The sequence below is a fragment of the Choloepus didactylus genome, chromosome 3 (genome assembly GCF_015220235.1).
Source record: "Choloepus didactylus isolate mChoDid1 chromosome 3, mChoDid1.pri, whole genome shotgun sequence".
Taxonomy (NCBI): Eukaryota; Metazoa; Chordata; class Mammalia; order Pilosa; family Megalonychidae; genus Choloepus; species Choloepus didactylus.
In genome coordinates this window covers 211,991,484-212,279,841 of record NC_051309.1, presented here as the reverse complement: position 1 = coordinate 212,279,841, position 288,358 = coordinate 211,991,484, and the positions used below count along the sequence as shown (strand labels likewise).

Here is a 288,358-nt window from a genome sequence, read left to right as displayed (position 1 = left end):
CAAAGGTCCAGAGATGTCCAAGTGCAAGCTGAGTGGAAGAAATGGGGAGGGGTCTGGGTGTCTCTTCTTTAGTGATAGAAGAACTTGATTTGATTTGGCTTTTGTCCTCTGTGGACCTAGTTCTGTAATCCTATTTAGGATCACCTTCCTCCAAAGAAGCCTAATTTCAGCTAACTCTTCACCATCCTTTTTGCAAGAAGTTTCATCCTTAAATATTAAAGCTGAAGGGACACCTCTTGTAATATTTTGCAAGAGGGCTTAGATTTAAACTTTGTCTCCTTTCTGCCGTTCTCTCTTTAATACCATACACATTTCACTGATGATTAGTTTTATCCTAAAAGACATGTGAACATCATTTCCTAACATGACATCTGGAAATAATCTGGACTTGTAAAATGAACCAATATATTTATTTCCTTCCTAGCAGAAGATGGAAGAGGAGAACCTGGCTAGTCTGACTCCGGTCTGCTTTACCATACCTCCTTTGTCACTGAAGCAAGTCCTTTAATTTCCTTGTGGTATAGGTGAATACCATTTATTGGAATTTTGTCCAGAGTCAAGTGTTCCTCATTGTCTACATATGTAACCAAGGACATGTATCTTCTGAGAGTATTAAAATTCCAATGCATACTCTAGTTATTTTTTTAATCTCTGTGGACAAATAGAAAAAAATGTATCAAACATAATTTTTATTTTTCCTACCCCGCATCCTCATTCAGCTGTTGCACTGTTGATGATATCAAGGAAATCAGGTTCTTTCCTAGACATCTCAAAATCACTTCTCTTTGGTGAATATGGAATAAAAGGCTTTTCTCTTTAAAGGCTGAATTGTACTGTTCCAGTGCTTAAAGTAAAATTGACTAGAATGCCACATCAAATCACTCGAAAATAAAAAAGGACCTGAAATTATCTTGTCTCCTTCTTTGGTTGACGTATGCACACAATGTCACACAGGCTTCCTTCTCATTTCAGTCACTTTTCTTATTTATTTTGTTCACTTCTATTTCTGTTATTTTAAAAAACATATTTTCTTGTTGCTTTGGTTTTCTTGAGTAGCATAATTTCCCTCTCCCACCCACACCCTCCACCCCGGGCACACACATTGTATGCTGTCAGATGTTATGGCACCAGGAGAAACCATAGGTAGTTATCATACCATGTGGTGAGCCTCTTTCCCAGAAGTGGAGGAGCAGGGGGTGCCTTGAGGAAAGCTACTGAGAGGATGCGTGGTGAGCTGATCCTAGAAAGATGAACCCTGGCAAAGGGGAAAAGAGATCCTGGCAGGAGGGCAAAGACCTGGAGGAGTGATTCTCAAGGATCCCACTAGTGTGAACATGTAAAAATGTACAAGTGTGTGTGAATGTGTACCTGTGTGTGTATCTCATTATCACCTTCCTTATGAGACTGCTAAGGCGGGTTCTGAAGGAGCTTGATGCCATGCTGTGCAGTCCAGTCTTTATTTCCCAGGGTTGTAAGGTTGTAAAGCAAGGTAATGACATGCTCTGATTTGCTTTTGAACCACCACTCTGCAGCAGAATTGCAGGTTGCCTGGAGAAAGGGATCCTGTGAGGAGGCTATTTGTTGTCACATTTCAGGTGACAGGTGTTGGACTCAGGCAGAGGCAGTGGTAATAGAGTAAAGCAAAATTAACATGGCAAGGGAAGAAGGAGTATGGTGTCCAGCCTGGAGGCTGGGTGAATGGAAAAAGCCAAGGCTAAGTGCCCAGGCAGAGAATGGGGGTGGGGAGTGAATGGTGATGTGGGGGGAAAGAGCCAGGGCTTGGGGATGTGGAAGTGGGAGACCTGGACTTTGGACTGTTTAGAAAAATGTAAGGCGAAAGATACCAGCGCTGACTCTGAGACCTGACTGGGATAAAAGTAAGGTCTGATGCCTTTTTGTTCAAGCTAGCTTGGTTATTTTCTTAGGTCAGAGCTCTTTTCCACCTGTTTAGGTACTCTCAAATTTGTAGCCTGCTAGATTTTTGTTTTCCATATACAACACTAAAAATATCACATTGCTCTTTTCTTTCCTTTTTTTTGGGGGGGGGGTGGGTGGGATGGAGGGCTGGGATATACTGTTTCAAAATTTAAAGTAAAATTTCATAGAATGTTGAGTCAACCCACTTGAAAAATAGAGGGACAACTGTTCCAGTTTGGACATATCATGTCCCCCCAAACACCATTATCTTTGATGCAGTCTTGTGGGGGCAGACATATTAGTGTTGATTAGGTTGGAACCTATTGATTCAGTATTTCCATGGAGATGTAACTCAATCAACTGTGGGCAACACCTTTCATTGGACTACTTCCATGGAGGTGTTGCCCCACCCATTGAGGGTGGGTCTTTTTTGGATTGCTGGAATACTTTAAAAAGAGCCACAAAGGCCCAGATGCAGAGCAACTGAGAGTGATATCTTGAAGAGCAGCTGCAGCTAAGAAAGGACAAAACACCCCCAAAACAACTTTGGAGAATGCCATTTTGAAATGCAACTTGGGAGCATGCAGAAGCCACGTGCCTTCCCACCTAACAGAGGTTTCCAGATGCCAATGGCCTTATTCCAGTGAAGGTACCCTTTGTTGATGCCTTACATTGGACACTTTATGGCCTTAAGACTCTATACTTTGTAACCAAATAAACCCCCTTTATAAAAGCCAATCCATTTCTGGTGCTTTGCATAACGACAGCATTAGCAAACCGGAACAACCACCTACCATAATTATGACACATTTTTCTTGTACAATATAGGGCTGTTATTTCCCTTAACTCTGTTTTTACCTTTATCACTACATCTCATAATTTATCCACATGTGTTTCCTCTTTCAGTGTAGTTTTCCCGTCCTCCCATGTAGAAGGAAGGAGGAGATATGTTTCCTTGGCATCGTCAGGGAGTGGTGGTCTACACTGAGGAAAGGAACTCTCCCTCTCCTTCAGTGTCTCCTTGAATTATTTAAGAAACTCAGGTCAACATTTCATCCCCATAGCTACAGCTGTGAAACAAAGAAATAACATGAAACTATTCTGTGGATTTCTTTAGTCATAAAGGCCAGAAAATGCCTTCCCTAAAAATAACAATGTAAACATTTTTGCTTTTTGTTGTATCAGTTACCTGTGGTCACATATTAGGCTTAAATACATATTTGTTGATTGAATTGTAATTTCACGGGTTCAAACGATTTCTCGATTCTACAAGCAACTCTTCCTTTTTGTTTTGCAGAACCGCTGATGTAACAAAATAGTTATGCCGGTTTTGATTTCCAAACTAGTTCTGTATTGTGCTGAAAGGTCCTGATGACTCACAGATGGTTTGCCCTTCATCAGCAACCAAATCCCCCATTTGAAAAGATAAAGAGCCCTGTATCAGAGAGAAAGAGGCCTCACAGAGAACATTTCATCCAGAAAACAAGTGCTCTTTAAAATACCTTCTAATAGCCATTTTATTAGTAACAGTTCAAAGCTTGTCCATGATATTTCCCCTTATTAAATCTTCTAAATTCCTGCTAGGTCCTAAAACTGACCTGGCCACTGTTTCTTTCTGCGTTAAGAATCTGTTGGATAAATGAACCATTTGAACAGGAACCCCCCATGGGAGCCTTTAGATGTGTTGTAAAAGCCAGGATCTCCATGCTTGATGGGTCATCCTGGGACTGAGGTGGGACTCCAGTTTATTATTCAGAATTTTTATTCCTCTAATGCCTTCTGTTCTGGTTTGCTAATGCTGCCAGAATGCAAAACACCAGAAATGGATTGGCTTTTATAAAAGGGGGTTAATTGGCTACAAAGTTACAGTCTTAAGGCCATAAAGTGTCCATCAACAAAGAGTACCTTCACCGAAGAAAGGCCATTGGCATCCAGAAAACCTCTGTTAGCTGGGAAGGCACGTGGCTGGCGTCTGCTTGCTCTTAGGTTGCGTTTCAAAATGGCATTCTCCAAAACGTCTGAATCAGCTTCCAATGGCCGTCTTCAAAATGTCTGTCTCAGCTCCAGCTACCTGTGAGTTCCTTCTGTCTGAGCTCATATAGTGCTCCAGTAAACTAAACAAGGTCCATGCTGAATGGGCAGGGCCACACCTCCATGGAAATTATCCAATCAGAGTTATCACCTACAGTTGCGTGGGTCACATCTCCATGGACACTGAACCAATAGGTTCCAACCCAATCCACACTAATACGTCTGCCCTCACAAGAATGCATTAAAGAATATGACTTTTTCTGGGGAACAAAGTATACAAACTGGCACACCTTCTAAAAGGTAACTTGATTATTCTCAGAGTTGAATTTCACCTTATAGTGACCAAAGCCAAAAGAAAAAGATTATGGTGAATTTTAGCAACTACTGTATTATAAAATTGAGATTACATAATAAATAGTAATTGCTATCATTTCCTGGGTGTTTACTGTATACCAGGCATTTTGCAAAGTAATTAGCTTACATCATCTCATTTTATCCTTTTGTAACAAGATGTTAAATGCAACTTTTCCTGTGTGCTCCAGGTATTTGGCAGAGCTTCAAAGTTCGAGAACAATAGGTGCAGACCATCTAGACGGAACCTGCTGCGAGTTGGTGAAACCAGTTCTGCCACTGTCACCCATCACCCACCTTCAAACAACCTAAGAGAAAGTGAAAAAATCATTAAGAGTAGCTGGGCAGAGAAGATCCCTTCAGAGAAAGCACTATGCTTTGGCATAAACTACCCCCACGCCGCCCACCTCCCAAGGCCCCGTATACAATCTAGAGTCTATAGAAGGAGTAGAAACCACCTTCATTCTTTTTCAGCATTGCTACATTATACTTACACTATAGAGTTTCTCTTCGCTGCCCTTGTATGAATTTCTGATAGAGGCCATAGCTTTTCTTGTTATTTCCATATATTAAGAAATCCAATCCAGTCCAATATGAAAATGCCATGCACACATTTGATTTACAGCATCCCCCCTCCTGAGGTTCCACCTGCTTTGGGCTGAAAAGTCTGCAATCTGCCAGGACATGGTTGACTTCCTTTCTATTTCTGCATCTTGCTTTTCTCCTCCTTCTCCCCTGTTCGCTGTGCTCCTTTTGGATTTGATGTTGGAAGTGGAGAAGAGTTGAGGGACTGAAAAGGTCGTATCTGACTGGGAGAGTTATAATCTGCCCACATGAGTGTGGCGGATGGCCAAATACTATCTCCCGGTGCCCTTTTGCAGGAGTCTTGGAGACCCCCGCTGGGCATGACACCTGCAGTTCCCTGGCTTGGCGGCTTCTGACTTCCGACGGTCCATCCACTCTAGCTTCCTGTAGTGTCGGTCGGGATCACTGCCTCCCTTCCCCTTTCCTACCCTGAAGGTGGTAGATGGGCCTCTCACGTGGAGGCCCTTTCTCTGTCTCAGCACAGATCAAGGCTGGTTCTCTTCCATGGGGTGCACCTTGGGGGCAGGTGGAACCCACTAGAGCTCCCAGTCCCCTCCTTTCCCTCCTCTGGCTTCAGCCTCTGGCTTTCAGACCTTTTGTGAGTCAGGCAGTAGTCCACGTGATCCCTCCATGTTTCAGATTTTCCAAGTATTTTCTGGGTACTCTCTCTCAGCTGGCATGAAGCAGGTGAGCTGTGGAAAGGAGAACCCCTTTTTCTGCCCTCCTTGGTGGGAGTTGCACAGCACCCCACAACTCTCGGAAGGACACCTCACTACCAGCCTTCCCAGTCCTTTAGTCTTTTCTTCTGTCACTTGAGAGGGGTAATGGGGTAGTAGGATAATGGTGGCAAAAGGATTGGGGAGAACTCTCTGCGAGTCTTGCAGATGTTATCCCCTTTGAGAATATAGTGGTACTTGACCTATTTTTGTCAACTTGGGCTCTTTGAACTAAATTGTTCTTACACTTAAATAAACCTGTGAATTAGGAGTTGTCTCCTTTTCACAGATAATGAAACTGATACTCAGAAGGGTTAAGTAAATTTCTCAAGATGGTACCACCAAGAAATGGCAAAATGGAATTCTACTTAATTTCCTTCTCATTATTTCCCAGACGCCAAGGAGTACTTGCAAAGTGTAGGGGAAAATATCATGACTTGAATTCATCATTCAGCATTTTCATTGCTATAATGTGAAATCATGTTCTAAAAGCTCTGTTTTATAGTTCAGAGATTAGCTGAAGTTTTATTTCTTATTAAAAAACAAGGCTATATGGACCCAAGGTGAGCCTTTTTGGTTCCAGAGTTTGGAATAAATAGTCAGGATCCTCCTTGACCCAAAAAGTCCATTTTTTTTTTCCCATCTGATGTGATAAATTGGACCAGTTAAGAAAGTGGAAACAAAGTATTAAAGAAGTAGTATTAAGATCTCACTAGAAAAAGAAATACAATGATATTGTGAAACTTATGACTTTTTTTTTTTTTTCCATTTAATACTTGCATTGCCCTTGTGTAATCTTGGCATTTGGAGTTTGTTTATTTTTGTGTTAATGGTTATATTTCTATCCCAATGGAAGCAGAAGCCCATAACAGGGCACTTTTTGAAGAAGCCTGTCTCCTTTTCCCGCCGAGAGATGGAACCTCTTCCACTAGGCGATATCTCAGCATTCTCAAATCCTTTCATCAGACATGAGGAGTTTCATACATTGCAAAGCTTGAATTATTTTACAGTTATCCCTCCCTAGACTCTTGACCTTTCAAATGCTGACTGACATTTAAAAGAAAAGAATTTCAAGACAGAGAGAGTCAGAGAAAGGAGTGGGACAGTGGGGCAATTGGCTAGAATGGTAAACTGCCACAGGAATACATCAGTAAGATGACTCCAACCATTCCAGCTCATTATACACTGCTCCTTACCCAACTGGCAAAATGGGCATTGGTCCCAAGCACTCTTCAAACGGAAATCATATAAAACCGCTCCTGGCTGTCACTCCCTATCTCGGTTGAGTGTATTTGAGGTACATACCAGCAAGTATTACTGTGCAGCTAGAGCTGTGCTACTGACCCAAGAGCAGAGAGCTGAGGGGGACTGATTTGGCAGTCATAACCAGCTGAACTTCTAGCAGTGCAGTTTTCCAGGAGTGTGTAATTGGTTTATTATCTAAACATAAAACTATTGAGCATGTCTCTCAATAAGTTTTTCCTAAAAAACTGTAATTCTAGGACAATTTCAAATAAATTAAAATGTCGTCTCCTTCAGCAAGTGCAATGAATCACTCATTTTGCACATGTATTCAAGAATAAGGCCTCCTCACCAAGGAGGTCACGGTTTAGGCTGTCTGCAGCCCTTGCAGAGCTTCACCAACCTTGGTCTCTTAAGTGCTACAATGGCACCCCCTTTATATACTACAAGAACATTGGGAACTTTGTACATGTCCATCCAGGTCTTCCTCCAGCCTGCATCTAACATAGTGCCTGGCCTAGAAGAGATCTTAATAAACATATTTGTAATTAATTTATTTTTATTATGGTAATATATATACACCATAAAATTTGCTGTTTTAATCATTCTTCAGTATATAATTCATGGCATTGATTGCATTTACAATGTTGGGCTACCGTCACCACCATCCATTACCAAAATCATTTCACCACTCAAAACAAAATTAATTTTAAATAAGCCCATAGGATTGGACCACATAGTGAACCCTAATGTTAACCATGGCCTACAGTTAATTGTATAAATATAATAATATTCTTTCATCAATTGTAACACACTTACCACACTAATACAAATTAATTATAGTAAATAAATAATAAGGGGGGATACTATAGGAACTCTGCATTTTTTCATGATTTTTCTGTAAATCTAAGACTTTTCTAATTAAAAAAAAGTGGAAAAACTCTGGTGGACATTCTTATGCACTATATAGATAACACCTCTTAGGTTTTAATGTATTGGAATAGCTAGAAGTAAATACCTGAAACTACCAAACTCCAACCCAGCAGCCTGAATTCCTGAAGATGATTATATAATAATGTAGATTATAAGGGGTGACGGTGTGATTGTGAAGACCTTGTGGATCACACCCCCTTTATCTAGTGTATGGATGGATGAGTAGAAAAATGGGGATAAAAACTAAATGACAAATAGGGTGGGATGGGGAGGATGGTTTGGGTGTTCTCTTTTCACTTTTATGTTTTATTCTTATTCTGATTCTTTCTGATGTAAGGAAAATGTTCAGAAACAGATTGTGGTGATGAACGCATAACTATATGATCATACTGTGAACAGCTGATTGTATACCATGGATGATTGTATGGTATGTGAATATATTTCAATAAAACTGAATTTAAAAAAAAAAAAAAAAGGAAAAAAAATCACAAAACATTACCCAAATAAAAACTCCTCAGGATTAATATGTATGTATTTTTTTTATCTCAGTAAAATAAATGATTGACTTTAATCCTTTTCAGAGGAAGCAATCATCATTAAAGACAAAATCTGACTTTTCCTAAATTATGCAAGCTTTGATAAGTCCTGAAATCTTGAGTATGGCCAGTGGAACTAATTTTAAGCATTAAAACAACAATAACAAAACTAAAACCTTTTGATGACTTAAAAGCTCAGGTTATTTCATATGGAATTTCTAGACTGCCAGCTTGGAAACCAAAATTCAGGCTTGACCAAGCCAAACAATGAATAGTGATTCAAGTATGATAAAAAGCTTCCTGTTTTTAATTAAAGATTCCAAGTCAACAAAGATAAAAGAAGCTGTTATACTGCTGATGAACAATTGTCTGATTCTGTTGAACAGGAAAACAAAAGCACCTTAATCGTTGCTTTTTTATTTAGTAATTTTAACAGGAGACATCAGGATCTAGTGGTCCAGGTATTGCGTATTAGCAATTGCTGTTATTTTTTTTAACTTGTGGAAAATTTTTTTTAATGTATGTTCAGTTTTCTCATGCATAAAATGAAGACAATAATATCTGTTATCATAGTGCAAGTGTGAGGATCAACATAACATTTATAAAACAAAACTCAGCCCCATCTATAAAATTCGTCCTTTGATCCTATTTCTCCTTTCTGGTATTGCGCCAGGACTCTGCTTATTGTCAAAGTGAGTTTTCTCCAAACTGGACCTCGCCCCTGTTCTCACCCACTCTTCTCACTCCACACAGGCCAGACCACTGCCCTTAGCATTCTACAGAACTGACTTCCATCAAGCTCACCACTGACTTCCATTTGTTAAATCTCATGTTCAATTTTCCGCCCTCCAAGCAGCATTTGTCACTGCTGAATTCACTGTTCTTCTTGAAACACATTTTATTCCAGGCTACCGGGACTTCACACTTGCCTGGATTTCCTCCAACTGTATAGTTCTTTCTTCGCATCTCTTTGGTTCACTTCTCCTTGGTGGACTTGTAAATTTGGAAAGGCTCTGGGACTTGGAGGGCTCTGTGACTTGGCTCTGGAACATCCCTTCGCTGTCTCTCCTCTCTGCCCAGGCCACGGGGCATCCCACACATGCTGAAGACTCTTGGCTTCTTACCTCACCTCCAGAATTATATAGACAGTTGCCCACAGGGATATCTAAAAGGTATCCTAGACTAGGACACAAAGCAAACTCTAACCACTGAACCTCCCCATCTTCTTCCCACTTAGCTCTTTCATTGGTCTTCCTTTTCTTACACAGTGGGCCTACTCTCCATTCAGTTGATCAGGTAAAACACTAGAACTCATCCTCAACTGCTTTCATTTTCACATTCAATCTAACAACAGGTTCTATTTGGGCTGCTTCCAAACTATAGCTTGTATCCAACGATATCTTGCCTTCTCTGTGGCTAAAACTATAATCTAATTCACCATGATGGCTCACCTGGATTTCTACCTGGTTTCTTGTCTTCTGACAGTACATTGTCCACACAGAAACGAGAGTGATGTTCTGGAAGCCTAAGCCAGATCATATAAGTCTCCTGCTTGAAACCTTTCAGCAGCTCTTCTGGCCATTAGAATAAAACCCAAAGGCCTTGTCATGGCCTACAATTCCAATATGTCCTGACTCTTGACTTGTTCTCCAACTGCGTCTTTCCCATTTTCCTCTTCATCCATTGTGGTCTGGCCTCAATGATCTTCTTTCTGTCTCTCTAACATGTTGTACTTCTTTTTCCCTTAGAGCCTTTGCTCTATATTTTCCCTCTGGCAGGAATGATCTCCCTCAGATTGTCATAACCTAGTGTCCTTCTCAGCATTTAGGTCTGAGATGTTTCTTTCTCAGAGATTTCCCTGACTTTCCTGCAAAATGGGTCTCCCACCCTACCTCAACACTTTTCCATTGTCCTGTTTTATTCTCTTCATAGAATCTAGCTCCTTCTGGCATCATATTTCTCTTTATGTGCCCATGGTGTGTCTCATATCCACAGACTGTACACGCTGTGAGGACAGAGACTTTGTTTTCTTCATGGATACATGACCAGTTACCGGACATTGCCTGACACTAGGACATGCTTGTTACATGTAGGTGGAGTGACTAAAAAGTTTTAAACGCCTAACTTAAAAATTAAAAAAAAAATTAAATGTCTAACAGAAAGCATTCAATAGATTTGGTGTCTCCTCTCCATTTTTTGGCTGAAGGAATTTAAAATTTATTATTTCTCTATGCATATTTTTAATATGGGCCCCTTTATTGTGGTCTCTATATGTTAGATTCTATGCCTGGAGTTGAGGATACCAAAATGAATAAAATCGTGTCCTTGGGAAGTTGCAATCTATTGTGTAAAGCAGGCACGTGAATCAGTGTCTACAGTGCAAATTGTCCTATTCATGAAATGATAGAAGAGAGAACGGGATGCTATAGAGGAGTTCTGAAAACTAGAATTAGAGATGATTTGTTCTAATCTACAAATGCTTTCACATAATTTCCTTTGTAACCAATGGGCCACATTTCTGAGATGGCTTGGTAGAATAGGATTATAAGTAAGTTGGTCCAGAAAATAACTAAGTTGGCTGGTCTACATGGGATCAAATCCCTGGTCTCAATAGCACCACATCTAACCTCACTTTATTTTTTGCTGGTCAGTCCATCCATCCATCTGTCCATCTGTCCACCCATTCATCCATCCAACCATCCATCCATCCTTCAATCCATCCATGCACCTATCCACCCAACCCACCCATCCATTTAAGTTCTAATGGAAAATAATTTCACACTGTAGACTCTGGGGTACTAATATTCGAGTCCACATTTGAACAATCTAAAAGGTTACAAGATGTTTACCTTAAGTTTTAATGGCATATCCTGTAGAAACAGTGTTACAAAGGAAGATTAGTTCCAGTCTAACTGAAAACCCCTATGTTAACTACAGAGTAACTGAGTAATAGTACCAGCAGGACTTATAGCAAGATCACCATGGTTTCCATGGGGAAAAGCTTTAGGTTCTAGACCAGGCTGCCCTGAACATATCTCCCACCATTAGTGGTAGGAGGGACGATCTTCTCCCTTCTCTTTCTCCCCTTACCAGCCTCCTCCCTCTTCACCTGTTTCAACATTCCCAGAGAGTCACTGCTTGGGAGCTTAGCTTTGCGGTTTCAGAAGTGGCAACCCCAGTATGGGTGAGACACCATAAAACCAGAAGAAGGAGGTCAGATGAAGGGGCTCATGGAACGGAAGTGAATCCTGGTGTGGCTTCTGAGATGGGCTCTCTCAGGGAAGTCATCTCTCTGAATTCCAATTTCTAGACCTATGATATAGGAATAATGACACCCATTTCACAGGGATCCTAAGAGAATTAAATGAGATAATGTATACAAGCACTCAGCATGGTATTTGGCCCTTAGTAAATGCCCAACAAATAGTCGCTATTGCGCTTATTACTATTGTTATTGCGATCGATGGATGTGTGAAAATGCCGGGAACAGTAGATAATCAACAGACATTAGTTTCTTCCGTTTTTTTTTTTTTTTTTTAAATCAAAGTTGAAGGAGAAGTGGCATCTGTGAGGTGGAACATTTTGGCATCTTGATGCTCTGACCTGCCAAATTTAGTGCTGAGATTGGAGAGAGACAAAACCTAGTGAGGCAAAGTGTTGGAGGTCGGAAGTTTTCATCTGTTCACACTGCGGTGGTTGCAGGGGAGGAGTAAATTACAAATAATGGAGTGTCTAAACGGGATAGATGGACACAGGCTTACTACTACCTTTTTCAGTGATCCCAACAAATTTAAAGCTTAAGTGCTGGAAGATACTGGTAGCCCCTGCCTAGAATGCTGAACTGGCAGCAGGCTTCAGTCTGATCTCTTGGCGCCACCTAATGGGATAAGGTGGTACTTCATGCTCAGAAACCCAGCCGTTGTGGCCTTTAGATCCATCCAGTTGGTAAGAGGCGTTGAGGTTTTCTATGTGTGTGTTTATGTTCATGTTTGTTTTAAATCTAAACATACCATGTACCAGTGAGATTTTTGATAGGGTGATTCTAGAACACAAGAGCTACAAGGAAGCAGGGGCAAGGAGTCGCCGACATTTACTAGGGGTTACCCAGTGAGTGGCTAAGATAGTTTTATTATTCACAATATTAGAAATTAATCACCTGTTACCTGCTGCCTGGAACACAACGTCCGAGGCCTTTTGTCAGACCACCCACGTGGAGGGTTTAGGTGGCGCGATGGGGGATCCTGGGGATCTAAGTGCGTGGCCTGAGGCGGACAGATAAGCACAGATCTCCTCGTGTCTTTTCTAGTACTTTCTGCCTTTGTCTTCACCGTCTTCTTCAATGAAGTTTCTACTGGCTTCCTCCGCCCTGTTGCTTCCTGCAAGCTGCCTTTTTAGGAGGCTGGTTTTCACTCGGTGCTATCCTCCCATGCGTCAGCAGATGTCAGCAAATCCCAGGCAACAAAACATACTGTGCCAAAATGCTGATTTTGTGTGTGTGTGTGTGTGTGTGTGTGTGTGTGTGTGTGTGTGTGTGTGTAGGGGGTAAAAATGAAGAAAATTGATAATGATTTACAAATGATGCCTACATCAAGGTTTGCTAGGACTTTCTTTCTTATAAAAGGCGGAGTGGGGTTCTTGAAAAATCACTTGAAATTGGAGTTTACTGATCAGGGGAAAAGTCATTCAGGACTGTCTTGCCTTCTTTGGTATTTAGTGACTCAGGCTCTCTGAGCTGCAGCTTACTCATCAAAAAAAAAAAAATTAGAACAATAATGCTGTACTCCTACCAGGATAAAGTGGGAAAAAATGTGTTGACTTTCTTTTTAAACTCTAGTGCAGCTGACAGGTGAAGAGCTTTCGTAAACCATTCTTGGTGAGAGACATCACTGAATGCCTCTTCTCATTGCTACTTCTTCAACCAATAGTAGCCCCGACTTATATTTAAAACTTGATTTATAGCTCCTGCACAGATAGATTTGGGAGTTTGGGGGTAAAAGAAGATGCCTAGAAGGAACACTTACTGGTTTGTGGGGTGGGAACTGTTCTGGTTAGTGAAAGCTGCCGTTACGCAAAATACCAGAAATGGATTGGCTTTTATAAAGGGGATTTATTATGTTACAAATTTACAGTTCTGAGGCCAAAAAAGTGTCCAGACTAAGGCATCAACAAGAGGATACCTTCACTGAAGCAATGCCGACGGTGTCCAGAACCCCTCAGTCAGCTGGGAAGGCACGTGGCTGCCATCTGCTGGTCCTTTCCTCCTGGGTTCTTATTTCAAATGGCCTTCTCTAAAATGCCTCTGGGATTCTGTCTCCCTTAGCTTCTCTCTCTCAGCTCCTGTGTGTTTTTGCTTGTTCTCCCAGGGTGTTTCTCTTTAAATGTTTGAGAGTCCTCTTTTAGCTTCTCCAGGGCAAACCCTGGGCTTCATTTCTTAGCCTATCACCTACAGCTGTCCTTCTGTCTGCACTTCCAAGCATCTCCAGGCATCTGGGTCTATGTCGGCTCTCAGCTCTTTAAGGACTCCAGTGATCCATTAAGACCCACCCTGAATGGGCAGGGTCAAATCTCCAAGGAAATTATCCAATCGAAAGCTCCCATCCACAATAAGTCCACATCTGCAAGACTGGATTAAAAGAATATGGCCTTTCCTGGGGTAAATAACAGTTTCAAACCAGCACAGGAATGTTTCTGGTGCCTCTGAGAATAGGGTCTTCCAGAGCATCCTGAGACAGTCATTTTTTTTGCAGTTACATGAGGTGCAGCCCATCTCACAGACACTCTTTTATCCCAAGTGGATGGAGACATGACAAGTGAGCAGGGGTTGTTCCTTCCACTTCACTTCTTGCCTGGGATGAAGAGGTGCTTGTGAAGGTCTTTGACTGTATTGGAGTTGGGGTGAAATGAGGGCGTATTAGTTTCATGAAGCTGCTATAACAAATTACCACAAACTTGGTGGTTTAAAACAACAGAAGTTTGGCTAAATATTTGGCAAGGCTATTCTCCCTCCAGCGGTTCTAGAGGAGAATCTGTTCCTTGCCTCTTCTAGCGTCTGGTGGGGGCTGGCATTCCTTGGCTTGTGGCTATGTCACACCAATTCTGTCTCCATGGTCACAGTGCATCCTCCTCTTCCATAGTGTAATCTCCCTCAGCCTCTCTCTTGTAAGGACACAAGTGCATGTATTTAGGGTCCACCCAGATAACCCAGGATAAGCTCTGCATTTCGAGATCCTTCATCACATCTACAAAAACTTTCCCACATAAAGTAGTGTATACAGGTTCCAGGTGTTCGGATCTGATATCTTTGGGGAAGGGGCTTTTTTTAACCCAGTAGAGTGAATTAGAGACTCCTTTATTTATTGCCAGATGTGGAATCCAGGAGGAGGAAGTGAGGTTACTTTGAGCAGAAATTCCACAGTGATCTCTCTTCTGTTCCAAGATGGATTGTGATCGGGGAGTTGCAAGAACCTTTCTCACTCGGCAAGTCTTAGGGATATGGAATATTGCTGTAATGGAATAGAAAGCCTTACAGAGAGGAACTCACATGCTGCAATTTTGGCAGAAGAATGAAGTAGAAGAGGGTTCAGCAAGCATTTCCTCCAACTACTCAACTTTGCCTTTGTAGCAGTAAAGCAGCTATAGGCAATGCATAAAGAAATGTCCTTGGCTGTGCTCCAATAAACTTTATTTACAAAAATAAGATGGAGTAGACATACTTTTCCCTATTCCTCCTGCTAAGTACAACTAAAAACCCTGGGCATTGCATGTAAAGCAAACATAGCTAGATTCTGAAAGGTGGCGAGAAGAAGGTAGACAAGCTAGGTACTTCAGGAACAGAGAAATGACATGGTGGCAAATCCCCTGTGCTTTCTTTTTGCCTCATGTATCTCACACTTGGAGCAGAAGATGCCAGCAATGCAGAAATGCCAACCAGTGTCGACAAAATGGTACTAACAAAAGTCTGCTCTTTCTAGCCAAAGGGCCAGGAAAGTGGCAGCTTAGTAAGACAGAAAACTTTTAGATAACTGCTCTAACCAGCAAAACACTACAGAAAAAAAATGTGGCACCATCTCCACCCATGCCAGCAAAGACTGAGTGGGAAGTCCAGACCTCCAGCCTCACAAGGCTGTCACAAGGCTCAACCTTCCCACCAGGATGGTGTCAAGAAGTCCAAGTAGGGAGCTGGGACTTTCACTCCACCTGCAGGTAATAAGCTCCACTCCATTTGCCAGTGGAGAGCACATGGGGAGTCCGGACTTCCATCCTGACCAGTAAAAATGAGACACCCCTCCACCTCCCTGCTGGAAGTGTCCAAATAGGCCGACTGGAAAGTCAGGACTTTTGCCACTCTCCTGTGAGGTCAGTGGAGGCCACATGGAACTAGAACTCTCTCTCCTGCCCAACCGTAATGAGGGGTCCTACCTGCTTAGGTGTCAACAGAAGACAAGTGGGGCACCTAGACTTCTGTCTCCACCTGGCAACAATGAGCGAGGCATCCCCTCCCACTGCCAGGGTATTGTCAAAAAAAAAAAAAAAAAAAAAAAGCAATGAAACAGAAGGCTTAAATAAGATCCAGAGATTCAAAAATATAATATGAAAATGTCCCAGTTTTAACAACAACAATAAAAAAAAATCAATCATACAGAGAACCAGGAAGAATGAAGATAGAGAATAAATAGATGATGTGGTAGATTGAATTATGTACCACAAAATAGACAGGTTCTTCACATTATAAATGGGACCTCTTGAAGACGTTATATTTAGTTAAGGTGTGGCCCAATTGAAAAGGGTAAGTCTTAATCCATATTACTGGAAGCCTTTAAAGAGATGAAATCAGAAGCCAGAGTTGGAGGAGGTCACACAGAAAGAAGCCAGAAGTTAGTGGAAACCAGAAGAGCAGATGAAAAGAGAGGACATCATTATATGGGAGGCATAGAGAGATACAAGCCAAGAGACCCCAAAGATTGCCAGCAGCCAGCAGTAGAGTGTTAGATTCTGGAGAATGCCAGCCTTGCTGATATCTTGATTTTTGGACTTCTTCTAACCTCAAAATCATGAGCCAATAAATTCCTGTTGTTTATGCCAACCCATTTTATGGCATTTTTATAGCAGCATGGCAAACTAAGACAGATGCCAACACTAAGCTGACAGATCTGACAAAGATTTTAAAGCAGCCATGATAAAAATACTTCAACAAGCAATTATGAATACTCTTGAAACAAATTTAAAAAATAATGGAAAGCCTCTGAGCAACAAAGAGAAAATAGAAAAGAGGAAGAAAAATGAACAGAGTCTTAAGGACTTGTGGGACATCAACAAAAGATCTAACATTCCTGTCATTGGAGTCCTGGATGAAAAGGAGAAAGATGGTAGGGCTGAAAAAGTACCTTAGGAAATAATAACTGAAAAGTATCCCAAACATGACAATAGGCATAAACCTACAGATTCAAAAAGGTATGTGAACCCCAATAGGAAAACCCAGATACTTTCATGCCAAGACATTTTTAGACTTCTGAAAACTGAAGACAAAGAAAAAATCTTGAAAGTAGTGAGGGAATGACATCTTACCTAAAGGGGAAGATGATTATAATGAGAGTAAATTTCTCTCAGAAGTCATGGAGGCCACAAGGAAGTGGCACACTGTTTTTCAGGCACTGAAAGAAAAGAACTGTCAACCCAGTATCCTATGGCCTATGAAAATAATCCTTCAGGAATGAAGAGGAAATCAAGTAACCCTCAGGTGAAGGAAAACTAATAGTATTTATCAGCAACAGATCTACACTAAAAGAATGCCTAAAGAAAGTTCTCTTTACATAAAGGAAATGCTAAGAGAAGGAAACTTGGAATATTAGGAAGGAAGAAAGAACATGGTAAACAAAAAAATATATAAATACAATCATCTTACTGCACTTGAGCTTTCTGAATTATGTTCTAGAGATGGTTGAGGCAAAGATTATAACATTGTCTGATGTAGTTCTAAATGTATTTAGCAATATATTTAACACAATAATATTATAATTGGGGTAGGGTAAAGGGCCATAAAGGGAGGTAAGTTTTCCATAGGTCATTCAAATGGTAAACCGATGACATCAATAGATTGTGATAAGTTATGTATACATAATGTAATATCTACAGCAACCACTTAAAAGCTATCCAAAGAGATATATACTGAAAAACACTATCGATTAATTAAAATGGAATTCTGAAAAATATCCAAGTAATCCACAAGATGTCAGAAAAAAAGAAGCAAAGAAATGAAAAAAAAAGAATAAACAGGAAACAAAATATAAAATGGCAGAGTTGAGTCCTAACATATCAATAATTGCATTATAGTTAAATAGCTTAAATACACCAAATAAAAGACAGAAATTGGCAAAGTGGATTAAAAAACCGTGACCCAGTTATATGCTGTCTAAAAGAAGCTTTTTTTTCCAAATATAACAATAAAACAGGTTGAAAATAAAAGGATGAAAAATGATGTATCATGCAAATAATCAAAAGAAGTCAGGAATTAATGGTACAATTATTAAAAAAAAAGTGTTATCATTAATTGTGACAAATGTTCCACAACAATGTAAGGTGTTGGCAGTGGAGTAATATACAGGAATCTTGTATTTTATGCACTATTGTTCTGTAAATTCACAACTTCTCTAATAAAGGAAAAAAATGAAAAAAAGAAAAAGAAGTCAAGTGGCTATATTAACATGAGATAAATTAGAAATCAGAACAAAAAACTTACGAGAGAGAGAGATTATGCACTGATAAAAGGGTCAGTCCACCAAGAAGACTTAGCAGTCCTAAGTGTGTATGTACTGCAACAAAGTTGCAAAATATGAGAAGCAAAAATTGATAGAACTGAAGAAAAAAATAGAAGAATCATCAGTTAAAGTTGAAGACTTCAGCATCATCTCTCAGTGATTGATAAAACAACTAGACAGAAAAATAGCAAGGATATAGAAGAATTCAGCAACAGCATCAAATAGCCAAAGCTAATTAACATTTTTAGAACACTCTACCCAATAACAGTAGAATATATGTTCTTTTCCAGTACCCACAGAACATGTACCAAGGGAGACCATATCCTGTGCCAGAAAAAAACTTCAACATAGTGTGTTCTCCAACCACAGTGGAATCAAACTAGGAATCAGTAACAGAAATGTAAGAGGAAAATCTCCCAACACTTGGAAACAAAACTATACATTTTAGAATAATCCATGGATCAAAGAGGAATTTCCAAAGGAAATAAAAAATAACATTGACTGAATGAAAATGGAAATACAACATATCAAAATTTGTGGGATAGAGCTAAAGCAATGCTATGCTGAGAGAGAAATTTATGGCACTGAATGCGTGTGTGCTGGTTTGGATGCATTATGTCCCCCAAAATGCCATTGTCTTTGATGCAGTCTTGTGTGGGCAGGAAACATACTGGTGTTGATTAGGTTGGAGACTTTGATTATATATTTCTGTGGAGATGTGATCATTCAATTGAGAGCAAGATCTTTCATTAGATGGTTTCCATGGAAACCTATTCAGCATGGGCCTTGATTAGTTTACTGGAGCACTATATAAGCTCAGACAGAAGGAGTGAGCTTGCTACAGCCAAGAGGGACACTTTGAAGAATGCACAGGTGCTGAGAGAGAAGCTGCAGTTTACAGAGACATTTTGGAGATGGCCTTTGAAAGCAGATTTTTGCTCCAGAGAAGCTAAGAGAGGACATATGCCCCAAGAGCAACTAAGAGTGATATTTTTGAGGAACTGCAGCCTAGAGAGGAACGTCCTGGGAGAAAGCCGTTTTGAAACCAGGCCTACAGAGCAGATGCCAGCCATGTGCCTTCCCAGCTAAACAGAAGTTTTCTGGATGCCATTGGCCATCCTCCAGTGAAGGTACCAGATTGTTGATATGTTACCTTGCATGTTTTATGGCCTTAAGACTGTAAATGTGTAACCAAATAAACCCCCTTTTATAAAAGCCAATCCATTTCTGGTGTTTTGCATCCTGGCAGCATTATCAAACTAGAACAGCATGCATTAGAAAAAAGGAAAAGTCCCAAATCAATCCAAACCCTCACCTCAAGAACCTAGAAAAAGTATAACAAAATAAACCCAAAACAAGTGAAGAAAGGAAATAATAATAGCATAGATCAAAGAAATTTAAAACAGAAAAATAATAGAAAAAAATGAAAAAAAAGAGATTGCTTTTTGAAAAGATTAATAAAATTGACAAGCCTCTAGGAATATTGACAAGAAAAAGCAGAGAAGATACTCACCAATGTCAGGGATTAAAGAGGGGTTACTATTACAGACTCTGCAGACATCAAAAGGATAATAAGGGAACACTATGTTCAACTCTGCACTTAAAAATTTTGCAACTTAGAGGAAATGAACCTACTCCTCAATCTACTACAACTCACTCAATACAAAATAGATAATTTGAATAGCCTTGTAACTATTAAAGATGTTGAATCATAATTTAACCACCTCCTCCCCCCCCCCCCCAATAGGAAATCTCCAGTCTCTGATGGTTTCACTGAAGAAGTCTACCAAATATTTTTGGAAGAATTAGTACCAATTCTACACAATATCTTACAGAACATAGATGAGGAGGGAACACTTCCCAGTTTATATTATGAAGTTAGCATTACTCTGATAACATAACCAGACAATGATAATATTAAAAAGGAAGATAAAGATCAATATCTTATAAATATAGCTGTAAAAATGTTTAAAAAATTAGCATATTGAATATAGCAACAGTAAAAATAATCATGTGTCATGACCAAGTAGATTTATACAAGGAATGCAAGGCTTGTTCAATACTTGAAAATCAATCAATGTAATCTACCATATTAAAAGGATAAAGAAGAAAAGTCACATGACCACATCGATCAACATAGAAAAGGTATTTGACAAAATTCAACACCCATTCATGACGAAAACTGTCAGAAAAAAAATAGGAATAAAAGGAGGCATCCTTAACTTGATAAGAGGAATGCACAAAAGAGACTTTACAGCTAACATTATACTTGGTAAAAACTGAATCCTTTCTTCCTAAGATCAGGAACAAGACAAGGATGACCACTCTTACCACTTTTATTCATCCTAGTGTTGGCAGTTCTACTCAGTCCATTAAGACAAGGAAAGGAAATGAAAGGCATATCAGTTGAAAAGAAGAAGTAAAGCTTTCTGTATTTGCAGATAATATAATTTTCTACATACCCATTGTCAAAGATTACACAAAATACTCCTATAACTAATAAGTAAACCCAGCATGTTTGCAAGATACAAGATAAACATACAAAAATCAATTATATTTCTATACACTAGCAACAAACACTTAGGCATTGAAATTAAAAACACAATGCTAGTCACCATTGCTCAAAAAAAAAAAAAAGAGAAGTAAAAATACTTTGATGTAAATCTAACAAAGCATGTATAGGACTTGTACACTAAAAAAATTACTAATATAAAAAAATCAAAGAGGATCTGTATAAGTGGAGAGACATACCATGTTCATGGATTAGAAGATTGTTTATAGTAAAGGTGCCAATATTCCCTAAATTGATGTGAAGTTTTAAGTCCTAGCAATATTTTTTATAGATATTGACAAAATTACTTTAGCATTTATATGGAAATGCAAAGGAACTGGAATAAATTATTTTTGAAAAAGAATGAAGTGTGAGAAATCAGTCTACTAGATTTCAAGACATATTATGTAGTTAGAATAATCAAGACTGTGGTAATGGCAGAGAAATAGGCATATAGATCAATGAGACATGATAGAGAATCCAGAAATAGACTTACACAAATATGCTCAACTGACTTTTGACAAAGGTGCAAATGCAATTAAATGGAAGATAGTAATTTTTCAACAAGTGATGCAAGAGCAATTGGACATCCATGGGGTGAAAATTAACTTCGGCCTAAGACTCACACATTATACAAAAATGTTTAATTCAAAATGAATCATTTGAATTAATTGTTTTACATTTAATGTAAAATGCAAAATCATCAAAGTTTTAAAAGAAACAGAGGAGAAAATATTTGGCATCTAGGTCCAGGTAAATAGTCCTTAGATATGACACAAAAAAATGTGATCCACAAAAGGAAAAATTGATAAATTAGACTTAAAATTTTTTAAATTTGCTCTGCAAAAGACCTTGTTCAAAGGAAGAAAAGACATGCTACAGATTGGGATAAAATATTTCCAGTCTACATTTCTGACAAAGGACTAGTATCTAGAATATATAAAGAACTATCAAAGCTCAATAATAAAAAGCAAACACTCTAATCAGCACATAGACCGAAGATCTGAAGAGACATGTTAATGAAGAAAATATACAGATGACAAATAAGCACATGAAAAGATGTTCACCATCATTATCCTTCAGAGAAATACAAATCAAAACCACTGCAATCAGAAGAGCTAAGACGGTGGCATAGAGAGGAGTGGAAGACTGCTAGTCCTCCCCTGGAACAATTCATAAATGACCAAAAAACTAGTAAATAACCTGGAATAACTGTGGGGAGACAAACCTGACTGTCCACTCATAATCCATCAACCTGAATTGGGAGGAATGCCCGAGATTGCAGCATAAAATCTGTAAGTAAAACTGAGGACCCGCGCTGAGAGCCGAGAGCTGAGAGCCCCTCCCTCACGGAAGCCTCGTGGTGCTAGAGAGCAGCACTCTCTCAGCCCAGCTCCAACTGGTTTTAATGTTAACTGCTCAATACAGACAGCAAGTCCTCAACAAGCAGACAGAGGCTTTTGGTGACAACTGACCTTGGGAGAGTCAGGGGACATATCTGTCTCAGGACGGGGAGCCCAGAGGATCGGGTGCTATCTCTGGCTGACAGGTGAACCTGGGAGCTTTTCTGTCCCTTTCTCTCTCTGTGGAGAAAACCTCAGCCGTTTTCAGCCTGCAGTGCTTCGTAGTAAAGACAGCCTCAGCCATTTTAAAATCAAAACACTTTGAAAGCAGAGTCACAGAAACAAAGAACTTATTGATATGCAGATGACCTCTCTGGAGGGGGCATAGCTTCCCAAGAGGAAAGGGGGGGGGGGCCCAGCTCTACTGCCTGCCTTTCCACAACCAGACCCCAAAGCCTGGGGGAGGAGAGCCACAGGCCACACCCTCTTACACAGGAGGTGACAGGCTGACAGGTGCACCTGCTGGGCAGAAAAGCACGGGTGTATCAATCCTCTAAGAAAAACCATCAGGGAAACCAGATACTGAATATTTCCTCCTTCTGTGACCTGAGCCTGTTCTCGCCTGGGAAACCTGATTGGGGTGGCCTGGGAGGTCAGATGCCTAGACAAAAGAAAACTACAACCTACACTAAGAAAAACGAAGCTATGGCCCAGTCAAAGGAACAAATGTACACTTCAACTGAGGTACAGGAATTTAAACAACTAATGCTAAATCAATTCAAAAAGTTTAGAGAAGATATTGCAAAAGAGGTAGATGCTGTAAAGAAAACACTGGGCATGCATAAGGCAGAAATCAAAAGTTCAAACAAACAACTAGTAGAATCTATGGAAATGAAAGGCACAATACAAGAGACGAAAGACACAATGGAATCATACATAGCAGATCTCAAGAGGCAGAAGAAAACCCTCAAGAAATGGAGAAGAAAACACCTGAAAGCCTACATGCAAAGGAGCAGATGGAGGAAAGAATGAAAAAATATGAGCAATGTCTCCGGGAACTTAAAGATGAAACAAAGTACAAGAATGTACGTATCATTGGTGTCCCAGAAGGAGAAGAGAAGGGAAAAGGGGCAGAGGCAATAATAGAGGAAATAATCAATGAAAATTTCCCATCTCTTATGAAAGACATAAAATTACAGATCCCAGAAGCACAGCTTACTCTAATCAGAATAGATCTGAATAGGCCTACGCCAAGACACTTAATAATCAGATTATCAAATGTCAAGACAGAGAATCCTGAAAGCAGCAAGAGAAAAGCAACCCATCACATGCAAAGGAAGCTTAATAAGACTATGTGCGGATCTCTTAGCAGAAACCATGGAGGCAAGAAGGAAGTAGTGTGATATATTTAAGAGACTGAAAGAAAAATCACCAACCAAGAATCCTATATCCAGCAAAGCTGACCTTCAATATGAGGGAGAGCTCAAAATATTTTCCGACAATCAGACAATGAGAGACTTTGTGAACAAGACACCCACCCTACAGGAAATACTAAAGGGAGCACTACAGAGTGATAGGAGTAGACAGGAGTGTGTGGTTTGGAACACAATTTTGGGAGATAGTAGCACAGCAATGTAAGTACACTGAACAAAGATAACTATGAATACGGTTGAGAGAGGAAGGTTGGGAGCATGTGAGACACCAGAAGAAAGGAGGAAAGGTAAAGACTGGGACTGTGTAACTTGGTGAAATCTAGAGTGTTCAACAATTGTGATAAAATGTACAAACGTTCTTTTACGAGGGAGAACAAGCAAATGTCAACCTTGCAAGGTGTTAAAAATGGGGGAGGGATGCAATCAACATAAACTGGAGACTGTAACTAACAGAATCATTGTATTTGCTTCCTTTAATGTAACAATGGTGATATACCAAGGTAAATGCAGATAAGAGGGGGGATGAGGGGCATGTTAGACACTTGACATTGGTGGTGTTGTCTGACTCTTTACTTTGATTTAAGGTTACTTTTCCTTTTGCTACTTCCTAGCTGTCATTTATTTTCCTCTTTCTTTTGCCTCTCTGCCTTCTTTGATCCTCTCTCCTGCCTTGTAGAAGAAATGTAGATGCCCTTATATAGACAGTGGTGAAGGAGTTGAACACATAAATATGTCACCATACAGAGAACCATCAATTGTTTACTTAGGATGCAATGTATGGTGTGTGAACAAAACCATCTTAAAAAAAAAAAATGGGTTGATGACAAAACCTCAAGGGCAATATACTGAGTGAAATAAGCCAGACTCATAAGGACAAATATTGCAGGGCCTCACTGATAAGAACTAATTATAACATGTAAACTCATGGACATGAAATATAAGGTACCAAGATATAGGACGAGACTTAAGAATAGGGAGTGGTTGCTTAGTATGAGCAGAATGTTCAAATAGGATGAACTTAAATGTTTGGAAATGAACGGAGGTGTCGGTAGCACATTGTGAGAATAACTAGCAGTGCCGAATGGTGCATGAATGAGGTGGAAACGGGAAGCTCAGAGTCATATATGTCACCAGAAGGAAAGTTGGAGGTCAAAAGATGGGAATGTATAAAACTGAATCCTATGATGGGCAATGTCCATGATTAACTGTACAAATATTAGAAAACTCTTCCATGAACCAGAACAAATGTATAACAATACAACTAGAAGCTAATAATAGAGGGGCATATAGGGAAGAAACATATATCTATTGCAAACTATATACTACAGTTAGTAGTATTTCAACATTCTTTCATAAACTGTAACAAATGTAGTATACCAACACTATGAGTCAACAATTGAGGGGGGTTGGTTAGGGATATGGGAGGATTCGAGTTTCCTTTTCTTTTTTTTTTTTTTTTCTTTTTACAGCTTTCACTTTATTTCTTGTCCGGAGTAATGAAAAGGTTCTAAAAATTGAACAAAAATTAAGTGCGGTGATGGATGCACAGCTGTATGAGGGTACCAGGGTCTTTGGATAACTGTATGGTATCTGAACAATCCCAATAAAAATTAAAAAAAAAAAAAAAAAAACCACTGCTATCATATCACTGATCTCACTGAAATGGAATAATTAGCTAAGCAAATTCATAGAGTCAGAAACAAGAATATAGGCTACCAAGGGCTAGGGATGGGGGTAGGGAATGGGAAGTTAATGTTTAAATTGTACAGAGTTTGTGTTTTGGGGAAATGGAAAAGTTTGGCAATGGATGGTGGTGATGGTAGCACAATATTATGATTGTAATTAACAGCACTGTGTTACATGTCTGAAAGTGGTTAAAAGGGGAATATTTCAGTTATATATATATATATATATGTAACTAGGATAAAAATTTAAAAAACACCATAACTCTGTATTACACAGTGAACCCTAATGTAAACCATGGACTATAGTTAGTAGAACAATTATAATAATATTCTTTCATCAATTGTAACTAATGTATCACACTAACACAAGGTGTTAATATTAGGGTGGTATATGGGAACTCTATTTTTTGCATGACTTTTCTGTAAACCTCCAACTACTCTAATAAGAGAAAAATAAACACCGAGATATCACCACACACCTGTATTGAGTTGAATAGTGCCCCCCTGTGCCAGTTTGAATATATTGTGTACCCCAAACACCATTATCTTTGATGTAATCTTGTGTGGGCAGACATTATCAGTGTTGATTAGATTGTAATTCTTTGAGTGTTTCTTTGGAATGCGCCCCACCCAGCTGTGGGTGATGACTCTGATTGGCTAATTTCCATGGAGGTGTTGCTCTGCCCATTCGGGGTGGGTCTAAGTTGATCAGTGGAGCCATATAAATGAGCTGACGGGCAGAGGGAACTCAGTGCAGCTGTGAGTGATGTTTTGAAGAGGAGCTACAGCCAAGAGGGACACTTTGAAGAAAGCAGAGGAGCTGCAGATGAGAGACCGTTTGAAGGTGGCTGTTGAAAGCAGACTCTTGCTCCGGAGAAGCTGAGAGAGGACAAATATCCCAAGTGCAACTAAGAGTGACATTTTTGAGGAACTGCAGCCTAGAGAGGAATGTCCTGGGGGAAAGCCATTTTGAAACCAGAACTTTGGAGCAGACACCAGCCACGTGCCTTCCCAACTAACAGAGGTTTTCTGGACACCATTGACCATCCTCCAGTGAAGGTACCCAATTGCTGATTGGACACTTTATGGCCTTAAGACTGTAACTGTGTAACCAAATAAACCCCCTTTTATAGAAGCCAATCCATCTCTGGTGTTTTGCATTACAGCAGCATTAGCAAACTAGAACACCCCCACTTCCCAAATTCATTTCTACTCACAACCTCAGAATGTGACCTTATTTGGGAATAGGTCTTTGGAGATATAATTAGCTCATGTAAGATGAGGTCATGCTGGGTTAGGGTGGGCCTTAAATCCAGTGACTAGTGTCCTTATAAGAAGAGGTGAGGACACACAGGGAAGATGGCCATATAAAGAAGGAGGCAGAGATTGGACTTGTGCTGCCACAAGCCAAGAAATGCCAAGGAGTTTCAGCAGCCAGCAGAAGCTAAAAGAGAGGCATGGGGTAGACTCCCACAGAGCCCCCAGAAGGAGCCACTCCTACCAACACCTTGATTTCGTACTTCCCACCTCCAGAACTATGAAAGAATGCATGTCCATTGTTTTAAGCCACAAAATGTGTGCTAATTTGTTATGGAAATAGTAGGAAACTAATATAACCCTATCAGAATAACTAAAATAAAAAATGTTAACAACACCTGATGCTGGTGACATTATGGAGAAACTGGATTACTTTACATTGTTATGGGGATGCAAAGTGCTGCTGTCACTCTGGAAAACCATTTGGCAGTTGCTTCAAAAGCTAAATATGCAACAAACGTATGCCCCAGCTTTTGTACCCCTGGGCATTTATCCCAGATAAATGAAGACTTGTGTTCACAAGATATTGTACGCAAATGTTTATAGCCGCTTTACTCATCATAGCCCCAAACTGTAAATAACCCAGATGTCCTTCAACAAGTAAATGGTTAAACAAACAAACAAAAACAGAAAGGACCACTGATGCATGCAAAATAGGGTGAATCTCCAGGGAATTATGCTGACTGAAAAAAGTTACATATTGCACAACTCCATTTATACAACATCTTTGAAATGACAAAATTATAGAAACGGATAACAGATTAATGATTGCCCGGCGTTAGGGAAGGGGTGTGGGTGGGCATGGGTTGGGTGTGGCTACAAAAGGGTCCCATGAAGCTCCTTGTGGTGGGGGAAATGCCCCCCACCTGGGACTGTACCATTGTCAATATCCTGGTGGTGATACTGGACTATAGTTTTGCAAGATGTTGCCATTGGGGGAAAGTGGGTAAAAGGTGCACAACATTTCTTTGTACTATTTCTTATAACTGCATGTGAATCTACAATTATTTCAAAAGATAAAGTTTAATTAAAATGCTAGAATAACATTGAATTCTGAGTTCACAGCATTTTTTTTCCATTTTATATCATTTTATTATTCCTCTTGACCTTTATTTTTCAAAGGTTTTTATATTACAGCCTACCAATGGTTTCAAAGGAAAAATTCTGGAGAAAAAAATAGATTTCTTAATAAATGAGTGAAAATAATTAGAAGAATTGAAAAGCAAACTGTGGAATATGGATATAATGTCCTTACCAGAGGGATGAGCACAAAATTACATTCATTTATCAAGTTTCTCCTTAAGATACATTGTCTCAGTTTAGGTCCCTTGAGAAGCAGATGGCAAGATGAACTTTGATGTGCAAGAGATTTATTGTAGGAAACACCCGTGAAGGATAAACAGGGAGGAAGCAGGAGTAGGAAGAGAGGACCTTCAGACTACAGGGCAGGTTTGACATCTATGAAAGGTAAAGGGGGAGAAAGGAGGTCGGGTAAGGGGGGCAGCAGTCTGCACTGCATCTTGGAGAAGGTCTCAGCCAGGCTGTTGGGAGGCTCCAGAGCAAAGATTGACCATCAGAGCATGTCTGTGCTGGGCATAGACAGCCTGACTCTGGTACCTCTGCTCTGCTCAGTTATTAGTGGGAATGTGGCCTTGGCATGAAAAGTGACAGTGGATCCAAAGTTGTGACAGCTCTAGGCCGTCTACCAGCTACCGCCTTGCAGCAGGTGTTCTTGAAAAGACATATCAGTATAACTCCTCCATGATCATGGCCCTGGATATTTTCCTGTAATATGCATGCTTTTTAATAAAGGAAACATAATCATTCAACCACTTATTTGAAAGCCATATCAGAGAGCAGTTTGAATCATAAATGGCTAAGTAACTTTTATGAAGAAGTAAGGGGCAGAGGAAGAACTAGCAGCAAACAAGATGCCAGGGTCCCTGGGTTTTAGCTCCATTTCTGACAGTTTCTTTCTTGAGCAAGTCACCTGGGTTCTAATCCCAGCTCTACTATTTACCAGTAGTGTGATCATGGGCACATCTTCCTCCTCTCTACCACGGAAGTGGCAATATCACCCATGTCCAGGCCATGCTACTGTTCCACAGGGCTTGTTGTGAGACTCAGAGGGATGATAAGGCACTGTTCTGGTTAGCTAAAGCTGCCAGAATGCAAAATACTAAAAATGGACTGGCTTTTACAAGGGGGGTTTATTAGTTCACAAATTTACACTTCTAAGGCCATGAAAATGTCCCAATTAAGGCATCAATAGGATGATACCTTCTCTGAAGAAAGGCTGACGGCATCTAGATTCCTCTGTCACATGGGAAGGCACATGGCTGGAGTCTGCTGGGCCTCTCCCAGGGTTAGCTTCCAGTTTCCATTGGTTTCCCCAAAATGTCACTGGGCTTCTGTCTGAGCCTCTCTCTCTCTCAGCTCTTGTGCATCCATGCTTGTTTTTCCCAGGGTGTTTCTCTCTAAGTGTCTGGGGGCCCTTTATTAGTTTCTCCAGGGCAAACTCTGGATTTCATGTCTTCATTTCTCTCCTGGTTCTGGTTTCAACGGCTGCCTCCAAAATGTCTCTGGGCATTTTCTCTCTAAGCATCTGTGTCTATGTTGCCTCTGAGCTCTCTTAAGGACTCCACTAAGCTAATTAAGACCCACTTTAAATGGGTGGGGTCACATCTCTATGGAAATAATCTAAACAAAAGGTCCCACCCACAAAGTCTGCACCCACAAGATTGGATTAAAAGAACATGGCCTTTGTGGGGTACTTAATAGATTCAAACTAGCACAGACACTAACAAACGATTAGAGTTATTTAAAAAAAGGTGAATACAAAGTTTTGGATACAAAAATTCCTTGAAAAGAATAGGGGATCAAGTATCACTATTATTATGATGTAGCCCTAGAACCCACAGCTACAGTTGGAAGGCAGGAGAGCTCACAAGAGGTCACATCACTGGAATCTCAGCCCCCGGAGTCCCTCCCTTCTCCTGGCAGCTTATAAACTCCAGTTCATCATCTTCTTGGCTTGCTTGGTTCTCCCACTTAAACTGCCAGTGGCTTTGTCTCTGTTCTGCTGCCTCCCAGCTCCATCCCCACTGAAAGAGAGGCCATTGCTTTAATTTCTCACAGTGCCCCTGCAGATATAATTCTTGCCATATTTAATTGAATCTAAAATAGTCTTGGTCTTAAATCACATTTTTATTTTATGTACCACTAGGAGAGAGAAAAAAAGTCAATTCAATTATGACACAGTGTCTTGTCTTAATGATAGCTCTGTCTGATGAGTGAATTGGTCACACCAGCCTCTCATTCATTGAAATTTCTTTCATTGATTCTGAAGGATTCTGCAATTCCCCGCTGCCTTCAGCTGCACTGCTTGGCTTCTGATCGGCAGTCCCTTACATGTATCTCAGTAATTCAGTGTAAATTAGCTTCATTTTATATCCTCCATAGTGGTGCTTTCAAGCATTAATGTATGTACAAGTCACCTGGGGATCTTGCTAGACTGCAGATTTTGATTCAGTAGGTCTCAGGTAGAACCTGGGACTCTGCATTTCTAACACTCTCCCAGGTGATGCTGCCCATCCAGGAACCACACTTTGACCAGCAAAGCTGTATCGCCTTAAGCTGTTGTTTTGTAATAAAATATGGAATTGCAATAATTTCTTCTCTAATGAATATTCGCTTTGCAAATATCACATTTATGCCCCACTGCTCTACTGCCATGCCTTTCTTAATACATTGTAAGTTTTCGCTTCAATGCTGAACCAAGTATAATCTTTCTGAAGATATTATGCATGGCAATTAAACCCAACACGTGGAGTGCCGACAATGCACATAAGCCAGCTGAAGTGACGACGCCACCGCCAGCCGTGAGCGAGGCTGCCCATGTGCAGGCAGTGAGCACCGGGCCACGCTGATGCCTGCTGGACAGTGACTGTGAGATGTACTGATTCTAAGACTCATCCCAAGTTCAAAGATTTCAGAGATGTTAAAATGTGGAAAAAATTGTGCATCTTGGAATTAATGCAAAATGGAAAGTAATTTAATGTTTCAGTTTTTTGCATTTCCCCCTTTCCTCCTTCTTGTCTCTCACCTTGAAAAATTTCCTCCAGGGCTGATTAAATCTAATGTCTGTTGCAATTGGCATTTCCTTCTTCTGAGTTCTCTTGGCACCCAGGCCCATCCAGGGCCCTGTCTGAGAGGGTCAGGGCAGCCCTTTTCCTGTGGTGTTCTCCCCCCACCCCTCCTCAGCTTTCTGTTCTGTAACTGGCTACCACTCTCCAGAATGGCTATTCTGCCTCTTCCCCAGAAGCTTATGGGGGTTCCCTGGATTATATTCCCTGCTTGGTGTCTCCTTGGCAAGTCCTTTGAGTTTGCAAAATGAGTGCCCTTCTGGGTTCCCTACTTGTCATGCACTGAGCCCAGCATAAGGTAGACACTTAGAAAATGCCTCATGGATGCTTTGAATTGTTCAGCCATCACCAGTCTGTAATGTCTGAAATTCTTGCATTACTGGGCATGCATATTATCTGACGAGATTGTGGGCTGCATTTTGCTTCACATCGGCTCAAGGTGAGGTTAGGGTGGCAATATCTATTTCAGACCCTCTGTGCTAGGAACTCTTCCAACCATCTGACATATTATCAACTTAGAGTGAAACTTCATCAGAGAGAGGGGACAGGATAAATGAATACATAATTTATTTAAATCTAGATGCGCATTTCCCCCAAATATTTTCCAGGCAAAAACGTTTCAGTTTCCAGGGATTTTGATAGGTGTGCCAAGCACATGACTCTTGATCAAATAAGTTTGGGAAATGCTGGGATAAGCAAAGTTAAACAGGTTTCTTTTTCTCCACAAATCTGGGTCGTCTTTCACAGGAGTTGTGAATCTCTAAGAGGAGCCATATGTGTTTAGTGTTTCCCAACGATATGTTTACAGATTTTTTTTTTCTCAAGTAGCATCCCAAGAGACACACTGCCTTGTTTCCATGTGTTCTGCATTCCTCCCTGTGGCTTGGATGGAAATGAGAGGAATTTGTAACACCTGGAAATCACACGTTCTTCTGATGACTGTCACATTTGAGAAAAACAACCTATCAGTTTATGGTGACTTTATCTTGGCCTATCTGGTGGGTGGCTCTAAATGGTTACTTCTTTTAATTTACTAATTATATAGGGCTGCTATTTGTCCCTGTTGAGTGGTTCATGTGGTGATAATTAATGCAATATAGCAAGATTAATTTTTCTTCCGTGGAACTCAGTGACCTTGCTGAACTATGAGAGGCAAAGGAAATAGAAGTAATGAAGCCATTTATAATTGCACAGAGACAGGTTGCTAGATTAAACACTGCTTGAAAGTTGAAGTTGAATAGATTTGAAAAGCTGAGCTATTTCCCTAATACTATGTTGGGAATTCAGAGGAAGGAAAACAAACAAAGGGCTTTGTTAGAAAACATGCTGAGTAATAATCAATACTCTCAGCATAACCTTTGTTCAGAGACAGAGTTCCTAGATTTTTGCTGGATAAGACAAATTAGAGGCTTAAAATGTAGAGGCTTACAGCAACACCCTTTTGTATCACTGTTCTGTATGTTGAAAGTCCAGGCAGGCTTCAACTGGGTTCTCTGCTAAGGACCTCAGAAAACTGAAATCAAAGTGTTAGCTGGGGCTGGGGCAAGGGTAGGGGTGGGGTGGGGTGGGGGGTTAGGGGGCCCTTTTCCAAGCTCATGTGGTTGTTCACAGAATCATTTGCAGCTGAAAGGACACACAGAGCTGATGCCTCTTCAAGGCCATCAGGAGAACCAATCTTACTTCAAATATCTGTGACTTCTTTTAAGGGTTTACTTGATTACATGAGGACTTTCTAAGATAGCTTCCCTTTTGACTAACTCAAAGTCAACTGATTAGGGACCTTAACTGCACCTGCAAATCTTTGCCAAATAAAGTAACAGTCACAGGAGTGATACTCCAAAATATTCACAAGTCCCACTCACACTCAAGAGTGGGGGATTAAAAAAGGCACGTCCATGAGGGGGTGGAAATCCCGGGGCCATCTTGGAACTCTGCCTACCATCTGATGCAAATACATACCTCCCCTTCGCTTCCACAGAACTCAACAATAAAACCTGGAAGGAAACATGGACAGCTATTTGAAAAACTCTGAAAAATAAATATCAATAGGCAGATCAAGGAATAACAGCGGAATTCTAAGAACCACAAAACTAGCAAAAATAAACAAGACCCACTCTCTTTTCTCCAGGGTTCTCCTCTCTCATACTGTGTTCTGTGAATTACAGCTGCCTTGATTTTCCTGGTCTGTAATCTCTCTGTCCTCATCTCAGGGAATTGCCCCAGTTCTGTCTATGTTCCTGCCCCTTGCTCCATGGCCTAGACACATTCTCAGGGGCTCACCTCATTTGTTTCCCATCTCTCAACGACTAGTGATCTTCATTGCCTGGTATATCATGTCTTAAAAACAGATGCTTTATATATTGTCTGTTTCTTGTTTGTGTGTGTGTGTTTGTTTCAGGCAGGAGGAAAAATCTGCCTCTACTGCTCCATCTTAGCCAGAAGCAGAATTCCTGAACCAGAGTATATTTACAATGTATATTTGAATTATCAGTCAATACTGTGCTGGTGGGAAAATGAGATATTGAGAGGTTAAAGACTTACCACAGAGCCGGGACACTATTCTTGACGTTACCTCCTGGTGGAAGGTATGTAATTTTTAGTCTTCACAGGAGAAATTTTAGTAGAATCTTTCCAGTGTAGTGCCTTAGTTGGCTCTAAATGCATTATAAATGCTAATAGGAGTTATAATCACAATTATGCTAATCTCTGTGTTTAGTGCATGCTGTTGGAAGCAATAACAGCCAATAAGCTCACTATGTAAGTTAAAATCCATTCAATTTAGCCACTTAAACACATCTCTGTTATAGGCAGACTGCCTTTAACATTTATGGATTAAAAGCTCTTTATTTAAAACAATTTCTAATAAGTCCTAAGCACTTAAAAAAGGCTATTCAGTTTTATTTTCCTTTGGTAGAATGGAAAAGGAAAACATGCCCGGATTCAGATTTTGGCCTATTAGATAACAAGGAGGCTATGAAGTTCTTTAAAAATATTTCAGAGAATGCCCAGATCCAGCTCAGAGCCCTTATAAGGAACTTCAGAGGCATTGATTGGGAAAAGGCAGAAAATAAGAGAGTTTGCAGCATGGGTAGGCAGTGGAAGACAATCAAACAGGAAACTGAATATGTATGGGTCTCTTCATATTTACTTTTCTTGCATTCATTTGGGCGTTTATAAAATCAAGATCTGTCAAATGGATATAGAACTAGCCTTAGGCAAGATTCTGAAGGGCAAATTTTTCTCATAAGTAAAATAAGAGCTGTACCTGAAATGGTCTTGAAGGTGCTTGTTTTTTCCAAGAGTTTATCATTCTCCGATCCCCAACCCCAGCTCTCTGAGGCTCTAGAACTTTGTGCTTCTCAGGACCAGATCTGTGGGGCCCAGCAAAACCTACTACAGTGGAGGTTGGCGTCTACCAATTTTTAGCTCTTTCTCCCAGCTGTTTCCATTTATCTGTCCTGTGTCCTGTTTTCTTTAAGACATGATCTCTCCTGGCCTAAAATAATTCATTATTACAAGGAAGTTTTGTCCCATGTATTTGGAATGCACTGTGAGGTCCGGGTAGGAGATGCACAAAGATATCCACCGAGGTGACGGGAGAAAATGATGCAACTCTTATTTGTATTATTTTTTTCTTCATCCTTTTCTTATTTATATTTTATTTTTGTTTTATAATGTGCATAACGTAGTGGTTACAATAATACACAAATGCCATATATATATATATATTACTATTTAATCCTAAACTTTCTTAAACTTTTTATTTTGTGTAAATCTCCTCTCTATTTTATCCGTCAATTCCTCTCTTGCATGGATTCATCTTCCTGAAGAGTCCTTTCTCAGATCTTCTAACCTGTGCCAGTCTGGGCTGCTGGCTCCCTAGTTCTGTTGCACAGCTGTCATCTTATGCTCTTCCTTGGTCATCATGTTGGGACTCACTGTTGCTTTTCTCTTGTGTTGGTTCATCTATTTGCTGGATCCCATGTCTTCCTTTATCTGGGAATATTTTCTGGTGTATCTAGCTTCCAGGAGCTCTCAAGAGCTTCCTGAGCAAACGTGCAAGGAAGGTGAATCTTTAAAGACTGTGTATGTTTGAAAATATTTTTAGTCTACCTTCACACTTCATTGATAGTTTGGCTGGATATAGAAATCACTTTCCTCAGAAAACTGTCTTCTAGCTTCCAGTTGCTATTGAGAAACTTGACACCGTTCTGATTCTTGATCCTTTATATAAAACTTGTTTTTATTTTTATTTTCACACTAGAAATATGTAGGCTTTCCCACCATCATCCCTCCAGAGAATAACTACCATGCTTAGCATTTTTATGAATGTTATACAAGTAGAATCATAGAATCATATGTACTCTTTTGCATCTGGTTTCTTTTACTCAACATTATGTTTGCGAAATTCATCACAACACACAATAATAAGTTTTCAGTCTCATTTCTGGGGAAAATGATTCAATCCCCAACAATATATTACAGTACATTTAAGATACTTAGCCTGTCTTAGTTTGCCAGAGCTTCCCTCACAAATACCAAAAGCTGGTTTTGGCTTAACAACAGGAATTTATTGGCTCATGGTTTTGAGGCTAAAAGAAGTCTCAAATTAAGATATCGGCAAGGCTCAGTTTCTCTCCCAGTCTGTAGTTTTTGGTGCTGGCAGCTGGCAATCCTTGGGGTTCCCTGGCTTGTATCCCTGCTTCCAGTCACAATGGCCATGTCCTCTGCTTTCTGGGTCCTCTTTTTAAGGCCTCCAGTAATTCAGACTAAGACCCATTCAGTTGAACCACAGCTTAACTAAAAGTAATATCCTCCGGAGGTCCTATTTACAATGGGCTCCCCACCCGCTACAGGGATGTGGATTAAAATTAAGAATGTGTGCTTGTTTGTGGGCATAATTCAATCTACCACATAGCCTAGATCCTGGCAAGTAATAAGCGGTCAAATAACCAATAGTTCTTAAGGTAAGGAGAGAAACCACAGAGAAATGTGGTTACATTTTCAGTCATTGACTCTCAGAAAAGTGCCATCTGCCTTGCTCAGAGATGTGGAAGTGTGGCATTGCAGGCAGGAGTCATGGGAGAGAGGAGAGATGATTATCCAGACCCTGTAGGATCTCAGTATACTACCCGATGGTGTACACAGGACTTTTGGCATCAGAAAGATTTCTTAAATATGTACACAGTCCCTCGCTAGGCATTGTGTGAAGACTGCCCTCCAGCAGAGCCCAAAGCTCCATGTAGCATTTTCAGTACTAGAACAAAGACGGCAACATTAAGGTGGAAATATTGTAGGTGAGCAAACTCAATTAAACATTAAGGATGCTAAGGGACAATTTTTGGCCACAAACCTCCCATTTCACTTTTCTTATCAGGGCATCTCCTCCGGTATTGTCGGAAAACGCCCTTTCTTGGATCTTTCTGTGTTTCTCTACCTCTGTACACTACACCCTCTCACCTTCATCTGAAAACAGGTTCCAAAGGCACACTGGCTGCAAAGAGAGCTCCTTGTGCATATTTAACACAGATGCTTACAAATAATGGGCATTTGGGGGCTGATGATGGAAAATGCATGGAACAGGTGATTTGATATGCATCTTTTAAAGATGTCAACAATAGTGGGCTAAAAGATCACCTTATGTAAGTTTTTAAGAAGATGAAGTTTGATCATCACAGTAGTGTAAGCTCTCTCTCTCTCTCTCTCTCTCTCTCTCTCTCTCTCTCTCTCTCTCTCTCGCTTCCTCAATTTTGTATTCTTTTTTGGCTCCATTTCATCCATTTCTTTCTGCAGAGTTCACCTCAGTTCAAATGTGAACACTTTCCCCTAACCCTGCTGTGAATCTTCTTGGTTCCATAATTTCATTAGCCATTTTACAGTTTGGAACCAGTTGGTGCTTTAAAAGTGATTTTAATTTTCTGACGCTGCAACTTGGTGCAATTACACTTAACAAGAAGGACATTTAGGTGTTAACCCTTTCCGTCCCCCAATATTGGGATGAGTTGATTTTTTTCCCCCAATCTGGGTGGCCAAAATGAGTGCCACAGAACCATTCCAGCTGGGATTACTAAAGAACTCTGTAATCAGACACTTCCTATGAGAACATTATAAGGAAATGGGGTTATGCCCCGACCAAATAAAGTTAGAAGTGCTCAGGCAATGTGAGATGCCTTTGTGTTCATCTAGTGACAAATGTAGCAATCAGAGTCTCTGCAAAAGCCGAGGACTTGTCATTTTTGCCCAGAATGCTGTCACTTTAGGTGTGGAATACTCAGTCTTTTCTACGGATCAAGTGACATTCTAGAACTTGAAAGGGTTTAACACCTTTTAGGGTCAACCAGACACTCCTGGCTGGTGCACATTCCAGAAGACTTAAGTAAAGTTGTCTTTTTGCCTGAGCACACAATTTTAGAAGAACAATTCCTGGCAACCCAAAGCAGAATGAATGTGACCCAGCTCTCCTTGTGTTGAAAAAAGAACAAAAAAAGAAAAAGAAAAAAGAATTGAATCTGGGCCGGTTAATAATGTAGTCCAGTGATCTGTACCAGAATCATTGAAACTGAGGGTAGGGGCTGCTTTTAAAAGGCTAACTCTGTTCCTTAAAGAAGCACATAACCTTTTTTTCAGTTTGTCTTTTAATGGATGGGTTACCTTGGATTCACCTCTCCTGCACCAGTGGCAACACCCCAAATTAGGCTCTATTCACAAATTATCTCTGATGGAGCCTCCTTGGGAAAACTTAAAAGCCTATTTAACTAGAGTGGAGCCTGCTGCCAAGAAGTCGCCCTAGAAGAATGGCAGTAATTAAATGATGATAATATTTAGGATTCCGCATGTATAACAAAGCCTCCTTTCTTGGTCTCAGGTGGGGACACGTTGCCTCTGTCTGGGAAAAGCAGTAGGCAAGGGTGGAATGAAACCATTGAGGGGGCGTGGGAAAGAGGAAGAGGGGGGCAGTGCGGCCGGGAGGAGGGATGGGTGCTGGGCAGGCGAGAGGCTTCCTATTAATATTAATATTCAGCAGAGACGGAGCCCTGTGGCATTTCAGCTGAAGCCATATTAGAATAGGTGAGAGACCAAACAAGGCCGTGCTAAATGGTTATTGTGTTTGGGAGGAGGGGAAGACAAGGGTGCCAAGTTTAAGGGAGGAGAGGTAGAGAAAGAAGACTAATGAACTGTCCCTGAATGGTGTTTTTGAGATGAGAGGCCATGAAAGCCCTCAGTCAGCTGCCTGGCGTGACTGTGCTGCGTGGTGGGAAGAAAGATCTGGGAAGATGGAAATTTCAGTGCTAATAACCAGCTTTTCCTCTCCCTAATTGGTGATCTTATTTAAATTGCTAAACAACCAACCATAAATTAAGGAGCGGGGAGCTGCCTCTGATCAGCCAGTTAACTGCTCAGGCACAGGTACAAGGTGAGAGCCAGCCCACCGTGCCTGCCCGGAGCACGGACTCCCCTGGGCTGTGTTCCTGTGCTTGAGTGTCTACATCTCTCCTTATGAGAGTTGATGCCGGGGTCAGAATGATGGATGCATCCTGCCAATCTAATAAATCACTAACGTCATGCCACTTCCTTCAGCTAAAGCAATTTCATCTGCTCCGCCCACAGAGAGGATAAATGGAATGCTGGACGCATGACTCAGGCCCAGGGCTGCCACCACGTGGGAAGGGGCTGTGTTCCTCCTTCCTCACTGGCTGACTTGGGCGGGTTCCATCTCGGAAGCTTGATCGACCTATTTTGTATTCTCTCTTTTGTGTGCGTGTATGGGATTTCACTCTGGCTAACATGATCTAAAACTCAGATGGTCACGGTGACAGCCAGAGGCCAGGCTGCTGGTGTAGCATTTGTCAAAATTCTCTGTGGTGGAGCTAGGACTGTGAATGGAGATAGGAGAAAGGTGGGAGAGAGGCATTTAGCCAGAGTGCCGTTCTCTTCTTGAAGAAAAGCAAGTTTTGACCTGGCCTAGGTATCAGATTAGGCACTGTTTATTTTTTTAGTGAGCATCAGAAAAAGAAGTTGGGAAATTCCATGACAGTAGGGTAGAGATGGGTGGGGATGAGGGAAAGAAAAAACAAGACAGGGTTTCTTTCTTATGCTTTCGCTATTGTTATTTTTTCTATTACAGATGTAACACAAATTCATGATAGAAAACTTATAAAATACAGAGGAGTCTAAAGAATGAAATGAAACACTCATAACACCAGAATGCATGGATAAACATCATTAACCTTTTGGAGAATCTTATTTTATTATAGTTCTATATCCTACTTCTTTTCTCTTCATACTTATTTTGTGGGCATTTTCCAAGGACATTGCAAAATCAGCAAAAACATGTTTTTCCATCAGTGAGTCATATTTCTTTGTATGGATAAAATAGAAGTTATTTAAGCATTTCCAAATGCTAGAAACTCAAGCGGTTTTTTGTTTTCCTATTATAATTGAAAAGCTCCCATGAACATCTTTATACATATATTCTGTGTGTGCGTGTGTGTGTGAAAATACAATTATTTTCTAAAATAACTAGAGGTAGAATGACCAGTTTAATTCTTGATGGTCTTCCACCTCCCTGTAGGCAGAAACTTAGTGAACAGAATTAGCATTACACACAGGGGGCTCCAAAATCTAAGCTTTGCAACAGAGGGTGGCTCATGCACTGAGGGCCTTCTCTGGCTCGCTTGAGTGCAGCTGTGTGTGTGTGTGCACGTGTGTGCATGCATGTTCCAGTTTGCTAATGCTGCCATTTTGCAAAACACCAGAAATGGATTGGCTTTTATAAAGGGGGTTTATTTGGTTACATAGTTACAGTCTTAAGGCCATAAAGTGTCCAAGGTAAGTCATCAACAACAGGGTACCTTCACTGAAGGATGGCTGATGGTGTCTGAAAACCTCTGTTAGCTGGGAAGGCACATGGCTGGCATCTGCTTGTTTCCAGTTTGCATTTCAAAATGGCATTCTCCAAAATGTCAGTGTCAGCTTCCAACGGCCGTCTTCAAAATGTGTCTCTCAGCTGCAGCTCTAAAATGTCACACATGGCTGCTCTGTTATATGGCTCCAGTGATTTAATTCAGACCCACCCTGAATGGGTGGGGTAACACCTCTATGGAAACTATCCAATCAAAGGTCCTGCCTACAGTTGATTGAGTCACATCTCCATGGAAATATTGAACCAATAGGTTCCAACCTAATCAACACTAATATGTCTACTCCCACAAAATTGCATCAAAGATAATGGCATTTTGGGTGACATAATACATCCAAACTGGCACAACGCACATGAAGAGCTAGGAGGAAAGAGTGTGCAACTGAGCTGCTGTAGCCTTGACTCAGGTAGTCCTTTGCATCTCTGGGGTTCTCAACTATAAGCAGAACAAAACTCTCAGGCATCTGTGGCCTTCCTCCAGGTGGCCTGATCCAATGTGCAATCCCAGAGGTAGATTTGCTGAAGGGGCTGAGATAAGGGGTTGGGGAAAGTAGCGGCAGGCCAAAGGTTTCTGCATTTATTCAGACCCCTGGGAGGAAATCTCACTAATTCTATGGAGTGTATAAATGACACCCATTCCTTGGTTTCCTCCTCCTTCCCTCGTTTCCTCAGGGTCACTTGGATGAAACCTCCTTCATGGAGAAAGACATGAACATAAGGAGTGGCCAGCCCGGGGCACGGGGAAAGGAAGATGGAGAGACAGGAGTTGGCAATGTTCAGCCAGCATATCCAGGAAAGAGGGACACCCCAGTCAGGCTCACACATCGGAGAACCCTTAGCCATGGGGGTTGTGAGTAGAGAAGGCTTGGCTTCACTCCGTGTTAATTGGCACTCTTTCAATTAATGAGGGTGCCAAGGTTCTGGGCCCCTGTTGGGGAATGGAGCATTTTTAGTCACTAAAAAGTGAAAATTGGCATTTCAATTACTCTTCCTGTGTGTTAGGGGAATTAGCCTCCCCTAATCTGTTTACTCCCAGGGCCCTGCAGACCTGAGACAGTGGAAAAGCATCAAGATAAGGCCAGAGCCCAAGAAGTTTCATCCAGGCTTCTCCTGTGACTCTGTGCTTGTGCTACCGCCACCTGGCCACCAGCTAATAGAGCTGACTGTCTTATAAGGCCACACATGGACTTTTGCTTATCTCTACTGGGTTATTTGGAATTGTCCTAAAAGTTCTCTAATTCCCACTCTAATATTTGAAGGTCCCCATACACATAATTGACATGCATGTGCAAGTTGTTTGTCTTTCTTTTTCCCTAATCTAGAGACAGAATTAGCAACATCTGTAGAGTTGATTCCATCCTCAGATATGTACATGCAAATAAAGGACTGCCCTGTGTACGGTCAATGACATTATCACTCACCACCCACCACCCAAGAGCTCAGGGGCCTTGCTGACTTCTGAAGAACTCTTTGTCCTCCCCACACCTCTGTTTTATATGGGAGGACCTACCAGAATCATGCCTTTTGTTGTTGGGTAAACTATAAACTATATTCCCCAAAGAGGTGAAATGGTTTATTAGAAATTGCTTATGAAATTCTTCAAAAGAACAAAGCAGGAAAGAGTTTTCTCCAGCAGGGTGCTAATAGCCTGTCAAATGCTAACCTCATCTCCAATGCTCCCAAGCACCTTCAGGTTAGGCATTTGGGGTGCCCTGTCCTTGCAGGGGGAATGGTCACAGGTGAGAGGCAAAACAGGGGGTATTGGGAAGAAGCGTAGTGCCAACTTATACCAGAATGTCGAAGGACTCATTTATGTAAGACCTGCCAAGACAGAAGGGTGTGTACACCTAAAGTATTTATTTCCATGCTATGAAATGCCAAAGAATGCTTTGATTTTTTTAAAGTATTTTTCACCCTGAGGGTGGAGCTACCTGAATTCCCAAATTCTTGTGCAAATATCTGGACCAGAATCACATTATAAGTAGGTGCCCAGCTGTGAAATAAACATACAAGACTCTGAAAACAAGCTGCACGGTACAGAGGACAGAGCAGGGATCTGGAGTCAAGGGATGGGATTGGCGTTCCAGCTGTGCTCTCACAAGGGGCAAGCCACGTTAAAGTCCCTGGTACTCATCTCTAAACGGGATGACCAGCCACACTAAGTTTAGGCATTCCGTGAAATAAAATACCCGAGAATACTTTTACAAAGGGTATTGTCATTATGCAGTACAAGCAGTTGGGTCTTAAGAGTGGAGAAAGGACAGCCCAGAATTCCAAAGCAGGATTGCATCTGGGAGCACCGTACTGTAGACCCTTGAGTTCACAGGGAGCGGATGGCAGCTTGGCCAGGAGCTCTTAGATGGATCTCTGAGTCTGGGGAAGAGGGATATGGAAAAGATTCAGGGAGGGCCAAATTGAATATATTTTTTTTTGCAAAAAATGTTGTCTGTATGTACATTTTCTGGGGAGAGAAACATGGCTGGAAAGGTCTGTCACTACTCCATCCTTCTCTTGGCAAGGTTAAGTAGCCCTTCTTTAGGGAAGGTGTGTGTGTGTGTGTGTGTGTGTGTGTGTGTGTGTGTGTCAGCGGGTTCCCAGGTAGGAAGAAAGGAGCTGAGGCACCTTGAAAGAGGTTCAAACCACAAACTTTGAGACATGTACATAAAATCCAAGTTTTGTCACAGAGCTGGGGGTGGGGATCGTCATCATCTACTCCCTCTTCTAGCTTTCTCTGCCTTATTCACACTCCTCCACACCTCTTCCTTCAGCAGGCCTCCTTTCTGAGGCTCCTTTTTTTCTCTTTCAAGTCTTCACCTGTGTCCGTGGGAGGAAAAGGTGACACCAGAGCATGTAGTGACATTTGCCTGGTGTCCTCCCTCTGCTCCCGCCCCACAGCCTGCTGGAGTTGGGTGTTCCCTGCAACAGGACAGAGGCCGGAGTGACCGGTGTCAGAGTGAGACCGTGAGGGCTTTGGGCACGCTGCCACCCTCCCCTCCCATTTCCCCAGGAGGAACCCTGAGAAAGACCCAGAGCACGAAGGGCTGCGGCTCTGAAGCTTGGTGTATTCGTGGGAGTGTTAGAAGGATGCAGGCTGGAGGTGGAGGGAGAGGAAGGTGAGAGAGCTGTGACTCACTCTGTGAAAAAACTGGATCGTCTGACCTTATAAATTCTCAGGGGCTGGGAAAGCAAATGCTACTACCCTCGGATTTGGCTAATAGGGAACATTGATTTCCTTTTTGCATAGCGGCCAAATACATTTAACTGCTGCTTAAATATTGCCAGCAAGTTTTTTTTTCAGTTCTTAAAGTAAAACCCTCTTTTTAGGTCACCTTTAAAAGTTCCCAGCTGTCCCTTTGAGGAGCTGCATTCATTCATGATGACTCAAATTGACAAGACATCTGGCTGTTAATTACACTGCTATGTGATTTCCTTCTTTTGCTTTTGGAGAAATAGAGAGAAGAAGGAAAGACGGACCCTCGTGCTTCTAGAGTTATTTTATTGTTCTGCATTTACAGCAATACTGGGCATATATATATGATCCCTTGTCTGACTATCTGCCTCTAGGCTTAACTGCCCACCACCCAGTCAGCCAAACCAAGGATGTTATTTATCAGTAGCAGGAAAGCAGCAGCTTAAAAACAACAGCATCAAAAAAAGTAAGAAGGAAATGCATTATTTATTAGCTCTCCTAGCTACACTACCTCATAATTATGGTTGCATACAGTTGCTGTATTCCTTTAATCTGACTGCAGATGACTTTACAGAAAGCAAACAATGCTCCTCTTATATGACTTAAAGATAAAATGTATATAGAGTTTATAAACTGGCAATGACCAGGAGCCAAAGAATATTTTTATTATTTAAGATAGTTACCATCATATTTTGTCTCTCGGTAGGAAAATTTCAACACCCTTCCTCCATAGAAGCTGCCTAAGAAACAGAGTGCCACAGTTTGGGAAATTCTCATGCTATGGGTGTTCCTGGCTTCCTGCTATTTTCTCATTCCTGCTCCCCTCACCCCAAGCCTAATGAATATTCAGCCTGCATCCTTCAACAAGGATTTTGAATAGGATGCTTCCTGTTTTTCTTATTAAAGATTAACTGTTGTCCTGGGTAAAGAGGGTTGTTTGGTAAGGCCTTGCAGCTGGGAATTCCTGTTTATGTTTTATCATGGCCCTGGTTGTGGGGACAACATATATCACATAGTTTCAAATAATGCCTCATGTATTCCCATGGCTGTGTTAACCCCATCTCTTCTCTCTATTGCAAATATTTTTTCACCTGTCTACCACTCCCACCTCACTATGAACAATTCAAAGGAAGAATCAGGTTTCAATTTCTGTTTTCCTGATGCCCAGCATAGTGCCCAGAACAAAGCAGAAGCTCAATAAAAGTTTGACTGGGTGAATAGGCATACTGATTATAAGTTCCAGAGAAGGGTGGTCATAATCATCTACCATTGTCCTTAGGCTAGAAAAAGACAAAGATAAAAGGGGAGATGAAGATTCATTGGTGCCTATTGTGTACACTTTCGGCAAAGCAGTGGTTACACAGGCAGGTTGTGGCATGACACAATGGGCCCTGGAGTTGTGTTTTCCTCTTCTGTTTTTCAGACAGTGGATTTTTCCACGTTTCACTCAAGCTTTTAGTAACTGCTGCAGCTTTACTTGGTTTCAGCAGCACCACGGATCATGGTTGCTGCTCCCGGTTTGTCGTGTGCCTTGGAAGTCAATAGCTAAGGATATTTTGTGAGCACTAGTGGTTGTTGCATGGAAAGATCCAGAGGGCCAGGAGATGGTTTTGTCACTTTACCAGGAGTCGTGAGTGGAAACATCTGTTTGGAAGTATGATTCTACCAAAGCTGTCTATAAATGTGTGGATATTTGTCACTTAAAGCATGTAGATTTTTAATCTCTGATTTAGGCTTCATGGGATTAGCCATGAGGAATTGTCTGGAATTCCCTTCTCAATTAAAAGGAGATCCTTGCGTGTCTTTCCTGAAGACCTGATGGAAGGTGCTTTGCATTTGCCATCTGGGGAGAGATTTAAACACTTTGGTATTTCCTTAGTACTCATTTTTAAAGGCTGCAAATATTCTTTACAGACATTATTTCATGAATCTTAACACAAGCCTGGGAAAGAGTAGAGAAATGTAACATATCCTGAAGCCCTTCAGTAGCATCTTGCCGCTGCAGCCTGCCTCTGCCTCCTCTCTCCAGGCCCTTTCTGGAGCACTAACCTCCAGTTACTGCAGCCAGCTTTTGATCTCAAGTGCCCTCTTTTACCTTCTGCCTTTTGCATACACTCTTCCTTCTTACAGTACTCCTTCCCAGCCCACTCTCCCTCACTCTTAGTCCTCCTTTCCATCCCAATTTAAACGTCCCCTCCTCAGATCAGCTCCCTGGATTCCTACACCAAGTTAAAATTAAGAGCTTACAGCACATAATCTTCCAAAGTGTAATCATAACTTTTCTGGTTATTTCAGATGTAAATAGGAAATACTTGAGTTCAGGGCTGTGCTCTTTGTGATAATCCGTGTCCTTCTATTTATGTATTTGAATTGATGCTCTGTCGCTGCCAAGATTCATTTTAGAGGAGCCAGGAAGGACCTGTCAAATATCTTCACTGGTGGTTTCGTTTGTAAGGCTACCTTGGCGATTCAGGGAAAAGTAAATCATACTTCAGTCCTTCACTTCGTCTTCTGGATACTGGATAATGTAACATGTTCCTTGTAGTTTGACCACAATTCAAATTCCATTGTTAGAAACGCCAGATCGTGTGAATTTTCTGGCTTTACCAGAACTTTCTTTTATTTAATATTACTTAAAATAAATAATTAGTATGCAGAGGTCTAGAAGGCTTTTGATGATACAAACTGTTACTACAGTGGTATTATTTTAGACAAGATAGGTATTTCTTAATAAGGCACAGAACAGCAGAAGAATTAAGACAGCAGATTCTGAAGAGAGACCAGGCTACTTCTGATATGTTAATTATTGTCTCCATGGCTTGGTGGCCTCATTTATACAATGGAAATAAAACTAATACTTACCTCATAGGATTACAGTGGAGATTAAATGAAATAACCCATACGTGCCAGTTTGAATGTATTGTGTCCCCCAAACGCCATTATCTTTGATGTAAACTTGTGGGGCAGATGTTTTGGTGCTGATTAGATTTGCTTGGAATGTGCCCCACCCAGCTGTGGGTGATGACTCTGATGAGATACTCCCATGGAGGCATGGCCCCAACCATTCAGGGTGGGCCTTGATCAGTGGAGCCATATAAATGAGCTGACTCAGAGAGAAGGAAGTCAGTGCAGCTGTGAGTGACTTTTTGAAGAGGAGCAAGTTTGCTAGAGAGGAACGTCCTGGGAGAAAGCCATTCTGAAACCGGAACTTTGGAGCAGACACCAGCCACGTGCCTTCCTAGCTAGCAGAGGTCTTCCGGACACCACTGGCCATCCTCCAGTGAAGGTACCCAATTACTGATGTGTTAACTTGGACACTTTATGGCCTTAAGACTGTAACTGTGTAGCCAAATAAACCCCCTTTTTATAAAAGCCTATCCATCTCTGGTGTTTTGCATTCCACAGCATTAGCAAACTAGAACAGATTTTGGTACCAGAGAAGTGGGGTGCTTTTTCTGCTGAGTCTGCAAATACCAAACATGTTGGAACAGCTTTTTAAATGGATAAGAGGAAGATTCTGGAAGAATTGTGAGGAGCTTGATAGAAAAGGCCTAAACTGCTTTGAAGAGACTGTCTGTGGAAATATGGACTCTAGAGATACTTCTGATGAGGCCTTGAACAGAAATGATCAATGTGTTGTTGTGAACTGGAAGAAAGGTGATCCTTGTTTTAAAGTGGCAGAGAATTTGGCAAAATTGAGTCCTGGTGTCAGACGGAAGGAAGAATTTGAAAGTGACAACCTGAATACTTAGCTGAGGAGATCTCCAGACTACATGTGGAGGATGTACCCTGGGTTCTCCTTGCAGCTTATAGTAAAATGCGAGCAGAGAGAATGAAACTTAGACATGAACTCAGGTTCAAAGAAACCAGAAGCTGACAGCTTGGAAAATTACAGGCTTCCAGGGGGTGGAATCCCAGAAGCTACAGCCCAACACGAGGATGTAACCATACAGCCATTTCAGTACAAGCAAAGATTGGAAAAGGGATTATCCAGAAAGGATTTGTGGAAAGTCCTATTGTCTGATGGCTTTGACCCCTGCGTGCTTCATGCGAAGCCAACAGAATTTTTGCGAGGTCTTTACAGACAGACCCATTGCCAGTCTGGACTGGAGAAGACAGACAAAGAACAAACTGAAAGAAAAATTTCTTCTAAGACAGAGCCATGGAGGTTGTGGTCTGGAGTCAAGAGGTCTTGGGCTGGGAGAGCGGAGTGGCCCACATGCATGGAAAGGGTGAGTTTGCCCTGGAGGTCGAGGGCGGGCCTTCTGCCTCGATGCTCAGGAAATGTCTTGCCACCCCAAGCCCCACAGAGGGTAGAGCACATTCCCAGGGAATTGGGGAGAGCCTGGCTGCCACCACACTGTTCTGAAGGGGTTGAGCGTGTGCCCCAGAGATGGAAGGGAATCCAGGAGCTGCCCCGATGTTTGAGGAGGGTGGGGCTGAGAAGGTGGTCTCCCCAATGTGTGGATATGTTGGAGCACTCACCCAAGTGTTTGGAGAGGAAAGGACTGCCATAAAGGCCCTTAGGAAGGGTTAGATTCCCACTCTCTCAAGCCCCAAGGATGCAACTTTGTTCTGTAAATGACTGTCAGACTTTGAAATCTAATGGAGTTTGTCCTGCGGGTTTTAGGAACTGTTTTGGTCCTGTTAACCCTGTTTTCCTTACTCTTTCTCCTTATGGCAATGGGAATGTTTATCCTATGAATGTCCCTCTTTGTATATTGGAAGCATATAACTTGTTCTAAGTCCACAGATCCAAAGCTAAAGGAGAATTATGCCTTAGGACTGACCACACCTATAAATGATTTTGATGGAATCTTGTACTTAACTATTGTTAACTGAAATGATTTAAGTTTTTGTGATATTGTGATGGAATGAATGTATTTTATATTTGGAAAGACAATGTCTTTTTGGGGTCCAGGGGGTGGAATGTGCCAGTTTGAATGTATTGTGTCCCCCAAATGCCATTATCTTTGATATAGTCTTGTAGGGCAGACGTTTTGGTGCTGATTAGATTTGCTTGGAATGTGCCCCACCCAGCTGTGGGTGATGACTCTGATGAGATATTCCCATGGAGGCATGGCCCCACCCATTAAGGGTGGGACTGATCAGTGGAGCCATATAAATGAGCTGACTCAAAGAGAAGGAAGTCAGTGCAGCTGTGAGTGACTTTTTGAAGAGGAGCAAGTTTGCTAGAGAGGAACGTCCTGGGAGAAAGCCATTTTGAAACCGGAACTTTAGAGCAGACGCCAGCCACGTGCCTTCCCGGCTAACAGAGGTTTTCCGGACGCCATTGGCCATCCTCCAGTGAAGGTACCCGATTACTGATGTGTTAACTTGGACACTTTATGGCCTTAAGACTGTAACTGTGTAGCCAAATAAACCCCCTTTTTATAAAAGCCAATCCGTCTCTGGTGTTTTGCATTCCGCAGCATTAGCAAACTAGAACACCATATGAAGTGTTGAGGATCATATATAGTGCTAGGTAAACTCTCAATAAGTGTTAGTCATTTTAATATAATAGATATGTCATGAAGTGCCGTTCATCACTTCCTGCTGAGGTGGGTTAGCCATTTATTCTCTCAAATTGACCACATGTAGCTACCACAAAAGATATAGCAGTTACAGGATGGTGAGTTCTAGACTTAGATCTAGCTTTCCCTTTCTGTGGTGCTGGGAAGCTGACCCAAACTCTCTCGTGTCGCGTAGGTCTCCTAAGTTCCCTGAGGGTAGGAATTAGTTTCCTTATTTCTGAACCCCTGGCAGCCCCGTTGCTCAGTGTGTACTAGGCTGTCTCTGCCACTTGCCTCCTTTATGGTGTCTGCATTCTGCTCTCTCGTCACTATTTGAATGTCCATCTGTCTTCCCCAGTGGGCCATGAGCTGGTTTACCTTTTATCCTTAGCCCAGTTGTATCTTGCCCAGTAGGTGCTCAGTAAGTGTTTTCTCTGAGGAGGAGACAGGTGACAAGTATCCCTTTTCAAAGTGAATACATTAAGAAAAGAGCTGCTTTATTTTGATCTCAGTTTACTTTTATTCCATATTTAGGGTCTTGACAAAAAGCTGGAGGAGGGATTGACCACAATTTTCTTCACAAATTAACCAACCAACCAACCAACTAACTAACTAACCAACCAATCAACCAAACCCTCAGGTTCCTGAATAGGCATCCAACTCCTGTTTCAAGGGACAGCTTATCTTACCAATGAGCTACTGACCAGCAGATCATCAGTTTGGCATTCAAGGAAGATCTGTCAAATGTATTATAAAAGGAAATATGTTTTAAAAGTTCTATTAACACTTCTCAAATAGATTGCCTTGGATGCCTCTGGTTTTCATGGAACAGACCTTGTTAGACACACTTATAAAGAACATATGAAAGTGAAAGAGAAAAAGCCCGAACTGATACCCCCAGATTTTATTATCTTTCATCCCTTTTTCAAGGGACATGGCAAAAAAATAAACAAGCCAGTTGCACACCCCTCCTCTGACTTGCCCATCGAGAAATGGCTTCTGATCCTGAATGGATAACTGTTTTGAAGCTCTTCGGAGACTCTAGTCTGAATGCTTATTTGTATGAACTCCCCACCCCTTCCCGCCTTCTCTGTCTCTCATTATTTATTGTGGTATCACAGAGGAACACTGCTCTGGGACCAATGGATTCTAATTCTCTTCTGTCATTTACTACTCTGTGAAAATAATTAAGAAGGAAGAAAAACCGGTCAGCCATTTATTCCCTAGCAGTCTGATTCCTACAATCCGGGGACTCAATTTCAACTCCCCATCTGTCTGTTGAAGGACTTGCGCTGAATGAGGCTTAAGCATCCTTGAAGTTGTACCATTTTTCCATCTACCGGCAGGAAAAACTGGAGGTCTTAATGGTTTGCAATACCCCAAGGGCAAGGACATTCTATTCCTCAAAAATTCCATTCTGCTAGGACTATTAAAATCCACCCCAGAGGAATCCTGGCCTTAGATAGTATTATCTACTCAGATGGCAAAATTGTGAGTATCATGATTTACAATATAATAGCTGCTTCCTGTGGTAAACACTGAGCTTGTTTATAATCTTGGAAACGATTAGAATCAAGTCAATAGGAAGAAGGTGATCTTTGAACTTGGTGTACTTGGCAGCTCTTGGAAACAGTCTGGAGTTAGTAACTAGCTTCTCCCTAGAAAAATGCAAAAAAACAGGAATGAATGATGGAAAACCTCTGTGAAGCTTAGGACTCTGGAACACCTAACCACACCCTTTTCTCTTACCTGTGTTCAAGTGGTCTAATTCAGGATATGTCCCTTAAAGATGGGTCATTTAAAGAAAATTTTTATTACCTCAAATTCGGAGGCAGAATGCTGAAGTTTTACAAATATGTAAAGATGTAGTCAATATGTCCCTAGTCTAAGTACTGCTGTATTTGCTATGTTTAAGTGCTCAAATAAGAGTTAGTGGATTCCAGTAACTATGGGAAAACCAAGTATGGGAGATTTGAGCTAACTTGCAAGTAAATCAGTTCTTAGAAATTGCTTCCCTCCTTTCAGCATATCTGATTTTGTTTACTGGAGGTATCAAATGACTAATGAAAATTAACATTAATGGATTTTTCACAATTAGCTAGCCATTGGGAAATGAGGGTTGGAAACATTTCTAATTGGAGGGTTGATATAATGGTTAAAGGCAATAATCTGTGTAAAGAATTTTGAAGAGTGACTGGCATATAGATGGTTCTCAATAAATGTTGGGTAGTCTTACCATTTTCATTAATGAGTGGGCTTGAATCGAATGATCAGTGCTAGATATATTTCAGAATCAATGTAAATTTAGTTCTCAAGAAGCTACAACTGCCCATTTCCTTCCAAGGTTTTGATGGAATCTGCAGGATCATCTGTCCTCCCTTCTTTTCTCTGCTTGCCCTGTAATTTAAGGAAAACACAGACCTATCAGCAAGACCTAAAGTTAAGGTTTTCTAACGTTATGGAAGCAGATTTTTGTGGGCCATTTTTTTTAAATTCAATTTTATTGAGATGTATTCACATGCCATACAGTCATCCATGGTGTACAATCAACTGTTCACAGTACCATCATATAGTTGTGCATTCATCACCCCAATCTAGTTTTGAATCTTTTTATTACTCCTCCCAAAATAAAAGTAAGAATAAAAATTAAAGTAAAAAAGAAAACCCAAAGCATCTCATCCTTCCTTTTATTCATTTAGTTTTTGTCCCCATTTTTCTACTCATTTGTCCATACACTGGATAAAGGAAGTGTGAGCCACAAGGTTTTCACAGTCACACTGTCACACAGTGTGAGCTACATACTTATACAATTATCTTCAAGAATCAAGGCTGCTGGGTTGCAGTTCAACAGTTTCAGGCATTTCCTTCTAGCTATTCCAACACACTAAAAACTAAAAAGAGATATCTGTATAGCACATAAGAATGCCATCCAGAGTGACCTCTCGACTCCATTTGAAATCTCTCTGCCACTAAAACTTTATTTTGTTTAAATTCCCTTCCCCTTTTTGTCAGGAAGTCTTTCTCAATCCCACGATGCCGGGTCCAGGCTCATCCCAAGGATGTCCTACATTGCCAGGGAGATTTACACCCCTGGGCATCAGGTCCCACGTAGGTGGAAGGGCAGTGAGTTCACCTGCCAAGTGGGCTTAGAGAGAGAGACTCTATGAGCCATTTTCATAATCCAAAGAATCACGTTTTGAAACTATTAATAAACACATTGAAACTTAAAGGATTACTAAAACGGAGCAAGGATTATTAAAAAGCACGTCATTGGTAAAATGAGCATGTGAAAATACAAAGGCCTATATATTAGAAAGTGGAAAATGTCTATAATGTCTGCCTTGGGGGACCTCAGGAAGCTGGGGGAAGCCTATTTACCGGCTATTGGCTTCTGAGGAAGGAGCAAGGCCACTCCCTGGTAAAGCTGTGCCCCGCGTCCCAGACTTGCCTTCCCCCACTTCAAGCAGCCTTTGCTTTAATCCCACAGCTTCAGCCCAAGCATTAGCCCTTCCTTGAAGCATTTCTGTTGTGACCCTCACCCCTGACCTGGGTGCTGTCACCCCTCTTTTGTGCCCCCACAAATGTCCGTCAGCACCCATAACACTACTGCCCTTATTTGATTAATGTCAGGTTTCCTTTAGGTTTCCTTCATGGTACAGACACTTTCTTGTTCATCTTTACATTTCTGTGTGCTTAAAGCAGTGTCTTGTATCTAGTAAGTGCTTAACAAATGTATTAAATGAATGAACAAAACTACAATTAAATTAAACGGTACAGCATTTATCTTGGCATCTGTTATAGATCAGGTACTCAGTAAAGAGTAACAGTGATTATGATGATAAATAATTTCATAACTGAGTAATGAAATACATTATTACCATGCATGACATTTTTCTTGGAGTATCCAGAATAGTACTTTACGTAGAAAGTTTGGCTTTATGAAAAAGTTACCAGACATGAATGCCTAACTACATGGTAGAAATTCTCTGGAATGTTAACTCTCTAGAATATGCTCCTGCACATCTTTATTTTACAAAATAAATTAATTTTATTTTTCTTATTATGAAAACATTAGATGTTAATTACAGTAATTTTCAAAATACAAAAAAAAAAAGCATGCCTAACTCCATCATCCAGAAATAACAAATATCAGTATATTAATTTTGTTTCAACCTCTTTTTCTAGGCAAGATTCCTTTTTAAGACATAGTTGGGACCCAACCCTTTACTTATTTAACAAGTATTTACATAATGCTTACTATGTGACAGGACTGTATTCATATTGTGTGTACTGTGATTATATATAGAATATAATTTTGTTTCCAATTTTTTAGTTAATAGAATAACAAACATTTCCTAATATTATTAAAAACCCTTTAGAAATAAAATCACACTTTATTTAAATATCCTGTGGTTGGACATTTAGATCCTTTTCAATATTATAATGCTGTGATGACATTTTGGATGTTTAGGATGCTTTGTTTAGGAAAGGTGACTAGGAGGAAAGTTATAAACATTTTAAGACTTTTGATACATTTACCAATTTACTTTCCAAAATCAGGTTCAAATGAACTGAACTGAGAGTTCATTACATTTTAAATATAGTGAAAGCATAGACCTCATTATTAAGGCTTGAGTGACACGACAGTGAGTGAGGTGACACAACCCAATTTAGACTCTCAAATATTTTAAATTCATTTGGAGTTGCCAGCTTGTCTGGAGGTTGTGACCTAAGCTCAGAGAGAGAAGACAGAGCCTGAGTGAGACGCCTTCTTGCTAATCCAGTGTCTCCTAAAAGCATGAGCCTTGGTAATTTAAGCAAGATGACTCTTTGGTCTGCCTTTAAGCACCTAAAACCAAGACAAAGTGAAGACAAATATAGCAGCTTGTGTGCACACAAGAGTTTCATGTAACAAGTAAAACCAAGATTTCTTTAAAGGTTTAGAATTTCTTTCATGTTAAATATACTTATTTATTTTTAGATGGGAGGAACTCCAGCAGAGGCAAGCACTATAACACAATCTTGTATTGTCTTGTCTTGAAAGAAATTAGCCAGGAATTTGATTCAATTTTAGCCATGGCATTCCAGAAAGGCTTTAGCTGACTAGAGGGAAGTAATACTTTTTGAAAGTAACTTTTCTTGGGCCAAAATAGACCCAGACTTCTGAAGTAGAAGACGCAGACATTGCATGCAGTTTCAATTCAGTTACATTCCCTCTTCTCTCTCTCTCACTCACTCTCTCTATTTCTCACTCTCTCTCAGTCTCTCTTTCCTGCCTGACACTCACATTTAGGAAGTTTGGGTGACTTCAATGATATTTCAAGATCTCCCTGAAAACTGACAATTGAGGATAAAGTTCAGAATTTTGTCTGTGAGTAAAAAGTTAGAACATTTCCCTGCCTTGCTCTTGGACCCCTTTACCAAGGCATGCTTGCAAGGGCTGAGTATTGGCTAACTCCTGTGTATTCAAAGATTTACCATCCCTTCACTGAGTGGTTAAAAGTGTCATATGTAAGGGGTTATGGTTTCAATCCTATATGACAGGATTAATTGCACATTTCTTATCCAGACTACCCCATCCTCCACTGAATGGGTATATTTAGGGAATGTAAGGAGGTAGCTCTGGGAAGGGGGAAGCCGGGAGCTGGAAGGAAGCTTCTTTTATTGGGCCAGAAGCATGTGCCATTCATTTTACAAGGAAAACTAGATCACTCACTATAAATTCATCAACAAATTGGTCGGAAATAACTGCATTAGTAATGGTGCACAGCATGTTTCTGAGTGTGAAGGGCAATTTGTTTCAAATTATGATAACATTTAAAAGTGCTATATACAAATAAAGATATATTACTGTTATTCATTTTACCATCATCTTCTATCAACATAGGTCCCTTATTTCTTATCTAGCTCATTCACTTATTCATTCAACAAATATTTATGAACGGCACATCATGTGCCAATTTTCATGGACGAAAGGCTAATTCCTTCCATTGAGAGGTCTATATGGTCCAAACCTTTAGCAACTCATAAAACAACCCCCAAACTGGTGGATCCTATGAACCAGGAATGTCTTGGGGGTGTTAATATATGGAGAGCAACTGCATCTTTAAACTAGCAATCTGTGCAAGGTGCTTAATTACATGGGAATATACTAGGCCAAAATGAAGTCAATCAGAAAGAAAACCAGGCTGGATATGGGAACTTAGGATTTCTAACACTTCAGGGACATCAAAGGAGAAGCCAATGAAGAAGATTTAGAAGGAATGATGGAAAGGTAACTCCCTCTCTTCCAATCAATTCAAGATTTTGCAATATTAGGAATGGACTGAGGATTTCCATCTGTGAAAGGGCAGCTCAATCTAACCAGGGACTCGAGTTTCCCTGGGGGCTCTGTCTCTAGAAATCATTGACTCTTCTGCTGTCTTAGAGAGACTTTCCTCTCCCTATAGGATTCTGACACAAATATGGACATCTGACACATTAGTTCCCCATTGCATGGTTGAGTGAGGGCTATTATATTTCCATAAGGTATTTCTTGTTTCAAGGGTAACTGCTCTCATCCTTTTCTCCCACCCACGGTGATGAACAGCTGGGTGATGCTCACTAGGGCCAACCAGCGTAAAGTGCAATCACAAGGACACACAATAAACATCATAGTAATACCTTTGTCACACGTTCAATTCCATCATATACACAGGGGAAAAATTATTCTTGAAAATAAATTTGGTTTTCCTGTTATGAGAGTAAAGCATGTTCTTCAAAATAAAGTTCATACAAATTTCAGGATTCAGAGGCAAAGACGACATTTCAAACACACACATTTGGCTCTCTTCCTCTTGCAGTTTCTCAATGAAATGACTAAATAATGTAATTGCAAAAATTCTATAGCTTGAAGAACACTACAGAAGGGCCCCACCCTGTTGGGAGACAATTCTCCACAGGTCTTTCATGTTTCTGTACATCTTATAAGCAGAGGCACTGATAGCCTTTATTTAAGACTATCTCTTCAGGGATGTTTGTATAGCAACAGCCATGGAGGATAGAAAGAGTGTCTCCCTCCAGAGCAAAGGGCAGATTTGCTCATACTCTTTGAAGACAGTGTCTTTCTCCAGAAAACAAGGCAGGCATGCTTATTGTTCATTATAAAACATTCAGGCTCCCTAGACTCAAAGTTCCTCTCCAGTAAATTGATCTTTTGAGTTACTTTGTGGGATATGAGACTTGGGTATCAGCACAAGCCACTTCTGTTGTAATAAAGTTCTCTGTCTCTGACCCAGAATGTCATTTCTTCTGCCAACATCCATAAAACTCTGGTGGGCTAACTCACTACTTGCAAGTAGAGTAGAGTCTCAGACTCTTTATAGTTCTTGATAGTTTTAGTGACATGGATGAGGTATGAACAGAGCAATGGGTTTGTGGAAGAGGCAGAATGTGGGTCTGATGGACCAATGAATGGTATTTGAGGGAAATTTATGGGAATCATCAATGAATATATTGACCAAATTCTACAGTCAACTGGGCAATAAATGACCTTCACTTCATTGTGTAAATAAGGAGGTACTGGGGAAGTAAATGGCTGAGTACCAGGAAGTAGGTTCAAAGACATTTGCCCAAACCAGGCCTTGGTTGTTCTAACTCTCCTCTAGGTAGGGACACTTTCTCACCAATTTGATGGTCAGCCTCATCTCTGACTAAATACTAAATGCTAAGCCATGTGTTCCAGTTTGCTAATGCTGCCATTAAGCAAAACACCAGAAATGGATTGGCTTTTATAAAGGGGGATTATTTGGTTACACAGTTATAGTCTTAAGACCATAAAATATCCAAGGTAACACATCAACAATCAGGTACCTTCACTGAAGGATGACCAATGGCGTCCGGAAAACCTCTGTTAGCTAGGAAGGCAAGTGGCTGGCGTCTGCTTGCTCCCAGGTTGTGTTTCAAAATGGCATTCTCCAAAGTGTTGCTCTAGGGTGCTTTATCCTCTCTTAGCAGCAACTCCTCTTCAAAATGTCACTCTCAGTTGCTGTTCTAAAATGTCACTCACAGCTGCTCTTTATATGGCTCCAGTGATTTAATTCAGACCCACCCTGAATGGATAGGGTAAAACCTCCACGGAAATTATCCAATGAAAGGTCTCACCCACAGCTGATTGAGTCACATCTCCATGGAAACATTGAACCAATAGGTTCCAACCTAATCAACACTAATAAGTCTGCCTCCACAAGATTGCATCAAAGATAATGGCATTTTGGGGGCCATAATACATCCAAATTGGCACACCAGAGTACTGAGTTTTGTCCTGGGTTCATAGAATGTTCAACACAGTTTCAGAGAAGTACAACTGTACTGAGTGTGAAAAGAGGGGAAAGAGAGTTATTAGAGCTATGTTTGGTTGGCTTTGGTTGGCTTGGAAGATGAGGGGAGGTGGTGCCTGATGTTTATTAAGGAAGAGTAGCAACAGCTGGACTGACTTACAGCCCAAACCCTCCTGCAGTCTACTGTGTCAACCTTAGATCCATTTGAAGACAACAGTAAAAGGTCTGAATTTTTTGCAGAGGTTGCTGAGGAAGGAGAATAATCTGGAAGTGATGATGTGGAACAAGGAGGACATCTATCCCACCTTCCCATCCAGTGGTACAAAGGGGTGTGTGGGAGATAACAGCCTTAAGTGAGAGGGCCACAGGGGAAATGGTATCCTCAGAATTTTATAGAGAACCCAAAGGCAAAGAAAACCTTCAACAGAGAGATTAAGGCTATTGGAGTTTTAGTTGAGGTCTGACTGAATTCTAGAAGGTAGAGCAGAAAGGATTTGGGAATTGGGGAAGGTTGAGAGTGGGGTAGGAAAAGGGGATGTATAGTGCCATATGAAATGAGAGTCTGAGATGAGGGAGATGAGAGTCCTGGTCTTCTTGTATATAAACAGGGACAAAGTTTACAATGAGAAAATATGGATGGCCTCAAGCTCGATTGTGGTGTGAGGCTATGAGCCGGGGGATAAGAGAGGTGGGGGGTCTTACTAGGAGCTTGCAGAGCTCTGAAGCTCCCTCTTAGCTCCTGCCAGGAGAGAAACAGCTGTTCTTACATTTTCTCTTAATCCTCTTAGAGTATTTTTTGACATTAAAAAAATTCATCTGAAATTATTTTCATGAAGTGGGCGAGGTAAGAACCATTTTTCCCCCCAAATGGTATCCAGTTGTCTCAACATCATTTATTTATTTATTTGTCTATTCCTCCCTTAAATTTCCATATGTAGTTTCTGCTTTCAGACACTATAGTTTAGGCTTATTCCATGTGTTACTTAGATTCGCTATACAACCTTATATATTTTCTGTGTTAGACAGACATCCTGTTCAATGCAACCTTCAGCAATTGATTTGCCTCTGAAATATTTATCTTTAAATTATTTCCTTAAAATTTATATGCATAAATACATGTATGTCTGTGTATAGTGTTTGAAACAACTCATTACAATACACTGTTAATGAATATTTTTTCCAAACTCTGAGTGTGGGCCATCCTTAGCCCATGGGTCCTTCTCTTGAAGCTCCTCTATGCCCTTGGCCAGGGAGTTTTATCATATCATATGGGAGATCCAAGAACATTCTGCCTCTATCCCTGGATTGAGTGTGGTCAGCAAGGTGTTTTTTTTACTACTCTGTGGCCTTTCTCTTTGCTATTACTTTGTATTATTTTTGCAAATAGCTTTAACCCATATTGGCTGACTAAATATATGAAGTGCTAGCCAAGCTGTATGTTAAAATGCATGTTTTATTTTGCCCCAAGTACCTCCAAACATATAGTCAAGAAACAGTGTAAAGATCAGTAGGTAAGACAGGATTGATGGATGACTTTTGGTATTATGAAGCATATCATAAGCATCGTTGTGTTGTCTGGAAGGTTTGTGATTATATGAACAAGCCCGAAGCATATCAGCATGCTTTTGCTTGGTTTCATTTGCTCTTTGGGTGGGCAATTTCTAGAGTGTTTGTTGCCCAATGCTGAAACCCCTCCCTGTATTTGGGGAATTCCCCTCTCTGTGAGACTTGGTGGGAGAGAAAGACTTCCTCCTCCATAGACCCAAGAGCACAGATCTTTGCTTTTACAGCCCTTTTGCATGCAAACTAGGCTTTCCAGATTTGACTCTGGAGCCAGAGGAGAAGAAAAGCAGAGGCAGAAGAATCCATTTTGGTGTCAGGGTCAGAGATGGCATGTCCAGGGGCAGGAGTGGCAGAACTGCCATGACTACCTGCTGTTTCTAGTGCAATGTGGCCTCCAGAATCTGGTGGTGTGGCTGTCGTCTGTTGATTGGTCTGTGGAATGAATTCCTCCATGGTCCTGGGTGCTCTTTAGCTTCCCTTCTTTCTCCCACTTTCCAAGTCTGGCTTTCCAGCCTGTCTGTGCTGGTGGTGTCTGCTGACAGCAGCCTGCTCAGGGGGAGGTGTGGGGCGAGCTGGTGAGCATGCCAGGAGCTGGTCTGGGCTTGGGGCATATGCATGCTTTCTGCAGGAGGCCTGTCTCCCATATGTGCTCCTGTTCAGTGCTCCTTCCTGAGGCCGACATCTCTATTGTCTCAATCTGGCCCAAGCCAAGTGTGGGTACATCTCTGAGGGTGTCTGTTTACAATCTGGGTGAGGGGTTGGGACATGGAAGATCTGAACCATATGGCTGTTAAACCACAAATCACCCTGTGGGTGGCTTCAGGATCCCCACCCCCTTCTCCAGATATCTGCCCCCTCTGGGTACAGAGCATGTTATGGATCAAATCATGCCCCCCACAAAAACATGTTCAAGTTCTAACCTCTGGTCCTGTGATGTGAACTCATTTGTAAATAGGATATTCAAACATGTTCTCAATCAAGATGAAGCCAAGCTGAATCTGGATAGGCCTCATTCAATACGACTGGAGTCATTGTAAGCAGAGGAAATTTGGGCCCAGTAGCCAGAGTGGGGAGGAGACAGAAGGAGAGAGATGGCCATTTCATGGAGGCAGAGACTGAGTTTTGGATGGCTGTCAAGCCACCACTAGAACACCACAGACTTTTGAGAAAGCATGGCCCTACTAGCACCGTGAGTTTGGACTTCTAGCCTCCCAAAGCGTGAGAAAATAAATTCCTGTTGTTAAGCCAACCAGTTGGGGGTGTTTGTTATAGCAGCCCTGTCAAACTAAGACAGGACACTACAAGAAATGTTTGAAAAATGGATTATATTCTAGGTTACAAAAACAGTCTCAATTCCAAGAGAAGAAATTCTACAGTTTATATACATCCCATTTTCTAACCATGATACAATAAACCAAAATTTAATTGAAGCTCCAACGCTAATAATTTTGAAACTTGAATGAACAACCAACAAAAGAAACTCCATACTTTTAAATAACTCTTGGATCAAGGAGAATATACATACTGTCATTACAAATGATTACAATATTAATTATAATAGGAGTGTCACATATGAAAGTCTTTGGATATGGGGGAAAAGTATACTTATAGCCTTTAATGCTTTCATTATTGAAAACATATTGAAAATAACTGAACTGTGAGTTCCCCTCAAAAATCTAGAAAAGAAGCAACCAAATAAATTATAAGCAGATTGGGAGTAGGCATTGGTAAAAAATGGTGGCAGATGTTACTGAATTAGAATAAAAAATCAACAGCCAAACAGACCACAAAACAATAAATTGTTCAATGGACACAAGAATAATCTCTTATAAATTTCATCAAGAAAGGTAAAATAAGAAAGCCAAATTTTCGTTTGCTAAAGCTGCCAAAATGCAATATATCAGAAACGGGTTGGCTTTTGCAATGGGGTTTTATAAACTTACAATTTACAGTTTTTAGGCCATGAAAATGTCCAGCTCGAGGCATCAACAAGATGATACCTGGGCTGTCAAGACAGGCTGCCAGTACCTGGGGCTCCTCTGTCACATGGGAAGGCCCATGGCTGGTGTCTGCTGGTCCTTCTCTCTGGGTTTCCTTGCTTTCAGCTCTGGTTCCAGTGGCTTCCTCTCTCAGCTCTCAGCTTCTGTGGGTGTGTCCTTGTCTCTCAGCTTCTCTGGGGCTTCTCTGAGCTCTCTGGACCTCTTCTGTGTGTCCTTTATCCTCTCATAAAGGACTCCAGTAAGGGGATTAAGACCCAAGTTGAATGAGGTGGGTCACATCTCAATTGAAATAACCCAATCAAAAGTCTCACCTATAATAGGTCTGCACCCATAGGAATGGATTAAAAGAACATGATCCTCTCTGGGGTGCATCCAGGCTCCAAACTACCACAACAAGACATAAATATGCAAAATCACAAAGGAGAAGGAGGACACCACCAGAAGTGAAGAGTAAAAAAAATTGTTAAGAAAATACTGTGTGCAATGTATGCAAACAAATTTGCAAATTTGAATAAAATGGATGATTTTTCTAGGTGAACATAAATAGCCACAACTTATTAAAAAAGAGATAGAAACTATCCTCTCTCCCAGTCCAGGCCAAATAATCAAATTACCTCATTTCCCAGGAGATTGGTTCTGGAATGGACACAGAAACCCAACCAGACGAATCAGAGCCCACCCAGGACATGCTGGAACTCTCTGAGGTGGTGTCCCTCACACCCATGTTTGGTGTTGGTGAGGATAATTAACACTGGAATTTCCAGGCCTTGTCTCTGCCGCCACGTGGGGTAAACTGCCTCAATATGGAGCAAACACCAACAGAGGGGAAAGCCAAGTGGAGAGAGAGGGGGAAAAAGGAGGGAGAGAGACTTGTCATATGGGTTGAGCTCCAGGATTTAACCATGCCCATGTTCTCCTGCAGATCTTCTTAGTTATAAATTCTTTTAAAAGTTAAGGTAATTTAAGTTGTGTTTCTGACTCTTGTAACCCAAAGGAGTCCTGTCTAATAAGGAAAAGAAAAGAAGATCCCCCTTTAGTTGTCTCTTTCCAAGCCCCTATAACTAAAAGCACATTTGGCCCAGTTTCCTTTGTAATAAAACAGATGACTTCATGGCAGGCTGCTGGGTGTCTGTCCTCTTCTCTCTGCTCTTCCTGAGGTTCTCATTGCCCACAGCTCCTTAGCTCTGGAGAGCAATATGAGTTGCTGGTCTGTTTTGCCTTGTTTTCCTGGGAAGTTCAGTTCCATGGCATCTGGTTTCCATTGGGATCCAAATGTCCATTTGGCATAACCAAGGCCAGGGGAAGAGAGCTGACACATGCCCTTGGTATGGGGACAGACCCCACAGCCCTCCTCTTTCCTCTTTCTTTTCTCTTCCCTCTCTTCTTTTCCACTTTCCCTCTTCTCTCCTTTCATCCCGTTTCTTCCCTTATCTCCTAAACCTATCTTCTTCCCCATTCCCTCATCCTTCTTTCCTCTCCCTCGAGGGTGCTTTCTTCCTTCTAGAACTCCAAAACAAGCACAACTAAATATTGTGGGTTGTTTCCCTTGCTTCCAAGTATCTATAAACTATGTATAGGTTCTGTCTGTCATAATTTTTTTGGAAGAAATGTTTGTAACCAATGAAACATTAAAGAGAACATTTTAGTGGTAATGAAGCGCAATATGTATTTCTGTGCTTCCAAATCTCACACAATTCCCAAAGCCTTCTATTAATTATTTGAAGGATCACAAATGCATATTTAAACTCTAATGATCTTTGGAGAGAATATCTAGTTGTACTCCCTCTTCCCAAGGTAATTTCAACTAAGACAAGTGATTGTTCATCTGTCCTATATTTAAGGGTGTATGAGGGCTAAAACTACTTAGTAATTTACTTCCCTGGGTGGATTTTGTCAGCCTTCCTTTGTTTGATATCTTAGAATTGTTGTTTAATTTCCTTTCTTAGGTCATTTATAATTTAAAACTACTTTTTCTAAAAAAATGTTATTATGGTAACATATATATAAAACATTAAATTTCCCATTTTAATAATTTTCCAGTGTATAATGAAATGGCATTAATTATGTTTACAGTGTTGGGCTACCACCACCACCTTCCATCAACAAAACCTTTTCATTACCCCAAACAGAAACTCCACACTCACTAAGCAATACTTCCCCATTTTCCCCTTCCCCTGGCCCCTGGCAACCTCTAATCTACTTTCTATCTATGTGAATTTTCTTTTTCTAGATATTTTATATAAATGGAGTCATACAATGTTTGTCCTTTAGTGTCTGGCTTATTTTATTTAGCCCAATATTTTCAAGGTTCAACCATGTATCAGAACTGTGTTCATTTTTAGGGCTGCATAATATTCCAAGATTATTTCTTTTTAATCACTCAATTTGCTGATTTGTTGACACACTACTTTGTACCGGGCATTGTTTTTAGGTAGTACTCAGAGACTTGAAGATGAATAAACCATCAACCCTCCCATTATAAAACTCATGGTCTAGTGGAATCATTTTATTGTCAGTAGAGAAGAAATCAGGTGAACTTCATTATCTATATATAGAAAGTTTTCTTAGTTTTGAAGAATGCAGATACATCATTCTTTAGATTTATCCTCACTGAGTTAAATGGCCACAGTTCTCTTGGATAAAATTCTCATGGAACTAAAAATAAATATTAAAATATTTCATATCCTTTTACTTTTTCCCAAACACGGTTTTCCTAAAATTTTTGTAGTTTTCATGAAAAGAGTTTTGTTCCCTTTTCTTCTTGTTTTTTGTTTTTTACCTTTGAAAGGGAGAAAAGAGTGTCCAGTTCTACCCAATTTATGTTTCTACTTAGGAAAAAACATTGGTTGTGTGCATGTATGGTTTTTTGTGTTGGCTTTTTAAAGAAATGGGGAGGAAAAGGAAAAAAAAGCCCTCTTTCCTCACTCTTGCTTCCCCCCTCCCATCCTTCTGATCCCTGCACCCACTCTTTGTTCTGAGTCTTTCGTTCTTGTTTTGCTGTGAATCCACTTCCTCATGTGATCCTCGGTTTACCCGGCTTTCTGTTTTCAGCAAATTCTCGTTATGAAAGAGAGAAATCATCGGTGAGTTTTTTTTAATTGTAGTAACATTTGTACAACACAAAATTTCCCATTTTACCCACTTTCATGTGCATAATTCAGTATTATTAACTATATTCACAATATCAAAACCATCCTTTACCAATATTGTTTCATCACCCCCTTCCTCTAGGCCATGGTAACCTGTAATCTACTTTCTGTCTCTATGAATTTGCTTATTCCAGGTATTTTATGTAAGTGAAATCATACAGTGTTTGTTCTTTTGTATCTGACTTATTTCATTTGACATAAAGTCTTCAAGGTTCATCCATGTTGTAGCATGTATTATAACTTTATACCTTTTCATGACTGTCTAATATTCCATTGTATATGTGTACCACATTTTGTTTATCAAATTATCTGTTGATGAAAACTTGGGTTGCTTCTACCTTTTGGCTTTTGTGAATAGCACTGCTCTGAACAATGGTGTACAAATATCTATTTGAATCTCTGTTTTCAATTCTTTGGGATATTTACCTAGAATTGGGATTGCCAGGTGACATGGTAATTCTGTTTAACTTTTTGAGGAAACACCAAACTATTTTCTACAGCAGCTGCACCATCTTACATTCCCACCAGCCCTGCACAAGGGTTCTTATTTCTTTGCATCCTTGCCAACACTTGTTATTTTCAGATTTTTTAGTAATAGCCATCCTGGTAGGGGTGAAGTGGTATTTCACTGTGGCTTTGACTTGCATTTCCCGAGTGCCTAATGATGTTGAACATCTTTTATATGCTTATTGGCTATTAGCGTATCTTCTTTGGAGAAATATCTATTCAAGTCCTTTACCTGTTTTTAAATTGGGTTGCTTTAATTGTTGTAGAGTTGCCATAGTTCATTTTATATTCTGGATATTAAACTCTTAACAGATACATGATTTGCAACTATTTCCTTCCGTTCTTCAGTTTGCTCTTTCACTTTCTTGATAATGGCCTTTGATGCACAAAAGTTTTTAATTTTCATGAAGTGCAATTTTTTTTTCTTTTGTTGTTAATGCTTTTCATGTCATACTTAAGAATCCACTGCCTAACACAAAGGCATAAAGATTTTCTCCTATCCTTTCTTCTAAGAGTTTTACAGTTTTAGCCCTGATATTTAGGTCATTGATACATTTTGAGTTCATTTTTGTATCGGGAATGTGAGATAAAGATCCAATTTCATTGATTGGCATGTGGATATCCAGTTTTCATAGCACCATTTGTTGAAGAGTCTATTCTTTCTTCATTGTGTGGACTTCGCACCCTTGTTGAAAATCAGTTGGCGATAGATGTGCCTATATTTTAAAATAAGTAATGTATTTCTTATTAGAAAAAATAATCTCTGCCTATTGCAGGTAATGTAGAAAACACTGGAAGTTTAGAGTGGAATGAAAGTTATTATTACCTTTGTGTCTTACATTGTTTTTATAAAATGTACATTTGTATGTAAGTATATTTATGATTTTATACACTGCTTTTTTTAAATGCAATTTTATTGAGATGTGTTCACATAACATACGGTCCTTCAAAGTGTACAATCAGTTGTTCACAGTATCATCATATAGTTGTGCATTCATCACCACAATCAGTCTTTGAACATTTTCATTACTCAAAAGGATAAAATAAAAATTAAAATAAAAAGGAACATCTAAAACATTCTATTCTCCTCCTCCCCCCATTGTTGATTTACTTTTTTTTAAATTAAATTCAGTTTTAATGAGATATATTCACATAGCATACAATCATCCATGGTGTACAATCAACTGTTCACAGTACCATCACATAGTTATGCCTTCATCACCCCAATCTATTTTTGACCACTTTCCTTACACCAGAAAGAATCAGAATAAGAATAAAAAATAAAAGTAGTAAAGAACACCCAAATCATCCCTTCCACCCTATTTTTCATTCAATCTTTGTCCCCATTCTTCTACTCATCCATCCATACACCGGATAAAGGGAGTATGATCCACAAGGTTTTCACAATCACACGGTCACCCCTTGTAATCTACATTGTTACACAGTTGCCTTCAAGAGTCAAGGCTACTGGGTTGGAGCTTGATAATTTCAGGTATTTACTTCCAGCTATTCCAATACATTAAAGCCTAAAAAGTGTTATCTATACAGTGTGTAAGAGTGTCCACCAGAGTGACCTCTCGACTCCATTTGAAATCTCTCAGCCACTGAAGCTTTATTTCGTTTCATTTTGCATCCCTCTTTTGGTCAAGAAGATGTTCTCAATCCCACATGCCAGGTCCAGATTCATCCCCGGGAGTCATATTCCGCATTGCCAGGGAGATTTACACCCCTGGGAGTCAGGTTCCACGTAGCGGGGAGGGCAGCGAGATCACCCACCAAGGTGGCTTAGCTAGAGAGAGAGAGGCCACATCTGAGCAACAAAGAGGTACTCGGGGGAGATTCTTAGGCACAATTATAAGCATTTCCCTGTTAGGTTGTGCTCTAAGATTCAATTCTGAGTTTACACATTGTAGTTAGTCCATATTCATGAGGCATTTTAGTGTTTGCCTTGGTTTCTGGTCTACTTCACTCAAAATGCTGTCTACAGGATCCGTTCACCTTGTGGCATATACACTGCATTTCACACCACATAATTTTGTCCTTACCTATTTATAATTGTCATTGTCCTAGTTTGCTAATGCTGCAGAATGCAAAACACCAGAGATGGATAGGCTTTTGTAAAACGGGGGTTTATTTCACTACACAGTTACAGTCTTAAGGCCACAAAGCATCCAAGGTAACACCTCAGCAATCGGGTACTTTCACCGGAGGATGGCCAATGGAGTCCAGAAAACCTCTGCCAGCTAGGAAGGCAGCTGGCGTCTGCTCCAAAGCTCCGGCCTCAAAACGGCTTTCTCCCAGGACGTTCCTTTCTAGCAAGCTTGCTTCTCTTCAAAACATCACTCCCAGCTGCACTCTCTTTTCTCTCTTTGAGTCAGCTCATTTATATAGCTCCACCGATAAAGGCCCACCCTGAATGGACGGGGCCACGCCTCCATGAGAACATCTCATCAGAATCATTGCCCACAGCTGGGTGGGGCACATTCCAAGCAAATCCAACCATCACCAAAACGTCTGCCCCACACAAGACCACAAAGATAATGGCATTTGGGGTACACAATACACTCAAACCGGCACATTCCACCCCCTGGACCCCAAAATGACATTATCTTTCCAAATACAAAATATATTCATTCCATCAGAATACCACAAAAACTCAAATCATTTCAGTAACAAAAGTTAAGTACAAAATCCCATCAAAATCAATTTAGGCGTGGTGGGTCCTAAGGCACAATTCTCCTTTAGCCTTGGATCTGTGGACTTAGAACAAGTTATATGCTTCCAATATACAAAGGAGAGACATTCATAGGATCCACAAATCCTTTCTGCTTAACTCCTTATCCAATCTTGGCTTGTCCTCAGGTTGGGCTGTAGCTTCTGGGATTCTACCCACTGGAAGCCCGTAATTTTCCAAGCCATCAACTTCTGGTTTCTTTGAACCCAAGAGTTCAGTTCTAAGTTTATCTCTCTCTGCTCGCATTTTACTATAAGCTGCAAGGAGAAGCCAGGATACGTCCTCCACACAGTCTGGAGATCTCCTCAGCTAAGTATTCCAAGTTGTTGCTTCCAGATTCTTCCTTCCATCTGACACCAGGACTCAATTTTGTCAAATTCTCTGCCACTTTAAAACAAGGATCGCCTTTCTTCCAGTTTACAACACATTCATCATTTCTGTTCAAGTCCTCATCAGAAGTATCTTTAGAGTCCATATTTCCACAAACAGTCTCTTTAAAGAAGTTTTGGCCTTCTCTATCAAGCTCCTCACAATTCTTCCAGAGTCTTCCCCTTATCCATTTGAAAAGCCGTTCCAACATGTTTGGTATTTGCAAACACAGCAGCAAAAGCACCCCACTTCTGGTATCAAGTTGTATTAGTTACGGTTCTCCTTGGAAACAGAATCAATGAGAGATGTCTCTTGTTATCAAATTGTAAAAGTGACTCACGCAACTGCGGGAGTGCACGAGTCCAAATTCTGCAGAGCCGTCAACAAGCTGTCAACTCCAAGGAAGATGTCCGACGAACTCCTCGGGAAACGAACCGACAACTTTGAAGAACTCCTCAGGAAACGAACCGACAACTTTGAAGAACTCCTCAGGAAACGAACTGGCAACTTCGACGAGCTCCCCAGGAAAAGCTTCACTGAACAGCTGAAGAAGAAGTGAAGGTTCTCTAACCGTCCGGCTTATAAGCCTCCAACTGATCACCCGGACCAAATCCAGCCAATTGCATTCTCTCACTGTGGAAGCACGCCCCTTGATGAGTCATCAGTCAGCTTCAGTCAATTGACTGATGATCCGACAAACCAACCAGCCTCAAATAGCCTCACAGCAATCGTCAGGCCAGTGCCCGCTTGACCAGACAGCTAGGCCACCTAGCCAAGTTGACACATGAACCCAACCATCACAGTCCACCCCTTGTCAACTTGGCAGTCGTACACATCACCTAAAACCATATCTTCAAAATGAACGTTACAGCTTATGCCATATGATAAGGGGATAAGACAGAGAAGAAAGCAAAAATATTTTCTTGACAGACAAATATAAACATAATCATCACAAAACGTCTGCCCCACACAAGACCACAAAGATAATGGCATTTGGGGTACACAATACACTCAAACCGGCACAGTCATTATGAATGACTGAATAATATTCTATCTTTTTGAGTTTAACTTTTTTGTTAAATATCTGATTTCTCTCTGTCTCTCTCTCTCTCTGGAAAGCATCATTGATGGTTGGAGGAGAAGGTGCCTCTAGGAACCCTTTCTGTATTGTGAGATCCCACCTTCTGCCATAGATGAGTAGGTTGGACGTGGGACCCAAAGTGAGTTAAATAGGAACTAGGTGTGGGACCAAGAGTTTTCTGATTTGGGTTTTGGACGGGTCTCTTAAACAAAGATGAAAAAATGGATCTAAGGTTTGAGTCTCTCCTCCTGTGAAATGAGCAACCAGAAAACTTGTCTTTGAGAGAGAAACAAGCAGTCAACATGCAGAGCAAGAAAAAGACAAGAAGAAGTCAGAGTGAGCACACCCTGATTTCTTATGGTTCTCTTTGCCTTTGTCCTTCCTTGCTTCTTTCGTTTATTCATTTATTCAACTATCATGTATTAAGCGCTTAGTAATTGTGTAACATTGTATGAGTCTCTGTGGGTGAGATTAAAAGAGCAGACACATTTTGTGATCTTGGTGAATTCACAGCTTAGTTGAGAGAAAATAAAAATATGATGATGTGCTCTCCTTTACATGTGAAGCACTCTCAGAAAGGTGGGATCTTCGGGGCTGGCCTCTGTTATGGGCTGATCGAATTAGAAGGTCTGTATTGACCACTACCTGGCTGCTTCAACTTTTCAAACTAAGTTAGGAAACTTGGAATTTGTGACAAAATAAAAAAAAATTACTAGTCTGAGTGGCTAAACAACAATTTATATGAATCTGAAAACCTTACTCCTGCTAGATATTCCAGACAAAGTTTGGCTTTAAATAACACATTCATCAGTGCTGGGAGCACTGAGAACATAATTTCAGCTATTGGGGTGTAAGCTTAAAATTAATGTTAAGTGGAGAAAACTGAGAGGGCCCTGAATGGCCTAAACAGGGGAACTTGTTTACTTTGCTCTTATGTAGAATGTCCTCTAGTGTTGGGGACAATTAAGGTAGCATATATAATATTCACCTTCAGCGATACCGGTAACATGCAACATGGCCGCCAGGGCTGATGCAAGAACAGCCTAAGCTATAATTAGCCTTCTTCAAGGAAGGATTAGCAGTTCGCGCCAAAAGCTAACCTTACATCTGCCTTCCACCCCAGCAACAGCAACCGCCAATCCCCTACATCTGCCTTCCACCCTAGCAACAGCAACCGCCAATCCCCTACATCTGCCTTCCACCCTAGCAACAGCAGCAGCCAATCCTAGATCGCCACCCGTCCTTACTAGCCACCCCCATCCTACCCTAGAGTATATATGCTCAGCCTCCTCAATAAAATTTTGCAGCTTGATCAGAAACCTGTCTTGCTGTCATTCTTTGTGTCTCTTGTCCCATACCATTCCTCCCTCACAGGACTCAGAGCCTCCGTTGATCATCCCGCGGGCCGGGACACGCTAGCTAAACAGCCTTTCTTATCATAGGGAGAAGGCACAGTGCCTGCGTATTCCTGGGAAGTGGGTTTCCGTTCTCGGCCAGCCCTTGGAGTTATTCAAACAAGCTAATCACATCCTTTCATGAGAGCTAGCAGTCACTTCACCCTCTTGTTACTACAAAACCTGCCTCTCACAGCTCCTGCCTGTTCTCTCTGTGCCTGAGTGCAAGCCCTGTGTGGTCCAGCATGGAGCGTGGTGTCCTCCTCCCTGGGCTGTGAGTATATGTGACTGATAAACTGCTGTCAGTCTCATCTGTCCTGTGCCAGGTGTCATGTGTTTGGCTACCCCCAGATCCCTAGGGTGGGATTCCCTCCCTCACCAGTGGAGTGCAGGGAGGTGAACAAAGAAGCCATGATCAAAGAATGAAATGTGATGACTCACGAGCAGCATTTCCTCCACTCGGAATGGCCACGAAAGTTCCGGCAGCTGGCCCAAGAGGAAGGATGGAAGAAAATGGCTGGAATTTAAGAGCTAGAGGTTGCCTGAGAAAGGTTCTTCCTATACTCTACTGGCTCATGGTGGAGCATCAGTATCGGGGATTGAAATTATGTACCCCACAAAAGGTGTGTTCAAGTCTCAACCCCAGGTCCTGTGGGTGAGAACCCATTTGTAAATGGGACTTTTAAAGATGTCATTAGTTAAGACATCCAAACTGAATGAGGGTGGGCCTTAATCCAATATGGTGAAGCCATTATCAGCAAAGGAAATTGGTCACAGAAAGAGAAGCCATGGGGAGCAGCCAGAAGCTGGAAGCCAATGGAACCTGGAAGAGAAAGGAGAAGACGCTATCATGTGCATTGCCATGTGACAGAAAAGCCAAGGACCCAAGGATCACCAGCAGCCAACCCCAGAACTCCACACTCTTTGGGGAGAAAGCCTGCTGATGCCTCAATTTTGGACTTCTGGTAGCCTCCAAACTGGAAGCTAATACATTCCCATTGTTCAAGCTAACACATTGTATGGTATTTGTTTTATGAACCAGGAAACTAAAACAATCAGAATTCCCAGAAAAGTTTAAAAGATTCCAGACAGAAGAAACCATTGCTTTGCTTACCAGGATTTAACTGGGGCAACTAGAAGCCTTATAGAGAAGTTCCATGTATAGCATGGGTGATGGGTTAGTAATGGCTAGGGGTGGGGTAAGTGGGTAGGTGGGCTTGGTAGCAGCTTCTAAACATGATGTGGGGGAGGATAAGGGTACACTGTCTGCCAGAGTAGGGGTGGGACAATATCAATTGCTGAAACATCAGATGGGGTCCTGTTGAGGAGAATGTATGGAACGTGAGACCAGTAACTGTGGTGGGACAATGGATATCATGGAGATGCCCAAGACCAGTGTGCCCAGCTACACGGCAGTGGGCGCCAAGGTGCAGCGGGTAAACCTCCTGGAAACTGCGATCACTCCTGAGGAAGAGAGAAGGAGAAGAGGGAGGAGGACATCTTTAATTTTGAATTGCTTGAATTTAAATCCTGAAATGACCCTACTCAAAACCAAAAGTGTCTGAGACACTGAGTAGAAATGGGGACTTATGAGCTAAATTAGATTCTATTACAGACAAAGAGATAAAGTTATGTGTTTAACACCTGATTTGTAAGTTTTAAACCTGCTGCTTCTTAAAGAAGTTTTTGATCCTGTCTCCCCTTTCTTGTCCCAGGACCATCCCTTATCTCCTTTTTTTTTCTTGTGTCTTCAGTCTCCACCAACTAGCTGCTCTGGATTAGTCTAATTCCTTCAATTCATTACCCTAGCCATAAAAAAAATCCTTTCCTTGACCTCTCATCCTCCTTCAGCTACCACTGCATTTCTTACCTTTTCTACCCAAATTTCCTATAAACTGACCCACTAATTTTACTTATTCCATTCCTGTTCATTCCTAAAGCCACTATAATCTGACCGCCATGGCCATTATTCTACTGGTATTGAGCTTATAAAGTTCACAGAAAAAGAACTGTTTCTTTTCAGTCTCCTCTCCCCCATCTCTCCACAACATTTGACAATGTTGGCCAAGCTCTCACCCTCAGTCTTGAAATTCCCCCTTCATAATTTCTCTTAGGTTAAAATTTTCCTGGTTCTAAGTTTCAGTAGGGCTGGTTAATTTACTCGAGATGTTGAGGCTCCCTTTGAGGGTTTATTTATTCAAATTGGATGTTAGATTGAATTTGTCTGTTTATTTTTAAAAGTAAAGCAGCAAATTACTGCTGCAAAGTCAAATTGGTGGCCCAGAATAAAGAGTTGGTATCTGGAACTTTCTGGGAAGAGTGGGAAAGTACTAAATCACCCCAGTGATTTGTGCTATCTGGCAAAGACAATCTGATTTATGTTGCATATATTTGCATAAATTAGTCTTCCTCTCCTTCTTCCTGCTTCTCTCTCAAAATGAAGACCTCCCAGCCTTTGGGAAGATGGGAGCCAGATGGCTGAGCTGCCAGTTACCCTCTGACACTGGGGACTGTTGGCCCATAAACCAAGTTAAGGACTTCAGAGGGTAGGCTAGCCTGTGTCAGTCCACAGATCTCTTCTGGGGAAAGAGAAAAAGAGAGAGGAGGACAATCTTTACCGACACAAAGAAGGCTAAACCCTTGTTTGCTCCACCGAGGGGGCATATTTCAGGATCCTTGCTCCTTTTTGCAGGGATGACACATATTTGGGGATGCTGAACGCTTCATCAACTGAAGACCTCTCTGTTCTCAATTTGGAAGGGGCATTAGACATAATGTTATTTGTTTGCTGTTTGCTTTTGTTTTTAACTACATTTTATAGCCACATAGAAACAAATGCATGTGGTCCCTGAAACGACTTCAGAAGAGGTTTCCTAGAAATACTGCTGGTGAAGCTTGAGGATACTACATAGAAGTGTGCCTTCCGCAGAGGTACAAACACATGGGGCTACAAGACCCAACCCCACAGAGAATGTGTCCTTGGCAGACCTAAATGCTTGCTTATATTCATCCCTGTGTGTTTTGAAACGAGCCTCTCTAGACCCTTGTGCAGTTTGTGCAAATTCCTTTCATTCAAATTAGAGTGTTATCTTTTTGATAGTAAAAGACCAAGTATCTGCTGAAGAATGAAGAACTGACAGAAGGATTTAAACTGTCCAAGATCCATTAGGCTCTCAGAACTGCTATGTTATTTATCACTGTTGGCTGGGTTATAAGAAGTGGTTGGTGATGATATCAGTTAGCGATCAGAATATAAAAGGCTACCCCAAAACTCAGTGAATAATAATAAGTATTCATTATTACTCATGGGTCCGTGGTGGGGTTGAGCAGTTCTGCTGATCTGGGCTCACTAAAGCATCAGCTGCAGGGTGTCTGGGGTTGTATTGGACGGGGCGGCTTCAGTGACATACATGTCCGGCTGTTGGCTGGCTGTCAGCTGGGGCAACAAGGTGATGAGGACACATGTCCCTCATTATCCAGCATGCTAGCTAGAGCTTGTTTTCACAGTGGCCAGGGGGATTCCAAGAGTGATAGAAAAAGTGCACAAGGTCCCTTGGGGCCCAGGCTAAGAACTAGTCCAATGCCGTTGCAACTTCAATCTGGTGGCCAAAGTCAGTCTCAAGGCTGTCTAGGACTCAGGGAAGAGGAAAACAGACTGGACTTCTTGATGGCAGGCACTAAAAAGTTATGTTGCAAAGATGGGGGGGGAGGAGTGGAGACAGGAAGGAGTGAAGAAATATGAGAAAAATTTGTAGTCAATGCACCATCAGGATAATTCTAATAGCTTTATTTTTAAAACTTCAAACAGACTATTCCAAGCACTGTATGTCAAAGGATACAACTGAACACTGAGATTCACTACAAGAATCTAACAAATGACTAAAAAATTTAAAAATCTCAGTATTTCATTTCAGAAAGATATGGGACAAATCTGACTTAGGTATTAAACCAAAGGCTCTTTCTGGAACAATGTAAGTATCACAGGGAACCTTCCTAAAAATTGGTACTGATGAAAGTTTCACCATAATTAGCTTCCGCTTTATCCAGATACAATTTGATATTTTTTCCACCTAAACACAGACCGTTAGGTGGGAGGAAACCTAGAGGTTACCTAGTCTAGTGGTTTTCAATCCTGTCCTGGTTCTGGGAGCCTTCAGGTTTCCCCAGGGGTGCCCTAGAGGCCCCCCATTGTGGGAAAGAGAAGGAGGAGTAAAGGGCTGGGTAGCAGGAAGAGATGGACCAGAAGCTCTTGGAAAGGTCTGGGCCAGAGCTCCAAGCCCTCCACCTGACTCCTAATCAACAGTGTAAGAAAGGAATAAGTTTAGCTTTCACATAGAGACAACATGGAATAAGGGAAATGGAGGCAAAACCAGTTTAAACAAGCCCCAGACAAAGAGAAGAATCTGCCTGCTCCTTATATGGAAAAGTAACCATAGTTACTGGAATGTAAAGAGATATGACGTAATATCAGAGGCGGGAACTCACAGCAAAAAAATAAAAATTTGGGGGGGATAGGCTGATCAGTTCAAAATCTCAATAATGAGCTAGTTGGCTCTCTGGGATTGGCTGTACAAATTAAAATCTCAAAAGATGAATTAGTTAGTGTTCTCGGATAGGCTGTAACCTCTGTAGTACCCAGTCAATGGGGAAACAGGGGAGGGACTTGCGAATTAGGAGTAGGAGATTTAAAGATCGCCATTCTCTTCCTCTGGCGCGCCAGCCTTCCGCGTGTTTGGCTGGACACCCTATCTTGCAAGATTGTAAATAAATTCTTTTCTCCTCCAGAACCGAGTGAGCGTTTATTCCCTTACAGGTACCGCTTTATTTCCGACAAACAGGAGCAGCTCTCCTCTTTCTTATTCTGTATACTAGACTTTGATACGCAATTTCATTTAAAAGAAGTTCCATAGATTTTAAAGGGGTTGGGAAACTGCCCATCAATTCAGAGCCCTCATTTTACATTTGAGAAATATAGATTAGATTTACTTTTTTCATTTAAGAATACAACTTGGAGATCTTTCCACATCAGGAAACGTGGACCTGCCTAGGACTGCTTTAACTGTTTGCTATTCCACAGTATGGATGTGTCACAATTGAGACAGCCAGTCTTGTGTGATGGACACGGGGTTTGTTAAACCTTCTGTCACTGTATCCACGTTTTTACTTCTGTCTGCCCTTCTTGACTGGGAGGTGAGCACCTTCTGAAGACATAGATAGTGTCTTAGTTATTGCTGTCTCTTCAGAACTCTATACAGTGTACAACCTTGATATTGTTATGATAAAGACATGAATGAAAGAATGAATGAATATAGACAGTATGTGGTCCAGTAAATATGGATTCTGGTGCAGATTCTGCTATGAATGGGTTCTCTGACCTTGGACAGATCCTATCACCTCTCTTTGTTTCTGTTTCTCTCCTGAAAGGAGTAGATAAAAAGAGTGTCGGACCTACTCATCACGGATGGTGCTTTCAGATCTGAAATCCCATGATCCCCACTGTTGCACTGACCCGGATCTGATCTCCTTTTCAGCCTTAGAAACTGACTCAGGGAAGGGAGCTTCCCTGATGTAAATGGAGCCCACTCTTACCTGTGTCACCACTGAGAGCTCAACCTACTCAAAACTTGATCATTTTCACCTGGGGCTGGAGTCATTAACTATAGACCCCTTAATGTCCTGGGGGCCATGTGGGGTGACCTTGCACGTGGAATGAAAATCCTTCTGTGGGGGGTATTTGCCTGGGCCACAGTGACTGACACAGAGCAATTTCACACAGTTTACTGCTGTTTGCATAAAATGGCCCCATAATGCAGGGGCATTGTGACTTTTCTGCAAAGAGAAAAAAAAAAAGCATTATAAAAGGGCCTCACAATCATGGGAAAATGGATGTTAGCATTTCTGCCTGACTGATAATCTCTGATGTTACCCTTGGGAAGCCCCCGGCTTTCAAGATGATTGATTTGTCAGGGTTTGGATCTTTTACTCCCATAATGGGTTATCTGGCGAATGCAGCAATGGGCAGAGGGAAGGCTTTAGCGCTGGAAGCTGCATGAGAAGAGTTTTACATGCTTGCTGGGGTATTTGTTTCTGCTTTCTGAGGTGAAATTTTCATTCAAAACAAGGACAGAATAAAAAGGAACAGAGAATCAGTGGGCTTTTTTTGCTTGCTTGCTTGTTTTGTTTTTTTCTTTTCATGTCCTCTTTTTTTTTTTTAAAAAAATGCCAAACTGGAATCAAATGTTTGTCCCTTAGGGGTAAAGCTGGCCGAGGTTTTTCCAACTTTTCCAGTGATATCTTTGGTTTTACGTTTCTTTGGCAAACAGAAACCCTGTAGAGACTTTATAGACAATTCAGGAGACGAAATCTTGTCAAGAGGCCAGAGAATAGTCTGTTTTGTAGCACACAGTAGGCGTAGCTAGTGGGAGAGATGTCAAACATCCAGAACCCCAGGGCTTCTTTGTGAGGGAGAACATATTGTCTCATCTCTTTTCACTCTTGCATTTGAAAATCATATAATCTTGGTTAAGGATCCTGGGTGCTTCTATATAATGTACCTGCATAGTAGAACTTTCTTTCCACTTGCTCCTTAGACTTCCTCATTGTTTGGAAATAAATACCAAACTTACAGCCTGAAATTTTGAAACCAGTGATCAAATCAATTACTTTTAGCAAGAGTGCTAAACTATGGACTTGACTGGATTGTTGGAATTGTATGGGTACCTAGCTGTGCGAATAAATGTCCAGTCACCACTCAACAGATAGGTAGTTATGGCCAGCATATGATTTCTTCTCTCACTGGGTTTACAAAGGAAGAGAAACAAGAAAAATTAGCAATGTATGATATATCTTAAGGCTGTTTTTGATTAAGTACTAAGAGAGCAGAAGAAATAATAATATATGCTAAAATCTAGGGTAATCTGAGTATCAAAGCTTTATGGCTATGCCAATAGAGTATTCTTATATCTTTGACATTAAAAATGTCATGTAACCTGGTAGACAGCTCAGAGTTTGGACGTTAGTTATTCCACTGACAACACTCCCTGACCTTGAACTTGATGTACATATGAATGATTTTTACTCCATTGGGAAATAAAAAAGACTTAAATGACCTCAATCAGAGGGATGTAGTATCTAATTCATTAATTAAAGGAAATTCTTTGGGGAGCCTTAAACATTCCTGGTGATAGCAATTGCTGCAGACTCCCATCTGATTTACAGTGAAACAGTATTTCGGGTCAAAACTTTGGCACAGATGAGCCCTCGATCATGGGACTTGCCCTTATGAAACTTGTTACTGCAAAGGAGAGTCTAAACTTGCATGTAATTGTGCCTAAGAGTCTCCCGCTTAGTACCTCTTTGTTGTTCAGATGTGGCCCTCTCTCTCTCTCTCCCTAACTGAGCCATCTCGACAGGTGAACTCGCTGCCCTCCCCACTACGTGGGACCCGACTCCCAGGGTTGTAAATCTCCCTGGCAATGCAGAATATGACTCCCGGGGATGAATGTAGACCCGGCATCGTGGGACTGAGAGTATCTTCTTGACCAAAAGGGGGATGCAAAATGAGACGAAATAGTTTCAGTGGCTGAGAGATTTCAAATGGAGTCGAGAGGTCACTCTGGTGGACATTCTTATGCACTATATAGATAACACCTCTTAGGTTTTAATGTATTGGAATAGCTAAAGTAAATACCTGAAACTACCAAACTCCAACCCAGCAGTCTGGACTCCTGAAGACAATTATATAATAATGTAGATTACAAGGGGTGACAGTGTGATTGTGAAGACCTTGTGGATCACACCCCCTTTATCTAGTGTATGGATGAGTAGAAAAATGGGGAGAAAACCTAAAGGGCAAATGGGGTGGGATGGGGGGATGATTTGGGTGTTCTTTTTTCACTTTTATTTTTTATTCTTGTTCTGGTTCTTTCTGATGTAAGGAAAATGTTCAGAGATAGATTGTGGTGATGAACGCATAACTATGTTGTTATACTGTGGACAGTGGATTGTATACCATGGATGACTGTATGGTGTGTGAATGTATTTCAATAAAACTGAATTTAATAAAAACAAAACAAAACAAAAAAACTTTGGCACAGAAAATAAAATTAGAATCCCTCCTCCAAGAAGTGTAATTACAGGAAGTTTAAATTGACAGTGACTTTCAAGTTTCAATCAGCACATTAGAAAATCAAGGGGAAAACACTCTTTTCAACATCAGGCAGTTGTAATGGTTTTTCCTTAAATGACATAAAGCAGAAACGTGTAACTATTTGTAGTTTACCTAATATTGGTTAATGTATTTCTTTACAGGCTGACAACATGGTTTCTAATTTCCTGTGCCTTCCCTCCACAAATTCCCTGCAGAAGAGATTAAATTTAATCTATATTCATTATCACTCTGTCATTAAGGAGCATTCAAATGCATCACTTTGAGTTTTTTGTTTTTTTTTTAAAGTCCCTACTCAAGAGTGGATAAATGAAAGATTAAGTAAAATGTCGTTCCTCAAATTGCTCCCCTGTAATTGTTAAGCCCTTTAGTTAAATAGAGATGCACATACTTTTAGAGTTTCTCCATGCTTTTAAAAATTAAAAGGAGAATTCAATCATCACTTATTTCATAGGGCACAGCACACTATTAGCAGTTCCCCTGAATAAAATCTGGAATTTAAAATGGGCCTTGTGGACTTTCAAAAGTATTTTCTAGTCACCCAGTTGTTTTCTAGAAGTAAAAACTCAAGATTAGTAGTTTTTTTTCCGGTTGAGTCCTATGAAATTGCCAATTTTGTAGGACGAAAACTACTGATTATTGGCAACTTCATAAGGTCCAACATAATTACCAGCCATAAGCCCAAGGACTGCTTGTGATTTTAGGAGCCCTGCAAAGACCCATGTACTTTAAACTGGATAAAACCCTCTGTTCCATAATTAAAGAAAACAATACTTGTATATTAATAAATAGCAAATAGTACATAAAGAAACAGTAGAAATACTCCTGAGATGAGCAATGCATATCTCAATTTGTAATAAAGTATAAATGATGGATGCTGGTCTTTCCTTTGAGCTATGAGAGGGGAGCAAGCAACAGAACCCAACGCGGCTGCAACAAAAGGGTGGTGGACAGAGGCCTGGAGAGACAATTAGATGAGGCCTATCTACTGCAGAGTCTCTGTAACACCTTCTCCAAATGCATGCTACTTACCTTACTACACGGTCATGTGATGGTTTGACGCTGTTATAAACCCCAGGAAAGGTCAAATCAATTCCTATGGGAGCAGACCTATTGTGGATGGGACCTTTTGATTAGGTTGTTTCAATTGATATGTGACATACTTCATTCAGGGTGGGTCTTGAACCTCTTGCTGGAGTCCTTTATGAAAGGATAAAACACACACAGAAGCTGAGAGATGAAATTAACAGACGCTTACAAGAAAAGTCCTGAAGAAGCTAAGAGAGGACACACAGAAAACAAAGAGGAGGCCACTGAAGCCAGAAGCTGAAAGCAATGAAACCCGGAGAGAAGGGCCAGCAGACACCGGCCATGTGCCTTCTCATGTGACAGAGGTGTCTTGGATGCCGGCAGCCTGTCTTCAGAGTTCAGATAGTGTCCTGTTGATGCCTTGAGTCGGACATTTTCACAGCTTAAGAACTGTAAATTATAAGTCAATAAATCCCCATTGTAAAAGCCAACCCATTACTGGTCTATTCGGGCAGCTTTACCAAACCTAAACAATCGTCTTTGCAGGTTATAGTCAGTGTATATCATGGTACAATCTTTTACACATAGCAGCTGAGGAGGTGACGTCTCAGATCTACATAGATCCACTGGATCCTCACAGATCTCTGCTGGGGAGAGACTGGATTGTTCCTCAAACATGTGTCTGCTAAGATGCTGCCACTGGTTCTGTGTGGCCTTTGGGGTTGAGGAACTACACCCACCACCCATGTTGTGGGCGTTTGCCCTGGTCTCTCGAGTTACTCCCTTCGTCAGCTTCTCTCTGCTGGCCCAGGCCTCTGCCAGTCACTAGCACAGAGATTCTGGGTCCCCTCAGGCCCACCTTATACTAAGGGGTACAGGAGAGGCACAAATCAAGGGGATTCATCTACCTGACTTCTACTGCCAACTCCTGACCATCACTCCTGTGTTATTTTTGAGCTGGCACTCAGCCAAAGGTTGCATCCTCATAGGGGCAGAAGGTTTCCTCAAGGCTAAGGTGAGAATGCAGAGAAAGTCCCCCTTACATTTGGACTTCACCTTACTGAGACAAGTGTTTCCAGATGATCCCTTTCCACCACAGTTAGGGGAAAGGGTGGAGTGAGGGGGACTATTTGGACTTCTGCCCTTCTTGCTTTCCCTCTGTGTCTCCTATATCCTCCCTCAAATCCTTCTGGACCTGAAGGGTTGGGATTTGGGTTTTTCCTTCCCTTATGTCACAATGCCATTGTACCCTTGGTGGCACCTTTCGTAGCCCAGTCTTTATAATCCATCATTCTCTACACTTCAGAAGAAAGTCCCTCTGAGTCCATTGACTGGGTTCTCAATATGTTTGAGAAAGAAATTTAGAAAATCTTGAAACCTTTAACAAATTTCAATTTTCACCTTGCTCCAAAATGTAGCTTTGAATGTTAGCCAACCACCAGCCAATCAGAGCAGTCCTGCATATGGAGAGGGAGCAAAGTCAGCCCTGGGGAAGTATATATACAAGGGTACTAGTATTTTTACATAAAAAAAATTTCTTACAAATTTTTGAATTTTAACCGAATCCTATAAAGCTCTGGTGTAGGGAAGATAAGAGTAACATCAACTTTATGGATTTGAACATAATGGCAAGAGATGAGATGTACTTATCAGGGCTCATGTTTACATGTGTGAGACCAACTCTGGCCCACTTTCTCTGCATTTGTTCTATAGCTTTCCTAGTACTCTCATATATACACTTCCCCAGGGCTGATAGTTGATGGCATGACCCTAGCAGCTGGCAAACATTAAAATGCTTCCACATTGGCAGGTTAACAGCTGCTGCCGTCATTTCCTGATGTCCAACTACCACGACTCTCACCTCAGTATCATCTAGCAGGTGGGTGACACCTGCAAAACAGCAGATTTTGCTCCCTCTCCATATGCAGGAGTGCTTTGATTGGCTGGTGTTGGGTCGCACTAGTTGTTAAATAATTTAAATCTCACCCCTATCTTATCCCCAGCTCAGTCTCCCTAGGTGACAGTTAAAGCACAGAGAAGTGCAAATGAGAAAGTGGATGAATATTTTTTTAAACTATTACCCCCTCTGCAAACAGAGCTCTCTTTCAACCTTCTAAGCAAACTTCCCATGAAGCAAGGGGAGGAGGGGATGGGTCTTCTGATCTCCTGGCCAGCAGGCAGCCTTAGCCTTAAAGCCCATGCTCTGGAGTCGGACAAGTTCTGGCTCTGCCACTGACCGACTGGGTAGCTGGGGGTCAGTTATCAACCTCCCTGAACTCTGGTGTCCTGGTCTGTAAAGCAGAGCTAATGCTCCTTACCTAGAGTTGTGTGGAGAGTTAATGAGATGATGAGTAAAATACTTAGCACAGTGCCTGATATATAGATAGTGGCTATTAGTGCAGCAGCTGTTAACCTGCCAATGTGGAAACATTTTAATATTTGCCAGCTGCTAGGGTCACACCATCAACTATCAGCCCTAGGGAAGTATATATACGAGGGTACTAGTATACACATATCAAAAAAAAAATTCCTACAAATTTTTGAATTTTAACAGAATCCTATAAAGCTCTGGTGTAGGGAAGATAAGAGAAACATCAACTTCCTGGATTTGAGCATAATGGCAAGAGATGGGATGTACTTATCAGGGTTCATGGTTACACATGTGAGAGACCAATTCTGGCCTACTAAGCAGGAAAATTTATTGCAGGCATTCTCAGTGGGGATGATATTGCCCATAAAGGGGTGAAAATTGGTTTATGAGGAAAAAACAAAAGCTTAGGTATTAAAATGGTTTCTGGCCTTGCAAAGGACCATAGTGTATAAATGGATATCCTGTATATCTATGATATTAAAATTTCATGGGAACCGTGAGGGGGGAAAAAGTCTAAAAAAGCTTCTTAGGAGTTCTCCAAAGAGGAGTGAAAGGTTGAGAGACATCAGTTCCTGAAAAGGAAGTGATCAGCTCTTGGGATCCATGCACAGACCAGGGAACACAGCTCAGATCACAGAGGGGACAGCTGGCAGCCAGAAGCTCAGCACAGGTGAAGCCATAGAAGTAGGCTTGTTAGGATATCCCTTTACTGCCACTGACACAGGCCTCCAGCCTTGCTGTCCCCAGTCTCAGTGGACACTGATGCCCCAGCACTGGGGCCAGGAACAGCTTCCTATTGCTTTGCTCCACTCATTCCATGGCCTCAGAGCCCCAGGACCCCACATTCCACCAAGACTCATTCAATGGTAGATTCCCCAAACGTATTCAGATGGCAGGCAGGCGAAAGCGACAGGACAATGTTTTCAGGCCATGTTTGAGCCCCAGTAAATCATGGTTGAAGCCATTTCTTTCATGTCGTATGGCCATTCATTTGGGTTCCCATCCGCCGTAGTTCACAGTGTCTACCCATCTTTACATTTTCAGGCAAGTGTGTTTTTACCTTCTAATCTTTGACCTGTCCTCCAGGAGGCAAGTGGAGATGCCACTCATTCCTTTCATGCCTTCTCTTTCCCTCCAGGGATCCTAAGCCCTTTCTATCTTTAAATTAGTCCATGGAATTTTCTTGACTCAGCCTTTCATAACCAATTTTCTTATTATTCTCTGGGTCTCCCTTTATCAGCCGTGTCCATAAACTGGATTAAATAGGTGGGAGTCTATTGTTTTTTATAGTCAGATTTGGGTGAGGTAAGAAGCACAGAGGTTAGCTAGATGGCCCTGGAAAAGCTTTGGTGGCTGGTATCAGGTCACTCAGGATTGCCTGGAGTGCTTTTTGGAGTGAGTACTTTGCCTTGTCTTGCAAAATTAGTGCATTCCTATATTTTGTGCAATTCCTTACTGTTTAGAGCTTCATACATGTTATCTTATTTGTAGCAACAACACTAATGATATCCATTTTCTAACTGAGGACATGCATGTACAGGAAGAACAAACTATCAGGATTTTAGAGTTCAAAAGGAGAGGGTTGAGAACTGTGGTAGGTTGAATTATGTACACAAGGGGGGAAAATATCCTTACTCCAATCCTGTGGGTGTGAACCGATTGTAAAAAGGACCTTTTGAAGGTGTTATTTTTAGTTAAGGTATAGGCCAACTGAGTGAGGTTAGGCCTTATTCCTATTACTGGAGGATTTATGAAGAAAAAACCACATGGCGGAGAGGATGCAAGAAGCTGGAAGTCAATGGAATCCGGAAGAGAAAGGAGAAGATGCCACCATATGCATTGCCATGTGATGGAAAAATCCAAGGACCTATGGATTGCCAGAAACCAGTTCCAGAATGCCACATCCTTTGGAGAGAAAGCATCACCTTGCTGACACCTGGATTTGGACTTCTCCTACCCTCCAAACTGTGAGCCAATAAATTCTCATTGTTTAAGCCAACTCATTGCATGGTATTTGTTTTAACAGCTGGGAAACTAAAACAGGAACAACTGGATCTTACTTCATACTCAGGTTGATCAAGATTCTCTCTGATTTTAGCCCCACAGATAATTGGGGTCTCTGTTTTTCATAAATTGAGTGTTCTGTGGCTGCAGAGTTACTATAGATATTTTTCCTCTCAGTACTGGTCTAGCTGGTTTCAACACAAGTAATATTCATATGCATAAAGTCTTGGAGCAGAAGCACCTCTTCCCCTCCATTCAGATTACTCACTCCTTTCTCTTTGCTGCCACGGAGTCCACACGTGCCTCATATTCCTTGCTTGCTCATTACATGCATGGTGTGGGGCTATGGGTCTATCCATGGAAGATTCCATTTCAGCTGTACAGCAACCCTCAAAGGCAGTTACTACTATTATCCAGATTTTACACATGCAGAAACTGAAGTTATAAATAACTCAATTAAGATCATACAGCTAAGAAAGTGGCAGAGCTCGGGTTCAATTACCCAGCCATCTAACTCCAGCACCTGAGTTCTTCATCGCTACACCATTTTGCCTCTTTGGGTATAAGCTGGTGTGTACTGTTGGCCTCTGATATTGTACTACAGTTTGCTAAAGCTGCCATTATGCAAAATGCCAGAAATGGATTGGCTTTTATAAAGGGGATTTATTAGGTTACAAATTTACAGTTCTAAGGTCATAAAAGTGTTCAAACTAAGGCATCAACAAGAGGATACCTTCACTGAAGAAAGGCTGATGGTGTCTGGAACACCTCTGTCAGATGCCAGCAGATGACATGGCTGGCATCTGCTGGTCCTTTGCTCCTGGGTTCTGGTTTCAAATGGCTTTCTCCAAAATGTCTCTGGGCTTCTGTCTCTCCTAGCTTCTTTTTCTCAGCTTTTTGGCATCCTTGCTTGTTCTCCCAGAGCATTTCTCTCTAAGTGTCTGTGCATCCTCTCTTAGCTTCTCTGGGGGCAAACTCTGGGCTTTATCTCTTAGTGTAGCATCTCCAAACGTTTTCCTGTCTGCTTCTCCGAGTGTCTGGGTCTGTGGGGGCCCCTGAGCTCTCTAAAGGACTCCAGTAAACTAATCAAGACCCATCTTGAATGGGTGGGGGTCACACCTCCATGGAAATAATCTAATTAAAAGGTTCCCACCCACAGTTAGGTGCGTCACATCTCCATGGAAACAATCTAATCAAAAGATTCCACCCACGATAGGTCTGTCCCCACAAGATTGCATTAAAGAACGTAGTGTTTACTGGGGTACATAACAGTTTCAAACCAGCACATATGGGTTGAGTTAGGTCCCCCTAAAAGATATGTTAAAGTCTTATTCTTTAACCTCAGAATGTGACTTTATTTTGAAATAGTATCATTACAGATTTAATTAGTTAAGATGAGGTCACACTGGAGTGGGGTGGGCCCTTAACCTGATATAACTGGTATCTTATAGGAGGAGGAGAAAAACACAGAGATAGAGGCACCCTGGGGAGAAGGCCATGGGAAGATGGTGACAGAGATTGGAGTCAGGCCACTTTAGGCCATGGCATGCCAAAGAATTATTGACCTCCACCCAAAGCTAGGAAGAGGCAAGGAAAGATTCTTCCCTAGAGTCTTCAGAGGGAACATGACCTTCTGGACTTCTGGACTTCAGATTTCTAGGCTCCAGGACTGTGAGAGAATAAATACATTTCTGTTGTTTGAAGCCACCAACTTTGTGGTACTCTGTTACAGCAGCATGAGGAAAATAATTCAGTGTCTAAAATCTTGAGGACTCGAGGCGGGGCAAGATGGCAGACTGGTGAGCTGTATGTTTTAGTTACTCCTCCAGGAAAGTAGGTAAAAAGCCAGGAACTGCGTGGACTGGACACCACAGAGCAATCTGTCTTTGGGCATACTTCATACAACACTCATGAAAACGTGGAACTGCTGAGATCAGCGAAATCTGTAAGTTTTGCGGCCAGGGGACCCGCGCCCCTCCCTGCCAGGCTCAGTCCTGGGGGAGGAGGGGCTGTCAGCTCCAGGAAGGAGAAGGGAGAATTGCAGTGGCTGCTCTTACCGGAAACTCATTCTACTGATTCAAACTCCAACCATAGATAGACTGAGGCCAGACACCAGAGACTCTGAGAGCAGCCAGCCCAGCAGAGAGGAGACAGGCATAGAAAAAAAACAACACGAAAAACTCCAAAATAAAAGCAGAGGATTTTTGGAGTTCTGGTGAACACAGAAAGGGGAAGGGCGGAGATCAGGCCTTGAGGCGCATATGCAAATCCCGAAGCAAGGCTGATCTCTCTGCCCTGGGCACTTTTCCTTAATGGCCCTGGTTGCTTTGTCTATTAGCATTTCAATAACCCATTAGATCTCTGAGGAGGGAAGTTTTTTTTTTTTTTTTTAAATCCTTTTTGCTTTTTCTAAAACAATTACTCTAAGAAGCTCAATACAGAAAGCTTCAAAGAATTGAAATTTGGGCACGTCAAGTCAAGAGCAGAATTAAGAGAGCTCTGAGACAAAAGGCAATAATCCAGTGGCTGAGAAAATTCACTAAACAACACAACTTCCCAAGAAAAGGGGGGTGTCCGCTCACAGCCACCATCCTGGTGGACAGGAAACACTCCTGCCCATCGCCAGCCCCATAGCCCAGAGCTGCCCCAGACAACCCAGTGTGACGGAAGTGCTTCAAATAACAGGCACACACCACAAAACTGGGCGTGGACATTAGCCTTCCCTGCAACCTCAGCTGAATGTCCCAGAGCTGGGAAGGGGGAGCAGTGTGAATTAACAGAGCCCCATTCAGCCATCATTTGAGCAGACTGGGAGCCTCCCAACACAGCCCAGCAGCCCAGAACTGCCCTGGGGGGACGGCACTCACCTGCGACATAGCACAGTCATCCCTCAACAGAGGACCCGGGGTGCACAGCCTGGAAGAGGGGCCCACTTGCAAGTCTCAGGAGCCATACGCCAATACCAAAGACTTGTGGGTCAGTGGCAGAGACAAACTGTGGCAGGACTGAACTGAAGGATTAGACTATTGCAGTAGCTTTAAAACTCAAGGATCATCAGGGAGATTTGATTGTTAGGGCCACCCCCCCCTCCCCGACTGCCCAGAAACACGCCCCACATACAGGGCAGGCAACACCAACTACACACGCAAGCTTGGGACACCAATTGGGCCCCACAAGACTCACTCCCCCACTCACCAAAAAGGCTAAGCAGGGGAGATCTGGCTTGTGGAGAACAGGTGGCTCGTGGACGCCACCTGCTGGTTAGTTAGAGAAAGTGTACTCCACGAAGCTGTAGATCTGATAAATTAGAGATAAGGACTTCAACTGGTCTACAAACCCTAAAAGAACCCTATCAAGGTCAGCAAATGCCACGAGGCCAAAAACAACAGAAAATTATAAAGCATATGAAAAAACCAGACGATATGGATAACCCAAGCCCAAGCACCCAAATCAAAAGACCAGAAGAGACACACCTAGAGCAGCTACTCAAAGAACTAAAGATGAACAATGAGACCCTAGTACGGGATATGAAGGAAATCAAGAAGACCCTAGAAGAGCATAAAGAAGACATTGCAAGACTAAATAAAAAAATGGATGATCTTATGGAAATTAAAGAAACTGTTGACCAAATTAAAAAGATTCTGGACACTCATAGTACAAGACTAGAGGAAGTTGAACAACGAATCAGTGACCTGGAAGATGACAGAATGGAAAATGAAAACATAAAAGAAAGAATGGGGAAAAAAATTGAAAAACTCGAAATGGACCTCAGGGATATGATAGATAATATGAAACGTCCGAATATAAGACTCATTGGTGTCCCAGAAGGGGAAGAAAAGGGTAAAGGTCTAGGAAGAGTATTCAAAGAAATTGTTGGGGAAAACTTCCCAAATCTTCTAAACAACATAAATACACAAATCATAAATGCTCAGCGAACTCCAAATAGAATAAATCCAAAAAAACCCACTCCGAGACATATACTGATCACACTGTCAAACATAGAAGAGAAGGAGCAAGTTCTGAAAGCAGCAAGAGAAAAGCAATTCACCACATACAAAGGAAACAGCATAAGACTAAGTAGTGACTACTCAGCAGCCACCATGGAGGCGAGAAGGCAGTGGCACGATATATTTAAAATTCTGAGTGAGAGGAATTTCCAGCCAAGAATACTTTATCCAGCAAAGCTCTCCTTCAAATTTGAGGGAGAGCTTAAATTTTTCACAGACAAAGAAATGCTGAGAGAATTTGCTAACAAGAGACCTGCCCTACTGGAGATACTAAAGGGAGCCCTACAGACAGACAAACAAAGACAGGACAGAGAGACTTGGAGAAAGGTTCAGTACTAAAGAGATTCGGTATGGGTACAATAAAGGATATTAATAGAGAGAGGGAAAAATATGGCAAACATAATCCAAAGGATAAGATGGCCGATTCAAGAAATGCCTTCACGGTTTTAACGTTGAATGTAAATGGATTAAACTCCCCAATTAAAAGATATAGATTCGCAGAATGGATCAAAAAAATGAACCATCAATATGTTGCATACAAGAGACTCATCTTAGACACAGGGACACAAAGAAACTGAAAGTGAAAGGATGGAAAAAAATATTTCATGCAAGCTACAGCCAAAAGAAAGCAGGTGTAGCAATATTAATCTCAGATAAAATAGACTTCAAATGCAGGGATGTTTTGAGAGACAAAGAAGGCCACTACATACTAATAAAAGGGGCAATTCAGCAAGAAGAAATAACAATCGTAAATGTCTATGCACCCAATCAAGGTGCCACAAAATACATGAGAGAAACACTGGCAAAACTAAAGGAAGCAATTGATGTTTCCACAATAATTGTGGGAGACTTCAACACATCACTCTCTCCTATAGATAGATCAACCAGACAGAAGACCAATAAGGAAATTGAAAACCTAAACAATCTGATAAATGAATTAGATTTAACAGACATCTACAGGACATTACATCCCAAATCAACAGGATACACATACTTTTCTAGTGCTCACGGAACTTTCTCCAGAATAGATCATATGCTGGGACATAAACAAGCCTCAATAAATTTAAAAAGATTGAAATTATTCAAAGCACATTCTCTGACCACAATGGAATACAATTAGAAGTCAATAACCATCAGAGACTTAGAAAATTCACAAATACCTGGAGGTTAAACAACACACTCCTAAACAATCAGTGGGTTAAAGAAGAAATAGCAAGAGAAATTGCTAAATATATAGAAACGAATGAAAATGAGAACACAACATACCAAAACCTATGGGATGCAGCAAAAGCAGTGCTAAGGGGGAAATTTATAGCACTAAACGCATATATTAAAAAGGAAGAAAGAGCCAAAATCAAAGAACTAATGGATCAACTGAAGAAGCTAGAAAATGAACAGCAAACCAATCCTAAACCAAGTACAAGAAAAGAAATAACAAGGATTAAAGCAGAAATAAATGACATAGAGAACAAAAAAACAATAGAAAGGATAAATATCACCAAAAGTTGGTTCTTTGAGAAGATCAACAAGATTGACAAGCCCCTAGCTAGACTGACAAAATCAAAAAGAGAGAAGACCCATATAAACAAAATAATGAATGAAAAAGGTGACATAACTGCAGATCCTGAAGAAATTAAAAAAATTATAAGAGGATATTATGAACAACTGTATGGCAACAAACTGGATAATGTAGAAGAAATGGACAATTTCCTGGAAACATATGAACAACCTAGACTGACCAGAGAAGAAATAGAAGACCTCAACCAACCCATCACAAGCAAAGAGATCCAATCAGTCATCAAAAATCTTCCCACAAATAAATGCCCAGGGCCAGATGGCTTCACAGGGGAATTCTACCAAACTTTCCAGAAAGAACTGACACCAATCTTATCTTACTCAAACTCTTTCAAAACATTGAAAAAAATGGAACACTACCTAATTCATTTTATGAAGCTAACATCAATCTAATACCAAAACCAGGCAAAGATGCTACAAAAAAGGAAAACTACCGGCCAATCTCCCTAATGAATATAGATGCAAAAATCCTCAACAAAATACTTGCAAATCGAATCCAAAGACACATTAAAAAAATCATACACCATGACCAAGTGGGGTTCATTCCAGGCATGCAAGGATGGTTCAACATAAGAAAAACAATCAATGTATTACAACACATTAAAATCTCGAAAGGGAAAAATCAATTGATCATCTCAATAGATGCTGAAAAAGCATTTGACAAAATCCAACATCCCTTTTTGATAAAAACACTTCAAAAGGTAGGAATTGAAGGAAACTTCCTCAACATGATAAAGAGCATATATGAAAAACCCACAGCCAGCATAGTACTCAATGGTGAGAGACTGAAAGCCTTCCCTCTAAGATCAGGAACAAGACAAGGATGCCCGCTGTCACCACTGTTATTCAACATTGTGCTGGAAGTGCTAGCCAGGGCAATCCGGCAAGACAAAGAAATAAAAGGCATCCAAATTGGAAAAGAAGAAGTAAAACTGTCATTGTTTGCAGATGATATGATCTTATATCTAGAAAATCCTGAGAAATCAACGATAACCTACTAGAGCTAATAAACAAATTTAGCAAAGTAGCGGGATACAAGATTAATGCACATAAGTCAGTAATGTTTCTATATGCTAGAAATGAACAAACTGAAGAGACACTCAAGAAAAAGATACCATTTTCAATAGCAACTAAAAAAATCAAGTACCTAGGAATCAACTTAACCAAAGATGTAAAAGACCTATACAAAGAAAACTACATAACTCTACTAAAAGAAATAGAAGGGGACCTTAAAAGATGGAAAAATATTCCATGTTCATGGATAGGAAGGCTAAATGTCATTAAGATGTCAATTCTACCCAAACTCATCTACAGATTCAATGCAATCCCAATCAAAATTCCAACAACCTACTTTGCAGACTTGGAAAAGCTAGTTATCAAATTTATTTGGAAAGGGAAGATGCCTCGAATTGCTAAAGACACTTTAAAAAAGAAAAACGAAGTGGGAGGACTTACACTCCCTGACTTTGAAGCTTATTATAAAGCCACAGTTGCCAAAACAGCATGGTACTGGCACAAAGATATAGATCAATGGAATCGAATTGAGAATTCAGAGATAGACCCTCAGATCTATGGCCGACTGATCTTTGATAAGGCCCCCAAAGTCACCGAACTGAGCCATAATGGTCTTTTCAACAAATGGGGCTGGGAGAGTTGGATATCCATATCCAAAAGAATGAAAGAGGACCCCTACCTCACCCCCTACACAAAAATTAACTCAAAATGGACCAAAGATCTCAATATAAAAGAAAGTACCATTAAACTCCTAGAAGATAATGTAGGAAAACATCTTCAAGACCTTGTATTAGGAGGCCACTTCCTAGACTTTACACCCAAAGCACAAGCAACAAAAGAGAAAATAGATAAATGGGAACTCCTCAAGCTTAGAAGTTTCTGCACCTCAAAGGAATTTCTCAAAAAGGTAAAGAGGCAGCCAACTCAATGGGAAAAAATTTTTGGAAACCATGTATCTGACAAAAGACTGATATCTTGCATATACAAAGAAATCCTACAACTCAATGACAATAGTACAGACAGCCCAATTATAAAATGGGCAAAAGATATGAAAAGACAGTTCTCTGAAGAGGAAATACAAATGGCCAAGAAACACATGAAAAAATGTTCAGCTTCACTAGCTATTAGAGAGATGCAAATTAAGACCACAATGAGATACCATCTAACACCGGTTAGAATGGCTGCCATTAAACAAACAGGAAACTACAAATGCTGGAGGGGATGTGGAGAAATTGGAACTCTTATTCATTGTTGGTGGGACTGTATAATGGTTCAGCCACTCTGGAAGTCAGTCTGGCAGTTCCTTAGAAAACTAGAGATAGAGCTACCATTCGATCCAGCGATTGCACTTCTCGGGATATACCCGGAAGATCGGAAAGCAGTGACACGAACAGATATCTGCACGCCAATGTTCATAGCAGCATTATTCACAATTGCCAAGAGTTGGAAACAACCCAAATGTCCATCAACAGATGAGTGGATAAATAAAATATGGTATATACACACGATGGAATACTACGCGGCAGTAAGAAGGAACGATCTGGTGAAACATATGACAACATGGATGAACCTTGAAGACATAATGCTGAGCGAAATAAGCCAGGCACAAAAAGAGAAATATTATATGCTACCACTAATGTGAACTTTGAAAAATGTAAAACAAATGGTTTATAATGTAGAATGTAGGGGATCTAGCAGTAGAGAGCAATTAAGGAAGGGGGAGCAATAATCCAAGAAGAACAGATAAGCTATTTAACGTTCTGGGGATGCCCAGAAATGACTATGGTCTGTTAATTTCTGATGGATGTAGTAGGAACAAGTTCACTGAAATGTTGCTATAGTATGTAACTTTCTTGGGGTAAAGTAGGAACATGTTGGAAGTTAAGCAGTTATCTTAGGTTAGTTGTCTTTTTCTTACTCCCTTGCTATGGTCTCTTTGAAATGTTCTTTTATTGTATGTTTGTTTTCTTTTTAACTTTTTTTTTCATACAGTTGATTTGAAAAAAGAAGGGAAAGTTAAAAAAAAAAAAAGAAAAAAGACAAACAAGGAAAAAAACAAACAAACAAAAAAAAAAACGATGTAGTGCCCCCTTGAGGAGCCTGTGGAGAATGCAGGGGTATTCGCCTACCCCACCTCCATGGTTGCTAACATGACCACAGACATAGGGGACTGGTGGTTTGATGGGTTGAGCCCTCTACCATAAGTTTCACCCTTGGGAAGACGGTTGCTGCAAAGGAGAGGCTAGGCCTCCCTGTATTTGTGCCTAAGAGTCTCCTCCTGAATGCCTCTTTGTTGCTCAGATGTGGCCCTCTCTCTCTGGCTAAGCCAACTTGAAAGGTGAAATCACTGCCCTCCCCCCTACGTGGGATCAGACACCCAGGGAAGTGAATCTCCCTGGCAACGTGGAATATGACTCCCGGGGAGGAATGTAGACCCGGCATCGTGGGATGGAGAACATCTTCTTGACCAAAAGGGGGATGTGAAAGGAAATGAAATAAGCTTCAGTGGCAGAGAGATTCCAAAACGAGCCGAGAGATCACTCTGGTGGGCACTCTTACGCACACTTTAGACAACCTTTTTTAGGTTCTAAAGAATTGGGTAGCTGGTGGTGGATACCTGAAACTATTAAACTACAACCCAGAACCCATGAATCTCGAAGACAGTTGTATAAAAATGTAGCTTATGAGGGGTGACAGTGGGATTGGGAATGCCATAAGGACCAAACTCCACTTTGTCTAGTTTATGGATCGATGTGTAGAAAAGTAGGGGAAGCAAACAAACAGACAAAGGTACCTAGTGTTCTTTTTTACTTCAATTGCTCTTTTTCACTCTAATTATTATTCTTGTTATTTTTGTGTGTGTGCTAATGAAGGTGTCAGGGATTGATTTAGGTGATGAATGTACAACTATGTAATGGTACTGTAAACAATCGAAAGTACAATTTGTTTTGTATGACTGCGTGGTATGTGAATATATCTCAATAAAATGATGATTAAAAAAAAAAAAAAAAAAAAAAATCTTGAGGACAAGGGCCATGGCCAAAGAACATAATAGCCCCACATTAAATACTTGTTACATGAATGGATGTACTCTGGGGCATCTCTCTAAATTTAATTTTGAGCTATCAAGTGAATATTTTGATTCAGGCCATTGCTAGCATTGTTCAATGTGCTGAACAAGGCATTGGCTCAGAGCTTTGAACTCTCCTCTAATTTCCTGAGAGAAGAGGCTATTTTCTCCAGCCTGAGTGTGTTCTATTTTCCTACCAATATCTTGTTTTTTCCTGTTCAGTGGGAATAAATGCACTAGCCACCTATATTATGAGGACACAATGAAAAAATTGGAGGGGCGGGTGCTCACAAGAATAAAAATTTCTAAATAAATTTCAGTCATGTAAAATATGATCACAGATGGAGTCAACTTGTAGAAAAAAGGAGTTTATTTGTTTTTGTTTTTTTTTTGCAATCACCTAATAACTGGAACTCATTAGGTATTTGAGAGATGGACGGAAAACTGAGAAGAATGTCTCTTTTTAAAAAACCTTCCTCACCTGACTTTGCTGTTGAAATAACATGGCTTTAGATGTTCTGGTTTGCTTGGAAGAGCCAACTTCATAGAAAAAGGGCTTTTCTCTTTTTAATGATTCACATATTTGGAGCTCCTGTCTCAAGTCTCCCTGGGTACCTCTAGTGGCTGCGATTAGGGAACCCCTGGATGCTAAGTCAGATTTTTCTGCTTGTGTCTCCATAGAGAAAAACAATCATTCAATTCTTTAAAAGGTGATTCAGAGAATAGGTTCATAGGATATAGAATTGAAACATGAAGCCCTGAATGAATCTATGATATGATTCTAATTCAGGGAAACCAAGGCAATTAGTCTACTAGTTCCCACATCGACTGATATCTCCTTGACGTGACCACTCTCTGTCCTCAGAGAAGTGACCTCTTTGCAAAGAGACTTCTGAGGAGTTCTGAGCTCTGATTTTAAAATGTCAGCAGCATAGACTGGAGCCAGACATAATGTTTCTTCTGCCCATTTATATCCTCTTCGTAGTGGCTCTCCAACGTGGCTGCATGTGGGAATCTTTAAACATTCCTGATCACACCTCCAGAGATTCTGTTTTTGTTTTACTAGGATGAAACCTGGGCACACCTGGGTGTGCTTCCCAGGTGATTATAATGTAGAACCAAGATTGAGAGTCACTGTACAGGAATTTAGTAACATTGAACAATTGTTAATGAAGAAATACAGGTGAGTGTTGTCTCGATAGCCACAGGGAGGAACAGAATAACTTAAGAGTGTGGGAGTTCCTCCTATTGGCTTCATGCAAAGGTCAAGTGCAGCTTTGGTTTACAACTTATTTAGCTGGAACATCTTCATAACTCTTGACTCTCAACGGTCTCCTAAAAATGCTCTTCTGACCGCAGGACGTCCCCTTAAATGGTCCTTTTTCTTCTTACCCATTGTGCCATTTTGGTTGTATTATGTCCCCCAAAATGACATGTTCTTGAATGCAGTCTTGTGGAGGCAGATGTATTAGTGTTGACTAGATTGGAATCCTTTGATTGAATGTTTCCATGGAGATGTGACTCAATCAACTGTAAGTGAAACATTTGATTGGATTATTTCCATGGGGATATAGACCCTGCCCATTCAGGATAAGTCTTGATTTAATCACTGGAGTCCAGTAAAAGAGCTCACAAATAGAGGGACCTCGGAGCACCGAGAGGGACATTTTGGAGATGGCCTCTGAAAGCACACTTTTGCTGAAACTTTGGAGATGCTAGCCCAGTGTTTGCTCCGGGGAAGCTAAGAGAGGACAAATACCCCCAAATCAACATTTTGAAGAAAGCACAGGAGCTGAGAGAGGAGCTGGAACAGAACCCGGGATCAGCAGATGTCAGCCACGTGCCTTCCCAGCTGGCAGAGGTTTTCTGGATGCCATTGGCCTTCCTTCAGTGAAGGTACACTTGTGTTGATACCTTAATTTGGGCATTTTCATGGCCTTCAGACTGTAAATTTGTAATCAAATAAACCCCCTTTATAAAAGCCAATCCATTTCTGGTATTTTGCATAATAGTAGCATTAGCAAACTGGAGCACCCATCTTGTTTTTCCTTACAGAGGTGGTTGCAAATGTGTTTGATGGTGGTTGTTGGTCAGATGGGGCTTGCCCTTAGTGCACTTTATATGTATCAACCACTGACACAGGATCTCTGCAATTTTAGAACAAATAGGGTAGACTAAATGTAAGCAATGCATTTTCTAAGAGGCAGTGCACATGGTAAATAAGAGTGAATTCCTAAAGCTATTGAAGGCATTTATGAAACCATCTCCAGATGATGTGACTAACATGAAAATGGGGAGGGGTAACGATAAAAGCTGGGGACTCTAGCTCGCTAGCTGTCTGGCTTTTTGAGCCTTCCTTTCTCATCTATAAAATGGACATAGACCAAGGAGCCAATCTCAAAGGACTGTTTTGAGGATCCAGAGAGAAAACATATCTGAAAAATTTTCTCAACGGTAAAGCACTTCACATGAATAAGAAGTTTTATTGCTGTTGTTAACAAACCTAATTGGTTTGGAAAGCATTTGTCAGGGAAGACAATTCTGCCCTCCTGGAATGCAGCCAAGGGCCTCTTTTGACTGTTGAAGCTGGACTTGACCCAATGTGGAAATTTCTACACCCTCCAAAAACCTGACCACAATATTGGTCCCAGGAAAGCGTCTATGTACTTGTTTAGTAAGTTGGGAATAGAGTTGGAAATAGAGTGTCTATACAGTTTGGTATCCTGGCTTTTTGTTCCACAAAACATTTCAGTTTCTCACTTATCATTAACATTTTTTCCTTGTCATTAAATGTTATTTGAAAGCAGGATTTTTTTTGTAAAATGTTTAGTATGGATATCCTATAATTTGTTTATTCTTCTAATGTGGGGCACGTGTTAGGCCTCAAATTTTGACTCTCATAGATAATACTGTAGTGATTATCCTTAAACTTAAATATTAATATGCATCTCTTTTTTTTTTTTCTTTAGTAGAAGTGGATTGATTAGGTCAAAGGGATTAAAGATTTTTAAAGCTTTTAATACCTATGGTATAGTTTCCCAATAAGAAAGGACTAGCAATGTATGAGAATGTTTTATTTTGGCATGCCCTTATCAGATGAAAATGTTTTGTTTTTTAATCTGTGTTTGAAAGGCAAAAGTGACACTTTTAAATTTTAATTTGCATTATACTTCTTTGATTACTACTAAATTTATATTTTTCCATATGTGAATTGACCATGTGCATGTTTTTGTTATGTTATTTCTCGCTCTTATCCCATTTTTCCATCAGAGTATTTGTGCATATCTGTAATTTTATTATACTCACTCAGTGCGCTGCTCCCAAGAGGTGTCCTGTTGATAAAATTGACCACTTATTCTGCAATCTATTGGGGCTACCATCAAGAAGAAAAGTCATACTCTAAAATACCATAATCTTTCCTATTTTAAGATTAAATGATAATTGTAACTTCTTTCACTTTCAAAATTGAATAAACTCCAGCTAGGAAAACACTAACCTGGAACCTGACAATACATTGATTAAATTATAGGCAAAAGGGTTCTATACAATATAGCCCAACATCCTATAATTCTAACAATCATTTATCAATGCATTTGTCAATGCATTGCCTAGATTCTGGGGTAGAATTCGAGTAATGATGGTATTGCAAAAATAAATATATGTGATTCTACAATATTAGCAATATAAATCCACTAATAACATTTATAGAGTCTATATAATATTTATCAATATTTAACACATATCATATACACATGCATTACCACCAACTACAGGAGTTAATGCCACAAGAAAGGAATGGCAGATATTTTAAGCCAGAGAAATCTCACTCTGTCCTTACACACTGGTCTTCATAGAAAACCATTCTCAATCCTACTGGGCCCTGGCACAAAGGGCCTGACTGAAGCAGAGTCCCCAGAAGTGATCAGGCATAGGATTTTGCCTGGCAGGTGTCGGCAGGGACAGGCAGTGGGTCACACAGTTCATCACTGAGTTCACCCTGAGAACGGTTCCAGGGGTAGCCAGACTCCATTCCAGACAGGCTATTTCCTTCTAGATCTTACACTAACGATTCAGAGAGGCACCGATGCAGCTCAAACAACTGTGCTTTCCATGGATAGCTAAGAGCAAAGACTGACCCAGCGTGTAATCACAAGCTTTTCTATCAGCATCAACTGTTGTATTACCAAAGACAAAACAGTGATGCTAATAATCCATGGACTCATAAAAGAAATAGGTACTTTTAAAGAACTTACAAAATTGTAAGGAAATATAGAAATAACATGCCTATGCTGTCTTTAATTTTAAATCAATGATTAATTCTAAGGCATACCAGCAATTTAGTAGTAGCTTTGGTGCTGTTTGGAGATGGAACAGAACAGGAAAACTTGAAATTACCTGTAGAAATTGGTTATTAAGACAAACTCATTCATAAGATGTTAAAACCAAAAAGAAAGTATGACTTAAAAGTGAGTGTCATCTAAGCTTTTAACTGAAGTAGCTTACTGCTTGACCCACATCTGTTTTCTTTACCAGGACTCAACAGAAAGATTACCCTGAACTATTTGATTAGGGTCAAAATCTTTTGGGAGCATGTTGACCCTTCAGTGTCAGTGGGGTTTTAGAACAGTTCTGAAATAAAGGCCTATAACCCTCAATTTAAAGTGAGGTGATCCACTTTCAGTCATAATACATGTGTTAATTTTTGTCATTTTACAAAATAAAGGAGGTTCAGAGAGGTTAATTAAATTATCCAAGTATTTTTTAATAGACCTCAAGTGAAATAGATAAACAAAAACAGGCCCTTTATTTTCCAAGTATTTTGGCAGTGTCAGTCATGTCCCCTTGTACCCCAGATTCCCTGCAATACATTGACAGTTTCTGAAGGCAGTTAGGCTTGATCCACTTTTCTAATCTAGGCAGCATCTACCTTTCCATCACACCAGATACTCTAAAAGGAATGTTAATTAAAATTAATCCAGGAGTCCCACTTTGAATAATTGTAATCGGTCTTATCTTGCAGTTAAACATAGGAAGCTATTTGGATAATTAACTCTTTTCAAGTACAAAATAGCCATATGTATTTAAAACACTGAATTCTAAACAATGGGTCTTATTTTCTCCAGGATATGTTGGAGAGCATTGGATCAAGCCTAATTTCTGAGAAGACGGCCAGAGGCCTTTGATTTAGATTTTTAGAGATTGATTTTTTCCTCAGCAAAAAGGTCAGCTGACAAGAGGCAAGGAAACAGTTAAATCAGTTCTGATGTTTTAACCCCAAACTACCCCCCTGATATTAAGAGAATAAAACGACAGCATGAGGTTGTGTAGAGCATGTATTGTGAATGGATTTTTGCTGTGGACGGCCACAGAATTCAGAGGAAGCAGTAGATCACATATCCCACCCAATCAATGAGTGCAGAAAGAAATCTGGCCCTCATTGGAACATGATAAATTAGTACGAAGTCCTAAGAGTGAGCTCTAAACTTGGCTTCTCACCTGATAATACAACCTTGTATTGATGAAGGTGATGCAATGATTTCAGACAATGGAAAAAAGTGCTAAATCAGGTTTTTCCATAAAGAGCCTAAGATTTCAGCCTATTAAGGCAATATTGGTTATGTCAAAGCGATGTTTCCCCCTGATGATCATGGTGCACTTTTTGTTTGTTTGCTGCTTATATTTAAGTGATTAAACTCCCAGTTTCCCTGGGAAACCACTAGAAACCTCATTTCCTCTAAAAAGCAAATACAGAGTTTCAGATTTTACAACAAAATTTATTCTTAAATAGAAAGGATCATCAGTATTATCTACCTTTTGAGTTGAGTCTAAAATTGTCAAAGAATGAGATTAAATAAGGCTTATGACAAAGAAACACAGAGCCACAGAACATGTTGCATTCACAGACTTAAGCATGCAAATACGACAGAACATGAGGACACTCATTTTTTTTCCCTTTGCTATTTTCTTTTTTTCCTTTTTTTTTTCCTCAACAGTATTCAATTAGCTGAACAGTTTAACAAATACAGGAAAGTGTCACCATTTCAGAAAATATAATAGAGATGGATATAGGGAAAATAAGAGGCAGCTGCCAGATGGGAACACATTGGCAGTCCTCTGCGTTTGCCATTAACTATTCATGAGGTCTCCCAAATGCACATCTAAGAACAATAGTCAAATAGTTCTTAGGGAATGAGGAGATGTCTTGGAGAAATAGTTGCCTATGAGAAACTGCCGACACCTAAGTATAAATTAAATATAATCCTGACCAAGCTTTCCCTGTCATTAATCATTGCGCAGCGTCACTCCTGTGACCTCCGGGCTGTGTTAGACTCCAGGAAACATTCCTGGCTCCCTCTAAAGGCCTTGTGTCTGGGGCAGGAGACTGTGGGAAACAATCAGCTTCTGCCAGAGGACAGGGGCAGTTCTGGTATTTACCCCCTAGGCCCCTTCAAGCCCGGGGTTGTGAGACATTTGCATACACTCTGGGTCTGAGATGTCTAAATCCTGGGACTAGTTTGTCATGCTGTCTCCATGCTATCAGTTTACAAGGCGTCTGCAGTCACTTCAGAGACAATTCCCTGTGAAAACGAGTCTTGGGCATGGCTTCCGCTGGGAGAACCCCCAAATAATATAAATAATATGTGGAAGTTGTCATATTGGGTTCTTCTGGACTAATAGTCCACTCTCAGCTTCAGCTTGCAAGGAGTGTTTGCAAACCAATATCAGGGATCTTCAAGAATCCATAATTTCACACTGCGGTACAATCGTAAAATTTACATCAGGGACAAAATGGTGCGAGAGTCCCAGCCCAGGGGTTCTACATCTCCGTTCATAATGAATGATTTAATGTTCTCTTTTCTTTATTACCTGCCAAGGGAAAACAGTTAATTAAGAAACAAACAATACAAACAAAAACCGATGAGTTTATTTCTCTGTCAGAGCCGTTGCTCTGGGTTCCCACCTTTCCCTGATTCTGGCTCTTGGCTTTGACATAATGACATTGTCCACTGATATAAATTGAATCAGCCATGACTTGGACTCAAAACCTGAATTTTGGCTCTCAGTTTAAGCCTTGAACCCTGACTCTCATGCCCCTTGTCTCCCCTGACACATGGCATTATTTTTGTGTGCTTTGTTGTCTCAGCCTGGCTTTCATGTTTGGCTGCTGTCCCACCTGGCGGTGACCTAGAGCAAACTTTTGTTGGGTTCCATCCCATAACCAGTTAAGAGGGGGCCCAAGTTAGTTGCACATAGTCCAGTTTGCTTAGCCCAGGTTTTAAAATATTGCATCGTGAGCTTCTGTGGATGGAGGCCTGGGCAGGCTGCCTGATCCTATTCTTTAGCCCTTACCCCAGGGAGAACTGGAAGCTGTCCAGGAAAGGCATCAGGTCTTCCAGGCCAGGCATGGAATTGGATTGTTATCAGCGAAGGGAACAGGCTCTCTAAATCGCAGGGAGGGGGCAATGTATGGGTGCTTTGCAAGCTTGGTGAGCCCCCAGTAGCTGAGTGTTAGAAGGGGTTCCTACAACAAGGTGGGCCACTAATCCTGAACCCCAAAAGCCAATAGGCTGGGAAAGAAAGAAAAGAAATGCATGTAAAATCCTTTGCCTATAAGCACTCAATAAATGGTAGCTGGGAGGTTCATGCTTAAAGTCATAGGAGTTCTGGATAGTTTCTCCACCCACATCCCTGTGATCATGTCCATTGGAAAGCTCTAATATGTATATTTTTTTCTGCTTATCTGCCATCCTTTGTGAGGACATGGGTAGTTGAACATCAAAATAAAAAATGAATGTTTTAGAGTTGCATTGCCTGGATTTGAATTTCAGCCCCGCCACTTGCCAGTTGCCTGGACTTGGGCAAGTTAACCCGAGTTTCACTGTCACTGGGGTAATAGATCTTGCCTCACAGGAATGTTGTGAAGTTTAAATGAGAGAGTTTGTGAGAAGTCATTATCATGGCGACCACTATTATTATTCCTTTATATTTCATCTGTAGTCTTGGATTTTCTATCTTGGATTCGGCATGACAGTCTTTTCTCTGAAACAATATATGTGAAATATCTGTCATAGTTCTACATAAATGCCAGCAGCTATCACCATCATCATCATCATTATTATTATCCTCATTATAGATGCAGCATTACTTGCCTGAGACCATACTCTGATCTGAACTGAGATTAGAATCCTGGTCTCTAAAATCTCAGACTAAAGAGGGCTGCATTTCACGATAGTGCCAAAATGCCACTGGCCTTTACTCAATGAAGTTAGATCCTGTCAATATTATTTTTAGACAGTTTGTTTAAAAAAAAGTCTCAAAGACTTTGGCTTCATCTTGAAAATACTCAGATCATTTATGAAAACTCCCAAAAGATACTTCTGACTCCCTTAAATATATGATCACTTTTGGGAAATGTGAGCTCTCTTTTATCACTTAATACATCCATTTTTGCTTTAAATCTCCAGGTGATTCCAATTTGTTAAAGAACTGATTCTTCAATGCATAAATCATAGGGTAAAACAAAGCAAAGAGCCGTGGGACTAGTGGAAAGGACAAGTACTAACTATCTCTGGTGGCCCATACATTCTGGATTTCTCCCGCAGGCCTAAATTCCACCCAGGCGGCTGCACTTGAAGAGCTGGGCAGGGGAGGGATTTATTACCTCTGCTTATTTTGATATCTCATCACATAAGAAACTATTAAGGTTCTGAAATTTTTAGCCTACTCCTTAATATCAGGGGGGCTTCTACCCTCAGGTTGTCAGATAAAGCCAGGCAAATCCAGTTCCCCAGGAGTAGCAAGTTCCTAAAGTTGTAAACTGAAAGAAGCCCAGGATTAATGTAAAACTGGGAGAGGATTTTGATAAGGGTAACCATGTAATTTGTTTTAAAAAATGGGACACTTCTGAGGCTGAAAAGGGAACTCTTATTAAATATGTTTGTGACTTAGCATTTGAAAATCATCAGTTTAATTCACCATCAAAGAGAAAAACCATATGGTCATCTCCATAAATGCAGAAAAAGCATTTGACAAAATCCAACATCCTTTTATGAGCAAAACTCTCAGCAAATCAGGAATAGAAGGGTACTTTCTCCATCTTATAATCAATATATTATATATTAATATATTAATTATATATAATATATATTAAAGAAGACATACTGACAATATCATATTTAATGGTGAAATATGGGATACTTTCTCCCTAAGATCAAAACAAGAAAAGGATGTCTGCTATCACATTTCTTCTAAGTGCTGTATTAGAGTTCTAGCTAAGATAATGAAGTAAGAAAAAGAAAGAAAAGCTGTGCAAATTGGAAAGTAAAAAGTAAAACAATTGCAATTGCAGGCAATATAATAATTTATGTATAAAATCCTAAAGAATCAGCAAAATAATTACTTAGTGAATTTAGTAATGTTGTAGGGTACGAAGTTAATATATAAAAATAATTTGTGTTTCTAAATACTACCAGCAGACATTTGGAAAATAACTTTTAAAACAATTCAATTTATAATAGCATCAAAATGAAAAAATACCTAGGCATAAATTTAGCAAGGTATATGACATTGAAAACTGCAAAGCATTGCTGAGAAAAATACAGACCTAATAAAGAAATATACTATGTTTAAAGTTTGGAAGACTCAGGTCAAGATGTCAATTCTACCCAGACTTACCTAAGATTCATTGCAAATTCAATCAAAATCCTAGTTTTGTTTTTTTTTTTTTTTTTTTTTGGTAGAAATCGACAAGCTGATTTAAAAATGTCTATGGAAATGCAAAGGGCCTAAAAAGCCAAAGCAATCATGAAAAAGAAGGACTAAGTTAGGAGATTCTTATTTCCTGATTTCAATACTTACTATAAATCTATAGTAATAAAGAGAATAAGGATAGACAAGTAGACAAATGGAACAGAATAGGGAATTCAGCAACAGACCCACACTTAAAGGGCCAATTGATTTTTTCATAAAGGCACAGGCAATTCAAAGGGGAAAAAGAGTCTTTTCAATAAATGATTGCTAGAAAATATGGGAAAAGTTAACCTCAACTTCTACCTCACACAATACACAAAAACTAATTTGAGATGGAACACATAGTATTCATTAAACATAAAAGTTGATACCATAATGCTGTTAAAAGAAAATGTGTATGAGTATCTTCATGATCTAAGGTTACACAAAGATTTCATAAAGAGGAAATTAAAAAGTACTAATGTTATTTTAGTTTCCTGGACTGCTCTAGCAAATACCAATACAATGTTTTGGCTTAAACAATGGGAATTTATTTGCTTATGATCTTGAGGTTGAAAGAAAGTCTACATCAAGACACCATCAAGGTGACACTTTCTCCCAGAAGACTGTGGTGTTCTGGGGTTGGCTGCTGGTGATCCTTGGATCCTGAGCTTGTCACATGGCAAGGCACATGGTGGCATCTCCTGGTCTCTCTTACGGGTTCAGCTTCTTGCCTCCCGTGGCTTTCCCTCTCTCTGTCTGGATTTCATTCTGTTTATAAAGGACTCCAGGAAGAGGATTAAGACCCATCCTGATAGGGCTGGACCTCACCTTAACTGAAGTAGCCTCATCAAAAGGTCCTACTTACTTACAATGGGTTCACACCCACAGGAATGGATTAAATTTAAGAACATGTTTTTCTGGGGTACATACAGCTTCAAACCACCACAAATGCATAGAAAAGAGTTAACTTAGCAGGCCCGAGACTGCTATCCTATGAAAGGCAGGCTTACAAGGTTGGCCCTTGGCCGTCTTGATTTAGGAAGATTTCCCACTTTCCCTAAATGATAAGAATGGTTCACTGTGCTTAAACAGCTTGCACCAACAACATGGGTTATGCCGAATATCTGCTTGCCTTCTGGGAGGTTGACATTTTGGTACATGCTAGAGAGACGGTGCCTACATGACCTGCCTCCAATAAGGTCTCTGGACACTGAGTCTCTAAGCTTTCCTGGTAGACAACATTTCAAATGTATTGTCACAACTCATTGTTGGAGGAATTAAACACCCCTCTGTCCCTGTGACTTCACTGGGAGAGGACTCTTGGAAGCTTGTGCCTGGTTTTCTCTGGATTTTGCCTTACGCACCTTTTTCTTCTACTGATTTTTGCTTTGTATCCTTTCCTTGCAATACATCTTAGTCATGAGTATGACTATATGCTATGAACTGTAAGTTCTTCCAGCAAATTTTCAAACCTGGATGTGGTGTTGAGGATCCTACCTTCAACTATATATATATATATATATATATATATATATATATGTATATATATATGTATGTATATATATATGATAAATTGATTTTCATCAACATTAAACATTTCCATCCCTTGAATTTCCTAAATTTGATGAAGAAACTCTACAAAAATCTACAGCTTACATCACACTTGATGAAAGTTTGAAAGCTTTCTCCCCAAGATTGGAAATAAGGCACGGGTGCCTGCCTACACCACTCTAAGTTCTAGCTAGGACAATAGGTCAAGAAAAAGATACTAAATATATACAAATTGGGAAGAAAGTAGAAATAAAATTGTTCCTACTTGCAGATGACTTGATGGTCTACCTAGAAAACCCTAAGGAATCTGACAAAACAACTCCTAGAACTAATAAGTGAGTTCAGTAAGATTGTGCATGTTCTAGTTTGCTAATGCTGTGGAATGCAAAACACCAGAGATGGATTGGCTTTTATAAAAAGAGGGTTTATTTGGCTACACAGTTACAGTCTTAAGGCCATAAAGTGTCCAAGGTAACACATCAGTAATTGGGTACCTTCACTGGAGGATGGCCAATGGCATCCGGAAAACCTCTGTTAGCTGGGAAGGCACGTGGCCAGCACCTGCTCCAAAGTTCTGGCCTCAAAATGGCTTTCTCCCAGGATGTTCCTCTCTAGCAAGCTTGCTCCTCTTCAAAATGTCACTCACAGCTGCACTGAGTTCCTTCTCTTTGAGTCAGCTCATTTATATGGCTCCACTGATCAAGGCCCACCCTGAATGGGTGGGGCCATGCCTCCATGGGAATATCTCATCAGAGTCATCACCCACAGCTGGGTGGCGCACATTCTGAGCAAATCTAATCAGCACCAAAACGTCTGCCCCACAAGACTACATCAAAGGTAATGGCGTTTGGGGGACATAATACACTCAAACTGGCCCAGTGCGATACAAGATAATCATCAATAATCAATTGTATTCTTATATACTAGCAAGAAATATGTGGAAACAGAGATTTAGTGTACAGTACCATTTATAATTGCTTATAAAAAGACAGAAATGATTAGGTTAAATCTAATAAAGCATGTTCAACACTTGTATACTACCAAATGCTGAAGAAAGAAATCAAAGATCTAAATAAACGGAAAGAACACTACTTGTTCATGGATTGGAAGACTACAAAGAAAGTAAAGATGGCTAATTCTCCCCCAAATTGACATGAAGGTTAATGCAGTTCCTATCAAAATCCCTGCAAGATTTTTTCTAGATATAGACAAGATTCTTCTAAAATTTATATGGAAAGGCAAAGGAACTGGAACAGCTAAAATATTTTTAAAGAGAAGAAGAAAGTGAGAGGAATCAGTCCACCTGATTTAGACTGTACAGTATTTGCAGAGAACTAGACACACAGATCAATGAAATAGAATAGAGAACCAAGAAATGGCCCCACACAAGTATAGAAACTGATTTTTTGACAAAAGCGAAAAAAATAAACATCAGTAGAGGAAGGATAATCAATTTCTTCAACAAATAGTGCTGAAGCAATTATCATATCTGGGCAAGGGGGGTGGGCAGGGGGTGCTCTTGCCCTAACTTTCACACCATATATAAAAATTACTTCAAAATGGATCATAGATTTAAATGTAAAATATAAAACTACAAAACTTTTAGGAAAAAACTTGGAAGAAAATCATTGGGAACTAGGGCTAGGCAAGGAGTTCTTAGTCATGACCAAAGCATGACCTATAAAAGAAAAAATTTAACAATTAAAATTATCAAGATGAAAAACTTTTGTACCATGAAAGGTTAAGAGAATGAAAAGACAAGCTGCAAACTGAGAGAATATATTTGCAAACCACATATCTGACAGAAGACTAGTATCTAGAATATATAAAGAGCTCTCAAATCTCAACAGTAAACCAAAGAAATTCAACTAGAAAATAGGCAAAAGACATAAAGAGCCTCTTCACTGAAGAAGGTATACAAATGGCAAATAAGCACATGAAAAGATGTTTAACATCACTAGCCTTTAGGTGTAAAGGTCACTGTGCATTTATTAGAACAGCTAAAATTAAAAATCGTGACAATACTGAATGCTGGCAAGGATGTAGAGAAACTAGAGTTGTCATACGTTGATGGTGAGTACGTAAAATGTTTCAGCCACCCTGGAAATCAGCTTGGATGTTTCTTTAAAAACTGAACATACACTTAACAGTCACACTCCTGAGCATTTATCACAGAGAAATGAAAATTTATGTCCATATAAAAACCTATACTTGTAGATAGTAGCTTTATTGTAACTGGAAATAACCAAAATGTCCATCAATCAGTTGCATAAACTAGGGTACCTCCTGTTTCTGTTTGCTAAAGCTACCAAAATGCAATATACCAGAAATGGGTTGGCTTTTACAATGGGGGTTTATTAGTTCACAAATTTACAGTTCTAAGGCCATAAAAGTGTCCAAACTAAGGCAAAACAGGAGGATACTTTCCCTGAAGAAAGGCCAATGGCATCCAGAACACCTCTGTCAGCTGGGAAGGCATGTGGCTAGTGTCTGCTGGTCCTTTGCTTCTGGGTTGCATTGCTTTCTGGTTCCAGTGGCTTTCTCTCTAAGTGTCTATGTGTTCTCACTTAGCTGCTCTGGGACAAATGCTGGGCTTCATCTATTTTGCATCTCCAAACGTCTTTCTGTTTGCATCTCCAAGCGTTTGGGTCTGTGTCAGCTCTGAGCTCTCTCTCTCCCTGAGCTTTCTTGAGGACTCCGATAAACTAATGAAGACCCACCTTAAATGGCTGGAGTTACACCTCCAGGGAAATAATCTAATCAAAAGGGCCCACCAACAATTGGGTGGGTCACATCTCCATGGAAACAAACTAATCAAAAGATCCTACCCGTAGTAGGTCTGCCCCCACAAGAGTGGATCAAAAGAACATAGTCTTTTATGGAGTATGCAACAGATTCAAACCAACACACCTCCATACCAAGGAATATTACTCAAAATGAAGTAATGGTGCACACAACCACTTAGATAGATCTCAAGGGCATTAAACTGAGTGACAAAAGCTAATTCCAGAAGGTTGCATGTGGTATGATTCAATTTATATAATTTTCTTGAAATTGAAAAAAAAACCATAAATATGGAAAACAAATTAGTAGCTTCCAGGGGTTAAGTAGTGGTTAATGATGGGTGTGATTACAAAGGGATGGCATAATGGAATAGTTCAGTATCTTGGTCATTATGGTTGCTACTGGAATCTACACTTTGATAAAATGGCATAGAACTGTGTGCTTGCATGGTAGCAATGCCAGTTTCCCAACTGTGATATTACGCTATAGTTATATTAGATGCAACCATGGGGAGAAATGGGGTAAAGGGTAGAAAGGACCTCTCTGTGCTATCTTTGCAAATTCCAGTGAATCTATAATGATTCAAAAGAAATATATTTTTAAAAAATCCTTCCCCTTAAAAGACAACATTAAGAAAATGAAAACTCAAATCACAGATTGGGAACTGTATTTTCAGTTTATTTGTATCTCATAAGGGACTGGTGTCAAGAATTTTATAAAGTACTTCTACATATCCCTAATAAAGACAACAATCCAATTTTTTAAAAATGGACAAAAAACTTGGTTAAATACTTCCCAAAAGAAGACATGTAAATGTCCAATAAGCCCTTGAAAAGGAGCTTAACATCACTCATCATCAGGAAAATGCAAAGAAAACTACAGTGATCTGTCATTTTGCACACTCAAATGATTAAAATGAAAAAAACTAACACCAAATGAAGACTAAGATATGAAGCAAATATAACTCCCAAAAATATTGCTGGCGAGTGTGTAAAATGAGACAACCAATTTGTAAACTGTTTGGCAGGCAGCTTCTTAAAAAAAAAGTCAAGCCTACACCTATCCTATTATCCAGTAATTCCACTCTTAGGTACATACCCAGGAGAAATGAAAAGATAAGTCTACAAAAGACCTGTTGTTCATGAATGTTTTAGCAGCTTTATACATAATTTCTCCATATTGGAAACCACCCACATGTTCATCCACAAAATGAAATGCTACTACCGTTAGGCAATAAAAAAGAACAAACTGCTAATTAGCACACAATATGGATGAATCGTAAAAACATTATGTTAGATGAAAGACGCCAAAAACAAACTTTATGATACCATTTTATATGAAGATCGAGATCAGAAAAAAGTTATCTATGGTGATAAAAATCAGAACAGTGGTTGTCTACATGGAAAAAGAGGGTGACTTTTGACTAGAAAAGGGTATGAGGGATTTAGGGGTTTGCTCCTGGAGATGTTCCATGTGATTGGGTTATTGCTTAGACAGATGGACATATTTGTAAAACCTATTGAATTGTACACTCAAGAACTGTATATTTCACTGCATGTAAATTTTAGCTCAATAAAACATAATTATGTGGGACTGAGGCATAAACATGAACTGTCCCGGGGAAACTGAGGTATATGGACACTCTAATCTGGAGGCTTCCAGCAGATATTGGCAAGGTAACAAGGGACTCCCTACCTTGTATGGAAAAGTAATTTTAAAAAATCAGCTGGCTCTTACGCACAATTTAGACAACGCATTTTAGGTTCTAATGAATTGGGGTAGCTGGTGGTAGATACCTGAAACTATCAAACTACAACCCAGAACCCATGAATCTCAAAGACAATTGTATAAAAATGTAGCTTCTGAGGGGTGACAATGGGATTGGGAAAGCCATAAGGACCACACTCCCCTTTGTCTAGTTTATGGATGGATGAGTAGAAAAATAGGGGAAGGAAACAGACAAAGGCACCCAGTGTTCTTTTTTACTTTAATTGCTCTTTTTCACTTTAATTATTATTCTTGTTATTTTTGTGTGTGTGCTAATGAAGGTGTCAGGGATTGGTTTAGGTGATGAATGTACAACTATGTAATGGTACTGTAAACAATCGAATGTACGATTTGTTTTGTATGACTGCGTGGTATGTGAATATATCTCAACAAAATGAAGATTTAAAAAAAAATCAGCTGGTATTTGAGTAGAAAATAGTTTCCTTCACAGATCCCCAAAGTCCAAAAAAAGGGGAACAGTAGTGGAAGGGTGATTCTGCTAGTGGAAGACTCTCTTGTGACACAAACCTGTACTGACTTGAGTTTGCCCTGAAGGCTATTTTCTCTGCTGTTATTGCAAAAACAACAGGTCCCCAAGTGCCTGGACACCTGATACCCTGCTTGTCACAGAGAGCAGGAGTGCCAGGGAGACAGTTCTTCCATGTAATATTGGCACTGAGGCTGATTTTCTGGATCAGAGACTTTAGAGAGTTTGTTGATAATCAAGCCTATACTGCAGGCTCCTTTTCTCTGCTTGGGTTCCTAATTTAAGGGCTCTGTTTGCAACGTTCGATTTTTGCCCAGCAGATTTGTTTTGGTAGGAGATTCTGATTCAATGATTTCTTTACCATGCTTTGATGGTCTAATCTCTAAGCTGCATTTCACCTTTTCATTAATTAGAGGATCCTTGGAGCTGAACTGAGAGAACTCAAATTTCCCTAGAGCCTCAAAACTGGTACGTCGCTGGAAAGAATGTGTGGGAATTACCATTTACAAGTACAGTACTCTCTCTAGCTTCCCTTCCTATTGAGAAAGGGCTGTGACCAGGAGGTGATGGATGTTTGAACACTGTGTAGAATGAAAAAACGAAAAGCAAAGGAACCAACTGACAGAACACTGATTCTTTTCAAAGGTCCTCCTCAGCTGGCTTCATTTGATTGTTTTCACAGTTTTAATACTCCTAATAGGTTCTCTCTCCTAACTTCCCACCTAGGTTAGTAGCATCTCAGGCTTGACACCCGGGAGTCATTTTTGATTCTTTACACTTCCTCACCCTCTGCATGTCATAGTCACTGAGTCCTGCAGACACCACCTCTACCAAGCTGCTCATCTCCATCCTCGTGCCCAGTAACAACTTCTCTTAGCTTCCTAAGCTGCCGAACAAAGGAACACAAACTTGATGGCTCAAAACAAAGAACAGTTTGAATCTCACAGCTCTGGAGGCAAAAAGTATACAATCGAGGTGTATGCAGGGCCATTCTCTCTCTGAAGCCTCCATGGAAGGATTTTCCTGGCTCTTCCAGCTTCTCGTGGCCCCAGGTGTTCTTGGCTTGTGGCCGTGTCACTCCACTCTCTGCCTCTCTCTTTACATGGCCATCGTCTCTCTGTGTCGGTGTCTCTTCTCCTCTTCTCATAAGGACACCAGTCGTGTCCTTATGACTCTACTCCAGCATGACCACATCTAAAAAGACTGTATTTCCAAATAAAGTCACATGCACAGGTACCAGCAGCTAGGGCTTCAACATATCATTTTTGGGGGGCAACAATTTAACCCCTCCTGCATTGGAGCCTTTGTTTTTTCCCACCAAGACAATGCAGTTGACCTTGACTGACCTTAATTGACTTAACTGCCTCTAGCCCCTGCCTCTCTCCCATCCATCCTACACGTCGACACCCAACCATCGTTCATTCCCATACTCAAAACTCTTTAGTGGTATGCTGTCCCTTATGGAATTAAGGACAAACTCTTCACCCTGAATCTGCTTTTCCATCCCCAACTTTGATTAATCTTCACACACACAGTAACACAGTGGCCTGATTACTGTCACACTTTTTCAACTTTGACCTTAGCAGGTATTCTCCCTCCCTTTTGTAGGGCATTCTGTCTCTGTCCATTCCATCTTTAGATGCCCATCCCAATGCTAATCCATTCAGAACCCCTCCTTTAGCTTTCAATTGGACATACTCTCTTCCCTCTCTAAGCTGCCTTAGCACATTTGAAAAGAAAAAGAAAAATCTTAAGGTACTTACTTTCTGTTTTATATTATAGTGATGCCTATACTTATTACTATCATTAGATTGTAAACTCCTTGAAGAACAAAGCCATGTTTTACTTATCTTTGTAGCCTTTCTGTATTTTATGCAATATTTAGCACATAGTAGGCATTTGATAAATATTTGTGGACTTCAATTCAATTCCTACTATTCAAAAACTGCAGCTATATTCTATGAGGTCAAGAAGAGTTACCACAGTTAGGCCTGCACCAAGATTTAGAAATGTGCCAACTGTTCTCTTCTAAATAATTGAGCATTGTCTTCAGCTTGTATAACATGTTAAAAATGAGGAAAAAGGCCAGGAGACAAGACTGATACTTTTCAATGCTCTTCAAACTATCATACCCTTGTCATGGCTGCCAGTTACAGAGATGTTGTATGGAAACTATAAGAGAACAATGGATCTTAGAAATTGCCTGGGAAGCAGAAAGAGCTGGAAAGCCAGGTGGCCCCTGACAGGAAATGGGGTGTGGGAGAAGCCACGCAGGGTAACTCCAGAGTTGTGTCTGCCCTCTGTGGCTAGGGCAGAGTTATCATGGCCTGGCCAACCCCCTTTGGAGTTGTGACCTTTTTTATAATCTCAGGTGAATTTCCTATGGCATATTAATTTTACTATGTCCTAATGCTCAGTTAAGTTGCTCTTGCAAAAGTCAGCCTGTCTAGGCTTCACAGAGAGAAACAAAGAAAGGACAATTTTGTTGAAGATTGAATCAGGGGTTTAAAGGAAGAAGAGTTGGGTTTTAAGATAGCAGCAGCAATTGATATTTTCAAGGGAGAGGAAATGTCAACAGGCAGAGGTGAAGCTGCTTTCTCTCTCTCTCTCTCTCTCTCTCTCTCTCTCTCTCTCTTTCTCTCTCCCTCCCTCGGAGATTTCTTTCTAGAGCTCCTCTCTGATGAAACTGTGGAGTGTTTCATTACCCCTTTGAACAAGAGAGCTGGTTCTTGTCCAAGGTGCTCAATAAATATTTACCAATTGACTGCTGATAAATGCCCTTGACTATTCCAAATGGATTAGCTCTGCTTGAAGCGAGCTCCATATGGTGCTTCCATTCAAGATGAAAATTGGCCCTCTGCAGTTCATAGATGACCCCAAATTGCATGTGTTCTTGTTTTGACAAACCTCAGGCTTCCAACATCTTTGAAGGAGAAACCCTGGACTCCTTGACTGCACCTCAAATGTAAAGTTTGAACGTGAGGGGTCCCTAAATCTGATGACAGAGGCTGCATTGTTTCCACAGGCCTGGAAGGATTCATGCATATTTAATTCACAGTCTTCCTCTAGTTAGCCCTCTCTGCACATCCTTTCCTTTTGTTGTGAAGCACAGAGCTCCGAGGTAGGTGAGCATTTAAACTGCACTGTCCACTGGAGACTCGGAGAAATATCCGAGTTTACTTAATTCTGGGTGAGGAGCTGCAGCCCTAGGGGAGAGAGCAGACAGAGAAGAATCACTGTCCAGAGAGGCCATCTCTCCTCACTCTGTGTGGACAGTGCCATAGGTCGTAGGTTTTGGGCTTCAGGAATCAAGTCTGAGTTTTGATGAGGACAGTGGATTGGTGCAACTTGTTTTTTTGTTTTTTTTTTTTTTTTTTATTTCATTTTTTTTCTTTTTTTTTATCATCATTTTATTGAGATATATTCACATACCACGCAGTCATACAAAACAAATTGTACTTTCGATTGTTTACAGTACCATTACATAGTTGTACATTCATCACCTAAATCAATCCCTGACACCTTCATTAGCACACACACAAAAATAACAAGAATAATAATTAGAGTGAAAAAGAGCAATTGAAGTAAAAAAGAACACTGGGTACCTTTGTCTGTTTGTTTCCTTCCCCTATTTTTCTACTCATCCATCCATAAACTAGACAAAGTGGAGTTGTGGTCCTTATGGCTTTCCCAATCCCATTGTCACCCCTCATAAGCTACATTTTTATACAACTGTCTTCGAGATTCATGGGTTCTGGGTTGTAGTTTGATAGTTTCAGGTATCCCACCAGCTACCCCAATTCTTTAGAACCTAAAAAGGGTTGTCTAAAGTGTGCATAAGAGTGCCCACCAGAGTGATCTCTCGGCTCGTTTTGGAATCTCTCTGCCACTGAAGCTTATTTCATTTCCTTTCACATCCCCCTTTTGGTCAAGAAGATGTTCTCCGTCCCACGGTGCTGGGTCTACATTCCTCCCCGGGAGTCATATTCCACGTGGTGCAACTTGTTTTTGAGACAAGGTTTCTCTGTTTCCTTGGGAGAAGCCAGTGTGGGTTTCTCCCTCTCTGATTTCAGGTTGTAATAAGCTTTGAAACTATACACAAATGTAGCTAAAGGCTAGATATATAGACAAACATTTTAAAAATAAATTGGAAATCCCACCATGCAGAGATAGGCACTATTATATACAATATCATGTAAATCCTTCCTGATATTTTCCCAAGTAAATACATACACACCCTTATATTTTAAAGTAGATCCACACTAATTGCTCTGAGTTTTGTTTTTCTTTTAATGTTAGCTTGTGTAGTCCTCTGCTGGTAAATGTAGATAAGATGTAAACATTTATCCTTGCTTTATCATGCTTCATGTTTTTGTTCTCTGAAGTTAGTGCATTTTTAGAAATAATAGGTTTGTGGCAACCCTACGTCAAATAATTCGGTCAGTGCCATTTTTCTAACAGATTGTGCTCACTTCCTGTCTCTGGGTCATATTTTATTTAAGGCATGTGCATTGCTCTTTTTTTTTTAAACATAATGCTATTGCACACTTAATAGATGATGATATAGTGTAAACAATATTAGAGAAGTTGTGAGTTTATAAAATAATCAAGCAAAAAATACAGGATTCCCATACACCACCTCACCACCAACACTTTGTATTGGCGTGGAACATTTGTTACAGTTGATGGTAGAACTTTTTAAAAATAATTGCACTGTTTTTTTTAACAGCATTACCTTTGTTACAGTTGAAAGATTATTTAAACGTCCTATCCGGAGTCTATTATTTGCTCTAGGAGTATTTTTTCCCACAAACCACTCTATTTTACCACCTTCCATCAGTATCATGTATTTGTTATAATTCATGAAAGAACATTCTTGTACTTGTACCATTAACTATAGTCCACTGTCTACAGTAGGGTTCACTTTGTTGTATGGTCCCACGTTCTATCCTTGAAGTTTTTTTATTCTGGTAATATATTCATCTTAAAGTTGCCTCTTTTAACTACTTTCACCTCTATAGTTCAGGGCTGGTGATTATCCTCACAATAATGTGCCACCATCACCACCATCCATTTCCAAATCTTGACCTTCAGTCTAAATAGAGATTCTGTACAAGTTAAGCATCCACTCTCAATTCTCTAACCCCAATCTATTTCCTGGTAACCTATATTCTAGACTCTAACTCTGTCAGTTTGTTATAATTAGTTCATAACAGTGAGAGCTACAATATTTGTACTTTTGTGTCTGGTTTATTTCACTTAACACAGTGTCATTAATGCTCATCCATGTTGTCACATACTTCAGGACTTCATTCCTTTTTATGGCTGAATAATATTCCATCATATGCATATACCACATTTTGTTTATCCATTCATCAGTTTATGGACACTTGGGTTGCCTCCATCTTTTGGCAACTATGAATAATGCCACTATGAACATCACTGGTCAAATACCCGTTTGGGTCCCTGCTTTCAGTTCTTCTGGGTATATACCAGTAGCGGGATTACCAAATCATATGGTAATTCTTGACTTAGGTTCCTGAGGAACTGCCAAAACGTGTTCCACAGCAGCTGCACCATTTTACTTTCCCACTAGCATTGAATGAGTGTTTTTATTTCTCCAAGATGTTCCCATGCTCTCCAATACCTGTAGTTTTCTATATTTTTAACAGGGGCCATTCTAATAGGTGTGAAATATTTCATAGTTTTGATTTGCAATTCCCTAATAGCTAGTGATGATGAGAATCTTTTCATGTGCTTTTTAGCCATTTGTATATCCTCCTTGGAAAATGTCTATTCAAGTCTTTCACATATTTTTAATTGGATTGTTTGTCTTTTTTATTATTGAATTGTAGGATTTATTTATATATTCTGGATATTAAACCCTTTTATGGAGAGGTGGTTTCCAAATATTTTCTCCCTTTGAGTAAGTTGTCTTTTCACTTTCTTGACAAAGTCCTTTGAAGCTCCAAAGTATTTAACTTTGAAGAGGTCCCATTTATACATTTTTTTCCCTTGTTGCTTATGCTTTGGGTGTAAAATCTAAGAAACCATTGCCTACTGCAAGATCTTGAAGAAGTTTCCCTACAATTTCTTCTAGGAGTTTTATAGGACTGGTTCTTATATTTAGGTCTTTGATAACATTTTGAGTAAATTTTTGTATTTGGTGTGAGATAGGGGTCCTCAATCATCATTATGGATATGGATATCCAGTTCTCCTTGCACCATTTGTTGAAAAGACTATTCTTTCTCAACCTAATGGACTTGGCAACCTTGTCAAAAATCAATTGGCCATAGATGTGATGGTCTATTTCTGAACTTTCATTTCAATTCCATTGGTCAATATAGCTTTCCTTATGCCAGTACCATGCTGTTTTGACCCCTGTAGCTTAGTAATATGCTTTAAAATCAGGAAATGTGAGTCCTCCAAATTCATTCTTCTTTCTCAAAATGTTTTTGGCTATTCAGGGCCCTTTAATCTTCCAAATAAATTTGACAATTGGCTTTTCCATTTCTGCAAAATAGGCTGTTGGAATTTTGATTGGGATTGCATTGAAACTGTAAGTTCTTTTGGGTAGCACTGACATCTTAACAATATTTAGTCTTCAAATCCGTAAGCACAGACTGTCCCTCCATTTATTTATCTTTAAATGCTGCCAGTTAAATGTGATAGTCTACCATTTGTAAAATGCTTCCAATTTCATAAATGTTAAATATGCAAATAAATGTGTACTTTAGAATGAAATACAATAGCTAATAAGCCTACATTCTCTCATTTTTAAAATGATATGGATGAGTATTGTCAATTTCACAGAAATCAATAGCACTTCACAGTTTTAGACAAGTTGGGCATCTTCTCTCCCTACTGAGACATATACACCTAGTCTCCTCTCTTCCCCTCAGCCTTCCTAAATGTGCCTGTTTGTGCCATTTTCTGCCCTTGCTATTTCTCCCTTGTCCTACTTTCTTACACGGGTTTCTTGATGACTGCTTTTGGTGGAAACAGAGCACAGTGAACAAAGTCTTGGCTGAAGAATTTGATGAGGGGAAGGAACACGGAATTGGGAGAGAGAGAAGTTGGTTTGATCTCAGCTCACATTTATTAGCTTGCCTTTGGCTACAGGTAACAGAAAACCCAAGACAAGACAGCATAAACAGTAAATTTCTTAAATGTATTTCACATGGCATGAAATCTGAAGTTTGAGCATCTCCTCTCAAAGGCTGGTTACTTGTGACTTGGTTGTTATCAGGGACCCAGCTACTTTTCAGCCTTCTCCTCTGTCATCCTCAGCAGGTGAACTGGCTCCTCTTGAGTTCCTGAGACTGCTCTTGATGTCTTTTTATTTACTTGATGACTTTTTTTTTCAGTATCCAAAACTCTAGTGAGCAGTTTGTGTGTTTCGGCAGTCAGTGGAGCATGAGAAAACTTGGAGTATTCTCCCCGATAACATTTTGTTCCTGTATAGTAAAACTTGCATGGATATTCACTATGCAAATACAGACAGTTTTCACCTCTGGTACAATATCCCTGTACATAAAACTTAGACATTTCCTTTTTCTTCTCTATCTCTGCATCATGATCAAATTTACAGTGGTCACCTTTAATACATTTCCTTTCAAGAAAATATTTACAATGCTGTTTTCCTTTGTGTTCTACTGCATGTTGGTTGATGAATCCCTGGCTCATTTTCACACCCTGCTCCTTAGATTTATCATCCTGGTCCCATTAGCCAGTTTTACACAGGAAAGCACTTGATCCTTTTTTTTTCCAGTATCAGCCCATTTTCACTTCGTTTTCTTCTGTTTACTATGCTTGTGACCAGCTTTATGATTTTTATTTTTTTAACAGCTTTCTGGGTATCTCTCACCCCTCCTTTCTTCATAGATCCTTCAGGAATTGGTAGGAACTGAGTAGTATTTGCCATTTCTTTAGCTTATATATACTGTTTAAGTTCTTCAGCAAAATTATCCTCTGATTCCTGACTGCAGATATCATCATCACAATATACATCACAGTCCTCACTTCTTGACTTTCTATGTAGCCAACTCTTCTGTGATGTTGCAGAGTTTCTCGAGTGCCTTTTTGGGAATCTGCTCACACTCCACACTCACTTCCAATTTTCATTCTCTTCTTGTGTTTCTTCAACTTCTGCGTCATCTATTTCATCATCGATTCCAGACGGGGGTCTCCTCTTGTGAGCCTCGGGGCTGTCACCTCAAGGTAATGGCTGGAGCACGAGGCCTAGGCTCCAGCGCTGCCCTGACCCATCCTGCACACAGGCCACCAGAATAGCCCATTTTTTGATCAGACTTTTTCTTCATCTGATTCTTGCCTTGAATTTGAGGTACAATTTTTAAGACTACACTTTTTGTTCAATTATTTCACCTCTAGGAGAAAGCTTCCTTTCCTCTGTTCCTTCTCCAGGAATCTTGTTCTGTTCTGTTTGTTTTTATTTTGCCTCTAAGTTTTTCTACTCTCCTTTCATTGGCTCCTGCTGTCTTTGCCTGGAGAGCAAATTCTGGGAGGTGGTTCACCCCAGAGAGGACTTTCCCAAGTCAGTGTTTCCCAGCCAAAGCAGGGCCAGGAACCCATGAAGGGGGTGCAGACCAGCTCCAAAGTGCCCTGGGGAAGGGATCAGGAAGGGCACCTTAAGCCTCTCTGACAGCTCCCCAGGGCTGTGCTTTCCTGGCTGCCCAGCAAATGCAGCCCTTCAGCTAACTCTTCTCTGCAGCCCTGAGAAAGCACTGTGCCTTTAAAGCTCCACCACCTCCTCCCCTCTCTAGGGAGGGTTGAAGCAGTAGCTCAGAGCTGGACCCTGCGATCTGAATTCGCTAATCAAAAACTGTAATCAGTGATTTGCTGTGACCACCTCTGTTCTTGGGAAAGAGAATTTTTATGCCCCTTTCTGTCACCAGAGAGCTGGCCAGGGACTGGACCCCAAGGGGGCCTTCCAAGAGAGTGGGGGATGGATGCCGGCAGCCACTGCATGGAGAGAGCAAATCACTGTTCTTTACCTAGTTGATCAGCCTCTTTCTCCTGCTCTTCCCTGGATGCTGTGCAGTGTTCCTTTGGCCTCTGGAGCCCCAGAACAGTTGTTTCAGACAGTTCCTGCCTCTTTAATAGAAGGACTATTATTTTGGTAGAAGGAACTGGATCCTGAGCTCTCTCCTCTGTCATCCAAAGTAACTTTTACACACACTGGGAAACCAAAAAATTCCTGTGACTTGCCTTATTGCAGTATTTGCTTTATTGCTATGGTCTGGGACAAGTCTGCAATATCTCCAAGGTATGCCTATAAAGACTTTGGCAGTGTTATTTTAGGACTATTTTACATTACATGTTTATTACTCTTTAAGTACTGATTTTGAACATGTAGTCATTAATGCTAATTATTTTACTTAATTTTTGTGCCAAGAGTTCTGGCTTTTGGCTCCAATTTTTTTTGAATGTAACCTAAATATTACTTGGGGCCACCTTGCCATTCTTATCTTGGTACAACTAGACTCTAATTCTTATGTGAGAGTGTGGAACAGTTCAGAGTTCTCCCCACAACTTCTACATCTTCCTTTTAATTTCTTCTGCCTCTATTCTGAGCCTTCAACTGTTCCACCTTGCATCAAATTCAGACATAAAGCTAGACCTAGAGCTATGCCTTTTCTCTATTTTGCACAAATGGTCCAATCCTTCTCAGGGCTTTGTGACACTTAACTGAAGATGTGAGGTGTCATGGGGAAGACTCCCATTACGTACGACACACAAGTCTCTTTGCTAATACTTCCCCAAGAACATTGGCCAGATAAACAACCTTTCCTGCTACATGTTGACTCTGCCATGACCCCGACATCTTGGTCCCCACTGTTCATTCTTTCTCCAGTTGGGGAGCAATTCCATCAGGCCAGTCTGTCCTACCCAATCCCCAGAATTCTGGTTGTAAGAAATAGCACAAACATATGAATATTTACCATTTTGGTTGATTTGAACAGAACTGGCTACATTTTGATAAACCATTCAAATATACTTATTCAGTTAATGTAGAATTATGGAACTTTTAAGCAAGATATAGCTTCAAAGGATGGAGTCCAGTTCCCTCCTTTTGCACTGTGAGACAGCAGGGCCAAGAGAACCAATATTCCCAGCCTGTGTTGACTGCTTAGGGCCAGAGTGTTGCACAAAATTCTGAGTTCATGGCTCCCAATACCTCTGCTTTGCATTGCCAGACAAAATCAGGAGCACTGTCACCACCACAGAGAAAACAGAAAGCCTCCTCCATATTCCCCAGGACACCTAATATTGTTTCGTCAGAAGGAGCCAAGACCAGAAGATCCAGATAAAGAGGGGATTTAGGCCCTAAAGTATCCAAGAAAAAAAGAAGAAAAAAAAAAAAAAAAAGAAATTAAAAGGAGATGAGTTTTCAAATACCAGAAAAAAAAGAAGAGTAAACTATTTCCTTCTGTGACCTCCACTCTTCTGATTATCTCATAAATCTGTGATCAGAAGGGACCTCAATTTGGGGTACCTGACATGGGAAATCCAATTTTGAAGATTTGTTCCAGGAGTTGCCCTCTGACTTTTGTGCAATCTTTGGGAATTAACTTAACCTTTCTGTGACCTGACCCCCTCTGTAAAAGGGAAATAAAATTACTCGCCTTTGTACAATGCCTTTTAAAAATCTATGAGATTCCCAGGGGGAAGTTGTGTTTTAGTCTAAGGGGAAAATGATACTTTGCCCCTTCAACAACTCTTAGATAGTCATCTGAGATAAACAACCTAATTAAGTTTGTGTGTGTGTGTGTGTGTGCGCGTGTGTGTGTGTGTGGAGTTCTTTCCAGTTGAACAAAACGTAATTACCCCAAGAATGTTTTACCCTTAACTTTTGAAAAGTCTTTATTTCATTTTGTGATGTTAAAGATCATGCCTCATAGGAAAAATTGCCCTTGGAGAATGAAATTTGAAGTTACAGACAAGTTTCGGCAACCCCTATGCTTGTAGTTCTGAAGTGTACCTGGAACCACTCTCTCTTCTGTGTGCCTAATGTCAGGTTCTTCCTGGCTACTGACATCTAGTCCTGTGAGTTAGGGAGTTTTTGCTTATTTACCAATCAATATATCAATATGCTCATGGCTTCTGATTCTCTAGCATCAGCTCTGATCTCCCCATTGCACTTTATTCTTGGATTCTAACTCCCTGCTGCATCTCCACTTGAATATTCCTGGCCAGCTCCATCTCACCATGTCCTGAATGGAGCTCATTATTACCTTCCCTTTTCCCCACATGAAGTACTCTTCCTATGTGCTCTGCCCCGGTTAATCATCCAACCCCAACTTCCATTCCAGACTATTCCCTTCTCACCCAGCATTTTCACTCCATCAGGAAGTCTTATCAATATGTCTAAACACTTTCTCCTCCTCTTCTCTATATCACTGTCCTACTTTGGCCTATTATCATCTTTCATTTGAACTATTGCTACCTACTGATTCAATATTTATTAAGGAAATAAGAAATGCCAGGCACTATTCTAGTAACTTGGGATATAATCAGTCAGCAAATATACACAGATCCTTGGCCTGTTGGAGTTTATACTCTGGTGGAGGGGAAGGGGAGGCAGACAATAAAAACATAATAAATGAGTAAATAACATAATAAATAGATAATATAATACATACTATGGAAAAAGAATAAGGTAGGAGGGGTAGAGAGACTGCACTTTTATCATTTTAAATAGGATAGTTAGAGTAAGCCTCTTTGAGAAGATAATATTTGAGCAAAGAGAGGAAGGAGGCAAGCCATGCAGGTATCTGGGGAAAGTATTTAAGGTGAAAGGAAAGGTCCATATATAGGAGCAGGACTGGTGTGTTCAAGAAACAGCAGGAGGAAACAGTGATGGGAGAAAGGAAGATAGGGGGAGGGTTGTCAGAAACAAGATCTCAGTCCATTGCACAAAGTGCAGTGCTTTCTGAGGTGACATGAGGAGTCATTGTTGGGTTTTGAGCCTGAGAGTAAAGAGATCTGATTTATGGTTTAAGAGGATCACTGTGGTTGTTGCATTGAGAACAGATTTAGGGAACCAGAATAGAAACGGGGAAACCAGTCAGGAGGCAGTAGCAGTAATGTAGGGGAGAGATGCTGGTGACTGCACCAGGGTGGTAGCGGTGGAGGTGGAGAGAAGGGGCGGATTCTGGAAATACTTTGAAAGTGAAGCCAACAGAATTTCTGGAAGGACTGGGTGTGGGCTGTGAGAAAAAGATAGGAGTCAGGGACAGGGATTTAAGTGACCTGGCTGGTTTTACCTGTTCTTGGTTTCTCCCTGCCCACTCACCCCCTCCTTGTAATCCACCCTCAAGACCCCTGCCAGAGTAACTTTGTAAAATGCAAACTTGATCTTGTCACTCCTTAGTTAAAACCCTTGGTAGCATAAGATCCTTCAACCTCATTACCGGGTGTATACTTGAAATAACTGAGAGCAGGGACATGAATGGACATTTGAACAGTAGTGTTTGTGGTGGCAGTATTCACGATTTGCAATGGATGGAGGTGACCTAAGGGTATATCTACTGACGAACAGAATGGTGAACTGTGGTGTATGCATACAATAGAATACTGAGCAGCTGTGAGAAGGAATGAAGTTATGAGGCATGCAACTAGGTGAATGGATCTTGAGGACAACATTTTGAGCAAAGTAAGCCAGAAATGAAAAGACAAACATTATAATGCCTCACTATAATGGACTAACTATAATGTGCAAACTCTGAGAATTGAATCTGAGAGCACAGGTTATCAGGGAAAGGCTTATTGTAAAGGTCTCCAGATTGTAAGCTCTTACAGAAGTCACATCTATTCCTGAGTTGTATGGTAATCTCTAAATTCTGAGATGCTGGGCTCTTTGAGTATAACCTGGTCGGTCCCTAGAATTTCGAGTATCTGTATGACACCTGAGACCAGAGCTAGAGTTTGGCAGCTATGAATGTCAGTATTATCCCATATAGCAACTGTTTAAAAAGCTGAAGAAGAGTTCAGAATTCAATTAGAGATGCAAATGAAGTGGATCTGTTTAGGACTAAGGCAAATCAGACTAAAGGGTAAAGGACAATACTGACTGGGTTTTAAAAATTCAAATTCTGTGAGACCAAAGGAACATACGTTTATTTGGTGCAAAATCTATATTTTCTATGGTACACCAGATAATTTAACTTGTACAGTCAGTTTACTCAAACACCATAATTACATGGAACTTTGAATAGGGGTGAGATCTGGTTTGTTTATGCAGGTTTGTGGGAAACCCTGACACATCCCCAAGTAATTTGGGCAGAGAATAAAAAATGTATTTGTGGGGCCCCCCTAAGGAACAGGGGGAAAATGCAGAAATATTAAAATTCTCCACCTGGGGAATCACTGATAATCTCACAAGCATTGAGGACTACCAATTTAGTAGGCTGAACCCACGATCTTGGCACTTGCCCTTTTGAAGCTTCTTGCTGCAAAGGAGAAGCTAAGCCTACTTATAACTGTGCCTAAGAGTCACCCCCAGGGAACCTCTTTTGTTGCTCAGATATGACTTCTTTCTCTCTTTCTAAGCCCACTTGGCAGGTGAACTCACTGCCCTCCCTGCTATGTGGGGCATGACTCCCAGGAGTATAAATCTCCCTGGCCACATGGCACATGACTCCTGGGGATGAACCTGGACCCAGCATCATGGGATTGAGAAAGCCTTCCTTACCAAAAGGAGGAAGAGAAATAAACAAAAGAAAGTTTTAGTGGCTGAGAGATTTCAAATAGAGTCAAGAGATCATTTTGGAGGTTACTCTTATGTGTTATATAGATACCCCTTTTTAGATTTTAGTGTATTAGAATAGCTAGAAGGAAATAACTGAAACTGTCAAAATACAACCCAAAATACAACTATGTAGCTTACACAGTGTGACTGTGTGATCACACAATGTGACTGTGTGATTGTAAAAACCTTGTGGCTCACACTCCCTTTATCCAGTGTATGGACAGATGAGTAGAAAAATGGCAACAAAGATTAAATGAATAATAGGGGGGATGGGGGGACAGGATGTTTTGGGTGCTCCTCTTGTGTTTTTATTCTTGTTTTAATTTTTTTATTTTTTGGAGTAATGAAAATGTTCAAAGGCTGATTTTGGTGATGAGTGCACAACTATATGATGGTTCTGTGAACAATTGATTGTTACACTGTGGATGATTGTCAGGTATGTGAACATATCTCAATAAAACTGAATTTACAAAAAACCCAATGTAGAACAGGCCACAATCCCCTTTTACTTACCGTTGTAGTCCCCACAACTCCATCACAGAACTGACTTTAGCAGAGGGTTGGGAGTGAGGGTAACAAGAGCTAATTACAATGAGGGAGGGATGAATGCAACACTGTACACTAAAAATGGCATTTGCCTTTGTTGTATGCAACAAAAGAATAAGAAAGACTTACTCTACATATGGGTCCTTTGTAGACTATTTCCTAGCCTTGGGTTTTTATTGAAGGCTGTGGTCTCCCCTTCTAAAATGCTTTCATTTTTCAAGGTGGGAATTACTGAGTTTCCTTTATCAGAATTCCACTCCATAATAGTTTACTTTGAGCACTTATTATTTGCCAGGAACTGATCTAAGCCCCTTATCAGCTACTTAGATTAACTACCATATTTCATTGTATCTGAGATATGCATATCTCACATTTAAAAATTTCTAAAATTAGCCTGTCTTTAATCAAAGCTAATAAAGTTTAGGGGATAACTCTTTTTTTAAAAATATTAATAGTATATAAAATAATGATCCATCTTAAATTGATGATGTCTTAATTGCAATTGATTATGCAATTCAGTCCTCACAACAAATCCATCATATAGATGGATCCATTATATAGATAGATCCATTATACAGATGATGTAATTGAGGTTCAGAGAGGTTATACACAGGTAGTAGCTTCAAGGTTGCTCAAGATCACAGCTGGCAAATGGTGGATTTGGACCCAGGAAACCTCATTCAAGAATCCCCACCCTCCGGAGATGATCTGCACCTCTTGCATAAACGCATATCCCCAGGGCCCCATGAATTATCATGGACAGTCCAGACGAGTTCATACTGATGAAGAAAAATATTTTCCAAAGGTTCATAAAACTCGCCCAGCTGGCCCTGCCAAGTTATATTTTTAAGCAAAGTAAGTGCCAGTGTTTTATTTCTCCTTCTTCTTTCACACTGTGCCTGGGGGGGACTCTACAGGCATAAAAAGTGGGGCCATTTACAAAGACACCTACCCTGAGGGTGACCACCCTTTCACTAAAAAAAAAAAAAAAAAAAAATTCTGGCAAAAGCTTTTTTCCCTCCTTTATTTTGGAGGCCCATTCAAATTCTGGGACAGGACAATCTCCTTTGATCGCTGAGAAAGTAGTCTTGGTGAGGATTTCTTCTTCTTCTGTCCTAGCAAAATCTCCTAGGTGGTGAGACTGGCAGGGAATTATTGTCCTTCCAGTTACATACATTTGTGCTATTTTTCAATGTGTCTTCTCTATTACATGTGCATATTTCATCAACTCATTCCCCATCAATAGGTGACAGAAAGAAGCAGAGATCTGTGTCTCTCAAACTGTGTCTGCATCAAGAGAGGAAAAAGGCAGACAACTTCAAAGTGAGGCTTGACTACATTGGACCCATTTCTACAAATTTGAGGGAAACCGTCGCAGAATATGAAACAATTCATGAGTCCCAGAGCAGTGTGATCTAAGAGTTTCCAAGTGCTGTAAAACATGCAGTTAATTTTCTTCCTTTTGCTACACAGATTTCGGTGAAATAGGATTTTCCTATTGCCAGGCAATAACAACCAAATATAGGAATAAACTTAATAAACTGACATGGGGATTGTGGCCCTGCATTTCTGGAATTAAGTGGGTATGGCAATTTTAGCAAAGAACAACTCACTCCTCATTTTTAAATGTTTTAATATACGTCATGTTTTATACAAAGAGGTAAATATGTGTTGCTTTATTTTTATGTATTTTGTACTTTTTATGCCAATTAAAATGATTTAATATCACGATAAAAAAAAAAGCAACCTTTGGCAGAACCCCATTACCTACAGCTCCTTCACAGGAGACCTTTTGTGATCTAGCCCTGACTTAACCCTCCAGCTACATCTATAACAATTACAAACCACCTACAGGGGCTTGCACTCACCCTGATGGCTCATGAGCTCATGTCTTAGATAACGCTATTTCATGTTTTCCTGCTTTGCTTGTGTCATGCCCCCTTTCCAATCCCCGCTTCTCCACTGATTTGCTTGATTGATGGGAACCCCATTTAAGGTCCAACCAGCAGTGCCTTCTCCTAAGGTGGGCAGAGTGCCCTCCTCCACGTTTCCACGGTGACCTGGGCACACTGATCACACCTGCAGTGCCCGGTACATCATGTGGTGAAGTGTCTATGTCATTTAGTAACAATATAAGCCCTTCTCTCTGTCCCTGTGTAAACACCTACCACATTGCTGAGCAAATACTTAATAAGGGTTCCATAAATGTCTGTTGCTCTGATTTGAAAGCTCAGAGCCTGGGCCTGCATAAAACTAAATTCAGCCAGATTCTTACCCAATCCAAGATCTTCTGATGATGCCTCAAGATACGATGTTACCTCTCATTGCTGAAAACCAGAAGCGGTCAGATGAAGTGAGTTCCTGGTGTCGCTGACTACGTCCTCTCAGGCGCTCTCGGAATCATTTCAGACAACCTGGGCTGCACGTGCAGCACCAGCCCCCCTGGATGTTCTGCCATGAGTCATATATACTTTACAGTATTTCTCTCTTGAGCGTAAGACAAAAACAGCGTTTTCTCATGGCAGCACTGGTGGCTGCCTATGTAGAGTTAGCACAGCAGTGAAAATAACAGCCCAAGGGTAGTGGCAAAAGAACCTGACATAGGCCCAGGTTGCTTTGTGGACAAAGTCTTAGAGAAGCAGATGGGGCCATTTTGTAAGCTTTGTATTCAAAGAAAATCAGGGACAGAGAAAAAGCCTTTTTGGACACAAGCGCTAAAATGAGACAAAGCAGATGTAGGAAGCATCAAGCTGTGCCCTTCGGGAGGGGAAAAATGAAATGAAAACTCAAACAAGGCATTCCCCCCACAGTGAAATAAAGACCCCGAGGCTGCAGCACACACTGTTTCGCCCTGACTCCGGGGGCTCTGGGACTCTAGCCAGGTGCAGGGAGCCAAGAGCCTTTGCTGGAAGACAATGGTGTCCCCGGCTTGCTACCCAGAGCAGCCTAGCAAATGTGCCCGGGAGAGTGGAGAGGCTACATCAGTGGCAGCTTGGCAACCTCACGTTCTTCCAAAGGATAGAAGAGTGGGAAAGAGAGCTGGTGGGGAGGAGTTGGCAAGAGTGGTGGGTTTGGGGCTTTCAAAACCCGTGACTGTCTAAGTATTTGGTAAATTACCTTTTATTAGCTTTGTTAAGCCTCAGCCGCCTGGAATCGTTCGCTCAAAACTCAGCCATCTGTTTCCCTTCTCTGTGTAATTCTGACCACACACAAAGGCTTAAAATCAGCAAAGGATTATTCTTTCCTTTAACAATAACGGGGGATAAATAGAGAGATGGAAATGAATGAGGATGGATGTTTCAGAGGTAGTTACCTAAGAAGAGGGCTATTTCTGTAACAGAACATTGAAAACGTGCACTATTTATTGTTTCTTGGTGACTGCCATCAGGATGATTAGTGCATTAGTCAGCACATGGTTGAACAATAAATAAATATTAAACTACTGTTAAAGGCAAGGCATTAGACTAGACTTTTTTCTGTGAAAGGAAAAAAAACTCTCAAGAAATTAAGATTTAATTTCTTAAAGACTTAAGAAATAGTCAATGCATTCGAGGGAGACAGTGTAAAGATTTAAATAACTACTCAAGAGAAAAAAGCTCAAGAAATGTTGCAAGACACACATGTGGTATAGCTAGAAGTTCTATAATAGGAAGAGAGGGCAAACATCATGTGTGAAAAGTTTCGAGGAAGGAAAAGGGACTTAGAATCACCAAGTTCTACTCCCTACCCAAACAAAAATCCTTTCCACAGCATACAGTTTCTTTTAAAATATGTTTCATAGCAGGCATCCATTACCACATAAATAAGCCCCATTTATTTGGAGAAAGTTCTTATTTTTAGAAAATTCTCCTCAACGTAGAGCTTAGATATAAGTATCTTTAACTTCCTTTCTTTTATTTTTTTTTCCTTCCTGACAAAAGAGAGTTTCATCTAACTCTCGGATCTGAGCACACACACAGGAACCCCAGGCCCTCTCTTGCCCAGCCCACCAGCCCTTCCTCTTTCCCGATGTGACTCGGGACCCCGCCCCCCTCCACTGTACTATGGTTTGTGAACATCCCTGGCCCAAAGTGGTGCCTGGCCCTGAGTATGACACTCCTGATACGTTCTGGCCCAAGATCCTCTGACCAGTTGTTACCATTTTCTGAACATTAGTCTCCTATTCATACCAATTAAATATTAAGCCTAATGTGACTTCAGTTTTCAACCATCACTTTGCAATGTAAGTAAGAAGCAAACTTGTGATCAACCCAAACATCGTTTTGTCTTTTCCGCTTCAAATTGCTGGTAAACCAGATGTCCCATGCTTTGACCTTGGTCTCAGGGTCAAAGGTTGGTAGATGTGGAGAGGAGGAGAAAAGCATGCTTGAGCAATGAGAGCATTCAGGGAACAAGCTGAGTGTCCAACCAGATCTCAAAATGTAATTTAAAGCTACAATAATAAAACAGACTTATACCAGCATAGAGACAGAACTGAATAGAAGAGAGAAACAGAGACATGGAAATTAAGTGTATGTTAAAGTTTTCCTTCCAAATAAGTGCGGCAAGTATGGACTACTTGATAGGTGGTGTTATAACACTTGACAATCCATTTGCTTAGAAGGATGATTCAATGCATTCTTGTCTATTGCTGTACACAAATTAATTTCAGATGTATTAATGATCTAGATGTTAGGATATATAAATATATATACATATGAACAAAGGACAGCTTTTTAATTATGGGGAAAGCCTTTCTTACAAAAAGACTTAAGATCCAAAACTGTTATTTAAAAAGCTCTAAACAGCATAAAGCACTCATCTTTTTAAGAGTCAGATAATCTTGTCTCCTTGGTACTCACCAACATGGGTAATGGATCTTTGGCATGTGAAAGGGTCAGGCTGTAAAAAGAGAGAAGGGATTAAAAGAAAACAAAACAAAACAGGTAGCATTTCCTTAGGAGGAAAAAAAGGTAGCATTCAGTAAAGCATTATAAAATATAAAATATGTTTTCATTCAAACTTTTTAGATTGCAAGTTTGTTTCTAGATGTTCCAGGAACATATATATAATTTCAAAGAAAAGTGCCCCAGACCTAAGGCCCTGTCTCATGTAACATTTATACATAATGCTCACTTTCTCTAAACTCTGCCCAAATTTTCTTGCAAGGAAAGCTCCCACTTGGCTCAGAGCAGCTGAAGAAACTTGGGAGAAGCCTTGGAGGTAGGAGACAACAATTAGATCCAAAAGATGGTGAGACAGCTTGTCCGAGGGAAATGAAAGGGGGACCCCACATGTGGTCAGGGATAATATTGTTGAATGAAGGAATGATTGAATGAATGAATGACCAGCAGTGGCAGAGCCTTTGTGCTTTTGGCCTTGACCTGGGCAAGTAAGAGCAGCTCACAAAGCCTCAAGGAAAAAACTGACATCGCAGCTCAATCCTACAGGCACCTGACAAGACAGACGTTTTGGCTCCACTTATTTTCCAGTTCACTTGCTTTTCTGTCAAACTCTCACCTGTGACAATACAGCCTGTGCATTCCTAGGAAGAAGTTGGAAGTCTCAGAGTGAAAATGATCCCACTTTCAAATACAGAGTCAATTGCTAGTGAAGTTTATAAATTGAACAAGAAGAGATCATGGGATAGAACCATAGAAGGAGCTTTATTTTGTCTCCTGCTGTGCCTTTAAAACCCTGATCCTGGGATAAAAACTTGGTTAGCCTCCTGATGTGTTTTGGTCACTATTACGTTAAAAAAACAAAGAAAGGAAAAAGGACACCTTCAATCACTTTAAGACATTGAATTAATTAATTTTTATTAATTTCAATAATTTAAAACATTTAGTCCCAGGTAATAAACTTCATACCTGTGTTAAAATTCCATCTCTTTGCCTTCCCCAGCTGGACCTACTGTGAGCTGCCTGGTTGCTGGTGGGAGGCTGGGGAAAAAGTTTTCCTCTCTTTTCCTGACTGGTGATGGCCCTCCTCGCCAACTCACCAACCAGGATCCAGGCAGGGAGAGAGACAGAAGGAACAAGGTACTGTAAAGTTCTTGCGATTGGTAGGGATCTAAGATGGCTCACCCTCTCTGGACCTGTAGATATTTAAAACTGAGTCTTTCTCATAAAGTCTTTAGAGATTCTTCTGCTTTGCCCCACTGACTGCAGTTCCTTCTGTATAGGCAATGGCTTTTTATCAGCCGGCTGTTCTCTGTGATTTCAGTGTCTTGTGCTACACAAAATCTCGCCAATGGTCTCTTCCTCCTTCAGGTAGTCCTTTACCTGGATTTTAAGTGGGTCCAGGATAGCTCCTTACCCCCAGGAGCCTCTTCTGTCCGACAGGGAACATGTGTGTGCTCTGGGGGTGCAGGACAATCCCAGGATGGCAGTTCTTCTCTTCACAAAGTGCCAGACAGCTCACCAGCACATCTTCCTTGACTTCCAGATTTCCTGGGCAGACATCTATCCATTTGGCCCTCCAATCATGAAGAACGCTTTCAAAACTGCAAACATTCCCACTAAAGCTACTCTCATTAGTCTCCTTTAGGTGGAACTCAGAGCACTAAAAGCCTCTCTCCAAACAAACCCTCCTCACATATCCTTTCGGATTCCCCTCTCTCTCTCTCTCTCTCTCTCTCTCTCTCTCTCTCTCTCTCTCTCTCTCTCTCTCTCTCTCTCTCTCTCCCTCGACCCTGTTATACTCTCAATACATGGGACCAGCTCTTGGTTGAACAGCCCAAGGATGGTGAAACCAGTTCTCAGACCTTTACTTTGAAAAATTGTCTCACAACCGATTGTAATATCTGATGCTTTCTTATCTTAGTGCTTCAATATTCAATTTAACATTCTTTTATACTACTTGGTTGAATGTTACTTTGTGATCGAGGCTGATGATTCTGATTCCATGGCTAACTGGAGACCTCATGGCGAAAACGGCTTATTAATTTCAATATGAATGTAAAAAGTTAGCCACAGACAAGGCTTTGGAGAAGAATCATCCATTTATCTTGTGTTCTGGGGTAGCCAGTCTCCAAAGTGGTCCCCGATGGTCCCTGCCTCCTGGTACTCACACTTTGGGTGTCAGGTTGATCTGCGTGACTGGTAGAACATGGCAGAAGGCAGAAGTGGTGGAATGTGACTTTCAAGATTAGTGTATATGAGACTTCCTCTTCTCTTTTGCTCACACTGAGGGAAGTTATGTTGTAAGCAGCCCCAGGGAGTGTCCCACGCTGGAAGAAACTGAAGCATCCTGCCAACGGCTGCAGGAGTGAGCTTGGAAGTGGACCCCCCAGCCCTAGTTAACTCTTCAGAGATGGCAGCCCTGGCTGACAGCTTCACTGTGATCTCATGGAGACCCTGAGCCAGAACTACCCAGAACCTGTGTTCCACCAAATGTAAATGTTTGTTGTTTTAAGCTGTTAGGTTTTGGGGTAATTTGTTACACAGCAATAAATAACTAATACACTGTCTAAACAGTTGGATAAACAGTTTTTTACATTTGCGAAGTATTTTCACACAGATAATTGCATTTACTAGTTCCATCTTTATATTCAAAAGTTCAACATAAAAACAAAATACCAATTCATCAGAGAGTTCTTCATTTATCAAAATATTTTCTTACAGTTCTTCTTTGAAAATATGAGCAGGCTAATAGGGGATATTTAAAATATGATTTAATCTGCAAAACTCAACTCTATTTCCAGGCAATTTTTCAGAAATACATGTCTTTCTGTATATTTTGTGTAAATAAGATACATCTGGGAGGCGGGGCAAGATGGCGGACTGGTGAGCTGTATGTTTTAGTTACTCCTCCAGGAAAGTAGGCAGAAAGCCAGGAACTGCGTGGACTGGACACCACAGAGCAATCTGACTTTGGGCATACTTCATACAACACTCATGAAAATGTCGAACTGCTGAGATCAGCGAAATCTGTAAGTTTTTGCGGCCAGGGGACCCGCGCCCCTCCCTGCCAGGCTCAGTCCCGTGGGAGGAGGGGCTGTCAGCTCCAGGAAGGAGAAGGGAGAACTGCAGTGGCAGCCCTTATCGGAAACTCATTCTACTGATCCAAACTCCAACCATAGATAGACTGAGACCAGACACCAGAGAATCTGAGAGCAGCCAGCCCAGCAGAGAGGAGACAGGCATAGAAAAAAAACAACACGAAAAACTCCAAAATAAAAGCGGAGGATTTTTGGAGTTCTGGTGAACATAGAAAGGGGAAGGGCAGAGCTCAGGCCCCGAGGTGCATATGCAAATCCCGAAGAAAAGCTGATCTCTCTGCCCTGCAGACCTTTCCTTAATGGCCCCGGTTGCTTTGTCTCTTAGCATTTCAATAACCCATTAGATCTCTGAGGAGGGCCCTTTTTTTTTTTTTTTTTTTTTTTTAATCCTTTTTTCTTTTTCTAAAACAATTACTCTAAGAAGCCCAATACAGAAAGCTTCAAAGACTTGCAATTTGGGCAGGTCAACTCAAGTGCAGAAATAAGAGAGCTCTGAGACAAAAGGCAATAATCCAGTGGCTGAGAAAATTCACTAAACACCACAACTTCCCAAGAAAAGGGGGGTGTCCGCTCACAGCCATCATCCTGGTGGACAGGAAACACTCCTGCCCGTCGCCAGCCCCATAGCCCAGAGCTGCCCCAGACAACCCAGTGTGACGGAAGTGCTTCAAATAACAGGCACACTCCACAAAACTATGTGTGGACATTAGCCTTCCCTGCAACCTCAGCTGATTGTCCCAGAGTTTGGAAGGTGGAGCAGTGTGAATTAACAAAGCCCCATTCAGCCATCATTTCAGCAGACTGGGAGCCTCCCTACACAGACCAGCAGCCCAGAACTGCCCTGGGGGGACGGCACTCACCTGTGACATAGCACAGTCATCCCTCAACAGAGGACCCGGGGTGCACAGCCTGGAAGAGGGGCCCACTTGCAAGTCTCAGGAGCCATACGCCAATACCAAGGACTTGTGGGTCAGTGGCAGAGACAAACTGTGGCAGGACTGAACTGAAGGATTAGACTATTGCAGCAGCTTTAAAACTCTAGGATCATCAGGGAGATTTGATTGTTAGGGCCACCCCCCCTCCCTGACTGCCCAGAAACACGCCCCACATACAGGGCAGGCAACACCAACTACACACACAAGCTTGGTACACCAATTGGACCCCGCAAGACTCACTCCCCCAATCACCAAAAAGGCTAAGCAGGGGAGAACTGGCTTGTGGAGAACAGGTGGCTCGTGTACGCCACCTGCTGGTTAGTTAGAGAACGTGTACTCCACGAAGCTGTAGATCTGATAAATTAGAGATAAGGACTTCAACTGGTCTACAAATCCTAAAAGAACCCTATCAAGTTCAGCAAATGCCATGAGGCCAAAAACAACAGAAAATTATAAAGCATATGAAAAAACCAGACGATATGGATAACCCAAGCCCAAGCACCCAAATCAAAACACCAGAAGAGACACAGCACCTAGAGCAGCTACTCAAAGAACTAAAGATGAACAATGAGACCATAGTACGGGAGACAAAGGAAATCAAGAAGACCCTAGAAGAGCATAAACAAGACATTGCAAGACTAAATAAAAAAATGGATGATCTTATGGAAATTAAAGAAACTGTTGACCAAATTAAAAAGATTCTGGACACTCATAGTACAAGACTAGAGGAAGTTGAACAATGAATCAGTGACCTGGAAGATGACAGAATGGAAAATGAAAGCATAAAAGAAAGAATGGGGAAAAAAATTGAAAAACTCGAAATGGACCTCAGGGATATGATAGATAATATGAAACGTCCGAATATAAGACTCATTGGTGTCCCAGAAGGGGAAGAAAAGGGTAAAGGTCTAGGAAGAGTATTCAAAGAAATTGTTGGGGAAAACTTCCCAAATCTTCTAAACAACATAAATACACAAATCATAAATGCTCAGCGAACTCCAAATAGAATAAATCCAAATAAACCCACTCCGAGACATATACTGATCACACTGTCAAACACAGAAGAGAAGGAGCAAGTTCTGAAAGCAGCAAGAGAAAAGCAATTCACCACATACAAAGGAAACAGCATAAGACTAAGTAGTGACTACTCAGCAGCCACCATGGAGGCAAGAATGCAGTGGCACGATATATTTAAAATTCTGAGTGAGAAAAATTTCCAGCCAAGAATGCTTTATCCAGCAAAGCTCTCCTTCAAATTTGAGAGAGAGCTTACATTTTTCACAGACAAACAAATGCTGAGAGAATTTGCTAACAAGAGACCTGCCCTACTGGAGATACTCAAGGGAGCCCTACAGACAGAGAAACAAAGAAAGGACAGAGAGACTTGGAGAAAGGTTCAGTCCTAAAGAGATTCGGTATCGGTACAATAAAGGATATTAATAGAGAGAGGGAAAAATATGACAAACATAAACCAAAGGATAAGATGGCTGATTGAAGAAATGCCTTCACGGTTATAACGTTGAATGTAAATGGATTAAACTCCCCAATTAAAAGATATAGATTCGCAGAATGGATCAAAAAAAATGAACCATCAATATGTTGCATACAAGAGACTCATCTTAGACACAGGGACACAAAGAAACTGAAAGTGAAAGGATGGAAAAAAATATTTCATGCAAGCTACAGCCAAAAGAAAGCAGGTGTAGCAATATTAATCTCAGATAAAATAGACTTCAAATGCAGGGATGTTTTGAGAGACAAAGAAGGCCACTACGTACTAATAAAAGGGGCAATTCAGCAAGAAGAAATAACAATCGTAAATGTCTATGCACCCAATCAAGGTGCCACAAAATACATGAGAGAAACACTGGCAAAACTAAAGGAAGCAATTGATGTTTCCACAATAATTGTGGGAGACTTCAACACATCACTCTCTCCTAGAGATAGATCAACCAGACAGAAGACCAAGAAGGAAACTGAAAACCTAAACAATCTGATAAATGAATTAGATTTAACAGACATATACAGGACATTACATCCCAAATCACCAGGATACACATACTTTTCTAGTGCTCACGGAACTTTCTCCAGAATAGATCATATGCTGGGACATAAAACAAGCCTCAATAAATTTAAAAAGATTGAAATTATTCAAAGCACATTCTCTGACCACAATGGAATACAATTAGAAGTCAATAACCATCAGAGACTTAGAAAATTCACAAATACCTGGAGGTTAAACAACACACTCCTAAACAATCAGTGGGTTAAAGAAGAAATAGCAAGAGTAATCGCTAAATATATAGAGACGAATGAAAATGAGAACACAACATACCAAAACCTATGGGATGCAGCAAAAGCAGTGCTCAGGGGGAAATTTATAGCACTAAACGCATATATGAAAAAGGAAGAAAGAGCCAAAATCAAAGAACTAATGGATCAACTGAAGAAGCTAGAAAATGAACAGCAAACCAATCCTAAACCAAGTACAAGAAAAGAAATAACAAGGATTAAAGCAGAAATAAATGACATAGAGAACAAAAAAACAATAGAGAGGATAAATATCACCAAAAGTTGGTTCTTTGAGAAGATCAATAAGATTGACAAGCCCCTAGCTAGACTGACAAAATCAAAAAGAGGGAAGACCCGTATAAACAAAATAATGAATGAAAAAGGTGACATAACTGCAGATCCTGAAGAAATTAAAAAAATTGTAAGAGGATATTATGCACAACTGTATGGCAACAAACTGGATAATGTAGAAGTAATGGACAATTTCCTGGAAACATATGAACAACCTAGACTGACCAGAGAAGAAATAGAAGACCTCAACCAACCCATCACAAGCAAAGAGATCCAATCAGTCATCAAAAATCTTCCCACAAATAAATGTCCAGGGCCAGATGGCTTCACAGGGGAATTCTACCAAACTTTCCAGAAAGAACTGACACCAATCTTACTCAAACTCTTTTAAAACATTGAAGAAAATGGAACACTACCTAACTCATTTTATGAAGCTAACACCAATCTAATACCAAAACCAGGCAAAGATGCTACAAAAAAGGAAAACTACCGGCCAATCTCCCTAATGAATATAGATGCAAAAATCCTCAACAAAATACTTGCAAATCGAATCCAAAGACACATTAAAAAAATCATACACCATGACCAAGTGGGGTTCATTCCAGGCATGCAAGGATGGTTCAACATAAGAAAATCAATCAATGTATTACAACACATTAACAAGTCAAAAGGGAAAAATCAATTGATCATCTCAATAGATGCTGAAAAAGCATTTGACAAAATCCAACATCTGTTTTTGATAAAAACACTTCAAAAGGTAGGAATTGAAGGAAACTTCCTCAACATGATAAAGAGCATATATGAAAAACCCACAGCCAGCATAGTACTCAATGGTGAGAGACTGAAAGCCTTCCCTCTAAGATCAGGAACAAGACAAGGATGCCCGCTGTCACCACTGTTATTCAACCTTGTGCTGGAAGTGCTAGCCAGGGCAATCCGGCAAGACATAGAAATAAAAGGCATCCAAATTGGAAAAGAAGAAGTGAAACTGTCATTGTTTGCAGATGATATGATCTTATATCTAGAAAACCCTGTGAAATCGACGATACAGCTACTAGAGCTAATAAACAAATTTAGCAAAGTAGCGGGATACAAGATTAATGCACATAAGTCAGTAATGTTTCTATATGCTAGAAATGAACAAACTGAAGAGACACTCAAGAAAAAGATACCATTTTCAATAGCAACTAAAAAAAATCAAGTACCTAGGAATCAACTTAACCAAAGATGTAAAAGACCTATACAAAGAAAACTACATAACTCTACTAAAAGAAATAGAAGGGGACCTTAAAAGATGGAAAAATATTCCATGTTCATGGATAGGAAGGCTAAATGTCATTACGATGTCAATTCTACCCAAACTCATCTACAGATTCAATGCAATCCCAATCAAAATTCCAACAACCTACTTTGCAGACTTGGAAACGCTAGTTATCAAATTTATTTGAAAAGAGAAGATTCCTGGAATTGCTAAAGACACTCTAAAAAAGAAAAACGAAGTGGGAGGACTTACACTCCCTGACTTGGAAGCTTATTATAAAGCCACAGTTGTCAAAACAGCATGGTACTGGCACAAAGATAGACATATAGATCAATGGAATCGAATTGAGAATTCAGAGATAGACCCTCAGATCTATGGCCGACTGATCTTTGATAAGGCCCCCAAAGTCACTGAACTGAGTCATAATGGTCTTTTCAACAAATGGGGTTGGGAGAGTTGGGTATCCATATCCAAAAGAATGAAAGAGGACCCCTACCTCACCCCCTACACAAAAATTAACTCAAAATGGACCAAAGATCTCAATATAAAAGAAAGTACCAGAAAAGTAGGGGAAGCAAACAAACAGACAAAGGTACCTAGTGTTCTTTTTTACTTCAATTGCTCTTTTTCACTCTAATTATTATTCTTGTTATTTTTGTGTGTGTGCTAATGAAGGTGTCAGGGATTGATTTAGGTGATGAATGTACAACTATGTAATGGTACTGTAAACAATCGAAAGTACAATTTGTTTTGTATGACTGCGTGGTATGTGAATATATCTCAATAAAATGATGATAAAAAAAAAAAAAAAAAAAAAAAAAACAAACAAACACAATAAGCTATTTCAATTGCATTTCAACAAAAAACGGGACACTGCTGTTTGCTTCTCTTTCCAAGCCAACCTCCATGGGGCTGCTTGAGGGTGAGCTTTGAATATGGGCCAAAGCTGATTTAGTTGTTCTACTTTGGCCCAGCCCTTTGATTTTATGCTAGACCAGGGCTGTTCCAGGGCTGTAGTTGGTTCTAGAACTTTTTAGGAACATAGCACTGGAGTCAGACAGAGCCCTTCAGCATGACCTTGAGTAAGTTACTTCATCTTTCTGAGCCTCAGTTTTTTCATTAAATTGGGGATGATAATACAAGCCCATTCCAAAGGATGTTTTGGGATTAAATGAGACATTGCATAAGAGCATTTAGCACAGTGTTTGCACATAGTATAGTCTCAATAAGTGGTAGCAATTATGATTGTTCCACATTATAATTGGGTATCCTGAGTCAGGTCCAAATCATTCCAGCGTACATCGGATTCCCCTGTGAGGAGCCAGAAGCTTACCCAAGGGTAAACCTGATAGACCCCTCTCTTGCATCTGGATTTGGGGTTCTAGACAAAGTGGGAGACAGAAAGAAAACAAAAGAATAAAGGAAGCTTTTCATCAGAAGTGTGGAGCTGAGTAATGAGATTTCACTCTCCATCAATAATAGCCTTCCTTAATAATCTAGGTGGTATTCTGGCATTCCTTAGAATGAATTCTCCCAAATCTTTAACTTTAAGGACTCCAAGTAAGTACAGTTGTTTTCAGTTGAGTATGATTGGCCAAAGGTTTTGGTTGGGAATATTGGTTCTAAAGCTGATACCAGAGATGCTCAAAATAAGTGATAAAGATGAAATTTCATTTCAGTCTCACATAAATGTCTCAGTAGGTCGTCCAGGGCTGGTACAGCGGCTTCACAATCATTCAGGACCAGGTTTCTTCTATCTTATTACTCTACCCATCTGTAACCTGCGGCTTCGTCTCATAGTCCAAGATGGCTGCTCCAGCTCCCACAGTCTCCACCAGTGGGAGTGTGGAGGGAAGGAAATGGAGAGCAAGGCCATAACCCTTTCCTTTAAGGACAAAACTTGGAAGTTTCTTAAATCACTTTTATTTGAATCTCATTTTCCTGAATTTAGTCAAATGCCCATACCTAGCTGCAAGGAATATTGAAAAATGTCATCTTGATTTTAAGTGGCATGTGCCCAGCCAAAAACCAGAGATTTATTATGTGAGAGAAGGGAAACACATAGAGGGAGATAACCAACAATCTTTCTCACACTCACCCATCCTTGCAAGCCCACTCCTTCAAAGACAAATGACGATTATCTCAGCTTTTGGCTATTCTTTCCTGATTGTATTTCCCATATTTGCAAAACCATCTGGTTGGAAAACAGGTCACCTCTTCTTTAAGCCTAACTTCTGTGTAACTGCGGTTATCTTTCTGCACTAAAAACTTAAAACAAAAACAAAAACAAAACAAACCCACAGCTGGAAGACATGAGATGTCCTTATATAGATAGTGGAGATGGTGCTGAATACATAAATACACGACTATACAGAGAACCAATGATTGTTTACTTAGGATGGAATGCATGGTGTGTGAACAAAACCATCTTAAAAGAAAGGGGTTGATGAAGAAAACTTGAGGGCACTATATTGAGGGAAATAAGACAGACACATAAAGGCAAATATTGCAGGGTCTCACTGATATGAACTAATTATAATATGTAAACTCATAGACATGAAATATAAGTTACCAGGGTATAGAATGAGGCTAAAGAATGGGGAGTGGTTGCTTATTATGAGCAGAATGTTCAACTAAGGGTGAACTTAAATGTTTGGGAATGGACAGAGGTGATGGTAGCATGTTGTGAGAATAACTAACAGTGCTGAATGGTGTGTGAAGGTGGGGGAAAGGGGAAGCTCAGAGTCACATATTGTCACCAGAAAGAAAGTTGGAGGTTAAAATATGGGAAGGTATAAAACAATGAGTCTTGTGGTAGACTATGTCCGTGATTAACTATACAAATATTAGAAATCTCTCTCATGAACTAGAACAAATGTGTGACACTATAACTAGAAATTAATAATAGAGAGGCATATAGGAAAAAAATATATACCTATTGCAAACTATATACTACAGTTAGTATATTTTAACATTCTTTCATCAATAGTAACAAATGTACTGTACCAAAACTATAACTCAATAATGGGGGGGGGTGATGGTTAGGGGTATGAGAGGATTTGAGTTTCCTTTTTTTGTCTTTATTTCTTTTCTGGAGTAATGAAAGTGTTCTAAAAATCGAAAAAAATTAATTGTGGTGATGGATGCACAGCTGTATGATGGTATCATGGGCAATTGATTGTGCAATTTGGATCTTTGGATAGTTGTATGGTATGTGAACAATCTCAATAAAAATATATTTATATATAAAAAAACCCACAACTGATCATGAACGTTAAATACAGAAAAATGTTTTTTAAGAAGTTAAAAAAGAAGACCTTCCTTAATGTCTTCCATCCAGCAATAGTAACTGTTAGCATTTTGGTATACAACTTTCAATTTATTTCATATTATTTCTTTAGACACATATAATAGTTTTTAACATAAATATGAGATTTTACTGTACAAACTTTTAAAATTTAATTTTTTCAAACTTAATACATCGCTGCATCTTTTCATTCTATGAACTATTACAGAGTATCATTTTTTCTTCCTCTTTTTTTAAGGTATTATTTACATGTAATAAAACTGGCCAATGTTAACTGTGAAGTTTGAAAGCTCTGGGCCTTTGTATATAATCTTGTAACCATCACCATACAAAATATTGATACAAAATATTGGAATATCCTCACCCTAAAAAGTTCTCTGGTCGGTCATCAGCATCGCCTCCTCTGCTTACACCAGGCTCCAGCAACCACTGATCTGTCATCACTATGGTTTTAGCATCATTTTAAATATCTGTTATCCCTTTATATGGATGTACCATAATTAATTTAACCAATACCTTCTTTGGGAGAATGAAGTTGTCTTCAGGTTTTTTTTTTGCTATTATATACACCTCTACAATAAACATAGTTGTAGGTAAAAAAAAAAAAAAAAAAAAAAAAAAAAGAAAGTACCATAAAACTCCTAGAAGATAATGTAGGAAAACATCTTCAAGACCTTGTATTAGGAGGCCACTTCCTAGACTTTACACCCAAAGCACAAGCAACAAAAGAGAAAATAGATAAATGGGAACTCCTCAAGCTTAGAAGTTTCTGCACCTCAAAGGAATTTCTCAAAAAGGTAAAGAGGCAGCCAACTCAATGGGAAAAAATTTTTGGAAACCATGTATCTGACAAAAGACTGATATCTTGCATATATAAAGAAATCCTACAACTCAATGACAATAGTACAGACAGCCCAATTATAAAATGGGCAAAAGATATGAAAAGACAGTTCTCTGAAGAGGACATACAAATGGCCAAGAAACACATGAAAAAATGTTCAGCTTCACTAGCTATTAGAGAGATGCAAATTAAGACCACAATGAGATACCATCTAACACTGGTTAGAATGGCTGCCATTGAACAAACAGGAAACTACAAATTCTGGAGGGGATGTGGAGAAATTGGAAGTCTTATTCATTGTTGGTGGGACTGTATAATGGTTCAGCCACTCTGGAAGTCAGTCTGGCAGTTCCTTAGAAAACTAGATATAGAGTTACCATTCGATCCAGCGATTGCACTTCTCGGTATATACCCGGAAGATCGGAAAGCAGTGACACGAACAGATATCTGCACGCCAATGTTCATAGCAGCATTATTCACAATTGCCAAGAGATGGAAACAACCCAAATGTCCTTCAACAGATGAGTGGATAAATAAAATGTGGTATATATACACGATGGAATACTACGTGGCAGTAAGAAGGAACGATCTCGTGAAACATATGGCAACATGGATGAACCTTGAAGACATAATGCTGAGCGAAATAAGCCAGGCACAAAAAGAGAAATACTATATGCTACCACTGATGTGAACTTTGAAAAATGTAAAACAAATGGTTTATAATGTAGAATGTAGGGGAACTAGCAGTAGAGAGTAATTAAGGAAGGGGGAACAATAATCCAAGAAGAACAGATAAGCCATTTAACATTCTGGGGATGCCCAGCAATGACTATGGTCTGTTAATTTCTGATGGATATAGTAGGAACAAGTTCACAGAAATGTTGCTATATTATGTAACTTTCTTGGGGTAAAGTAGGAACATGTTGGAAGTAAAGCAGTTATCTTAGGTTAGTTGTCTTTTTCTTACTCCCTTGTTATGGTCTCTTTGAAATGTTCTTTTATTGTATGTTTGTTTTCTTTTTAACTTTTTTTTCATACAGTTGATTTAAAAAAGAAGGGAAGTTAAAAAAAAAAAAGGAAAAACAAGGAAAAAAAAGATGTAGTGCCCCCTTGAGGAGCCTGTGGAGAATGCAAGGGTATTCGCCTACCCCACCTCCATGGTTGCTAACATGACCACAGACATAGGGGACTGGTGGTTTGATGGATTGAGCCCTCTACCATAAGTTTTACCCTTGGGAAGACGGTTGCTGCAAAGGAGAGGCTAGGCCTCCCTATGGTTGTGCCTAAGAGCCTCTTCCCGAATGCCTCTTTGTTGCTCAGATTTGGCCCTCTCTCTCTGGCTAAGCCAACTTGAAAGGTGAAATCACTGCCCTCCCCGCTACGTGTGATCAGACACCCAGGGGAGTGAATCTCCCTGGCAACGTGGAATATGACTCCCGGGGAAGAATGTAGACCCGGCATCGTGGGACGGAGAACATCTTCTTGACCAAAAGGGGAATGTGAAAGGAAATGAAATAAGCTTCAGTGGCAGAGAGATTCCAAAAGGAGCTGAGAGGTCACTCTGGTGGGCACTCTTATGCACACTTTAGACAACCCTTTTCAGGTTCTAAAGAATTGGGGTAGCTGTTGGTGGCTACCTGAAACTATCAAACTACAACCCAGAACCCATGAATCTCGAAGACAGTTGTATAAAAATGTAGCTTATGAGGGGTGACAATGGGATTGGGAAAGCCATAAGGACCACACTCCACTTTGTCTAGTTTATGGATGGATGAGTAGAAAAACAGGGGAAGGAAACAAACAGACAAAGGTACCCAGTGTTCTTTTTTACTTCAATTGCTCTTTTTCACTCTAATTATTATTCTTGTTATTTTTGTGTGTGTGCTAATGAAGGTGTCAGGGATTGATTTAGGTGATGAATGTACAACTATGTAATGGTACTGTAAACAATCGAAAGTACGATTTGTTTTGTATGACTGCGTGGTATGTGAATATATCTCAATAAAATGAAGATTAAAAAAAAAAAAAAAGATACATCTGTAAAATCATCATTCCCAAAGATCCAGACAGGACTTTGAGAGATCTTTTGAATTTTCATGATTATTCTGGGCAGCTCTGCACCCTCACCCTCCCATATATCACACCTATTTATTTTTTAACCATCCCTAGAAAAGGATTTGTGTATTAAGTGGGGATATGAGGAAAAGAAGCAGCATTTTCCCATCTTCATAGTCAGAAAATTCCTAATAGATAACTCAGTTATTCACATTTGAAGTGTTCTCTTTGTTTCTCTATCATTAACTTTCATTGGGTTCTTCAGAGGATAAGTGAGGTGAACAACCAATTAACATCTGCAGAACTAAGGCAGAGGCTAAAGGAAAAGGTTTTCAAGATATTGTGGAACTAACATGAGAAATGAGAAAGAAGGCTCACATACACCTGATCCAACAGACTGGACCCCTGTGTTGAGTTTTGTTCTGGAACACAGGGACCTGAGAGCCTGCTAATGTAATTGACCCTCTGTAGTCATAAATGCATTTGTATTTTATCAATACTAAAGCAGCTCAAAATATCCATCCTAAAAAATAAAAGCTGTGAGGATCTGGGAACTGAATTTTGAATATACTTGTACATGAGTCATAAAGAGACAAGTTATACTTGATGCTGTGTGAGAAACCTAATGTGGATCATTACATCATACACCCAAATTCCCCTTCCACTCTCCATTTCTTCCCCTGAATTGGAACCTGTGTTTATTATGCAGAAGAGTCATCTTGTTAAAGACCTTGTAATTCCTCCTTCACCTTCCAGCCACCCCCTACCCCCAGAAGGTTTGGGTCCAAAGCTTCATCTCCATCCCAGGGGTACAACGTAGTGAAGGTTCTTGAGCCTGTGTTGGGCTTCTACTCACATCCCATACCCATTCTACAGTCATCTCTGAACAATCTCTGGAGCAGTCCCTTCTGGAACAGTGCAGCCTGACCTTAGCCTTCCTTTGCAGTTAGCAGCAGGGATGGTGCTGGGATCCCTGCCCACACTTACCTGTTAGGTCTGTTAACTTCTCCTTCATCTGGAAGACAGATGGGTCTACTCAGGGTGTTTGTCTCTGCATGAACGCAGGGCAACTGCATTGCATACTCAGGTCCAGAAGTTTCTGGTTCAGTGATATCTTTTCATGGTTTTCAAATTGAGATAGTCTTTAAAAAGAATAATTTGAGTCTATATCTTAAGAATAGAATAAACATAAGGAAAAATATGACCATATCTACTAAATAACTAAATTGAATAGATATGATTAAGTATTTATTTTATACCTCTAGTTATGAATTGAGTTTGAAATTCTAAGTTCTGAATCCATATTCCAGATCTTTTTCTTTGATGTTCTTGGTTTTCCTTTGTGGGCCCCTTCTTAATTTTTCCATGCTGACTTCAGCGATCTCAAGGAAGAAGTGGCTTGTTGTTTCATGCTATGTCCTCTTGTTGCATCGTGTTTTGCCAGAATCTCCAAAGAGCTCCTGTCCAAATCTCTTGTTTATTGGTTGGTTTGTACCCGGTTCATGGATCCCCTGTAACTGATCCACAGCCTGGTTTAAGACTTCCTGCTCTACCTATGGGCCAAAGGACTAGCATGACCTCGGTTTCCACCTGTGAATAAGTTGTTGATACCCAGATGTATTTATATTCCCTAGATCACTTTCTGAGTTTCAAGACCACACATCTAACATCCTACTGGAATCCAATCCAATCCCCCATTGATTCTGCCTCCTAACTACCTTGTGACTCATCCCACGGTCACTGCCTGATCCCCTAACCTGCCATCTTCTGCCTAGATTATTGCAACATCCTTTTATTGGTTTCCCCACCTCTAATATAATTCCTGACTAACCTATTCAACAGCAAGAACAATCTTTCTCAAATGAACATCTCATTATACCACTCTGTTACCTAAAACTCTTCAGTGGTTTCTCAATGACTTAGGGTAAAGTTCAATCTCTGTACAAGACTTAAGTCTCCACTCATTAGTCCAGTTTTATCTTTTATCTTGGCCTGTTTATTCTCTGATCAAAACACACCAGATTTTCTTCAGCTCCATAAATCTGTCATGCTGCCGCTTATCTCTGGGCCTCTGCTTGCTTTGTTCCCTCTGCTTCAGAACACTATTCCATCCTTCCTGCCATCTTCTGCCCTTCTGGTCTCAGTAAAAATATCATTCCTCCAGGAAGCATTCTCTGACTGCTCTAGATTGGTTATAAACCCCTTCTATGTGCTCTGTTACACCAGATACTCCCACACTCATGGAAATTATTACTCTGATTTAAACTTCCTGCAGGACTGTAATTACCATGAGGCCAAGTCTGCATTGCTCATTACTGTATCACAGGGACCTAGGACAGTACTTGGTATATAGTAGGACTTCAATAAATATTTGCTAGATTAATGAACAGATTACCCAAAAAGAACTAGTTTCTAGGAAATACCACTATATTGATCCTTCTGGTGTTCAGTGGGAAATTACCTTGTTGCCTCTCCACACACTTTGAGGCAAGCTATTCCAGAAGTCATGGAGCAGAAAGTCTCATGACCAAATTAAGATGCTTAAATCACAGGGTTTATGGAGTCAATTTAAAATGTAGAGTAAGAAGCAAGGGGAAGGAGATAGGCTGGTTAACAGACTTAGGATATGGGGCAAGAGGAGTGGGCCATGTTACTGAACCTGGGTTGCACAATAATCATACGTTCTCTCTCTCTCTCTCTCCTTCCCTCTCTTCTCTTTCTGTCTTTTTCTTCCACTCTGCCACAGGAGCTTTCCCTGCTGACCAGAGGTGAGGTCTGAGCAAGAGGGCCCAACAGATTGAGGGTAACTGGGGCCAACCCACAATTGCCATATCAGAGGGATGCAGGTCAAGCATACTCAGCCCACAGCTGTAACTCACCACTGACCTGCTGAGCCACCATGTCTTTTATTGGCATGTTTTGGACAGCGGACATGTGGAACCAGAAAGGATGTCACCAGTGACTGGCCACTTAAAGACCTCACGGGTACTGATTGTCTCCTATACCTCATGTCTATTTAGAGATTCATGAACATTCGTGACTCTTGGATTTTCCCTTCTTTCCTAGCTATGTCCAGCACACACTTGCTCTGCTAACTTATTTATGTCTAACCTGTCTCACAGGCTCCTGACCTACTTATGTATGCCTAACTCATCTTAGGAATTTCATCCATCCTATTTGCTTTCTTATCTTCTATAATAGAATTGCATGTTCTCAAATAACAGAGCAAGCCCACACTGTACCTGGGAACAAAATCAACCTTTTCTAAATGGTGAGTTTGCCTCCTTCCCTCGAAAGCATCTCCTGGTTGCTACTCAGCAGCTGCTAATGCCTGATAGCAGGAGAACCAGCTCAGGGCTTTCTCTTTTCCTCTTTGAGGCCCAGTTCCTGTGGGCTACTCTGCAGTTGGGTTATCATGGCCCCACGGGCTGCTTCCTTGGCAGCATGAGGCTGTAGCTGGGGAGCCTGATCACGGCTTGGCTTCCCAGAACTCTCAGTACCTGTGGAACATGCCAGGTACTGCCAAGACCCACAGTGTTCCCTGGCAAAAACCTAGATAGGGGAGCAGAGGAAACTTTCCCTAAGTAGTATTTTGCCTGTGGCACATAACTACTCACCCGTCAATGAACTGGTCATGGAGTGAATGTATCTACATTTTTCAGGGTCTTCTAACATTGGAATAGAGAAAAAGGCTTATTTCTAGGTGTCTGAGTGCAGGAAGACATAACTATATAGAAGTCAATTTGAAATTGTAAAAAGTAATAATAATAATGAACCTTTCCATGTTATTCATTCCTTATGACACCACTGGACTAGATATATACTCCCCACAGTGGTATTTATTATGCTAATTTCAGAGTCTATGAGCTCCCCGAGGTTGGGTGCACATCTTACTTACATTTACTTAATACATTGCCTGGCATTTGTAGGAAGTTGGTAAATGTTTATTAAGTAACTGACCAGCTGAATTAATTAATTAATTGTCTATACTTGTAAATGAAAATCTCTGGCCTGTCTACTAATTTACCTAAATAGGGCCTGCCCTCATTCATGCTCAGTAACGTTGCGCCCCTTTTTGTTTTCTCCTCATCTAGTGATGGACATAGTCTTGCTTTACTTATTTTTCACATAACCTCTGGGTGACCCTAACTGATGCTTTATCTAACTGGCATGTTCTCCTGTCAAAATTCCTTGCATGGTCATCATTCCTTTCTCCCTTGACGCACAGCTGATCGATCAACTGGCAGAGTATGTATTTAATCCCTGAAATCACTCTCTCCAAATTCATAATCATTTGCCCTTGCCAGGTCTGGCTTCCTTCTAGTTCTATGTACCGGCCTCTCCAATGTTGTCTCGACTTCAGCAGCCCGGGGGAGAGCTCCATAGTCTAGACCGGAAGGCGTGTGTGTGTTCAGCCCTGCCGCAGACCTGTGCGTATTTGTGTGTATGCACAGGCTTCGGCCCTGGAGCTGAGCACAAGAGAATGGAGAGTTAAGGCAGCCTCTGCTCTGATTCCGGACTCCTTGCAGGAGTGCAGAGTCTTTTCATGGGTAAACAGTGCCCACCCTTTCAGCCGTGTTGAGAGAGAACTGTGGGAAGAAACGTAAAGCCCGTTAATTCCCATCTAGCTGTCACTGCATGTAATTTGAAGCCAGGCCCAGCATATCAGGGAGAGTAAAATCCCTGAAGGGCAGAAATGTCAAAGGTAAAGTGAGCCAGCAGTAGCATCTTATCCCTGGTGCAAAATGTAGGGCATTATAAAGCCCTGCTGGCTGCACAAGTGCTCAGCAAACTGAGTCAGGTTCTCCCTTGAAATTTCTACTCATCTACAAGTCAGATCCTCTAAGAAGCAATTAACTGGTTCAGTTAATCTTCCTGTACCTCCTACTGCCACCGGCACTGCCAGAGGCCAAGAAAGTGGGTGCTGCTACTATAGCACTCTTGAGTGATTCTGTACAATTCCCAGTGACATTGAAATCGAGTGCTACATTGGTGCCAGACACTGAGCTAAAGGTCTTACATGCACTCTCTCATCAAACACCCCCAATCATGCCTGGAGGTAGATTATTGTGATTTTTTTCAGATGAAGAAATTGAGGCTTGAAGAGGATATTCTCTAGATCATGTAGTTAACAAGCAACAGAGGGAAGATTTAAAGCCAGTGCTGCCTCAGCCCTTCCCTCTGTATTTACAGCTCTCTCCAGTGGAACCACAGGAGATGTGTTTGTCTCACCACTAAAGGGACAATGACTGATCTAGACTAATATCCATAACTTCAGAAGAAGCCCTTCAACCTTCTCTGAAGCTCTTCCAAGAGAAAAAAATTATTGGTATCTTCATTTAATCTCTTTTGCCTTCTCACAAATACTTATTGAACATGTGAAAATATAGATTCAAAGATTTAAAGCATGACTTTCATAAAAATATAGAATGAACACATCAAAAATTTATTCAACTCTTGAAGGAATAGGTAGGATGGGAAAGCTGGTTTCAGAAGCATTTTGAGGAACTGGATCTTTGTGGACATTGTGGAAGAAAAAAAAAGAATGCTAGAAAAGGATTGCTGGATTAGAAACAAACCCAGCCAATGTCCTACAGGGCAATAAAATCATGACCTTGGGATTATCTTCTCTACCAAACAGAAATCTACAAAGTAACATGAAATCTCACAGTAGTCTGGCTCTGGCCAAATAGTACATGGCAAAGCCAAACATAGGTACACTTCCTTTCATCAGTGGCTCCCAAACTTTGCCACATATTAGAATTTCCTGGGGAGATTTAACAACTCCCAATGCCTGAGCCCCACCTTTATTACTTTCTCATCATTGCTGTGTCTTAGTTAGCCAAAGCTGTTATTACAAACACCACAGGATGGGTTGGGTAAGCTACAGGTATTTATTGGCTCATGGTTTAGGAGGTTAGAAGCCCCAAATCAAGATGTCAGCAGGGCCACACTTTCTCCTGGAGTTGGTCATGTTCGGGGGTGGTGGCAGGCAAAGGTTCCTTGCCTTTTCCAGCTTCTAGAGACTGCCTGCATTCCTTGGCTCATGACCCCTCCCTCCGTCTTCAACGTCAGCCACAGAGCATCTTCTCTCTCTTCTCTGACCTCGGCTTCTATCCTCATATTTTCTCTCTCTGACTCGCATCCTCCTGCTTCTCTCTTGCAAGGACCCTTATGGTGACATTGGGCCCACCTGGATAATCCAGGGTAATCTCCCATACCTGCAGAGTCTCTTTTCCCATAGAAATTAACACATCCCCAGGTTCTGGGGATTGGGACATAGACATTTTGGGGGACCATTATTCAGTCAGCCACACTGCCCCATACCATTAAATCAGAATGTCTGAGGTTGGGATCCAGGCATCAGTGTTTTTTTTGAAGACCCTTCGGGGTTTCCAATGTGAAGCAAAGTTTAAAAACTAGTGCCCTAGATAGTTAAATAATTTCTGGGTGACCCTGTTAAATAATGCCCTATCTGACATTGAAAAGACATGCCCTTTGACTTTGCCTTATTTGTAAGTCTTGGGTAAAATTTCTTAACAAACTAAAAACTTATCAAATAATTGCCAAATTAACAAAGCTATATTTTAACTTGTGCAAACATTTTTCTGCCTTAACTAACTTTGGACTGGAGGTTGCTCTCATTAACTGTGTGAACTGGACAATTCACTGTAGACTTGCACCCTTCTGTATGATGGAGCAAGTACAACACATTTCTTTCAGAAAAGTGGTGGTGACCACGGAGGAGGTATATACCAGAAGAACTGAAATGCCATCTGCAAATATGACAGCCACACAGGCCCATGTGCCTTCGGCTGGAAGACAAGCCAGTCTTGGGTTTCACAGCCCAGATCACGATCCATGCACCAGGAGGGACTCAGGCTTGTAGACACTGTCCAAGTAACTAAAATGAAAACAATGCACACATACATATATACCCACCGCTATAGCTTTCCATTATGTCCAACGGCTGAAGGCAAACAGATAGGGGCTGTGAAAGCAGCTAGCAGTGGCACAGCTGGGAACCGTGGTGAATCCCCCAAAATATGAAATATCTTGCAGTAAACCTATAGCATGAGCTTACTGGGTTTCAACCAGTGCTGATCCCAGTGCCTCAGGGCAAACTTCTCACAAGAAGAAACCGAGACCGATTTTCAGCTTGAGCACCTGAGTTCATTGTCTTTTAATCGTAAAGCAGAACGTTCCCAAGATTTGTAATAATCCAAGATATTCCTGGAGACTCAGAAAGGTCTTGAAGATTGTTTCTCAGGTTTAACATAGGGGAAGGTTAGACTCTTGGGGTCCCCCTTAGAGGCCACATCGACTTCTGAACGCTTTTCTCTGTACTGTTCACGTGGGCCAATCTTGTGCTTTTTAGATAAAGGACTCAGTCCAGTTGACAAGTTTCATTAGTTTCCTCTTACTACACAAGACTGATCATCACAGCTTGAATGAGCCATGGATCAGGTTTCCTAAAGCAATGGTCTCCAAATCTCCTTATAGTAGCAGAACGCATCTTTCAAATTAAATCATAAGCCAATATATAGATGACTAGATGGAAAAAGCTTCAACTGTCCTAACACCTGGCACCATCATGCTTCTTAGCAAAGAATATGTGTTTCTTTGGATTGTGCTCTGGGTGATAGCTTAAATTAAGTGGTGAAATGCCAAGGGCCTGAGCAGAAATTCATTTGTTCTTATAGGGATTGAGTGGAGAAAGGAACGAAGAGACGAAGGGGAAAGGAAGGGAGAGAAAAGAGAGAAGGGATATCTTTAGTTCCGTTTCAGTAAAGGACTAAGAGAGCATCCCCAGTAATAGGGAAGCTGAAAAGGTCTTAGAGAAGAAGAATGTCTAGTGCAGGCTTCTAGAATTTCTTGTCATGTTGGGTACACTCTCCTTCCTCATGACTTCTAGTCCTTTGGTAAAATATACTGTGCTCATGAGTTCTTCTCATGGCTGGGGTTTTTTGGTTCTGTTTTGTTTATTATTTTTTTTCACATGGAAATCAAGGAAGTAGCTTAGTTTCCTCTCTTTGCCAAAGTGATGCTGAAATTTGTGAGGAGGCAGGAGCTCACTCAGCAGATAATTTAAGCCCTCCAGGGATCTGAAGACATCTTGGGGAAGGCTTTGCACTGTCCAAAGCTTTGGAATTGAAAACCACTCACCTGGGCAATTTCACCTGGCTCTCAAAGGGCTGGGAGGCCCCAGGGGATATTTGGTTACCTATAGACACCCTCCGAGGCAGGGCAAGATGTAGGTCGCTGTTTAAAAGCCCTTCCCCTTACTTCTCCCACTCCCACCCCAACTGCTCCCTCCTCGCCTCGCCCAACAGAATATGTGAACCACTGGCATGAAATATAATAGCTGGGTCCCATACAGATTAACAAGCACAGTTCTTTCTCCTACATGGGTCTAGTACAGTCCCTGTCAATGCCCCTAGGAGAGGATCACCCAGGATTTAGTCCAGCCTACCTATTCTTACTGGGCCATTTGGAAGCTCATGGGGGCGTGCTTGGAGAACGCAGGACCAGCCTGGGATTGGGAAAGATTCAGCACTCCCCGTGGTTAAATGCACCCCTATGTTTGATAGCAGCAAAGCCCCGAAACTTTTCTTGTCTTAATCTTCCCTGTGAGCTTCTGCTAGTATCTGGCTCCTGGCTGACCTGGCTTCTTTGCTGGAAGATGAATTTTTTAATCAAATGAAACCAGCCTCTTGAACATTCCAGCAAAACTCGAGCAGGTGGTGATTTCCCCCGACTCCTTGTACCTGCCAGCATGCTCCTGCCGCCTGAGCCCTTGAATTTCCCAGTGTCGGGGTTGAGGGGAGGAAATGCTGATAAGGAAACTGTGCCCTGGTGGACCCTCTATGGGGGGTGGAGGGGTGGGGGGTGGAATGTGGGGGGAGGGGAACAGAGAAGGGGCTGCACCCATACATTCAAGAGCTAAGGATTTGCAGGACAGACCTTTGTCCTCCAGCTCACTTGGTCTCTGCTTCTGCTCTGGGGTCTGGGATCTAAGGATGGAGGACCTCGTCCGTCTGTTTCCTGAGCCCAGAGCCTACACCAGTAGCCATTATATGCCACATCACAAACGTGTTTGTATTTCCCTTTGTTTCTCCCTCTATTTTTTTCCTTACAGATTTGGTTGGGGTCTGATGCCTATTTTCCCTTTTGTGTGATGGACCAGCAAATTAGGGGTTAGGACAAGAAAAATTTCCTGTTTTGAAATATATTCGAGGTAGGAGGTAACAGAAAAGGAAAAAGATGATTATTCAAAATGTGGTGGTAAAAATGCCAGGATCTGTGAATTAGTTTTCCTACAAATTTCTAGGAAGGTAGGGTGTTTGTGTCTTTGTGTCTTTTGATAATACAAATTGAACAGACAACAGAGTAAATACGTGGTCAGTTCTTTAAAAACAAAAAAATCAATTAGACCACTTGTTTGCCTTGGTAGACCGTTTAATTCATGCAAATTATTCTGAGTGGTAGCCCCAAATGAATGTAGACAGGTTCTGAATCTGTGTGTAGTGTGGTTAAAAGACATTGCAATAAAATGTCAATCTCTCTCTCCTCCTCCTCTTCATTTCCATCTCAGCCTCAGCCCAGACATGTGAGAGAGGAGAGTGGGAGGTGAGCTGTAGGACAGATCCTGCGACCCTGTCTCCTAAAGGGGTGCAATCAACTTTCTCATCTGCAGGGAAACAGATTCAGCTGCTGACAGGCCGGGGCTCAGGGGGTCCCAGGGCCAGGACCCCCAGCTCACCCTCCCGTGGGGGAGACTCAGCTTCCACAGCTCTCAGATCATATTTATTTGTGCAGTGTACTTGTTTCCAAGGGCTGCCACAGGAAAGCACCACAAATCAGCTAAAACAACAGAAATGTATTCTCTCACAGTTTTGGAGGCTAGAAGTCTGAAATCCAGGTATCAGCAGGGCCATGTTCCCTCTGGAGCTCTCAGAAAGTGGGCTTCCTTGCCTCTGACAACTTTTAGTGGCTCCAGGTGACCCTTGGCTTGTGGTGGCTTCACTCCAGTGAATGGCCTCTGTCTTCAAGTGGCCATTGTCTCCCTGAAGACACCATCAAGAAGCTCAAGGATGAGGTCCTCAAGGAGATAGTGGCTCAGCAACCTGCAGTCACAGTCCCCACTGACTTTGCCACCTTCCCTTCATCAGCCTTCCTCAGGGCCAAGGAACAGCAGCAGGATGACACGTTCTACGTGGGCAAAGTGACCTCCTCTTGTGCGGCTGGTCTTAGACAGTGACACCAGCTGGTGCTGACCCAGGAGTAGCTGTGCCGGCTTCACGGCCACCTCATCTCCTAAGCACGCCTCTCCTTGCTGTCCCCTTCTACCCTCAGGCCCTCCTAGTGCCGCTGTGCCTGATTCTAGCCCCCAGGTAGAACCATGTGTGTAAGGCTCTTCTGATCCCACTCAGCTTCACTCCCATCCTGTCAGCCCCTGCCCCTGGCCTTTGGCCCTTGCCCCTTGTCCCAGGTTCCCCCAGTTCCTGGGCTCTGCCAGAATTTATTGATCTGCTGCTCCATCCTTCCCGAGGGGCCTCAGGGCATATTGGGGGTAGGCTGAGACCCCACCATCAAAGATTAGGTGAGATCCCCCTGAACAAGGACTTTACCCCTTGATTAAAGCAACTTCTGCTTCAGTTAAAAAAAAAAAAAAACAAAAAAGTCAGTCTTAATATGTGAACTCCTCTTTGTGTCTGCAGCTCCTCTCATAAGGACACCAGTCATATTGGATTAATGACTTCTCTACTCCAGTGTGACCTCTTCTTAGCTAATAACATTTGCAATGACCCTTGTTCCAAATAAGTTCATATTCTGCCATACCAGAGATTAGGTCTTCAACCTATCTTTTGGGGTAATACCATTCAATCCGTAACAGGCAGTTACGGACCAAGGTAGGTAGAGGCACTTGTGGGGTTCTTCCCTGTTTTATATCCAATGCACCTGGTTTTTTATCAGAATCCCCCATCTACCAAGACTTACTAAGCACAGCCCATCACCAAGCACTGTGGGCCCAGAGAAATCTCTGAGCTGCTGCATCAGGCTCACCCTACTCCCTCCCTGTGTGTAGACAGCCAGGGGCACTGAACAGAACTGTGGTCTGTGATAGCTGTGTCTGAGTCAAAGCCACATCTTCCGATGCTTGGTCAGGACATCAGAGCTGTTTCTCGACAAAAGGAGTAATTTGTCTTCCTTCTCTGTCCCTGAGCCATCAGAGATGGAGGCTTGGATCACCAACCCTCCCTTCTACTTCAGGTCCTCAGTACTTTTCTTGAACTAATGTGATTTATAGCCTCCCTGCCTCCCATATTTCCAGGACAACCTACACACCACTGTCAGATTCCTCTTCCTGAAATACGGCTTTGATCATCATTACTCCCCTGCTCGAGAAGCTTCAAATAGCTGCCACTGCCCACGGAGGAAAGACGGTACAGCCTAGCCTGTGAAGACTGTCCCCCACAATCTGGCCTTAACCTACAGTTTCCCAAACTCATCTCCTACTTCTGTTCTACCCAAACCTTCCTCTTCAGCCCAGAGTGTACTGTGCCTGGCACCATCTCTCCTCTGTACCTTTGTTTATAAATTGTCCCTCCAATACTGAGACATCTCCCAGGCTCCTCTCTGCTTCAAAGACAAATTTTCTCACCAACTAATTCTTAATTGGTTCAGCCCAGAGTAACACCTTTCACTGTTCTGAATTTTACTAAGTTTGTTGCAGATATCCATTTGGTGCTTGTGCTGGTTTGTATATATTATGTCCCCCAGAAAAAGCCATGTTCTTTGATGCAATCTTGTGTGGGGAGATTGATTAATCTTTTTGATTAGAGTGTGACCTTTTGATTGGATGTTTCCATGGAGATGTGACCCACCCAAGTGTAGGTGATAACTCTGATTAGATTATTTCCATGGAGATGTTGCCTTGCCCATTCAGCATGGGTTTTTATGGAGCCCTATAAAAACTCAGACAGAGGGAGATCACTGCTACTGCAGTTGAGACAGACATTTTGAAGACGGTCTCTGAAAGCTGACGCTGACATTTTGGACAATGCCATTTTGAAATGCAACCTGGGAGCAAGCAGATATCTGCCACGTGCCTTCCCAGCTAGCAGAGGTTTTCCAGATGCCAACGGTTTTCTCCAGTGAGGTACCCTATTGTTAGTGCCTTACCTTGGACCCTTTATGGTTTTATGACTGTAACTTTGTAACCAAATAAACCCCTTTGTAAAAGCCAATCCATTTCTGGTGTTTTGCAAAATGGCAGCATTAGCGAACTGGAACAGTGCTCCTGGTTCTCTCCAAACTTACCCCACCAAGAATAACTTGGTGAATGGGAGTTGGCAAAGGTACAGCCATGGTCATGGAATATTCTTGGGGCCATTCTTGTTTTCCCTGGAAAGGGCAGACTTGATCAGGGAATAGGAAGCAGAGGGGAGATAGGAAACTTAGCAAGAAAGAAATCCCTGGCATTTACCCTAAGAGAAAAGATGTTTTCCTAACAACAAGACTGTTTAATTTAGCAAGTGGAATTCTTCACTGTTTATTGTCGAGCACACTGTTTTCTAAAGTAGAGGCTCTAATATTACAACCTTCATATGGAAAGCTGGTGCCACAGGCTTCATGTCAGTCCCAGGGGTATACGCGCTTCTGTCCCAGGTTCTGAAAGTGGTGATGGACTTTGCTGATCCATTTACACAATCTTGCCTGGGGATGTGATTTTTCAGCAGGGCTGGCCAACATCAGAACACTATCTGTGCTGTGCATCATGAGCCAAACTTGACTGCTCGTTCTTGACTATGACCTTGGCTTCTTCAATATATTAGCCTGGATAAATGAGCTGGGAAGCCATGGAGCAGTGTGGCATCGAAAAAGGATGCTGCCCTTATGCATGATGCATTTGAAGAAGAGAGATTCAGTTATTCCTAGGATCAAGACATGAGAAATTCCTCTGAATTGAGTTCTGAGAAGCTGCCAGCAATGATAAAAGTGTCCCTTGACTAGACATTTGAATGCCTGGTTTCTGATCCTCCATTAACTACTGAAATGACTGGCCAAAGTGTTTTGTTCTTGGTGGTTTCCTCATCAGTAAATGAAGGATATTTTGTTGGGCCTCTGCAATATCTAGAATTCTATTCACCTAATTCAACTTTGTGTGCAACACTGAACTAAATGACCTCTTAAGATCTCTTCCAACCTTATATACCACTAAGACTTGCTTTAATCCCTACTGCCAAAATAATATACAATTGCAAAAATCTGTATAAATTGTTTCATCGCTTTGGAATTGTGCTCACAGTTTTTCTAGGTTGACGGTTTTGTCTGTTTAATCTGAAGTGGCACAGAATAATTTGTCAAAATTGCTGGCTCTATGAAGTATGGTTAACTTAATATGAAAAAGAATCCATTGGGAGATTCTTTGAGATCTCAGAATCAGCTCTGTGAGCTGAGAGCCAGGATCAGAAAAAGGGCATGCAGTAGTTTGACTCCATTTTTGAGGTTTGAACATTACCAGGTTTTAGATCTCCATCCCTGTCCCTGCCTGTCTCACAAAGATTGTTTTATTGAGACAAAATTCACTATTTTAACCATTTTAAAGTATACAGTTTAGTGGTTTTTAGGATATTCACAATATTGTGCAGTTATCACCACTATCTAGTTCTGGAACATTTTCATCACCTCAAACAGAAACCCTATCCCATTAGCAGTCACTCCCCACTCCACCCCCCTCCCAGCCCCTGGCAACCACTAATCCACTTTCTGTCTCCATGGACTTGCCTACTCTGCACATTTCATATAAATGGAATCATAGAATATGTGCCTTTTTGTGTCTGTTTTATTTCACTTAGCTTAATATTCTCAAGGTGTACCCATGTTAGAGCACGTATCAGTACTGCATTCCTTTTTATGGATGAATGAAATTCCATTATATGATATAAAACATTTTATTTCTCCAGTCAACAGTTGAGGGACCTTTGGGCTGTTTCCACTTTTTGGCACTTATGAATAATGCTGCTATGAACATCCATGTACAAGATTTTGTGTGAACATAGATATTCATTTCTTTGGGGTATCTAGGAATGGAATTGTTGACTCATATGGTAGCTCTATGTTTAACCTTGTGAGAAACTTCCAGGCTGTTTCCCAAAGTGGCTTGAGTCACCTTGGAACAACAGTTTGCATTCTCAGCAGCAGTGTAGGAAGCTTCCAATTTTTCCACATATTCACCAACACTTGTTATTTTGTTTTCTAAATAACAGCCATCCTAATAGGTGTGAAGTGGTCTCATTGTGGTTTTGATTGGCATTTCCCTAATGGCTAATGATGTTGAGTAGTTTTTAATATGCTTATTGACCATATGTATATCTTCTTTGGAGAAATGACTGTTCAAATCCTTTGCCCAATTTTTAATTGGGTTATTTTTTTATTGTTCAGTTGTAACAGTTCGTTATATAATCTGAACACAAATTCCTTATCAGATTCATGATTTGCAACTATTTTCCCCCATTGTGAGAGTTGTCTTAGCACATTCTTAATAGTGCCCTTTGAAGCAGCAACATTTTAAATTTTGCCGAAGTCCATTTTGTCTATTGTTTCTTTTGTCATTTGTGCTTTTGGTGTTATATGTAAGAAACCGTTTCCTCATCTTAGGTCATGAAGATTTACTCCTGTGTTTTCTTCTTAGAGTTTTATAGTTTTAGCTCTTATGTTTACGTCTTTGATCAATTTTGAGTTAATTGTTGAGTATGGTGTGAGGTAGGGATCCAACTTCAATTTCTTTGCTTGTATATATCCAGTTGTCTCAGTGCTACTTGTTAAAAGACTATTGTTTCCCCCATTGAATGGTTTTGGATCCTTGTTGAAAATCAACTCATTCTAGATATATGGGTTTATTCTGTACCCTCAATTCTATTCCATTCACCTTTATGTCTAGCCTTATGTCAGTAGCACACTGTTTTGATTATGGTAGGTTCTTACAAAGATTTTTGATTATTTACAAAGAGACAATAAAAAAAAAGAAAAAAGACTTCATTCTAAGAAGATAGAATTGCACCAAATTTTAAATTCTCTTCTATTGTCAGTAAACAGATGCTGACAGGTTACAAGATGTTAGCCTAACCTGATCCAGGATACAAATAAAGTGGTGACAATGCTGCTCCCTGTCAAGAACTAAATAATCTATTTATGTTTAGAATAACTTTATGTTGCTGAAGAAAATACTACATGTTAAAAATATTATTAAAATAAATTTGCATTATAAAAGAAAATGATAAACTTTTTTGAAAATTTCACCAATAGTATTACTCAACACAATTATTTTACTTTTTTCATGATTTCCTTCTAATCTTTCACCATAAGTATACGTATTTTTGTATATTTTCATCATTTACATGTATAATTTTCCTTCTGTTTATTAATCTTAGTGTTACTATAAATAATTTTCATATTTTAATGGCTACTTAATACTCCATTGTTACATATCACAATTTTCTTAACCAATTTATTATTTTATATTTTTGTTTTTCCAGATATTTTTTGCTCTCAAAAAAATAAAAACTTTATATTTATGGCTTATGTTTCTTCTTTTAAATTATTTCCTTGGGATAATTTTCTATCTGTACAATTAATCAAATGCTATGGACATTTCTGTTTATTGTCACAATTTTCTCTAAAAGGATTTTATCAATTTAAACTGCTAATAGCAGTGTCTGAACATGTCAGTTCCTAAGCAACCTTGCCAAAATTTGAATTTAGTAAGCATAATGATTTACTATTTATTGTTTTAATTTGTCCTTTTTAATTACTAGCAAGGATAAGCACTCTTCATGCTTATTACTTTTATTTTCTCTTAGTAATTTACTGAGAACAGAGGATTTAAAAAATAATTTTCTAACTATCAAAGCAATATTTGTTGAATGTAGAAAAGCATGAGAAGAAAATAAAAGTCAAGCATAATCCCATGGCTGAGAGAGAACTCAGCTAAATATTTTAGGAAGGTGGAGCCATGCTGTATCTATATTTTGAATCCTTTTTTCCCTCTTAACATTATTTGCCCAGATTCTTATGCAAGCTATGTTAATTTTAGAGTGCTTTATTTATATCTAAAATCAGTATGACAAAGTGAAAGTAGGGTGTCCAAGTTTGAGTTTTTAGAAAGGACTCGGCCAGAATTCATGTGCCAACCACAGCATTTGAGTGGAATTGTAAGGATTTCTAGCTTGTGATCACTGACAACCAGGGCTTTGGAAGAGCACGTGTTGCTGAGAACCTTGATAATACTATGCCTTTCATGCTTTCCATATCTTTATTCGGAGACCCTTAAGATAAAGCTAGAGAGTGTACCTGTAGTTAGCAGAGTGCCTGTTTTTTTCCTTGATCTTTTACATCAGTTATGTTAATTTATCCTCTTTTGTCAACCACAACTGATAAGCTAGAAGTAGGTTAACAAGTGACTTAACATTAGGAGTTTGCTGTTAAGTACTTTTAGGTGGTGATAAATATTTCCACAGTTAACAGTCACACTGAAATCAACAGTTGATTAATATTTTAAATATTACATTACTATCAACAGAGACCCTTGAACTATAGCTGATGTATATATAGGGTTATGTTAAAAGTTCTAACTCTTTCCCAGTCATCATTTTCTTTATTTCATAATTGTTGAATCTAATTTTATTCATATGTAGACCACATATCTTTTTATAATTTACCTTGACATTTGAGGGATCATTTGCCTTCCATAACTATAAGCATCCCCTCTGTCTCTTTGGGGAATCTTCCTCTTTTCAGTGGCAATAGTATAAATTCAGGGTCTAAAGGATATTTGGTGAAAGTAACCACCTGTAAGCTTTTCATTCTATGAAGCATTTTTCTAGTATTTTGGATAGCCCTCGTAATTGTGGACACATCCCTCTCCCATTTTATGGTCTTCTTTCCCAACCATTACAATCATGTCCATTTCCTGTTTTTCCGTAACACTTTGGCTCAAGTTGAAACTTGGAAGTTTACTGAGAATAGAATTCACCGTTGGCTCAGCATTTTTCACCTCTGTGGTTGTGGTTGTAGTTGGTCTCCATGATAACCTCTTACAATTATAGAGCTCATATTTCTTAGGCCATACCCTGGGAAAATGCATAGAGATTTTAAGTTGATTGTTTGGCTGGTCAATTGTCACAAGTTATGAAATAGTCAAAGATACTTAAAAGCACCATGTGCTAAAAACATTTACTTGCAGTACCCACAAGGATCATTTTTAATTGGTACACTTATCCAGCTATGTTTCTATCTTTTAACCCCCAAAGTAGTTCTGGGTTGCCTCTATATCACCACTTTGCCTTTCCAATGGTGAAAGAGGTCACAGGCTCACCATCACATACCCCTAGCTTGGGTGGGGTTGCAGTTACCGAAGCTTAGCAAGATAGCCTCTGAGGTTTCTTCCATCCTTGGGAAGCTATGATTCAGAGTCAGGACTTCTAGCAACACTGAGGAACTGCATGCCAATAACCTTTACGATATTATCTCAGTCTTCATGGTACTTATGTATATATTTAATAATAACTTTTAATTTGCAAAAGCAAAAGTATACACTGAAAAGATCATTGTGCTGACCTAGATTTGAAGCCTCGTTTAGGCCCATAATCAATCTTTCCAAGGCTCAGTTTCTCCACCAGAAGACAAATCATTGCATCACTCCTCCCACATTTGTTGGAAACATCAACTGAGATAAAAGCAGGTAAGGCTCTTAGAGTAGTGTTGGTTTCTTCTTTTCCCTCCCTTTGGTTACTGGAGATTTGTATTAGAAAGAGGATCTAATTACTGAAAGAACATATTCACTTCTTCTTTGCCTGATGGGGTCTAACTCCCGCTGTGATCCTCTGAGCTTTGGCAACCCTGGATTTACCTTCCCAGGAGCTGCAAGAAAAGCACAGATACTATTTCATTTAAGGACACATTTTGAATGTGTGACAGGGAGCACATTGGAGAAGAACAAGCCAAATTATTCTCAGTTGGGTTCAGAGCAAATTCTGTTGGAGTGGGAGTCTGGAAATAAAGAGGACAGAAAATGGTAATGTAATAGAAAACACATTTGCATAGAAGTTTGTAATCACAGCCAATCTCTCTGTGAGGGGAGAAAACACACGTATTCTGATGAGAAGATCCCTGGGACTATCTGGAACCCTTGTATCACTTCCTCCATTTTTGAACAAGCCTCATGAAAAATGCCATAGTGCCTATGGAGACACCTAAAAGAAGATGACTGATGTTTGCATGTGACAGCCTGGCCCACTTTGGAATCTCCTGCTTTGTCAATTGTTTACACAAGGCTAGAAGGTACTCCGGGCATTCTATGAGGAGAAATAAAATTGCCAATGCCTTTGCTTGGGGTCGATTTTGCTTTCCAAGTTTTAGCAAGAAGTATTAAAACCATGGGGCCTTTGGCTTTTTCTGAAAAGTTCAGGCTTTAATTGTCTCTCAATTCTCACAAACCCAAGCTGCTTAATCTGGCAGAAGAGTCTATCATGACAGACTCTTGATCTTTCCAGTCACCATGCTTGCCCTGCCCTGTATATAACTGATGCTCTGTTTCAGGAGCTGGCAAACTATGGCATGTGGGCCAATCATGGCCAGCCATTTGCTTTTGTAAATAAAGTTTTATTAGAACACATACACTTTCAATCTAATATGGCTGCTTTCACCTTACAACGGCAGAGTTGATTACTTGCAACTATATGGCCACAAAGCCTAAAATACTTACTATCTGGATGTGCCAGTTGTGATATATTATGTCCCCCCAGAAAAAGCCATGGTCTTTTAATACAATCTTGTGGGATATTTGGATTAGGTTGTTTCCATGGAGATGTGACACAGGCCTTGATTAGTTTACTGGAGCCCTGTAAGAGCTCAGACAGAAGGAGCTCAGTGCTGCAGCCAAGAGAGATGTTTTGGAGACGGCCATTAAAAGGAGACTTTTGCTAGTCCAGAGTTTGCCTGGGAGAAACAAAGAGAACACCCCCAGATGCTTAGAGAGAAACGTCCTGGAAGAAAGACATTTTGAAACCAGAACCCTGGAGCATATTCCAGCCACATGTCTGTGCCTTCCCAGATGACAGAGGTTTTCTAGATGCCATCGGTGTTCTCTAGTGAAGGTGCCCTATTGTTGATGCCTATATCTGGACACTTTTACTGCGTTAGGACAATAACTTTGTAACCAAATGAACCCCCTTTATAAAAACCAATCCATTTCTGGTATTTTGCATGATGGCAGCATTAGCAAACAGGAACATTAGCTCTTTACAGAAAAGTTTGCTAACCTATGCTCTACTCATACCAACTTGCTTGCATTTCTCTGGAGATGAAGCTTTTTTCCCTGGTCTGCTCTTTTTTCAGTTTCTTCACTTGTCCGCATGGCTAAGTCTTCCCTGTCCTGCAAGGCTTATTGCTGATGTCAATTGCTCCCAACAGTTTTCCTTGGACCCAAAATTAAACTAATTGCTCTTCTCAAGGGCTACACACAGCCTGATACAAAACAGGCAACCTCACCAATGTTTGTTGGCTCTGGATATACAGTTACCTCATGCTGCTATCAGGGGTAGAATAATGATTGCCAATGGTACTGGGATAGTTTGCTGAGAATTTTCATGGCAGTTGCAATGGAGCATCACTATTGCATAACCTGCTGTCATGCAAAATTAACTGCCAGCTGTGTCTTGGGCCCCATCCAAAGGAGTTTACTCAGCAGTATCAAGGGAATCACATTCTGACTCTTGTTTTAATTGTCACAGTCTCCCCCAATAGAGGCCTCACAGTCTCCATGATAGAATGGCCCCAGGGCCATTGACAAAAATGGGCTGTGATCTCTCTTCATGAATGCGAGGCAACTTCTCTCTTGAGAACAGACATGATTCTGAGATCTGATTAGATACCCACTCCACCTCCCCCGCAAACCCTAGCTTCATATTCTGAAAAGAGCGTTCTATTTTGGGTTGGATTTTCAGAAACACAGCTAATGTAGAAAATTGATTTCATGAGACATTCACCAGGGAAATGGCTAGATATGGATTTATAGGTGTGAAATGACTGAGCATTTATATATAAATATGCATGAATGCAATTTGCCAGCATACTAAATGATTAGAAAAATTGCCTTCAGCTAAATTGTACCTCATAGTGCAGTGTGCAACTGCAGCAGGTTAGTTCATCTTTATTTTAAAAACTTGTTACATTACGGTCTGGAATGAGACAGTAAAACAGATATGAATTCATGGGTTACTATGGAAAAATGATCTTGGAAGAAGGTAGAAACTGTGATTCACCTTGCAATTGACTTGTGATCCAATCCTGGTTAAACTTTAAGATTCTTATATTATGACTAATTCAAATTTAGCTTTTGAAGGACCCGTAATATTTGATATGAAATATGATCTTTGTAGAAACAGGAAGCAAGTGCTCTTACGCCAGTGTAAAATGATTCCAGCCTTCAGAGCTTGATTTCTCTGGATGGCTGACTGCCATTATGCAGGCATTAAATATCTATAATGTGCCTCGTCTAGGCACTTTTTTTCCCTTCACCCACTCTTCCTCTTGCCATTTCAGACACAAAGAATGTTAGAGCTAGAAAAACTTGACAGTTTGTCCAATCCAATGCTTTCATTACGCAGATGAAGGAACCAAGACTCAGAGAGGTGAAGTGACTTGCCAGGGTCCCTAGTAAACTTCAGGGTGGAGACTTGAACCCATGTATATTGGCTCCTAAAATGGGATCCTTCTCATGCCATCATGTAAGAAAGTTAAAGATGAAATCCGGATCAGTCAAAGTCATGGATTTGAAGCAATGGGAGAATATGTGATTGGCTAGGAGAAAAATTAATTAGTTGACAGTACTTATGGAGCACCTAGAAGATGAAAGAGAGTTGTTGGGAAATGTGGATTTCAATGATCATGGAAGACTAGAGTATGGTAGTCTGGTTCAAATGTATCACTTAATATTAATAAGCAGGGTTATCTCTGAAGTGAAAGGCATTCCATGAAACAGAATAACCATTGATAGTTTAGTTAGCTGAACATTTTTATAGTGATTCTAAGTTCAAGGATTTTTGAACCATTTTAAAGAATGAGAGCAACCCAGCATAATTTGCCATACTGTATTTCTTAATACAGTCACGCATCAGAGGACTCTGTCAACTTCCATTCTAGTCATGCTTTATTATTATTATTATTATTATTATTATTATTAGTGGAATAGTTGAATCAAAAACATTGTTAGCACTAAACATTCTCATTAGAATTCTAAGGAAAGAAGCGTCTATCAACAGGCATCCCCTCCAACAACCTATATTTCTCCAAAATCACGTGTAATTTATCTGAAATCTGATCATAGACTGTGCCCTGTTTCTCATTTCATACTTGAACCAAGACTGTATCTCATCACTGGTGGGCAATCTACTGACTACAGGCAGGGCAGGAAGTAATGAGATACACAAGAAAGAATATTTATGATTTGAGGGAAAGTGACTTGTCATCTATTGTTAAATAACCCTGGGCCCCAACAAGAACCCGTATGTTCTTCTGGTTCTGTTTTAGTTTGCTAATGCTGATGAAATGCAATATAACAATTGGGTTGGCTTTTACAATGGGGATTTATTGACTTACAAGTTTACAGTTCTGAGGCCATGAAAAATGTCCAAATTAAGGCATCAGGAAGATGATAACTTCTCCCCGAGAAATGGCTACCACAATCCTCAACTGCTCTGTCACACGGGCAGGCACATGGTGACGTCTGCTGGGCTCTCCCTTCTCTCCTGGGTTTTATTGCTTCCAGCTTCTGGCTTCAGTGGCTTCCTTTCTGTGCTTCTGCGTGTGCTTCTCTGATTTTCATTCCTCAGCTTCTCTGGCACTTGTTTCTGTGTCAGCTTCTCTCTGTCTTTCATCCTCTTATAAAGGATTAAGTCCCACATGAATGAGATGGGTCACATCTCAACTTAAATTAAGATTCACATAAAGATCCTACTTATAATGGGTCCACACCCACAGAAATGGATAAACTTTAAGAACATACTTTTCTGGGGTCCATCAAGCCTCCAAACCATGACAGGTAGGGTTCTTCTTTTCTTCCTGCCATACTATAGAATGTTCTGAGTGTCATTTATAACAGAGAGATGCATATAATGGCTCATACAAGCTCCATAATGCTTAAATAATGGCAGTAAAGCTAGACAGACTGAAAGGACAGAAGTTTGACTTGACAGTTAGAATAGCTATCTATGTGCTTTTTGCCCCAGAATAAAGTCCCCTTAATTGATATTCCTTTGGATTTTGAGAGATTTAACATTTCAGAGTGCACAGAGTTGTGGCAACTCTTCTCTTCCTTCATCTTCATTATTCTTAATTATTAGAGTGTTTTATTATCTTGTTTCAAAGTCACATCAGAGTACTTTATATTGGTCACTGATCATCTGATTGTGTTACGTCCCATACCAAGTCCCACGCACAGCATTTTTGTACCGATTTCTACTGTGTGCTCCCCCTTCTTTTGCTGGTCTAATTTGGGGTAAGTTCCTTTACCTCTCTGACCTTCCATTTCATTGATCCCAAAATGAGTGGTTTTAATTAGACTATCTCTAAGATCCTGTCTAGTTCTAACACTCTTGAGGAGTACTTACTGCTGTGCTGTACATTTCTAATTTAATTCAAAGTACAGATGAACAATGTTTAAGGGTTTGGTGGGGGAGGTGGAGATGTGGGGGGAAATGAAATTCATTGTTTAAAGGCAAAGAAAAATGAATGACAAAATCCATGGCCGAAATCTGAACTTGGGTGGGAATGGTATGGAATTTCCTACATCAGCCAGCATTTGGAAGAGGTATTTGGAGACGCCCAGGAAGGCTTGGGGCGGCTGATAGCACCCAAGGAGGCAGCTGCGTGGTCAGCCCCAGTCCTGCCCTGTACCCCTTCCTCTTTCCCCTTTCCCTGTTTTTCTCCCAAGTTTAAACAGGTGAGTGGGTGTGGGAGGAAATAAAGAGGTGGTTGTAAATAGGGGGCCGGAAAGGCCACAGTGACGTATGATGAGAATAAATCTCTTCTGCCATCCCCACCCCTGGTTCTATGGAACATAGCAAGGCAAAGTACCATAAAGGAAAGGTCCTGGCCTGCAGAGCTATTTCAGGACTTTGGCAGGGGAACCCATAGGAAGGGTGGTCTAGTTTCTACAGATTCCACATAATAAGCAATCTTATAAAAATATTTTATTTGGTTCCTGTCTATGCAAGAGTCACTTCCTTGATGACAGAGTTACGCTGGGTGCTTGTTCCAACACGGTATGAGAGGAAGAGACAACTTCAGGATTCTTTGTCCTACATCACATAGACATCTCACCTAATCCCACGCATTTCTCCACCTCAAACATCCAAACCAACTGAATACTCCATTCCCACACAGCCTACCCAAACAACACAAAATAATGCCACACAGACGACACAAGACTGCCCAGAGAAGGCTGCCCTGGGATACCTCTTTTCCCTTCTTGGTGAATTTGAAACACTTCCACAGTAATATGTCAGCTCTCTTTCCCCCTTTAGATCCTGCAGTTTACAAACTGAGATTCCCAGTAAGGCATTCATTTTAACAAAATGTTATTAAATAAAGACTCTTTTTGCCCATAGCCAGATACAAAATGCACAGTAGTGCCTGGCTCGGACCCATCTCTAAAAAGAAGAGAACCAGGAAAATCTGACTTAATTTGTGGCAGAAGGGTTTTGATTGGCCAGAAGGATTTATTCTTGAATAAAAGGTTTATTAGGAATGGCAATAGCTTCTTAAGAAAGGATGTCAGTCCTCTTTTTCTCCCTGGAGATGTTTAAGCAAAGAATAATCATCCACCCACTTCTGTTCCTGGAAATAAGAGCCATTCTGCTGGAAACTATGAATGAGCAGCCACACTGCTATCCCCACGGCTTTCCCATAGGTGCTGTGGTTGACCACTTGCAAGACCACATAACCATAACCACGACTGGAGCCTGCTGTGGCCACTGGCAGAGTCTTCTCCATCTAGGAAAAACTAGGGAATCAAAGAGTTGGCCAGGAGATATTTTTTACTTTAGAACAAAGGTCTCATGTTATTCCAGAGTCTTGCTTAGCTTAGAACATAGAGAATTGAACCCACCGAGCAGATCCTGTTTGTTTGTATTAATTGATCAGTCAACCAAATATTATTCAATATCCAAAGCATGGTAAAGGCAACAAAATATATAAAAGATCTGGTCCTTCCCTACCTTTGAGGAGTGTAATCACTTACCAAAGTACAACTAATAGTAAAAAGCAGCATGTGATATGGAGCAAAGATTAGAATCAAGAAAGCTCAAGGAAAGTGCTTTCCAGGTGAGGGAGAGGAAGGAGCAAATGCTCAGAGCCACACATCATTAGAGCATGTTTCAGCAGTACCAAAGCAGGGACAGGCTATGCATTCCCTAGATCTTTCTCCTTTTGTCTTTGGTTTCTGGCTTGAGGAAAAGACTTAATTTTCCATACAGAAAAAAAAAATGGCTAAATTGTTCACATCTTTTGATCCAAAATATATGGTCAATGTTTTCTTTATCTTTTTAAAATGAGAATAATTAGAGATGAGAGTTTCTTGTAAATGTCAAGGGCTCCTTAATGGCTATGAAAGGCAGAGGAAGGGAATTCCAACAGAGGTGACAGATGTTCAAAATTCTTAATGGCTGGGACTTGATCATCAGTCAATCAGAATGGATGTTAGCCAGGATGCTATCCAATCAGAATGGGCTCCAGTCACAAGCAACACTTAATGTTGTATTAGTTAGGGTTCTCTAGGGAAACAGAATCAACAAGAGATATCTAGAAGATTTTATAAAAGTGTCTCATGTAACCATGGGTATGCACAAGTCCAAATTCTGTAGGGCAGGCAGCAAACTAGCAACCCCAATGAAGATGTTTGATGAACTCCTTAGGCAGTGAACTGGCAACTTCGATGAACTCCTCAGGAAACACTTCACTGGTCAGTTGAAGAAGAAGTGAAGATCTTCTATCTGTCTCCCTTAAAAGTCTTCAACTGATTGGATTAAATCCAGCTGATTACATTCACTCATTGTGGAAGACACGCCCTTCGTTGATGTAATCAGTCACAGCTGCAGCCAATTAACTGATGATTTAATAAACCAGCCTTCTGGTTTACTAACCAGCCACAAATGTCTTTGCAGTAACAGTTAGGCCAGTGCTTGTTTGACCAGACAGCTGGGCACCATCACCTGGCCAAGTTGACACATGAACCTAACCATCACAGTCCTTGTCAACTACACATCACCTTAAACCATACTTTATCTCTAAGTAGAAAACAATAAGAAACATATATTTTGCCTGACAACACTCCGCTCTCCTGTGTACAACCAGAAATGCACTAAATCTCTCATATATTTCGCCTAACAATACTCCACTCTCCTGTGTACAACCAGAAATGCACTAAATCTCTCATATATTTCGCCTAACAATACTCCACTCTCCTGTGTACAACCAGAAATGCACTAAATCTCTCCAGAATAGGGCACAAGTCCTTGGGTGACATTAACTCTTAAAATTGATTTCCTTTAACTTAAATACTGCAAAATGAACAAGACAGCTTATGTCATATGATAAGGGGATAAGACAGAGAAGAAAGCAAAGATATTTTCTTTACAAACAAATACAAACATGCCCATAACAAAACAAGGAGGAAATATTCATGCCATCATAGTCTTCGTTTCTGTAACTGGTCACATGGTCGTAGTTCATATTTATCACTACCTTCTTCCACTACCCATTCCATGTTCCCTTTACCTTCAGCAAGCACCTCAGCTGGCTGTGGTTCTTTGCCTGCTCTTGGGTCTTTGGGTTAAATATCTCTGTGATGAGGACTTGACTGGTTTAACACCTAGGGCGGCACTGCTTTTGTTATTTAACTGAAGATCAGTTTACTTCAACATTGGTCATTTGGTTATATTCAGATCCCCCTTGCAAAGCTGGCTCATCCCCTTTAGGTGTCCGTATCACAGTGTAAGTCCTGAGAATGAACTGGGCAGGAGTGTAGAACTAGGTCTACAAAAAAGCCTTTCCCTGGGCCCAGACAGACTGCAGAAGTAGGGAGTTCTGTTGCCTGCTCTGCTCTGCAGTTATTCTTTTTTACACAAACACTGCTGCCTGTAGAAAGGAGAGTCCCGGTGGCAATTTGTCTCTTTTATAACCAGTAGAGAAGTCTTGAGGCAACCCTCACGATCTGAGTGCGTTCAGGCAGTGAAGGACTCATCAATAGTCAGTCTTAGTACCCCTCCTTCTCTTTATGTAGAATAAATTTTAAATGCAAGCTTAGCAGTAACCATTGTGCATCTCTTCTCTTCATCACTGCATTTGTAAAAAAAAAAAGATGTAGCTTTTACCTTCCACCTCACAGACATGAACAGCCTACAACTGATTTCATTTATGATCTGGGTTAACTGGAATGTCTTACTATATTGTTTATTTAAAAACCTTGCTATACTTCGCAAACTCAGTCAGACAAGGCTAATTCCTACCTAAGAGAACAAACAGCTTCCCTAAAGTACCTGGTGATAAGCACAGACTAAGTGCGTAATTCAGCTCTATCCAATTGAATATAATACACGCATACATTCATGTCAATCTAATTTCTGTGAGTCTTTAAAAATCTGGCCTTGCTGTTCACTCTTTGTGTGAAATTATAGTCATATTTCTTCTATCTGGTTTTGGAGTTAAGGTTTGTGACTTTTTAAAACAATTATGAGGATAGAAGAAGGTGGTATTTGATAACAAAAAAATAAAATTGTACCTTTACAGTTCACTGCCGCTAACTAAATTCAAAACAATATCCTAAAAGGTCAAAGCAATTTTTGTTTTGGAGGCTTAAAAATGACCAGTTACAAAAAAAAAAAAAAAAAAAAAAAAATGACCAGTTACGCTTCAAAAACATTTAGCTAATTAATTGATCAGTCAACCAAATATTATTCAATATCCAAAGCATGGTAAAGGCAACAAAATATATAAAAGATCTGGTCCTTCCCTACCTTTGAGTTTAAAAAAAATGAAAGCAGTTATGTAAAATTTCCCTTATATATTACATATTGCCTTTAACTTCAAGTTAAATAGGTACAATTTTTTTATATATTAGATACTGTTTAAGAAAATAGCATTGGGACTGTTATAAAAATGCTTGTTATAATTTTTGTTTTAAAATGCACTGATGACTATCTTTTAAATGTATCAAATAGCTTTTTTTTTAGTAGTTTAAGCATTTTGTTTGGTGCCCTCTAGGATGTTTCATTTCTTGTATCATCTAGAAGTTTTCACAAGGGTTTACAAAGAATTTTGCAAAAATATGTTGTGGCAATGGCTCCTATGCCAGATAAGCCCTGAAACCCAGAGATACCAGTCTCTCCAAGAGTTTCATTCCTCTTCCCCATAATGTCAACACCACTTTTCAGCATGAAGAAATTAGAATGTTCATTGCCCAGATATCCCTGAAGATTGAGAGAATGATCAAATGACAAAGAGGAGTTTTAACTGAGAAGTTAGGATTTAACAAATGATTATGACTACTGACTCATTATACAGATATTTCTTTTTAGTTTCTAGTGTATTAGAATATCCAGAAGGAAATACCTGAAATAGTTGAACTGTAATCCAGTAGCCTCGATCTTTGATAATGATTGTATAACTATATAGCCTTCATCTTGCAACCATGTGATTGCAAAATCCTTGTGACTGACACCTTCTTTATCCAGTGTATGGTTAGATGAGTAATAAAGACAGGCATGAAAAAATATACATTTGATAGCAATATTATCATGTCTAATCTTCATATGGGAAAGTGAGTTACTTTTCCAAAGGTTCTTAGAGTGACAGAGTAGAAGGAGTTAGGTTTTTAATGTCTGAAAAAGTTGATTGATTTACAAATTAGCTTCTATTGTTGCTATGATTCATTATTATGTTTCCTGTTTAAAATAGTACATACACACACGCACACACAAACACACCCACATGTATGTGTCATCCCTATATCAATTCCATCACCAGATGTTATCACTCTGCCTTTTATTTCTTGACTCTGTTCTCACTGCTTCAGCCAACACAAAATACCACTGTCTCTCCCACTCTACTTCCCAACTGCTACTTCCACCCTTGCCTCCACCATCCATGTCTATTTTTCAGACCAACTCCTCTCTTTAAAAATAAACATCGGCGCTTGTCACTTCACTGCTTAGAACATTACAATGGCCTCCTGTTGCCCTTGGAATAAAGTCCAATATCTGTGCTGCTGTGTGATCTAGCCCCTCCCTACCTCTCTGTCTTCTTCACTTGCTGCTCTCCTCCCCCTTTCAAGTTTTAGCTTTCCTGGTCTTCTGCCTTGAGGTCTTGCCTATTCTGTTTACTCCCCATGGATTATTTCCTTTGCTCTTGCTCCATCTCATGTAGAGAGAATTCATCCAGCTAAGAACTACTTGCAGAGTCAGCTGAAGCATTCATTGCCTTGGTAAAGGCTCCTTTGATACCAGGTTAGGTTAATTGTGTACCTCCATTGCCACCTTTCACTCCTCTTTGGTAGCGATTAATCTATTGCAATTATGTGCTCAATGCCCGTGTTCCTGGTCACAAAATAAACTCCACAAGAGGAAGGACTGTATCCACCTAGCTATCACTGCATCCAAGTTCTTAGCACAGGGCTCCATTGCAGGTGCTAAAAAGTGTGTTCAATTAAAGAAAAAAAATTTCTCGAAATTCTGTGAGGCAGACAAAGGTGGGCATCGTCATATCCTTTTAACAGATGTGTAACATGTTTGAAGTGGTTAATTGACTTGCTGAAAGTTACATGCCTAGAAAGTGTAGAAGTGGGGTCAGAATTGGAGCCAACCTTATTGTCTTTAAAGATGCTTTTCTTCCTGTTCATAAAAACCAATGTATGTTCATTGTAGAGATTTTTTTTGGGGGAAAAAAATTGAAGTGTGTAGAATAAAATAAAATACAATAAAATAAGCCACCCATAATTTTATCACCAAGCCTTTTATCTACCATCATTGAAGTCCCACGGCAGCACATTCATGCACATGTGCATCCTAACATCTTCAATTTAAACTTAAGAATGTTCTTGTGTTAAAAGAGAGCCTTAACTATTAAAAATACGCTTGTATAAGTACATATACATACACACAGATCCTCCATCATATCAGGAACCCATGAAATCAACCATCGAAAGTAGGAATAAAAATATGAAGAAATGTTGCAAAAGAGGACATCTAAATGGTCAATCAGCATATGAAAAGTTGCTTACTTAAAACCACAATGTGATAGCATTACACACCCACCAGAATGCTAAAACAAATAAAGAAATGTGATGAACATAATGTCACAGCACATTAACTCGGTTCCCAAGATCTCTGCAAAATGTGGTTTATTTGACAGGAAAGAATACAAGCAGATTGCAGAGAATCAGAATTCTGGCAATGTTCGTGGTCCCTTTTAAGAGATGCTTTTCTTATCTTCCCCAGCAACAAAGCAAATTTCCCCTAAATGCCTTTGGCAGAGTTTTTGGGGGAGGTGTCACCCCCAAAGTCCCAGCTGAGTTTTGTCAATTAGCAAGGGCTAGAGATCTATTATACTATATTATAATGAACATTCTTATAAAAACAATTCACTCTGAGAATGCACTTTCTGTAATTATGATAAGAATTTTTATCACTGAGCAGCTGTGCTGCTGTGGAGCTCCATGTCCTCAGATGACCAGTGGAGCTGGGCTTCTCTACTCCTCCACAAGGTGAAGGAGAAGTCACTGATGTGGCTGAGTACTTGACCCTGGTCTTCAAGGAATCAAAGGTTAACAAACAGAAATTATTGCCCCAGAAGAGTTTATGGCAATTGGAGATCAATTAGTCTACACTTGTTGTAATGACTAAGTTCATGTGTCAACTTGGCCAGGTTATGTTGTCCAGTTGTTTGGTCAAGCAAGCACTGGCATGATTGTTACTGTGAGGGTATTTCATGGATTTAAATCATCAGTAAAGGAATAGCTAGAAGTAAATAACTGAAACTATCAAACTGCAACCCAGTAGCCTCTCTTGAAGACAATTATATGACAATGTAGCTTACAAGGGGTGACAGTGTGATTTTGAAAGCCTTGTGGATCACACTCCCTTTAACCACTGTAGGGATGGATGAGTAGAAAAATGGGGACAAAAACTGGGTGACAAATAGAGTGGGGGGGATGCTTTGGGTGCTCTTTTTGACTTTTATTTTTTATTCTTCTTCTTGCTTTTCCTGGTATAAGAAAAATGTTCCAAAAATAGATTGGGGCGATGAATACACAATATGATGGTACTGTGAACAGTTGATTGTACACCACAGGTGATTGTATGATATGTGAATTTATCTCAATAAAACCGAATTCAAAAATAAATAAATAAATAAATAAAAATCACCAGTAAGTTGATTGCATCTATGGCTTATTGCATCTACAATTAACTGAGAAGATTGCCTTCAACAATAAGAGAAGTCTCATGCTATTAGTTGAAGGTCTTAAAAGGAGTTCATTTTCAGAGTTGCGTGAACTAAGTCCTATGATAAATCTCATAATATTTTCATTATATGCATATATATACACTGTCAGTTCTGTTTCTCTGGAGAACTCTGACTAATACACCTTTCCAACATGTCAACGGGTTACAGGGAAGAGCTGAAAGTAAACTATACCTGCCAATAGGCAAACAATTTTTAATAACCCAAAACATGCCATGCTGCAAGTGGTATAGACAATATATGCTCATTGTAGAGATTTTTTGGAAAATTTTTGAAGTTTATAGAATAAAATAAAATCCACCCATAATTTTATCACTAAGCCTTTTTTTCCTATGTATATTCTACCAGCTAAATTGGAAGCTATCATTGAAGAAAATGATGGTGATGGTAGAAATGAATGTATATATATGACAAGTATTGCAGGATTAATGAAGTAGGTAAGGAGATTACACTAGAAAACAAGGACAGTATGAAATTCTGAGATTGTTCAGCATTATGTGAGGAAAAAGAACAGGACGGTTTTACTTTTATCCTTGTGTGTCTAGTATACCCTCATTTGCCCCAACAATCCATTCTCCTCATATTTTTCCACATCTGCTACTTGGCTTATAAAGCTAAAGCAAATTTTAGAGGAAAAGATGCTATTTTACACCCAGAACTTATGGTCTTTATATTGCTTATGATAAATTTTACCAGACTCCAAGACTATTGTGGTTTGGCTGTTATGGACAATGGCCACCTGTAACTGTGAGCACATATATGAAGATATGAGTCAAGATCAGGTGAAGAAAACAGTGACCACCGGAAATATCCTTCACATTCCATTAATTTTATGGTTCAACATCCATGAAGACAGGCTATAGTGTGATTGCGCCTATTGTTGGCAATGTGGGAAAACTTGGCATTCATATGTGTCTCCTAATTTTCTTAATATTTGTCATAAATTGTCATTCCAACAATAGAATAGGACTGCACACAAGGCTTTACAAGATAATGGACTGAGAATAGTTTTACACTAATTATTGGTTCTAATTTTTAAAGAACTAATCCATAATGACCTATTGGTTATATTCAGCAATATGTAGAATTTCTCTAATAAATTGACTTACGTTTGTACATGTTTTAGTCTGCAGGGCTGCTGAAAGCAATATACTAGAAATGGATTGGCTTTTACAATGGGGGTTTAGTATCTGACAAGCTCACAGTTTTGAGCTTGAGAAAAATGTCCAAATCAAGGCTTCATTACGTGATGATTTACCCTAGAAGAACTGTTGCCGGCTATCCTTCGTTCCTCTGCCACATGGCAAGGCACATGGTGGCATCTGCTGGTCTCTCCATTCTCTTCTGGGTTTCCTTGCTTTCAGGTTCTTGCTTACGAGACTTAAACTCTGTGTGTCTGAATTTCATTCTCTTTTAAAGAATTCCAGTTACAGAATAAAGACTCACCCTGAATAAGGTGGGTCACATCTTAACTAAAGACTCTACTTACCAAAAGATACTATTTTAAAAAAAAAGATACTAGTTACAATGGTTCCACACCCATAGGAATGGATTAGCTTTAAGAACATGATTTTCTGGGGTACACAAGAGCTTAAAGCCATCACAATACAATAAATAAAAAATGTTCATTAAAAATGGGGCTAAATTACAGCAATCCATTGTGAGCAAATTAATGTTTGAACTAAGAACAAAGCAGTAAGAATTAAGGGATTGATGGTAGAGAGGTTGTAAAGGAATCTCCTGGAGCTGGTGAGGGAGAAGGAAGACTATCAAATGAAACCCAAGATTTTAAGTCTGTGTGACCGTCTTAGGAAAACCAAGAGTCAGTGCAGTTTTTATGAGAAAGATCTATAAATGTCATTCAGACATACTGTATTGGACATGATAGGACGAAAGGAAAGCCCTATAGGCAGGTAAAATTGCATGACCAGTGTGACATCTGATATTTACTAGATATGAAGTACCAGGCAAGCCATTTCGTGATGGAATTGTCCCTTAAGGAAATCAGGGCCTGAGCAGACACCCCCCCAACCCCACCCCTCAGCCCCTTCTGTTCTGAACACTGAAGTCCCATTATGCTTGGTTCTGCCTCCATTCAAGACAGCGTGGTACAGTATTCAACTGTATTCCTGGCAATTTGGGAATTCCTGATGGCTTCTGTGGGGCCATTAGAAGTCACCCCACTGCCCTCTGTAACCTCTTACTCTTTTCCACCTTCCAGGAAGTCTTTGAAGCTTCCTCTGCTTGGTTTATTTTTAGATTCTCATACTGCCATCCATTGATGTCTGAACTTGGCCAAATTCAATTTAAAAAGGCCCTGCATTGTAGACATTGACCTGGTCATAGCGGAAGCCATGCTACTGTCTGCTCCAGGCCAGTCCCTCTGAATTCAGCATTGAAAAGGAAGGTCTGGGATGGGGAGTGGTGGGGGTTGTTTCCAAACTTGAGGAGGATGACATATCTGCATTGGTAATGTTTAGAATGATCTCTACTTATTCCAAAATATGCAAGAATTTCTTCCCCTGACCATGCTGTGCCTGTGAGATAATAGAGCTATCTGCTATGGTCAGAGAACTGCCAGAAGTTGATTCCAGCTGGTGCAGCAAAGAAGGCAGCATAGACTTCTGTGAACTGCAGATTCTGAAGTGGTGGGAAAGGCATTTTAGAAAAGCTGTGGGAGCCCCTGAAAGATGTTCCTGCAGAGAGCCTTCTATTTTTTTTTTTTTTAAGTTTATTCAAATTGCAAAGATTCCAAGCAATGTGCGCTCCTTTGTGAATGTTCAGTAATCAAATGAAAATAGATTTCTGCTGTTCTCAAGGCTGGAGTGGGTTTGCCTTGTTATCTTTTATTTAATGCTATGCCATTAATCCTAGTTAAGCCTCTCTGCATCTAGGCTGAACATTTCCTTTCCTTTGCTGTTATTGGCACAGAGAATTTGAATTTCCCCCTACCCCTCATTTAACAAACTATATTATATATCAGTAGTAACAGAAATAAATAAGAGGTACAGAGTCTCCAAGGATAGCTTTAAGGACTCTTACTGTATCTATAAATGAGAAGGGCTGTTTCCTTCTTTATACCTTGAGTTAGGTAGTAAATTTCCATTGGGGTCAGAAAGAACAGGGAATTTTTTTTTATAAATATGAGTCGAGATCTTTCTCTTCTCCTCCCCCTTCCCATTTCCTTCCATCCTTGAACAACTCAATCCTAAAGCCAGTAGGTGAGGCAAAACAAGGTAAGTATCTTTATCCAGAGGGGAAAGAAGGGCTAAGGTATCCTAGAGTGATGTGCCAAAGCTCAACCAGAAGGGCAATGTGCTGTGGTGGTAGAGGCCAAATGGGGTGAGGAGGGTTTTTTTTGGGGGGTGGGGGGGGGGCGCAGTGAGCTGCCCAACACTAAGAGACAGAGCCAAAGCAGGGAGATGAGGGGACAAGGGTGTCTGCATGGGAAAGGATATGGCAGCTATGATGACAAACTGTTTACCTACATACAAGGAGATTAGTCACACATAGATTCTAGGTGACTTTCATTTCCCTCTTCTTGCTTATCTGCATTTTCTGAAATGAGCATGCATTAAAGTAAGAGTCATAATAAGGCAAATTTCAAGGTAATTTTTATCAATAATCACTTGGGTAAAATGGCTAGATTCAATGAAGACATTTGTTAAACCTGCATTAAATGCCTACAGGGGATCAGAGCATACAAGAAATGGAAATTATGGTATTATTGATTTGAGAATACAACACATGTTACTTGCTCAAAAATACTCAAAAGCACCTATGTCTACAGGAGAATGTTAAAACTCCTTGTCTTAAAATTCACGGTATTCTAATTCTAATTAGTGCTGTCTAATACAAATATAATGCAAGTCACATAGCTTGCATAGCAATTTTTCTAGTAGCCACATTAAAAAGTGTAAGAAGGGAAAAGATGAATTATTTTAATAATGTTTTATTTAACACAATGTACCAAAAATATTGTTAATGAGATATATTACATTATTTTCTCAGACTAAGTCTTTGAAATTTGGTGTGTGTTTTATACACAGAGCACTTCTCACCTTAGCTATCCCCACCTCAATGACCCATGTGGCTATTGGCAACTGAGTGGAACAGCACAGCTACAGAACCAAACTATACTTCTAGTCTTACCTACCTCCATTTTTCCTCAAGTATACCATTACATTATTTGTTTTTATTCATGTTGTTTCCCTCAAATTGAAATGCTTTACTCCACTTATTTACCTCGAGAAGTATCACTCATATGTTGTTCCAGTTTGCTGATGCTGCAGAATGCAAAACACCAGAGACGGATTGGCTTTTATATAAAGGGGCTTTATTTGGCTACACAGTTACAGTCTTAAGGCCATAAAGTATCCAAGGTAACACATCAGTAATCAGGTACCTTCACTGGAGGATGGCCAATGGCATCCGGAAAACCTCTGTTAGCTGGGAAGGCACGTGGCCGGTGCCCGCTCCAAAGTTCTGGCCTCAAAATGGCTTTCTCCCAGGACGTTCCTCTCTAGCAAGCTTGCTCCTCTTCAAAACGTCACTCACAGCCGCACTGAGTTCCTTCTCTTTGAGTCAGCTCATTTATATGGCTCCACTGATCAAGGCCCACCCTGAATGGGTGGGGCCATGCCTCCATGGGAACATCTCATCAGAGTCACCACCCACAGCTGGGTGGGGCACATTCCAAGCAAATCTAAGCAGCACCAAAACGTCTGCCCCACAAGACTACATCAAAGATAATGGCGTTTGGGGGACACAATACATTCAAACCAGCACATATGTCAAAGAAAATTTCTCCTGTCAATGGCTGCAGATTACATTCTTGATTCATCATGAGATTTCTTGGCCATAATTCTCACCTCTTTTTGAATCTTGCTTAATTCTGCCTAGTATTAGAGTTAGTTGTTTACATATCTTTCTCTTAACCAGAACAGATGTTCATGGAAAGCACCTTTTTACTCATACTTACTTATCATTTATTTAAAAAAAAATAAAATACTTTGCATTAATAAGTGCTCAATAAAAGTTTGATGAAAAGAACATGCCTTAAATCCCCACCACCAACAACAACCAAAAGCAGACTAGGGAGAAGGAGAAGATGCTCACAATCGTGGGACTGAGAACAAGAAGCCAAGGGACTGAGGACGTCGAGCTGAGGGACCGCTCATTGGCCAGGAGCTCTCACTCAGGGAAAGCTTCCTGAGAATCTGCACTCTGGGCTCAGCCAACTCTCTCACACCTTCATCTTTCTGTAGATCCATATAGAGTCTTGCACCATTTTTTTTTCTTAATTTACCAACTTTTTTGTAGGACAGAATTTAACATGTTTAAACACTGTTTTTCTCTGTTGTCTAACAGAACAATCAAGCCAAATCTATCCTAGCAGAATGAATGTGCTAGATGGAGCAAATTTGACTTGTAAACACCCACTACCTATACAGAAGAATTTCTGAAACAGATGATTTTCATGTTCTGGTTATAAAATTCTGTGATTCTGATTTTAGGATTAGGAAGAACAATCCCAACTCACTCACTGATGCCTAAACCCTCTTTATCAGAAGCAAAGTCATTTATTCTACAGGTAAAATGCAACTCTTAGTTCGAGGAGTGAATTCATGGATTTAAGTTCACACCAAAATAGCTCAAAGTGAGAATCCATGTCATTGTATAAAAGAGAACTCTAGATTTGAACTCTAAAAAGTTGGTTCTGAAATATAATGAAATATTTTCCCTCATAGTCAGTTCACCCTACTATGCTTTAGAACAGCAAACATTGAGAAAAACCACCCCAAGCATCCAACAATAGGGGAATGGCTATCTCATGTAACGAATCTGCCAGGGAGAGGAGTTGCAGCAGAAAGGGGCTATGGAGCATGTTGCCTGGGGTGGAAGCTGAGGGGATGGAAAGCAGGTCAAAAGAGTTGTAGATGGAAGGAGCTAGAAATAAATAAAGGGTTCACATTAGCATTAAGAATGAGGCTGGACATCTGGTCAATCAAGATGGCAGTGTAAGGTGCTCCAGGATTCTGTTCCCACACAGAATCTTTGAAAACTTAGCAAAAACTTGCAGAGTTATCTTCCTCCAAAACTCCAGACAAGAGTTATAGGGTTGCAGTAAACTAGTGAGAACTGAATCAAGAAAACACAACGGAAAATTGGCAAGAGAAGCTGGTGATGCCCTTGCTGGTCCCTCCACCGCCCACTCCCCAGTGTGTACACTCATTGCCCTGCACTCTCATTGTAGGTCTCTGGTCCCAATCCAGAAGGAGCAGAGTAACCCCTATGTGCATACTTGGTGCCTGTATGTGAGGGTCAGTCTATCCGTATCATCCTGAACGACTGAACCATACCAGAACATGTGCTACAGGCAGAATCAGCTTGCAGACAGCTAAAACAGTGTAGGAAACAATTAAATCAAAGCAGCCTGGGACAAAGGGTTACCAGTTTAAGACGTACACTAGAGCACCCTGGAGGGGAGGGAGTCAATTACATAGGGATTTGAGGTCGCATTTGGAATCCTGTAAATTGAGGAAATCCTAAGGCCACAATCACAAGCCCAGGACAGGACACTGGCTCAGAAGAAAAGGAGAGGATCCCCGCCCACTTTTGCCTCAAGCTGATCTCCTTGATAGGAGGGCTAAACTGTGAAGATGAGCAGCAGCCAAAATAGAGCCAATTTGCAAAGATCATGAAAGCATTTCTTTCATTAGTTTGTTTGATTTGTTAGCTCCTGGCACTCAAAGAAATCTCTGTCATATCACTAGCTGATATCATATCACTAGCTGGATATAAATTTAAGGAACAGACAGCTCAAGGCCTAAATCCCATCATTAACACATTAAAATATTAACATGCACAGTGTGCAACAAAAGATTACAAAACAAGGAAACAGGAAATGATGGCACATCAGAAAGAACACAATATCACTTCAGAAACCATCAGTGAATAATACCAGACTTCAGACACATCAGCAGACTTTTAAAAAATGATCTTTAATATGTTCAAGGTCATAAAGGAAAACATGGAGAAAGAACTAAAGGATATCAGGAAAATGATGAAAAAACAATACAAGATTCTCAGTAAAGAGACAGAAATTTTTAAAAGGAACCAAATGAAATGCTGGAGTTGAGACAACAGTTAAGTGAAATTAAAAATTGCCTAGAGGGTTTCAATACCAGAATAGAGCTGCTAGAAGAAAGAAGCAGTGCACTCAAAGATAAGGCAATTGTAAATGATACAGGCTGAGGAAGAGAAAGAAAAAAGAATGAAAAAAAGTGAATCAATTAATATATTAACCATAATAATAGAATGAAGGAAATAAAATACATGATCATCACAATGAACACAAAGAAGGAATTTGATAAAATCCAACACCTCTTCTTGATAAAAACACTCAGAAAACTAAGAAGTTAAGTAAACTTCCTCAACATGATACAGGGTATATATGAAAAACCCACATCTAGCATCATACTCAATGGTGAAAGACTAAAAAGCTTCTCCCTAAGATTGGGATCAAGTCCATTGTTACCTAAGCCCATTGTTACCACTACTATTCAACTTTGTACTGGAAGTTCTAGTCAGAGCTATTAGGCAAGAAAAAGTACTAAAAGGCATCCAAACTGGAAAGGAAGAAGAAGTAAAACTTTCCCTATTTGCAGATGGCATGATCTCATACAAAGAGAATCCCAAAAATACACAATAAAGCTACTAGAGCTAATAAATTAGCAAAGTGGCAGGGTACAAAATCAATACACAAAAATCAGTGGTGTTTCTATACACTAGTAATGAACAATCTGAAGCAGAAATCAAGGAAAATATTCCGTTTACAATAGCAACTAAAAAAATCAAACATCTATGAAGAAATTTAACCACAGATGTAAAGGACTTGTACACTGAAAACTACATAACAATGCTGAAAGAAATCAAAGAACACCTAAAATTTTGGAAGGACACTCTGTTTTCATGGATTAGAAGACCAAATATTGCTATGATGTCAATTCTACTCAAAGCAATTTATAGATTCAATGCAATCCCTATCAAAATTCCAACAGCATTCTTTACAGAAATGGAAAAGCTAATCATCAAATGTGGACGGAAGTGTGAGGGACCCTGAATAGCTAATACCTTCTTGAAGAAGAAAAACAAAGTTGGAGGACTCACACTTCCTGATTTTAAAACCTACTACAAAGCTACCATAATCAAAACAGCATGGTACTGGCATAAGGACAGACATGTATTCAATGGAATGGAATTGAGAGATCAGAAATAAACCTTTACATCTATGGCCAATAGATTTTTGACCTGGCTGCCAAGTCCACCCAATGGGGAAAGAATAGCCTCTTCAACTATGGGTGCTGATAAAACTGGATATATATATGCAAAACAATGTGTGGTGAACCAAATGTGGGCCCATACCTCAGACCATATACAAAACAAAAAGTTAACTCAAAATTGATCAAAGACCTAAATATAAGAACACAGACTATAAAATTCCTAGAAGAAAACCCAAGAAAACATCTTCTGGATTTTGTGTTTGGCAATGGTTTCTTAGAATTTACACCAAAAGCATAAGCAACAAAAGACAATATAGACAAATGGGACTTTATCAATATTAAAAACCTTTGTATACCCAATGACTTTATCACATAAGTAAAAAGATAACTTACAGAATGATAGAAAATATTTGGAAACTACATATCTGATAAGGGTTTGATATCAAGAATATTTAAAGAAATCCTACAATTCAACAACAAAAAGATAAATGACCCAATTTAAAAATGGGCAAAAGGGACTTCCAAAAGATGCTAGCTAGGAGAGAAAGGGCAAAAAAACACCTCCATGAAAAATACTAGATAAAAGCCAGAAAGTGACCCAGAATCACCAGTTCCAGTGATGCACCAGCTGGACAATGTCTGCTAAATCCACAGGGACCATGCACTTGGTGAAACCGGGCATCTACATTCTGAAATGAGTGAGTAAGCCACTGAATATCCAGCAGCCATGCTGCAATGTGGGGAAACCATGGGTTGGCATTGGGAGGTGGACTAGTTCTTTTTAAAAACCCAAAAGCAGCTGCAGATATGGCAGCAAGAACCACACAGTGAAGCATGGTAGGAATGGGCTGTGCAAATGCCTCAATATCTGGCTTGGAAGATAGCCTTTCATGCACTGGCTGCTAATTGTCTCAGAGAGAGGCAGGCAGAGGTGAGCCAAAAGGGGAAGAAAACACACCCCTTGCAGCCATCTTCCTGGCAGGCTGGGAATGCTCCTGCCCGGCACCAGCGCCACAGCCCAGAGCCACACCAAAAAACCCAGTGTGAAAGGAAGTGTTTCCAGCAACACACACATGCCACAATATCAGGTGTGGACAATAGCCTTTCACTCACCCACAGCTAATTGTCCTGGAGCTAGGAAGGCAGAGCTGTGTGAAAAGGGGGAAATTAACATGCCCCATACAGCCATCCTTACAGCAGGCTGGGAATGCCCCTACATGGCTGACAGCCCAGAACTTCCCTTGGGGGATGGTGCTCACCTGTGACATAGCACAGCCTTCCCTCAGCAGAGGCCCTAGAAGGGCACGGCTTGAAAGAGGGACCCACTTGGAAATCCCAGGGACCACAAGCCAATACCAAGGAATCATGGGTCAGTGCCAGAGACAATCTGTGGCAAGACTGAAATGAAAGTTTAGACCCTTGCAACAGCCTTAAATCTCCAGGATCACCAGGGAAGTTTGATTATTAAAGCCACCCTCCCTCCCTATCTGCTCAGACACACACCCCACATTCAGGGCAGACAGCACCAACCATACACCCAAACTTGGTGCACCAATTGGAACCCCACAAGAATCAGACCACCACACACCACAAAGAAAAAGTTGGGGAGAACTGGCTTGAGGGGAATAGGTGGCTCGCGGATGCCACCTGCTGGTTAGTTAGAGAAAGTGTACGCCACCAAGCTGTAGATCTGACAAATTAGAGATTAGACTTTGAATTAGCCTACATATCTTAAAAGAACCCTATCAAGTTAAGCAAATGCCAAGAGGCCAAAAACAACAGAAAAATTTAAAGCATATGATAAAACCAGATGACATGGATAACCTAAACCCAAAAACCCAAATCAAAAGATCAGAGGAGATGCAGTACTTGGAGCAAGTAATCAAAAAACTAAAGACAAACAACAAGAGCATGGCACAGGATATAAAGGACATGAAGAAGAGCAAGGCACAGGATTTAAAGGACATAAAGAAGAACCTAGAAGAGCATAAAGAAGAAATTGCAAGAGTAAATAAAAAAATAGATGACCTTATGGAAATAAAAGAAACTGCTGACCAAATTAAAAAGATTCTGGATAATCATAGTATTAGACTAGAGGAAGCTGAACAATGAATCAGTGACCTGGAGGAGGACAAAACAGAAATTGAAAGAACAAAAGAAAAAATGGGGAAAAAAATCAAAAAAATCTAAATGGACCTCAGGGATATGATAGATAAAATAAAACATCCAAATATAAGACTCATTGGTATCCCAGAAGGGGAAGAGAAGGGTAAAGGTCTAGAAAGAGCATTCAATGAAATTATTAGGGAAAACTTCCCAAACCTTCCACACAATATAAATACACAAAGCATTAATGCCCAGTGAACTCCAAATAGAATAAATCCAAATAAACTCACTCCTAGACATATTCTGATCAGACTATCAAATACTGAAGAGAAGGAGCAAGTTCTGAAAGCAGCAAGAGAAAAGCAATTCACCACATTCAAAGGAAACAACATAAGACTAAGTAGTGACTACTCAGTGGCCACCATGGAGGTGAGAAGACAGTGGCATGACATATTTAAGACTCTGAGAGAGAAAAATTTCCAGCCAAGAATACTTTATCCAACAAAGCTCTCCTTCAAATTTGAGGGAGAGCTTAAATTTTTCACAAACAAATGCTGAGAGAATTTGCTAACAAGAGACCTGCCCTACTTGAGATACTAAAGAGAGCCCTACCAACAGAGAAACAAAGAAAGGAGAGAGAAATATGGAGAGAGGTTCAGTAATATATTGTTGGATTCAATTTGCTAAAATTTTGTTGAGAATTTTAGCATCTATATTCATAAGAGATATTCATTTGTAGTTTTCCTTTCTTGTAATGTCTTTATCTGGTTTTGTTACCAGGGTAATGCTGGGACTTGTGAAACTTCTCCCCTTCAGTCTCATCAAATATATAATTGGGTTTAAACAATAGATGCTACTTCTATTAGGTTATTATGCAGGTTAAACCACTAAATACATGTAAAGCACCTACAACAGAGCCTAGTACATAATAAGTACTAAATATATATATTTTAAAATATTGCTTTCTTGGAAGTAAATTCTACATGGTTACAGTTCAGTATTCAATTACCATGTTGTTAGATTTCACTTGCTAAATGTTTGTTTATGACTTTTTCTTTGGTGTTTGTAAAGTGATTTGCTTATCATCTTCTTTATATATCCTGTTCTTGTCCACTTTTTGGTATCAGGGTTTGGCTAACTTCCAAAAGTGATGGAATAGCCATCCATCTTTTTCTATGCTCAGGAAGTGTTTACATAATATAGAAAATCATCTGGACCTAGGACCTATTTTTGTATTAGTTACATATTGCTGTGTAACAATTTACCTCCCAAAACTTAATGGTTTAAAATAGCAAACATTTATTACCTCATAATTTCTGTAGATCAAGAAACTAAGCATGAGTCTCTCACAGGCTGTAATCGAGGTATTGGCTGGGATTTCAATTATCTTAGGGCTACCTAAGGGGAGGATATGTTTCCAACCTCACTCACGTGGCTGTTGGCAAGATGCAGTTTCCTGTGGGTTGTCTGACTGAAGACCTCAGTTCTTCATGGGCTGTTGGCCAGAGGCCCCCTCAGTTCCTTGACACATGGAACTCTCCCCAGGGCAGCTCACAACTTGGCAACTGGCTTCACTAAGGGAGAGAGTCATGTAGCAAAACAGCAGTGACTGTCTGTTTTGTAACCTAACCTTGAAAGTAATATCCCATCACTTTTGCTGCAGTCTATTGGCTAGAAGAAGGGAGTTGCTAGTCCAGCCACCCTCAAAGGGAGGAGATTACACAAGGGTGTGAATACCAGTAGGTACTATTATGGACCATTTTAGAGGCTGCCTGCAACAAATTTAAAGGTGCATCTTTGACTACCCTTCCACTTTCTTCTATGGCTACTGGTCCATACTAGTCCTATACCTTTTCTTACACAATTTTGGTAATTTATGATTGCTTACCAAATAATTATGTTTCTGTTTTGAAAATTTATTTGTTAAAAAATCTAATCTGGAGCTGAAGCTTATTCCTGTCATTATTTATGTCTCTCCTCTCTTCTTCTTTATCAGAAAGAACATTTGTCTAATTTGTTAGTCATTGCAAAGAAGCAGTTTTTTGTGTATTGCTCAACTCTATTTTTTGTATTTTCTTTCATTGATTTCTGACTTTATTTTTCACTTTTATTTGAGCTTATTTTGTGTGCTTTCACCTAGCTTCTTGAAAGCTTGGTTTCTTTGTTTTCAATTTTGATTTCTAATAAATGCATTTAAGACCATGCATTTTCCTCTGAGTACTAGTTTGGCTACACCCCACTGGTTTAGATATGCAGAGCTCTTACTGCTTTTCATTTTGCAATGGTTTGTAATTTCCATTTTAATTGATTTCTCCTTAACCAGATTAAAAGTGCAGTGCCCCATCTTCCTTATTTCCATGGGCATAGATTTTAAACGATCCTTTTTTTTTTTTTTTTTTTTTTTTTTTTGGTTAAACTGTATTTTTATTGCTCTGTGGTTAATGTGGTCCTAGATGATTTTTTCTTTTAATCTTTATTCAAATAACATATATATGGCCTAAAATTCCCCCCCTTTTACATATACAATTCAGTACTATTACATTTGCAATTTTGTGTTACCATCACCACCACCTACTACCAAAATTTTGCAATAGACCCAAAGAGAAACTTTGTACAATTTAAGCATTAACTCTCCATTCCCTATCTCCAACCTAGCCCCTGGTAACCTGCATTCTAGATTCTGATTCTATGAGTTTGCTTATTCTAATTATTTCATATCAGTGAGATCATAAAATATTTGTACTTTTGTGACTGGCTTATTTCACACACAACTTGACATCTTCAAGGTTCATCCATGTTCTTGCATGCATCAGAACTTTATTCTCTTTTAATGCTGAGTAGTGTTCCATTATATGTATATACCACATTTTGTATACCCATTCATCAGTTGTTGGACACTTGGGTTGCTTCCATTTTTTGGCAATGTGAATGATGCCATTATGAACATCAGTGCACAAACATCAGTTCAAGTCCCTGCCGGGTCACATGGTAATTCTATACCTAGCTTTCTGAGGAACTGTCAAATTGTCTTCCACAGCAGCTGCATCATTTTACATTTCCACCAGCAATGATTGAATGTTCCTATTTCGCCACATCCTCCCCAACACTTGCAATTTTCTTGTTTTTAACTAGTAGCCATTCTCATCGATGTGAGATGGTATCTCATTGTGGTTCTGATTTGCATGTCCCTAGTAGCTAATGATATTGAGCATCTTTTCATGTGGTTTTTGGCCATTTGTGTGTCCCCATTGGAGAAATGTCTATTCAGGTCTTTTGCTCATTTTTTAATTGAGTTGTTTATCTTTTTATTGTTGAGTTGTAGTATTTTTATGTATGTTGGATATTAAACCCTTATTGGATATATAGTTCCCAGGTATTTTCTCCCATTGAGTAGGTTCTTTCTTCACTTTCATGATAAACCCTTTGATGCATAAAAGTTTTTAATTTTGATGAGGTCCCACTTGACTATATTTTTCTTTTGGTGCTTGTGGTTTGAGTGTAAAGTCTATGAAACCGTTGTCTAACACAAGATCCTGAAGATGTTTCCCTATTTTTTTTCTGGAGTTTGATAGTCCTGGTTTTAATGTTTAGGTCTTTGATCCATTTTGAGTTGATTTTTGTGTATGGTGTGAGAGAGGGGTCCTCATTCTTTTTTTTTTTTTTTTTTTTTTTTTGCATATGGATATCCAGTTATCCTAGTATCATGTGTTGAAGAGATTATTCTTTCCCAATTGAGTGGACTTTGCAGTCTTGTCAAAAATACATTGGCAAAAAAAAAAAAAAGTAAATGAACAATGGAGGGGAAGAAGGGAATGAGATGTTTGGGATGTTCTTTTTTATTTTAATCTTTATTTTATTTTTTGGATAATGAAAATGTTCAAATTTTGATTGTGGTGATAAATGCACAACTATATGACAATACTGTTAACAACTGATTGTATGCTTTGAATGATTTATGTAATGTGTTTATATATCAATAAAATTGCATTAAAAAATCAAAACAAAATGGGCAAAATATTTGAATAAACATTTCTCCAAAGAAAATAAACAAATGGCCAATAGCGCATGAAAAGATGCTGAACATCATTAGCCATTAGGAAAACACAAATCATACAAATGAATCACATGCACTAGAATGGCTACTATTAAAAAAAACAGATAATAACAAGGGTTGGAGAAGATATAGAGAAATAGCAACACTTGGTCATTGTTGGTGGGAATGTAAAATGGTGCAGCCACTGTGGAAAACAGTTTGGCAGTTCCTCGAAAAGTTAGGAATAGAATTAGCATATGACCAAGCAATCCCACTTTTAGGTATATACACAAAAGAATTGAAAACAGGGATTCAAAGAGATATTTGCATACCCTATGTTCAATTGTGGCATTATTCACCATTGCCAAAAGATAGAAGCATCCCAAGTATCTATCAGTAGATGAATGGATAAACAAAATGTGGTATATATGCAAAGGAACATTATTCAACTGTAAAAAGGAAAGAAGTTCTGATACATGTGACAATGTGGGTGAATATCGAAACAACATTCTGTGTACTGAAATAAGCCAGATGCAAAAAGAAAAATGTTTTATGATCTTATTTATGTGAAATTATTAGAATATGCAAAGTCATGGTTAGAAACTAGAATACAGGTTACCAGGGACTGGGTGGGGGTGGGGAATGGGGAGTTAATGCTCGATTGGTACAGAGCTTCTCTTTGGGGTGATGGAAAAGTTTTGGTAATTGATGGTGGTGATGGTAGCACAACATTGTGAGTATAATTACCACTGAATTGTATATTGGAAAGTCATTAAAATGGGAAATTTTAGATTGTGTATATGTTACCAGAATTAAAAAAAATAATAATAAAATAAAATGAAGACTCCACTTTAATAGCTCCAGGCCCAGCGAGAGTGAAGCTTGATTCTTATGACAACCATGGGTGAAATTTGTGGCCTCCCATCCCCCCCTTCTTTTGTTACAACCCTGAAGAAACATAGATAGCTGCTAGCTACTCTGTAACCAGGGGAGGGAAAGAGACGTTTTTATATTAAATAAAGATTGAAGTGCTAAATAATTTATTGGACTAGACAACCTAATTTCTGAATCTTATTTAAATTGATTATAGGATATTCTTTTCACTTAGAAATGACCAGAAAAGTCATGGAATTGCCCAAGTGTTCATCCAGGGTAGGAGAAAGATGAAATCTCTGAGTAAAAATATAATAAAGTTGTTTTTGTAATTATACTTCATGAGTCCTACTTACTTAATTATTGATTGACCATTAGAAAACAGAAACCATAAGAAACACTGGCACATAGGAGGTGCTAATAAATGTTTAAACACATAATGAAGGAATCAACAATTTATGCTCCTTGACTCAATAAAATGCATTTGAAAAATTGATTAGGGAAGAAGGAAGAGTGAGTAGGGTAAAAGAATCCAAGGATGAGCCATGAATTCATGGGTAAACCGGTTTGATTCAGAGGTGGTTGTACAATTATAAACTCTTTCAAGAAATTTAATATCCATGAATCTTATACTGGGTGAATAATTGCAAAAAAATAAAAATTAGTTCTTGAAGGAAAAAAAATCCCTGGGAATTCTTGATGTTAAGCATCAAGACAGGCTAACGTGATGCAAGAGAGGAGCATGAGTTTCAAGATTTAAGGGGGAGCTTGCTCTCAGTGTCAACCCTGCCTTTGCACAATCTTGAGAATGACTGAGATTAAGGGCCCTGATTGAAGAGGCCAACTGGGGGAGCCTAGGGGATGTGGCTGGATGGAGAGAGGTTTGCTCTGCATGACCAGAAGCAGGTGGACCTGGTAATGGTCAATGTATGAGGGAGAGTGCTGAGGATTCCTCCAGTGAAAGCAAATCTGTTGTCCCTTATAAGAGTTGAGTAAGTATTTGGGGGATGCAAGATACAGCCAGAAAAGGCAGGGGTGATGCTGAAATAGAAGAAAGGCACAAAGTGAAGATCAAAGAGGGCCTGAGACTCACCAGCCCAGGAAGGTCCTGTGAATGGGGCTGAAACACTCAAAATGTCCTATTGGGAGCAGGTTACACTGGTGTGGGGGCTTGGGTGTGGATCAAAGGAACAGAAATGGGACCAATAGCCTCTCTGAGCTTCAATCCTCTCATTTATAAAATATAAAGAAGCTCTCTCTCACATCATTCTTAGAATTAAATAGAGTTATGGTTCCTACTTCTCTATTTTATAAGGTTCTTATCACAGTCCCTTGGAATGCGAGATTGGGTCATGCAGAAGTGGAAGCCATTTCTGTCCCTTTTTTATGCTCACCCAATATGGGTGGAGGAGGTCCTAGTCACAGATCCTTCCTAGTCAGAGGAATCAGCTCCATGGTGTGTATGTGTGTGTGTGTGTGTGTGCACGCATGCACATGAGCGTGTTTAATACTTACCTAAATCAAGCTCACCTTCTGATGCTGCTGGGTAAGGTATGATAAGTTCTCCCCCTTCTCTCCCTCCTCTCTAATCTGTGAGCTGTTCAGAACAGATTCCGTGTGTCTTCTAGCACCTATCACAGTACATGACAGAAAGAGAACACTTATTAAACACTTGCAGAATAAATAAAGGGAAGAAGCCAACGGTCTAGAAGGAAACCCATTCCAAATTAAAAAAAATAGGCTTTTGATGCCTCTGACATTTTCATACCCTTTTTTTGCTCTTCTTCTGCCATTTGAAAAATTGTCATCCAGTTTCCCTAAATAGACCTGGAACTCTAAAGTTGGGTGACTAGAAGTATTGCTGTAGTGTCTACAGCATACTACGGACCTACGAGAATCAGGCAACAGTGGACAGAGCCAGGATTTAGAGGTTGACTCCTAATTCTGCCATTTACAAGCTATGATACACTGAACAAATCACTCAACCCAGCTGTACTTCAAGGTTTCCTCATGTCGAAAATGGGGATAATATTTGCCTCCTCAAGTCATCAAGGTGGAAGTGAGGTGTGAGGTAGGCTTCCTGGATCACTCTATTTAGAACATAAAAACTCTTCCCCCACCCAGCCCTTTTCCCTACTTTACTTTTTGCCTTTGCACTTACCACTTTCTGATACACTATATAATTTCCTTATTTATTGTGTTCATTGTCGGTGTCTCCCTATTCAAATGTACGTTACATGCAGGCAAGAAAGGACACAATTAGAGAAGAGAGACTGACCCAGATTCTCCTGTTGGGATCGTAAGTCCTCACACCTCCAGCCTGCGCGTGGCCGACTGGGTCATGGCGGATTCCAGGCACCCAGGAGGGGGACCCCTTGACACATCTGAGAGGTCACTGGTTCTTCCAGAGCCTCAGTTCTCAAAGTGCAGTCCATAGACACCCAAGGATCCCCAACACCACTTCAAGGAGTCCACGAAATCAAAACAATTTTATAGTAACACTAGGTCTTATTTGCCTTTTTTAGTGTATTGACATTTGCACTGATAGGGCAAAAGCAATGGTGGGTAAAACTACTGGGTCCTTAGAACTCAGAATCAAGTCAAGGACAACAAACTGCACTAGTGGTGATTTTCTTTACCACGATACATGCACAGTAAAAATAAAAGAAAATTCCAGTTCCATCTAAGAATGTCCTTGATAATGTCATAATTTGTTTTTAAGATCTTGATCCCATGGCATGTGCATATGTAATATTCTGTGTACAGAAAGTAGGAAGTACACAAAAAAACCTTTCTGCTGCATTCTTATGATGATGATCTCACGGAAAAGCACTCATGCAACTGAGTTATGAGCTAAACTGGCTGCTTCTTCATGGAACACAGCTTTTTACCTGAAAGAACAACTGATAAAATATGGTTATTTGGACATGGGTATCTGGCTGCATTCTCAGAAAATGAATGTAGCAAACCTGTCATTTCAAGGAAAACTGACAGTTTTTATTGCCGGTCATAAAATTTGACTTTTCAAGTGAAAAGTCGAATTTTGGAAAACTTGCATCTGCCACTTTGAGCTGAACAGTGTCATGATACTTAAAGATTTTTCTGAAGATGTCAGTCGTGATATTAATAATTATGACTTTTAGGTAGTGGATAATAAAGTGTGCTACCATTAGGAAGGTTGTCATAAGTTGGTAAACTAACAACCCAATATTTTCAAATGACTAATGTGTGATGCTACAAAATCAGTCATGGGTAAAAGATCCTTTCAAGTGTAAAAGAAACTGCTGGATTTTATTGTAACAGAAGATGGAATCTTCATTGATAAGGTTTCAGATTCCACACTGCAGCATTCTTCAAAGAAAAAATATTCACAATTAAATGGAAAGGCTATTTAAATACTCCTCCCTTTTCCAAATTTATATCTGTGTGAGGCTGGATTTTCTTCATGTACTTCAACCTATCACATATCACAAACTAACAGCATATCACAGCAGACTGAACACAGGAGCAGCTATGAGAATCTAGCTGTCTTCCCTTAAACCAAACATTAAAGAGATTTGCAAAAATGTACAATAATACAATTCTTCTCACTAAAATATTGTTTGGTTTTAAAAACATAGCCATTTTCCAAAAACATAATTATACTCACACATAATGGATTTGCTATTTCAATGGATTTAATAAATAAATATTTTAAAAATCTCCATTTTAATTTCTATTATAGCGCTTGCTTTGGCAGCACATATACTAAAATTGGAATGATACAGAGAAGATTAGCATGGTCCCTGCACAAGGATAACATGCAAATTCATGAAGTGTTCTGTATTTTTCTGATATTCAATAAAAGATGCACTTACTAAGTTTTGTCTCTCAGAAACTTAAATCCACCAGAGTGTTCCTGTGCCAGACAAGTCCTAAAACCCAAAGGCAACAGCCTCTTTAAGAACAACAATCAGATGCAGCCCCTTCCCCATACTGTCGACACCCCCTTTCAATATGAACAAGTTAGGGTGCTCACTGCCTAGACACCCCTGAAGATGGAGAAAGAGATTAGGTGAGAGGAAGGGGTAGCAACAAACAAGATAAGACTTAACAAAGGTCTATGAATACTGAAACTTTATGCAATTATATACATATATTTGGATGCTGGGGTGTTGGAATGGCTGGAAGGAGGTAAATGACATGGTGGATCTGTAGCCTATAGCATCCTTGGGATTTGCTCTATAGCTGCTCATTGGATTGTGCCTTGAAGGTCTTCACCTTTCTGTATATACCTTGTATTGCATAATAAGGAAAGAACTGAAACTGGAACTGTAACCCATAATAATTTTCAAAATTACCTATATAACTGCTTGTTGAGTTGCACATCGAGAGTTGACACCTTTCTGTATGTATATTTTAAATTAATGGAAATGGCTGAAGTTGTGGAACTGTGACCCATAACATACTTTGAGATTTGCCCTGAAATCATACATTGAAAGTTAACAGTGTTATCTATATATGTTAAAGTTCACAGTAAAACAAAAAAAGAAAAAAAATTCTAATATATATAGCAAATATTGATACAACCCATATAAATAAAAGTTTGGGGGCACCTCAGTAATTTTTAAGAATGTAAAGTAGTTCTGATAGCAAAATTGTTTGAGAAAGGCTGTTCCCGAGTTGTAGTAACGTGGTGGGGAAGAATGAGCACAAACTTTGGAACAGATTGCTGTATTTACACTCTGGACCTACCACTTAATAGCTGTTTATCTTCAGCTAGTTTAATCATGTGCTGAAGTGGAAATAATTATACTTACTTTCCATATTTTTGAGATAAGGATTTATGGAAAAAAATGTTTGCGAAGAAACTTGAAGTATAGTCAGCAATTTACAGGAGTTGATTTCCTTCCTCTATTTTCTTCCTTGGACCCCAATACAAAGAAGTGCCAAGGTCACTCAACGAGTCCTTTCTGTATATTCCAGCAGACCTGCCTCCTTAAGAGTGATTGGCTCAGTTAAAAGTAGTCAAAGGCAATGAAATGGGACACACACACACACAGACACACACACACACACACACACACACACACAACCAGAAACAAAGCAATTCATGGAGGAGCCCAAAACATGGATGCTCCTGCTCCCCAGCACACCCACCCATGGTTTCTAGAGCATACGTTAATAACTTGAGCCCAACATGGTTTTACCAGCCTCAGCCTGCCTTCTGCTAGAGATGACTTCTTGTCCCTAAGCCTCTGTCTCAACTTGACCTGGCTCACGACCTGCCCTAGCTCACCTTCTAGACACGACCTTCGATCTGGTAGCTCCAACCTACTACAGCTTTGCCCATAGGCTCCACCCCATGCTAAACTTGCCACCAACATAGAGTAGAACATTCCAATCCATGCTGGACCCAAGGCAAGTACCACTCCAAACAGGGCCCTCTCCTGCAAGTCATCCAGAGTGACAGCTCAGCCTTCCTTCTTCCTGTCCTTTGTTTCAAAGTTATACTTTAGTGCTGAATCTTGGCAGCTGCTCATCCAAAGGAACATAAGCAAGAGGCTTCCAGGAAAGGCTGATGCATAACATTTCCATTCTTTAGCCTCCATTCAAAAAGTCAATCAAGATCCAACTCCGATGAGCTCATGTGCGTAATTGTGTGTGTATCTTTTAGAAAACTTGATTATTTTGTGAGGGCATTCTGGATCTTCTTCATCCCTGAGAAAGAGAATTCTTTCCATTTTCATAGTCCAAAGGAATGCTCAGATGCATTAACTTTTAAACTCTGGGTCGTGGTTCCCTGGAAATTCCTTTCCATAGCTGCAATGCTAAACTGGGCTCCAGACATTTTATAGCTGATCAGATGGAGTGAATAGTTGCCCTAGGAATATTGTAACGTGTCTGCTTATTCACCATGGAAGTAAATGAGCTTTTGGTCTGTGAAATGCAGAGGGGCATGAGCACAGAAATAGAAGGAGTAACAAAGAGAGGAATAAGTTACGAAGAGGAAGGGAGAAAGAACTCCAGAAGGATGTCTATTAATCAAGAGTAAGGAATATCACCAAGAACTCTACCAAGTTTTTAAAAATTTTGCTCTGTTGGTGCATTTTTTACCTTCTCATATCTTCACTATGTAGAAGCTCTTAGTAAGGCAATTATACATGACCCTGGTAGTCGGCCCTTTTGCATAATGACAAAGTTGGACAAGTGCCACTGGAAGTTGTCTCAAAGGGTGCCTCTGTGAGGCAAGAAACAAACTTTCCAGCCACGGACTCTTAGCATGGTCTGTACCCTCTTCCTTGATCATTTTGACTTTCCATGGCTTGGTTGTTTCATCCCTGAAATCAGAGTAATGTTGCCCTAACTTCTGCAGTCAACACTGAGAGTTACAGTCATCAATAATTGACTATTGCCCTATTGAGATTAACAGCTTGCTGGCCTGATTTAGAAAACTTTGTTTCTCAGTCACAGCACAGGAAACTCTCAAGGCCCAGACAGTATGCCAAGACCCTTACTACCTCCTGTATTTGCCTTCCTTAGGCTGGGAGCTGCAGAGTCTCCCTTTTAAATATATATATTCTTTACTCTTGGCATCTGTAAAACCACCCTCACATTTTTCTTAATCAGAGCTGCCACTGGAAACTGTTTCCTGAGACTGCTCTACCTCAGTGGAAGGCATCTTAATCCTCAACCCCTTTGCCATGCCAGAAATGTGGGTATCCTCCTGGATTTTGACCACTTTATCTCCTCACATCTAATATTATGCCTAGCACATAGTCAGATCACTTGCTCCCTGTGTGTGTGGTCTGTGTTCATGAGTGGCATCCTGAAGATGTTTTATCTATGGAAAGCAAACTTTCCTGTTTAGGGACAATCTTAATTTTTAGAAACATTGTGTTCCACGGGAAAGATTTTTTAAATTCCTCATTAGTTCTTGGAATTGTGCTAATTCTTTTGAATTTTTCCTTAATCTCCACCTAAAAAAAAAAAAAAAGCTTTATTCCCCAATTGAGAGACTCCCATTTCAGTTACTTGTTCTTTGATTAAATGCTTAAATATTCTATGGCAAATACTCAATACTCTGATTTCCTGAAATCTGCTCCTTTGATCAGGGTTTACTTAAGATTTACTGACAATCCTGAGTCAAGGAGGATCTTGCCTGAGGGTAGGTAGAAGATACCTTTGAACATCTCTAACGCTAGCAATAGAAACCACAGTGGATTTGTTTTTTGTATATTTACCCAGTGTATTTCTTCCTTTTCAGATTGGTGTTAGAAATTGGCTTATGTTTTTATGTATTCGGTATGGAACACTCACGGTCAAGTGCCACTGAGAATCTGCAGATAAGCCACTGAGATCCTCAGAAATCATCCTTGCTGCTTTCCCTGGTTGGCTGCAGATGCTAGCTAACAGGGCAACTTTTCCTTAAAAGAAGAAGAGGGGTAAGCTCCCTATAATAGCACATCTATCCCTTCCCACTGGCTGAGAAACATAAAAACAGGAAAACAGACCTAGGTGATGATTTCAAACAATTTGCATTAAAATTCTGGTTTCGATACTCACTAGTGCATGATTTGGGGCAAGTTGCTTGAATTCTCTGTGCCACAGTTTTTTAGTAGATACAATAGATGAAGAATATTTTCCTCACAGGGGGAATAACATGTAACAAGTATTCAATAAATCATCCCTATTGATAGTATCATTACTATTACTATCAATGTTAATAACAGTGATAATAGAAACACCTTGGGGTAGCCAGTACCATTATATGACATTAGCAATTGAAAATCTGCTCTAGGTTAGGAATAAATCCACACCAAAATCAAGTTCCTCTGATGATGATGCATTATTACTCTCTCCATATAGGACAAAGCCAAGAAACAATGTTGTTGTCTTGCTTCTACCACAGGAGGCTCTCTAGCGAGCTTACCCTACAATCCCAGCTTCAGGTACTGCAGACTCAGCTTTTATCAATCATGTCAGATGGTGGGTTTGTAACCAGAGTGCCCACATACAATCAGAGTTAGATTCTTGAGAGACAACCCAGGGCATGGTCAATCAAATACGTGCATTTTTTTCCTGGCTAAGTTTCCTGGCCCCAAACTTTGCCTGCTTTCCTAAACTGCTGCGGTGGGTTGAACACAAGAAACCTCAAGGCCCTCTTTCTCCTTCTCACACATGGTCAAGGCCAAAGCCAGTGCAAAGCTGTGGTTCTTGTCCCTGGACTTCAGCCAAAGGTAATTCCCAAGGAGAAGCTGTATATACCACCATATCTTTCTCTTAAACCAAGGATGGCAAAGAGAAAGAACAAAAATTTTCTCATCTCTTTGGTCTTTTAGTCCTCTGAGGTTGGAGGTGGTGGTGGGACCACCCCAGCAAGTCCTTGAAGAGGTGGTGATCTCTCTAGGAAGGACAGGATGTGGGGAAGAGTAGAGGCATAGCCAGTAGAAATCTCTGAGACTGGCTGCCTGCCTGGGCCGTGAATACACTTGGCAGCAACTTTTATCTTCACCTGTCACATCCCTGTCCTCACCTCACAAAGGAAACCCAGTTTACCTGTCCCATTAGTTCATGACAGAAGTACATACAGAAAAATGATATTCTCTCTCTCCATCTACCTTCCTATCAGAACCATATGAGAATCAGAACCCTCTATGTCAGAACCATATGAAAATCCTGGGAAAGAAAGCAAATTATAATCATGTAATTTGCTGTTGAAATAATTCTGCTATTTATATCAACACCAGAGAGTCAGCCTAAGTGTTCATTGCCTCCCTAAAATCAGTGGAGGAAAGAGATAATGGAAAATGGCAATCTATTTTCTTTTAAAATGAAAATAGACTTCTTGGGGCCCAGATTGTGGTCTCTAAATACCATTTATCACTAAAATGAACATGATTCCATAGAGAAGTAGCTGATTCCAATTCAGGTGCAAGAAGTATACAAGTTGAACCTAGAATATCTTGTCTCACCAGAAAGCAAGTCATCAAACACATGTGGGCCAAAATGACATAGAAGCCAACTTGAAGAGGATCACACTGGTCAAATTTGGAACAATTTAAGCATCAAAAGAATAATAATTGCAATAGACTGAAACAATTCAAATATATTTAATTCCGTTTATAATGATACCAAAAGCAAACAAACAAACAAATGTTCACTCTCATGAGTCATCTTTGGAGGTTGTTGGGGATCCAAATGATTATTTTGAAAAGTGGTAAATAAAGGGATATAATCCAGCATCTCCCTTAGGACCACACAGCAACCAAAGAGTTAATTGAGGGAATATCTTCTCATCATCATTACAAGTGATACAGGAAGAAGGAATGATGGGCATAATTAGAATAGAATTATTCTACAATTCCCAATGAATTAATGGATCTAGATGTGGTGACTTGGAGCTCTGTACCCCAGAAAAGCATGTTCTTAGTCTATTCCTATGGGTGTGAAATCTTATAAATAGGACCTTTTGATCAGGTTATTTCAGTTAGGGTGTGGTCCTGTTGACTCAGGATGGGTCTTAATCTTATTACTGAAAGCCTTATAGGGAAGGCCACAGAGAGAGAAAGACAGAGGAAGCAGCCACTAGCTGAATGTCAATGGAACACAGAAAAAAAGTGAGAAGCCAGCAGAGGCCACCATGTGTATTGCCATGTGACAGAAAAGCCAAGGGCCAAGGATTGCTGGTAGCAAGTTCCAGAATGCCAGTCTTCTGAGAGAAAGCATTGCGTTGATCATGACTTGATTTTCATCTTCTCCTAGCCTCAAAACCAGGCATCAATAGTTCCCATTGTTTAAACTAGCCCATTGCATGGTATTTGCTTTAGCAACGAAGAAACTAAAACACTGGACAATGATCATCAGTGATTCTTAACATCAGAAATGAAGAGATAATTAGACATGTTGTGCCTCCTGATGGAAGTTACCACTCACCTATGAAATATCTTGACAAAATCTTGATCCTGAATCAGATTGCACCTTAAGATCTAAGCACAAATTCAAAGGAATGTAGGAAACAGAGGAATGTATAAATGACACCGTATGACTCAGTCAATAAAATTCAGACTGAGGGAAAGTTTCTTTGTAAATAAAATGTAAGGAGAATAAAAGAAGGAGGAAGACAACAAGGAGGAAGAAGAATAGGTGAAGTAGGAAGGAGAACCTATAGATTGAAAGAGACTTAGGAATCATGTTAGTCAGTTATAATAAATGATACATTTTAGAATCCTGATTTGAATACATTGTAAAAAAAGAAATTATAAGACAATTAAAATTTAAACCTTGACTGGGTAATGGATGATATTAAGGAATTATTTTAATTTGAGGGGAAGAGTGATAGTGATATTGTTGTTACTTAAAAAAAAAGAATTCTCATCTTTTAGAAATGCATATTGAAATAAGGATGTTTAATTTCCTAGGCTGCTCAAAGCAAATACCATGAAATGGGTCAGATTAAACAATGGGAATTTGTTCGCTTATGGTTTTGAGGCCAGGAAAACGTCTAAATCAAGGAATCTCAAAGCAATGCTTTCTTCCCAAAGAGCAGCTGCTGGTGATCCTTGACTCCCCTGTCACATGGCAAAGACATGGTGGCATCCACTGGTCTCTCCCTTCTCTTCTGGGTTTTGTTGATTTGAGCTTCTTGCTTAAGTGGGTTTCTTTCTCTCTGAGTCTGAATTTCGTTGACTTATAAAGGATGTCAGAAATAGGATTAAGACCCATTATGACCAAGGTGGGTCACACCTTAACTGAAGTAACCTCATTAAAAGATCTACTTGCAATGGGTTCACACACACAGGAAAGGGTTACATTTAAGTACATATTTTTCTGGGGTACATACAGCTTCAAACCACCACAAAGAATAAAATGATATGATGAGATTTTCTTTAAAATGATCTTGGGGGTGGAAGGGATATGGCTGATGGGAGTATAAACTTTATAGTTACTCTAATTTTGCATGTTGAAATTTTCCATATTAAAAAGTTAATACAAAAAAAATAAGTGAAAATCACTATATTGACTTGTTTTCCCCTTACAAGGATGAAAACTATTCATTGTAAAAAAAATTTAAATATTGTAGTACCAGCAAAGGAGAGTCTAAACTTGTTCATAATTGTGCCTAAGAGTCTCCCCCAAGTACCTCTTTGTTGCTCAGATGTGGCCCTCTCTCTCTAGCAAAGCCAACTCAGCAGGTGAACTCACTGCCCTCCCCCCTACATGGGACCTGACTCCCAGGGGTGTAAATGTCCCTGGCAATGCAGGATATGACAGGATATGACTCCTGGGGATGAATCTGGACCTGATATCCTGGGATTGGGAACATCTTCTTGACCAAAAGGGGATGCGAAATGAAACAAATACTGTTTCAGTGGCTGAGAGATTCCAAATGGAATTGAGAGGTCACTCTGGCGGACATTCTTAAGCACTATATAGAAAACCCTTTTTAGGTTTTAATGTATTGGAATAGCTAGAAGTAAATACCTGAAACTATCAAACTCCAACCCTGTAGCCTTGATTCTTGAAGACAACTGTATAACAATGTAGCTTACAAGGGCTGACAGTGTGATTGTGAAAACCTTGTGGATCGCAGTCCTTTTATCCAGTGTGTGGATGGATGAGCAGAAAAATGGGGACAAAAAGAAATGAAAAATAGGGTGTGGGGGGGATGATTTGGCTGTTCATTTTTACTTTTATTTTTTATTCTTATTCTGATTCTTTCTGATGTAAGGAAAATGTTCAGAAATTGGTTGGGGTGATGAATGCATAACTATGTGATGGTACTATGAACAGTAGATTGTGCACCATGGATGATGGTATGGTATGTGAATATATCTCAATAAAACTGAATTCAATTTTAAAAATATTGCAGTATCAAAAATAGTAAAAAAGACCCTGAAATCTCACCTAATAGAGATGAATATTGTTACCCCATGGTTTTCCCAATAGAAAGCACAAAGGCAGCTGAGTTGAAAAGTCATTCTTCTTTTCCCAGCTTAGCTTCCAGATCTCAAAGAATTGGGGGAGGGAGGGATGCTTGTAATACGCAATGTAGAGCATCTGATTTCTAGTTACTCTAGAATAGGCTATAAAATCATACAGTTAATCTTGTTCAAGTGGGAGTTTAGTCAAGTTTAGTTTTCTATATTAAGATGCTTTTGTTTCATTTTGTTGGAAGGGAATGGCTGGCATTTTGTTCACTTGGTGGGGGTGGGGATGGGGAGGGAATGCTACTATATTTGAATAAAAACCAGGCCAATGGAGAAAAGCTATAGGTTCTCAGAACAGGAACAAGCAACAGGCATCTTAAAAGTCCAACCTTAAAAATCTCCTGGAATGTTCAGAAAGTTCAGCATAAGTACATTGTCAACATCAGAAGTCTGTTATGCTGACCTCTTAGAATCAACCAATATCTAATTAGTTACTGAAGAGCTTCACATCTTTTCCTAACCTGCAGTACAAACAAAAGTGAGAACTAGTTCAAGAGAAACAGAGTTTGGGGAATATTATTAGTTTACACTACTCTAGATAAATTAATTTATTTAATTTCGTGTTCTTTAAGAATCAAAGACTTATTTTGATCAGGGGAGAGAATGGCATTTGAGGGGTTGCTGAGATTCCTATTGACTTCTTATCTTCCCTCAGTTTTATGTCTGGTCACTTTGCCTATAAAATGAGCCCACTATCCTTTGTAGCTTATGCTAAAGCAAAATGGAGGATGTCAATTTTCATTCTTCCTTTCTCTTCACTCTTTTCCTACTTCTGTTCCCATCCACACAAATGACTTAGTACCTTTCCAATCATTAAAGAACAGAATCTACTTTTATTAGGAGTTTCAGAGCATATTTCCTATCCCCTTTCAAGATAATTCTTTGCCCATTTTGAGTTGGTTAGGCAAAAGTCTCTGCTCCCCTACCTTAATAAGGAAAAATTATCTGAATTTGAAAATAGACAAAAGAAAATAGTGGGTTGTTTTGTTTTTTTTCTCAGTGCAATGCCATACTTGACTTTCTATTTACAAGTTTGTAGAGGCAGAGATTAACTTGTAAATTTTTGTTCAGTAGATATGCAAATAATTTCTCTCTGGTGGAGCAGATAACACCAAAGTTTACACCCTATGGCTGAATTGGATGTTATCCAGCTTTGTATCTAACCCAGCAATTTATTAATTCACCTATCACCCAAATTTCCTGAATGCCCTTTGGACCAGTTTTAACACCTTACTAGTTCCCTCATTAATTGGGTTGAATAAAATCTCGTATGTGTTAATTTTATAATTGCACAAGGGTCTTTTTTTAAACTTTTTATTTTGAAATAACTTCAAACTTACAGAAAATTTGCAAAAAGAATACATAGAACTTCAACACACCCCTCACCCAGAAACCCAAATTTACCAATTATTAACAATTTGTCAAATTGTTAAATCATTCTCTCTCTCTATCTAGCTGCCTATCTATCTTATTTACTAAACCTTTGAGAGGAGGTGGCCTACATCATGCTCCTTGAACACTTACTTCCATGTACATTTCCTAAAAGCAAGGACACTCACTTATGCATCCACCTTAAGTGCAATGATCAAGTTCAAGAAATTTAACATTGATACAAAGCAAATAGTCTACATTCTGATTTTTTTTATTGTTTCAATATTTTCCTTTTGGACATCTTCTCCTCTATTACTAGTTCTGATCTAGGATCACATATGGCATTTAATTGTCATCTCCATCTCCCTCTTTCTCTTTTAATTGTGGTAACATATATACCACATAAAATTTCAACCACTCTCAAGCATACCATTCAGTGGCATTAATCGCATTCATGATGTTGTACTACCATCACCACCATCCACTACCAAAACTTTCCTTCGCCCCAGAGAGAAACCCTGCACTCATTAAGAGTTACATCTTCTTGTTGCTGCAAAGGAGAGACTCGGCCTGCTTATAATTGTGCCTAAGAGCCTCCTCCCGAATGCCTCTTTGTTGCTCAGATGTGGTCCTCTCTGTCTAGCTAAGCCAACTCGGCAGGTGAAATCACTGCCCTCCCTGCTATGTGGGATCTGACACCCAGGGGTGTAAATCCCCCTGGCAACGTGGAATATGACTCCCAGGGAGGAATCTAGACCCAGCATCATGGGATGGAGAACATCGTCTTGACCAAAAGGGGGATGTGTAAGGAAATGAAATAAGCTTCAGTGGCAGAGAGATTCCAAAAGGAGCTGAGAGGTCACTCTGGTGGGCACTCTTATGCACAATATAGACAACCCTTTTTAGGTTCTAATGAATTGGAATAGCTAGCAGTAAATACCTGAAACTATCAAACTACAGAACCCTTGAATTTTAAAGACGATTATATAACAATGTATCTTATGTGGGGTGACAATGTGATTGGGAAAACCATATGGACCACACTCCCCTTTGTCCAGTGTATGGATGGATGAGTAGAAAAACGGGGGCAAAAAAAAGGGTACCCAGTGTTCTTTTTTACTTTAATTGTTCTTTGTCACTTTAATTTTTTTTCTTATTATTTTTGTCTGTGTGGTAATGAAAATGTTCAAAAATTAATTTTGGTGATGAACGCACAACTATATAATGGTACCATGAACAATTGTTTGTATGCTTTTTATGACTGCATGGTATGTGAATATATCTCAATAAAATGGAATTTTAAAAAAAAAGAGTCATGTCTTCTAACCCTTTGAAAATTAGACTTTGGCAGGATAACTGTGTTCTCCAACCAATGTTTGGTAACTGGTTTTACCTTACTCTTTGTTTTCCCAAAATTTTAACATTAATTTCCAACAATGATTCAGAAATATGCAAAGATTTCTAAAAACATGCCATGAGTTGTCTTTTTAAGTGTTCCTTGCGTATTAATAAGTCACATTTAGCCTAACACCTAGGGGAAAGTAATGATTCCTAGGTAGTCTATTAGTAACCAGTTTTACCTACTTTTGTAACCTTACAAATGCACATAGAGGAAGATAACAATGTCTGCTATTCTGACCCCTGCAACATGGTGTAGTGATTAAGAACATAGATTCTGAAGTCAGATCCAGCCACAGAACCTTGGACAAAAAGCACTTGCCCACTCTGGGCCTAATTTACCTCACTGGTACCATCTCATAGGATTATGGCATCTCATAGGATTATGGCAAAAAATAGGAGAAATCATCATGTAAAATTCCTAGAACTGTACTTAGCAGATAATGAGCTCTCAGTAAATGTGGGCTATTATCATTGTCTTTCCCAATAATGGAGTTCTCTTGAAGCCAACTTCTAATTACTAGAAATTATTTTACTTAAAATGGGTTCCATGGGAGAACTCAGTCACCACCCAGAAGGAAGATGCTTGTTGTTCCTATTGCCTAGAGAAAGAACCTCTGCTGCCAGACTTTGGCCCGAGACAGCCCTCCCATCTGTTTCATGAGTTGGCTTTGAATCATTGCCAGGACTTTCAGGAAAATGGAAAATAGATTTGTAGATTCATGAAGCTAAGGCCTTATCACAGTTCTCAGAGCTGGTTTGTTAAATGGAAATGAGCTGTTCCGTGGCTTTATTTGCCTTTATTTAGCTTTCAAGGATGTGGTTCAGTACACTGCTGTTTCCACAAGTTAAAACTTGGTGAGGATTCTCTGGTGTCACTGTTTGCTTTGTAACTTGGGATGACATGCTTGTTTTTGCCAGCATTTCCAAGCATTGTCACTCCATCTTAGTGGTAGAGAACCTCGAGCTTGGCAAAATATTTTGAAAGCTAAACTTGGAAAATCATTTGGTTGTCAGGTAAACAGTTGGGTTTTATTTTCCCTTGTCTTTTGTTTTGTATATCTGGTTGGCAACCAGATAAACTCTAAGATGGGAACGGGGAATCAGAACACTTCAATGTGTTTTGGACTGTGGGATTCAGGAGCGAGAGAAAAAAGATGACTTAGCAAGAAAATTTTGCTCCGATTCAGAATGTGTCCATGGAAGAAAAATGGACTCTGGCCATTCCTTTTTCAGTGCAATGTTCATTCCTCTTATCGTGTATTGGCCTGCCCTCCACAGCCTCCTCTAAGGGGACAAATGAGATGACATGTCTGCAAATGCCTTGAGCTCCTCCTAAGGAACATAGGTGGATTGCAAGCACAGGATATCAGACTGGAAAACACAGAAACAAGACAAATGTTAAAATTTTGCTACCTGGAGCAGCACTCTGAGGGAGAAAAGGGTTTACCAAGAGAGTGGAGAGCAGCCTGTGTGAGGTCATTTTTGTTCTGTGACTACAATATACCTGGCACTGACAAATGCTCCTGCAGGCAGAGTGAACTCAAACCAGAATTGTTTCACCTATGCTGTTTTAAACTTTGCTTCTGTGGCTGTGGCATTTACAGGCTGTGGTTTCCAGGCATTTCACACAAGCAGCATCAGTGGCCTCTTTTGCAGAAGAATGGAAAATATGCCTTACATTTGGGCCCCTTAGAAAGACCATCAACCTATCTTGACTTCAAAGAAACATCCAAATTTAGCTTCCTCATATCGCACATGAAATAATTCATCTCAACAGGATTTATTTAGCACCCAAATAACACAGATATTGAAAATTGTGACAGGTTATAATGCAGGTATGATCTTTTTTTAAAATTTTAAGAATCACCCCAGAAGCGAAACACAATTTTATTGTCTTACCGCCGTGGAAAAATATGACAATCCACTTTATGACAACTCCAGAAGTGCATCAGAGCAGAAAGGAGGGACTGCTTTCACCAGGTTTGGATTATGAAGGATATATTTATATGGTTAAAAAACACAGCAATTTCTCTGAAAACAGTCTAGACTGAAAGTCACAGAAACCAGTGCTGAGGCAGTTAGTGGGTCAACCTCCAAATTGTGAAATGGTGCCATTTTTATTTCTGTGGTGGAATATTTTGAAATGCTAACTGACTTTTGCCCCCTCGGCATTTCCTTCTTTCCCTTGGCCCGTTCCTGTCCAGTCAGCTTGGCCTTTCTGTACTCAGGAAAAAGACGAGAACAGAGAGCAAAGAGGAGATAATTCATGGCTTTTGAGTGACAAAAGCCAAGGCCTTCAGGGAACCAGAAGGGACAGATGTGCATAAGCAATGAATTTGGGAGGATATTTGTTGAGTGTGCTCCTCAGCTTGGAAACATGACAGGTACATGTAGGGCTGAAGGGGGGAGGCAAATTGGAGCAAAAGTGATGAGAGTTTGGGCACGGGTGGTTCCTGCACCCCTTGGGTTCTGCCTCCTTCAAACTGAGCCCCTCAGTAGGTGGGGGGTGGGGTGGGGGGTGTTGGGGAAGGTTGGGAGTAAGGAGGGAGTAAGAACCCTAGATAGGCTTGGGGTGATACTGGGAAGTAGGAAGACATGTTGTTTCCTGGGTGGAACCCTAGAGAGGCTGCAAGACCCAGAAATGCGGTTCACTTCTGCGCATGGGGTTAGAGGGTCTCACCAAACTGCCAGCATGGAAATAGAGCAAAGCTGAGGAGCCCAGCAGGGGTGACTCAGCACTGACCTGCATGTACCAATTACTGAGCCAGACAGATGACAGTTGACACTGAAGACTGCCATGGCATGATCCATCACCTCCTTGGCACTACACAATTGCCATGGAACTCACACCCAACTCCAGGAAGTGGAGGGAAACCTGAATTGACTGTGGTTTTTTTTGTTTTTTGTTTTTTTTTTTTTTGATACCTCAGCAGAATGAATGAAAGTCCTGAAGAAGTTAAATAGAGTTCTGGAAAATGCACGTATTTCCTGAACTTTGAATTTGCAGACTGACCTCTGCAACTGGGCCATCCATATTTTCCACCTTTCCTTTTTGTACACTCCCTTCCTTCGATCTTGCTCTCTTCCCTCCCTGAAGTGTCCGATATGCTCACATTCTCTCCTGCCCACATTAAAATTGAATGCCGGAGGCAAATACGACAAAATGTTAAAAGTTGGTGGATCTGGATATTGGGGGTGGGGTTATGTTGTATTTCTTTGAATGGGGTTTGTAAATTTTTGCAACTGTCTTGTAAGTTTGAAATTGTTTTAAAATAAAAAATTTAAAAAAATTGACTGTCAGAAAGGAATTAATTAACTCTTATACCAAGGTATAAGTGGATGGTAAGGTTTAAACTATTGACTCTCCCAGAGGTACTTGCATTTGGCAGATACCAGAACTTCAGGCCCGAAAGAGAAAACCCAAATTGCAGAATGCTGGGCTTCCACTAAATAAGGGGATGATGATTTCTAGGGAGGAGCTGTCTTTCTTTCCAGGGTCTCTATAGACACACCATACAATGAAGCTTGCCTCCCACAGAGTGGAGAAGCTACATGTTTAATGACTAATGACTATGGCTTAAACTGCTTCATACAGATAGTATTTCTCAACCCTTTTTTCATTATCTCTCTAAGAAGCCCTTTAAACATTTTTTTCCTAAGTACTTTCCTCCATGAAATTTTAATACTTACAGATATGCTAAAAATCTCTTAACATACTGTATGCAGATCTGTACTTTCTACATAAAAGAGAGTTTTTTGTCCCCTAAGAAATCAGGCTCACTAAAAATGCATGTTAAGAGTCAGCGTAAAACTGGTCCTAGAGAACCGTGAGAAATGAAAAAGGACTGACTGTTTCCCCTCCCTCCTCCAGCTGTGAAATAGTTCAGAAGACACTGAAGAAAGTATATAATAAAGATGGAGAAATTTCTCATGCTATGGGTGTTCACTGCCCCGGGAGGTGCAATGAAGATATTTCTGTGAAGATTAGGTAGTGCTGGTTTTTATTCTCTGAACTTGTTAAAAATTAATCTATGTCCAAGGCTAGGCCAATGGAATCTGAGGCACCTGACTCACTCCAAAGTGTTCCTGTAAAGAGTGAGCCAATCCAAATCTGTTAAAAATGGCCTGGTTGAACCCTTCCAACAATTGCCTTTTGTTACAGCACCATGATAGGGTACTTTGTATGATGGGTGCTTATAATGAACTGTTGTATACCCATGCTGTAATTATAAGAAGCGTAATAATATCTCACATTTATATTGCTTACTTTCATCTTAGTGAATCCCAAGGCATTTTATACATTATATCATTAATAATAAAATAGATAAATACATGAATTAAAGCATTCCTCTTTTTAAATGTATATACTGTATAATAGACCGTATAAGTCTATTACTATACAAAAATGGGAACAGTCGAGTTAGCACTTGTAGAAGAGTTGAGCTTTCTCACAGTCAATATTGTACTGCACTAGAGCTATCTAACTTGCTTTCCAAAAGACTACACCTTTGTCTGTTTCCATCCGGTGGTAGGCCAAACCCTACAACAGTGAATTCATTAATTCATTTGTTCATGCATGCATTCATTCACTCATCCATTCACCAAACATCTGTTGTGGGTTTGCTCTTGGCATGTGCCAAGGACCATTCTACGTGCTGGCACTCCATGGCAAATACACAAGCAGCATGCTGAAGGTGATCTTAAGGCAAAGAAGCTGCAGGGCATGGAAAATGTGAAGTTTCCTTCCTGGCACCCACTTGTGGGTGTGACAGTAACTTGAAACACATACTCACACATGCCTGAAGCTTAAAACCCTTGTGTCTCCATCAAATCAAACAAAAGCCATAGCCTGCTCTCATCCCGCTGGAAACCCCAAAGCATCCTGCAGTACGCAGACAAAAACACACATCTGCCAGAGTCACAACCACCACACTTGCATTGCTTTTCCTTTGAGAGTCCGACATTGTTCCCAAAGAGGAAAGTTGAATGCCCAGTCTGCTCGGCAGGCCCCAGTCAAGCTCAGCCCAGTCGTTCCAGTGCTGTGTTCTGGCTTGTTCCGTTCACATTGACTGTTCTTATGCAGCCGACCCTGGGCATGTCCACATGTCCCAGGCAAGTTCTTTCCGGAGACAGACTGACTCTCTCTCTGGGAGTCAGGACATACCTTTGAATATGAGCAAAGGGAGGTTGCCTCTGTGGTATGATTTGGAATGTGCAAAGACTTCTTGAGCTCCAGATTTGTTTTCCACCAACCTACAAATGTTTGACATGCTCCATTAAAGACATACTCCTTTGAATCTTTAAAAGACTTTTTCCATCCAGAAAAGCCTCAAGTCCCTTATCACCCAATATGCTGGTGAGGGTCACCACGATTTTGCTGGTGGCAAAATTCTGCCAGCCTCACTGATACCCGGGGAATTCCTCATGAAGCTACTGTATGTGCGGTGCCCAGGGGTTTGCTCACCAGGGGAGCCCAGCAGATAATACTCAGGCTGCTCCAGGATTCACTCACTTTGGTTTGTTTCCTCCACAAATTCTCTCGTAGGCACAGGAAGCAGAGTTCCATTTGTTCTTTCCTTGAGAAACATTTGGGCCTGGTAGAAGCACGGCAGTGGGAAACTCAGGTTCTCAAAGCCCAACATTACTGACTTTTTCTGAGTCACTGGGCATTTCATCTCTTTGAACCTCAGAAATCTCTAAAATGAGCAGATAATATATTACCTCTCTCAAGTAGGAGGCAGGACAAATGAGGGGAATTGTAGTTCTAAAATCCTTGGCTGCACGGTAGCCCGAATCTTGTTTCTCCACCTGCCCTCGCCCAGGTCCCTGCAACCCAGAGACCAGTACCAGTTTCGTGGGTGTGTGACCCAGACAGTACCATGGGACCCTGTAGTAGAAAGGCCTCACACTTGGTTTCATGATCTGCCGTCCCCATCTTGCAACTCTTTATAATTTTTGAACAAGGGTTCCTGCATTTCATTTTGCACTGCAAATTACATAGTGGGTCCTGCCTAAGAGCATGCCTCTTGGACATCCCTTCTTCTGGGATGCCTTCTCCAAGCCCGCAGGAGAGAGTTGGCTGCTTTTCTGAGCTCTTTAGAAACCTGAGCTTTCCCTCCAATGAGACATCACCCTATTTGCCAGTATTTCTACATTAGACTGCAAGCCCTTTGAGGGCAGGCAGCGTCACAGGGTCACCTTGTACCTTCAATGTCTAATAAAGTACCTGGTCCTATCTGGCACATGGTAGATGACCCCTGAATATTTCTTGAATGAGTTTCAACATTTTGGACTGTATAATATGTGTCTAATAAGTGTTAATTGAATTTCTAAATATATTTATTAATCAATTTAACAAATATTTAGCCTTTATTATGTGCTAGACACTGTGCTATACTCTGGCTAGGTAATTAAAACTATGTAGAGTAAAGCAAACAAGGCCCCCGACCTCAGGGAACTTTCGTTCAAATGGAGAGACAGAAAATGAACACGTAATCTAAGAAATATATAATTACAAATTGTGTTGATTCTTCTAAAGGAAAAAAAAAAATGGGTGGAGTAATAGGGAATAATGGCCCATGCACTTAGCACCTCTCTAAGGAATTTGAAGCTAAGAAAGAAGAAGGGGTGGGGCATGGAGCCTCAAATAGCAAGGGTTCAAGGAAAGAGAACAATTTGTAAGAAAGTCTCTGAGAGGAGAAAGAACTAACTACCCCCTGATTTGGGAGCTACAAGAAGGCCAGTGCTGATGGAGCTTTTTTACACATAGGATATACTGGCAAGAGATGAGGTAGGAGAGAGAAGCAGGGGACAAATCCTACAAGTTCTTGTAGGAATTTGGACTTTATTCAAAGTGCAATGAGAGGGTGATGAATGCACAGCTATATGATGGTACTGTGAACAGTTGATTGTACTGCATGGGTGACTGCATGGTATGTGAATATATCTCAACAAAACTGAATTTAAAAAAATGCAATGAGGATAATTACGTGGAAACTTGAATAGGGAGTGAGATCTTGTTGGTTTGTACAGGTTACTGTGATGGCCCGGTGTATCCAGGGTAATTTGGGCAGAGAATAAAAAAAGTATTTGCAAAGCCCCCTTGAGGGACTGGGAAAAAAAGTGGAAATATTAAAGCTCCCCAACTGGGGAATTACTGATATTCTCACAAGCATTGGGGACTAACAATTTAGAAGGCCAGGCCCTTGAGCTTGGGGCTTGCCCTTATGAGGCTTGTTACTGCCAAGGAGAAGCTAAGCCTACTTACAATTATGCCTAAAAGTCACCCCCAGAGAACCTTTTTTGTTGCTCAGATGTGGCCTCTTTCTCCCAGTCAATTTGGCAGATGGACTCACTGCCCTCCCCCCTACATGGGACATGATTCCCAGGGGTGTAAATCTCCCTGGTAATGTGATACTTGACTCCCAGGGATGAGCCTGGCACTGGCATCATGGGACTGAGAAAGACTTCTTGGACCAAAAGATGGAAGATAAATGAAACAAAATAAAGTTTCAGTGGCTGAGGGATTTAAATAGAGTTAAGAGGTCATTCTGGAGGTTATTCTTATGCATTATATAGATATTTCTTTATAGTTTCTAGTGTATTAGAATAGCTAGAAGGAAATAACTGAATCTATTGAACTGTAATCCAGAAGCCTTGATTCTTGAAGATGATTGCATAACTGCATAGCTTTTTTTTAAAAATATAAGTAAGTATATTCAAACAAGCACATAAATGCAAATACATACATAATGAATTTATCTTAAAATCTCACAAGTAGCAAACACTTTCAAATTTATTGACGTGATGGAGAAGAATGGACGTTGAGAAACTTTGTTCTGTGTCAGGAGAGTCAGCTTGTCCTTTGAAGCTTTGAAGTCAGTCACTGACTTCACCTCTCTAGCTGGGAATGTCCTAGATGGCATCTTCTTCCAATAGAAGGCTCTTATGTCTACATTGAAAATCTGCTGTTTAGTGGAGCCACCTTCATCAACTATTTTAGCTTTATCTTCTGGAAACCTGCTGCAACTTCTACATCAGTGCTTCCTGCTTCACCTTGTTCTTTTGTTATTGAGATGGCTCCTTTCCTTCAGCCTCGTGAATCAACCTCTTAATAGCTTCAAACTTTTCTTCTATAGCTTCCTTACCTCTCAGCCTTCATAGAAGAGAGTTAGGGCCTTACTCTGGATGAGGCTTTGGATTAAGAGAATGTTGTGGCTGGTTTGATCACCTATCCAGACCACTAAAACTTTCTTCAGATCAGCAATAAGGCTGTTTCCCTTTCTTTTCATTTGTGTGTTCACTGGAATAGCACTTTTAATTTCCTGTTTGAATGACTTGTATATGGTAAGTGCTCATCAAGTGTTGGTTTCCTCCTTCCAATGGATTATTCATCTAATACTATTAACTCATTTTTTCCCCTGAAGGTACACCAGCATTTAACAGTGCAAAGTAGAAAGATTTTCTTTAACAATATTTTTATACTTGTCAAAATTTCAAGATTTGTATCCATTTAGTTTTTTTTTTTTTTTTTTGGCATAATTTTTTTTAAATGCGGACAAGTAGAATAAAGTTGAATATACTAAAGAACTAAAGGGAAAATGACTTTCTAAGCCTAGAATTAACAGGCAAAATATTACAAAAGAAAATAGATTCACAGATATAACTCTATAATTAAAAGCAAAAATAAATAAGTGAATAGGCAAATAACAGACTGGGCAATATTTGTAGCATAGAGGACAGAAAGTTTATACATGTTCTTATGTAAGAAGTCAATATAAACAGATTTGAAAAACATTAAAATCTCCATAGATAAATGTACAGGGCATAGGATCCAGCCACTTCACAAATGAGGAAACAGAGCTTGTAAACTAAAGCCCGGATCATCACATAGCATTTTAATAATCAAGGAAAGGCAAATGAGAATAACTCAGGGAATCATTTTGTTCCTTTACAGAATTCTACAAAAATATGCTGAAGTCCATCATAGCTCAAGAGTGCTCAGCTTGTATTCTCTCTCTTTTTTTTTTATTAAATTCAGTTTTATTGAAATACATTCACACACCATACAATCATCCATGGTATACAATCCACTGTCCACAGTAAGATAACATAGTTATGCGTTCATCACCACAATCTATCTCTGAACATTTTCCTTACATCAGAAAGAACCAGAAGAAGAATAAAAAATAAAAGTGAAAAAAGAACACCCAAATCATCCCCGCATCCCACCCCATTTGTCCTTTAGTTTTTTTTTTGTTTTTTTTTTTAATCTTCATTTTATTGAGATATATTCACATACCACGCAGTCATACAAAACAAATCGTACTTTCAATTGTTTACAGTACCATTACATAGTTGTACATTCATCACCTAAATCAATCCCTGACACCTTCATTAGCACACACACAAAAATAACAAGAATAATAATTAGAGTGAAAAAGAGCAATTGAAGTAAAAAAGAACACTGGGTACCTTTGTCTGTTTGTTTCCTTCCCCTATTTTTCTACTCATCCATCCATAAACTAGACAAAGTGGAGTGTGGTCCTTATGGCTTTCCCAATCCCATTGTCACCCCTCATAAGCTACATTTTTATACAACTGTCTTTGAGATTCATGGGTTCTGGGTTGTAGTTTGATAGTTTCAGGTATCCACCACCAGCTACCCCAATTCTTTAGAACCTAAAAAGGGTTGTCTAAAGTGTGCGTAAGAGTGCCCACCAGAGTGACCTCTCGGCTCCTTTTGGAATCTCTCTGCCACTGAAGCTTATTTCATTTCCTTTCACATCCCCCTTTTGGTCAAGAAGATGTTCTCCGTCCCACGATGCCCGGTCTACATTCCTCCCCGGGAGTCATATTCCACGTTGCCAGGGAGATTCACTCCCCTGGGTGTCTGATCCCACGTAGGGGGGAGGGCAGTGATTTCACCTTTCAAGTTGGCTTAGCCAGAGAGAGACGGCCACATCTGAGCAACAAAGAGGCATTCGGGAGGAGGCTCTTAGGCACAACCATAGGGAGGCCTAGCCTCTCCTTTGCAGCAACCGTCTTCCCAAGGGTAAAACCTGTGGTAGAGGGCTCAACCCATCAAACCACCAGTCCCCTATGTCTGTGGTCATGTTAGCAACCATGGAGGTGGGGTAGGCGAATACCCCTGCATTCTCCACAGGCTCCTCAAGGGGGCACTACATCTTTTTTTTTTTCCTTGTTTTTCTTTCTTTTTTTTTTTTTTTAAACTTTCCCTTCTTTTTTAAATCAACTGTATGAAAAAAAAAGTTAAAAAGAAAACAAACATACAATAAAGAACATTTCAAAGAGACCATAACAAGGGAGTAAGAAAAGACAACTAACCTAAGATAACTGCTTAACTTCCAACATGTTCCTACTTTACCACAAGAAAGTTACCTAATATAGCAACATTTCTGTGAACTTGCTCCTACTATATCCATCAGAAATTAACAGACCATAGTCATTTCTGGGCATCCCCAGAACGTTAAATAGCTTATCTGTTCTTCTTGGATTATTGTTCCCCCTTCCTTAATTGCTCTCTACTGCTAGTTCCCCTACATTCTACATTATAAACCATTTGTTTTACATTTTTCAAAGTTCACATTAGTGGTAGCATATAATATTTCTCTTTTTGTGCCTGGCTTATTTCGCTCAGCATTATGTCTTCAAGGTTCATCCATGTTGTCATATGTTTCACCAGATCGTTCCTTCTTACTGCCGCGTAGTATTCCATCGTGTGTATATACCACATTTTATTTATCCACACATCTGCTGAAGGACATTTGGGTTGTTTCCATCTCTTGGCAATTGTGAATAATGCTGCTATGAACATTGGCGTGCAGATATCTGTTCGTGTCACTGCTTTCCGATCTTCCGGGTATATACCGAGAAGTGCAATCGCTGGATCGAATGGTAACTCTATATCTAGTTTCCTAAGGAACTGCCAGACTGACTTCCAGAGTGGCTGAACCATTATACAGTCCCACCAACAATGAATAAGAGTTCCAATTTCTCCACATCCCTTCCAGCATTTGTAGTTTCCTGTTTGTTTAATGGCAGCCATTCTAACCGGTGTTAGATGGTATCTCATTGTGGTCTTAATTTGCATCTCTCTAATAGCTAGTGAAGCTGAACATTTTTTCATGTGTTTCTTGGCCATTTGTATTTCCTCTTCAGAGAACTGTCTTTTCCTATCTTTTGCCCATTTTATAATTGGGCTGTCTGTACTATTGTCATTGAGTTGTAGGATTTCTTTATATATGCAAGATATCAGTCTTTTGTCAGATACATGGTTTCCAAAAATTTTTTCCCATTGAGTTGGCTGCCTCTTTACCTTTTGAGAAATTCCTTTGAGGTGCAGAAACTTCTAAGCTTGAGGAGTTCCCATTTATCTATTTTCTCTTTTGTTGCTTGTGCTTTGGGTGTAAAGTCTAGGAAGTGGCCTCCTAATACAAGGTCTTGAAGATGTTTTCCTACATTATCTTCTAGGAGTTTTATGGTACTTTCTTTTATATTGAGATCTTTGGTCCATTTTGAGTTAATTTTTGTGTAGGGGGTGAGGTGGGGGTCCTCTTTCATTCTTTTGGATATGGATATCCAACTCTCCCAGCCCCATTTGTTGAAAAGACCATTAAGACTCAGTTCAGTGACTTTGGGGGCCTTATCAAAGATCAGTCGGCCATAGATCTGAGGGTCTATCTCTGAATTCTCAATTCGATTCCATTGATCTATATGTCTATCTTTGTGCCAGTACCATGCTGTTTTGGCAACTGTGGCTTTATAATAAGCTTCAAAGTCAGGGAGTGTAAGTCCTCCCACTTGTTTTTCTTTTTTAGAGTGTCTTTAGCAATTCGAGGCATCTTCCCCTTTCCAAATAAATTTGATAACTAGCTTTTCCAAGTCTGCAAAGTAGGTTGTTGGAATTTTGATTGGGATTGCATTGAATCTGTAGATGAGTTTGGGTAGAATTGACATCTTAATGACATTTAGTCTTCCTATCCATGAACATGGAATATTTTTCCATTTTTTAAGGTCCCCTTCTATTTCTTTTAGTAGAGTTATGTAGTTTTCTTTGTATAGGTCTTTTACATCTTTGGTTAAGTTTATTCCTAGGTACTTCATTTTTTTAGTTGCTATTGAAAATGGTATCTTCTTCTTGAGTGTCTCTTCAGTTTGTTCATTTCTAGCATATAGAAACATTACTGACTTATGTGCATTAATCTTGTATCCCGCTACTTTGCTAAATTTGTTTATTAGCTCTAGTAGCTGTATCGTCGATTTCTCAGAGGTTTTCTAGATATAAGATCATATCATCTGCAAACAATGACAGTTTTACTTGCTTCTTTTCCAGTTGGATGCCTTTTATTTCTTTGTCTTGCTGGATTGCCCTGGCTAGCACTTCCAGCACAATGTTGAATAACAGTGGTGACAGCGGGCATCCTTGTCTTGTTCCTGATCTTAGAGGGAAGGCTTTCAGTCTCTCACCATTGAGTACTATGCTGGCTGTGGGTTTTTCATATATGCTCTTTATCATGTTGAGGAAGTTTCCTTTCAATTCCTACCTTTTGAAGTGTTTTTATCAAAAACGAGATGTTGGATTTTGTCAAATGCTTTTTCAGCATCTATTGAGATGATCAATTGATTTTTCCCTTTTGACTTGTTAATGTGTTGTAATACATTGATTGATTTTCTTATGTTGAACCATCCTTGCATGCCTGGAATGAACCCCACTTGGTCATGGTGTATGATTTTTTTAATGTGTCTTTGGATTCGATTTGCAAGTATTTTGTTGAGGATTTTTGCATCTATATTCATTAGGGAGATTGGCCGGTAGTTTTCCTTTTTTGTAGCATCTTTGCCTGGTTTTGGTATTAGATTGATGTTAGCTTCATAAATGAGTTAGGTAGTGTTCCATTTTCTTCAATGTTTTGAAAGAGTTTGAGTAAGATTGGTGTCAGTTCTTTCTGGAAAGTTTGGTAGAATTCCCCTGTGAAGCCATCTGGCCCTGGGCATTTATTTGTGGGAAGATTTTTGATGACTGATTGGATCTCTTTGCTTGTGATGGGTTGGTTGAGGTCTTCTATTTCTTCTCTGGTCAGTCTAGGTTGTTCATATGTTTCCAGGAAATTGTCCATTACCTTCTACATTATCCAGTTTGTTGCCATACAGTTGTTCATAATATCCTCTTATAATTTTTTTAATTTCTTCAGGATCTGCAGTTATGTCACCTTTTTCATTCATTATTTTGTTTATATGGGTCTTCTCTCTTTTTGATTTTGTCAGTCTAGCTAGGGGCTTGTCAATCTTGTTGATCTTCTCAAAGAACCAACTTTTGGTGATATTTATCCTCTCTATTGTTTTTTTGTTCTCTATGTCATTTATTTCTGCTTTAATCCTTGTTATTTCTTTTCTTGTACTTGGTTTAGGATTGGTTTGCTGTTCATTTTCTAGCTTCTTCAGTTGATCCATTAGTTCTTTGATTTTGGCTCTTTCTTCCTTTTTAATATATGCGTTTAGTGCTATAAATTTCCCCCTTAGCACTGCTTTTGCTGCATCCCATAGGTTTTGGTATGTTGTGTTCTCATTTTCATTCGTCTCTATATATTTAGCAATTTCTCTTGCTATTTCTTCTTTAACCCACTGATTGTTTAGGAGTGTGTTGTTTAACCTCCAGGTATTTGTGAATTTTCTAAGTCTCTGATGGTTATTGACTTCTAATTGTATTCCATTGTGGTCAGAGAATGTGCTTTGAATAATTTCAATCTTTTTAAATTTATTGAGGCTTGTTTTATGTCCCAGCATATGATCTATTCTGGAGAAAGTTCCGTGAGCACTAGAAAAGTATGTGTATCCTGGTGATTTGGGATGTAATGTCCTGTATATGTCTGTTAAATCTAATTCATTTATCAGATTGTTTAGGTTTTCAATTTCCTTATTGGTCTTCTGTCTGGTTGATCTATCTATAGGAGAGAGTGATGTGTTGAAGTCTCCCACAATTATTGTGGAAACATCAATTGCTTCCTTTAGTTTTGCCAGTGTTTCTCTCATGTATTTTGTGGCACCTTGATTGGGTGCATAGACATTTACGATTGTTATTTCTTCTTGCTGAATTGCCCCTTTTATTAGTATGTAGTGGCCTTCTTTGTCTCTCAAAACATCCCTGCATTTGAAGTCTATTTTATCTGAGATTAATATTGCTACACCTGCTTTCTTTTGGCTGTAGCTTGCATGAAATATTTTTTTCCATCCTTTCACTTTCAGTTTCTTTGTGTCCCTGTGTCTAAGATGAGTCTCTTGTATGCAACATATTGATGGTTCATTTTTTTTGATCCATTCTGCGAATCTATATCTTTTAATTGGGGAGTTTAATCCATTTACATTCAACGTTATAACCGTGAAGGCATTTCTTGAATCAGCCATCTTATCCTTTGGATTTATGTTTGTCATATTTTTCCCCTCTCTCTATTAATATCCTTTATTGTACCCATACCGAATCTCTTTAGTACTGAACCTTTCTCCAAGTCTCTCTGTCCTGTCTTTGTTTCTCTGTCTGTAGGGCTCCCTTTAGTATCTCCAGTAGGGCAGGTCTCTTGTTAGCAAATTCTCTCAGCATTTGTTTGTCTGTGAAAAATTTAAGCTCTCCCTCAAATTTGAAGGAGAGCTTTGCTGGATAAAGTATTCTTGGCTGGAAATTTTTCTCACTCAGAATTTTAAATATATCGTGCCACTGCCTTCTCGCCTCCATGGTGGCTGCTGAGTAGTCACTACTTAGTCTTATGCTGTTTCCTTTGTATGTGGTGAATTGCTTTTCTCTTGCTGCTTTCAGAACTTGCTCCTTCTCTTCTGTGTTTGACAGTGTGATCAGTATATGTCTCGGAGTGGGTTTATTTGGATTTATTCTATTTGGAGTTCGCTGAGCATTTATGATTTGTGTATTTATGTTGTTTAGAAGATTTGGGAAGTTTTCCCCAACAATTTCTTTGAATACTCTTCCTAGACCTTTACCCTTTTCTTCCCCTTCTGGGACACCAATGAGTCTTATATTCGGACGTTTCATATTATCTATCATATCCCTGAGGTCCATTTCGATTTTTTCAATTTTTTTCCCCATTCTTTCTTTTATGCTTTCATTTTCCATTCTGTCATCTTCCAGGTCACTGATTCGTTGTTCAACTTCCTCTAGTCTTGTACTATGAGTGTCCAGAATCTTTTTAATTTGGTCAACAGTTTCTTTAATTTCCATAAGATCATCCATTTTTTTATTTAGTCTTGCAATGTCTTCTTTATGCTCTTCTAGGGTCTTCTTGATTTCCTTTGTATCCCGTACTATGGTCTCATTGTTCATCTTTAGTTCTTTGAGTAGCTGCTCTAGGTGCTGTGTCTCTTCTGGTCTTTTGATTTGGGTGCTTGGGCTTGGGTTATCCATATCGTCTGGTTTTTTTCATATGCTTTATAATTTTCTGTTGTTTTTGGCCTCGTGGCATTTGCTGAACTTGATAGGGTTCTTTTAGGATTTGTAGACCAATTGAAGTCCTTATCTCTAATTTATCAGATCTACAGCTTCGTGGAGTACACTTTCTCTAACTAACCAGCAGGTGGCGTCCACGAGCCACCTGTTCTCCACAAGCCAGTTCTCCCCTGCTTAGCCTTTTTGGTGAGTGGGGGAGTGAGTCTTGTGGGGTCCAATTGGTGTACCAAGCTTGCGTGTGTAGTTGGTGTTGCCTGCCCTGTATATGGGGCGTGTTTCTGGGCAGTCAGGGAGGGGGGGTGGCTCTAACAATCAAATCTCCCTGGTGATCCTAGAGTTTTAAAGCTGCTGCAATAGTCTAATCCTTCAGTTCAGTCCTGCCACAGTTTGTCTCTGCCACTGACCCACAAGTCCTTGGTATTGGCGTATGGCTCCTGAGACTTGCAAGTGGGCCCCTCTTCCAGGCCTGTGCACCCCGGGTCCTCTGTTGAGGGATGACTGTGCTATGTCACAGGTGAGTGCCGTCCCCCCAGGGCAGTTCTGGGCTGCTGGGCTGTGTAGGGAGGCTCCCAGTCTGCTGAAATGATGGCTGAATGGGGCTTTGTTAATTCACACTGCTCTACCTTCCCAACTCTGGGACAATCAGCTGAGGTTGCAGGGAAGGCTAATGTCCATGCCCAGTTTTGTGGTGTGTGCCTGTTATTTGAAGCACTTCCGTCACACTGGGTTGTCTGGGGCAGCTCTGGGCTATGGGGCTGGCGATGGGCAGGAGTGTTTCCTGTCCACCAGGATGATGGCTGTGAGCGGACACCCCCCTTTTCTTGGGAAGTTGTGGTGTTTAGTGAATTTTCTCAGCCACTGGATTATTGCCTTTTGTCTCAGAGCTCTCTTAGTTCTGCTCTTGACTTGACCTGCCCAAATTGCAAGTCTTTGAAGCTTTCTGTATTGGGCTTCTTAGAGTAATTGTTTTAGAAAAAGAAAAAAGGATTAAAAAAAAAAAAAAAGGGCCCTCCTCAGAGATCTAATGGGTTATTGAAATGCTAAGAGACAAAGCAACCAGGGCCATTAAGGAAAGGTCCACAGGGCAGAGAGATCAGCTTTTCTTCAGGATTTGCATATGCGCCTCAGGGCCTGAGCTCGGGCCTGAGCTCTGCCCTTCCCCTTTCTATGTTCACCAGAACTCCAAAAATCCTCCGCTTTTATTTTGGAGTTTTTCGTGTTGTTTTTTTTCTCTATGCCTGTCTCCTCTCTGCTGGGCTGGCTGCTCTCAGATTCTCTGGTGTCTGCTCTCAGTCTATCTATGGTTGGAGTTTGAATCAGTAGAATGAGTTTCCGATAAGGGCAGCCACTGCAGTTCTCCCTTCTCCTTCCCGGAGCTGACAGCCCCTCCTCCCACGGGACTGAGCCTGGCAGGGAGGGGCGCGGGTCCCCTGGCCGCAAAAAGTTACAGATTTCGCTGATCTCAGCAGTTCCACGTTTTCATGAGTGTTGTATGAAGTATGCCCAAAGACAGATTGCTCTGTGGTGTCCAGTCCACGCAGTTCCTGGCTTTTTACCTACTTTCCTGGAGGAGTAACTAAAACTGTCCTTTAGTTTTTATCCCCATTTTTCTACTCATCCATACACTAGATAAAGGGGGTGTGATCCACAAGGTCTTCACAATCACACTGTCACCCCTTGTAGTCTACATTATTATATAATCGTCTTCAGGAGTCCAGACTGCTGGGTTGGAGTTTGGTAGTTTCAGGTATTTACTTCTAGCTATTCCAATACATTAAAACCCAAGAGGTGTTATCTATATAGTGCATAAGAATGTCCACCAGAGTGACCTCTCGACTCCATTTGAAATCTCTCAGCCACTGAAACTATTTCGTCTCATTTTGCATCCCCCTTTTGGTCAAGAAGATACTCTCAGTCCCACGATGCTGGGTCCACATTCATCCCCGGGAGTCATATTCTGCATTGCCAGGGAGATTTACAACCCTGGCATTCGGGTCCCACGTAGCGGGGAGGGCAGCAAGTTCACCTGTCCAGATGGCTCAGTGAGAGAGAGAGAGGGCCACATCTGAGCAACAAAGAGGTACTCAGGGGGAGACTCTTAGGCACAATTACAACTGCATAGCTTTTATAGTGTGACCGTGTGATTGTGAAAACCTTGCAACTGATACTCCCTTTATCCAGTGTATAGACAGATGAGTAAGAAAATAAAGACAAAAAGTAAATTAAAAATAGGGGAGTATAAGGGGTATAGGATGTTTTGGGTGTCCTTATTTATTTATTTATTTATTTATTTATTTATTGGAGTAATGAAAATGTTCAAAAATTGATTGTGGTGATGAATGCACAGCTATATGATGATACTGTGGACCTGTGATTGTATGCTTTGGATGATTATCTGGTATGTGAATATGTCTCAATAAAACTGCATTTAAGGGGCAAGATGGCAGACTGGTGAGCTGTATGTTTTAGTTACTCCTCCAGGAAAGTAGGTAAAAAGCCAGGAACTGCGTGGACTGGACACCACAGAGCAATCTGTCTTTGGGCATACTTCATACAACACTCATGAAAACGTGGAACTGCTGAGATCAGCGAAATCTGTAAGTTTTTGCGGCCAGGGGACCCGCGCCCCTCCCTGCCAGGCTCAGTCCCGGGGGAGGAGGGGCTGTCAGCTCCAGGAAGGAGAAGGGAGAATTGCAGTGGCTGCTCTTATCGGAAACTCATTCTACTGATTCAAACTCCAACCATAGATAGACTGAGGCCAGACACCAGAGACTCTGAGAGCAGCCAGCCCAGCAGAGAGGAGACAGGCATAGAAGAAAAACAACACGAAAACTCCAAAGTAAAAGCAGAGGATTTTTGGAGTTCTGGTGAACACAGAAAGGGGAAGGGCGGAGATCAGGCCTTGAGGCGCATATGCAAATCCCGAAGCAAGGCTGATCTCTCTGCCCTGGGCACCTTTCCTTAATGGCCCTGGTTGCTTTGTCTATTAGCATTTCAATAACCCATTAGATCTCTGAGGAGGGCCGTTTTTTTTTTTTTTTTTTTTTTTTTTTTTTTTTTTAAATCCTTTTTGCTTTTTCTAAAACAATTACTCTAAGAAGCTCAATACAGAAAGCTTCAAAGAATTGAAATTTGGGCACGTCAAGTCAAGAGCAGAACTAAGAGAGCTCTGAGACAAAAGGCAATAATCCAGTGGCTGAGAAAATTCACTAAACAACACAACTTCCCAAGAAAAGGGGGGTGTCCGCTCACAGCCACCATCCTGGTGGACAGGAAACACTCCTGCCCATCGCCAGCCCCATAGCCCAGAGCTGCCCCAGACAACCCAGTGTGACGGAAGTGCTTCAAATAACAGGCACACACCACAAAACTGGGCGTGGACATTAGCCTTCCCTGCAACCTCAGCTGAAGGTCCCAGAGCTGGGAAGGGGGAGCAGTGTGAATTAACAGAGCCCCATTCAGCCATCATTTGAGCAGACTGGGAGCCTCCCAACACAGCCCAGCAGCCCAGAACTGCCCTGGGGGGACGGCACTCACCTGCTGACATAGCACAGTCATCCCTCAACAGAGGACCCGGGGTGCACAGCCTGGAAGAGGGGCCCACTTGCAAGTCTCAGGAGCCATACGCCAATACCAAAGACTTGTGGGTCAGTGGCAGAGACAAACTGTGGCAGGACTGAACTGAAGGATTAGACTATTGCAGTAGCTTTAAAACTCTAGGATCATCAGGGAGATTTGATTGTTAGGGCCACCCCCCCTCCCCGACTGCCCAGAAACACGCCCCACATACAGGGCAGGCAACACCAACTACACACGCAAGCTTGGGACACCAATTGGGCCCCACAAGACTCACTCCCCCACTCACCAAAAAGGCTAAGCAGGGGAGATCTGGCTTGTGGAGAACAGGTGGCTCGTGGACGCCACCTGCTGGTTAGTTAGAGAAAGTGTACTCCACGAAGCTGTAGATCTGATAAATTAGAGATAAGGACTTCAACTGGTCTACAAACCCTAAAAGAACCCTATCAAGGTCAGCAAATGCCACGAGGCCAAAAACAACAGAAAATTATAAAGCATATGAAAAAACCAGACGATATGGATAACCCAAGCCCAAGCACCCAAATCAAAAGACCAGAAGAGACACACCTAGAGCAGCTACTCAAAGAACTAAAGATGAACAATGAGACCCTAGTACGGGATATGAAGGAAATCAAGAAGACCCTAGAAGAGCATAAAGAAGACATTGCAAGACTAAATAAAAAAATGGATGATCTTATGGAAATTAAAGAAACTGTTGACCAAATTAAAAAGATTCTGGACACTCATAGTACAAGACTAGAGGAAGTTGAACAACGAATCAGTGACCTGGAAGATGACAGAATGGAAAATGAAAGCATAAAAGAAAGAATGGGGAAAAAAATTGAAAAACTCGAAATGGACCTCAGGGATATGATAGATAATATGAAACGTCCGAATATAAGACTCATTGGTGTCCCAGAAGGGGAAGAAAAGGGTAAAGGTCTAGGAAGAGTATTCAAAGAAATTGTTGGGGAAAACTTCCCAAATCTTCTAAACAACATAAATACACAAATCATAAATGCTCAGCGAACTCCAAATAGAATAAATCCAAAAAAACCCACTCCGAGACATATACTGATCACACTGTCAAACATAGAAGAGAAGGAGCAAGTTCTGAAAGCAGCAAGAGAAAAGCAATTCACCACATACAAAGGAAACAGCATAAGACTAAGTAGTGACTACTCAGCAGCCACCATGGAGGCGAGAAGGCAGTGGCACGATATATTTAAAATTCTGAGTGAGAGGAATTTCCAGCCAAGAATACTTTATCCAGCAAAGCTCTCCTTCAAATTTGAGGGAGAGCTTAAATTTTTCACAGACAAAGAAATGCTGAGAGAATTTGCTAACAAGAGACCTGCCCTACTGGAGATACTAAAGGGAGCCCTACAGACAGAGAAACAAAGACAGGACAGAGAGACTTGGAGAAAGGTTCAGTACTAAAGAGATTCGGTATGGGTACAATAAAGGATATTAATAGAGAGAGGGAAAAATATGGCAAACATAATCCAAAGGATAAGATGGCCGATTCAAGAAATGCCTTCACGGTTTTAACGTTGAATGTAAATGGATTAAACTCCCCAATTAAAAGATATAGATTCGCAGAATGGATCAAAAAAAATGAACCATCAATATGTTGCATACAAGAGACTCATCTTAGACACAGGGACACAAAGAAACTGAAAGTGAAAGGATGGAAAAAAATATTTCATGCAAGCTACAGCCAAAAGAAAGCAGGTGTAGCAATATTAATCTCAGATAAAATAGACTTCAAATGCAGGGATGTTTTGAGAGACAAAGAAGGCCACTACATACTAATAAAAGGGGCAATTCAGCAAGAAGAAATAACAATCGTAAATGTCTATGCACCCAATCAAGGTGCCACAAAATACATGAGAGAAACATTGGCAAAACTAAAGGAAGCAATTGATGTTTCCACAATAATTGTGGGAGACTTCAACACATCACTCTCTCCTATAGATAGATCAACCAGACAGAAGACCAATAAGGAAATTGAAAACCTAAACAATCTGATAAATGAATTAGATTTAACAGACATCTACAGGACATTACATCCCAAATCACCAGGATACACATACTTTTCTAGTGCTCACGGAACTTTCTCCAGAATAGATCATATGCTGGGACATAAAACAAGCCTCAATAAATTTAAAAAGATTGAAATTATTCAAAGCACATTCTCTGACCACAATGGAATACAATTAGAAGTCAATAACCATCAGAGACTTAGAAAATTCACAAATACCTGGAGGTTAAACAACACACTCCTAAACAATCAGTGGGTTAAAGAAGAAATAGCAAGAGAAATTGCTAAATATATAGAGACGAATGAAAATGAGAACACAACATACCAAAACCTATGGGATGCAGCAAAAGCAGTGCTAAGGGGGAAATTTATAGCACTAAACGCATATATTAAAAAGGAAGAAAGAGCCAAAATCAAAGAACTAATGGATCAACTGAAGAAGCTAGAAAATGAACAGCAAACCAATCCTAAACCAAGTACAAGAAAAGAAATAACAAGGATTAAAGCAGAAATAAATGACATAGAGAACAAAAAAACAATAGAAAGGATAAATATCACCAAAAGTTGGTTCTTTGAGAAGATCAACAAGATTGACAAGCCCCTAGCTAGACTGACAAAATCAAAAAGAGAGAAGACCCATATAAACAAAATAATGAATGAAAAAGGTGACATAACTGCAGATCCTGAAGAAATTAAAAAAATTATAAGAGGATATTATGAACAACTGTATGGCAACAAACTGGATAATGTAGAAGAAATGGACAATTTCCTGGAAACATATGAACAACCTAGACTGACCAGAGAAGAAATAGAAGACCTCAACCAACCCATCACAAGCAAAGAGATCCAATCAGTCATCAAAAATCTTCCCACAAATAAATGCCCAGGGCCAGATGGCTTCACAGGGGAATTCTACCAAACTTTCCAGAAAGAACTGACACCAATCTTACTCAAACTCTTTCAAAACATTGAAAAAAATGGAACACTACCTAACTCATTTTATGAAGCTAACATCAATCTAATACCAAAACCAGGCAAAGATGCTACAAAAAAGGAAAACTACCGGCCAATCTCCCTAATGAATATAGATGCAAAAATCCTCAACAAAATACTTGCAAATCGAATCCAAAGACACATTAAAAAAATCATACACCATGACCAAGTGGGGTTCATTCCAGGCATGCAAGGATGGTTCAACATAAGAAAAACAATCAATGTATTACAACACATTAAAAACTCGAAAGGGAAAAATCAATTGATCATCTCAATAGATGCTGAAAAAGCATTTGACAAAATCCAACATCCCTTTTTGATAAAAACACTTCAAAAGGTAGGAATTGAAGGAAACTTCCTCAACATGATAAAGAGCATATATGAAAAACCCACAGCCAGCATAGTACTCAATGGTGAGAGACTGAAAGCCTTCCCTCTAAGATCAGGAACAAGACAAGGATGCCCGCTGTCACCACTGTTATTCAACATTGTGCTGGAAGTGCTAGCCAGGGCAATCCGGCAAGACAAAGAAATAAAAGGCATCCAAATTGGAAAAGAAGAAGTAAAACTGTCATTGTTTGCAGATGATATGATCTTATATCTAGAAAACCCTGAGAAATCAACGATACACCTACTAGAGCTAATAAACAAATTTAGCAAAGTAGCGGGATACAAGATTAATGCACATAAGTCAGTAATGTTTCTATATGCTAGAAATGAACAAACTGAAGAGACACTCAAGAAAGAGATACCATTTTCAATAGCAACTAAAAAAATCAAGTACCTAGGAATAAACTTAACCAAAGATGTAAAAGACCTATACAAAGAAAACTACATAACTCTACTAAAAGAAATACAAGGGGACCTTAAAAGATGGAAAAATATTCCATGTTCATGGATAGGAAGACTAAATGTCATTAAGATGTCAATTCTACCCATACTCATCTACAGATTCAATGCAATCCCAATCAAAATTCCAACAACCTACCTTGCAGACTTGGAAAAGCTAGTTATCAAATTTATTTGGAAAGGGAAGATGCTTCGAATTGCTAAAGACACTCTTAAAAAAGAAAAACGAAGTGGGAGGACTTACACTCCCTGACTTTGAAGCTTATTATAAAGCCACAGTTGTCAAAACAGCATGGTACTGGCACAAAGATAGACATATAGATCAATGGAATCGAATTGAGAATTCAGAGTTAGACCCTCAGATCTATGGCCGACTGATCTTTGATAAGGCCCCCAAAGTCACCGAACTGAGCCATAATGGTCTTTTCAACAAATGGGGCTGGGAGAGTTGGATATCCATATCCAAAAGAATGAAAGAGGACCCCTACCTCACCCCCTACACAAAAATTAACTCAAAATGGACCAAAGATCTCAATATAAAAGAAAGTACCATAAAACTCCTAGAAGATAATGTAGGAAAACATCTTCAAGACCTTGTATTAGGAGGCCACTTCCTAGACTTTACACCCAAAGCACAAGCAACAAAAGAGAAAATAGATAAATGGGAACTCCTCAAGCTTAGAAGTTTCTGCACCTCAAAGGAATTTCTCAAAAAGGTAAAGAGGCAGCCAACTCAATGGGAAAAAATTTTTGGAAACCATGTATCTGACAAAAGACTGATATCTTGCATATACAAAGAAATCCTACAACTCAATGACAATAGTACAGACAGCCCAATTATAAAATGGGCAAAAGATATGAAAAGACAGTTCTCTGAAGAGGAAATACAAATGGCCAAGAAACACATGAAAAAATGTTCAGCTTCACTAGCTATTAGAGAGATGCAAATTAAGACCACAATGAGATACCATCTAACACCGGTTAGAATGGCTGCCATTAAACAAACAGGAAACTACAAATGCTGGAGGGGATGTGGAGAAATTGGAACTCTTATTCATTGTTGGTGGGACTGTATAATGGTTCAGCCACTCTGGAAGTCAGTCTGGCAGTTCCTTAGAAAACTAGAGATAGAGCTACCATTCGATCCAGCGATTGCACTTCTCGGTATATACCCGGAAGATCGGAAAGCAGTGACACGAACAGATATCTGCACGCCAATGTTCATAGCAGCATTATTCACAATTGCCAAGAGATGGAAACAACCCAAATGTCCATTCAACAGATGAGTGGATAAATAAAATGTGGTATATACACACGATGGAATACTACGCGGCAGTAAGAAGGAACGATCTGGTGAAACATATGACAACATGGATGAACCTTGAAGACATAATGCTGAGCGAAATAAGCCAGGCACAAAAAGAGAAATATTATATGCTACCACTAATGTGAACTTTGAAAAATGTAAAACAAATGGTTTATAATGTAGAATGTAGGGGAACTAGCAGTAGAGAGCAATTAAGGAAGGGGGAACAATAATCCAAGAAGAACAGATAAGCTATTTAACGTTCTGGGGATGCCCAGAAATGACTATGGTCTGTTAATTTCTGATGGATGTAGTAGGAACAAGTTCACTGAAATGTTGCTATAGTATGTAACTTTCTTGGGGTAAAGTAGGAACATGTTGGAAGTTAAGCAGTTATCTTAGGTTAGTTGTCTTTTTCTTACTCCCTTGCTATGGTCTCTTTTAAATGTTCTTTTATTGTATGTTTGTTTTCTTTTTAACTTTTTTTTTCATACAGTTGATTTAAAAAAGAAGGGAAAGTTAAAAAAAAAAAAAAAATAAAAAAGACAAACAAGGAAAAAAAAAAAAAAGATGTAGTGCCCCCTTGAGGAGCCTGTGGAGAATGCAGGGGTATTCGCCTACCCCACCTCCATGGTTGCTAACATGACCACAGACATAGGGGACTGGTGGTTTGATGGGTTGAGCCCTCTACCATAAGTTTTACCCTTGGGAAGACGGTTGCTGCAAAGGAGAGGCTAGGCCTCCCTGTATTTGTGCCTAAGAGTCTCCTCCTGAATGCCTCTTTGTTGCTCAGATGTGGCCCTCTCTCTCTGGCTAAGCCAACTTGAAAGGTGAAATCACTGCCCTCCCCCCTACGTGGGATCAGACACCCAGGGAAGTGAATCTCCCTGGCAACGTGGAATATGACTCCCGGGGAGGAATGTAGACCCGGCATCGTGGGATGGAGAACATCTTCTTGACCAAAAGGGGGATGTGAAAGGAAATGAAATAAGCTTCAGTGGCAGAGAGATTCCAAAACGAGCCGAGAGATCACTCTGGTGGGCACTCTTACGCACACTTTAGACAACCTTTTTTAGGTTCTAAAGAATTGGGGTAGCTGGTGGTGGATACCTGAAACTATTAAACTACAACCCAGAACCCATGAATCTCGAAGACAGTTGTATAAAAATGTAGCTTATGAGGGGTGACAGTGGGATTGGGAATGCCATAAGGACCAAACTCCACTTTGTCTAGTTTATGGATCGATGTGTAGAAAAGTAGGGGAAGCAAACAAACAGACAAAGGTACCTAGTGTTCTTTTTTACTTCAATTGCTCTTTTTCACTCTGATTATTATTCTTGTTGTTTTTGTGTGTGTGCTAATGAAGGTGTCAGGGATTGATTTAGGTGATGAATGTACAACTATGTAATGGTACTGTAAACAATCGAAAGTACAATTTGTTTTGTATGACTGCGTGGTATGTGAATATATCTCAATAAAATGATGATTAAAAAAAAAAAAAAAAAAAAAAAACTGCATTTAAAAAAAAAAAAGGAGAAAAGAAAAAGAAAACAGCTGCCAACCAAGAGAAAAAAATGCTATGGGGAGCCTTTGGAGAGTTTTCAGCATCATAGCAACATCACCCAATTTGCCTTTAAGAAGATTTCTCTAGTTATATAGGGGAAACAAATTGGATGGGGATAAAAATATAAGAACAGTAATCATAAGGATGTAGGAAGATTAAAGAGGAAGTGATTGCAGTGATACAGGGAAAGATGATAATCGCTTGGGCTAGGGTGACAGTGGAGGTAAGAAGAGGGAGCATTTGTGAAATATTTTGGAGATATACCTTCATTATTTAATATGAAGAGTGAAGGTGAGTGAGATGCTCTGAATGAGATTGGGGTTTCTGGCTTGAGTAACTGGATAGATAGATGGGCTATTTATTGAGATGGTAAACATTGAGAAATGAATATATCTGGGACGAGGGTATAGGTAGGAGTCAGAAGTTCAGGTCTGAGTAGCTCAAAGGACTGAATTGCATTAGTATGAAAGAGGGTGCTACTAATTTTTTGGTACAATAGGCACAATCTGGGAAATATGGTCATTCCACATTTATAGTGCTGCTTCTCCCAGAGCCAGAATACATCTTGGAACTAGAGGGATAGAATGACACCCCTCACTGTTACATGGAAGGCCCCACTTCAAAGGCCTTGCTCTCATTTTGCTACCTAGACAATTCTTCTCAAAGAAGGAAGGCCCCCTAGGGGGTCCTGTTGAATTACAACTGGAACCTATCTCCTGTTTCTGTTGTTTGCTGCTGAGAAATCAGACCAATACAATGAACAATGGTCTGGAAGCTCAGAGGGAAATTACAGCTCTTCCTCCTATTCTGCGGTGATGTGGGCAAGAGGGAGGAAATGGCCTCCACTTGGGTTGGTCACCAGAGGAAGTGGGATCCACAGAATCCATAGCGGGTGGTCTGGTTTCAGAAAAGACCAAGAGCTGAAGGGCAAATCCAGCAATTTGACTGAGGATGTAGCGGGGTTTCCTGGACTTCAGGGGGCCCGTGGAAGAGTTTGGAAGGGAGGATTGGGGTGGAGTTTTGTTTCAGAATGGGGAACAGTATGGGGCTGAGATTTCAGGTGATAAAGATGGTAGGGGATCTGTACTTGGACTTAGAGTGGTGATTAAATCAAACAAGAATGATATCCTGAGGTGTGAATGCTCAGCTTTAGTGCTGTGGCCCCCAACATGTCACTTAGTGATAAGGAGCTTCCAGAACTTCTCTCTCAGGCAGTGGCTGAGTTGGAATGCTGGGCTGCAGTCATGGATTGGGGCTGGTTTCAAACTGTGGGCTGGTTTCAAAGTACCGTGATATTATGTATGGAAATTTTTGACCTATCCTCATTTATATACCTAACGTCAGAAAATCTTGGAATATTAGGAAGAATAAATAAGAAGGAAGGGTATTCTGGGATAAGCTGGATTGGTTGCATGATTTGTGTGTGGGTGTTGCTTTGAAAGTTATGCTCCAGACTCCCATATAAACTAGAAGTTCATCACAATGCCTTGGATAAGAGTTATTGTCTCCAACTTGGCTGAGAACGGAGGCCATCTATTTTGTGTTCTTGTAAGTTGTTGTTGATATGTTACTGATCCTATTACCCATCTTTTAAAATGGCTTTCTGTATTAAAGGCTGTGTATAATACAATGTTACAAAGAAATGACAACTTTTACTCAGTATTTGAAATTGGAGTGAGAATAGAACTTATTCTAATATTCACTTGCAAATAGATTAAAATGGTTTTTCCTGTGCTCCTTCCATTTTTTTTCTCTCGGTTATTCTTTCCAATGGCCAAAATGTCCTTTGATGAGAGTTGGTGGCCTAGACTAGAGATTCATTCACATATCATCCTGCTTTTATATCAGTGACACAATTTGCCTTCATGAGCCTGTGCATATGACAATATGGAAACTGAATTCTGTTGTTCTTCTTATGGGACCACAACAGGTAGGGGAAGAGGAGTAAACATCCTAAAAGGGCCCACTTTTATTGTTTCGCAAAATAACAATGGAATAGGTTTGAATACAACATATCTATCATATGCCAAGCATTGGATTTACAATAATAAACTAGATAATCCCGCCCTCAAAAAGCTACTGTAGAGTAGGGTGAACAGGCAGATATTCTGCATTATGATAGCTTGTGGGGAAGTACCAGTGGCTACGGAAGTACACAAGTATCCCAGTCTTTGGTGTTCTAAGACAATTACATCTAAGATGAGGCCTAAAGGTTGACTAGAGGTTAGCCAGGTAAAGTTGGGAAGAAGAGAGCATCCCAGGTAAGGGAACATGTTTATAAAGACCTGAGACAGATAGCCAGGTATTTAGGGAGCCAGGTGAGTCCCACGTGACTAGAAGGTGGAGCAGAGTGAGCCAGCTGGAGAGAAAGGAGGTTGGAGAGGTGCGCAGGAATCCAACGCTACAGATCTAAGGTAAAGTGTAAGGACAAGCCTTTCCTGAGGCACTAGGAAGGCCCTGAAGCACGTTCCGTGGGCTGATGACTCTGCCTACAAGTGAAGGGAACAAGGATGGATGTGCGCCAGGCAGAGGCAGGAGACATTTGTGAAGCTCTTGGTAAGCTACATCCTGGCATTCAGTGAGTCATACATTGTGCCCCAAAGTTTTTGAGCATGATCCCCAAAATATGAATATCTATTTATAAATTACATAGGCTGGTGTATATTATATGTATATTTTAGACATATAAAAGAAATAGTATTGGTTATATCTAAAATGAATATGTGTGTACTTATATTTAAACACTATATTTTTTATTATGTGTAAATAGTAAATAATATTTTAAAAGATGAAATGAAATACATAAAAATAAAGTTCTAATCTTTCTTCTCTCACTGCTAGTGGATTCTCCGGTGTATCCCCAGTGGGCCTGTACCTCAGGTTGGAGACCACTGGGACAGAGGCTTAGTCTATTCTGAAGTCAGAGATTCCGTTTCTAAGGGTGCAGTGGAACTGATCTGTATTATTGTAAACATGTATCCCAGGCAACCCTGATGCACATCCACAGATGCAAAGCATTTGAAGTACATTCATGATCAATTCTAATATATAGGTTTCTATTCCTTGAGAAAAGTCAAATTGGCAAGCTATTTTCAACATTATAGCAAGATAAGAACAACATCATCTCTTACCAAAGCACAGATAATTTTCACAAAGTTTTTATTTTTCTTCCTTCTCAAAAACATTTTTTTAATGTTACTGTCTAAAATTATTTTTGGTGGACCACTGTGGAGAAATTTCTCACTGAAAGTTAAATTTCTAAAATCTCTGCTAATTTTGACTTAATCGTCTGCTTGATTGCTGATGGTAGAAAGCTTGTGTTCATCAAACACGAATCTTGCAGTTATGACGTAGTGCAAGTGGAGCTTTCACCATCTGAGCCTGTGACTGTGGGGAGGGTCTAAGCAATTACAGGGGAATACATATAGAAGAAAAACGTGTTAATACACAGAGATCGATGCAAGGGTGGATCCCTAGAAAGTAACTCTGAGTAGAACACCTCAGTCACTCAGCAAATACGAAACTCCGCACTCTTGCCGAGCACTGGGCAAACATGGCCGCCATCTCCTGGGCCGGCCTCCTCCCACCCCCTCCTCCCTCCCCCTCCCCCCTCCTCCCACCTCCTCCTCCCTCCTCCCTCCTCCCTCCACCCCCTCTCGTGGTCTTACCCAGACTGCTCAGCCCCTGCCGCTGACATCAGCCCCTCAGCAGCAGCGAAAATTTGTCAGGATTTTTGCTCCTTGTGGGAAAGGATTTGGAGATTTTTTTTTCCCCCACAACACAGATGTCCTTTTTCCAAGCAAAGCCCCAAGATAACAGATCCATACTCATAAGTAAATATAATTAGGATATCTGTGAAGGCACATATCCATATCCTGGGGAAAATAGCTATAGGGACAGAGGGCAATGGGGAAGGAAAGGAACAATGAGAGTTTCAGGAATTTTAATTTTTTTTTTTTTTTAATCACTCATCCTGGTTGTATTTATTTCAGCAATTTCCAGGTCTAGATTTTTGTAGGTAAGGATTTTTACAGAGACACACAGGGAAGAATCTATATTTGATAGAAACACATTGGAAACTGTAGGAAGGCTCAGAGGCCTCTCCTCCACTATGACAAGTGTGGGGAAACTAAATTGATCATCCACAGAGATCAAGAGCCCATTAAGCTACCCAAAAACTCAGCAAATAAAGCCAGGGAAATAAAATGATGACAAGGTTTTAAAACCTAAGCACAAAAATAATAATTTATCTTGAAAATAAAATAGTGGTTTCTCTATATGAGTTCTAAACTCTCCCATATTTCTATTCCATATACTCTGAGAAAAATAAATTTTAAAAAATGCTTTCCCCAGGTCACTGACTCCCTTCTCTTCACTATTTGCTCTTTTGTTTGTATGTTTAAATTAGAAACAGCAGAGAGGGGTGGAGAGAAGGATTGAGAGGGAGAAGATGAAGGGGAGTGGTTATTTCCAGGAGGAATTTCCAGCTTGAGACTAAACTCTGCTCCCTGTGGGTGGGAAAAGGCTGTCTGGAATTTGTTTATTTAATAGAGACTGAGAAGCCTCCTGGGACAATCATTTTAACAGAAGAGGAGGGTCAGACACCCAAAATTAGCCCACTTCAATCTCTGGCTCATTCATTCATGTGTTCAACAAATATTTATTCAGCACCTGTTGCTTCTGGGAACTGGTCTTAAAGCAGTGAAGAAAACAAAGTCCCCAGCTTCCTGGAGCTTACATTCTGGGGCAGGGGGGACGGAGGGGTGAAGATAGGCAATAAAAAATAGGTAATGTTAGAGAGGGAGAAATGCTAAGGAGAAAAATGAAGTTGACAGAAAGGAAAAAAGAGTCCTGAAGGAATTGAGGGAGCAAATTACATATACCCAAGGAAAGATTGTTGCAGGCAGATGTGGGAAAGCCTGAAAAAGTGTGTGTGGAATGCAAAGAATAGCAAGAGGTCCTAGTGTGGAGCTCAGTGAGCCAAGCAGAGGGTAGGGATGAGTGCACCTGGGGTGGGGCGGTGGTGGTAAAGGTCAGCATTGACTCTAGGTGAGATAGAAGCTTCTAGAAAGCTCTGCAGACAAGTGCAATGTGATCTCAGGTATTTTTCTGGGATAATTCTAGCTGCTGGTCTGAGAATAGTTCACAGTGAGGCAAGACTGGAAGCAGGGAATTTAAAGTGAGCCCAGTCAACATGAGATGCGGGTTTCTCCAGCCACACTTAACTGCATGTGTGTGTGTAACGAATTGAATTTTACCAGGGTTAGGGTGTTGCAAGGAAACAATAATAACGATAGCCAAAGGAGGGTGTGAGGGTTAGAGAGTGGAATGCCTAAAACTGAGATTATGAAAGTTGGCAGTTTGGGGTTGAGGATATAGCAAAGGGAGTGGGCATGGAAAACAAGAACATTGAAGGAAAAAAGGTCAAGGAACTGAGAGACCAACTATTAAAATGACTACCAAGTAGAGTTTGAAATCACCAGGAATTATAACAAGCATGTTGGAGACCATGACAATAATCCTGGAATTAAAATCATCAATTAACAAAGAGGGACAGTGGGAAGTACAGTCTGTGATACGGGTTTCAAAGCTCAGGATCCTTAGCTTAGGGAGGAGGAAGGAAAATCCAGGGTTTGCAAACAACAACAAGGAGCAAGGAGGGAGATATGGGGAGCAGGGAGAAAAGGAGGAGGAGACCATCACCCCTTGAGAAGGCTGCAGGGCAAGCAGTGTCCTCAGGGAGTGCTGGCTTTCAGCTTGAGCAAGAAGGTGAAGGGAAGGTTCAGAGATAAAGCAGAAGATACAACAATTTTTTCTGCTGACACACCTAGAGGACAGAGTAAAATTTTCGGGAGTTTGGGGTGTTCTAGTTTGCTAATGCTGCCTTTTCACAAAATATCAGAAATGGATTGGCTTTTATAAAGGGGGGTTATTTAGTTACAGTTACAATCGTAAGGCCATAAAGTTTCCAGGGTAAGTCATCAACAATTAGGTACCTTCACTGGAGGATGGCCAATGGCGTCCGGAAAACCTCTGTTAGCTGGGAAGTCATGTGGCCAGCGTCTGCTCCAGAGTTCTGGTTTCAAAATGGCTTTCTCCTGGAACGTTCTTCTCTAGGATTCAGCTTCTCTCCAAAATGTCACTCTCAGTTGCTCTTGGGGCGTTTGTCCTCTGTTAGCCTCTCCAAAGCAAAAGTCTACTTTCAATGGCTGTCTTCAAACTGTCTCTCATCTGCAGCTCCTCTCTCGGCTCCTGTGCGTTCTTCAAAGTGTTGCTCTTGGCTGTGGCAAGCCCACTCCTTCTGTCTGAGCTTATATGGTGCTCTAGTAAACTAATCAAGGCTCACACTGAATGAATGGGCAGGGCCACACGTCCATGAAAATTATCTAATCAGAGTTATCACCTACAGTTGGGTGGGGCGCATTTCCATGGAAACAATCAAAGAATTACAATCTAATCAACACTAAAGCATCTGCCCACACAAGATTGCATCAAAGATAATGGTGTTTTGGGGGACATAATACATTCAAACTGGCATGGGGGGCTGGGAGTGAAGGGTGAGGGATAGGAGGGAGCTGTGGATTTAGATCTGGGAAACACAGAGCTACATGGGAATGAGAGACCTAGAGATGAGGGATTGCCCTGGAGTCTAATTTCTATGATGGAGAGAGGAGAATGAAAGCAGAAAGAGCTGTTTCTTCTTTAGTCTTATGTGATAAGTTGTAGCCCAATGAGGAAAGAGGAATTTTTCCACCATTCCGTAAGTCCCCCAGCATGGCTTTTATATTCAGGGATGCAGATGTTGCAGGGAGGAGGTGGGAAGGTGGAAGGCTGGGGTGGGGGAGTCCAAGAGCAGCCCCAGCTCCAGAGGCACAGATCCCTGATCCTGGCAGGAGGCTATAGCTCGACACTGTCCCAGGGAGGATCTAGACACCTTCTGACTGCTTTCTATTAGATAAGACTGCAATCAAATGCAGAGGCTGAGAAGGCATCCCATTATCACCCTAAGAATTGTATGGGAGGGGCTTTGGGGGGCCCAGGGCAAAAGTTAGAGAAATAATGATAGACTCTATTTATGATGCTTAGGGCAGGGCAAGTGCTGTGCTAAATGCTTAACAAATACTTCCTCATTTGTATCTCACAACCAGCTCTATGATTTAGGTTGTTTTATTCCCATTTTACAGATTGTGGTGGTTTGAAGTTATATGTACTCCAGGAAAAGATACTTTTAAATTTAATCCATTCCTGTGGGCAGGAACTCATTGTAAGTAGGATCTCTTGATGAGGCTTCTTTGGTTGAGGTGTGGCCCATCTCATTCAGGATGGGTCTTAATCCTCTTACTGGAATCCTTTATAACAGAAAGAAATTCAGACAGAGAAATAAAGCCACAGAAACAAGAAGCTGAAAGCAATGAAACCTGTAAGAGAAGGGAGAGACCAGCAGGTACTACCATGTGCCTTGCCATGTGACAGAGGAGCCAAGGATCACCCATAACCAGTCTTAGGAAGGAAAGCATCGCCTTGATGAAGCTTTGATTTGGACGTTTTCCTGGCCTCAAAATGGTGAGTGAATAAATTCTTATTGTTTAACTTGACCTATTTCACGGTATTTGCTTTAAGCAGCTGAGGAAACTAAAACACAGATGAAGAAACTAAGGCTAAGAGATTTTATGTAGTCCTTGAGAGGATTGATTTTGGTTTGAAAATGACTCCACAACCTATTAGTTATGCGAGGCTGGGCAAGTTAGTTTTCCTCCTTATCTGTAAAATGGGGATAATTATGGTTTGTACCACTTTGGGTTGTTGTGAGGGTTAAATAAGCTTATTCATGTAAAGCACCAAGAAAAAGTTTGGCACACCATAGGCACTCAGTAAATGCCGGATATTATTATCATTTCCCAAAGTCACGCGGCTAGATGTGATTATTTGCTATCGTCTGTCAGCTCTACTAGATAATAAGTGTGATGAGGGCTGGAAACCTGCATGCTTTGTAACCACAATTTAACTACTGTCCAGCACAGTAGTTCTCTGGCTCAGAGAAGGGAGTCAATAAATATTTATTGAATGAATGAATGAATCACTGTCAGACTCCAAATCCTAAGCCTTTTACTACTCTACTACATCAAATCTCAAATGTCATCTTATAGGCGAGGAAGTAAAAATTTAGGTAAAGTAACTTGCCCAAGATCCTATCACTGGTACCTGGCAAAACTGACTACAAATCACTCCAAATGCATTGTTCTTTATTACTATACAGTACAATATTTTATTGCCCGTAGTTTGGTGTTGTTAGTATCTTCCTATTTTAAATCCCAGCTTGGCATGGTCTAAGAAAGCAGTATCTCATATCCCTTTTGATTATATTTATTGCAAGTGACAGAGACACTCTTGAATATGCTTCAGCAAAATCAATAACTTTTTGGCCTACATAATCCAACAGTGGAACAACCAAACCACAGAACAGACAAGGATGCAGCCGGGCTTTACAGATATCTGAAATGTGGACTAAAATGCTATCCAGGTTCTCTTCATCTCGTCTCTGCCTCATTATCTCTAACTGCAGACTAGTTCTTTCCACCGAGGGAATGGGGCCACTGACAGCTCTTAAGTTGTGTTTCTAATAACAAAGAGGATCTGATTTCACCTCTGTGTCCCACTTCAAAACTCCTAGTAAGAGTTTCAATGGTCGTGTAAGGACACAGCAGTTTCCAGGTGACCTTGTGGACAGCAAAGCACAAGGAGTCCGAGGAAAATGCAGGGCACCAGCAGGCAGTTCAGAGTCCATTGCATCTTGCCTCCTTTCCTGTTTCCTGTTAATTGCCCTGGACTTGGAGAGCAAGGTTGCTGGTTTCTTTCCAGCTCCTGTGCAGGATAACTACCACCACTGTTTACTATTCTGGTTTGCTAAAGCTGCTGGAATGCAATATACCAGAAATCGGTTGACTTTTACAATGAGGATTTAACTTACAGTTTACAGTTCTTAGGCCAGGAAAATGTCCAACTCAAGGCATGAACAGGATGATATCTGGACTCTGATGAAAGGCTGCTGGCATCTGGGTCACCACTGTTACATGGCAAGGCACATGGCTGGTGTCTGCTGGTCCTTCTCTCCCGGGTTTCCTTGCTTTCCACTTCTGGTTCCAGTGGCTTCCTCTCTCAGCTTCTGTGGGTGTGTCCTTGTTTCTCAGCTTCTCTGGGGCTTCTGTGAGCTCTCTGGGCTCTTTCTGTGTCCTTTATCTTCTTATAAAAGACCCCAGTAAGGGGATTAAGACCCACCTGGAATGTGGTGGATCACATCTCAATTGAAATAATCTAATCAAAGGGTCCTACCCACAATAGGTCTGCACCCACAGGAATGGGTTAAAAGAACATGACCTTTTCTGGGGTACATAACAGCTTCAAACTATCCCGTTTATTGATTCGGTAAATTTGAACAATGATCCGAGTCTTCTGTAGTAACTTGTTCTTTCTCTCCCTGAATCAAAAATGCAAATTTCCCAAAGTATCTTCCTTGATCTGTCCTTGCTGTTGCTTTGACTTGCAAATACAAGAATTTAGTTTAAACTCCCACCCTTAGGATGAAGTAATATCTTGAAAGACATAAGCAAGGCTAGTTATAGAATCCAGATAACTTTGCCTCTTATGGGGGTATAATTCTGGGTAATTTAAAATTAGGATAACAAACTGTTAACCTCTTTAATGGAAGGTGCTCAGGGCAGTATCTGCAGACCTTAAGTCCCTGCATCCTTTAATTACAGCACAGTACACACATGCTCACACAGAACTGGCCCAGTGAAAAGGATGGGAGGAAATTGGTGCAAATAATATCAATGAGACTTGTAGATAAAGGAAGTCAGATCACGTAGATCCATGTTCCTTCCAATTTTAAATTCTGACTCATTTTGATATATTAACAAGTCAGCAACTTGCATTCACGTTTCACTATTGCACTGAGGCTCAGAAGTGACATCTGTAACTATGCAACCTGAACAGTATTATATGAAATATAATACTGCTGGAATGGTGTGAGAAACTTCTACTAAGGATTAACTTTGTAGTCACCTAGCTCTGGGCACCAGTATATCCAGGTGTCTGAGAATGAATTCCCTTCAGCTGGGCAGATATGATTTAGACCCCTCTGATAAACACCAATTTCTATGTCATAGTTCTTTTCAGGGCCCAATACCTTGCTTCTACAGGCAGGTAGAGTTTGGGGAACTTTGAAAAACTACCCATCATCACTACCCAGTGGCAAAGTGTTCCTGTGAAATTTGATTCCACTTGAAATGCATACGTGCATATGTGTGTGAGTCAAAAATTCTCTAAATCCAGGGAATTAAACTCGAATAGGGCAATGGCATCAACATGGCTGAATTCCCTTTAGCTGCCACCAGGCAGAAATGGTCACTTGATTTATGGCATTTCTACTTGAAAAAAGTATTTCTCATAAACTTGGCCAAGTCCGAACAGAGGATGCATTTTCCCTTATTAATTTATTCAACAAATATTTTCTGAACAGCTACTGTTCACCAAACAATTTTTTAAACAATTTAACTCTTTTCTAAATTATGGAAGCACAGACATAAAATACTATGTTTACAAATTGACTACAATCAGAGCAAATGCTAAAGAAATACAGCACCCAGGCACAATTTGTTACCATTAGCACCAATCCTTACCTGTTAAAAATCATTGCTTAATACCATCCTGGCCATACTCATGACCAAGGGAAAACTGTCTTTATAATTGTCTCTGACTTCTCTTCAACTCAAAAATCTTTCTGGGAATATTCTAGATTTTGGTATTTGGGGCAGGGCACTTTCTTTGCCAAAGTATTTAGACTCTTATTACTGAAAGCGTGGTTCATGGAGGAGCAGCACTGGCTTCACTGGGAAGCTTGCTAGTAATGCACATTCTCAGGCCAACCCCAGAGCTACCCAGTTAGGAATGCACATTTTAAGAAAATCCTCAAGTGATATGTGTGCATATTAAAATGTGAGAAGTGTTGCTGTAGAGAGTATCTAGTTCCATTCTAATAGGAAAAAACTTTTCATTGAATCTTGCAAGGATGGCCGTATTTGTCCTTCTAATTTTCCAGCTTTAAGACTGCACTATCTCTACTACCTGGTAAACCCAAGTGCTGTTAGAATCAAATTTGCCATCCTGAACTGCCTCAGTGCTGGGAGGTCTTCTGTTTAAGCTCTGGCCTTCTGTGAGTGTCGGTGCAAGCCTGTTAACTTTAGATTCCCCACATCCAACAAAGAGGGGGGTAGAGATGGCCAATCTCTATGCTCAGTCATGGTGGTGCCAATACTGTGACAACGGGCAGACCCACTTATGTCAGTGTCCCACTTCCTGTCTGCTCCTTCCCACTTGATTTAATTCCCCAGAAGCTAATTTATTGGGTGCCTCTCTCCTCCTGCTTGCATACACCCATTCGGATTTCACTCCCTGTCTGCCTCTCTGTATTGCCACAGTATGAATGTCTAGGACCTTTGGCCCATTTACAAATCCACTCATGGCAGAGAAGCTGGCAGTTGCTAAGCGGTCAGGCCAACCTGACTGTGCTGCAGATGCCTTCCAGAATTTGCTAATCTCATGATCGTGAATCAACTCTATGCAGTCTCTGGCCAGATCCCTCGTCCAAGTTCCTGATTCTTGCCACCAAAGGTTGTTCCACTCAGCACTGACAGTCTCTTGTGTCAAACAAACAAACAAAAAACACCAAAAAAACAGAATACATATCATAAACACAGGATGATACGTACTATTTGGCAAATAACTAACTTCCTCTCCTTAGACAGGTGAGCTCATTTTTTCCTCTCCTATCAGGAAGTTTACATCAGTATATTTGCAGGTTAATTATCTTTTTGTACACTGAAATGTTTCCCTTGCTAATAACTCTATCAGGCTGCTAAAAATTGTTTGAATTTTTAAATGGACTACACTTTCCACCCCCCTACCTGTGTTATGAGATATAGCAAGAACAGTGAAGTCATTATATTTACAGAGAATCTACTGGGTAGGGTTTCATGAGGAAAAAAAGTGTTCCTATATATCTCAGCATGTGACATACTTATGTGGTATAAACTCAGCACAGTAACCCATCCTTCACCTGTGAACCCACATAGGTTTGTAGTCTTTGAGTTTGAAGCTCTTCCTAACAGGGAGTCTACACTAATGGGTAGCAAGTGGAAGGTCACCTTTGGTGTGGTTTGCTGTTTTTGCATAGATTTAAGTAAAAATCCTATAGTACATTTTTCAAGTCATTTTACTCATAGAATATAGGAACATTTGTAAGACACACTGAGGTCAACTGACGGTCACTGGTAACCCCAAACAAGGCTACTATCGATGAGGCTGACCAGTCATGGGTTGTAGACACCCAAGCCCAGCCTGATCACTTAGCAATGGGGGACCAGCATTTCGGAGCAAACATTGGGAAGCGTGTTCAAGGGTGTCTATAGCACAAATGCCACCAAGGGCCACCTAAGGGCAATTTAGCACACCCTGCCATATTTACCATATTGGATGCTTTCTGTCTCACTTTGCCTTCCTTTTCCACATCCCATACAATTCCTCTCTTTGCCCTCTCTCTTCTTCCTCTTCCCCATTTGCACTGTTATGCCCAGTTATGGGAAGCTCCTGGAGTAACGAAGTTGTTCCCGCCTGTGAAGGCCGGAACACACACGCAGATGACAATGAGGCATATGCTTGGACGGCAGCCAGCAGCTCGTCTGCTGTTCCTGCTAAGGGGCTGGATGTGTTCTTACTAGGAAGCTCTGCAGTAGTAACCTCCCCTGAGGTTACACACGAGTCGGAGCCCACTGCAGCCATCGCCACTTTGCCTAACATTTTTGGGTGATGAGGACACTTCCCAGTACCAGCCATTCGATATCAGTGGGTACTTCCAGGGAAAATGTATTTAATAAAACTGAGCTTAAACTTGGAACTTCCTCCATTGTATGTTAGAGGTATGTACAGCTATCTGGTTGTCTGCTCTGGAAATGTTGCCACCTACCCACAGCAGTCAAAATTCCAAAAAGACCTTATCCCTCTTAACGCCAAATAGATTTCCAATATCCCTAAAATGCTGGCAGACTTCGTTACATTTGTATACATTTAACACTGAAAACAGCATTTGGTATTCCTCAGATTCAAAAATTTTATGTGTCTCTTTCAAAAAAAATACAATTCTCAAGAATACCAAAGACTACTTGGACCTAGGTTTGGTAACTGCTGACTTAAGAAACTAGTCTATTCTATGAAAATATCTTTCAGTTGCAAATATCATTGCAAAAGAATATCACTTTTTTTTAACTTCATGTTATGGAAAGCTTCAAATACTACGTATACAAAGTGCAGAGATCTAGGTGATATAATCAGCCTGTTTGTATTCCCATTATCCAGCTTCAATAATTATCAATTTGTATTTGAGATTATTTCTACTTTCTTCGGTGTCCCTACCATATTATTTTGAAGAAAATTCTAGACATCATATTATTCAATTTATAAATAGTTCAAGATGCATCTCTAAAACATGAGAACTATTTTTTAACAAAATCTAAATTGCAATCCCATTATCACACTTAATTTCTCAATGTTATTGAATAGCTAGTCAGTGTTCAAACTTCCTAGATTGTCCCATAAATGTTTTATTATAATTTATTATTTTCAAATCAGGATTCAACTTTTTATCTTTATAACTAGTAAGCAAGGGTTTAGGATTGTCATCAGAAGAAAAACACAAAATCTAAAAAATTTATTTGAGGGTTACTCCCTAATCCTTGGCTTCATGAAACCTGTGGGCCACCATTTGAGAAACACCCATGTAGGGGTTAAACGTGGGCTTAGGAATCAAACAGATCTGTGTTTGAATCTCGAAACTTCACACCACTATTTACTAACTGGGTGACTTTGGTCAACTCGGAAATGCCAGCCTCTACCGTAAAATAGGGCTGAGACAGTACTTAACTCCCATGTAGGGTTGCCAGATAAATCACAGCATGCTCAGTTCAATTTGAATTTCAGAAAAACAAATGTTTAGTATAAATACATGCCGTGCAAAAATTCAAATTTCACTGGGCCTGCTGTATTTTTCTTTGCTAAATCTGGCAGCCCTCCTCTCATGTCTATCACAAGGATTCCATGGGATAACACATGGAAACTGCTTAACATAGGGCCTGATGTGCAGTTAACTGCTGGATAGCTATCAAGCTGCTCAACTGAGTCCATCTTTAGAGAAACGGAGGAAGGGCTATGTTTTTGTTTGCTAAAGCTGCCAGAATACAATATACCTGGAATGGGGTGGCTTTTACAATTGGGATTTATTAGCTCACAATTTGCCTTCTTAGGCCATGAAAATGTCTAAATTAAGGCATCAACAGGACGATTCCTGAACTCTGAAGAAACACTGCTGGCATCCAGGAAATCTCTGTAGCAAGGGAAGTCACATGGCCTGCATCTGCTGGTCCTTCTCTCCCAGGTTTTGTTGCTTTCAGTTCTTGATTCTGGGGGCTTCCTCTCTGAGCTTCTGTGGGTCCTCCATTAGCATCTCCAGGGCTTTTCTCTCTAGTTTCTCTTGATATGTCTCCAGGTGTTTTTCTCTGAGCTCTGGGATTTTTCTGTCTTTTATCCTCACAAAGGACTCCAGTAAAGGATTAAGACCCACCTTGAATGGGGTGGTTCCCTTTTCAATTGAAACAACCTAATCCAAAGTTCCCACCCACAAAAGATCTGTCCCCACAGGAATGGATTAAAAAAACATGGCCTTTTCTGGGGTACATAACAGCTCCAAAGCAGCACAGAGTGGCTCCTTTGTTGGATGCCCATCTTCTCTCGCTTTGTTTTGGTCCCTTTCCCCCAGGTGGTAAATAATAATCTCCCACAAGATAAAAGGTTGAGCGATAGCCAGTAGTCACCTCCTGCAGGTTGCCAGTTCTAGCTGAAGAATTGTACACTATTTGGACAGCCTGAGATGGTCTGATAACAAAGATATTTCTGGCTTCTTAAAAATGGAAAGCTCTGGCAGCCCTGGGCCGGCACTCCCACCTGGCACCACCCAGGGAGCCGAGAAGCAGCAGCTGCTTCTTTTAGCTGGGGCATGTGCTTGCCAGTGGGCCAGCTGGCTCATTCTCTCACTTCTATCATCTGCCTGGACACCATGGGTATCAGAGTTTGCAACCCCTGCGTCTAACCCACAGACCTCTCCTAATGCTGGTGCTTTGAGCCTAGAAAACACTGAGCTTGAAGTGGGGCTGGGAGCTGGAGCAAAGAAAGGCCAGGACAATGGATGATCCAAAGGCAACTTCTTCACTGGCCCCAATTCAAGGTTTAAATTGAGTTAGCCCACGGCACAGGAAAGAACAGGGAGAGCTATGATTAAAAATTAAAACAAGAAGCAGGTGGGGAAGTGTGAGTGTGTGTCTGGCAAGGGTTGAAGTCAGCACAGGAGGAGCGTGGCGCAGATAAGATGAGTACCTGGAAACTGTGGGGAACGAGGAAGAACAGCAGGTCGTAAGGGGCAAAAAGAGAAAAGAAAGGCAGAAACATAGCGGTCATTATAAACAAATGCTTTTTCAGTAGATTATAGTCTCCAAAAAAAGTATAATCCCCTGGCCTGTTTAGTAGTGTCTGAGGAAGTCTTACCGAAATGCAAAGTGACCATAGCTCCTTTTTTCAGGGAGCCAGCTCCAGGCGATGACAGACCCTCGCTAGATTCGATTTGGGAACTGAAGGATAGCAAATGGGACAGAACGCCGAGAGACTGAGTATTTGCTGTCCCCTGGCGTGCTCCCTTCCCACTGAACGTGCTGTGGCTGTGGACAGAGCTGAGAGGCCCGACGCGGTGGCAACGACTGCTCCAAATAGGGCTCCACGAGGGAACCAAGGAACCCGGCTCCCGCCCCTGCTCTCCTTTGCTGCTTCCAGGCATCCTCTTCAGGGATCTTCCGAAATAGCCCAAGGGTGATCGGGAGAAGGCATTGCAGGGAACACAAGGGAGGGCCATGAGCCCCTGCGGGCAGCTTCTGAAATATCCCCTTTCCCAAAATTGGCACGCAGTTGTTGGAAAACAGAAAAAGCTGAAGATGGAAATCTTGTCACATTAAGACTCATCTTGGGGAAAGGAAAACTTTTATAAAGGACTCTACTTCCTGGGGGAGAATGAAGCAGCTGGATACGGGGGGGAAGTAATATGCCCAGTGCATGAAAGAGTCAGAAGACCCCACTCCATCGGTCGTACACTAGGGCCTTCAGGAATCAGAAGGACCCCCAGTCCCCAAATTATCTAGGCCACGGACCATCCCTCTCAAAGATGGTAACTCCCTCATCCTTAGGCAGCTGTTTTTAACAAGAGAAGAAGTGCAGAGGTGAAAAAAGGGGAGAAGGCGGCTCGAGGAGATGAAAGTTCCTCTCTTGTACAGGAACTTGGACTCTCTCCCTGTATTCTACTGTGATTATATGCCTGAATGTAAATGCTGTAGATTTGTTCATTTGGGTCTAGCGTATTTCTTATTAGGATATTTCTAAGCATTTTATTTTTTGTTTCTATTGCAAGTAGGAATCCTTCATTGAAATTTTCAGTTGGTTATTACACTGTAAATTAATATGCAAATCTTGACTCATATATCTTGCTGAACTTGCTTACTAGTTGCAGAAGTCAATTTGTAGTTAACTTATTTTTCTTTATTTTCACACTTTTGTTCATGTGTAGTTTTTACCTATCATTCTCTCATGCTATTTTTGTCTAATTTTGCCACAAGAGTTATGCTAAACTCATAAAATGAATTGGGAGGGATCTCATCATTTTCCAGGCTACAGAATAGTTTATAAATAATTGGTGGTATCTCTTCTGGAAAGTTTGGTTGAATGTACTTGTCAAAGTGTCTGATGCTAGTGTATTTGGTAGAAATATATCTTTTACTTTTCAGGTTTCCCGTGTGTGTATTTTAATATATCAGGTCATTTTCTTCCTCAGCCAAATTTTTATAAACTTATGTTTTCATAGAAAATCATCTCTTTCATCTGTATCCTCTGTTTTATTTAAAACAAAGTCACAAATAGTGCTATTTTATGGTTTTAAAAATCTGTATGTCTTGATTTCTTCTCTTTCTTGATCCAAATTTTGCTTGTGTGTTTTCATCCTGTTCTTGATCAGACTAGCCAAAGATTTTTCTATTTTGTTAGTCTTTTGTAAAGTACCAGGCTTTTGTTTTGTTCACCAATTCCTCTGCTTTTTTATAGTTGAAAAAATTTTGCTTTGTTAATTTTTTTCTTATTTCCCTGGGTTTACTTTACCTTTTTAAGTCTGAGTTTTAAGCTTAGTTTATTTATTTTCAGCCTTTCCTATTGGATTAGACTTTATCTTTCCTAACCACTCCTCTCAGTGTATGTGTCTGGGGTGGGCAGACCTTCTCCTACTTCAAAATGATCACAGTGGAGTTATTCCTTAGACTGATGGTAAACCTCTTGACAAAGAGATTCTCTTGCTCTTGGGGATGCTGAACTGAGCTTATAAACCTGGCACTGCAGGGGAACCACCATTTTGATACCCACAGGAACAGAGTATCTAAAAATTAAGGCAACACAGAGGAAAGAGGAACTGATGATGCTGTTTAAGCACCTGGAACTAGCCATGCCTGAAGTCTACCTGGATTTTTTAATTACGTAAGCCACATGTTCTTCCATTTGCTCAAGCTAGTTTCCGTTGGTGTTTTCAGGCCTTTGTAAACTAAAGAATCATGACTTATTTTCTAATAAGTGCATTTAGGTCTATATATTTTCCTTATGAGCTTTGCCTCTACGCCACAGGTTTTAGTATGCTGTGCTCATTGTAGTTTATTTCTAAATTATAATTTCTATTTTAATTTTCCCTTTAACTTGAAAGGATTTGAGTCTTTAATTTCCAGTTGGACAGTTTTTAATTTTTTTTTCTTATTATCTGTTTGATGCTAATTTTACTGCATATGGTAAAATATGCCCGTTTAATTTTCTGCTTTATTTGTTAAGATATTCTTTGTATTGATACATGGACAGTTTTAGAGATGTTCCATGTAGATTTAAAGTATATGTGTATCTGTATTATATCTACACACATATAATTTTGTATGTGCATGTACATATTTTGTAATCGCAATATATACATATTAGATTAAGTTTATGAATTGTGTCATTCAAATCTTATGTATCTGTAACTGCCTGTCCGTTTTAGTGGAAATATGTTCAAATATCGCTTTAGGATGTAAATTTGTTCATGTTTCTTTGCACTTCTATCAGTTCTTGCTTTATATATCTCAGGCAAGTTGGTTACATTATGTTTTATGTTATAGTTTCCTGGAGAATTGCACCTCTTCACAATATGAAAAAAAATCCTATTTATCCCTTTTAATGCTTTTTTTTTTTTACTTTGAATTCTATTTTGTCTGATATGAATGTTGCTACATGTAGGGATTTTTTGTTAGCAACTCCTTTGTAAATCTTTTTTCAACATTTCTGGGTCATGATTGTGTCTCTTGTAAGCCACATATAGTCGAATTTTCTTGTTTTTGTTTTTCTAACCCAATCTGAGAGTATTTCGCAGATGAATTAACCAATTTATTTTATTGTAATTACTGATACATTTAGTTTGTGAGCGTAGAAACAAAATCTAACCAATTGGAATTACAGTTCCACTCTGGGGAATAGTCTTAAACCGTTTTTTAGATTTTTTTTTTTTTTTCTTCCTTCTCTTCTTTCTGTTTACTTCCTTAGGGTAGAAATTTTTGGAGATATTTTCTAAGTCCTTTAATTTCCTTTCCACACTTTCCATCTTTTTGTCCTTTTGCATCGTCATCTTGGAGACTTTCCAGGCCCCATTCTCCAGGTTATTCCTTTCAAACTTGGTCTATCCTATTAATTTACTTATTGAAATTATCATTCCAATAGTCATAATTTTAATTTTCAGGTTCTCTGTTATTCATACAACCTGTTTTTGCTTCAAGGATCTGTGACCCCCTATTCCCTCTGAGATATGATTCACCATATTTTTTAAAGCCTCCATCTCTTTCCTCTATTAATTCTGTTCCTTTTATTGTAGCTCTTTTGCTTACATGTTTTGATGTCTCAGACTGTGTGTTTACCTAAAATTTCAGGTAACTAATTCTGGCTGTGGACTCACATAGGTAGTTGAGATTCTCTCTTACCCATTTGTGGGTGCTTTCTAACCTGGCTTGTCCTAGTGATGACAAGGGAGGCAGATGTGCTGGACTAATCAGTGATTGGTGTCCTGGACCTGGGCTGTCCATGTGTCCTGGCTACGGTCTGTCTCTGGGGCATGGCCTCCCCTCTCAGCTGCCCACACTCACAGGACTGATGGGGAACAGCCATCTGCCACATTGCAGCACCCCACCTTCTCACACCATTGTTTCCTGCACCCCTCTGGAACCGTACACCCCTGGACAGCAGACCCCTGCCCTCTGAATTTGGGATATTTTCTCCATTTCTGGGACTCCATGTGTTTCCTGCTCTGAAAGGGTATCTTTCTTATTTCCCAATTCTTTTAAACACTTTCAAAATATATATCTCTCCTATTATTTTTAGGAATGTAGCATGGAAGAGGTAGGCTGGAACATGTACTCAGCAAACCATCCTGAATGTTATTATGAATATGAATTTTTTAAAATTTGCTGGATGAGAATAGTTTACAGCACTTACTTCATTCTTAGAGTCATTTGATAAGAACTGATTCCTTTCAGAACCCAAGTTTCAGAGAGTCACAAATTTGTATTGCATACATTAAAATATTTACACTTTGAATCTGACTTTCCCCTTAAAAAGCAAGGAAACATTTTCCAATTTAAGGTGAGATGTTTGTCAAATTGACGCCCCATATTTCCATGTGTTCAGCAGGGTTTATCAGTAATAGTCAAATCAGCACCTGCTTTAAATCTTAATTGCTTTCTTCCCTGTGAAAACTGATGTCTGCGGTGTTGGCGAATTGATTTGCACAACATGATATGCCTGCAAACTCAGCTTTGGCATGCATAAACAGTGCAGAAAACTGAACACAATATTGAAATTTTTCCCAAGGAAAAACTCAATTATAATTATTTCAAGTCAGGAACCTGCTAATGAATGGGATGGTGATGTACTATTATTCACTATTTGATGTCCCACGTGTGAGGTGGTTGTATCTGTGTCCAGCTGACCAAAGAGGCTGAATTATCTGGTAACAATGAGAATGTTCTAGAATCCAATAACTTGGTTTAGCATAAGAAGCCCAGATTTCCTTTTCATCTGTCTTTGTCCTCAAGTTCATTTAGGTTTCCTCCCCTGTGTAGAGAAGTCCTAGGTTCTGCCTCTGCCAGCCAGGGACTGGGCCAGTGAGAACATCCCTCACCTTTCCTGGACCTCAGCTTTCTCATCTCACGCAAACTGTACAGAGTTGGGGCCGGTGGAGTAAACACCAGGACACAATTCTGTGAATATGTCTGCTTCAAAAAAGTTTTGTGGAAGTACCATTTTTGTAAACTAAATTGTATTTTAGACATAAGTTCTATTTTTTTGTTTGTTTGTTTTTTGCTGGTTTGGATCTATTATGTCTACCAGGAAAACTATGTTCTTTTAATTCAATCTTGTGGGGGCAGACCTATTGTGGGTGGAACCTCTTGATTAGATTAATTTCACGGAGGTGTGACCCCACCCATTCAAGGTGGGTCTTTATTAGTTTGCTGGTGTCTTCTATGAGAGGATAAAAGGCAGAGACATTTTGAAGAGAGCTCGGAGAGACACTTAGAGAGAAAGCACCCAGAGACATTTTGGAGACAGCTGACACAAACCCAGATGTTTGGAAATGCTAAGTTGAGAGATGAAGCCCAGAGTTTGCCCTAGAGAAGCTAAGTGAGAACCCACAGATGCTTAAGGAGAAATCCTCTTGAATCAGAAGCAGAAAGCAATGCAACCCCGGGAACAAAGGGCCAGCAGACACCAGCCATGTGCCTTCCCAGCTGACAGGCTGACAGATGACACTGGCCTCTCTTCAGTGAAGGTATCCTCTTGTTGATGCTTTAGTTTGGACACTTTCATGGTCTTAGAACTGTAAATTTGTGAGCTAATAAAGCCCCATTGTAAAAGCCAATCTATTTGAGGTACTTTGCATTCCAGCAGCTTGACAAACTGAAAACACCTTTTAAACAAATAATATTTATTTATTTCCAAAACAATATATGAAAAAGAGATGCAGGGGGAGAAAATTTCCTGCACTGCTTTGATTATAGCCTTTCTTATGTAATCAATTGCATTTTAAGCATCCTAAGAGAATACAAAACTTAAGAGAATCATACTGAAAATCTTTTTGTAGTATGGATGTTTGATTTGTCAGCTTGGCTTTTCATATAATGAATTTACTCTAAAACAGGATTCAGGGGTGTTTCTTGATATATATTCATCCATTCACTCAGCCAACATGTCTTAAGCCCCTTCTGCTTAAGGCTAAGCCTTCTCCTTACTGCCACCTCCTGCGGCCTCCTGAGTCAATGCTACACCTCTAGGATTTAACTGCCTTTGTTTTTGTTTTAATTTCACACTGTGGGGCAGGAGGGCCACTGGTCCTGTGATTGGCTCCCTGTCCACACATTTACTGGCTCGCCCCTGCTGAAAACTCTCATGATTCAGTGCAGACCATGAGATACCTGTCAAACATGAAACTGACTTTTACTGCCATTGTATGATATATTCATTCTCCAAAAGGAACATTTTAACACATGGATTATATTTGGAAGTGAATCTATCTCTTTGTCCCCAGTCTCTAGGAGGAGGGGTGGGGGTGCTGATGGGGATATTGTCCAGCTAGCACCCCCAGAGGGGCTGAGGGAAAGTCTAAAGGGTCACTCTGACCCTGTATTTCATTAAATGCTTCAGTGGAATAATCAGATCCTAAAACACACCAAAGAGCTTGCTGTAGAACCTGAAAGCACATGGGCCATTTCACATCTTAGGCCTTATTACAACGGTTGTTCTGACATTCCCTATCTGAAGTAGAACAAGGAGGCCCATTATTAGCATGCCCTGGAGGAGCTATCATCATGAAAGGAAGCCTGGTTTATTAATTCAGTGACAGTCCCGCAGATCCCAGCTCAACGTCTCGTGTTAATGAAACGCGTAGTAGTTGAGGGTAGCTGTTGAAATGAGCTGTCATATTTATGGTTTACTGGAGCCTTTTCTTCTGAGATTTCTAACAAAGCATCAGAGATTTCCAAGTAGTCTAATGCTTCATTTCTCTGAGTTAATTTGAGATGTCAGCAAATGCAAGATGTGCATTATAAATGTGTATGTTTACCACAGTGCATTTATTTCATGCTACTAGAACATCTTTTCTTGCTTAAAAAGATATTCATTGCATTGTCATCTTGTTATTCGTAAGTAGGTCAAAGTATAGTGATTAGAGCAAAGAAAGGAATAGTGAGCAAACATAAATCCCCCTCAAAAATTATGAAATATACTCATGGTATATACGTAGCCACAATATAACAATTTATAAACATATGTTATATAATTATTATAGGTCTGGACATACATAAAATTCAGAGGCTACTTTATTTATTTTGCATATATTTACAAAATATGCCAGGAAAAATACGTTATCTGAGAAAGAATTCACAGATGGGACAAGCCAGCAGCAAACTGACAGCAAGGCTTTATTTGAGATATTACCGAGGGCACCATCAGGCTGGAGCCACGAACAAATAGACTGCTCCAGCATCACAGCTCAGGATAGTACACTCCAAACTACTTCAGTACAGGCAAACCGAGACCTGAGCCAAAGAAATCTGGTCTCGGACTTTTATTGGTTAGAGAGGGGAGGGCTTAGACCCTTGGTGTTTTAGGATTGGCTGGTTTTTATGCAAATGAGGGACTGCTCTGTGAGCAAATGGGGGAATCGGCTAAGAGCGACTTGTGATTGGCTGAATTGAAGACCATTTTGATTGGTGCTTGCATTCCGGGTTATCTTGATTGGTCCATCAAGGGTGGTTCAGGATTGGCTCATTTGCAATCCTAGTCCAGTGCCTTTCCTTTTCTGCTGGCCCAAGGTTTCTTTTTCTAGCCTGCTTTACTATCACCCTAACTTTTTTAGGCAATTGGGGTTCTTCCTAAAAACTGACTAGTTGTGGCTAGCCACTATTCATTTATTTCATTCCAAAAGTCTGAAATAGAATTCACAACATTCTTAAAGGGATAAGCTCTGCTTTTTTGTAAGTCTTGTATTCAAATAGAAGGAATTATCTGTTTCCGGCTAGAAGATTAGGGCTAGTTTTCCTTCTTTGGGTGGATAAAAAATGACAGCAATGATTTCCATCTGCCTATTTATTTTGCTGGGTAATTTGTGATTTTCTCTTCGGTTCGTGGTACAATGATTTGTTAGGAGTAGTGATTCTCAACTGGAGGTAATTTTGTCCCGCAGTGGATACTTGGCAGTGTTGGGAGACATTTTCAGTTGTCACAACAGGGAAACAGGTGCTACTAGCATCTATTGGGTAGAGACCAAGAATGCTGCTGAACACCCCACAATGTACAGAATAGCCCCCCTCACAACCACCATCAACATAGAATAAGCCAGTCCAAAATGTGAAAGTTGTTGGGGATAAGAAACCCTATGTTAGAGAATAACATGTTCCATTTAAAATGGTGACTAGAGGGACAAGCTGGGGTGATAGTCTTAGTGGAAGGGGTTACATATTTTCCTAGTTGATGGTCTCTTGGTTGAAAAAGCTTAAAAGGCACGTCTACTTCTAGACACCTGTAGCAAAATCTATGGGAAAAGGCAGCAGTGACTTCCTGACTCATCAGCGGCTCGCTGACTCATCTGAAATGTGACTCACTGGCTTGCAGCTTCTGTGGGCAGGTCCTCCCTCTTCTAATCCACCCAGAATCTACATATGGGAGCACTCACCCTCTTCTCTCTCCCAACTCACCGTCTCTTCTACTCTTTGTTTCCCATCCTGAGTAGCATATCAGTGCTAAAATGCTGCCTTATATCACCAAGAAATACCACCCACAAAATACATAACCCTAGTATGTGACTTAATTTTAGACAGCTGAATATTTTTAAAAGAATTTTGATGGCAGGAGCTGATAACAACCGTGCACATTTTTTTTTCCTGGTGTTCACAGGGAGACATGTATTTCAAAAGACTGCCCTTTCTCTCTAGTATACCATTAGATGGAAAATAAGGCATTTTTCCCTTTGAAGCCTTTTCACTTCAAAAAAAAATGGGGTGGGGGGGTAGGGAATGAGAGAAATAATGAAAAAAGTAACTTTACTCAAAGGAAATATTCTAGACAGATGACTTGATTTTAGGCTTATGCATGCACTCAGCTTTTTTAAAAGTCTGTATAACTCAGCAAATCTGAAACAAAGAGGATTCTGAAAAAGCAATCCATGACTGGGACTGTGGGTAATGAAATTTGCTATGAACAATATGATCACTGTATATGGATGTTTCAGATGATGACCAAAATATACACACAAAAATCTTTGTTCTGTTAGTTCTGTTCTAATCTTAGACCTCGTGCTCTTGCCACCATGGCATTTTGCTTCACATGGAAATAGTCACTCCTTTTTAGGAGTGGGCAGAAGACAGAGCTTTAAACAGCTAGAGAGGTTCTAAAGTGGGGGTGGCAAAGATGTAGCACATGCATTGGACAACTGCTGGCTCTGCTTCCCGCTTCCTTACTATGCCCAATACTGTTAAGTAACTAAGGCCCTCTTTCTGGCTGTGCCAAACAAGGTCTCAGAATCCTCACGTGGCTCCACACTCTGTTTTAAGATACCTGAAGGAATCTCACTGTAGAATAGACTATCTCCTGCATGCTTTCTTGATGCCCTCTCCTCACCCATACCACACTGCTGTTTGTTAAGTACAACCAAGAAAACATACTTCTCTTGCTAGACCAGAAGTAACTGTGAATTCTGAATCATCAAGTCAGCTACTTGGTTTTAATAACTGTAGTAGACTGACTGCAAAATTAGCTCCAATTCTTTACCACTTTCTGTAGCCACACTCCTTGCAATGTGATTTGCAGTATCCCACATCAAATAATGGGGTCATTTCATTACTCTTTGAATGTGGCCCGGTCTTGTGACTTGCTTTGACCTATAGACCATTGTGGAAGTCATGATGTATCAGAGGCTAGCTTACATCTCCAAGAGTCTTGCAGTCTTCTGCTCTGTCTCTTGCTCCTCTGCCCTCCCCATGGGAACAGGCCCAGGCTAGCCTGCTGAAGGATGACACAAGACAATGGAGCAGAACTCAGCCAGCCCGGTGGTGCCAGCCAAGGCTCCGGACTTCAAAGGGAGCCCAACTAATGTCAAATCCCAGAAACTACCTAGATGGCCTCAGATGTCTCGGTGAGCCCTGCTGAGCCCAGCTCAGATCCACAGAACTGCCAAGCAACCCAGAGCAATGAAGAAACATTAGTGTTTGTTGTGGTATACATCTGAAGTTTGGGGGTGGTTTATTAAACAGTATTGGTTAACTGATGTAAATCACAGTTCAGTTTCCCCTTCTTCCATGGAGCCTTTTTAACAGGTTCAGCTCATATCAACTTCTTGCTTTCCTGTGTACCACTAAGCCAGTGGTTCCCAACCTTTGTTCCAATGATAACAATTTTATGTATACCTTAATGATATACTTTAAATATCTGTTAGTTGAGAAAGTAAATAATCTCCTCCTCCTCTTCCTTCTCCTCTCCCTTCTCCTCCTCCTCATCCTGCTCCTCTTCTTCTTCCTTTCTTCTTCGTCTTCTCTGAATTGAGTAACTGCTTTTAATAAATATGTTTCCATAATCACATATTTTGTATACATTTGAAAAGAGTATTATATATGAATGAGACATCATTCAGCTAAGGGATAATTGTTGGTGCAGCCTCCTTATTATATTTTAATGTTCTTTGGGAGTCTTTGACCCTAAAGATGGGAACCTTTGGTCCATGCTTTATCTTTTGAAATTTAATCATACAAGGACTACAAGTGCAACTTAAATGCTCTCTCAAGTATCCCATGACCTTGGTCATGTTTTGAGAGGAGGGATTCTGTCTTATCTTTCCCTCACCATGACTAGTACCTCACTTTCTAGTGCTTGGAGCAGTGTCATGTCCACAGTATCAGCAGTGTGGGTATTATATTATTATTAATAATGAAATTCGCAGACAGAGTGACCAGAAAAAATAAGTGCTCATTAAATGTTAGATGTTGGTAATGTTTGTGTTGTTGTTATTCACTCCTCAGAGTCCCAGAAGAGTGTTGATTTGTTGAAAGAGAGTTTTGCTAACCTCATTGCTGAATATATGATCCGTGATCTAACTGTGCTCGCTTCTTAGACTTGGCTAATTTTGAGGCTAATTTTGGTTAATTTTTGTTCCTGGTGCTGGATTTCATGAAGGCAGATAGGCCTTTCTGAGGAAAAATCCTGCTCACTTTCTGTTCAGAGAATACTCGACAGTTGCTGGCAAATATTTTCCTGTTAAACATTCCCTTCTGAACTCTGGAATTATCCCTGCTCAGCTTCTGTACCAGGGTACAGGCATTCAGCCTGTTAAAATCATTGCACAATGAGATTTCATTTCCTTCCATGATAGTATAGTCTATTGTCTCAGCACGTTTGCTTTTAGTAAATGCTAAACGTTACTGATTCAGAACTTTTTATGGGCATCTGAGCCTGTTCTCCATCACCTGATATTCCACGGCAATGATACAAGGTGTCATGACCTCCCATTCATCAATTCCACAAACATTTGCTGAGCACCCACTAGGGACAGTGAACAAGATGAAGAATGCACCCCTTCTCTCACGGAACTTGCATTTTACTTGGGCAAAATAGAGTGCAAACAAATAAATAAGCAAACAAACGAACAGACAATGATAGATGCTATGCAGAGAATTTTTTTAAAAAGGACCTACTAGAGAGTACCTGAGGGGTTACCCTAGATTAGATGTTCTGGAAAAATCTCCCTGGCAAGGTAACATTTAGGCTGGGATCTAAAAACAAAAGGAGCCAGCCTGTGACGGTTAGCAGGAAAGAACATTCCATGCAGCAGGACCAGGCAGTACAAAGGGCCTACAGTGGAGCAAGAAGAGTGGTGTTTGAAAATGGCTGCTATGAATGGATTATGGTGAACAAATGGGACTGTGGTTCAAGATGCAAATGGAACCAGAGAGAGAGGCAGAGCTCAGTTCAAGCCAGACTTGTAAATCCAGGGTAGGTCATTGACTCTTATTCTAAGGGTGATGGGAAGGCATCAGAGGACTTAAAGCAGGGGAGAGGCAGGGGCCTAGCTTGAGATTTGAAATGAACATTCTGCTGCTGTGGGAGAATGACTGTGGGGGTCAAGGGTTAAAGCAGGAGACAATTTAGGAGCTGTTACGGCAGACCTGACCATAGAGGGTCGTGGTTTAGACCAGGGCTACAGCAGTGAGATGGGGAGAAGGGCTCAGATTCAGGGTATTTGGGGAGTAGAGCTGACCGGTTTTGCCTTTGGCTGGTGGGGGCAGTGGTTTGAGTGGAGGTGTGGGAATCCTTATGTTTGCTCTATGGGATTAATACCAATTAATGTTTGTCATAAAACGTTGGTAGCAGCTTCTTTCATTGACATTATATTTAAATGTGTAAAGTAAACCATCTTTGTGAACATGACCAAGGCTAAAATTGCTTCTTAAAATAAGTTAGTAGGATCAAACATTTGGTGGAATTTTCTTTGTACAGCCTTAGGTGAAATGAGGCACTTACTGAATGCCTTTTCATGACAGCAATGATGAGGACCTGTGGCTGGTAAGCTGACCTTTATCTTCCAGAGGAATTGTTTGTATAATTATTTGTTTAATGTCTGTCTCCACTGCTAGGATGTAAACTCCATGGAGGCAGGAATCTTATCTGTCTTGTTCAGGGCTTGGTATATTACTGGCGCTTAGCAAATATTTAAGTAAACAAATGAATAAAAGATCAAAGTTTACAGAGACCTTGAAAGCATTGTTCTAGTTTTGACTACTAAAAAACAAATTACTATTTCATCTTCCACTTCCAGGAAGATGAAATAGATGTCTTTTCCCCATAATTCCCACTAAGTACAACTAAAATCCCCGGACAGTATATCTAAGGCAAATATAAGAAGACTCCAAAAGGGGGAGAGAAGAAGAAGGCAGACTGTCTAGGGACCTCAGAATCGAAGGACTGACATGGTGGTGAGCTCCCTGGGTTTTTTTGTTGTTTTTTTTTTTACCCATACATTCCAGATGAGGAGCTGAAAAAGTCAGCAACCTGGAATTTACAACGGCACAGACAGAAAGTTCCTCAACAAAAACCTGCTTTCTCTAGCCAGAGTACGAGGAAAGGGAAAGCCCAGCAACGTAGAAAATGTTTAGATGATAACTGTTCTACTCCAGCCAAATGCCACAGAAAACACAGAAAACACAAATGCCAAAATGCCCTACCCACCTCCGTACCAGTGTAGCTGAGAGGGGAACCTGTACTTCCACTCGTACAGGGCTATGATGAGGTGTAATGGTTAGGTTCATGTGTCAACTTGGCCGAGTGATGGTGTCCAGGCGTCTGGTCAAGTAAGCACTGACCTAACCATTACTGCAAGGACGTTTGTGGCTGGTTAATAACCCAGACGGCTGGTTTATTAAATCATCAGTCAATTGACTGCAGCTGTGACTGATGATGTCAACGAAGGGCGTGTCTTCCGCAATGAGAGAATTCAGTCAGTTGGATTTAATCCAATCAGTTGAAGACTTTTAAGGGAGAAGAGAGAGAAGACCTTCACTTCTTTGGCTAGCCAGTGAAGCTTTTCCTGAGGAGTTCATTGAACACCTACATCAGAGTTGCCAGTTTGCACCCTGCCCTACGGAATCTGAACTTGTGCATCTCCACAGTTGCATGAGACACTTTTATAAAAGGTTATATTTACAGTCATCTCTTGTTGGTTCTAGGGTTCCCTAGAGAACCCTAACTAATAAAGCAGGCATCCCAACACTCTCCAAGTCAGGAGTCAGAGAAGACAAAGTGGAGAGCTGCAGTAATGCGGCCCCTGGTGGTGTCCGTGAAGACCATGTGGGCAGACTGGCCTAGCTTCTCACCTGCAGGGATGAGTTTCTCCTCCTCCTACTTGCTGGGGTGGTATCAGAGGAGTCTGGTGGAAACTTGGGACTTTTGAGATTGCCCAACAGTCATGAGGCCACTCCTGACAGGGTGTCAATGGAGAAAACATGGGGAGCTGGAATTCTCACCCCCACCCAACAGTAATAGCGAACACCCCCCTCCCCCATACACACCTCCTGTGTCAATGGAGGATGAGAGCGGAACCAGGACTTCTCCACCACCTGGCAATAAAGAGGCTGCCATTCCCCTACCATAATGGTATTAGGAAAAATATGAACCTTGACCTAAGTCTCACACTTTATACAAAAATTAACTCAAACTGTACCATGGACTTAAATATAAAATGTAAAATTATAAACTTTAGAAAAAAATAGGAGACAATCTATATTGATCTAGAGCTAGGCCAAGGAAAAATAGGTACCTTAGAGTTCATGAAAATTAAAAACTTTTACTCTGCAAAAGAAACCTCATTAAAAGCATTAAAGAACAAGCTACAGACTTAGAGAAAATATTTGCAAACCACATATCCGACAAAGGACTAGAATCTAGAATATATTAAGAACCCTCAAAACTAACCAGCAAAAAAACCATGCCATTCAATTAAAAAATGGACAAAAGACGTGAACAGACAGTTCACTGAAGAGGACATGCAGATGACAAATAATCATATGAAAAGATGTTCAACATCAGTAGTAATTAGGGAAATGGAGATTAAAACCACAACGAGAGACCACTTCACAACTATCAGAATGGCTAAAATAAAAAACAGTGACCCCACCAAACTGTATCACTCATGCATTGCTAGTGGGAATGTAGAATGGTACGGCCACTCATGAAAACATTTTGACAGTTTTTTAAAAACCTTAACATGGAACTGCCATACAACCTAGCAATTGCACTCCTGGTTGTTTATGCCAGAGAAATGAAGACTTATGTTCACGAAGAAACCTGTGCATGAGTGTTTATAGCAGCTTTATTTGTAATAGCCCAAAACTGGAGCCCTCAGATGTCTTTCAGTGGGTGAATGGCTAAACAAACTGTGGGACAGACTTACCATGGAATTCTACTCAGCTACATAAAGGAACAAAATGCTGATGCAGGTAGCAATCTCTATGAACCTCCAGAGAATTGTGTGGAGTGAAAAAATAACCAAATGTTACTTCCTGGATGATTTCATTTAAGTAATAACTGTCAAACGACAAAATTATGGAAGTGAAGAACATATTAGTGACTAAACAGAAAAGTAGGTGTGGTTATAGAGGGGCTGTGTGAAGGAGCCTCATAGTGATGGAAAAGTTCTGTATCTGGACCGGTCAGTGTCAATATCCTGGTTATGATATTGTACTACAGCTTTGTGAGATATTACCAGTGAGGAAAACTGGATAAAGGGTACATGGGATCTCTCTGTATTATTTCCTTATGTTTTTAGCAATATGTAGGTGATTTTATTATAAATGCCTAATCAACAAGTATTAATGTTAATAAATATAAATATGTTGAAATTATAAGGAAAAAATACATAACATGGACTTGAAATTAATGAATAGATAAAATTTTTTAAATATATTATTTTACAGACTAATAAGTTCTCAAACAAAACAATACAAACCTAGAGCCACTATCAGATGTGCAGGTGGGAAGGGGCGGATCATGAAAAATTGACAAGTCCTAATTTTGCCAAGTTATGACATTACAATAAAGTCAGTGCCTGACTATTCCTAGCACAATTTTATAAAAAGACATTTTTCTACAAAAAGTAATGTCTCAGAGTCAAGTCTTTTCACTAGTGACTGACAGTTTTTAAATAGAGTGTATTAAAAACATGAAAGTAGCAGTAGGGAATGGAGATTACCTTTTCAAGAAATTTGACTTTGAAAAGGATGGAGAGCAATTGGGAGACGGGGATTCAAAGTAGGGAATTTTTGTGTGTTTTTATTTTTAGATTGGCTGGTAATTACATGTATTTAGAATTAAGGTTAAAAAAAAAATGGAGTTGATGGCTGAAGACAGTGGAGCAAGTTCTAATGACTTGTACTTTGTTTTGAATTGATCATCTGGACCAGGTGTCCCTCCTTTCTTAGCAGGAGTCTGAGTAATTGTTCTGGAGGCTGTGGGCTTGCATGGCATTTGCATTTCTCAGGAGGGAATGGTTATAGAGAGAGCATTCTGTGTCGATTTCTCACAGGTCGGGTAATCCAGAGGCCATTGGATCTCCTCTCTGGCATGGTACTCAAAAAACAAAAACAAAACAAAACAAAACAAAAAATCAACCCTGAGGGGTGACCCCATATTGTAGCAGAAATGCATTATTCTCCTGACTGCTTATTTTTCAAAAGATTGAGTCAGGGTCCAAACAACTTGTAGTGCAGTGATAAGCAAATAATACCTGCTGACACACATGGGCACACAATTTACAAATGTGCTAAGGAAATCGTTTGAATCAGATTTCTACTTGGGCATCCAAAGCCAACTGAGAATCTTTCAAGTATTTTGACATCTACTGGTATAATTGCTAATTATCCACTTTTATCCAAGTCCCTCTTAATTCCGTCAAAGCCATCGGTTCACACAGCTTCTTTAAGGATATGGAGCTTATGATACAGGTGTGCAGAACACCTGAATTTGAAAGGGGGTCACAGTCCTCTTGAAATCCAGCATGTGAACAGTTCTTGAGGCAAAATCTCATACTTACTGCTTTTCAGGTACCAGGAATTAAAGGATTTAAAAAAAACAAAATTATTCCGAATAATCATTGTTAGATTCCGAAAGGCCAATTATGATCGTGGTCATCAGAGGGCTGACCTTCTTATCCCCCTTTACCTGGGAGCATAAATTGACAGAGACATGGGCTAACACAAATTTGAAATAGGAATTGCACTTACAATTGCCACATGGCAATCCTTGTCATGCAATTTAGCCCAGAATGTCCAAGAACAAATCTCTTAGCACAAGGAAAGCATTAAAATCAGCAGCCGCTCACTGGTTGGGGTGTATGGACCTCACTTACAGTGCTCTCCTCATCCCTGAACCTCGGGCAGAAACTGACATCCCTGTATGGTTCCTCCCAGGGAAGAAGGTCAAGGAGGGGTAGATGGGCCTGCATCAATCTCCTGCCCCATGAGCAATCCAGGGGTCAGGGATCTTCTTGAACACCAGAAGCAACCTGTTCCATTTTTTCATCTTTAAAGCTACTATTGTTAAAGAGAAAGCTCCATCCATGCCTGTAGGTCAGACCCTTTGGGCTTAGTTTATGATGATGAATGGTTGCATGGTGTTTCTTCACCCACTCATGGTCCAACCTCTTGGATGATGAGCTGATGCAATGTGGGAAGATGTGCATTGCTGACTGTACAGATAATTTCATAGAGGCAGTATTGCCCTTTACCCACCCTTCACCCAGGCTCTGTTACCCTTAGGATGCCTGGAACTTTGGACAGTAGCTGGTTTTATGGTTAGGTCCTTTGATGTGGTACATAACTGTTTCTTTGAAACAATCATACTGCATTCCGCTTTTTTTTTTTAAGAGGAACACAGCAGAAGGCATAGCAAGTCCATACCCATCCTTTCTTACCAGAGGTAATATTAAGCTGGTGAATATTTCAGCAGCCCCTCTAGCTATTACTCCTTTGACTTCTGCACAGGACTAAACAAGTGAGAACAAAATCAGAAAAAAAATCTGCTGCACACACTGATCTTGTCTTCTATGGAAGTCAGAAGAAGAAATGTATATTGTGCAAATCACAAGTGTGTAAAGTGAATTTTGATGAATGTACACACTTGTGTAACAATCACTCAGTCATTATTTTTAAGGCTCAGATTTCTAAAAGTAACATCAAAAAGGTAATCTAGTTTCTCTATTGTTTTCAAGTGAAACTGTAATTTTTTTTTTCATTTTAAAGATTTGGGGAAGTGATAAACAGGGAAGGGACAATAAAGTAGTCTCCCTACGGCAAAGAGTTTTTATGAGTTTGAAGTAGATAAAAATCCACCCTCCAGAAGGAAATGAAATCTCTGAAATTTTCAACTTTTGGTATTATGGCAATCTTCAGTCAAGTTCTTTTTTAAAATATTCTATCTAATATTTAATTGAGTTTTCATGAACTTTTACTGGACCCATTTTTTCCCACACCATCCAACTAAGAAAACAAAAATGTCACCTTAAAAAAGGTCCAAAGAACTCTAAATGCTACCAATTTCACAAATAAATATCATTTTTGATGCATAATTTTGATTCAGCATAGTACTGAATTTTAGAAGTGTTTTCCAAGTCCTAAGACATCAGATTTATTTGAGGTACTTACTAAAAACAGAGCCTTACTTCAGACAAGAAATTAAAATAGGGTTTCTGAGAATCTACATCACTCTGAATGATTTTGAATCCAGGGTCCCAGAACACTCCCTGAGAAATGTAAATTTAAGAAGACCAAGACAACAGGCCTAACGAATTTCCAAGGAGAGCCTAAAATTGTGCAAAGTTTTTTCTTTTTCTTTTTTTTTTTCCATTTTAATGCTCTCAGTGCCACTTTGGTGGGCAGGCTTATGGCCGACTCTGCAGAATGTAGAGGGAAACTTGCAATCACCAAAGAGGCAACATGGCTGAGTGGTTAACTTTGGAGCCAAATATCTCACATTTGAATCCTGACTTGGGCACTTACTAGCTATGTGACCTTGAGCAGTTTACTTGATTTCCCTGTGTCTCAATTTTTTCATCTGTTAAAATGGGAGCGACATTTGTGGAATTTCCTCACAGGTTATCATGATGGGGAAGAGGCAATAACAGTGCTTACCTTATGCGGTTGTTATAAGGACTAAATGAGTTCACCTATGTAAAGAACTCAAAACCCTGCCAGGCACAGAACTGCCTGGTAAATGAAGAAATCCCTGACTTTGTAGAGAGGCCAGGTACCTGTTTTCAGGGAGGCTGTACAAGGGACCCCTAGAAAGCAGCTCCATTAGGTCTCCAAGGGCTTTCCAATGGAAGAAACAGGAGTCTAGGATGAAGGGAATTATAATGGGTCAAGGCAGATTTGATAGATGCAATTCCCATAGGTCTAAGGGCTTCTTATAAGCACCAAGTCTGCTTCGATCAGCTGTCAGAGGTGCTGCTGAGAGGGGACCCGATGGGAAAATGCTCTGGCTCTTGATCGGACTGAGCATCAGAATCACCAGGGGGCTTCAAAAAAAATCTGGTTCCCCAGCCTCATATCCGAATTTCTGAATCAGAATTTCCAGGGGCAGAACCTGATATCTGCAGTCGTAACCAGCCCCTCATCATCAGTTCAATGGCAGTATTTGGGAACCACTCAGGGGATGGAAAGAACTCTTCCTTTGCAGGATGGGACGGAGCTTGAATTCCAGTCACTTGGCCTTAGGCAGTGATTGAAACTCAGTGAGCCTGGGTTTCGTCACCTGTAAACTGACGGTGTTTACCCTACTCTTGAAGCATCTTCGTGGAGGATAAACTAGAAAGAGTGCGTAAATTGCCAGATCCAATGTCTGGCATATTGCAGGTATCTGATTAATGTTGGGTTGACCTTCCTTCTTGTTAGTTCATCCCTCACTGCTGTTCTCATGTTCTCCTTTTACATATAACAGTGATCCTCCCCATGGAGTTACTGGGTTATTTTTCAGCAGGGTGGAGGGTTTGAGTCCAATGCACTCACTCTCTCATTCCTCCTCCTGCTTCCATGGGCTGGCCTCACATATCTGGTGTGGAATAAACAGATGCCAGGCCCCAGGCGAGCACTGGGATCATTCACCCCAGTCTCACTTTCCACATAGTTTCTGCAGCTCAGGAACGCTTGCCTCGTGCAGCATTGTTGGTTAGACTGTACCAGAAAGGAAGTGCTTCTTCCTTGGATCTGATGTCAGCCTTTCTCAGCAGCTCGGTCTGGCGCCCCAGGGGCTTTACAGATGTCATTGGTGGATTGAGTAACAGCAGAGGGGCCAGGTGGAAAGCGTGGGTGCCGGAGCACAGGTGGTCCCCAGCCTCTGAGCTGCACCTGCCATCAGCTGCAGCCTCCCCTGAGTCATCTGCAGGCCCTCCAGGCCCCTTCTGTTTGCCACTGTCTAGGATGCAGGAACCTGGGGCTTTAAGCAACCACTCTGTACTGGAAGACAAGCTGTCCATAGGGAGAAGACCCATTCAGCCTTCTTTGCCTCCTCCCCTTCCACCCCTGACAATTTGCCCCAGCCTGCCTCCCTTCCCATTCCTCTCCATCTTCTCCCCAAACCCTTTACCCAAACACATCTCCAAAGTTTGCTTTGAGCCATTCCCAGCCCTTTTTTATTCATGTCATTGCAGAATCTGGGCTAAGGGCTCAGCAAGTAGGAAAACCTCTTTTCTGGTGGCAAAGCCATAATCCCCCCCATAAAAGTAATTTCCCTATGACTCCTTGATGATGAATTTGCAAGGAGAAGTCCGTTGCCTGGCAGCAGCACCGTGAAGCCTCAGATGGTTTCCTTTTTGTTCCCCTCGACTGGGTTTCCCTCCAATCAGTGTTCATGGTTTGCCAAAGTTCAGTGCTGTCCAACAGATGACAGGAACTATTTATGATCATTCATCAGCCAGCTTTAAAGTTGAGTGGAATTTTCCTAAACTTTTAAGTCTTCCCTATTTGACATCTTCCATCCAGGACTGAAGAATGAGGAGAGCCAAATGGGACTGTAGAGAGTAGAAAGGCCAGCCACCAACACAAACACATATGTTAAATTACCTGACATTTCTTGAGTGCTGACTCTGTGTCATGCACTGTTGTGCTTTATGTGAATTAACCCATTTTATCTTTTCAGTGATGGAGGAGTAAGAAACTATTTAGCGTTAGGTACTCTCCTGGTTTTATGTTTGTTTGTTTGTTTGTTTGTTTTGGTGAAGGTATTGAGACATAGAGGGATAAAGTAATCTGAACAAGCACCCAAAGCTTGGAAGCAGCACAGCCAGGATTAGAAACCAGGCAGAACATCCCCAGTGTCTGCACTCACAGACCTGGGCAGGGCTGAGCTGTAAGACGCTGTTTTTTAAGCTGATAAACCATTGAATCTCAGGGTTCCGGGAGACCCTCAGGGTGTCAGGGGGGTTGGAGGCACCAAGTATATGGAGTGCCCAGGTCCCCAATCTCCACCCCTTTCCCTGCCCCACCTCTCTGGGCTTTTCCTGCTACCCAAACAGTTCTGCTTTTATCTGTTACATACAACAGAAAGCCACAGGAGTCTTAACTTGAAAGTGGGGATCTGAATTTAGTAGGTAGCTCACTAGACTAGTTCTTATTGGTAACTCTGGCGCTTAGCAGGAGGTCTAGTATGTGGTAGGTGGCTGTGTCAGTTTGGATGTATTATGTCCCCCAAAATGCCATGTTCTTTAATGCAGTCTTGTGAGGGCAGTCAGATCAGTGTTGATTAAGTTGGAATCTTTGGATTAAGTTGTTTCCATGGAGATGTGACCCACCCAACTGTAGGTGATAACTCTGACTGAATTATTTCCATTGGGGTGTGGCCCCACCTATTCAGCGTGGGTCTGGATTTAATCACTGGAGTTCTATAAAGAGCTTACAGACAGAAGGAGCTCACAGATGCAGCCAAGAGAGACATTTTGGAGATGGCCATTGAAAGCAGACTATTGCTGACACTTTGCTCAGGAGAAGCTAAGAGAGGAGAAAACACCCCAAGAGCAACATTTTGAAGAATGCTCAGGAGGTGAGAGAGGAGCTGGAACACAACCCAAGATCAGCAGATGTCAGCCATGTGCCTTCCCAGCTAACAGAGGTTTCCCGGACACCATTGGCCTTCCTTTGGTGAAGGTACCCTGCTGTCGATGCCTCTGCACACTCTTATGGCCTAGGACACTAACTTTGTAACCAAATAAACCCCCTTTGTGAAAGCCAATCAATTTACGGCATTTTGCATGATGACAGCATTAGCAAACCAAAACAGTGCCTAAGAGCTGTTTGTTGACTGAGCGAATAAGGCTCTCACCCCTAGTTTCCCTTCCTCCTTGGAGATGAGGAAATAGGCACGGGCAGGGGACGATGGGAGAGAGTCACAGAATGCAGCCAGCCCGGGCCTGGGAGTGCCCCAGACTGTGTTTGCCACTAACCAAGTGAAATCAGAGGCCTCATCTGAGAAACTCTGAGGGTGGAACGACACAGCCTCAGGTTGTGATACATCTCTAAGTTTCTACGACTCAGTGAGTCAACAGCAAGAAAATGAGGACTGGGAGCCAATTCAGCATCAAAGGTATCAAATCACATCTCTTATCTCTAACCTGGGAACACTCCTACCCCAGGGAGTGCACAGGGCAGGTCATTCCGTATTATCGCTGGGAGATCCTTGGGGAAAATGAATATGAAACCCCTTAAGGGAAGAAGCAGACATGTATAGACAGTTATTTTCTACAAGCGTAACTGGGTCAAGGATGCCACATAGGAGGTGAACCATGAAGATGTTTCTTTCTACAGAGACAGTGTCAAAGAAAGAACTACAGGGGCCAGAAAGTGCTAACTACACTGTCACTCAGCTTGCGACAATAACAAATACAGAGCTATTGCTAGTCAAAGCATGCCCCTCAAACTGATCTACATGTATTAAAAATCAAATACATCATCATTAACCTGCAAGAGGGATAACTAGCTAGTCCTTTTAAGAGGCATTGACTGCTGAACAGTAATGCTGTAGCCTTGATTCTCGATGAAGATTGTGTGACTGTATAGCTTTTATCATGTGACTACGTGATTGTGAAAACCTTGTGACTGACACTCCTTTTATCCAGTGTATAGGCAGATGAATAATAAAATAAAGAAAAATATATGTAAATAATAGGGAGGATAAGGAGTATGGGATGGTTTGGGTGTTCTTTTTTATTTTTATTTTTTAAATTTATTTTGGAATAATGAAAACGTTCTAAAATTGGTTGTGGCAATGAATGCACAACTACATGATGATACTGTGTGCCATTGATTATATACCTTGGATGGATTATATGGTGTGTGAATATATCTCAATACAATTGCACTTTTAAAAAAAGAGGCATTGAGATACATTTAAAAATTATTGCTTTTAAAAACAGGATTTAAAAATGGAATTTTTTCTGCCTTACTTTTGGCTGGAGCTGCTAGATCTGTTTCCTGGTGCCACTGTAACAAACTACCCTAAACTTGGTGTCTTCAAACAATAAGTCTCACAATTCTGGAGGCCAAAAGTCAAAATCAATAACACTGGGCCAAAATCAAAGTGTAGGCGGGGCCATGTTCTCTCTGAACGCTCTGGGGAGAATGGGCTCCTTGCCTCTTCCGGCTTCCAGGGGCTGCCAGCAGTCCTGGGCTTGTGGCCACATCACTCCAATCTCTGCCTCCGTGTGCATCTCAGATCCCCCTCTGCTCCCCTCTTAGAAGGATCTTTGGGACTGCATTAAAGAGCCCACCTGGATAACCCAGGATAATACCCCACCTCAAGATCTTTAACTTAATCCCTTTTTTTTTTTTTTTTTTTTTTTGGCCATTTAAAGTAAAATTCAGGGTTCTGGGGATTAGAACCTTCTATATTTGGGGGACATTTTCCAGCCTACTATGGCTTTCAAAAGCCAAGGACAAATCACCAGGTGCAAGGCCAATGTGGGACTCATGCAGGGACAAAGTGGTAAAGAAAACAGCCTGACACCATCACTCACCTGGTTACACAGAGGTGGGCTCAGAAGAGGCTGGGGCAGGGTGACTGTTTGTGGGGGGCCGATGGTGTGCAGCATGTTTCCTCCCACCCCCACAGAGGAGGGAAGGGCACCTTTCCCTTACCTCAGGCCTTGTAAGTCACTGTCAGGAGCAGCGTGGGGCATGGAGACAGAGTTGCTAACTTGATCTCTACCCTCTAGAGTTTGCAGAGCACAGAAACTGGTCCCTGATTCCTGCTGGGGGAAAATGACAAGCAGAGGCTGTGACCACTGGCCTGGCAGGAAAAGTCAAGGGAGATAAAGAGGGACGGCCTTGAGGTCCAGCTGCACTTCCCCCAGTGGGGAGCAGGAATGGGGAAACTTCCTTCCACGATGGCCACATGTGGGCCAGGGAGACCCAATGCAACCCAGAGGGCTTCCTGGAGGGGCAATGTGATTCAACAGAGGGTGCCACACCCAGTGCCCCAAGACTCAGAGGAGTACCGTCCTAAAGACACAGCCCAAGGAACTGCACAGCCTTCCTCGGAATATCTCCAATCAGAAGGTGCCAGAAAGAGAGAGAAGCAGAACTGGTCGTCTGGCTCACCATGGCAAACCAATGTCTGCTACATCTGTGCCCGTCAAGACAGACCTTCTGGACCCTTACGATCCCTCCTTCCCTCCTGGTTCCAACCCCAGAGAAGCCAGAGTCAGTGTAATGACGCAGGAGGAAGGAAAGCCCCAGGCGGGCGACAGGTGAGCAGCCTACCATGGCCTCTTCCACGCTCTCAGACCTTGAGCTAGAGGCAGGCACAAGACAGGGGAGGACAAAAGCTTTGCACTTGCATGAAGTTTTCCGTTTCAATGATTATAACGGACTGGACGTTCTAATTACCAAAATGCTTACTTTCTGAAATGAGACTCTTCTTAGGACTTAAAGAACCTGAAGGACATTTATTACTATCAGAAAAAGTTACCAGAGCTGCCTGAGTTTTTATCCAGTGACGGAGGATGCACTTGACTACAGAATGGGTTTTAATGCACCAGAGAAATGAAATAAGGTGATTTTCTGCATGCACCTTATCTAGCCTAGGCTGTTCAATGTGATGATTAGGTTTTCTTTTTATCATTTCGTTTTTTTTCTGTTATTAAGGCCAGAGAGCAGGATTTGCCTGCTGTTCCTAAGCAGTGTGGCAAGGCTGCTGTGCCAGTTTGTATATATTGTGTTCCCCAGAAAAAGCCATATTCTTTAATGCAATCTTGTCGGGGCAGACATATTAGCATGAATTAGGTTGGGACCTATTAGTTCAGTATTTCCATGGAGGTGTGGCTCTGCCCATTCGGTGTGGGCTTTGATTGGTTTACTAGAGCACTATATAAACTCAGACAGAAAGAGCTCACAGCGAGCTGATGCTGAGAGACATTTTGAAGACGGCCGTTGGAAGCTGATGCAGACATTTTGGAGAAAGCCATTTGGAAACGCCACCTGGGAGCAAGCAGATGCCAGCCACGTGCCTTCCCAGCTAACAGAGGTTTTCCGGACACCATTGGGCATCCTCCAGTAAAGGTACCTGATTGTTGATGACTTACCATGGACATTTTATGGCCTTAAGACCATAACTTTGTAACCAAATAAACCCCCTATATAAAATCTGATCCATTTCTGGTGTTTTGCAAAAAGGCAGCATTAGCAAACTGGAACAGCTACTATGGGCACACGTGTAGCCAAAGCTGTTCAGTTATTTCTCTTTTCAGAGATCAACTGCACAAATCACCTTTAAGATGTATGTTCTTAAACCATGGATTCTAAGGATTACTGGGTCAGTGGGGATGGCCAGTGTTTCTACAATGAGCTGAAGCCGCTGAACTCACTGACTTCAAGAGCTGCAGTTCCCAAATGCCAACCTGTGGGCCAATTTCCATTTAGAAGCAGCATCTTTCTCCATCCCAAGAACAAAGTTCACTGTTTTACTCATCCTTCCAGTGCCTGGGAATCCCTGCTGCCTTTTATCAAGCTTTGTAGCTACTACAAATGTGGGCGTCTCTTCACTTATCTGCTCCCACTGTTAAGCTACCTTAACAGTTGGAGCAGACAAAGAAAGGCAACAGTGGAATAGAAGAGTTTTATACCAGGCTTCCCTCTTTTATTTCTCTTCTTTATAGACTCAGGCACTGAACATGAAATTTGAATCAAGTCAATAAAGAAAACCTTCGTTTCCTATCATCTCTGGTGGCCCCAGCTCCATCAGCCTTCCAGGTATCATATATATATATAGCCTGGCTCACAATGTGACAGTGTGGAAATGGCACAGGGCTGGAAGTCCTGGTTAAGTACCTTACTGTTTCCATGTCATTCTTTTCTGCACTGTGGGTTTATGGAGGCCTCATGACCTGTCCAACAAGGCTATGGCAAGTGCTCTTATATAGATTCAGTTGTGAAGACAGCAGATTTTCTATCATTTTAGGGAGGCAGTGATTAAGGATTCAGACTCCTCCATTAAGGATGGTGATCAAACACAAGCATTTAACATCACTCTGGTTTGTATTCCCAATAAGATGAGAGCAGAAGATTTCTGTAAGGGCATAAAATCACTAGGATAAAGTAATTGGGACAGAAGACAATATAAAAAAATATATGTATGTGTATATATGTATATACATATAATACTTTTACAAAGCAGGACAGATGATAACTAACTTCACATATGCTAGAAAGATACATTATAAGTCAGCAGGAGAGAAAGCTGAAAAATGACCCAGTGTGTATTCAGCACCCTGAAAAACCTCATAAATTGGTAGCTCAAGATACCTCTGGGATGAGGATAAACAAGGGGCTGAAAAGAAGACAGTTGGTTAAAATCTACTTTCATTACAAGAGGTGACAGTGTGATTGTGAAAGCCTTGTGGATCATACCCCCTTTATCTAGTGCATGGATGGATGAGTAGAAAAATGGGAACGACAAAAGCTAAAAGAAAAATAGGGTGGGATGGGAGGATGATTTGAGTGTCCTTTTTTATTTTTATTTTTTATTCTTATTCTGATTCTTTCTGGTATAAGGAAAATGTTCAAAAATAGATTGGGGTGATGAATGCATGACTATATGACGGTACTGTGAACAGTTGATTGTATAGCATGGATGATTGTATAGTATGTGAATACATCTCAATAAAACTGAATTTAATTTAAAAAATTATTCCCAAATAAAGAGCTACAAAGGAAAAAAAGTCTGCTTACAAAGCAGTTGGATTTACAGATTCTCTCACCAACTTGGCAATGATGGATAAACACCCCCCACCCTTTCCCCTGCAGAGGACCAGAGATTCATTCTTTTTTTTTTTTTTTTTTAATTCAGTTTTATTGAAATATATTCACAAACCATACAGTCATCCCTGGTATACAATCAACTGTTCACAGTATGATCATATAGTTATGTGTTCATCACCACAATCTATTTCTGAACATTTTCCTTACATCAGAAAGAGATTCATTCTTTAAAGAGGGAAAAACAGACGATCAACAGACTGGAAAACACCAGGCCCACTTGAAGACAAGAGTTCTTAGCTGAAAAAAGGAGGATTTGCTGAAATATCCCTGAGTTTCTCCCCCTACTCTACTCCTTAAAATGCTGGGGTACAGGATCTCACCCTCCAGACGGGAGACTAAAAGATTTTTCTCTGAGAAATCTGATCAGTTCAAAGGAAGAGTCCCAAAGATGCTGCCATCATCCTACAATGAAGCCAGCGCAGACCAGCACCCCATATTTCCACACATGCATGGTTGCCAGCCTGATCCTAACCACCCGAGTAACAAATACCCAAGGCTCACAGGACATCTGAGGAAAGTCCAGGATGTAAAAGGCAGATTCCAAAACAAACAGCAAAAAGCAACCTGGAGTAAATAGAAACTATGCAAGGACATGAGAATTAGCCCCCAGACCATCTTTAAAGAAAAAAAAAATCATTACACTCAGAGAAATGACAACAGACATTGACATTAAAATTTTGAAACAGGAATTAGAGTTGTTGACCAAAGGAAAGAACAGCATGTAATGAGCATGCTACATAGCTCAATCATAAGTAGTATTTCATAGTCAAAATAATTTAATCTGCTATGATCTAATGAAAAGTATGATGCAACTATATCAGGAGGACTGAGTGAAAAAGGGCAATGAAAACTATGCCCTCATCTTCCATGTGGTAAGGCAAGCGCTAATGCTTAAAATCAAGAAATCAAAAGTTGAATTATAAACAATAATATTTGGAGACATAGACATTTGTCTACGAAAAGGTTGCTAAGGGACTGATAGACTGATACTTTTAGTAGTGAGCCTTGGAAAACAATTTGACTCTTTAAACTATATGTATTTACTTTTATCTAAAAAATAAAAACCAAATAATGAAAGAGCTTAGGCTCTGGCATCAGACCACCTAAATTAGTAACTGGATCTCATGCTACAAGGCCATGGGTCACCTATTTACTTTCTCTGTGCTGGACTCGTTTCCTCATCAGTTTAGATGAGACATCAACAGTACTAAATTACAGAAGCATGGTAAGGATTAAGTGTAATAATGCACACAGAGCATGTAGCATGGAACCTGGGGCATCGAATGTGCTCAATAAATGTTACTACTGCTGTTTTGTTGTTCCCAAGACATCTGATTTAATTGGCCTGGGGTGCTGCCTGGATACGGGGATTTTTAAAAGCTCCCCAAAGTGATTCTGATGTGCAGCAAAGGAGGGAAACTATACTCAGAGGTGGGTATGGAACATAATCATTGCTAAAAAAAAAAAAAAATAGGCAGTCACTGATATTTCATTATCCGCCATCCTACTTCAGCCCTACACTGTCCACATGATAAAGAGTTGGAGTGGTAACACCAGGGCAGTTCCCAGTCCACTAAAGACTTACTCATCTGAAAATCGATTATAAGCAGAAGTTTCAAAATTGAAGCCTATTGGCTCACTGAGTTAGTTTAATTTCAAAGATAAATTCCCATAGAAAAATGTGACCCTAAGACATACTGAAACTCAGGCTTAAGAATGTAGCAAAATTTTTAACAGCATACAATTTTAGGAATAAATAATTTTATGAAAAATGTTAAACTTTTATTGAATGTAATTATTGGCAATGTTTTAACTGTTTTATTCACACACCATGCAATCCATCCTAAGCGTACCATCAAAGGCTCTTGTATAATAACATAATTATGCACTCACCACCACAATTAATATGAGAATATTCTCATTTCTCCGAATGAAAAAAAAAAAATCCCATACCCCTTATATCCCCTGTTATTGACACTTAGCTTTGGTATAGTACCTTTGTTACAAACGATGAAAGAATATTGTAATCTCATGGTTAGCTATACTCCTCCATTTGCATTAATTGTATTTTTCCTATACACTGCCCGATTATTAATACCTTATAATACTGATGTACATTCACTCTAGTTTATGGAAGAACTTGCTTATATTTGTACAATTAACCACAGTTATCATCCACGACAGGTTTCACTATGTTATACAGACACTATTGGCATCTTGAGAGCACTTAGGCTGACCCAATAGCCGAAGCTTGAGGAAACATCAATTTATGTCATCGTTAGAGATTTACAGGTCTGCCCCAAGTTTCCAGGCTTGAAAATGGCATCATTCCAAGACAACTCAAAGTAGCTTAAGCACATAAGGGAATCGGTGGGCTCAGGTAGCAGGGGAGGCCCCTGGGATGACCAACAGAATGGAAGGAAGGGCAGCTAAAACCAGCACCTCGGAGGCTAAAATTGGAACTCAGAGGGCTCACTCGGAGGCCCCTCAGTGTGCAGGGTCAGCCACAGGAGAGATAAATATATAGCATGCAAAAAAATACATAGCCACATCAGAGGATGGAGAATGGGGTAAGAGGTTGAGAGGTGGTGTAGGAGGTAAGTGGGCCAGAGCCGGGGTCAGGGAAGACCTCTTTGGTGAAGTGACATTGAGCAGATGCATCTCAGAAGTGAGGGAGGACCGGGGATGAATGTGGACCCAGCATCATGGGACTGAGAGTATCTTCTTGACCAAAAGGGGGACACAAAATGAGACGAAATAGTTTCAGTGGCTGAGAGATTTCAAATGGAGTCAAGAGGCCACTCTGGTGGACATTCTTATGCACTATATAGATAACACCTCTTAGGTTTTAATGTATTGGAATAGCTAGAAGTAAATACCTGAAACTACCAAACTCCAACCCAGCAGCCTGGACTCCAGAAGACTATGTAATAATGTAGATTACAAGGGGTGACAGTGTGATTGTGAAGACCTTGTGGATCACACCCCCTTTATCTAGTGTATGGATGGATGAGTAGAAAAATGGGGATAAAAACTAAATGACAAATAGGATGGGATGAGGGGGATGGTTTGGGTGTTCTTTTTTCACTTTTATTTTTCATTCTTATTCTGCTTCTTTCTGATGTAAGGAAAATGTTCAGAAATAGACTGTGGTGATGAACGCATAGCTATATGATCTTACTGTGACCAGCTGATTGTATACCATGGATGATTGTATGGTATGTGAATATATTTCAATAAAACTGAACTTAAAAAAAAAAAAAAAAAAAAAAAGAAGTGAGGGAGGAGCTGTGGGATATTCCAGGCAGAAGGAGCAGCCAGCAAAACAGCCCCACACTTCAAAGTGTACTTTCTGTTCCAGAAACAGTGAGGAGACCTATGAGCTCCAAGCAAGGGCAGGGCTTCAGGGTACAGAGAGTCTTAGGCCACTGTAAGACCTTGGCTTCTACTCCTTGTGGTATAGAAATCCTTTGGAGGATTCTGAGCCAAAGAGAGATACGACGTGGTTAATGTTTCAAAACTCTGTGTACACGAACAATCACCAATTGACTTCTTTGCTGTATTGGAAATAGACTGTGGAGGAGCCAAGCAGGATGCAGGGAGGGCCAAGTAAAATGCTAGTGTAGTTTTCCAGGGAAGATACAATGCTGTTTGGTCTCCTGGTTGCTACAGTGGGGATGGTGAGATGTCATCACATCATCAGAAGCTGGTTATATTTCAAAGGTGGAGAGGAAAGGACTTTCAGATGGATTCCATGAGGGGTGCAGGGACTGAGAAGAGTTGTGGTTGACTTCACTCTCCCAAGACACTCTCTTCCCATGCACCCATTCTTCCATCTCTCATCCCTGCCAGTCTCTTGACTTCATTCTAAAGAAATTTCCTCATGGCAGGTAATATGGTATCCAAGATCCCAAATGCAAACCTTCCTACTCAGCAACCCCACTGGCTTACTTTATATTTGTACATCAGACCTGGGCAAGGCCCAGTTTGGGTCATGGGCCCAACCCTTGGACCAATCACGATTGCTGCGAAGATGGGATGTAATTAGCAAAACTACAACACACATTGCCCTGTGGTCAGGGAAGCAGGGCACGTTTCTGGAATTAGAGAGTTAGGAATTGTTTCCAGGCAGACAAAAAACAACAGTCACTATACTCTAACCCCCAAACTATAACCCAAGTTATAGTTTGAGTTTTATCTCTTCCCTTGGATCCTGGATATTCTCCCTTTCCCCAAACACAGAGTGGTTTCCAACATGGGCCACTGACCTCAAAAGGAATACTAATCTTTCCTCATCTAACAGTAAGAGATTAAATTAAAAGATGCAGTAGGCTTAAATCTGGCTTCAGAATCCAGGTGAGTCTGTCATTCAAAATCAGGTAGGATGTGGCAGGAGAGAGGATAAGTTCATCCTTAATTGCCAGAAGGGTCCTCTCGCCCTGACTGGCTCAGTTGTTGAGAGAGAGCCTTCAAACAAAGCTTTGGCAAAAAAGCCATGTGGAGAAACATTTCTAATCAGTTCTTTAAGCATCCATTTACAGCAAGACACACCTGCATTTGTAAAAAAAAAAAAATACCTTAACCAGGAATTGCTGCCCTCGGTCAGTTAGTGATTCTTGGCCCGGAACTAGCCCCACCATAAACATTTGTGTGCTTTGGAAAAACTTCTCTGTTGAAGAATTGAGGAAGTAGTCCACAGTCTCAAAGGATTCACTCGTTGTGGCAATAGAGGATTTTGAAATGTGTGTTATGAAAATTGCAGGGGGCCCTGGGTGATGTGGGATGGGCTGGCGGCTCACGTTAGCATCAGTGACTTCACTGGTATGAAATCTGAAGGCTGACCCCACCACACCTGCCACCTTTATTCCTCCTTCTGGAACACCTGCACCTACAGTCACTGAGAAAGAAGGGATCTATGTTGACGGTTTTCCTTACCCCAAACAATCTTGAGCTGTTTATGGTAAATATTGCACACCAGTGAGGTTTTATTGATCTCTTTTTTTTCCCCAGACACCCCTCCAGCTCCTCCTTCCCTGCTCTCATTTTTGTTTGTCTACCACCTGGAAGCAGCAAAAGCTGCTCCTCTTGCTTTTCTGCATACCAGAGGCAAGGATAATATTTACAGTGGCAGTTAGAGTACCCTCCTGCAGTCTTCCCAGCTCTGTGGCTCAGACGGTGGTTAGATCCCAGGTACATTCCCGAACTCCGGTTGTGGTTGGTGTGGAAGCCCCTCCTCTGCCCATCTGGGGCATGGTGACCAGGGAACTCCTAGAGGTTCCAAAAATGGCATAGGTGTCCCTCTCTGTGTTCCAAGAAAGGTTCGATCTCCTCTTAGAAGAGAGTTGCATAGAAGGTTAACATATCTGGTTTAATTAGATGAACTGTCTGCCCTAATAGGGTCCATATATCCCAGAGGGAGCAAAGACAATTTATTAGGATACAGGAAAGAAATATTAAAACTTTTTGTTTCTAAATTTTAATTTTTGTGTGTTTTAAAATAAATATATTCTTACAGAAATATGAGTATGTGCTTTATAAGCAAATACATTTCTATAAATGAAGGCTACATGCTCAAGTTATTTTTATTGCTCAAGGTGGATGATCCAAACAGCTGGGAGTTTGCTAAATTAGGAGATTCTTATGCTCCTTTCTCATGCTGAAATTCTGTGACTGTGGTTTTATGTCCTAGGACAAACTCTTCCATGATAGACCTGATTAGGGTGGGGGACAAAAGCAGCCAACAAGTCTCCCAGTGGTAGCCAGATTCTGGTGACCCCTCTGTCATCTGGGACTCATGCCATCCTGGAGGGAAGAGCTCATGGCCAGCTCATGGCCATGGAAGTGAGGGGGTCCCAGGCACAGGGCAGAGGCTGGGCCTGGGTGCTGCCCCTCGGGTCTATCCAGAGCTCCTCCCTTCTGGGGACACAGCTCTACCAGGCAGGGGGACCAGTCCAGACTGAGAAAAAGAAAATTACATCTTCTAGACTGTGCAGCCCAGATGGCATCATCTAATCCCAGTTCTGCTTAGGAGGCTTTCTGTCTGATGACAGCTGGGCTGTCCCAGCTTTAACCCAGGAAGGCCTGTCTGTTGGTCCTCTGGCCTGTGTCTGCCAACTTTGTAGATCTTCTTTCAGGGTTTTATATGTAAGATTTTTCCTTAATCTTTCCACATGTCTTTATTTGTTTTTCATTCAACTTTTCTCCTGTATTTTTTTCTTCATTTTCCTTCTTTCCATTATTGTTTTACCTTCCTCCTCCCTTCTAAGGATCTGTGGCCAACTCACCCACTCCTTCCTTTCAGGAAGTACAAATTACCAGTGATCTCACTGTGTCTGTTAATCATTTTGTAATGATTCTATTGGGGAACCTAAGTCTTCACTTCACTGGTCCCCCATTCCCTTCAGTGATTCTAATCTATCCTCCCAGATTCCTCCTGCCTCAAAAACTCACATTCATCTTTTAAAGACCCAGCTTAGATGTCACCTGTTCCCCAAACGCTTCCTGATCCTCACACACATTCCAAACCAGCTAGTCACTGTCTTCCTTGTCCTTTCTGGACACACTTCTTTCACAGAACCAGCATCACTTGGTTGTATCCAATGCCAGGACTAAATGTCTACCCTACGGGCTCCTAGCACAAAGCCTGGTATGGAGCAGGTTCCTAATAAATTGAGTGACTAACAGTAGGGGATCTGAAGCCAACTTCTCTCGGCCTTCCTGTTGATCCGCCAGAACATGACTGACCACAGAGGTAAGGACGGCCCAGCGACAAAGCTAACATCCATCCTGCACTTCCAATTGCTTTCATCAAGAGACCAACCAATGTCACGGGGATATCCTCAGACCAATTAATGATATGGTCTTCTAAGAAGTACCCCCTTCCTCCACACATGTTTTGAAAAGTACCTACCAAGCTAAATGACAGTATCTGCTTGCTTGGCTCTAATTGTCAGAATGTTTCTTGGGTTCATTTCTGTCTTTTAATCACAATTTAGACATGATTGCCCCTGGCCCTTGGGGACCCAAACTTAGCACCAGGAACCCTGACATTTTCTTGCTCCTGGGAATTCGTTGGGATTTTTCCAGTAGCCAAAGGGCTGAATCTAATCAGAGCACAAATTTACATGAACATGATTTTCTTCTGTTTTCCTCTCCATCAGGAAAATTCATCTTCTTAAAAGCCTCACCAAATTGGAGAAAATATATAAATGCAGTTTACTAACGCTGATTACTAACTTCTCCAGCTGCCCCTTTATCCATCACCGGGAAAAAAAAATCACCTACATTGTCTTTTATTATCTTAATTCCACCTGGTTTTTAATCTCTCCCCCCCCCCCCTCTTTCTCTCTCTCTCTCTCTCTCACACACACACACAGCCTAGAGCCATGCACCTCTAATTTCCCGGCTGTGAAATCCTTTGCCTCTGAGTGTGCACTTGTGAACACACCTCTCTCATTTGAAACATGCCTAATGACCCAGAGCTCCAAAGCTCCCTATTAGCAGCTTCCCAGAAACAGACAGAACACGGGAAAGTAATGTACCCCCAGCCCAGCTTCTGCCAAAGCATGCCTGTCCTCCCCAACCCCACTCCCAAACCAACACACCCAACCCAACAATGTGCTCCTGGAGAATCTTCTCACAAGGCGTGGCTGTAACTTCAAAAATATATTCTTCCCTCTCTGAAGCTACATTCAGCCAGTGGTGTCACCATGTTGCCTGAAAAATTGAAAATGGAACTAAAAGTCAAGAATCCTGAGTTCTAGGATCATTGACCACCCAATAAATGTGAGAGATTGGGTGATTTGCTCAGCCTCTCTGAATCCTTTTGAACCTGGGCCAAATGGTTCCTTTCCCCCCTTTTTCCTTCCCTTTCATGGATCACCCGACTCCTCTATTGATCCTCCTGTCTCTGTATAAGGTCATTGTGAGGCCAGATGAGATGTTTGTCGAATGCTTTAAATTCCTACAATGGAGGTCTATAAATTCAAAATACTATTGATTTTTTGAGATCCTAAGGACTATACTGACACTGTTAAAAACATCTTTATGTTACTTGGCTGTCTAGAAACGGGTTTCCTGGCACCCATCTCTCTGAGCTTGCCCTCCAATGAGTGATAGAATTCCTGCAGAGAATTCTAGAATACTAGAGCTGGAGAGGCTTTGGAGATTAGGGGTCTATCTCACCTCTTTCCCTCACATTACAGATGAGGACTGAGGCCCATGGAAACCAAAGTGTCCTCAGCAAGGTTCCTAAGTTAAGGTCACATTTAGTTTCCTTAGAGGAAAGTTACCCATGATTTTTTGAATTATTAGTAGCAATAACTATATATTAGTAACTATCAAAAGAAAAGCCTGTAAGATCCATCTCCTCCAGCACGCCCTTCCCTGCTAAGTCCGGAAGACCGGGTGCAGAAGCCTGAGGTTGTCCTGGGAGACACACAAGGGTGGGCCATGAGCTGGAGCCTAGCCAATGCCCATCCACTCCTCCCTCGGGTTTAGACATGACCTGCTTTCAAACCTCAGCCACCCTGTTAACCGAATGCCAGCTTTGCCCAGAGAATGGCTGTTTTACAACTGGGCCATAAACTGTAATCAAGGAGCTCCCCGAGAGGTTGAGAGGTTGACATAACCTCCAGCTTCCTTGGCTGGATGGCGCCACAGGAACTGGTCTGGGTTTTCCCTGGAACCCACTCCCTGGAAACGGGCCTGCTGGACACGTCATGTCCTCACCAGGCAGGGGCAAGTCCCAGGAAAGGGGTTGTCCTAGTTTGCTAATGCTGCAGAATGCAAAACACCAGAGATGGATAGGCTTTTATAAAACAGGGGTTTATTTCACTACACAGTTACAGTCTTAAGGCCACAAAGCATCCAAGGTAACACCTCAGCAATTGGGTACTTTCACTGGAGGATGGCCAATGGAGTCCAGAAAACCTCTGCTAGCTAGGAAGGCAGCTGGCATCTACTCCAAAGCTCCGGCCTCAAAACGGCTTTCTCCCAGGACGTTCCTTTCTAGCAAGCTTGCTTCTCTTCAAAACATCACTCCCAGCTGCACTCTCTTTCTTCCCCCCGAGTCAGCTCATTTATATAGCTCCACCGATAAGGGCCCACCCTGAATGGGCGGGGCCACGCCTCCATGGGAACATCTCATCAGAATCATTGCCCACAGCTGGGTGGGACACATTCCAAGCAAATCCAACCATCACCAAAATGCCTGCCCCACACAAGACCACAAAGATAATGGCATTTGGGGGACACAATACACTCAAACCGGCACAGGGGTGAAGCCTGCCCTAGTTCCAGGGAAACTGTTAAAACGTTAGAGCTGAAAGGCACCTTCTCAATATGATCAGACCCACTCATTTCATAGATAAGGATCTCCAGACTGGGGCCAGGAGATGGGGCGGGGTGAGCAAATGGTCCAAGGCTGCCTGGCCAGTCAGCTTGGCATGGGAGAGGAAGCTGACCATTTCTGCTGGCCAAGTCTCCTTTCCCCCATGCTATTCCACCTGTGGCCAGGAGGCAGAAGGAAAGAGTGGAAAGGGATGGAATTTGGAGTCAAGCCCGGTTATACATCCCCTCTCTGTCCCTTAATGACTTCAAGATTTTGGACAAGTCACCCTCTCTGACACTCAGTTTCCTCATCTATAAAATGGGCATAATAATTCTCATCTTCATAGGTTGATGTAAGTATGAATTCAGATGGCGTGCAGGAAGTGTCAGCATGGTTTTTGGCAGATTCAGTGCCCCTCCAAATGGTAGCTGTGGTTATTGCTATTACCGCAGCCGTTACAGTTCCCTGAGTAAGATGAGCCTCGAATCCAAGGTACTGTGGGTCCTGATTGTTGGATAAGAGAGGAGCAGGTGCAGAGGGAGGGCTCCATGTTGGAATGGAGAAGAGGCCTCCCTGGCTGGTTGAGAGTGAGGATAGAGGTAAGGGACTCCATGCAGCCTGACTGGCACATGCCCAGGGCACCATGCTCCTTGGAAGGTGTGACACCCAGGAAGGAAATTATATGACTTCCCCAAAAACCAAGAGCAAAGACTAAAACCCCGACACCAGGAGGCAGGTAAAGAAGGATGTCACTGAGGCTGCCCTCATAGATGAACTGAGGAAGCTGGGCAAATAAAGGCCAGGACTTGTCCTCCAAGTATCAGTAGATGAGAATCCAAAGAGCTCTGTCCTACAGCTCTGAGAGTTCCCTAGGGATTGCTGAATTGTTTTATTGCCTCAGAACATAGTGATATAGGATCCACTCAAGCCAGTGGCCCTCAAAGTGTGGTCCTCGGATCACCAACATTGGCAATACCTGTGATCTTGTTAGAAATGCAGAACCTCAGGCTCCACCATGACCTATTGAATCAGAAACTCTGAACTCTGTGAATTGGCTCCAGGAAACTGTGTTTCCCAAGCCTTCCAGGTGATTCTCATACACTTTAAAGTTTAAGAACCACTGACCCAGGCCATTTTTCCAGATCTCAGCACAGTGGCTATTCATCTTGGCTGTACATTAAAAGCTCAGTGCCAAGGCTCCAACTTGGAACAGCTGAATCAGAATCTCTGGGAAGTGGTTACAGATATCAGCTTTTTAAGTTCTCCCCAGATGACTCAATGTGCAGCCAAAGTTGAGACTTACTGGTTTAGAGCAAGATTGAAGAATTTGAATGACTCAGTAATTCATACAATTTGTACAAATGGTACCATGCATTAGAGTTTCAATCAACTCAGAACTCCAGGAGTCACACCTTTTACTTTGCTCGTGGTGTTTGAGTTTGTTTTTCCCAACACCATCCTTGACTGCTCCGGGTAAGTTCTGTACCCCCAGGGGAAATTCTAGATGCTCTTATTCCCCCTCACCCATTTACCCACCACCATCACCACCGCTGAATCTTTGAAGTTATTGAATGGAATGATTAATATTAAGGAAAATCTAAAAGAAGGCTCCATTTATTCCAGACACTTAGGAGTCAATGAGAAATTGGAAATTAAAGACAATTATATTTCTGTCATTTGTGTATTTTCTCTGACGGATTTTGCCTACAATGATCTTATTGTGTTTGTGCATGGTATTCAGCTTTTGATTTAGAACAGCAGGTTATTCAGCCCCTGTCTAGTATATGTTTTGTTTGACCTTTGAAACATGCAAATGTTTCACCTGGGGATGGTGCTACTTTACCCCAGTGCTCTCTCAGCTAGGGGAAAAGAGAATCCCCAGTACACTGTGTAGATTATATTGCAAGAAGCCTGGTGACTAGCCTTAAGACCCACACTTTCAGGTCCTAATAAAAATACTATATTTAAAAATGGGGCAATAGTTTTAGTATAACCACACTCTAAGATGTCGTCATAAAAGCTAGTCTTACACTCTTAGCTCCAGATCAATTACTTGGAAGTTTAAGAAATCTTCTGTGAAGCCCAATTTAGAAATATGTATAGTTCCTGGAGTTAGCAATTTTTAGTCTGCCAATTTAAATCAAATGTTCCTTCTCATGGGATTTCCCTTTGGTGCCATTTTCCCAAAGTCTTTAGGAGTTCTGAAACTACTCTATTTAGACAGGAATGACTATTGAATATTTTTGTCTATGCTTCTTGACACATATTAGGGTGACCAACCACCCTGGTTTGCTTAAGACTTTCACATTTCAGCACTGAAAGTCCCATGTCCCAGGAAACACCTCCGTCCTCTGAGCAAATTCCCCAGATCTCCTTGCCCACCATCTCTTTCTTTAGAAATCCTCCCCTGCTGCATGACTCACACACTGCCTCATCTCAAAATATTAGCACTTATGCTTAGAACACGTACATATGCACATGCACACACACATGCTAAACACTTGCAGTTCCTTCCTTACATCACGCTTATTTTTCTTGAATTTCCACTTCCCATTTTCCCCATTTCCATCACTGCCATGTCTCAACAGAGGGATGATTTCAACAAAAACTTGTTAATTTTAATCGGACTGCCAAAACAACTGTGGAGAAATAAGCAAGGAAAGTCATCCCTGTGTTTCAGAGCTGAACCTAGATGAAAGAGTACATCACAGTTGTCAGAATGCCTGTTTGTTCAATGAAGTACATCTTTATTGCATATGCTTTATGTGCCAGATACAGTGCTACATTGCACCCACAGAGAGTAAGACAAGTTCCTGATGTCAAGCTAATAAATGAGACAAATCTGCTTCCTTAACACAGTAAGACTCATCAGCAGCCTAGATATCCTTGTTCCTTGACCTTCCATTGGTCCACGCAAATGCAACTTTGGTTTTGGGCCATTTCTTATCTTTGGCTGCCAGTAGCAATTGACTGAGTCCACTGCCAATTCATGCTTTCTAACCACAGTGCTGCTCTGAAGTTATTAAAATAAACTCTATCAATTTCCCATAGCAGTTCCAAATCTTTCCCACACTTCCTAAGTTCCCTAACCTACCTTTCAGGCAGCACATAACTTTGCCATTTGCCTTCCTACGATCAAAATCTCAGTGGATGAGGTTCCAGCTACTGTTCACTCATCTACATTGAATACTCCCTAGCTCCTCTTGGTCATTTTCTCTCTTCCTCTTGTCTTAAATAAGGAAATATATTTTCTCCTCTCTGAGGCTACATCCTTTATCGTTTATCCCTTCCTCTTCTAACTTGCTTCTTCAGTCATTGCCCATCTGATGCATATTTTATTTTTTTTTTTTTGTCCTTTGACTTCTCTTCAACATTCAAATGTACTTTAATCTCAACTATTCTTTAAAAAGAGAAAAAAGGTAAGCATCTTTCACTGAACCTGTGGCACTTCCACACCTTTCGTTCTTTTCACTGTCCTCCCACTTTCTTATCTTCCATCCATTACTCAAGCCTGTGCAGTCTCCATTTGCTCCTGTTAACCCATATTTTTCTCTCAGGAGGTACCAATAAATGACATGTAAAATGCAATTCATCTCCTAAGCCCTCATCCATCCCAGCTCTTTGCATCATTTGAGAGTGTTATTAGAATTAAGCTCCTTTGCCTCCTGTCACATATATCTTGATTCTCCTTACCTTCTCTCACTGTGCCAAATCAGCTCTTGTTGCTCATTTCTTTTCCTCACCAAGTCCTTTGTCTTCTTTCAGCCTCACTTTGTACCTCATCCAGTAACATGGGCAACAGCTGGAGCTCTAGTCCGTTGAACTTCAAATCTGTATACCCATCTATGAACTCTCTCCTGAGTTCTCTATCCATATTTCCAAGCACCTCGTGGACATCTCTACATGGAAAAACCCAAACATCCTGGTCTGGGATTCAGTCGTATGAAGTCCTAACTCATGGTCTCGTGAGTGTGACACTATTTGGAAATAGGATCTTTGAAGATGAGTTAAGATGAAGCCAAACTGGATTCAGGTGGGCCCTAATCCAACACAACTCATGTCCATATAAGAAGGGAAGAATTAGATGCAGACAGAGAAGACAATCATGTGCAAAAGGCATAGACTGAGTTATGCCACATGCCAAAGAATGTCATGAATTGCCAGCAAGCCCCTGCCAGAACCCTAAAGACTTCAGAAAAGCATGGCTCTACCACTCCCCTGATTTGAGCTTCTAGCATCTAGAACTCTGAGACAATAAATTTCTGTTGTTTTAAGCCACTCAGCTTGTGGTACCTTGTTATGGCAGCCTAAGAAACTATAACAATCCTCAGACTCAGTATCATCATCTCTAAAGCATGTGTCCCCATGTTCTCCATCTCAGTCACTGAGTCTACATGGTTAGAAACTTCTGCATCATTCCTCGTACTTTTCTCTTTCTCTCACCTAAGCATTTGCCAAATATTGTTTTTACCTGTATTGTTAGAATTTTTGAATACAAATAGCCAAATCTCAACTTAAGCTAGGTTAACCCAGAAAAAGGGAAAAATGTATTGGTTCATGGAAAGGATAGTTTCACCTGAATGGTGCCAGTTTTTTCTCTTCTTCTCTAACCTCAGCTTTTGTTTTGGTTTGGTCTCATTCTTTCAGGCTTCCTCTTGTGGAGGGGACATGCCTACTAGCAGCTCTCAGGGCACACCCTCATGACAATGAGAATGGATACTTCAAATGTGCCAGGTACCATTCCAGGCACTCACAGCCCGTGAGGCAAGAAGAAAGAAAGAGATACTCTCCACATCAAATTTAGAATATCTGCAGATGACATCCAATTGGCCCAGCTGGGGTCATGTCCTCAGCTGCTGGAACAATCACTGGGTCTGGAACTGTGAAGGTACAGTAAATGGTCTAGTGTGCCAATTTGTATGTATTTTGGCCCCCAAAATGCCATTATCTTTGATGCAATCTTGTGGGGGCAGACAAAGTAGTGTTGATTAAGTTGGAACATTTGGATCAGGTTGTTTCCATGGAGATGTGACCCACCCAACTGTAGGTGACAACTCTGATTAGATAATTTCCATGGAGGTGTGGCCCTGTCCATTCAGCATGGGCCTTGATTAGTTCACTGGAGCCCTATAAAAGCTCAAACAGAAGGAGCTCACTGCTTGCTGCAGCTGAGAGACATTTTGATGACAGCCATTGAAAGCTGGTATTTTGGAGAACGCCACTTTGAAACGCAACCTGGGAGCAAGCAGACACCAGCCACATGCCTTTTCAACCAACAGAGGTTTTCTGGATGCCATTGGCCATTCTCCAGTGAAGGTGCCTGATTGTTGATGCCTTCCTTACCTTGGACACTTTATGTACTTAAGGCTATAATTGTGTAACCAAATAAACCTCCTTTATAAAAGCCAATCCATTTCTGGTATTTTGCTTAACAGCAGCATTAGCAAACCAGAACATCTAGCTTATAGCATCTATAAGCTCAGGTGTTTCAAGTAAGAAGGTTCCTATGAGCAATAGCAGGTGAGAAAGAGTGCAGGGTGAGGCTTTGGGGCAAGAAACTGGAATGCAGAAATTCAGTAGTACTGATGAAGGCTTATAGTTTTTGCAATCTCTTATGAAAGCCAAGGGGTGTAATAAGGAATTGTACCTGAATAGATGTCTCTCCAACAACAACAACAACAAAAAATCCATGCAGAAGAGGACCAAGACTTCCCCCCAAAACAGTTTGAGTAATACACACCAAAACATGAATGTAGTCATCAAGGCCCAAAGTTCTATGTCAATGGTCCCTAGCTTCTTCAAGTATTGAGATCCTTTTTTAAAATTAAAAAAAAAAAAGTTTCAAATGTCTAAGCGATGGTGGTTGTATTGATGAAATGAATAATGATGAGACATATGAACTATTTATCATGTCAGAAATGATAGTACACCTGGAGAGCACCACCTGTTCAGTCTGCAGGTGATGTTTAGCTCATCAGTGCACAGTAGGTCTTTGGCACTGACTCTAAGATCCCACAAGGGCCTGCAGTCATCAGCTGAAATTTGGCTCTCCTTTATCATAGAATTTTTTTTTTTTTTAAATCTTCATTTTATTGAGATATATTCACATACCACGCAGTCATACAAAACAAATCGTACTTTTGATTGTTTACAGTACCATTACATAGTGGTACATTCATCACCCAAATCAATCCCTGGCACCTTCATTAGCACACACACAAAAATAACAAGAATAATAATTAGAGTGAAAAAGAGCAATTGAAGTAAAAAAGAACACTGGGTACCTTTGTCTGTTTGTTTCCTTCCCCTATTTTTCTACTCATCCATCCATAAACTAGACAAAGTGGAGTGTGGTCCTTATGGCTTTCCCAATCCCATTGTCACCCCTCATAAGCTACATTTTTATACAACTGTCTTCGAGATTCATGGGTTCTGGGTTGTAGTTTGATAGTTTCAGGTATCCACCACCAGCTACCCCAATTCTTTAGAACCTAAAAAGGGTTGTCTAAAGTGTGCATAAGAGTGCCCACCAGAGTGACCTCTTGGCTCCTTTTGGAATCTCTCTGCCACTGAAGCTTATTTCATTTCCTTTCACATCCCCCTTTTGGTCAAGAAGATGTTCTCCGTCCCACGATGCCGGGTCTACATTCCTCCCCGGGAGTCGTATTCCACGTTGTCCGGGAGATTCACTCCCCTGGGTGTCTGATCCCACGTAGGGGGGAGGGCAGTGATTTCACCTTTCAAGTTGGCTTAGCTAGAGAGACAGGGCCACATCTGAGCAACAAAGAGGCATTCAGGAGGAGACTCTTAGGCACAAATATAGGGAGGCCTAGCCTCTCCTTTGCAGCAACCGTCTTCCCAAGGGTAAAACTTATGGTAGAGGGCTCAACCCATCAAAACACCAGTCCCCTATGTCTGTGGTCATGTTAGCAACCATATCATAGAATTTTGAAAGGATTTCTACCTGGAAAACTTTGAGGGAGAGTACATAAATTGCCCGTTGAAGCCATAAATATCTCAATAATTCATCCTCAGGATTTCTGTTTTTAAAGAAATTAACTTTCCAATGTCCCTTTTTCAGATTAAGAGTTGCAAAATTTACCCTTAGGTAACTGCACAACTTAACTTGACGTTTGACTCCATAAGACTGACCCTACAGTCTGGCATCGATTGTCATGGCTGGTATAGTCCATTTTTCTTCTGGTTCTACATCTATTGTTCCTCTGATTGTTTATTCTCATTCATCAAAAGAAAATTTGTCACCCAAGTAGCCTTGATTCTTGAAGATGATTGTGTAAGTATGTAGCTTACATGGTGTAACTGTGACTGTGATCCCTTGTAATTCACATTCCCTTTATCCAGTGTATGGACAAATGAGTAGAAAAATGGGGACAAAAATTAAATGAAAAATAGGGTGGATGGGGGGATGGGATGTTTCAGGTAGTCTTCTTTACTTGTATTTTTATTCTTATTTTTATTTTTTTGGAGAATATGTTCAAAAATTGATTGTGGTGAGGAAGCACAGCTATATGATGATATTGTGAACAATTGATTGTACACTGTGGATGATTGTATGGTATGTGAATATATCTCAATAAAACTGAATTTCCAAAAAAGAAAAGGAAATGTGTAAACATAAGGAAGCCCAGGTGGAGTGCACATGTATATGAATTCCATGGTTTGTATAAATTAGGTCTCCTGCTGAAGCACTTGGGGAAGATGTCCCTCCAAGGACTGGATGCTGCTGACTGTCCAGGTGCATTAGGAGACGCTGTTTTCATCCTCCACGGTCTAGGGTTCATGACGTGGCTGGAAGCATTCTGTGGGAGGTCAGCCCCAGGTTGTGAAAACCATTATTCTACATCGTGCTCATGTGGGCTTGGGAGTGAACAAATGTTCAAGAATGTTCTGTCTCTGTGTTAAGCTATTTCATCTGTTATCTTTTCCTCTTGCACTTAAATATGACCAAAATATCTCCCAAAATGGAATGCAGCCTTAGATATAATCCAATTAATCTCCTATTTTCATTTTTATTGGAGAATATTTGTACTGCGTATTACTAGGCTTGCACAGCTTATCTATTTATTTAAAAGAAAATAAGAAGAGGAAAACAGAAAGCCCTTTGAAGTTGGACATTAAAAGGAGAAAGCCCTCCAGTATGTTCTACATTTTAAAGTCCATAAGCTGTCCATAAATTGGATTTTTCCTGTCAAGAGAGATGCATCCTTTTGCTGGATTTCCACATCAGTGTTCACTTTTACTGCTCCAGCTCACCTTGCTCTACAGGTGTGTATAAAGTCCAGGGTGTTTAAAGGATCACCTTGTCCTGGTCAGGACCAAAGGCCAAGTTTCTGGACTGGAATATCAGCAGCCCAGCTCCCTTTGTTTGCCATA

At 40.6% G+C, this 288,358-nt stretch overlaps 1 non-coding gene and 1 pseudogene across 1 annotated transcript; one reads left to right on the top strand and one right to left on the bottom strand.

The window, feature by feature from the left end:
* Positions 1 to 116,094: 116,094 nt before the first annotated feature.
* Positions 116,095 to 118,681, bottom strand: LOC119530637 (annotated as a pseudogene).
* Positions 118,682 to 191,716: 73,035 nt separating this feature from the next.
* Positions 191,717 to 191,823, top strand: LOC119530761. The gene has a single exon (XR_005216141.1). It is a non-coding gene; the product is annotated as a U6 spliceosomal RNA (small nuclear RNA).
* Positions 191,824 to 288,358: the final 96,535 nt, after the last annotated feature.